Genomic DNA, 276,261 nt, shown 5'->3' with positions numbered 1-276,261 from the left:
TTTTCCACTCGTGGCTGTTTCTTTCCCCCTTCTGGTACCCCTATAATTCGGATGTTGGAACGTTTAAAGATGTCCTGGAGGTTCCTAAGCCTCTCCTCATTTTTTTGAATTCTCATTTCTTCATTCCTTTCTGGTGGGATGTTTTGTTCTTCCTTCTGGTCCATTCCATTGATTTGAGTCCCCGTTTCCTTTCCATCACTATTGGTTTCCTGTGCATCTCCCTTCATTTCAATCAGTCCAGCCCTCACACGTTCCTCTAATTTGTAACTTTGTTCCTCTAATTTGTGACTATAATCAACCAGTTCTGTGAGCATCCTGAGAAATAGTGTCCTGAATTGTGCTCTGAGAGGCTGGCAATTTCTTGGTCGCTTAGAGTTATTGGCTCTGGGACTTTGAGTTCTTCTTGTGCCATCTTTCGGGTTGTTTGTGCCTGTTCCATAGCAGGATGAGAGCCCTAAAGTTTTCACTAGAACAGGGCAACTCAGTCGCTGGGTTGTGACGTTTAGGTGGGGGCGGGGTCAAAGAGGGACAATGGCTCTCACCGGTGCTGAAGGGCAACTAAGTCGCTGGGTTGTGACGCTGTATGTGGGTGCGGGGTCAAAGAGGGACTCTGGCGTCCCATCTGCCGCCTGCCGCCCTGGCCCTCACCGGTGCCGAAGGGCAACTAAGTCGCTGGGTTGTGACGCTGTATGTGGGGGCGGGGTCAAAGAGGGACTGTGGCGTCCTGTCCGCCGCCTGCCGCCACGGCCCTCACCGGTGCAGCAGTTGCTGCCGTCACCGGGCCCACGCGTTTCGTCCCACTGCACGCGAGTGTGCCACCGCCGTCAGCCCTCGCCCCCTGGGGCCTGCGCGGTCTGTCTCACTGTGCGCGAATATGCGCCCGCGGTCTGCCCCGCACCCCAACTGGTGCCCGTCTGCCTGCGTGCCTGGGTCAGGGGCCCTGTCCTGCCCGACCCTGCTTGCTGCTGGCTCCGCCCCTCTTACCGTCCCGTTGAACGGTTAGATGTAGTCGGACTTCCGTATAATTCAATTTTCTGTCTTTTGGTTGTGTCTTTGTTTCTCCAAACCTTTGTTGTATTAAAACTTGGTTGTGGGAGAAGGCACAGTGTTTCCACCTATGCCTCCATCTTGGCGGAAGTCTCTCTCCTTCATTTTAATCTTGGGTAATGTAATTATGATGTGCCTTGGTGTGTTCCTCCTTGGGTCCAATTTCTTTGGGACTGTGAGCTTCCTGGACTTCCTCAAAGTTTATTTCCTTTGCCAGATTAGGGAAGTTCTCCTGCATTGTTTTTCGTTTTTTTAAAGATTTTATTTATTTATCTTTAGAGGGGGAGGGAGGAGAGAGGGAGAGAAATATCAGTGTATGGTTGCCTCTCGTGTGTCCCCTGCTGGGAACTGGCCTGCAACCCAGGCATGTGCCCTGACTGGGAATCGAACCATGATCGTGTGGTTTGCAGGCCCGCCTTCAATCCACTGAGCTACACCAGCCAGGGCTTCTGTATTGTTTTTCAAATAAGTTTTCAGTTTCTAGCTCTTCCTTTTCTCCTCCTGGCACCCTTATGATTCAGATGTTTGAATATTTAAGGTTGTCCCAGAAGTTCCTAAACCTTTCCTCATTTTTTCCCAATTATTGTTTCTTCATTCTGTTCTGGTTAAATGTTTATTTCTTCCTTATGCTTCAAACTGTTGATTTGAGTTCCAGTTTTCTTCCTGTCACTTTTGGTTCTATGCACATTTTCCTCTATTTCACTTTTCATAGCCTTCACTTTTTTCTCAATTTTGCAACCATACTCAACCAATTCTGTGAGCATACTGATTACCAGTGTTTTGAACTGTGCATCTGATAGGTTAGCTATCTCATTGTAGCTTAGTTGTATTTTTTCTGGAGCTTTGATTTGTTATTTCATTTGAGTCCTTTTTTTTGTCTTGGCTCACCTGTTATGTAGAAAGGGGCAGAGTCTTAGGTATTTATCAGGGTGGGGCAACCCACATTGCTGTATTTGGCACTGTAAGTGGGACTGCCCCTCCTCCAGCTGCCCCCTTGCTGTGAGTCCTTTCCACTCTGGTTGCCTGTCTCTGCCCCTCCTACAGGCCTGGATGAGAGTTTGTTCTTTAGCTCCTTCATTGCTGGATTTCCATACAGTTCAATTTTTTGGCAGTTCTTGTTAATTTTTGTTTTTAAATTTGTTGTTGTCTTTCTTTTGCTTATGTGAGGAGGCACAGTGCATATCTTCCTATGCCTCCATCTTGGCTGGAACAAGGATGACTATTTCCTTCTGAGATGTTGATTTTACTGTTTCCAAATGTTGTAGCTTAAGTTATATAAATTTAAACTCTCTGAAAGAGGCATATTCTTTTCTTCTATTCCCTTTCAATCAGAAACAGTTAATTTTATTTACCATAGGTGAGACAATGGTCAAAAATTCCTTTTAGTTATGTGCAGGTATACTGTAGCAATAGATTTTTTAATATAAGAGAGTGTTTAAAGTATTTTTAGTGCAGATTCTGTGAATTCAAATTACTCTGTGGAATCTTCCTGAATCCTAATATCCTTCTTCAACTCCTGTCCAATGGAAAAATTTCTGATTATGTCTTCAATATGTGACCTATCTTTCTCTTGGACATAGAGAAGAGTTTACATTAAATAGTACTTAGGACTTAGCATTCATGCCAAAGGAATTTTCTTTTTCCTTCTGAACCACAATAAAACCACATGGAAATCATTCAAACGGTTGTGGGAGATGCAAGTGCATGGTGTTAAGTGGAGACATTGAGAGCTAATTCTGAGTAAAGGAAGAGGTCCCATTTCTTAAGGAGAGTCCATTCTGGCTGTGATTTGACCCCTCCTGTGAATGAACACAGAGACCCTGCAGTTGGGTCAGGGAGAATAACACAGTGGGGTTGCCATCATCTCTGTCTCTCCACTTCCTCTTGGCCACCAGATCCCTATACAATGTTATACTGAATATTTACTTACAATTTCTGCAACATTGATCATCTCCACTCCTGTGACCCAGTCTGGAACTTCATCATCTTGTGCCTAATTTATTCCAAAAGAAGTGGGAGCTCCTGGAGTAATGGAATAAAGACCTTCCCCAATTTTTCCCTTCATAAAAACACTCACAAAAAATAGTCAAAATCAACTTTTTCATACTCTAGAAATTAACCAAAGGTTTGCAATAACATGAGAAATATTTATTATAGAAAAACTACTGAGTCTCAAGTGGGGGGCTTTGGAGCATTTTAACCTGTCCTGCCCCTATTACCCTTTCCCCAGGAGCCTTGCAGCTACTAGAAAGGGCAGACTGTATGAAAGTCCCCAGAAAGTCCTGTCTCCGGAATGTTGATACGACTTGGCATGTCTTACAGCTTTCTGGAAAACTCAGTGAGGGGAGCTGTTAATTTTTTCCTGCCTTTGAGTTTAATCTGTGGAAAAGCTTCCTTCTCTGGGCATTTGTTGAAAACAACCAGTGGCAGTTGTTTAACTTCACAGCTGTGAGACCAGTTGAGAGAAACAGGATGGGGTGTCTATGGGGGGAGTTGAAAAACACTAATATACTCCTGGGGATCTAAAAGTCTCTACAAATGTGCAAGGCTGTGGGCATTCCTGGGAAAACTTGAGACAGAGTCAGTCCCTCTCTTCAGGCCGACTAGAGGCCCCGCACAAGCAGGAAGTGACAGCCAAGGCAGAGCTGCAAACTGCCTGAGTGTCAAGGTCATGCCCTAGCATACCCACACACAGAGCTTCTCAGCAAAGAATGGAATACTTATTAGTTCAAGGCATTTCAGGAAATCTCTGATCCAAGAATTTAGTAGCTGCGCACTACAGAGAATAAAGAATGTATAAAATTAGTTCAGAAAGGTCACTGACAAAGAGCATCAGCAACAATAACCCAGCAATAATAACAGACACTGAGGGTGGGGGAAATCTGACTCGCAGAGTTGTCACATTGTATTATCTATAACATCCAGTTTCCTTTTTTAAAGTATATTTATTGATTATGCTATTACAGTTGTCCCATTTTTTCTCCCCTTTATGCCCCTCCACACTGTACCTCCTCTCCCTCCAGCATTTCCCCCACCTTAGTTCACGTCCATGGGTTGTACATATAAGTTCTTTGGCTTCTCTGTTTCCCATACCATTCTTAATATCCTCCTGTCTATTTTGTGCCTACCACTTATGCTTCTTATTCCCTTTCCTTTTCCCCCTTCTCCCCTTTTCCCCTGCCTGATGATATCCCTCCATGTGGTTTCTGTTTCTGTGATTCTGTTTCTGTTCTAGTTGTTTGCTTAGTTTATTTTTTTAAGTTCAGTTTTTGATAGTTGTGAGTTTGTTGTAATTTTACTGTTCATAGTTTTGATCTTCATTTTCTTACCTAAGTCCTTTTAACTTTCATATAATAAGGGCTAGGTGGTGATGATCTCCTTTAATTTGACCTTTTCTGGGAAGCACTTTATCTGCTCTCCCATTTGAAATGATAGCTTTGCTGGATAGAGCAATCTTGGATGTAGGTCCTTGCCTATTGTGACTTTGAATACTTCTTGCCAGCCCCTTCTTGCCTATAAGGTCTCTTTTGAGAAATCAGCTGACAGTCTTATGGGCACTCCTTTGTAGGCAACTGTCTCCTTTTCTCTTGCTGCTTTTAAGAGTCTCCTTATCTGTGCTCGCTTCAGCAGAACATATACTCACATTGGAAGGATACAGAGAAGATTAGCATGGCCCCTGAACAAGGATGACACACAAATTTGTGAAGCATTCCATATTTTAAAAAAAGATTCTCTTCTTATCTTTTAATCATGGGTAATATAACATAACTCTCCTGTGAGGCTGGGAGTTTCTCCCACCACTGCACCCCCCACAGGTTTTTACAGCCAGAAATGTCTTGGTGTGTGCTTCGTTGGGTCCAACCTCTCTGGGACTCCCTGAGCTTCCTGGACTTCCTCAAAGTCTATTTCCTTTTCCAGACTGGGGAAGTTTTCCAGCATTATCTTTTTAAAAATAAGTTTTCAATTTCTTTCTCTTCCTTTTCTCCTTGTAGCACCCCTATGATTCAGATGTTAGAATGTTTAAAGTTGTCCTGGAGGTTCCTAAGCCTCTCCCCATTTTTTATGAATTCTTATTTCTTCATTCTGTTCTGGCTGAGTGCTTATTTCTTCCTCTTGCTTCAAATCATTGATTTGAATCCCAGTTTCCTTCCGTTTACTGTTGGTTCCCTCTATATGTTTTTTATTTAACTTTTCATAGTCTTTACTTTTTTCTCTATTTTGCAACCATACTCAACCATTTCTCAATCATCCTGATTACCAGCATTTTGAACTCCCATAGGTTGGCCATCACTTCATCGCTTAGTTCTATTTTTGGAACTTCGATTTGTTCTCTCATTTGGGCCTTATTTTTTTGTTTCAGCATGCCTGGTATGTTGTAAGGGGTGAAGCCTTAGGTATTCACCAGGGCGGGGCAATCCATATTGCTACATTGTGGCACTGTATGTGGAAGAAGGGTCAGAGAGTGAACAATGCCACTTGCTGGGCTCTCACCCTGCTTTCAGTCACTTCCCCAATACCTACAAGGAAATTGGGCCTTTCTGGTGCTGATTCCGGGGTGGGTGGGTGGGTTTGTGTACATTCTAGGACTCTGTGGATCTCTCCAATGAAGGCTGTGAGGCTGAGAGTTTTTCCCACCACTGCAACCCCTACAGATTTTCACAGCCAGAGGTTTTGATGTTTTCTCTATTCCCCCACTGGAACCCTGGGTTGTGTGATCTATCTTGCTCCCCAGTTGTTCCTCCCAGTTTATCTACATGCAGAGTGGGACCACCAGCTGTGGCCTCACCCACCTGGTCCTCTAGCTGCTGCCTTGCCATGTGTCCTCTTCACCTAGGCTGCCTGTCTCTGCCCCTCCTACTGGTCTGGATGAATATTTCTTCTTTAATTCCTTGGTTTTGAGACTTCCGTATAGTTTGATTTTCTGGCAGATCTGGTTGTTTTTTTGTTTTTAAATTTGTTGTTGTCCTTTTTTTGGTTGTGTGAGGAGAGAAAATGCACCTATATATGCCTCCATCTTTATAATGTCCAGTTTTCAATGAAAATTTTTACAATATTTTCAGAGAAACAGAAAAGTATGGTTGATACACAGGAAAGAAAACAGCCTATAGAAACTACCCCTGAGGGGTCCAAATGCTACACTTTATAGACAAAGACTTTAAATAGGTCTTAAGTATTATATATACATATAATCTATTACTTAAATATAGAAATAAACATTTATAAATATTAATTTTAGAAATATAAAAATATAAAGAACTAGAGGAAACTAAAGAATTAAAGCATAAGAACAATGTTTTACCAGCTAGAAAATACCAATAAAGAGAAATTGGGGAAAAAAAGTAGAAATTCTGAAGTTGAAATGTTTTCATATATTTTCCTCTAAAAGCTTTACAGAATTCTGGTCAAGGTGGGGGTGTAGGTAGACATGCTTCTCCTCCTCGTGCAACCACAAAAGGAAATACAACTAAGTCTCAAAACAACATCCAGAACTGTCAGAGAATTGCACTGTCTGGAAGTTGGACAACCAGGGATTTAGAGAAGCCACATTCATTCAGATGGGTTCAAGGGGTTGAGATGGGTGAAGCGGTAAGGAGATGTAGTGTGGTGTGAAGAGGTGGTGGTGGCAGCGGAATAAGCATGTGTGCTCCCACGTTCATGAGTGGTGGGTAAAAATTGGGAGGGATACCTTGGGAGAGAGCATTCCCAGCCCCAAGACAGACTGCATAGCCAAGGGTCTCAGCACCAGGAAGATAAATCCCCAAAAATTATGGCTGTAAAATCCAGTGAGAGTTAGGGTTGTGGGAAAAAATGCCAGATTTCCAGGAAACTCTGCTTAAAGGGCCTGCATGGTCTAAGAACATAAACAAACCCACCCACTCTGGGATTCAACACCAGGGCAACAGCTGGAAGGGTGCCAGTCACATATGGGGAGTGGGCGAAGTGACCAGGAATGGAGTGAGTGCTGGGAAAACCTCCAGAAGCCAGGCAGCAGCACAGTCTCTTTTCCAAGCCTTCCCCCCACACAGAGCCACAAAGCAGTGAAGCAGGTTGCCCCACACTGGTGATTACGTAAGGTTACCTAGTACACAGAAACAATCACAGGGAGGCTGCCAAATTGAAGAGACAAAGAAATATGGCCCAAATGAAATAACAGAACAAATGCCTGAAAAGGAAGTAAATGAAACCTGATAGCCAACCCATCAGAGGCAGAGTTCAGAACACTGGTGATCAGGATACTGAAAGAATACATTGAGAACAGAAACAACATAAATGAAGAAAAGAAGTTTACACTAAATGAAGTAAAGAAAAATCTACAGGGAACCAACAGTGAAGGGAAGGAAGCTGGGATTCTAATCAATGATCTGGAACATAAGGAATAAGCATTCAGGCAGAACAGAAATAAGAAACAAGGATTCAAAAAGAATGAGGATAATATAAGAGGACTCTGGGACTTCTCCAAATGTGGCAACATCTGAATGATGGGGATGCCAGAAGGAGAAGAGGAAGAATAGGAAATTGAAAACTTATTTGAAAAAATAAAGAAAACTCCACTAATTTGGCAAAGGAAATAGAGATACAAGTCCAAGAAGCACAGAGAGTCCCAAACAAGATGGACCCAAAGAGGACCACACAAGGACACATCATAATTAAAATGCCAAAAGTTAAACATAAAGAGAATCTTAAATCAGCAAGAGTAAAAGAAAGAGTTCCTTACAGAGGAGTTGCCATAAAGTTATCAGCTGATTTCTCAAAAGAAACTGCAGGCAAGAAGGGACTGGCAAGAAGTATTCAAAGTGATGAAAAGCAAGAATGTACAACCAAGATTACTCCATCTAGCAGAACTATCATTTAGAATGGAAGGACAGATAAAATGCTCCTCATACAAGGTAAAGCTAAAGGAGTTCATCATGACCAAGCCATTATTACATGAAATGTTAGAGGGACTTATTTAAGAAAAAGATAAAAACTATGAACATTTAAATGGCAACAAATTCACAACTATCAACAACTGGATCTAAAAAAAAAACTCCAAAAAAACCAAACTAAGCAAACAAGCAGAACAGGACCAGAATGATCGATATGGAGAGCATTTGGAGGGTTATCAGCTGGGAATGGGAAGGGGGAGAATGAGGGGATAGGGTTCAGGGATTAAGAAGCATAATTGGTAGGTACAAAGTAGAGAATCTTAAGAATAGTATAGAAAATGTGGGAGGGAGGTGGGGAGCATGGGAGAGGTGGGCTGGGATGGGAGTGGGGGACGGAAAACTGCACTTGAACAATAATTAAATTAAAAAAATTTTAAAAAGGAATAGTATAAGAAATGTAGAAGCCAAAGAACTTATGTGCACGACCCATAACTTATGTGAACATATGGACAAGACTTAAGGGGAAGGATTGCTGGAGGGAAGGGTATACCGGGTGGAGAGGGGCAAAGGAGAATAAGTGGGACAACTGTAATAGCATAACCAATAAAATATACTTAAAAGCAACAAAAAAGTTTATACATCTTGTCTTCTGTACTAGGTTATGTAGATTCCTCTAAGATGTAGTAGTTATTGCTTGCATTATATTTTTTCTCTCAATATGTCCAGTGTAATATATGTTCTTTCTGCTTAGCACTTAACATACATAATTTGTGAATATATATTTATTGTGTGCCTGTAGTACCTTTTTATAAAGTACGTGTTGAGTAAATAAATTACAAACAAATCAATGAATGAAAGGAACTATCATTTGATGAGCATCTGCTACATATTACATGCTGTGCATGATTTATTTATATTACCTAAATTAGTCTTCACAACCACTGTAGGATGGGTATTATTATCCCTATAATTCAGTCATTAAATGTCTTACTTTGGAGGTGGGAGAGAACATTAGTAAAATTGATTTAGTTAGCATACTATAAACATTCAAATGACCTCTAGGCCAGGAAATTCTGGACCTCCTTGGTTACTCCTACTGAACATGACTGGCTGAGTGATTTTCTTCTGTTTCTAAATGAGCATTCACATAACTCCAAAAGTTTGAGTCTTGACATAAGATTCACAGTAATAGACTCCACATGGGGCCTATGGGGGAACAACTCCACTTGGCACCCTGGTAACCTTACACACACCACCTAAGTCATTCAGGCAAAGGCCCGAAACACAGTTAATGTGAGTCTTGGCAGAATGACTTGTTATTCTCCCAGAACTCTGGGAACAGAGGCCTTTGATGAGCTAGTTCAAGGCCGTCACCCTTGAGTTTCTCCTTGCCTTGGGGTACTCCTGAGGTGTGAAGCTTTTTGCCTTCGCCCTTTGGAATATAGCTGCAGAGCACAAAACCACCTAGCTGCAGTCTAGAATTAGCTCTGCAGCAATGGGATGTCCCACAGCTTGTGTTGCAGTATTCTGATCCTTATTGTTTGGAGGTCATCTTTTTTGTTATGTGGGACAAACATAACAGGGAGCTGGAATTTTGGCTACTCTTTTGCTGTCGACGTAAATAATAAACTGTCTAAATCCAAAAGGCCTGGTGTCTCTCTATTAGTTTAATCTGTCAGCCAGCCTTGGCCTTAGTCTTCCTTGCTGCTGTGTGCTTTCTTTCTTTTCTTTTTTATTGTTTATGCTGTTACAGTTGTCCAAACTTTCCCCCCTCTCCCTGCTATGGGCTTCACAGAACCCCGATTCCAGGGTGGGAATCCTCCTGTCCCAAACCTGTGGGGTGCATCTCCTTCGCCTGGCTCTGCCTCCCCTCATCCAGATCTTGATTATTTTTCCTAGATACCTTTTAATTTTCAAGATTTTGTTGTCGGGTGCGAGTCACTTTTTTAAAAGATATTGGAAAAGTCAAATAGAAAAAAAAATGTACTGTCCTGGCTGGTGGGGCTCAGTGGATTGAGTGCAGGCATTTGAACCAAAGGGTCACTGGTTCAATTCCCAGTCAGGGCACATGCCTGGGTTGTGGGCCAAACTCCCAGTAGGAGGCATGTGAGAGGCAACCACACATTGATGTTTCTCTCCCTCTCTTTCTCCCTCCCTTCTCCTCTCTAAAGATGAATAAAATTTTACAAAAAATATCCTGATGATGGAGAGGGGAAAATCCATTGAAAAGTATATACTTGGAGTGGCAGGTTGCTTTTTTCCTTCATGATTGGCCTTGAAAAAAATTCTACATACTGGGTCCAGCACAAATAATGCACCTTAAAAAATTTTTTTTAACTGTTCAAGTACAGTTTTCTGTCTTTACTCCCATCCCAACCCACCCCCTCATTCCTCCCCATCTCCCTCCCATTTCCACACATCCCTAGTTTTTGTCCATGTGTCCTTTATAGTTGTTCCTGTAAACCCTTCCCCTCTTCCCCGGAAATTCCCTCACCTCTCCCCTCTGGTCACTGTCTGCCTGTTCTCTAATAATGCACCTTTTTAATTACAAAATCTGTGTTTACAAAATCATAATCATGTAATTCTGAAACATAACAATATCATACTCAAGCAAACCATATGATATTTTAGGTGAAATGGGGGGAAATGGAGATAATTGTATTGTACCACAATAAAAAATAAATAAAATTTAGAGAATCAAAACAAAAAAGAACTATAAATTATTACGCCCATATTATTACCCTACGAACTACACTCAAGCAGGCCTTACTTCTGTCAGACCCTGTACATAAAAATTATATATAATAATATATGTAATAAATTATGTATAAACTCTAATTATATATTATAAAGTGATAATTTATTATATACTAATATAATTTAGTATACATAATAAATATTATCTATTTATAAAATAGATACTAAAATTCAAACTCTAGCATTGGGATTCTGGAAGAGCTCATTCCTGTCAACTCCCACACAACTTTTGGCTTCTTATTATGCAGAAAATTTCCTTTTTCTTTTCTTCTTTAAATTTCATTAAAAAACCCACTCTAATAAATTGCCATTGCAGGATCCTTTGAGAGCGAGTGGAAGGGTGCATATGTGTTCACATATATGTCTTTTCTTATCTAGCAGAGGTAGGGGAGGGGGCAAGTCCTACTGCATGGGAGAAAATTGTGACATAGAGGTGTTAGATCCATTGTAATGACTCATAATCAGTTAGTGTTGCAGGAACAGCAGCATTTCTGATGTGCTATTCTGCACCTGTGTATCCTAATCAGAGGCTTCTGAGGACACTGTGTGGGGACTAGTTTTCCTTTGGGTTAGTTACTAGGGAGCTCTGGACATTTTTATTTTGAAGACATCTCAACTACCTGAAAGTCACTTGAAAAGTTTACTAATTGATATTCAAGTCAGAGGTGTTGAGTGACTTTTAAAAACCAAAAATAAAAATGAAAACACACCTTTAAGAAATATAAGGTAGCAGATAAACTGAATTTACCTGTTTATTGTAGAAGATTTTGAAGCTTCAAACAGACTGAGAAAATTAAAATTATCCAGAATTATCTAGAGTCCCATCACCCAGAAATAGCACAGTTGGTATTTTTGTGTATGTCTTCCAGATACACGTTTTGATGGAATGACCCTGTAATGGTGTATGGAGTATTGTTTTGGAACCAGCTCGTCCTCCCACTAAATACCCATGAACACCTTTCCTTACACATTCTCTACACTTTCTCAATGGCTATGCAGTATTCCATTGCGTGGATGACAAAATGTTTGTTTAAATGGCTCTAGATTGTTGTTATCAGTTTATTTTTTAAGTATGGAACCCCTGCCACCAATATTCCTATGGATAAAGCTTTTTGAACATTCATGATTATTTTCTTGGGATAAATTTCTAGAAATAAAATTTTTAGAACAAACCTTATATGCATTTCTAATAAGGATTTTTCTAACATAGACTAAATTGGTTTTTATAATTAGTTGTTCTACCAAAAAAATACAGCAGTGAGTTCACATGTGGCTCTTTCTTATATTCATCCATAGTAAAAAGCTGAGGCTCATTTCCATATTGTCATGCTGCAAGAGGTGATTCCATTGAGGAAAGAAAGCAATATAGTACATCTATGCATTTTTCTGGTTGCCCATCTTTTGAAAAGTTCTGTCTGCCCCATTGGACTGTAAGTTCCATAAAAAGAAGGATTTCTTAAAGTGATTTGTTTATTGCTGTGTTTCCAGTGTCTGGATCTAGCACAGAGTAGGTCCTCAATAAATAAATGTTGCATGGATAAATTAATGACTCTGGGATTTTTTTAGGTGCTGTAGCTAATGCAATATACATTGAGGTCATTAATGAGTGCTTGACTTTCATGGTGTTAAGTAGTGGTCCATTGGTGAGGTATTGGTAAGGGAGGAAATGGGAGTTAATTTTATTGTATTGGTTGGTAAGGAAAACTTTAATTATTTCATATGTCAGTTTAGGTCCTCCAGGATGGAACGCTGGGATAGAGTTAGAAATGCAAAAGGCTTATTGTGAAACAAACCTATTCCATAAAATGACTGTCAAATGCAAAGAGAAAAGGGAGTAAGAGTAGGTAGTGAGTCTTCAGAAGCAGTGTATGTGTGAAACCCATGAAAGGAGAGGGAGAAAGAAAAAGGGTTGGTTGAGAAGAACCACAGAATATGGTGCAGTGTGATAAAGTACTAGGCAGCCCCAAAGGGAGCTTCAGTACAAAGATGACTCATAGAAGAGTTCCACATGAGCCAAAAATGAGTCAGTCATTGGCTGGAGGCTGCCCAGAAGGCTCATGGGCTCAGCTCCAACAATCAGTGGGTCCTGAAGGTATTTCAGCTAGAGGCTGTCAGCTAACTGTACACATAACTTCTGACCAGCAGGTTCTTCTTGAAGGGAGAGCCAAGAGGCGCACTTCTGTGGTTAAGGTTACCGTTGTCCTCTCCTTGAGCCATGCAGATCCACTTCTCCATACACTTTTGAAGAGCAGCTTCACCAGGGTTTGTTACAGGGTAGTACCTCTAAGCTTGCTCCTTAGTAGGCAATTTCACTGCTAAGTATTGCATATGGATAGTACTGTATATGATGTGACCAATGGGTCCCGTGGTCATAGGCCCACTACTCTACTTCCTTTACTGTGAAGTAGTTTGGATGCTATATTGTGTGTGATTTCATAGCTTCAAATTAGTCACTCTAAGTCCCCAGGTCATGATGCTGGAGGAAAGGTGGAGGCAGGAAAGATAACCACTTACTTAAAATAAGTGTTTCTAAGAGAATGAATCACTCACTGGTCCTTCCAGGACATGAAGGGTCCAAAGAAGTCAACTTGCCATCAAGTGACCAGTTGGGACCCTTGCCAAATAGTGCCATGTCATGGTTCAAAATTGGTCTCTATTATTGGCAGGTTAGACCTTTAAAAGTGACAGTACCAAGACTGACCTTGGTAAGAACATCCATGCTGAAGGGCCCTGGTGCAGCCTCTACCTCTGACAGGGTGACTACTCAAATGTTCATGTCTCAGTCCTCAGATGATTGGTGGCGAAGGCGGGCTAGTGTCAGCTGGCTGAGTCACTGTATTCTTTGAATATTTATTGCCTCTTCTGTGGTGGATGCTTTCTGTTGGGTGTTAATACATCATACAAACATCTTTACACTGGTGCTGATTCCCACATATCTGTCCGCTTGCCTCAACTTCAGAACTCTTTGCTCCAAACTTCCAGAATTTTCCGTCTAGTCCCTTGACCAGCTTATCAGGCTATTCATTACTACCCGTGATTCTATATATTTTCTCACCATGGACCATTTCTCCTTCCACACAAAGTGAATGATCTGGTGAGCAAGTTGAAAGCTCTAGACATTGTAAAGATTTTCCCTGTCTTTCGAGGTCAACTCTGAATGGGAATGTAATATAGCCTCCTGATTTCAGCGTTCTTCCACATTCAGAGATAACACATTTGTACACTAAACTCAGGTTTTCTCCTCTGGCTCCAGCTGGTCATGTGGGGCCATCGATATGCACATGAGGTAGAAGCTAAAGAAGGAGCATTTGTACCACCATGGAAGATAAACGGGAGTGTAGACGACTTTGTCATGCAGTTTGCACATGTTCTCCGGTCCTGCTTGATCTTGATCCTAGGTGTACCTTTTCTGTCTTATGAGGAGCTTCTGCTGGGCAGCTATGTACCACTGCCTGGTGTCTACTATTTCAGGGACCCCTTATCACCATTGCTATTAATGAGCCATTCTCTGTGACTGCCTTTTCTACAGTTAGCCCTTACCTACAGAAGAGGACAACCACTGAATTTCTCAGTGATGTTGGGGCCCTTCTCACTACTACATTTCTGATAGCTTTTGTGGATGGTGTGTCCTCCAGGTTCTCCTGTAGAACTGAATCCTCTGGTTGGTCTTCTGGACCCCCGTGATACATGCATCCCAGCCTGTCTGATTCCCTGAGCCTTTTAATTACTTTGTCTTCCTGCCATAGCAAGTCATGCATTTCAAATTCACATAGCATGGGCTATTGCTTTCTCCGGATTTTCAGAGTCACCCTACCATTGAGTTTGCCCCATTATTTTGGGTCCTTCTTTGCAAAGTGTAAAATCTTGTGCTCTGAGTGAGTGACCCTAAGTCAGTAAGCTCTTGCTTGTACAGGAGTTGATCAGGCACACTCAAAATGCAATCCCATGGCTTCTGCTAGTACATCCTGGTGAATCCTTGCAGCTCCTTTAGGGTCTACTCTCCCCTTTCCTGATCATTTCCAGCACACGCCCAGTTGTGTTATTCTGGGATTTCATCCTAGTGATTGATCTGGAGCTCAGTGAGAAGAGGAAGTCAGCTTCTGAGGGGTGGCTGGTTGTCTTGCAAGGGGAGAGGTTTCTGCAGTATTTTTCTGCACAGGTCAAGTCCCAACTTACTATAGCGCCTCATGAAGGAAATGCTAACTCTTTTTTAAAAGACTTTATTTATTTTTAGAGAGATGGGAAGGGAGGGAGAAAGAGAGAGAGAAACATCAATGTGTGGTTGCCTCTCACATGGCCCCTACTGCTGACCTGGACTGTAACCCAGGTATGTGCCCTGATTGGGAATCAAACCAGAGACCCTTTGGTTCACAGCCTGCTCTAAGTCCACTGAGCCACACCAGCCAGGGCTATTTTTTTTAAAAAAGATTTTATTTGATTATTTTTAGAGAGAGGGAGAGAAAAAATAACATCAGATCAGTTTCCTCTCATGCACTCCCAACTGGGAACCTGGCCTGCAACACAGGCATGAGCCCTGCCCTGGAATTGAACTGGTGAACCTTTGGTTTATAGGATGATGCCCAACCCACTGAGCTACCAGGCAGGGTGAAATACTTACCTCTTAACGGAGAGGCATAGGTAGTTTCTGAAGTCTCTGAGGGTTCAGGGTAATCTATAGAGCCGAAGTCTCTTAGGAATCCATCTCTATCCCAGGTTTCAGAGCCTGCATTTTCTAGTCAAGCATAACAAACTGGCCTTGGCCGAGTATTCAATCATCTTTGAAGTTTGGCTGCGCTGAATTTGTTCCACAGCTGTGTCTGTTCTCACTGCAGGAGATAAGTCTCTTTGTAAGTTGTCAGAGAGGTCCTTTGATTCTCATGCTTAGTTTTTAAGTGTTAACTGCCTTCAGTTTCTTATCATTCCTTCATGTCCCTTAGTAATAACCAGCCAACTCCATTGTCCTGAATGCATTGTTCACTCTCAAACGCCTGAATTAGTGCACTGGCCAGAGAAGTCTCCTCCACCAGAATCATCTCCAGAGTCACCACTGGTAAAAGTTTAATGAGTAGGCTCCTACCTTTCACCAGCGACCATCAATGCACCTGGGCAAAGGGTCATCACTTGCAGCTGGGCAGTGAGTAACATAGTCCTGAAAGTCCACTCTGCTATTTGTATCAACCTCACTCAGCAACAACGGACTGAGCTTGGATCCTCTGAGAAGAATATGTCAAGCCCAAATTGGCAACACAGATTTATGGGAGTGACCCTGTGAAATAAGAAAGGGAGAGGGGTAGGAATGGGTAGGTAAGGAGTGGGAAAAGGATGATGAATTAAGCAGGAAGAGTCAAAGCTCATTCAGCCCAGTGGAGCGCTCTGGCGTAAAGGATGCTGGTAGAGCAGTCCCATGTTGTGCAGGTGACCAGCACCTTGCACACCTGCCGTGCTCAGTTGTTGGCTTGGGCTACCTAAAGGAGTGTGGCACATCCTCAGATTGGTGCAGCTGGAGGATGTCAGCTAACTGTATGCCTTATGCTGATTGGCAAGCTCTTTCTCAAAGAGCTTTCTCGAAGGCAGATTCAGCTGGCACGCATCAATGGCTGCCATACCACGTCAGTTTTTTGTGTATACACCCAGATATGGTAGGTTGATAATGGCTCTCTCAAAGATACATTAACCTCCTAAGCCCTGGAATGTATGCGATACTTGTTTTGTAAAAAGAGTCTCTGTAGATATGATTAGGTTAAGGATCTTGAGGTAATATTATTTGGGAGGGCCCTACATATACCATCACAACTGTCCCTATCAGAAACAGGCAGAGAGAGCACACACACACACACACACACACACACGCCACTGTGAAGACAGAAGCAGAGATCAGAATAATGTGTCAAAAAAATGCCAGCAACTACCAAAGCTGGAAGAGATGAGGAACGGATTCTCCCCAGAATCACCAGAGGGAGTCCAGCCCTACTGACACCTTGGCTTCAGACTTTTGCTCTCCAGAATGGTGAAAGAATGTACTTCTGTTGTTTTAAGCCACAAATTTGTGGTTGTTTCTTATAGCAGCTGTGTGATGATACTATTATACCAGGTTTATATCTTATTTTATACAACTTTGATTGAGATGTAATTCATATACCATAAAATTCACCCTGTAAATGTATAATTAAGTGGAGTCACAAAGATCTACAAACTTTACCACTACCTACTTCCAGAACATTTTCATAGCCCCCACAGCCATTATCAGCAACCCCCCATTTCTCCTTACCCCAGTCCCCATCAACCATGAATCTACTTTATGTCACTATAGATTAACCTGTTCTGAATCTTTCATGCAAAAGGAATCACACAAATGTGGCCTTTTGACATTCTTCTTTCACTCAACACAATGTTTTCAAGGTTCATTCATGTTTTAGCATCAATCAGCACTTTGTTCTTTAAAAAAATATATATTTTTACTTATTTTTGGAGAGAAGGGAAGAGAGGGAAAAGAGATGAAAAGAAACACCAAGGACTTCCGGCCAAGATGGAGGCATAGGTGGAAATACTGTGCCTCCTCGCACAACCAAATTTAAGGGCAACAAAGATTTAGTAACAAAAACACAACCAGAACAGACAGAAAATTGAACTGTATGGAAGTCCGACAATGAACCATTTATCCAGACTGGTAAGAGGGGCAGAGTAGGCGGCCAGGGGAGAGGGGTTGGGTCAGGAAAAAGTGGCAGCTGGTAGACCCAGGTGTGGGGAGGAAATGAGCAGACCCAGTGAGGCATGGTGCCTGGCTGACCACGGACCCACATTCGTGTACAGATAAACCAGGTGAAAACGGGCAGTGAGACAAACAGCACAACCCAGGGCCCCAGCTATGGGAAATAAAGCCTAAAAGTATCGGTTGAAAACACTTGTGGGGGTTGAGGTGCTGGGAGAGACTCCCAGCCTCACAGGAGAGTTTGTTGGAGAGACCCACAGGGTCCTAGAACATGCACAAGCCCACCCACCTGGGAACCAGCACCAGAAGGGCCCAATTTGCTTGTGGGAAGCGGCAGAGGGACCTAAATCCGAGGGAGAGTGGAGCAAGCGCCATTGTTCTCTCTCTGACCCCGCCTCCACAAACAGGGTTACAACCCAGCCACTAGGTTGCCCCGCCCTGATGAACACCTAAGGCCCTGCCCCTCATACAGGCACAAGCAGATCAACAAATTATGGCTCAGACAAAAGAACAAATCAAAGCCCCAGGGCCAATACTTTTAAGCGACCAAGAGATAGCTAACCTAGCAGATGCACAGTTCAAAATACTGGTGATCAGGATGCTCACTGAGCTGGTTGATTTTGGTTGCAAATTAGATGAAAAAATGAAGGCTATACTAAGTGAAATGAAGGCAAGTGCACTGGGAACCAATAGTGATGGGAGGGAAACTGGGACTCAAATCAGTGGAGTGAACCAGAAGGAAGAAAGAAACAACCAAACAGAAAAGAATGAAGAAACAAGAATTCAAAAAATGAGGAGAGGCTTAGGAACCTCCAGGATATCTTGAAATGTTCCAACATCCAAATTATAGGGGTACTAGAAGGGGAAGAGGAAGAGCAACAAGTGGAAAAGTTATTTGAACAAATAATAAAGAACTTCCCCAATCTGGGAAAGGAAATAGACTTCCAGCAAGTCCAGGAAGCTCAGAGAGTCCCAAAGAAGGTGGACCCAAGAAGGAACACACCAAGGCACATTATAATTACATTAGCCAAGATTAAAATGAAGGAGAGAATTCTAGAAGAAGCAAGAGATAAGGGGACAGTCACCTGCAAAGGAGTTCCCATCAGACTGTCAGCTGATTTCTCAAAAGAAACCTTGCAGGCAAGAAGGGGATGGAAAGAAGTATTCCAAGTCATGAAAGGCAAGGACTTACATCCAAGATTGCTCTATTCTGCAAAACTTTAATTCAGAATGGAAGGACAGATAAAGTGCTTCTCAGATAAGGTCAAGTTCAAGGAGTTCATCATAAGCCTTTATTATATGAAAAGATAAAGAAACTTATCTAAGAAAAAGAAGATAAAAAGTATGAACAGTGAAAGAACAGCCAACTCACAGTTATTAATAACCACATCTAAAACAAAAGCAAATTAAGCGAACAGCTAGATCAGGAGCGGAGCCACAGAAATGGAGATCACATGGAGGGTTAGCAACAGGGGAGTGGGAGGAGGAGGGAGGGAGAGAATGTACAGAGAATAAGTAGCATAGGCATTGGGGAGAAAATAGATAGGGGAGGGCAAGAGTAGTGTGGGAAATGTAGAAGCTAAAGAATTTACGACACATGGACATGAACTAAAGCGGGGGGATGTGGGTGGGAGGGGGTGTGCAAGGTGGAAGGGAATGAAGGGGGGAATGGGACAACTGCAATGGTATAATCAATAAAATATATTTAAAAAATTGATGTGGCAGAAAAATAGGGATTGGTTGCCCCTGGAGCAGGCCACAAATGGGGACCAACTGCCACCCATATGTACCCCAACCAGGAATCGAACTGGCAACCTTTTTCTGAACAGGATGATGTGCAACCAACTGAGCCACACCATCAGGGCAGCACTTCAGTCCTTTTTATGGCCAAATAACATTCATTGTTTGGATATTCTACTTTTTGTTCATTCATTCATCAGTGGTGGACATTTCAGTATAATTTCTTGAAATCAAATGTCTATAGGTGGAATTTTTCTATTAGAACCTTAGGTTACCCAGATGTCAGTTTGAATCACTCTTCCTCTTAATATTTTGAATAAATTCCAAATCCAAGTATTCTCAATATTTCTGCAGATCCTTAAGTACGGGGAATAAGGAAGGCTTAAATTTTCAGTTACCTCTGCCTCCTATGCCTTGCATTGGCTGAATTCTTGTTCTTTGTTCTGAATATTAGGGCTGATTCTTTATCTCTGTATTGATATGACACCAAACTTGGAACTCAACTCCTTTCTTTTTCCTCCATTTCATTTCCAACTTTTCTTGCAAGTGAAAATAAAAGAACTCAAGTCAGCAAAGATTTTTGCATTTTGAGCAGTGGTTTTCAAACTTTTTGGACCCAGAACCTCTTTATATTCTTAAAATTATGAAGGATCTCAAAGGGATTTTGTTTATATAGGTTATATCTATTGAGATTAATTGCATTAGAAAGTAAAAACAAGAAATGTATAAAGACTTATTAACTTAATTAAAAATAACAATAATAATCCTACTAGATGCTAATAAATAATGTATCTTTAATAAAACACAACTATATTTTACAGAACAAAAACAGTGAGAAGAGTGGCATTGTTGTACAATTTTTCAAATCTTTTTAGTGTTTAATAGAAGACAGTTGGATTTTTGTATCTCCTCCTGCATTCAATCTGTTGCTTGTCATTGAATTATGAAGAAAATTTGGCCTCACAGAGATGTAAGTTGGAGCAAAAGAGGAGTATTTTAAAAGCCTTGGCAGGTCGTTGTGGATATTTGTCTTTGAAATAACCTCAGAAACTTGACAAGTGGTGGTTTCTTAAAGGATAGTTGCAATGTGGGCTCTAAAACCACGCCAGTGTCCTTTTCATACTTTGTTACATTAAAACCCATTGGTCTGTTTTGCCCATTGAATGGATCTTTTACCCATGCATGATCTTGTTACATTGTGCGTTGGTCATTTGGGAAATAGCATGTCACTGAGTTATGTAGATCTTCCAAATGTTTCATTATACATTATCAAAAAATCACATTTGTTTTTATTGCTACCAATTTCATCAGAAAAATCTTTAAGTATTGGTAACCTGTTAGATTCACAGTATTGAATACAGATTTTTAAATCCCAATTTTCACTTGAAAGCTTGCATTTTATCCTTGGCAAAAATATTGTCCGTTGTTTTCCTTGAAGCTAAAGGCTCACTTTATTTTCAATAAAATGTCTGCCAAAGATCCCAATCTGAATAAGCATGCTTTGCCTGCCAGCTGTTCTTTCAAATAAAATGGTATTACACGGAAAAGCAGCTAGTCCAGTTTGTAAATCAATGCACAATCGTTCTGCCTGGAGACAACCATTTCACATTAGTATACAATAGTTCTTTATGTGTGCTTCCTGTTTCATCTCACAGAATACTCAACAGACATGTGCTCAACTATCCATTTTTAATAAAATTAATAATTTTTACTGATTCTTAAGTGAAAGAGCATTCTTAAGTGAAACCTATTTTTTTTAGTTAGTTATTTTGGTAAAGAATATACTGAGCCCTAGCATAGTTTGGGGCCACTGTCTCGATATGAATCTAGGTGCCAGCTGTTCCATTCACCACTGTTTTGTGTTATCAATAAAAATGTTAACACAGTGGGCAAAAAGCTCAGTGTCATAGTAATATTATGAAATTGATTTTTTATCTCATAGATCCCATGAAAGGGTCCTCAAGGTCCCCAGAGGCCCATGGGTCAAGGTCTGAGAACTACTGCCTTAGAGTATTTTCTTTTCCCCCAGTGCAACACTCCTCGGAGCTTTAAGCCCTCACCTCACCAGCCAGGGAGCCCGGGTAGAGCAGGCAGGGGCTGCAGACTTCAGCATTTCCTTTCGCCCTTGGGCCTGACACAAAGAAGCTTTGATGTGCTTAATCTACCAACTATCTATTTATCATCTGCCTTGTTTGCTATTTATATCATTTAGTTCCCATGATTTCTATTATAAAGTATAGCAGTAAATATTTTATAGTTGGTATGAAATAAATTGATGAGATAAAGATAATCTTTCAGCTTGACAAATGAAACTCTTCACCCTTGGGCCTACATGATCCAAGGATAAAAGTCACTTATAAAAGCAAAACAAAGGCAGAAATCAATTCTGGTAGCTCATACTGGCAAAATCTATATTTGTATACCCAAAATAATTATCATCATACCAGAATCTAATAAGATGGCATTCTCCACATGAATTCTGTGTCTGTGAATTGCTGTTCAAAATGGGTAACATTTAGTATTGATGAGTAACTTCACAGGACTCAGAAGTTCCTTTTTTTAAAGCATATGTTTCAAGTTAGGCCAGTTTCAGCTTTAAGCATCGAGATCAAAAAGCTGTTATGTGGGTGGGGAGTTATACTATAACAATTCTTATTATGGTTCTGAGGATTTAAAAAAAGGGAAATTTCAGTGTTTTCAAGTGACATAAAAGGACTTGCTTTATTCCGGTAGTAACCAGTGAGACAAAAACAGAGACCCACAGAAAATACTACTTTAAGGGAACAAAGATGTGATATACAGATGTCTTGAGAGAAATTGGGAGGTTTGATCAAATGCCAGAGAGGGTTTCTTCTAGAGAAAGTGCTCTGATCCTAGGAGTTAAAAATCTTGCCGCGGACTGATCTGAAACAGAGAACCCCAAAATGGCAGTGCAGTTCATTCATTCACACGGTAATTTTTTTAAAAAAATTGAGGGTCTGCTGTATTCCAGGCACAGTATACTTGATCTGAAGGGTTTAAAGGAACCTGTATAAAGAACACATGGACAAAGCCAAAGGAGGTAAGATCGAGGGTGGGAGGCGAGATAGGTGGGGTGAGGGAAGGGGGGAAATGAAGACAACTGTATTTGAAAACCAATAAAAAATAAATTAAAAAATTATGAATATCTGTCAAATCGGTGTGTTGGCACTTGCCAAATACTTAACAACTGTTCAGCGATATAATGATACCACCCAGGGGCATGGGCACAGGGTCCAAGGTTGGAGGCGTGTGTACAGTTCTCCACTCCTCACATTTACCTTCACTCGGACTCACCTGCAATTGCTCTTCTTCTTAGTCTTTCCCCCTCTCTTGCCCATCTCCTACCTTCCCACTTCTCTCCTTTATTCCGCAAATACTGACTGGTCGTTGCCTGTGTGCCAGACTGTCTGCTAGGCACTAAGAATGCAGGCATGAACTAGGCAAACAGGTCCATTTGGCTCTTGCAGTCTAGCTGAGGAGACAAATAATTGCCTAACTAATCACAACTCTGGTGAGTCTTACAAAAGGAAAGTAAAAAGGCCACGAAGGTGGGGACTTAGATTCTGCCTTGTGTACAAGTCCAGAGTCACCAGAGGGGTGACTAATTGTGCAAGCCCAAAAACAAGGGGCCAGAGGAAACCACATTAGGGTGAACAACTATTGAGGTTTGCCTGGGATGGAGGGGCTTCCTGGGACATGGGACTCTGCCCTAAAGCCGGGGAAGTCCTCAGTGAATGTGGATGAGCTGATCATGCTAAGCAACACCCATTCCAGGACATTTTTTCCTCTAGGAAAAGGCCATCGGCTCCTTTGGAATTGGTGAGCCTCAAACAGACACCTGGTAGTGATACAGAATTTCTCTTCCTTGCCACCTAAACGGGGAGGAATCCAAAGGGATGGGTTGTAAAATGAATGAACTTTGTCACAGCAGACCTGAGAGCAGGTCTCTGCCACCGTGAAACATTGTTCTGTGAGACACTGGGGGTTTTCAGTGGCCTCAAGCTCAGTAAGACTTCTTCAATTACAGGCAGTGGTATGATTAAGTGACTTTGCTATGGTTACAGAGCTAGTTGAGAGAATAGCTGATGCAGGTCTGGTTTCCATGGAAACAGACTCTGCAATGAAGATCCTGTTGCCGAGGATTTATTAGAGCTAGCTCTTTGGATCGAGGGATGCAGGGCTGGGCGAAGGGCTGGAACCGTGATACAGCCGTATCACTGGCAGGACTTCGCCAGGAAACTAAAGAGGGGGTGAACCCGCAGAGATGTGTGGACCGAGGAGAGAGGTCTGGGTCCACCGGCCATTCTGTCTAGCCCGACTCTGGGAGGACGCATAACGTTTTGGCTGAGGGCCCTTCCTTTCACTCAGCTGAGGCGATGAGAGTTCTGAAGGGGGATGGGGGGGCACACAGTCTAGAATATCAGGTCCTTGGGTGTCAGTTCAATGTTTCCATGACACCATGTGTCACCACTTATCAAGCACTGCCTGTAGACCTCTTTAGGCTTTTGATTTAGCATGTAATTAGATAAATTTTCTGCCTCCAGCAAGATGCTGATCAGTGATGTAAAATCATAAAGTTGTTAATAATGAATGAATCTGTAGGCGCAAATGGGGCGTAATTACTGTGTAGTGCTTTCGCTGAAAAATCCCCTGATTATTTCAGGTGGAAGCTGACATTTTAAATATAAACTGTGATGTGCCTATGAGCAAAGAATCAGACATTTTATAATGCCAGCATTTGCCAAGACACAGTATGAGATGACATTTCCCTGCTGCTTGGGAAGTGTTCTGGGGTCTTTTAAGAAATTTCCACACAAAGTTAATAGGGAGTTGAGAAAATGTGTCTAAAAACTTGATTTTAAAAGATTAACATCAGTCAATCCTTTTTTGAGTAATAAATGTCTGTGAAGTCAAGGTTTCAGACTTCGATTTATTCAGCTTGGGTTTTTCTTGAATAGCAATATAACATCATGTAACAAAACAAACAAAAATCTATCTTGTTGTATAGAAGTAGTATAGAGTTGAGATTTTTATACACAAAAGAACCACATTTTTTGCCTCTACCTACGCTAGGGTGAAATGGCAGGAATAGCTTCCTTCACACAAGGCTGCACCTTAGCATCGCTTGGGGACATAAAAATGTTCAGGCCCCACCCTGTGCATTAGAAATTAGGGTCTGAGTGTGGCTCCTATAGTTGGTACTTTATCCAAACTATCCCAGTAATGGTTCCTCGGCAGCTAGCCAGGCACTAGTCTAGAGTCCTGACCGACCAACTTTTGGGAACTGCTGGCAGAGACAGCTTCAGCAGCAGGCCCTGTTTTGTTGTGGGTGACCTTTTTTCACTAGGGTAAAGTATGTAACGTATAATGTAGCATTTGAACCAATGCTAGACGTGCGGCTTAGAAACCTTAACTACATTTGCACTGTCGAAGAGCCATCAGCACCATTCATCTCCAGAACGTGTTCATCCTCCCCCAGGGAAAACCGCCCTCGTTAACCGGGACCTCCCCCTTCTCTCCTACCCCCAGCCCCTGGCAACTGCAGTTCTGCCTTTTGTCTCTGTGAGTGTGACTGGTCTAGGTACTTCATGTAATTGGAAGCATACAGTGTTTGTCCTTTCATGGCTGGCTCATTTCACGTTGCATGATGCCTTCAGGGTTCACCCATGTTGTAGCACAGAGCCAGAGTTTCCTTCCCTTTTTTTTAATTTAAATTTTTTATTTAATTCTTGTTCAAATATCTTTTTAAGCCTAAATAATACTCCATTGTATGTATGTACCACCTTGTAGCTGGGCACTTGGGGTTGCTTCCACCCTTTGGGTTTGTAAAGAATGCTGCTGGGGAACGAGTGTGTGCATATCTGTTTGGAGTCTCTGCCTTTCATTCTTTTGGTTATAGACCCAGAAGTGGAATTGCTTGATCATTCAGTGATTCCATTTTTAATATTTTGAGGAGTGACCATAGCAATTTCCACAGCAGTTGCATTATTTTACATTCACATCATCACTGGGCAAAGTTTCAAGCTTTTCCACATTCTCACGAACACTTGTTATTTTCTAGGCTTTACGAAAAAAGAATAGCCATATAAATGATGTGAGGTGGTATCTCATTGTGGCTTTGATTTGCATTTCCTTGATGATTCGTGATGGAGAGGATCTTTTCATGTGCTTATTAGCCATTTGTACTGTCTCCTTTGGAGGAATGTCTATTTAAGCCCTTTGTCTATTTTCATCAGCTTTATTGAAGTATGATGTTTTGACTTATGTATACATTATGAAATCAATCAATCTAATTAACATACCCGTCACTTCAGGAAGCGTTAGCTATTTTTTCTGTGTAGTGAGAACACTTGAGAGTAATCTCTTCACAAATTTTAATTCTATAACACATTATTGTTAACTGCTGTCGTGAGGCTGTACATTAGACTCCCAGAACCCATTCATCTTCTGACTAAAACTTTGTGCCCTCTGACCAACTTCTCTCCATCGTTCTCGCCCCACAGCCCCTGGCGACCACCATTCTACTTTCTGTCACTTTGAGTTTGATTTTTCTAGGTTTCACATGTAAGCAAGATCCTGCAGTATTTGTCTCCCTGTCTGGCTTGTCTGACTTAGCACCATGTCCTTTGGGTTCATTCCTGTGTAGCAAACATCAGAGCTCTTCCTTCTGTTTGGTCGAGTCGCTGCTGCAGAGGTTCACTAAATTTCTTTAAGAGAGGATAATCCGAATTCTTTGTTCATTAGTTTCCTTTGGTGGTGTCATGTTTACCTGATTTTTTAATGATCCTTGGTTCCTACCTATGCATTGAGTAAGCAGCCCCATCTTTGAGACCTTATAGGTTTGCTTTGGCAGAAACATCCCTCACTGTTCATTCTGAGGTTCTGGGCTGTTAAGCTGGTATCATTCATGGCCAAATGGGACTTTGCCATGGGCTCTATTTTGGGGCAAGGCCACTGCCCATGTTCTGAGGTATCGCTGGCTGGGAACAGTTGGATGGGGCTGCTGGCTTGGTTCCCTGTCCAAGCACAGCTATAGGCTCTGCAGTGGCCTGGATTCCCAGGTCATATTTACCGATTAGTTGGAGGAGGGGTGTTGGACCTTCAGCAGTAGGCAGGGTTATGAATTAGCTTCCCTCTCCTGGATGGTGCAGAAGAACACGCTTCAAGGCCGTGTTTCTTGTTAGGGGTCTTGAATAAGGTAGAAATGTTCACCAAGTTCCCTAGCCAGATAGGGCCATTGTCTTGTCTTTGCCTCCAGTAGGGATTTCCACGTGGATGCAGCTGCAAGTAGAAACTCAATCTTCAAAGGCCCGCCCCATGCTCTTTGCTTTAAGCCCTGCTCCCTTCTCTGTCACAGCCTCATTCCGGGACTCAAGCTCCACAAATTCCCCTTGATATTCCTGTGAAACCAAACCCAAATGGGCCTTCCAGGAAGTGACCCACCATGCAGAGGGAGCTAGGTGACCACTTGGGGGTCTCTTTTTTCCCACTGGGGAAACGATAGGCCTGGGAGGCCCTCTTGGTGTGGTGCTGTGCCAGCTCAGTTGAGGGGCAATGTGGTCAGAGTGGAGCCCCCCATCTTACGTTTCTTTTTTTTCTGTCCAGAATCAATTGTTTTATTTTTTTCTCATCAACATAATGAAATAATGTTGAATGAAATGAAAATATTCGAAGAACTGCTACAAATACAAAATCTGAAGTAAACTCAACTCCAGAGCAGCTATTCAAAAACAAATGTTGACAACCATATCACTATTACCCATTTAAATTAAGTTTCTGTAGTATTTGACATTATTTGAAACAATATATTCTTTACACATTGCAAAAAAAAATGACACATCTTCACAAATGTCTAGGAAACTAGGAAATTAGGAAGGAAAAGAGTTACCCAGTGCAGTCTTTTCACTTTTAAATGCTGGAGAGTTTTTCTAGGAATGTTTTGTTCCTTTCTTTCCTTGAAGCTTAGTTTTATCTTTTCTTCTCATTATTAATAAGGCCTGGCCCCTCGTTAACATGCAGCCAGAGCCTAATGAGCCTTGCAGACTCCTGCCATCTTACGTTTCTTATATGGCCCTTCTCAGTCTGTGGTCCAGCGGGTACTTAATCCTCACCCCTGGGATTTTCACAGTGGTGTCTTGTCTGCAGATAGTTGTTAGTTGGTTTTCTTGTAAAGAAGACCGAAGTCATGAATGACCTATGTCACCGTCTTTATGACTGCCTTTTTTGTTTAATTTATTGCATTCTTTAGCTCCAGAATTTCTATTTGGTACTTTTAAAACTGATTTCTGTCTCTGTTGAACTTCTTTTTTTGTTCAAGTGTAGTTTCCTGATTCCATTGCATTGTCTATCTGTGTTTTCTTGTAGCTCACTGAGCTTCCTTAAAAGAATTATTTGGAATTACTTGACAGGCAATTTGTAGATCTCCATTTTTTTGAAACTGGTTCCTGGAAAATTATTGTATTCCTTTGGTGGTGTCATGCATCCTTGACATTTCATGTTCTCTGAGGCTGTGCATTGCTGTCTTCATGTTTGAAGAAGCAATCAGCTCCTCCAGTGTTACTCACTGGTGTTGGGAGAGAAATTCCTTCATTAGTCAGCCCTGTTAGGGATTCTGAGGCTCTTTCAGTCCTTTTCTATGAATGTGTCCACTCCACACCTCTTGTTCCTTCTGAGGAGAGGGGGTGATGGGGTATTCTTAAGATCATATGCTTTTTCTTGACCCCACAAAGCCAGGCTGGATGCTGAGAGCCTTTCATTTGTTTTTCCTAGAATAGCGCATTCAGTTGCTCAAGTTTGTGTGCTTCCTAAACCCACAGATTCAGGCTGGCTCTCTGCACAGGCTCGCATGCCATCTGTAAAGGCTCACTCTTGCCATCCCCAGGGTGCACATGGGGAGCTGACCATGGCAGGGTGTTTGGGTGGGACACTGGGGATACCCATGGGCCATTTGAGGGTGTCTACAGGCAAAGTGTCCCAAGTGGCTTATGGGCAGGCTTCTTGATGGAATCTATGAAGCAGTTAGTAAAACCATAAATTACAGGTTCCTGTGATGAATTATGAGCCTTGCTTGCTGTGCTCCTAGCTTCTTCCAACTTCTCAGTTGTGCCAGTCATCTCAGTATTCTGGGTGATGCAAAAAAATAAGTGGGCATCTTGGGCAGTGTCCTGAACAGCTAGGGAACCTGGGTGATCATACAGTACCCTCTCATTTTCTCCCCTTGGAAGAAATTGCAGCCTGAGGGGATCTCTCTTGACACTGAGTTGAGCTGCCTTGGGGGAGAGGGGACAGGGGTAAAGTGGAACTATTCCTCTTACCTAACTCTTTGATGCCCTTATTTTTTGATTTTTCACTTCAGTGGTGTGCTGGAACTTCTTCTCTGGACTCCTAAATTCTTACAAAAATACTTCTATGGGTGGTTATCAAAGCCAGCATTCTGTGAGGGATCCCAAACTTTTATTCTATCATCTTGATATCACTTGATCCTTTGCCCATTTGAAAAATGAAGTTGTTTGGGTTTTTGTTGTTGAGCTGTAGGAGTTCCATATACATTCTGGATATCAATTCCTTATCAGATACATGATTTCCAAATATAGTCTCATTCTGTGAGTTACCTTTTCACGTTTTTATAAGAGATTTTTTTAATCAGCTAAATTGGACATTTACATAATACTAGTGGTTTCTGTATAACAGATAAAGGAGATAATACATAATTGACGCTGGGAAACACTTCTCTTTCTTTATATGGCCAGGCATGTATCTCCCACTTAATTATTTTATTTTATTTTATTTTTTTAAATGTTTTTTTTTAATTTTTTAAAAGATTTTATTTATTTATCTTAGAGGGGAAGGGAAGGAGAGAGAGAGAGAGAGAGAGAAATATCAATGTATGGTTGCCTCTCATGCGTCCCCTGCTGGGAACCAGGAACTGGCCTGCAACCCAGGCATGTGCCCTGACTGGGAATCGAACCGCGATCATGTGGTTCACAGGCCCGCGCTCAATCCACTGAGCTACACCAGCCAGGGCTATTTTATTTTTTAATAGAGATTAATTTATTAATTTATTAAGCACCTCTTGTCCTGTATGCCCTTTGTTGTTGTTCTTCTCTGGGCTTTTTACTCTTTTGATAATGCCCCTTGATGAACAAAATTTTTAAATTTCAATCAAGTCCAACTTGTCTAGTTTTCTTTTGTTGCCTGTGCGTTTAGTGTCATAACCAAGAAATCATTTCCAAGTCCAACATCATGACGCTTTTTCTGTTTTATTAATGGAATTGTACAGTATATACTCTCTTTATGTTCGACTTCTTTTGCTCAACCTTTGTCTGTGGGAGCTATCCATATTTTTACATGTAGCTGTAGTTTCTTTATTTTCATCGTTGCAAGACTTAATTACTCACAAGTGGTATTTCCTCTAATTTTAAAAACAGTTGAGAATGTGTTTTACTTATATCTCTTAAAGAGCCTCGTGTTTGTCAATATGTGTGCTCTCTTGGCTTAGTCACTTGTACATCAGCTAGAATCTGTGGGCCTGATATATTCACAGAATTATCCCAGACAACTGGGGAAGCCTCAGCCATGCTCAACAAAAGAATATCTAGGCACAAGTGTAACAGGGTGGGCTGGCAGTAGGTACCAAGCATAAAGACTAATATTAGCATTTTCCTGGAGACCTTCCACAGAAGGATGTAATTTGATGGAAGGGGTATAATAGCGAGGGTTTGGGGTCCTATGTCAAGCTGGAAGTGCAAAGACTTAGGGGCAAACAGGGATCTCTGCATCTCCCAATATAGATAGGTGACTGCTAGTTTTGAATTTATAAGTAACTGGTTTTGAATCTCAAACAGTAGCATGTTACTGGGAGTTAGACTACTTCTAACTTGATGAGGAGCATTGAATCGAGCCTGTCCATGCTGAAGAGTTCATTGTGCTGAAGTAAAGAGAGTGAATTGGCATGAAAACAGAGTGCTGCTTCACATTCAGGACCCACCTTGTCCTCGACTAATCTCCCCTCCCCTCCTCTCTCTCTTACCTGCCTTCCCACTTGCTTTCACAGCTGCTGGAACTATTTTCAGAACTCATTGTTCAGGCCAACTCATTTTGACACAACTGGCAGGTTGATGATTCATGTGACTAGTTAAGTTAATCACTGGTTAGAAGTCTGTCATTAGAGTACCACATTAAAACTATCATAACTCAAATGTCTTTTGAACAAATTTTCTTCCCCTTGTCTTCAGCTTAACATCTCATTTCCATTTTAATGAGAGGTTCCTGAAACTGTCTTTTCTGTCTTGCTCACTATTCTGGCTTAATTCAGTGTCTTCATTGCTGAGCTAATTGGAGTTGGAATGTTATTTCCTCTATTTTGGAAGAGATAGAAAATGGTTGGAACAGGATTTAAAATGAAATAATATAGTTTCTGCAGATGTACCTATTTTACCGTAAACACAATTATCATAATTATCTTTTGAGCATGTAAACTGTTCACATCACGGCTAGGTCATAGGTCTTTGGAGCTCAAAGGAGCTCAACTATAATTTACTTGAGACCAGCCTGTTCTAGAGCATAGTAATTTGGTCACATTAGAGAGCTTTTTAATAGCTATTTAGCAGCTATACTCAGCCATGGAAATAAAACAAAATGAAAATATGATGGATATATAATTGGACAGTCTTTTTATTAGTAATATTTTCATTGTATTTTATGGATTATGTTATTACAGTTGTCCCACTCCATCCCCCTTCCCTCTAGAAATCTCCCCAGTTAGTTCATGTCCATGGGTAGTGCAAGCAAGTTCTTCGGCTTCTCCATTTCCTGTATTATTTTTAACTTCTGCCTGTCTATTTTGTTCACCAATTATGTTTCTTTTTTAAAGTATATTTTATTGATTATGCAGGTGTACCAATTTTTTTCTCCCCTTTATCCCTCCTGCCCTGCACCCTCACTCTCCAGCATTTGCCCCACCCCTTAGTTCATGTCCATGGGTTGTACATATAAGTTCTTTGGCTTCTCTGTTTCCTATACTCTTCTTACCCTCTCCCCATTTATTTTTTGCCTATCACTTATGCTTCTTATTCTCTGTACCTTCTCTCCCTGATTCTCCCCTTTTCCCTCCCCTCTGATAACCCTCCATGTAATCTCCATGTCTCTGATTCTATTGCTGTTCTAGCTGTTTGCTTAGTTTTTCTTTGTTAGGTTCAGTTGTTGATAGTTATGAGTTTGTTGTCATTTTATTGTTCATATTTTTTGTCTTTTTTTCTTAGATAAGTCCCTTTAACATTTCATATAATAAGGGCTGGGTGATGATGAACTCCTTTAAGTTCACCTTATCTGGGAAGCACTTTATCTGCCCTTCCATTCTAAATGATAGCTTTTTGGGATAGAATAATCTTAGATGTATGTCCTTGTCTTTCATGACTTGAAATACTTCTCTCCAGCCCCTTCTTGCCTGAAAGGTTTCTTTTGAGAAATCAGCTGATGGTCCTGTGGGAACTCCTTTGTAGGTAACTGTCTCCTTTTCTCTTGCTGCTTTTAATATTCCCTCCTTATCTTTAACCTTGGGTAATTTAATTGTAATGTGTCTTGGTGTGTTCCTCCTTGGGTCCAATTTCTTTGGGACTCTCTGAGCTTCCTGGACTTCCTGGAAGTATATTTCCTTCACCAGGCTGGGGAAGTTTTCCTTCATTATCTATTCAGATAAGTTTTCAGTTTCTTGCTTTTCCTCTTCTCCTTCTGGCACCCCTATGATTTGGATGTTGGAATGTTTAAAGTTGTGCTATAGGTTCCTAAACCTTTTCTCATTTTTTTGAATTCTTGTTTCTTCATTCTGTTTATATTGGATGTTTATTTCTTCCTTTTGTTCCAGATTGTTGATTTGAGTCCTAGTTTCCTTCCCTTTAGTGTTGGTTCCCTGTGGATTTTGCTTTATTTCATTTTGTATAGACTTCATTTCTTCCTTCATTTTGTGACTGAGCTCAATCAGTTCTGTGAGCACCCTGATTACCAGTGTTTTGAATTCTGCATTAGACAGGTTGTCTATCTCCTTGTTATTTAGCTCTTTTTCTGGAGTTTTGATCTGTTATTTTCATTTGGACCATATTTCTTCGTCTCAGCACACCTGTTATATGGTAAGGGGGCAGAGATTTAAGTATTTGGCAGGGCAGGGCAACCCTCTGCTAAGTTGTGGCGCTGCCTGTGGAGAGGGGTCAGAAAGGGAACAATGCTGCTTGCTCTGCTCTAGCCCCACTGTCTAAGGAACTCTCCTGTGAGACTGAGATTTTTCTCCAGCCATCGCAAACCACAGTATTTTATAGCTAGAGGTTTTGATTCTTCATTTCCTGGTCAGCCAGCCCTGCCTCACCTGTGTGGTCCACCGCCTTGCTGAGCATCCTCTCCACATGGCTGCCAGTCTCCACCCCACCTACCAGTCTGGATGAATGTTTCTTTAACTCCTTGGTTGTTGTAGTTCCACGCAGTTTGCTTTTCTGGGACTTCTGGTTGTTTATTCTTTTTACATTGGTTGTTATCCTTCTTTTGGTTGTATGAGAAAATGAACTGTTTCTACCTATGCCTCCATCTGGGCTGAAACTCTTTTTATTCCAATTATACTTCTTTTTTTAGAAAGTAAACTTGTTCTATGTTTTTTAAATATTTTATTTATTTATTTTTAGAGAGAGGGGAAGGGAAGGAAAGGAGAAAGAGAGGGAAAGAAACATCAGTGTGTGGTTGCCTCTCACATGCCCCCAGTGGGGACCTGGCCTGCAACCCAGGCATGTGCCCTGACTGGGAATCAAACCTGCAACCTTTTGGTTCGTGGCTTGTGTTCAATCCACTGAGCTATACCAGCCAGGTCTCCAATTGTACTTCTTAATCCCTGCACTATTCCCCCATTTTTCCCCTCCCCTTCCCAGCTGATGACCCTGCAAATGATCTCCATATCTATGATTCTGTTCCTGTTCTGCTTGCTTGCTTAGTTTGTTTTTTAGATTCAGCTGTTGATAGTTGTGAATTTGTTACCTTTTTAATGTTCATGGTTTTGATCTTTTTTTTTCTTAAGTGAGTCCCTTTAACATTTCTTGTAATAATGGGTAGGTGGTCATGAACTCCTTTAGCTTTACCTTGCCTGGGAAGCTATTTATCTGTCCTTCCATTCCAAATGATAGCTTTGCTGGATAGAGTAATCTTGGTTGTAAGTCCTTGCTTTTAATCACTTTGAATACTTCTTGCCAGTCTCTTCCAGCCTGCAAATTTCTTTTGAGAAATTAGCTAACAGTCTTATGGGAACTCTTTTGTAAGGAACTCTCTGATTTTCTCTTGTTATTTTAAGATCCTCTCCTTACCTGTAACCTTTGGCATTTTACTTATGATGTGTCCTTGTGTGGTCCTCTCTGGGTCTAACTTGTTTGGGACTCTCTGTGTTCCCTGGACTTATATGTCTATTTTCTTCACAAAATTATTGAAGTTTTCTTTCATTATTTTTTCAAATAAGTTTTTAATTTCTTGCTGTTTCTCTTATCCTTCTGGCATCCTTATGATTCAGATGCTGGCATATTTGGGGATATCCCAGAGGTTCCTAAGTCTATCCTTGTTTTTTTTAATTCTTGTTTCTTTTTTCTTCTGTTCTGGTTAAATGTTTATCTCTTCCTTATGTTCCAAATCATTGGTATGAATCCCAGCTTTCTTCCTTTGTCTGTTGGTTTCCCATGCATTTTTTTAAATTTCACTAAGTGTGATCTTCATTTCTTCCTTTATTTTTTTGCTGTACTGAGCTGTTCTCTGAGCATCATGATAACCAAGGTTTTGAACTTTGCATCTAATAGGTTGGCTATCTCCATTTTGCTTAGATATTTTTCTGGGGTTTTGTTCTATTCTTTCACTTGGGCCATATTTCTTTGTCTCCTCAATCTAGCAGCCTCCCTGTGTTTATTTCTGTGTATGAGGGAGCTGCTTTTACTCCCTTAGTAGCATGGCCTATGTTGAAAAGGCACCTATAAATTGTGTGGGGTGGAGCCTTAATTAATCTCCAGGCTGGGATACCCACTTCACGATTTTGTGACTGTGTGGGGAGGGCTTGGAGAGGGGACCAGGACACTACCTGGCTTCTGGCAGTTCACCCAGTGCTCACACTATTTCCAGTGACTTTACCCGCTTCGCATGAGCAACTGGTGCCCTTCCAGTTGTCCTGGTGGTGAATCCTGGAGTAGATAGGTTTGCATAGGTTCTAAGACTATGTTGCCCCTTTAAGAAGTGAAAATTCAACAGTTTCTTCTGCTACCTCCCCACCTCCAGGTTTTTACAGCCAGAGGTATTGGGAATCTGTCTTCTTGGTGCTGGAACCCTGGGCTATGTAGTTGGCCTGGGGCTGGGATCACTCACTCAGAAGGTACCCCTCCCATCCTTTCTGTAGCACGCCACCTCTCTGCCTGTCTCCATGACTCTGCCCCTCCTACCCATCTGGACGAATGTGTCTTCTTTAAGTCCTTGGTTGTCAGACTTCCATACAGCTCGATTTTCTGACAGTTCAGGGTGTTATTAGTTTTGAGATCTGGTTGTAACTCTTTCAATGATTGCACACGGAGGGAAAGTTTGTGTACCTATGCCTCTATCTTGACCAGAAATCTAATATGACATTCTTGAAACTGGAATCTATGTTTGTTCATTTTTAAAAAATATTTTATTTATTTATTTTTTGAGAGAGTGGAAGAAAAGAAGAAAGTGGGAGAGAATCATCAGTGTGGGCTTGCCTCTTGTATGCCCCCAACGAGAGACCAGGCCCGCAACTCAGGCGTGTGCCATGACTGGGAATTCAACTGGTGATCCCCAGGTTCACAGGCTGGCATTCAATCCACTGAGCCACACTGGCCAGGGCTGTTTATTCATTTCTGAGGTAAGTATTTGCTAAATATGGTTGATCCAAAGAAGTTTCCCTTATTTATCTCCCTTCACTTATCAGTCATCTATGTACATTGTGTGATTTAAGAAATACTGAAAAGTTGTCCTGGCTTGTGTGGCTCAGTGGATTGAGCACCTGTCTGTGAACCAAAGGGTCACCAATTTGATTCCCAGTCGGGGCAAATGCCTGGGTTGTGGGCCAATTCTCCAGTGGGGGCCACCTGAGAGGCAACCCACACATTGATGTGTCTCTCCATCTCTTTCTCCATCTCTTTCCCTCTCTAAAAATAAATAAACAAAATCTTAAAAAAAGAGAAATATGGAAACGTTCATTTGCCCCCCAATTTTTGACATTTCAGTTTGACATGGCACCTGATGTGACTCTCACTTTACCCATTCAAACCTTTCATATCTCCTTCCTCAAAACCTCCATAGCATATTGCACATTTAACCAGATGGTGGTTGTCTCTGCCTTTAGTATGACCTCCATCAACCTTGAAGTACAAATTAGTTATTCTTCATATTTCCCCAAGAAATATCTACTCCATATAGATAAGGGATTTTATTTAAGATTTCATAAGGTGGATTGAGGAATCAAAAAAGGGAGATTCACAGGCTTTGAGAGGAAGCCTCCCACTAGCTTCTGATATCTGATCAGAGAGGTAAAAACTGTGAGGCATACTTTCTCATAAAACATCCAATATATCAGACCATGATTTTCTTGAGATAATTTAAATGGGTTTTCTGGATGGATTTTATTTTTATTGGATAAGTCAGTCATTGGATCTTAATCTTTTTTTTTTCAATTATAGTTTACACTCAATATTATTTTATATTAGTTTAAGGTGCACATCATAGTGGTTAGACAATCGTATACTTTACAAAGTCTTCCCTGCCGATATTTCTAAATGGGTTTTAAGATATACAACTATGAAATCTTAAATGAAAATATTGTTTCACCCCCCAAAACCTCACATGCTTGTCAGGGTCACCTCTCTCATGTTTCTGAATACTCCAGAATTCCCATTGTTTGGAAATAAAAAGCCAGTCCAAGAGTCTCACTTTCTCATCACCGAATGCTTATAGAGAGTTCAAAATGTTTCAGTGGGAGTGGAAGAATGAGGAATTTCCTAGTAGAGAGCCATAATCAAAGAAGTTGGATCACAATTACAAGACTTTTATCGACTCCCTCTCCATTCCAAGGATCTCTGTATATTATTGACTTCTCAGAATGTTCCTGGATTCTTGAAAACTTATGTATCATTTCTGGTTGTTTTACATTTCTTTCACATTTGTCTCCACAAGGTTGTTATTTTTAAAATGTCAACATAGGCCTCAGCTGCCTATCTCTTTCATTTGTCACCCCACGTCACATTTTCCCTGCTCACAATTTAGGACAGCCATTGGACATTCTTCTTGGTCATTTTTGACACTTTGACTATAAGCAGGTTGTGAATACAGTGAAGATAATCCTGAGGGTAAAGGCAAGAAATACAATTTGCATAACAATGGAAGAAATGCCGTTACTTCATAAGCCCCCAGCATTTCCTTCTATTCTCAGGAAGACTCATTAGAGGTTTTGAGATTAAGATTTGATGTCCTATAAAAACCTTCTGATCCAACATTAAGGACATGTGTCTCTCTATAGCTTTGAGAAAATAACCTGTAAAAGAAGAGACTACTGTAAGCCAGTAGAAGGTTGTAATCTTGGCAGTGAGATCACCTTTGGCCATCTCGATAGAAACGGCAAAGGCAATATTGGCAGCAGTGGAGGAGAGTGGCACCTGCTAGTCGTGACTGGGCTGTGGCACAGCAGAGAGCTGGTGGTGCTGGTGCCACAGGAGCAGGAAGACAGTGGTAATGACCTGTCATGAGAAAACCACCAGAGACTCTGCCTCATCTATGGAGAAGATGAAGGGTGCCTACGAACTCTGTCCATCTATTTGAGCTGAGACACTCTGGGGTCTCCTCCACTGGCCCAGGATATCCAGAAAATCTCAGGGTATTGAGAAGGAATAAAATTTTTGAATAAGAAGAAAGCCAGCAATACTAATCATGATGGTGAGAGTAGCTAACACACTCTGCTTCCTGGGTGCAGTCACTGTTCTAAGGGCTTCACGCATATATTAACTGATCCCCACTACCACCCTCTCTTCCTCTCACCCCACTAAGGGCACCTATTGGCCAATTTCTGCCTCTCCAGACTAGAAGGGCAGTGAGGATTATTGGGGAGTGGAGCTCCATCTTGGGGAGCAATCCTCTGAATCTACTCTTTTCTCTCAATGTTGAAAATTGCCAAGAAAAATATATTTTTTGCTCAATTAATCTCTTTTTGTTCTAAATTAGGAAGCGATTTTCATGTGGAAATGGCACTTCTGGGTCCCAGTGGGAAGCCACTAGGATGATGGAAAAGTGCTGGGCAGTTACAGCTCGTTCGACAGGTGGTTTATACATCAGTGGTTTTCCCTACGAACTGCAGGGTTAGACGAAGTTCATAAGAAAGGAAGCAGACTAATTATGCTTTTAGAACTGTATAGACTTTTCAATAGTAGTTGACCATTTCTGCTTCTATTCCTATCGTGGGAAAAACTTTTTTTTTAAGTAAAATTTCCCCACAAGCTGCTGGGCAATTATTCACCGTTATCTGATAAAGTGTAACCCTTAGTATATTGGGCAAGAAAAGCAATTTTTGCATTTCACAATTCTGATACTAATTTGGTCATTACCTCCTTGTTACATGATTGTCAGAAGAATGGTTTTTAAAAACTGTGATTTTCCAATGTAATAAATACTAGAGTTGGTTTCAGAGGAAAGCCAGTTAAGTCTGCGGAAAATTAGCTGAGGAAGTCGTTTGTGTTCTTGAAAGTGCCCAGCACTCCAGAGCTTCTGGTGTATCCTGAAATGAGACCGAGCATTTCAAGGGTGTGGAGTAGATTTTGTAGCAGTGGGAGCAAAGGAAACATGAGGGAGACTGTTGAAAAAATATTTCCAGTTTTAACAAAAGCATCACATATGTTTGCATATGCGAGCATCACTAGAGACAGCCCTGGCCACCTGACTCAGCTAATTGGAGTATTGTTCCAATATACTAAGCTTGTGGGTTTGATCTCTGGTCAGGACACACAGGAGAACTGACCAAAGAATACCTGTAATAAGTGGAGCAACAACCCAATGTTTCTCTCTTCTTTCCTCTCTCTCTAAAAACCTATAAATAAAAATTAAGAAACGGAATCAGTATAGATACATAAGAGACTGATAGATATAGTAATATCTAAGGTTTATACCAAAGAAATGTTGTTGCATGCTTCCCCCATAGACATCTTTGATTTGTACAAAAATCGTTAAGCCAATTTTCATAGATGTGAATGATAAACCAAATTAGGAAAAACTACATAAAATAAGCATTCTTCTTTTTTGGAGGATTATTATCATTAAAAATACTTATTTCTCTTTAGAGAGGGGAGAGGGAGGGAGGAAGAGATGGAGAGAAGCATCCAGGTGAGAGAGACATTGACTGGTTGCCTCTCTCCCACTGGGGCCTGAACCCACAACCCAGTCATGTGCCCTGACCAGGAATAGGACCTGTGACGTTTTGCTGTGAGGGACAACACTCAACCAATTGAGCCACCCCAGGCAAGGCGGATTATTGTAATTTTGATGATTTTTTGGATGATGTTTACTATCCTTTTTGGTTGAAATTATTGCTGTAGAGGTAATATATCTAAGATTCAGGGTTTGGATCAGTATACTTTGTGTATTTGAATTTAAAAAGCAAGTTTTAATCATTTTAAATAGAGAAATAAGTTCCAGTTAGTTGTAAATGAACAATTTAAAGTCATTGATACAAATTACATTTCTTACTCAAGTGAAAGGGAACTCTAGTGCTTTTACTACTATTTTTAGCCTCTAAAATCGTCTTGAGGGAAATTTATCCTGAGGTTGTACAGACTATCAAAAAGACATTAAAGCTCTTTAAAATGTGGGACAATCAGCATGCCAGTTAGAAACAGGAGAGTGAGCATGGCTTATTTGCACAATCAAAACAAAGTAAATTGTTTTGTTTTTTAAAACAAACAAAAGCTTGGCTATAAAATACAGCTGAGCATGTGTACGCTTCTTGCTATTCTAGCATCCGTCTCCAGCACACTTCCGCATAACGTTACTTCACGTGGACAGAAAACATCCTGGGGTTGCCGGGTGCTTTGGTCGCCTCCACCCAGTTATAGCAGACACTACGTGATGTCTCGCTCCGCACAGCAGGTTCCCTTCTGCCTTGTCATTTATGCATGGCGAGTTTCAGACCAGTAGGGGCCTTGCTTCTTTCCTGGTTTTCTGGTGGCCAGGTCAATTAATGAAGCTTTCTCTCTAGTTCACGCCAGGCCCCTTCCAGCTTCACCTGCACTGCCATGGTCCCACTTAACCAGGCCTAGTTATGAAGCCTGACTTATCTTTCTAAACTGCAGGCTTGGTTGCGTCGCTTCCTCATTTAAAAGCCACTCACATCCAGTCTCCTGCTGAAGGTGCCAGTTTGCACGTGTCCTTTGAAAAGTGTTTGCCAATATTTATTGAGAATTGCAAAACCATATCTGTCTTGTGGCTCAGCACTTCCATTGCTCAGCACCCATCCTTAGCAAATAGTCCCAAGCAAGGTGCTTTACATACATAGTTGTTTAACGCAGCGCTGGTTAGCACAATTAAGTTCACTGGAAGCAAACCTAATGTACACACTCGTAAGGGAGTAGTTAAGTAGCCCCTGGTACACCTAGTGAAATATTTTTTAGCAACTGAAATAGCTAATTACACTATTTTATAGTATGAAAAGTATTGATACAATAATGTTCAGTAAGCACATTAAAATACAGAACTGTATTAAATATCCAAAAGCATAAAATACACAAATTTCCTTTTCTCCTCCCATCTCCATCACTGCACCCCGAGGGTGAGTTAGGGAAGTGGTCTCCAGGGAGGATAATAAACCTCTTCTTGCCTTCCACCACAGATAAAAGTTAGTTTTGAAAATGCCCTGCCTGAGAAAATGATTTAATATAATAGAAAAGCAAGAGGGATTTCCAAGCTGTGCTAATTCTTTGTGGAACCAGGATGTGGCTGCCAGAGACCGGTGGCTCTGATGCTGGACAAATGCCCAGAGATGGTCCAGGTAGCACCAACAGGCCTCTGAGCAGGGTTTGCAAGCAGGTGTACAAGAAATAGTTGTTAGGTGTTGAGGTTGGCATTGCTTTGCCTAATAAGGATAAAGTGTTACCTTCAATTTATGTGGGGACCATGTTAATTCATGTTTAGGAAAATGTTTCTCTGAACGCTTGGTATGAACTGAGACTGTTCACTATTGAGGAATTTTCTCTCAGTGTGTGTGTGTGTGTGTGTGTGTGTGCATTGGATTCAGTGGTTACCTTCTGAATCTATGAGGAAGAAAGAAGAGGCATAGTTTTACCTTGCAAGGGTAGATAGACCCCTCTCCATCTTTCATGGAACATTATTCTAGACTGGGGAACAGCCTTGGGGAAATGCCCCATGGGGCTGTGTCCTAGGAGCTGCCTGAGGGAGGGAGGAAGTAGACGGCAGGGTTCAGGGCCTACAATCAGAATTAATTCTATGGTGGTCATGGCTCTTTTTATGGATGCTAGAGCAGTCACATCCAGTGCATGGTTTACATTTGTTTCTTTTGCTCTGCAATTCTCTTCCATCACCTCCAGTCTTCCAGAAAGCCCATTTTCCCCTTCTAGCCTGTGTGGTACTGTTGAGGGGAGACTAAGGGGCTGGTCAGTAAGGGCACTATGGGGTCCTTAGTGCGTCACCCCTCCCCTGAAGTCAGCGACATGAAGAGCAGCATTGGGAAGGACACAAGGCCTGAGTTCCAGGCACTGGTGGGCAGAGGAATGAGCCATGGCCAGCGCAGAGCTGGGAATGAATGGGGAGTAATCCTCCACAGCAAGAGGGGCCGCCAAATGGGTGGCTCCAAGGGGCTCTGAGACCATTAGCCTCTCCTCCAAAGAGATTAAACAGAGGTTCCACCCCCGGTTGCTCACAGGAACCACCTGGAAGCTCTTTAAAGCTACGGATATCTGGGTCCCACTGCATAACAATTGAATCAGGATCCCTGGGGGTGGGGTCTGGCATCAGTTTTATAAGAGTCTCCCAGATAATTCTGATGTGCAGCCAGCGTGAAACCATGGCCTTAGGGAAGGTTATGAGGAGTGGGAGAAGTTGGCCTTGGGCAGTAAATATAGCCTATAAACCTCAACAGAAGCGCTACAAAAATTTCTCCATAGTAAAAAATCTGGAAGGAAACACAGTCAGTTCTCATAATGGTAGTCATGTTCCATAAAGTCTGGGAACCACTGAATTTGCTAATATTGATGCATTGCTCCCAGGGGAAAGATATATTATATATACATATCTCACATAGATTATAGTCTTTAATCCTAAAAATCTGCCATCCTGGTAGATTCTACCTTTTCTTTATTTCACAAATGAGATGAAATGAGGGTCAATGGCATTAAGTGATTTGCCTGAGACTATCCCAAGAACAGGTGTCAGGGTGGAGTTTGAAATCCCACCCAGCTGACCCCCCAGCTGGTACTTCTTGCACTACACCACACTGCCCCCTACTGACTCCATCCCCTGGCCACCTGTGGTGAGGGCTGAAACAGGAGAGCCGGACACAAGCACAGATCTGACGGGCCACTCAGTTACTCACCGCCATGTGCATGTCTTCAAATATTCATTTTGGAGTTACTCCTCAAGAAACTTTAGGGAGTAGGTGAATTTGTAAATATGGGATCCACTAATAATGATCAACTGTATATTTGACAGTAGTTATATTTGGATAGAATTGAATGACCTATTCTTCCCTATTTCTCTATTCTTCTAAAATTCCTTTAATAAGTATATGTTACTTTTATACGGAAAAAAATGTGAAAAACAAATGAAAAGTCTTTTCCATAGCATCCCTCAATAGCCCTGTTTCTTCTCAAAGTGTGGCCTTGACATAGTTATATCAGTATCAGTTTAAGTGATAATAAAAAAGATATGTTCCTGTTTTGCCCCTTCCAAAACTATTAAAAAAGGGTCTCTAAAGAACCCCAAAATGTGCAATTGACAAATCCCCCTGGATTGTTCTTATGCGCACTGGGAGCACAAAAAATTTTGAAAAAACATTTGCTCTTGCAGTCTCCAAAGAGTTAAGATGAAATAAAGGTATTTGAGGTAAAGTGGCGGAAAGAATTTACCACTCATAAACCATTGCTGAAAAAATTACCAAAGGATATACTTTACTGTAAGAAAGGAATTAAATGGAGACGAAACCACTGGGATACAGGGTGCAATGGTGAGCAAAACAATTAGTATGCAGATGGTAAATCTGCTTACTAATTGCCTATAGTAAACAAAACAAAGGGAAAGGAAGTTAAAATAAAGTGGAATTAAATTAACATATAGGACAACCATAGCGTGGAGAAAGAAGATGCGTGATTAGTGTTGAAGCATGCTGAAATCTTTGTAGAGTCTGGGAGAAGAAAGGAGATTGTGGTTAAACTTTCAGGGGCAGGTCGTAAGCATGACTTAAGGATAACTACTAAGTGAGTGAAAATATAAAGTATAATTTTGAAATCAGTGAGAGAAAAGGAATTAAAAATGAGATAACCATAAAAGAAAGGATAAAAGAAGAAACGAGCAAAAATAGGAGAAAACAATAGATCAAGCAAAGTGAAAATGGGAGCAACAGGACAGAAGTGGAAAAGAGGCTCCATTGTCAGCTCTGAGAATTGAATTTACTCTACTCACATGCTAATATCTGAGCCTGTTATGGTTTCATAGCTGTTGGCAGGAGACACAAGATTCCTATGTGAGAGACAAAGGACTGTAGTACTCACAGCCTGGTAAGTAGCATAAGTATCAATGAGCCTATTTGTATCAGTTTCCTTGATTTCTAAAACCCATGACAGTGACACAAAGAGCTGAGATGGATGTTAGAAACCGCACTGAGTTGTGTTACAGGAAAGGAACACTAGCTTGGGAACCTGTTGTTTTATAGCAAGCACTAAGCAAGTCTGCTGTTTGTCCCAGTGCGAGAGAAATTGCCTTTTTCCCTAAAAGTTGCTTGTTGAAGACATAACTCTAAGAAATAGTCTTGGTAAACATCAGTCAGGGCCTTGCATTCTTGGCACACCCAGCACTATATGTAGGAGCACAGGAGACGCGCAGAGGAGTATCTCTCAAAACCCGTAAGTGAGAGTCTGTGAGTACATTGGTTTAGGGAGGAGGAGAGGGAGTAAGGAAGGAGCAGGGAGAAGTAATTTAAAGCCCCATTGCTAAGGATCTTGTATGGCCTTTAGGGATGTTATAACAAAATTACCATAGATTGAGTGGCTGAAACATTCATTTCTCACAGTTCTGAAGGTTGGGAAGTCCAAGATAAAGATGCCAGCAGGGTTTATATTGCATCTTAATAAAGAAAATACAGTTTTAGAGAGGGGCAAGACAAAGGAAAGGGACTTTGAGCTTCTAGGGGGTGGCAAATGTGAAAATGTAAATATACAGGGGAAACTAATGGGACATAAATGCGATTTCAGCAAAGTTTGTCATGTAGGGTTCTCTGGTGACATCTCTGGGCTGAGAAGAATCTAGAGTTGTCCCCAGTGATTAAGAATCATCCTCCCTTTCTTGGTAGAGAGATGGAGGGTAGAGAGTCTTTTTTGTGTCTGTTTCTTCTCAATTGTTTTCAGTTCCAATAATCCTTATGCTGGAATGGAGCATTTTGGGGTGCCATACTCTGAACCCCTTCAACCACTACATCCATTTATTAGGTTCATTTTAAAATATACATGAGAGTGACTTTAAAAGAATGAGATAAACTGTATAAATATATATTCAATATTAATTCTGTGTTTTCTTATTTTTTTCTATATTGCACCAAATTTTTTAATGGACCCCTGGTGCATAGAACTCAATTGGGAGACCATTGGGGTGTAGCATTGATATCTATGGAAGTGTATTCATGACATCATAATTTATTTTCTCTGATCTACTTACCAATCAGAAATGTTCCAGTGAACATCCTTGGGCAGATATCCTTGCTGAATTGTTTGACTATGTTTGTAGTAGTGATGTTGAATCAAACTGTACGTGCATTTCACATTTTGGTGAATATTTTCAAACTGCCCTACAAAAAGGACTGTGCCAATTCCCATTTCAAATGATAGTCTATAAAAGTCTCTTTTTCCAAACTTCCTGTGAAACTAGGTATCAATCTTTAAAATCCTGTCCAAGCTCATAGGTGAGAAATAATATATTGTGGTATCAGAGAGCATTTCTTTTTTTTTTTAATATATTTTATTGATTATACCATTACAGTTGTTCTATTCCCCCCCTTCAATCCCCTCCACCCACACCCTCCCTCCCCCACCATTCTCCCCCCCCCCCTTAGTTTATAACCACGTGTCTCAAGTTCTTTGGATTCTATATTTCTCCCACTATTCTCGCCCTCCCCCCATCTATTTTCTGCCTACCATCTATGCTATTTTCTGTGCCTTCTCCCATCTTCTCCCCCTCCCACCCCCCTGTTTCTAACCCTCCATGTGTTCTTCATTTCTGTGGTTCCACTCCTGATCTAGCTGTCTTCTTGGTTTGCTTTTGTTTTAGGTGTGGTTGTTAATAACTGTGTGTTTGCTGTCCTTTCACTGTTAATATTTTTCATCTTCTTTTTCTTATATAAGTCCCTTTAGCATTTCATATAATAAGGGCTTGGTGATGATGAACTCCTTGAACTTGACCTTATCTGAGAAGCACTTTATCTGTCCTTCCATTCTAAATGAAAGTTTTGCTGGATAAAGCAATCTTGGCTGTAGGTCTTTGGATTTCATGACTTGGAATACTTCTTTCCAGCCCCTTCTTGCCTGTAAGGTCTCTTTTGAGAAATCCGCTGACAGTCTGATGGGTACTCCTTTGTAGGTGACTGTCCCCTTATCCCTTGCTGCTTCTAGGATTCTCTCCTTCATTTTGGTCTTGGCTAATGTAATTATGATGTGCCTTGGTGTGTTCCTTCTTGGGTCCAACTTCTTTGGCACTCTCTGAGCTTCCTGGATTTCCTGGAAGTCTATTTCCTTTGCCAGACTGGGGAAGTTCTCCTTTATTATTTGTTCAAATACATTTTCCACTCGTGGCTGTTTCTTTCCCCCTTCTGGTACCCCTATAATTCGGATGTTGGAACGTTTCAAGATGTCCTGGAGGTTCCTAAGCCTCTCCTCATTTTTTTGAATTCTCATTTCTTCATTCCTTTCTGGTGGAATGTTTTGTTCTTCCTTCTGGTCCATTCCATTTATTTGAGTCCCAGTTTCCTTTCCATAGCTATTGGTTTCCTGGACATCTCCCTTCGTTTCAATTAGTTTAGCCTTCATATGTTCCTCTAATCTGTGACTATAATCTACCAGTTCTGTGAGCATCCTGAGAAATAGTGTCCTGAATTGTGCTTCTGAGAGGCTGGCAATTTCTCAGTTGCTTAGAGTTATTGGCTCTGGGACTTTGAGTTCTTCTTGTGCCATCTTTCGGGTTGTTTGTGCCTGTTCCATAGCAGGATCAGAGCCCTAAAGTGTTCACTAGAACAGGGCAACTCAGTCGCTGGGTTGTGACGCTGTATGTGGGGGCGGGGTCAAAGAGGGACTATGGCGTCCTGTCCGCCGCCTGCCGCCACGGCCCTCACCAGTGCCTCAGTTGCTGCCGTCACCGGGCCCACGCGTTTCGTCCCACTGCACGCGAGTGTGCCACCGCCGTCAGCCCTCGCCCCCTGGGGCCTGCGTGGTCTGTCTCACTGTGCGTGAATATGCGCCCGCGGTCTGCCCCGCACTGCAACTGGTTCCCGTCTGCCTGCGCGCCTGGGTCGGGGGCCGTGTCCTGCCCGACCCTGCTTGCTGCTGGCTCCGCCCCTCTTACTGTCCCTGTTGAACGGTTAGATGTAGTCGGACTTCCGTATAATTCAATTTTCTGTCCTTTGATTGTGTCTTTGTTTCTCCAAACCTTTGTTTTATTCAAACTTGGTTGTGGGAGAAGGCACAGTGTTTCCACCTATGCCTCCATCTTGGCGGAAGTCTCGCATTTCTTAAATTATAATTGAGTTCAAACATTTTATTTTTTTCCCAAATTTTTTATTTAATTATTTTTCAAGTACAGTTTTCTGTCTATTACTCCCATCCCATCCCACCCCCCATCCTCCCCGCTCCCTTCCATTTCCACCCTTCTCCGTTCAAACATTTTAAATTAGATTTAAATCTCTGAATTACTTAAATCCAATTTATATACCATGCCGGTTTTTCCTGCTTTTGGGGGACATACATCTAAAAGCTCTGTGTCAATTAAGAAAATTAACCCTTTATCGTATACTCTTGGGTTGCCCTTTGTTTGTTGAATTGTCTGTGGCCATTCAGAAGTGTTTAACTTAAAGAAAAAAGTAAAGTTGAATCATGTGGAGTGGAGAAAGCTAGGATGGTAGCCTATGCAAACATAGCTTGCCTCCTCCCACAACCACATCAAAATTACATCTAAACTATAGAACAACCGTTATTCAGAACTGCCAGAAATCGAGCTGAATAGAAGGGTTACAACTACGGAATTAAAGAAGAAACCACATCAAGGCTGGTAGGAGAGGCAGGAGGTAGAACAGGCTTGTCCCTCACCCATGTGTGGGGGGTCACAGCTGCACAACACATTCCCCAGCCCAGGGATCCAGTGACAGGAAGATTAAGTCTCCATAATTTTTGGCTGTAAAAACCAGCAGGGATTGAGGCCGTGGAAGACAGAAACTGCTAGATTCCCAGGCAGTTCCTTTTAAAGGGCCCACAGACTTACTCAGACTCACTTTCAGCTACAGCACTGGGGACTGGGACAGCAATTTGAAAGGCACCAGATGCATACGAGGAGAAACTGAAATGTCTGGCATCAGGGAGAGAGCAAGGAGACAGCTTTTTTTCCAGACAGAAGTCCTGGCAGAGGCCATTGTTCCTTTTCTGAGCCCACTCCAAAAGAACTGGCAGGCAGGTGCAATAACTGAGACTCCATTAACCTGGCTCACACTGTTTGCCCCACCCTGGTGATTCTCTGGGGCCATGTCCCACCCAACTTTCAGGCCCACCCAAGCTGTTTCCAGTCACTTTTCCAAACAAATGGCTTATCTTGGCTCATACTTCAGATTTTCCATCTCAAAAAAAGCAGCATCTAGCCTCAGCAAGCCTCCTACCTCTTGCTAAGTGGCCCCAGGTCTGCAAGTAGCAGCAGCTAGTCTTGGTTCACAGCTTGAACTCACTTGGGCACCTACAAGCCCAGCCCAAGTAGCAGCCATCCGCAGATAGCTTATGCCAGGTGGCCTCAGACAGAACACAGGCAGTGGCTGACCTGGTCCTGTACCTTCTGGGAAGCTCCAGAGCCTGCACCCCAAGTGGACAGCTACAGACCATGTCAGAGCACCACTACCCAACCACCTCCACAGGAGACACACCCAAAGGGTGAACTCAGCAGGCATCAGAGTCCTGCTGAAGTAAGTTCTGCTCTGTGGAGTGGGCTCCTGCACAGCCAATTCTTCACAGAGATTGGAGGTTGGTAGTCTGTGGCCACGGCCAGTCCTTGAAGCTGATCAGCCTGAGAAAATCCTTCCCTTTGACCTGCTAAGAGCAATCACGTTTCAACTATAAGAGGAAGGTGTATATAGCCCATACCATGGGCACATCTCGAGTACCCAGCTTAGGTGACAGGGGATGCTATGCCACAAGGCCCCACAGAACACCTACTGTGTTAGGACACGTTACCCAGTACATAGTAGCTATACCTAATACATAGAAACAAACACAGGGAGGCTGCAAAAAATGGAGACAAACAAAAGTGGCCCAAATGAAAAAACAGAAAAAAACTCCAGAAAAAGAACTAAACAAAGTGGAGACAAGCCATCTACTAGATTCAGAGATCAAAGCACTGGTTATAAGAATGTTTAATGAACTTATGGGAAGAGCAGATGAACTCAGAGAGAACTTCCACATCATAAAAAAGGACATGGAAATCATAAAAAAGAACTAGTCAGAAATGAAGGATACACTAAAATGAAGAACATTTTATAGGGAATCAATGGCAGAGTGGATGAAGCTGAGAATCAAATCAGCAGTTTGGAATATAAGGAAGCAAAGGACACCCAATGAGAACTGCAAAAAGAAAAAGAGAATCGAAAAAATAAGGATAGTGTAACGAGCCTCTGGGACTCATTATACCAACAAGTATAACGAGTATAACGTTATACCTCAAGTATACCAACATTCTCATCATGGGGGTGCTAGAAAAGAGAAGAGAGAGAGAGTGAGCAAGAAGCTGGAAACAAATTTAAAAAAAATGACAGAAAACTTTTCTACCTTGGTGAAGGAAATAGACATACAAATCCAGGAAGCACAGGAAGTCCTAAACAAGATGAACCCAAAGAGGTCCCTACCAAGGCACATCATACTTAAAATGACAAAGGCTAAAGACAAAGCGAAAATCTTAAAAGCATCAAGAGAAAAGCAGTTAGGTACCTACAAAGGAGCTCTCATAAGACTGTTAGCTGAATTCTCAAAAGAAACTTTGCAGGCTAGAAGAAATTGGAAAGAAATATTCACAGTGATAAAAAGCAAGGAACTATAGCCAAGACTACTCTACCCAGCAAAGCTGTCATTCAGAATCTAAGGGCAGATAAAGAGCTTCCCAAGTAAGAAAGAACTAAAGGAGGTCATTATCATCAAATCATTATTATATAAAATGTTAATGGGACTTATTTAAGAAAAAGAAGATAAAAATATGAACAATAAGATGGCAATAAATACATATATATTAACCATTGAATCTAAAAAACAAAATAAGCAAACAAGCAGAACAGAGACAGACTCATAGATACAGAGGGCATTCTGATGGTTGCCAGTATGGAGAGGGGTGAGTGGGATGGGTGAAAAAGTTGAAGGGATAAGGAAGTACCAATTGATGGTTACAGAATAGTCATGGGGATGTAAAGTACAGCATAGGAAATAGAGTAGCCGGAGAACATATATACATTGTCCACGGACATGGACAACAGTGTGGGGATTGCCTGAGGAATTAGGGGACTGGGTAAAGGGGGGCAAAAGGGGAAAATTGGGACAACTGTAACAGCATAATCAGTAAGATATAATTTCATAAAAATAGAAAGTACAGTCAAATCCATTTTTTTCTGTAGGTATTTATACCTGGGGCAGCAAGAGGAAGGTGGTAGTCCCAGCACCCACTTCCTTGAATGACAGATGAGAAGCTAGGGTGCAGAGAAGAGATTTTAAGGTTTATGATGCAAAAGACTGGGATATGGAAAGGACTAGCAAAGGGAGGCAAGTTAGAAACTCTTAGAATAGCCAGGTGGTTAAGTCATGCAGGAAATATGAATAAGGGCTCTGGAACCAGGCTTTTGTTTTAAAGATTTTATTTGTTTATTTATCTTTAGAGGGGAAGGAGAGAGGGAGAGAAACATCAATGTATGGTTGCCTTTTGTGCATCCCCTGCTGGTAGTTAGCCTGCAAGGCACCAGCCTGCAACCCAGGCATGTGCCCTGACTGGGAATCGAACCGCGATTGTCTGGTTCACAGGCCCACGCTCAATCCACTGAGCTACGCCAGCCAGGGCCTGGAACCAGGCTTTGAGGGTTCAAGTCTCAGGACTAATATTGGGGGGCCGACAACAGAACATTCTGTGCCTCAGTTTCTTCATGTAGAAATTATCAGTATTTTATCTGAGGTTTAAATGAGATAAGGTACTGGCCCGGTGCCTGGCATAGAGTCAGTGCTTCCTAGAAAAGAAATGAAAAGAACTTGTTTCAAGTTGTAGGAAAGAAGGAAAGGAATCAAGAGACTGTAAGTATCAAGAAACTTGTAAAATGAAGGCAAACAAGATTGAAAGGAATGAATGGCTCCTTTCTGTAGATTTAAATCATGAGCATGTTAATGAAAACAACAATCAAACACTGATGTGGCATAGATGGTCAACAAAGAGACTCTAGAACTACACTTGCTCCAAATTCCAGCTCTACCCCCTAGCTAATCACTTAACGCCTCTCTGCTTTGGTTTCTTCAGCTGAAAATGTGCAATAGTAATTCTGCCTATTTTATAGACGAGGAAAAGAAAAGTGAGCTAATACATGCAAAGCACTTGGGACATTACCTGGCACAGAATATGTACCTAAAATATTAGCTATTATTATTAATTTTTTTGCACTGTACCAGGTGGTTTTATTTCCCCTTTCTATCATCTCATCTCCATTTTCTGAGATCCTTTTCCTTTCAGTATACATCCACCAATTGCCGAGAAACCTTTCCTGGTTTCACCAGGTTCTGAAATTCGGGGCTGATTTAAGTCTGTCCTTCTACATTCTGGATCTTTCTTATTCCCTGCTAAACCAATCATATCATATGTTATTAATAGGCATTGATAACTTCGTGTCATCCTTCTCAGATGACATTTGCATTTTAACAAGAATTTTCAAGGCCTTGACTCAAAGGAGTGAGTAATGTGGTTATTTTAAGTATCCTGGCAGAGAAACGGTCCTTGAGCTGGGAGAGCTCTCCTAAACTCTAAATTTATATCAGGCCAGCAGCTGCCTACACTGCTCACTCAGAATGTGGTGTGGGGGTTGTATTGGTGATCAGGGAGTGATTTAAATCAATTAACCAATATTCTTGTCACTTGTTATATGCCAGGAACCATATTAGGTAATGTGGGCAAGAATAGAAAGGTGAAATTTATAATCTAGTTGAAGAGATCAAGATGTAGAAAAATGAAAAAGAGTTATTCTCATTGCTAAGGTCAAACCAGACTTGAGAATGTGGCCTATTGGTCAACATATGAGGTCTTCAGGGTTAGGTCCTAGGTAAACCAGGAGGAAGATTACCTAGAAAGTTGCTCTTAGGATCATTTTACCATAGAGTCAAAGCATGAGCTACTGCTTGGCAATGAAGCTGGCTCTGCAGTGAGAACCACCGAAGGGGAGAATACTGCATTGAGTTATTCATCAACTGGAGAGTCTGGATGAAGCATTAACAGAGACAGAGAGCCTGGGGCAAGGACTGCAGCACAGGGCAAGTAAAGGTGTGGGAATCACATACCCTAGTGGAGGACTTCTCTCACATGAATTCTGGCATGCCTTGCTGAGGCAGACTTAGTACAGCAAACTGATAACGAAGTACTACCAAACTGATAATGAAGAACTCATAATGTTTCCTTGTTTGTAAAATGAGTAATGTTGAAACACAGGCACTGAAGCCTTTCTCAGCTCTGGTGGTGTATGAGTCCATCATTCAAAAGGCAGACAAAAGGCAGTAATAGGTAGTATTCAACTATGCCATACAGACTGTGTTTCCACTCAGAGTTCTATCATTCGCCTGCAGTGAAACCATCCAATTCGCTCACCCTATCACTTGAATGTGTTAAGACAATGTAGATTCCTTGGTTCTTCAAAACAGAAGTGGTCTCCTTTACAAATTCCTGCGAGGTAGGAGAAAGAAGAAAAAACAAATTTAGCCCAATTTTATGATTTAAATAGTCCTTTTTATCATTAACTTTTTAGCTTTTATCCCTGTTCAATCAGTTATCAGAGCACAGATCTCCAATATTTGATGTAGGGGATCCTTTTTATCCATCCTGGCTCTCAAGTCTTGGACGCAAGTACAGCTTCCTACCACGGGGGATGGGTAGCTGCTACTGCACCAAGAGATGAAATTGACTGAAACTGGCCACAGTTTACTGTCCAAGTTTCCCCCTGAAAGTTGTAAACCTTTAGTAGACTCCAGAGTTCCAAAAATATTATATCAGACAGGTCTTGCCAGTGGGATTGTTGTCTAGGTGAGGAAACTGATTCCTGATGCTTCTTGCTCTGTTATCTTCCCAGAATCCTCTGCCCTCTTAAGAATTACTCAAATTTGGGACTCACACAAGGAGATGATTGAAATGCCATAACACGTGGAAGGGCTGATTCTTAAGAGTGCATCATCAATGTTTACTTCAGTTGGCAATGGCTTTCTGTTGCTATGTTCATTCATTTAATAAGTATTTATTAAGATATACGAAACATTATCATTAGGGTTTTCTTTTGTTACATTTTTTTCTTGTATCATCATATTGATTAGTCTTCTCAAATTCTTTTTCCACTGGAAATTAAAAATAAATGGAGTCAATGGGCTGCCATAAAAGATGTTTGGGATGTACCAATACAGCCTATGAATCAATGGTTGAATTGTTTTGGAAAATATTTATGGTAATTTAGGGTAGAAAATAATATAGAGATTTAAGCTGCTATTTGATTCATTCACCACTTGGGAGAACTGGCCAGGGCTCTGGCCCACAAGGCTAAGAGAGAGTGGAGACTCCCAACTTAAATCTGTGATGAATTTTCTTTTTCTTCACACATCCTTTTATTTATTTTTTTTAGGTTTTAAAAAAATATATTTTGTTGATTATGGCATTACAGTTGTCCCATTTTTTTGTGATGAATTTATAGTCAGAGATGGAAGTAAAGCTGAGAACAGTAGTGCCAGTCTGAGATTCGAGGGGTCGCAAGGCAGGCTCTTGGGGACCGCCACGGCTGAAAAGAGCTGGAGGCATGACTTCTGTGATCTCACTTCTTCTAGGAAGCAGTCAGAATCTTTGACTAAGTTGGGTGTTGTGAGTGTATTAAGAGTAGAGTTAGACAGTATCACCCAGTTAATCTCCTTCAAAACCATTTGAGCTATCACCTTCTTTTGCTCTGTCTTCATGCCCTTGCTCAATTGTCCTTAGAAGGCCAAGTTGTTGCAATCAGGCTAGCTGTACAAAGGGCAGGCAGAGCACCTGGTGTGTCCTTTACCAACTTCACTACCTGACAGTTTGGTGGCTGACTCTACATTTTCTGAACTGCTGAACTATCTGCACTGTGTAATCAGAAATCCTGAAGTGTTCCTATAGAGAAAGACCTTGGATAACAGTTGGTCAACTTCCAGGAAAAGCAAGACTCGAGAAATACCACTCCTTGACCCCATGTATCCATAGGTAATGATAGTTAACTGAGCAAACCTAGGAGTTTGCTAGTGTTCTCCTGGAAACACAGCTGCAGTCCCTGAACCCTTGATTCTTAATATTGTGCCGAGAGTGAGGCCACCTGTCCCTATATTTGATTTTTTTTTTCTCAAAGAGCTGAGTGATTGCCTGGAACAGCTGTGGGTATTTGTGTTTTATTTTTATAAGCCCTGAGCAACTGAGTGAAAAGCAAAGCCAATTATGTCATTGAGTTCTTCAATATGTATGAACAAAACAGCAGAAAACTAAGTTAGCCATGGCAAATACAAGGTTTACATAGAAGAAGAAACACTGAATTTTACTGGGGAATCAGTGAACAAAAGAGGCAAAACGTTTGGTATTTGGGGCAAAAGACTGTTTTTATTTTGTTTATGTTCATTTAGATAAATTATCTTTAGACAACATTTTTTAAAAATCTTACAAATGCTGACCTTATCAATAGAAGATGGCGGAGGAAGCGTAGCGGAGGACATGCCACATACAAGTCCAGCAAAGAGAGTTAGCTTCTTATGTGCAGCAATCCTTGCAGCTTTGTTTGCTCTTTGGGCTGTTTAAAATAACTTTACCTTTTCTTTTTTAATTTTATGGAGTTTAAATATTACCATGAAGTTCAGCATGCACTCTGAAAAGTTAGTCGCAGCATCATAGCATTAAGTCAAAAATTTGGATAGCCATTGCCAGAGAGAGAATCTTCAGGTCAGTGTAAATGAGAAAGCAGTTTTATTTAGTACACGTAGTATCTTATTTGGAGCTACAAGTCTCTTGCATCCACCACTACATTTTTAGTGGTGGTGGTGATGGTGATTGGTTACATTTTGGGATGTTAGGTGAGATTTCTAATCTTAATATGAAAACTCATAGAATTCTTCTACCTAAAAAAATTGTTGCACATTTGGGTAATTTTTGTGTGCTTGCTCTCTTTTTGAAAATATTTCATTTATTTATTTTTAGAGAGAGGGGAAGGGAGGCAGAAACAGAGGGAGAGAAATAGCAATGTGCAGTTGCCTCTTAGATGGCCCCCCCGGAGACCTGGCCCGCAACACAAGCGTATGCCCTGACTGGGACTCAAACCTGTGACCCTCTCTCTGCTTTGCAGACTGCGCTCAATCCACTGAGCCACATCAGCCAGGGCTCATCTCTGCTCTCTTTTTGCTTCTTGTTTTTCTTCTTATTTTAAGGTGAATCAAGTTGGTCTCACTTGTGAGTTTTCTTTATTATGAAAACACTACTTAATTATTGTTTTTAAAACTTTGGGAAAATGCAGAAAAACTGAAAATAAGAAAAATCCTATTTTGAAGGGCAAGCATTGCTAGTATCTCTGTGAGTTCCGGCTCAGGTCAGTGTGTGTGTGTGTGTGGTTTCATAAATGAGACTGTATTGTATGTATAGTTTTGTACTCTTAAAAAATTACTTCACAAGCTTTCTCCAATGTTGTTAAAAATTCTGTGAGCAATTGTATCTCTCTCTTTTTTACTTCTCCTCTTTCTCTCCATTCTCTTCTTTAAAAAGTATTTGATGTTACTTTTTTCTTCTTTCTTTCTTTATTTTCAAAAGGCCATTAAGGAGAAGTTTGCTTTTGGACAAGACAGAACAGGGACTGGATTTTTCCTATAGCCTATGAAGGGATGACATCCAAGGAGGCATAGCAGTTAGAGTTCATGGGGAAATGGAGAGATGTTGGTTAAAGGGTATAAACGTCCAGTGACCAGATAAAAAAGATTTGAGAATACAATATTCAGCATGGTGGCTACTGTTAATACTGTATTATATACCTGAAATTTGCTAAGAGATTAGATCTTAAGTGTTCTTTCCACCCACATACGTAACATTGTAATTATGTGAGGTGATGAAGGTGTTAACTAATCTTTTTAAAAAATATTTTATTTATTTATCTTTAGAGGGGAAGGGAAGGAGAGAGGGAGAGAAACTTCAATGTATGGTTGCCTCTCGTGCATCCCCTGCTGGGAACTAGCCTGAAACCCAGGCATGTGCCCTGACTGGGAATCGAACCGCAATTGTCTGGTTTGCAGGCCCGCGCTCAATCCACTGAGCTACATCAGCCAGGGCGGTGTTAACTAATCTTATTGTGGTAATCATTTCATAATATGTATGTGTATCAAATCATCACTTTGTATATTCTGAATTTGTATATGTTATATGTCAATTATATCCCAATAAAGTTGAAAAATATGTAAACAAATAAATAAATAAATGACAAAACTAGAGAAGTGTTCCTTAGAGTAGAAAGTCAGTTATTAAATGTAGAACTGGTGATGTGAGAAAAATCTCCATTTGGCAAAAATCAGAGTAATAATTAACATTAATGGATGTCACAACTAGCGGGTAAAAGTGAGGTGAAGAATGAGAGTTTACATAGTGAAATGATCTTTCCACAAAATGTTTATTGATTACAGAAGGGGAAAAACTTACTTTACACTTTTAGTGACCTGGCAAACACGGTCCTAACCATGTAAAGTTAATACCACTGATAACAGGACTTTTTTAGAGGTGAGATGGATCATCTACCAAAGTTGATTCTGGTGCTGAGACTGACAGGAAAAGGTTTATTCCTCACATTTGGGGGTCGAGTGGGCAGGCTCATGAACATGGCTTGAGAGAACAGGAAGCATGACTGGTTTGGGTTTCTATTTTGTTCAGGGGCTGGGGCCTCTGGTGACGGTTTGCAGGCAAGGCCAGGGCTTGTGTTGTTTGAACTTCTCACCTGCACCAAAGGAGTGACCATCTGGGCTTTCTTGTTAGCTTGCCCAGATGTGGGGCGGGAGAAGAGAGAGAAATGACTCGAAAGTTGTCAGCAGTCAAATGTCAAAATGGAATCTCGTTCTTTATTCCATGGCCAATTGATGTCGTGTTCTAGCCAGTAAGTGCAAAGAGAAGTACATGTCTGTGATATTCAAGCCCAAAATACATTGCCTGGGCCTAATCATTAGAAACATCACTTAAACCTACTGCATAGAAAAGCATTAGCATAGCAGGCCTCAGGAAAAAAAAAGACCTGTCCTCAGAAAGCCCTGTTTGCAAGACTGGCCCTGGTCGGCATTTGGAAACTCAGATTTCGTTGGGTTTTGGAGTGTTCCCACTACTCAGACTGATAAGAGAGGTTCACTGTGCCTAAACTTTCTGTACCGGGATGTGGTTCACACTGAATACCTGCTTTTCTTCTTGGAGTCCAGAATTTTGATCCCTGCTAGGAAAGGTTGCTCTCTGTGACCAACCTCCAATAAAAGTTTTGAGACTGTGATAAGCTTCCCTGGTAGACGCAATTTCACATGTGTTATGGACTCATATATACATAGTTGTACAAACAAGGTTGGGGTTTCTGAGTGATGGGTCTTAAAGGAGTTCTTTGTGCCAACCTTATCACTTTTTGTTAAGTTTAGAACTGTTTCAAAATAAAATATTTTTTAAAAAATTCTGAAAACATATTTGTATTGGCTGCATGATATTCAAATTAATGAATCTTCCATAGTTTCCTTAGCTAGTGGTTCTCAATCAGTAATATGAGAATCACTTGGAGTTTAAAAAATATATGCATGCCCAGATCCTACTCCCAGAGGTTTAGTCTCAGCCATTCTAAATGAGGCCAAGACATCATTATTAGAAAAATAAAATTCCCAAGTGATTCTAATATAGAATCAGGAATGAGAAACAGTTGGCTAAGAAATCTATGGCAGTAAACAATTCTTTAATATTGACTATTTAGGTTGTTTCTACCCATAATATTTTAATAAGAATTTTGTACATAAAACGTTCTACTTATTTTGTAGCATGCTTTTAGCATCAATCCCAGAAGTCAAAGGATATGAGTATTTTTAAGTTCCTACTGATATTTTTTTCAAGTTGTTTTCAAAAGGAAATTGTCCAGTGTCCCTTTGACTGTATGCAAATACACCCTTTTAACATTTTACACATCTTTGTTAACATGATATATAAAAGATGCGACCTTGTTTTAATGTTTATTTCTTTGATTTTTAGAGGCTGAACTATTGCCAATTTTTGTTACCCATTAGTGTTTCCTCTTTTGAAAATAGTCTTTATACCCTTAGCTACCGGAGTGACAGTCTTTCTGGTAGTTTTGTGTAAGTGCTTTATCATTTTAGTTGCAGTATTTCCCCAGCTTGTGGTTTGCCTTTCGATTTCGGCCATTTTACTCTTTTAAGAGAAAGAACATTTTCTTAGGAGAATGTGCAACAGAAAATATGCTGTTGCAGCAAGAATAATTGCCAAATTCAAGGCTTGCTCTATATCTGGGAGGAGTCCCTGAGATAGAAGAGGAAGAAAATACTCCAAGCTTGAACTAAGGGGCCCTGAGTTTTGGGTTCTCAACGTTATTTGGGGGTTGAGGAACATGCATCAAACCCCATTGTAGTTTATTTTATTCTTAATCACGGGACTAGATTAGCCCTGTTTTGAGGACTATAGCAGAGTAAATGACACAGGCAGGCTAGAGATATTTTTCTCCTTGGTCATAGAATAGTTGAGAAACAAGATACTAAATTTTAACATGGTCCTGAAAATAAAAAACTTGCTCAAAAAGTGAATTCACATAAAAAGTGCTGTCTGGGTTGGCAAAAACACAGGAATAAGCAGATTGTACTGTCTGTTATTGAGAAAGATATGCTGGGCTAGCTCCAGTCGTAATCACCGCAGTATTTGGTGTCTCGGGACAAGAACCTATCAAATAATAATGTTACTTCAGAAAATGCTATGGACACACATCAGAAGAGAATCAGGATTGCTCACAGACCTGGAAAATCTGGGAGAGCCTGCAGAAACCTATTCACCCCATCCAGGTCAGTAGAAGGCTTCAGCCACGTGGGGGAGCTCAAATCTCACTTCCCTTGGCTGTTACTACACCCCCAAGGGGGTTAGCCACAGACCTTGGGATTGGTCAAGTCCAAGAACACAGTTTAGGGCACAGTGCTAGGGCCTGGAACTTTCTCTGTGTTGAAGGAAAAGTTAAACCTGGAGGCAAAATTTATTTTTGGCTCACCATTTTGTAGGGCTTTCCCTTTAGGAAAACTGGTTTCCCACATAGTTGGCCGGATGAAAGGGGCTTCTACTCAGATGGAGGTGCCTGCCCCCGCCGAAGGTCTCGACCCCCAGAAAAGAGGCGATGGATGGTTTCTAGAAACTGAGAAAAGCTTCTTTTTCCTTCCTTGCTTTAACTGCAATTTGATTGGAAGTGTCTCCTCTCTCCATCAGAGCCAAACAACAAGCATAACTGCAGGCCAGGCAACATCCTTTGGGTAATGAGACAGAACTGATTGTAATGGGTTAGGAATTAGTTCCAAGGGCAAAGAAAGTCTCATCTGGAAACAGAGCATCTCCACAGAGAATTCTGGACTGTTGTTGCGGCATTGGTGGACTGGAGAGTATATTCACAATCCAAGGGATTTGTTTTTCTTTTTTGCTCCTGTTTCTCCTCCTGGCAGAGATCAATTCTGATAATGGTATGGATTTTGGAGCTGAAGTGCCCGGTAAACCAGAGCTATCAAAGCTATCACTATATAGATGGAGAAGGGTGGAAGTCATCTCTCCTTGTTACCTCCCTCTCTCTCTTCCTTCCTTCAAGCTAGAAAATGCATGGGAGAAGACTTCCTTCCTTTCTCCCTCCTTCCCTCTGTTCCTTTTTTCCTTCCATTGTTCTGTCCTTCCTTCCCTCCTTCTTTCATTCATTCATTCTTCTTTTTCTTTTGGAGGTGGTTCCATGTAGGCTATACCAGTAACTGCTTTTCCTATTTTAAATTAATTTTTAACTATGTAAGTGATTCCTGAATACATTCTCCTGCCAGAACACCAGACACTTATAGCTAAAGCTGCCATCAAGCCCTCTTGGGGCATTGTCCCACTACCTGCTACCCCAGTGCCATATTCCAGGCATTGTCACAGAGTAATTAAGGGAGGAGCTGTAGCCAGATTACCTAGGCTCCAATTTAAGTCCAATTTAAGTTGCCTGTGCAACTTTAGGTAAGCTACTTAACCTGTCTGTACCTAAATGTCCTTATCTGGAAAATGAAAATGTTATTAATACCTACTTCAAAGGGCAGCTTTAAGGATTAAGTGTAATAATATATGTAAAACACTTAAAATTATATCACACTTAGTGAGTATCGGATGAATGTTAGCTATTGGGTTGGCCAAAAAGTCCATTTAGTTTTTTCCATAAAATAAAAGACATTTTTCATTTTCACTAATAATTTTATTGATTCGGATATTCTGAGTATGTCAGCTATCTCCTGCTATTGGCTTCTAGTGGGTAGAGGTGAAGGGTGCTGCTAAACATCTTCCAACGCATAAGACAGCCCCACAGCAAAGAATTATTTGGCCAAAATGTCAATAGGACCAAGAAACTTTGCAAGTACCTTCTGACACATTCGAGCAATCACAGAACCTTCGTTCTACACTGCAAAATCTTCTTTTTTTTTAACATTTCAGTTGCGTTTTTACCTTTCTTGACATAATAAAGCATACCATGCCAAAAATATTGCATGTTTTCTTCCATCTTCAATATGCAAATGGATACACAAAAATTCACCAATTTTGATAAGGTTTTTTTAAAAAAAATGAATGCTCAGATGACAGCTGTCACAATACAGTCTGACAAAATCGTTGTGAATGAAGTTAAAGACAACTAAGCACTACCATAGCCACCTTATGGAAAAAAATAAATGGACTTTTTGGCAAACACAATCCTATTATCCCACTTCTCGCTTGTTGTGTGTACTTCTCCCCAGTTCCCAGAGCTAACAACCACTATTATGAATTTTCAGAATGTCATTCTAGTATTGTTTGTGTGTAAGTTTGGGCATGTGTTTGACAAGATGCTGTAATGTTATGCATACTATTCTTCAACTTGCCTACTTCAGTTAGTGATGATGTTTAGAGATTTACCCGTATGGACACAAATGGATCTAACATATACTCCTTTTAACTGCTATACCATACATAACGGGGATCTGAATTTCTTTAGCTACTTCCTCACCGACAGACAGATAAAATGTTACTAATTTGTGTCTGTTGTGAACGGTGCAGTATGGAACCTCCCTATGTGCGTCTGTGCCACAGTGTGCACACGGACCAGAGTTTCACATAAATCTGTCCATGCAGCTGCTGGGTGGCTGGGGACATGCACATTGTGGGAGCCAGCTCACACTTCCACCCGCAATGTCTGAGAGGACTCAAAACCTTGCAAAAGCTCATTAATAAAATTAAACAGTTTTTTCAGTTTAATGGAGAGAAATATTATGTCATGATTGTTTAATTTGGATTGCCGTGGTTTCTAGTGAGACTGAGCATCTTTTCATATGTTTATTAGCTATTTGCATTTTCTCTTCTGGAAATCATCTGTTCACAGCCTCTGTTCTCATTTTGATTATGCTGTTAGTCTTTTTTCTTATAACTCTGTAAAATAATCTTTTGTCAAATATGTGGCAAATATTTTCTCTTAATCAGTTTTGCTTCTCTTTTAGCTTTGTCCCTGGAGTCTTGGATAACACGGGCCTAAGTCTGGATGTAGCCAAACTCATTTGACCAACCTTTTTTCATGCTTTTTGTTTGTTCGCCATTTTGCTTTTAACATCTTATTTAAGAAAGCCTCCTCCCCACAAGCTGTTAACAAATCCATATATGTAAGGATACACATGTACATACATCTATACCTATAAGTATTTTTTTCTAGTGGACCCTTTCTACACAGGGGTGTGTGGGGGCCCGCCAGGTCACAAGGGGACCAAGGACAGAGTTCTCCACTGTGAGAATGGTGGATGAACTTGGTTTCTGGTCCCTGGAGCCGGCGGGTACCTTGACACTTTCCTAACCTTCTAGTTCCCAGCCTTGAAGGACACAACAAGACCCTGGCACAGGTGTCATGTTCCCAGATGGTTATGAGAACTTCTTGCCCTTTTGATAGCTTAAGGGAGTGCACGAACTTTGAAAAACAACATTGTTTCTAGTTCCCTGCAGTCTTGCTTTAGGCATTAACAGTTTGTATATAAGACAGCTGTTCCTTGAATAAAGTTGCCATTTGCCAGCAGAGCTTATGGTCCTCTCCATTCTTTTAATTAAGTCCCTCGCCTCACATCATGACCACCCTTGCTGCAGCGGGCGGCGGCAGGGGTGTGTCATTTTCTTGGGAAATATAAAAGCTTATGGTGCCAGGACACTCAGATTCTAGATACCATGTTGTGTTGAGACGCTGGAGCTGGTGTGTTGAATTAAGAATATGCAGATTGTGAACTGCGGAGTGAGGGGGCACAAGGCACCTACCTACACAAGGCTGGCAGGTAGCTCCTTCAGCTCCTTGGAGCTCCTGCTGTGGGGAACTGAAACCATAGGTCCTTTTGATTGCATGTGCAGTTTCAATATACCCCACAAACGAGATAGTCACAAGATTTGTCACAGACAGACTTTTAGAAACAGGGCGCCCCACCCCTGTGCAGTGAGCTGGAAAGGGTGATCCTCTGTCCTAGACGAGAGAGAGTATGGGCCAGAAGCTCCTACCTACACGGTGGTCAGGGTAGTGGTCACTAAGTTTTCAGGGCCTTCCTTCACTCTAAGTTGTTGTTTCAAAAAGTGCCCAGGGAGAAACAAAGCAGCAACTTACAGTGGGAATCCTAAACTCAAGTCCTTACCTAAATGCCCGGTCTCTGGATGTGAGCAGGGCTATCATATTGTAAAATGCCTAGCAGCAACTCAGAAAACCAAAGTTGTTTTTCTCATCACACATGTTTGCTCAAGGGCAGAGGAAAACTGTAAGAAGAAGGAGGATTCCAAATCCTTTATAGGATCAGAAAAGTATTGCTTGGGCTTTGAAAGTGGCAAGTCTGGAACGTGGAGAGGAACAGTGCTCGCTTTCAAAATACTTTTTGCCTGGAGATCAGTTGGACAGCAAGCATACTGGGAAGGATGGCACCAGTCCGACAACCAGTGCAAGCCTCCGTATTGTAGAGGAGGAACGGAACTAGCTTAGGAGCAGGTGGAAGTTTGGAAAGAAACATCTGGCTCTACCTGCAAGAATTGAGAATGCTTCAGGGGGACATGGAAATCGTACACAGCAGTGAGGCGTTAGGTTGTGCTGCTGCAGAAAAAGAGGTAGAGAGAGAGCAGTATTTCTTCTGTTGGCCTAAAGAAGGCTAAAAAACACGTGGGGGAAGACATATTGATTTCGTTCTTCCGAATTTGAAGTCATGGGGGTTGAAGGGATGGATGGGCTCTGTAAAACCATATGGATCATTCTGGCAATGTTTTCCTCTTTTCTTCCTCTTTAGAACATGTCTGTGTTTCATATAGTAAATATGCACGTGAGCATTATTCATTCCTCAGCTGATACTCCTGCTGCCTTTGGTTGGATGATTTCTGTGTCTGGAAGCAGGGCCATGCTTCAGCCAAACTCCGATGTTCTTCAACTTCTGACTCCTGATCTATAGACTTATCTGTAGTCACACTCTATTTTCTTTCCAGACTTCTCCATCCAATAGTACTGTGAGTGTATCCTTTAAAATTTTCCCTCTGCTCCAAACTTAAAAGACAGTTCTAGAAAAAAAAACTCAAACAAACAATAGCTAAACATTTTTATGGGCCAGAAATGGAAACATTTCAGCAGTATGCTGGAATTGCAGCATAGGCCTGCTGGGCTAAAGGTACAGAAATAGGCAGAGTTAAGAGTGCGACTTCTTCAAGGGAATGGCACCCACATGTGGTAGGGCAGCAGGGCCAGCCTCACACTGGAAGACCAAAGGCTAGGTGGGCCTGCCCTGACCATGAAACGAGTTGAAACAGCTCTGATCTTTGCTTGAAGCCATGACTTTATAAAGCAGAGTCCCTGCAAGGATGGGAGGAAGTAGAACAAGCCCAGCAACAGGGCCTGTTAGGCTCAGTAACTACATCTAAAATAGGCCTGTCACTCTGTGCTTGGAGCTCTCCCTCCACGGTAGGATCAGGCTATGGTCTTCGGTGGTGGGTCTTCCTGGAGGCTCAATGGAGACAAGTGCAAAACTTAAACATAGAAAGGAGTGATCACAGGGAAAGAAAACAAGCTAAGACAAAACAACAAAGACTAATGCTACCCAAGATGAGTCTGTCAACCCAAATATAGATTCACCATTAAGAAAACTACCTATAGCCCTGGCTGGTGTAGCTCAGTGGATTGAGTGCAGGCCCGTGAACTGAAGGGTCATTGGTTTGATTCCCAGTCAGGGCACATGGCTGGGTTGCAGGCCAGGCCCCTGATGGGGGTGTGTGCGAGAGTCAACCACACATTGATGTTTCTCCCCCTCTCTTTCTCCCTCCCTTCCCCTCTTTCTAAAAATAAATAAAATAAAAAAACTATGCTAAAAAATAAAACTACCCCTAAAAATTTATCAATCAGATGGATTCATGCATAATGAAATGCAAAAAAATAGAAACATGTCAAGTGATTTTAAAATGTTATGTTCCAGATCTTCAAGGAGATAGAGAACCAGAAATTACAAAATAGAAATAGGCAGAAATGATAGACTACCAAAAAAGACATTATGGGAATTAAAATAACGTAAATGAAATAAAAACTTAATAGCATAAATACTATATTGAATCCAATAAAAAACACTAGTGAACTGCAACTAAATAATATTACATTTTTCCTCTTCTTCTGATGGTGTTGAACATGAAGATGCTCTTTAGATCAATGCTCTGTTTCTAACCTCTTTCCCTTTGTTACTCTGTGTTCTTCCCATACAACTTGCTTTTTATGCTTCAATTTCTTCCCATAGACTAAGATATGAAAATATTAGTAACAAGAATAATGGTGCAATTATATATAACTGCACCATGGTAGATGATGACCATAATAGCTTTTATTATTGGACAGTTTGCTAGAATAGTAAAGCTGTTTTCAGCCAATACAATGCATTACTCTTGGTACAAATTGGCTTCCAAAGTCTCTTCTTTTTTTAAAATTTTTTTATTTAATTCTTGTTCAAGTACAGTTTTCTGTCTTATGTTCTCAGCCCTGCCTGTCCCCCGCCCAGTGTAAAGTCTCTTCTGATTTTCTGCAACAACCACTGAATAAACTGAAGAGGCTCCAGGTATTCATATGACATAAATCATACTTATAGAATTATCTGACAAGCTTGCTTCTTTTTACCAATGTATTTGCTTCATAAAATTGATTGTGAATTTTGAAAATTGCTCACCAAACTCTGACTTTAGCTCACACACACCTACTTTGAGGACACTTCATCCTTGGAGTTCAGTTAAGATAGACCCAACTTCAGAGAGTTAAGTTGTTGAATGACTCAGAAAAAAACACCAGGTGCCAGTAGAACAGGCCATAACAATTCATTGGACCACGTACTCACTTGGAGCTGATTAATAAGGAGAAATTTGGTTAGCAGGTAGAGTTTTATATCGAATGAATAGCTGTTTCCTGGACTGTAACTAGTAGTCTGATGACTAGAACTGGGAATCTGTGGAAGATGCTCCTGGCATCTTCCCAATATCCCTACTCCCTCCCCCTTTCCAACAGAACTCCGATTTTGTTCAGGGTGGCAATGTGCTCTTAAGCAAGAAGTCTTAAGCAAGAAGGATTCCCAAGTAAAACCCATGATCTAAGGAGCCAATTGTGACAATCCCATTCTCGGCTTTCCCAGCCTCCCCTGCTCTTCCTTAGGGGTGACTATGTGACACAGTTGTAGTGAATATCGTGTAAACAGAAGTCTGCTAAGAAGAGGACGGATGTGATTAGTGCTGATTCTAACTATTTCCTCCTGCCTTGAATTCGACATTTAAAAATGTGGCAGCCATCTTATGACCGTGTGGCAAGACCAAGAGAATCACAGAAATACCAGCCCTGACATCATTGAGCTGGGCAAATACCGGCAGGAGCGTACCACTTGATATCTTGCTAAGTGAGAAAAACAAGCTTTTATCAACATACTGTTAACTGTACACAGTTCTAACTGATACAATATGGAAATAAAATAGGTGGCTTTTTAATCTGTGTTTTGAAAGACTAAAATGACCAGATCGGTTCGAGGCTGGAATAAAAGAAGTCCGTGTTAACTGACCCGAGCTAGAGAACGGCGTATGCTCACAGGACAGAGAGCAGGAGACGTGTCCCTTGGGACCGTTGCTGGGAGAGTTGGCAGCCTCGGTCCTCAGCAACCAATTGAGGTTTCGCTCGCACATCAGAATTTCTCTCCCTCTTTCTCCCTCCCTTTCCCTCTCTCTAAAAATAAACAAATATTTTGAAAAAGAATGACACATTTAAGAATTAGTGGAGTTTATCCAATACATTTCAGCAGAAGTAGCTAGAAAACATTTTTACTAGGCCAAATGAAGTATATTTCATTTATTAATACAGAACCACAAGGCATAGTTACACATCTGAGGCTCAATTATCTAAGAAGAGTTCCTAGGGAAACAAAAAAATTTTCCATTTCTTTCCGTAACTGCTCCTTAACGACAGTGTTCTTTCTCTCTTGGCATTCTCTCTCTTCTCTCTACCTCAGGACATATGTACAGATGCATTGGCCGCTTTACAGACATGCTACAATTTCTTGCTGTGGTCGATCAAAGTTGGAACGCCTGAGGAAATTACTCAACTTAGACAGCCTGGAATTATAGCTAGCCAAATAGTTACAGTGCTCTACTTTTCACATGTGTTAAAGTAATATTTTAGCTATCCTGGATGTAAGTTGAGAGAACATTTGTCTGCATCACATTGCGTGAACCCTTGAGTCAAATATAGTATGTTGAATGCCCAGCTTTAGTCCCTGTGACAGTTCATTTTTTAACGGTTCTATCACACAGAAGACAACATATTTTATGTTTATAAAAAAACCCTCACACACAACAGCATATGTATTAGGAACTAAGACTTTTATGATGTTCTCGAATCATCCAAGCTGTTCTGGAAATGTCAGAACAAATGCCGCAAATGTTGATATTTGTTCATGAGAGCATTTGTTGATCTGGTGTTCAGTAGTCTGTCAACAAATGCAACCATATTTTTTCTAATTTATTATTAAAATTTTTTGATAAAAAACCACCGCACATCTGTCCTTTCCTTTTTTCTATTAATCTTCTTAATTTGCAAATAAACACATAAAGAGTTAAGCAGAAAAATAATGTCATAGTAGTTTATTTTCATGTTTTTTAAATTAGAAAGCACAGAGTCGTAGTACAAAGACCTACATAAATCTCTCAAATAAAATATTGGCTTCAGTAGACTTGCACATATGAAATAGTTTAAAACTTTGTTTTAGTTGGATTCTTTATAATGTCCAGGAGGAGGTCAGCACACACAGCACCTGAAACTGTCCTTTCCACACCAACTGCAGGAGAAAAGACAAACGCAGCTGTTTCTCCAGTAAAGCCCAGTTTAGTATCCATTTACACTTCCCTTCCACCTAAGTAATTACACCTTCCAACCACGTCAACAACGATATAGAAATATCACTCAAAAAGCTCCACCCCTAACAGGCCATGCACTTACAGTAACTTAAACCATCCGTTTATCAAACATGTGGTGATGACATGATCATAAATGGGGGGGAGAGGGGAGTAATACTAACTCCTAAGTAGTAACTTATAACTATGATTCTCTTAAGCCAGAAGGGGATAGGATTGAGGGTGGGAGGTGGAAATGGCCAGGGTGAGGGAAAATGGAGACAACTATACTTGAACAACAATAAAAAATAAAACAAATAAATAAAACGACAGGATTTAACAATGAAAAAAACGAGTTCCAACTCAGTTTATCTGTTTCTACTTTATTTTTTGTTGTTTATTCTATTAAAATTTGGTTGTCCCAAATTTTTTCTCTTTTGACCCCCTCCACCCAGCCCACCTCCCACTCCCACAGTCAATCCCCTCTCCATTGTCCGTGTCCCTGGGTCATGCATTCATGTTCTTTGACAAATCCCTTCCCCTTCCTTCCACCATTCCCTCCACCCCTCGTCCTTCTACAACTATCAGTCTGTTCCATGTTTCCATATCTCTGTTTCTATTTTTCTTGTTAGTTTATTTTGTTTATTAGATTTCAGTTAGAAGTGAGGTCATACAGTATTTGTCTTTTGCCAACTGGCTTATTTTACTTAGAATAATAGTCTCCAGTTCCATCCATGCTTTTGCAAAAGGTAAGAGTTCTTTCTTTCTGCTGTGTAGTATTCCAACATGTAAGTGTGTCACAATTTTTTAATCCACTCATTGATTGATGTGAACTTGGGCTCCTTCTAAAACTTGGCTGTTATTAATTGTGCTGCTATGAACATAGAGGTGCAATTTAATCTTTTAAATTGGTGTTTCAGGATTCTTAGGCTATATTCCCAGAAGTGACATCACTGGGTCATAAGGTGGTTCCATTTTTAATTTTTTTAGAAAATTCCATCCTGTTTCTCATAGTAGCTGCACCAGTCTGCATTCCCACCAAGAGTGTACTAAGGTTCCTTTTCCTTTATTTACTTGGTAGCACTTGTTGCTTGATTTGGTTATGATGGCCATTCTGATAGGTGTAAGGTGGTATCTCATTGGGGTTTTAATTTGCATCTCTCTGATGGCTAGTGATCTTGAACATTTTTTCATATGTCTATGGGCAATCTATATGTCTATTAAGGTCCTTTGCCCATTTTTTGCTGTTGAGTTTTTAAAAACATTTTTTATTGATTATGCTGTTATCCCATTCCCCCCTTCATTCCCTCTCTACCCTGAACACCCCATCCCACCCACATTCTCCCCCTTTAGTTCATGTTCATGTGTCATACGTTCTTTAGCTTCTACATTTCCCATACTGTTCTTGCCCTCCCCCTGTCTATTTTCTACCTGTCACCTATGCTACTTATTCTCTGTACCTTCTCTTCTCTTCTCCTCCTCCCACTCCCCTGTTGCTAACCCTCCATGTGATCTCCATTTGTATGGTTCTGCTCCTGATCTAGCTGTCATCTTAATTTGCTTTTGTTTTAGGTGTGGTTGTTAGTAATTGTGAGTTTGCTACTTTTTTACTGTTCATATTTTTTACTTCTTTTTCTTGATAAGTCCCTTTAACATTTCATATAAAGAGGGCTTGGTGATGATGAACTCCTTGAACTTGACCTTATTTGAGAAGCACTTCACCTGCCCTTCCATTCTAAATGAAAGTTTTGCCGAATAGAACAGTCTTGGATGTAGGTCCTTGCCCTTCATGAGTTGAAATACTTCTTTCCAGCCCCTTCTTGCCTGTAAGGTCTCTTTTGAGAAATCAGCTGACAGTCTGATGGGAACTCCTTTGTAGGTGACTGTCTCCTTATCTCTTGCTGCTTCTAGGATTCTCTCCTTCATTTTAATCTTGGGTAATGTAATGATGATGTGCCTTGGTGCATTCCTTCTTGGGTCCAACTTCTTTGGGACCCTCTGAGCTTCTTGGACTTCCTGGAAGTCTATTTCCAGATTGGGGAAGTTCTCCTTTATTATTTGTACAAATAAGTTTTTCACTTGTTGTTCTTCCTCTTCTCCTTCTGGTACCCCTATAATTTGGATGCTGGCACATTTAACGATGTCCTGGAGGTTCCTAAGCCTCTCCTCATTTTTTGAATTCTTGTTTCTTTCTTCTTTTCTGGTTGGTTGTTTCTTTCTTCCTTCTGGTCCACTCCATTGATCTGAGTCCCAGTTTCCTTCCCATCACTATTGGTTCCCTGTGCATTTCCCTTGGTTTCACTTAGCGTAGTCTTCATTTTTCATCTAATTTGTGACCAAATTCAACCAATTCTGTGAGCATCCTGCTCACCAGTGTTTTGAACTATGCATCTGATATGTTAGCTATCTCTTTCTCGCTTAGTTGTATTTGCTGTGGAGCTTTGATCTGTTCTTCCATTTAAGCCATTTTTTGTCTTGTTGTGCCTGTTGTGTATGAGGGACAGAGCCTTAGGTGTTCACCTGGGTGGTTTAACCCAGTGGCTGGGTTGTGATGCTATATGTTGGGGTGGGGGTGCTGAGAGGGAACAATGGTGCTTGCTCTGCTCTCTGTTGGATCTCAGTCCCCTCCACCACTCCCCCCAAGCAAACTGGGCCCTTCTGGTGCTCATTCCCAGGTGAGTGGGCTTGTGTGTATTCTAGGACTCTGTGGGTCTCTCCAGCAAATTCTCCTGTGAGACTGGGAGTCTCTCCCTGTGCATCAAGACCCACAGGTGTTTTCAATCAGTGTTTTGAGGCTTTATTTCCCACTACTGGGGCTCTGGGTTGAACAGTCTGTCTCACTCCCCAAATTCACCTGGTTTATCTGTGTGCAAATGGGGGACCACCAGGTCAGCCACCTTACATGCAGTGCCTCACTTCACAATTGCCACCTCGCTGCATCTGCTCATTGCCACCCCAAGCCCAGGTCTGCCAGCTGCTGCCAGTGCACCCTGGGTCCACCCGCTGCTGTCTTGCATGCCCAGTGCCAACGCTTCTTGTGCCTCGACCTCTCTCCATCTGGCTGCCCGACTCCTCCCTGCTTACTGGTCTGGATAAATGTGTCTATTTTATCTCCTTGGTTGTCCGACTTCCATACAGTTCAATATTCTGTCAGTTCTGGTTGTTATTTTGTTTCTAAATTGTTATCCTTATTTTGGTTTTGTGAGGAGGCCCAGTATGTCTACCTACGCCTCCTTCTTGGCTAGAAGTCCCTCCTTTGCCCATTTTTAATTGGGTTGTTTGTCTTCCTGGAGTGGAGTCATGTGAGTTCTTTATATATTTTGGAGATTAAACCCTTGTCTGATGTATCATTGGCAAATATGCTGTCCCATAAAGTCAGTTCCCTCTTCATTTTAATGATGGTTTTTTTTAGCCATGCAGAGCTCCTTAATTTGATATAGTCCCATTTGTTTATTTTTTTATTTCCCTTGCCCTGGAGATGTATCAGCAAAAATATTGCTACATGGGATGTCTGAAATTTTATTGCCTATGTTTTCTGCTAAGACTTTTATGGTATCACAACTTATATTTAACTCCTCCATCCATTTTGAATTTATTCTGGTGTAAGTTGGCGGTCTAGTTTTATTTTTTTGCATGTACCAGTCCGGTTCTCCCAACACCACTTATTGAAGTGACTGTTTTCACTCCAGTGTATGCTCGTGCCCGCTTTGTTGAATATTAACTGACCACAGAGGCATGGGTTTAGTTCTGGGCTCTGCAGTCTGTTCCATTGATCTATGTGTCTGTTCTTATGACAGTAATAGGCTGTCTTCATTACAGCAGCCTGTAGTATAGTTTGATATCAGGTATTGTGATCCCTCCAACTTTCTTCTTTTTTCTCAGGATTGCTGAGGCTATCTGGGGTCTTTTTTTGTTCCGTATATATTTTTGGAATATTTGTTCTAGATCTGTGAAACCAGTCCATTTTAAAATGTTCACATCTGCATGTACTCCGAAAAAGGAAAATATGAATGAGTTCCTCACTCTGAGCTTTCCGAGAAACCTAGTAAGTGTTCAAGCACCAATACCCCATGTCACAGACATGCATGTCAGGCACAGTCAGGAAATGTGTACACCATGCAGGAGGCTGGACCAGCAAGAAGGACTGCCAGCAAAAACTCCCTGGCACTGGGAATGGCCAAAGAACTCTTGTCACATGGGATGACTAAGACTCAATTTGAAGCTGTTTGCTCTGTTGTAGTGACATGCAATCCTTCATTATTCTAACACTTAGCAGGTAAAGCAGGATACCCACATAAAATGAGGTGGTAGAGAGAATGGATGAGAAACATGAAGTCACATTTTGTTCTGTTTTGAAGTGGGGCTTAGGGTATGATCTTGACGGGATTCCTAAAAATTATGTGATTTAATTTTCTTTCTCACTTCTTTCCAGATTCTGAATGAAGGCTTGGGTATGAGAGATGGACCAAAACTCAAAATCAAAGGCAGTCTTTTAGACTGACCTTGAAAATATCAGCCTATCATTTTCCTGACCACAGGAAAATCTTAACTTAGCTCCTCTGTTACCAAAAACAAACAAACAAAACCCAGGAGATGTTAGATTGTAAAATTGATGCCCCAAATGATATAGATACACAGATACACTCACACACACACACTCACTCAGTGGTCACAACACTATAAATCCAAGGGCTAATAAATCTAATATCTCTATTAATATAGGAAAAGAAGACATTTTACATTCAATCCAAAAGCCTAGATTTGTTCCACATAGCCAAAATACAGAATTACCATCAAATCCACCCAGTGACCAGATATAACTTTAAGTAGCTCAAAACTGGAGTCCAAAATGTAATACATTCTTGTACAGTAACAGCTTCTAGAGCTAAACACAGGCTTGTATGCAAAACTACATGCTCCTCAGGAACTGTTAAATCTGGGCTTGGACCCATCAACCAGATTCAGGCAAGGCGAGTACACCATCTGTGCTCAGGTCCACACAGGTCACTGAAGGAGGGCTCAAGAAGGATGAAAAGTTTTTACTGTTGCCATCAGTACAAAGTAAAATGGAACATGCACCATATTTAGGTGTTTCGCCTTGGTCAAAAACTAATACAGAGTAGTTTTAATGCAGTGTAAAATTAATCTAGAATGCAGTCATCGATTCAGTTCTCTCATCATTGTAAAAACATTAAAAGGAAAAAAATCACTGCTTTTCCATTCAGCAGGTACTTTGTGCTAGAGAGTGAGTTTAATTTATAGGGTCTTAGACAAAGAACAGATGTACCTTTAGTACTAAAGGCAAGAAGCAGTATCAGTATTCCAAAAAGTATTTTAGAAGAGAGTGTGACTTTTCCTGTCCCAAGCTAACTGGGTTCTGCCTGGTGTTTCTTTGTTTGCACAGGACTGCCCACAGCCTGTCTTCTAATTAAATTAATTTTCTAACAGCAAAACAGGCAAACAAGTTGCCTCCAATCTGCATACAGCTCTTCAAGACACATTTCCCTTGGTCAGAGGTAGAAATTCTAGGGAGAGGTGATTTTCCCTGCATCCTCACCAGAACATAGTTAGTTGGCCGGATGCAACTCCATGAAATGTAACTATGTGTGTATGCCTCAAAAAACCAAAACAAACAAACAAAAACAACAAAAAAGAAATGCAGAGAAACATATAGACTCCATAAACAGTTGGAATATACAGAAATCCTACTAGGATCTTTGACTAAAATAATCAATCATAACAGTTTGAAAAAAAGTAAAAATAAAATCTAAAGTCAAAACTCTAATTTCATGCAGTGAAAACATTTTAAGTACTACTAAGGAAAAAAGATAAAACTCCTTGCTTCACACACAAAAAATGGACCTCTCCCTATTCCAGGGTATAAAAGGTATTATCAATGAAAGAGACAATGAGCTTTTCAAAGGTAGTAGGTCTAAATTTAGACTCATTAGCCACACGTGGTTAATGGTACTTCTGTGAGGCTAAATGCATCAAACTGTCTTTCAAATGCGTTCAGTCTCCTGGGGAAGGGGAGGGGAGGAGGAAGCAAGGAACCACTGAAATACTCAGCTACCCTCTGCTTATGAAAAGATGGTTTCTGCAAAACAAAAACCGTACAGAAGAATGAAATGCTCATTTATTTAAATAACTTTTCAATCTTCCAAATAAACAGAAATTACTGTAGAGCAGATGTTCCTACTTTTTTTGCAGTAAAAAGCAAACACTGAAGTGGAGTAGGGAGCAGGGGGTAATTAAGCATCTACTTACAAAGAGAGCCCCTAAGGGACCTTGTTACAGGTTTGTTGAGAAAAGAGGGGTTAGTTATATCAGCCTTTCCTAGTGTGTCTTTCCATCTTAGATGTGCTCATATCCCAGCAGTAAGCCTCGCCACTTCTGTGACCACTATTAGCTCTTTTTTTGGTACTTACCTTCATATACCTGAATAACATGCCTATATTACTACTTCTTTTTAGTGGGTGTTACACATAGCCTATTGATTCCCTGCTGTGGAATTTTCTATGGCAGATGAGAACACACCCAGGTATACATCCAACCTCCCAATATAGTCATATCATAATTTTGATTAGATTAATATTTGTGGTTTTTTTAATCATTATAAAATGCTATTGGTAGCTGATATTATATGATAACTTTTCTTGCCTGTTGCTTTTCTAGGACTTAATAATCTTGTTCTTCATATTTGCTAATTCAAGGCTAAATTCCTCCAGCTAAGTCTCTTTTTAGTATATTCAGATATATTAGGTCTTTTTATCAATTCATCTTCTGGACAAAAATCTGAGCCTACACCTCCCACCAGCCCTCTGGCCTTCTGCGATCTGGGTCCATTACCTCCCTCTATCTGGGGACCATGGTCACTCAGGCATCTCTGAATCTTAATAAAACATGATGGAGATAAAAAACACAACAAAGAGACATTGTGTCTTTATTGTCCTTATGTCTGTTCAACAGTATCTTGTTTCTAGAAATGTTTTAAACAAAAACGTGGCTTGAGCTGGAGTTGTTTGGGAACGAGAGAGAAGTCACTATCTGTGACAGAAAATGTCAGAGTTGAACTGCTGTTCTCAAGTCTCGCAGTGACCACAGACTCAATTATGAAAATGAGGTTGGACGAAGTCTTTTCATGCTTACAATGAGTCTGTTTTAGTCTCACTGATGTTTTTGCAAAAGATTTTGTCCCTTGCATGCCTGTTAGATCCTCCTCCAACTTAGCCTGACTTAGTCTTCTACTTTGAAAAATTTCTAGCAAGTATTGCTTAATGTTTGAATTTACAATAAAAAGTCAAGAATTTTTTGCTGGTATCAATATAAAATTAATGTATTTTTATTGTATGAAACTGAAAAATGCAGAAAAATAGAAAGGAGAATGATGATTTGCCCAATCTAATTACCTAGAAACAACCACATTTACCATTTCAAAGTTTTCTCTTCTAAAATATACCTTTTACAATAATATACATTTTACAAAAGTTAAATAGTTGTAATTATACTATGCGTCTTGATTTTTTTACTTACTACTATAAACAATTTACATCTCACTATAGATTCTAAAAACATAATTTTACTAAAATAGCTTATCAAATACATTAGTATTACTGTAAAAAATTTACAAAATATGGCATGACAAAGAGAAGAAAACAAAAATTCCCCCAAATCTCATCCTTAGTGGTCACTTGGTCATTTCCTGAATATTGGTAGTTGTGTATGTACATAACATATACATTTTAAATTATTGAAATTGTAATCCATATATCATTTTGTATTTTGTTTCTATTGCCTAGTACTGTGATATAAGCATTTAATCGTGTCAACAAAACTCTTTGTAAATAAAATTTAAAAAGTTTTATAATATTCTATCATAGGGGCTTCCAGTCAAGATGGAAGCATAGGTAGACACACTGCCTCCTTGCACAACCAAAATTAAGGCCGACAAAAAATTTATAAACAAAAAAACAACTAGAACCGACAGAGAATTGAACTGTATGGAAGTCCGACAACCATTCAGCCAGATGGGTAAGAGGGGCAGGAGTCAGCGGCCAGCAGAGAGGGATCACTGCAGGAAAAAGCAGTGGCTGGCAACCAGGGCTCGGGGTGGCAACGAGCAGACCCAGTGAGGTGCACAAGGCAACTGGCTGATCTTGGTCACACATTCAAGCACAGATAAACCAGGCAAAATGGGGGAGTGAGACAGACCCCGAAACCCAGGGCCCCAGTGATGGGAAATAAAGCCTAAAAGCACCAATTGAAAACACTTGTGGGCATTGAGGTGTTGTGAGAGACTGCCAGCCTCACAGAAGAGTTCATTGGAGAGACCCACAGGGTCCTAGAACATGCACAAGCCCACCCACCTGGGAACCAGCACCAGAAGGCCCCACTTTAAGTGGCAGAGGGGACTGAACTCCGAGAGAGAGTGGAACAAGCCCCATTGATCCCTCTCTGACTCCACCCCCACACACAGCATCATAACCCAGCCACTGGGTTGCTCTGCCCCAGTGGACACCTAAGGCTCCACCCCTCACTAACAGGCATGACCAGACAGGCATGACCAGACCAAAAAATTATGGCTCAAGTGGAAAAACAAATCAAAGCTCCAGAGCCAATACTTTTAAGTGACCAAGAGATAGCCAGCCTTTCAGGTGCACAGTTCAAAACACTGGTGATCAGGATGCCCACAGAATTGGTTGATTTTAGTCACAAATTAGACGAACATATGAAGGCTAAACTGATTGAAATGAAGGGAAATGCACAGGAAACTAATAGCGATGGAAAGGAAACTGGGACTCAAGTCAAGGGAGTGGACCAGAAGGAAGAAAGAAACAACCAACCAGAAAAGAAGGAAGAAACAAGAATTCAAAAAAACGAGGAGAGGCTAGGAACCTCCAGGACATCTTTAAATGTTCCAGCATCTGAATTATAGGAGTGCCAGAAGGGGAAAAGAAACAGACACGAGTGGAAAAGTTATTTGAACAAATAATAAATGAGAACTTCCCCAATCTGGCAAAGGAAATAGACTTCCAGGAAGTCCAGGAAGCTCAGAGAGTCCCAAAGAAGTTGGACCCAAGAAGGAACACACCAAAGCATGTCATAATTACATTAGCCAAGATTAAAATGAAGGAGAGAATTCTAGAAGCAGCAAGAGATAAGGGGACAGTCACCTACAAAGGAGTTCCCATCAGACTGTCAGCTGATTTCTCAAAAGAGACCTTACAGGCAAGAAGGGGCTGGAAAGAAGTATTCCAGCTCATGAAGAGCAAGGACCTACATCCAAGACTGTTCTATTCAGCAAAGCTTTCATTTAGAATGGAAGGGCAGATGAAGTGCTTCTCAGATAAGGTCAAGTTCAAGGAGTTCATCATCACCAAGCCCTCTTTATATGAAATGTTAAAGGGACTTATCAAGAAAAAGAAGTAAAAAATATGAACAGTAAAAAAGTAGCAAACTCACAATTACTAACAACCACACCTAAAACAAAAGCAAACTAAGCAAACAACTAGAACAGGAAGAGAACCACAGAAATGGAGATCACATGGAGGGTTAGCAACAGGGGAGGGGAAGAGGAGAGAGGGGGAAAAGGTACAGAGAATAATTGGCAAAGGTGGTAGGTAGAAAATAGACAAGGGGGAGGGCAAGAACAGTATGGGAAATGTAGAAGCTAAAGAACTTATGACACATGGACATAAACTAAAGGGGGGATGGGGGAGGGGGTATGCAGGGTGGAGGGAAATGAAGGGGGGAAATGGGACAACCGTAATAGCATAATCAATAAAATATATTTTAAAAATTCTATCATACGGTAATATACTTAACGAAGGTTCTGTGTTGTGCAAAACAATACTATGCAAATATCTTTGTATATAAATGTTGTTTGCATTTTTGAAATTTTAATTAGGACGGATTTCTAAAGGTCCAAGGGTATGAAAATGTTAAGGCGTGTTGTTTGCATTTCCAGAACAGTGGCACCTGCTGGCATTTCTACCAGCAATGAAGCTGTGTTTGCCTCACACTGCTGGTTACATTTTTATAGTACATATATTTAAAACCCGTGTGACTGATAGATGAGGACAACTCTCAGGGCCCTCTGATAACACTGATTCCAAATGTTTGGTCCAGTATCTGGGACTTCAGCGCTTTGAATCCTTCACTCTCCATTCCCTGGGGTCAGAAGGAAACTGCACATTCATGTCTATCATTCAGTAACATTTCTGAGGGCTGCAGCCCTCTGCTAGATTCTCTGAATGTAGAGATAAATAATCCATATTTCCGAATCCGTATTTTCTGAACCGAAGACGGGATTTTCCAACTGATATCCCTAGGCATATCGTGTACTAAGATATTGAGCCTCTTGGTCTTTGGGGCACCCAGACGGCATCTGAGGTGACCAAAACCATGGGGAGTGTCCCCTCTGGCAGACCCAAAGCCTCTCTGTTTGCCCCAGTGTGTCATACAGATACTACTTAACACTGTCCTTTTTGTTTTAGGCCCCGGTATGACTAAGGATGGGGAATGCTGCCTTCAGGTCGTCTTGGTGTTCCTCTAGATCTCTGTCTTCCTCAGAAGGAGAGGTGTGGGCAAGAACAGATATTTTGTGGGTCAAACAGTCTCCCTGCATTGCTCCCATCATACCCACACCAAGTGCCCCAGCTGCTGGGGGCACTGGCACACTCACATTCTCTGTGATCTAGCACACAACTGGGCAAAACATTTCCTATTGCAGGCTGAAACAAGCTCTTTGCAAGGCTGCAGGACAAACAAAATCTCTTTCCTCAAAGGTTAAGAAGTGTTTAAGCAAGATACTGCATTACAGTGGGGAAAAAAATCACCTTTTCTGAGATCTGTAAAAACTCTTTTTTAGTTACACATTGTTTTGACAAAGGAGTGCAGTAGCACTAAATAATACATCCTAATAAATCACTACAACTTGTAGATAAAGCATATGGGCAGAAGCAGCTTCACAGTCCTCAGGTGCTCCCGGGTTTAACAGGCACAAAACAAACACAAGGAAACAAACAGTTGTCCTCAAGGTATGTGTAGTTTAGGGGCGACTGGAAGGGGGAGGTGGCACTGGGGGCCTCCTGCTGCAGCTCCCTGCGCTTGGGCATGGCACCAGCTGAACAGGAGGGTCCCAGTCTCTGCCCCCGGCCCAGGGCCTCCAGCTGCTAAGGGAAGCAGCAGCAGGGGCAGCCCCTGGCCTGCAGCAGGGTTGAAGCTCTGAGCCTGTGGGATACTGCACTTTGTTTAGCCTGAGTGGGTGCATTTCCAAACGGAGAGGGCCTGCTCTTGGCCAAATGTGCCAAGTTGTGGGCTCAAGAGCATCTCAAGACAGAGCTGGTGCAGTGGATCAAGATGTTAGAATATGTGCCACGGCAGGAGAGGGCCAAATATCATATATCAAATTTTGGGACAGACTCGAACCAGAGGGAGAAGAGACCAGAACTGTCAGAACAAGTCTCCAGCAGCCCTGTGGAGTTGGTCACCTTGGAGAAGAGGCCACTGGTGTGGCAGGAGGGGCAGTAGCTCCTCTGACAGCACCTAGAAGAGGTGGGCTACGCTGACACCACCCTGGACGTTCGGTCCAAGGGCATGTGGTCCCTACTGGGATGCTCATTGGAGTTCAGTGGGGTCACTGTGAACTGGAGCCTAGCAAAGTGGCCCCAGAGTCCCAGCAGGCCCCAGGGGTGGGAAAGTAGGTGGGGCTCAGCGGTGGGGAGTTGGTATTGGTGAAATAGATGGCTGAACGAATCAAGAGGAATGCAGGCGGCAGAGACGGCAGAGATGGCAGAGACGGCAGAGATGGCAGAGAGTGCTGCAGCAGATCTCCCTCCTGCAGAACTGAGGACAGAGGCAACGACGAGGGCAGCCATGAGGAGGACCAGCTGGACAGGACAGCGTGCAGCACAAGAAGCAGTATGTGAAGTTGCCAGCCAAGGCTTGGTGACCAAAATGGACCATGAGTACAAGGAGGGTGACTTAGAGGATGCCATCTGTGAGTTTGACTTCCTGGGCTCAGGAGAGGACAGGGGGTGCTCTCCAGACACTTGGGTCCTGGGTGATGCTCTGGAGAAGGGACTCACCATAAACTGAAAAGCTGGGGAGTCGGGTGCGGGGCATCAAACAACAGGGAATTTTAGCTGACCTATGGGATGTGGATGGGCCGATCCCCAAAGGCTGTCACGCCTCTTGGCACATCCCAGCCTTTGCCCCATAAAGGTCCCTCTGGCTTCTCTTCCTATGTTTTCATCATGGACACTACTGGGGGCAGGGTGGTGAGCCTGGGGGACTTAACAGGTCTGACCATCACCAATGACAATGAGCTCAGCTGTGACCTGTCTGATGGCCAAGATGCCTTTAGGAAGATGTGGAACCCCACATTCATCTTCTACTCATGCTAGGATGGCTTCTGCTCCCTGGCTTTCCACCACAGCCATTAGGTTTTGCCCGCTGCTCCTGGTGGCCCGTGCATGCTCTGGAACCCCAGAAGGCTGTCACAGACAAGAATGCTGTGCCACACATGGAACCTACCCATGCCTTCCAGGCACAGGGATCCGTGTTGGCAGCAGCCGTGGGCATGAACGGTGAATGCTGTTACAGTGGAAGAGGCAGATGCCTGCATCCACAGCTGGAAGATTTCACACTTCAACATGGGCCCCCAACATGGTTATGACTGAGCAGGCTGAGCTACTTCCTGGAGAGCCATGTGGCCTGGCCTTCAGTGCCATCTCCCAGCTCCTGGCCTCTTTTGAAATCTGGGACTCCAGTAGGAGCAGCCGGACCTGCCTCTGTACCTTCTCCACAGCCAGCAATCATGATATTGCCACCTTAACGGCCTTCACCAGCATCAAGCCTACCCACATTGTGGTCTCCTTCCACTCTGGGGACACTTTCTGTATGACCCGGAGGTTGGCAGTGCCCTCGTTGCTCTGGAGTCCCAGGGGAGCAGCAGCCCAACCCAGATCTACCAGGTGGTGAGTCATCCAAACCAGCCCCTCATCATCACCACCCATGACAGCAGAGGCATTCGCTTCCTGGGCAACCAGATAGGGAAATGTATTGCTCACCTGGACACGGCCACCTGCCTGGCCATGAACCCCTATGGTGTATTCCTGATGTTGGAGAACCACCACTGCTCCTTGCATCTGTGGAGCCTGGACAATGAAACGTGAGTGCAGGAGATCACAGCCCACTGTGAGAAGCAGCAGGAGGCCATCCATGCTGTTGCCTGCCACCCTAGTAAGGCCCTCATTGCTAGTGCCAGTGCCAAAGCCCTGGCCAAGGTCTTCGTGTGATGTCCATTTGGCCCGGCTCTGATGGGGGAGCGGAGCTGGGCAGCTGGGACAGAGATGAATCAGCCTCAGTCTGCAGGCCCAGAGGCCCTGCTTCTTCCCACTGGCCTCAGCCTGGTAGTGCTAAAGGCCCTCATTCCAGGAGACTTTCACCCATGGCCTGCCTTTCCTCCAGCATCCAGCCAGGGGCGTTGTCTCCTTCAGTTATCACCCTCAGATCCCTCTGGTAGCTTCATCTCTTCCCTGGCACCCGTCTGCGTCTTCTAGCTGTCTTCTGGGGGCAGCACAACCAGGTCTGGGTGCTCTTGGGGATCAGGTTTTCCAAGACACCAGAAGGTGCCAGGTTTGAATCCTTATCTCTCCTCTCCATCCTTCCAGATGGGGGTGGGAGCTGTGCTGGGAGGACTCCCAGATGCCCCTTCTCTGGGTACCCCTGGAGCCATGGAGCCAGCCAGAGCCAGGCAGTCCTCAATGGGAATGCTGGACCTGGAGCACCCCAGAAGCACCCCCAGTCCACCACCTTCCCCTCTAGTGCCCTCGACACAGCTTTCCAGGCACTACCCAGCGCCTCCAGGGCTGGTGACTGTCTGGGAAACACGTGACGCCCTCTGGGGTTGTACCCACCCCTACCTCCCCCAACCCTCCGCCAAGGGCAGCCCCTTCCCCCTGACAGCATCAACCATGGGGAAAGAGACCTTCTCTTGCCCCTCCCTGGGGCATGGAAGGTGGTGTGGGGTCCCCAGGGTCCCCCATAACTCCCTGTATATCTTTATAAGTAAATGGGATTTTAATGGAGCCCCCCCATGTCGTTATCCCTGTGTGATAGTCTTTTAGTCTCTTCTCCTGGCCTTCCGCTCCTTCCCTCTATTTGTTTCACTCTCTTGTTTGGGTTCCACCCCGAGTCCTTGTACTTCCTTTCAGAGCCTTGTTTATACGCCCTCGCCTCTCTGTCCTTGTATGTATAACTTGTCTCAATAACTCCTTCAGAGAAAAAAAAAAGATATGTATGGTTTAGTTTTGAGGCCTCCACATTGCTAAAGTCAATGGGAAATTCTCATTTCTCATTTCCCTTTTCCTTCTGTGCTCTGGCTCAGTTGATCACTCCTTTTTTTAAACCTCTCTTTTTTTAAAATTGTGGTTCAATTATAGTCGTCCCCATTCCCTGCTCCCACTACTCTCCCCACTAATTTACTGATGGGCACTTAGGCTGTTTCCAGCACTTGGCTATTGTAAATGGTGCTGCTGTGAACATTGGGGTGCATAGGTTCTTTTGGATTGGTGTTTCAGGATTCTTAGGGTATGATCCCAGCAGTGGAATTGCTGGGTCAAAAGGCAGTTCTATTTTTAATTTTTCAAGGAAATTCCATACTGTTTTCCACAGTGGATGCACCAGTCTGCATACCCACCATCAGTGCACTGGGGTTCCCTTTTTTCCACAATCTCACCAGCACTTGTTGTTTATTGATTTGTTAATGATGGCCATTCTGATTGGTGTGAGGTGGTATGTCTCTGTGGTTTTAATTTGCATCTCTCTGATAGCATCCTTTTGTATGTCTCTGGGCCCTCTGTATATCCTCCTTGGAGAAGTGTCTGTTCAGGTCCTTTGCCCATTTTTTAATTGTATTGTTTTTCTTCCTGGTGTGGAGCCATTCTTCCTTCTTAAAATACATCCTTTTCTTTGCTTCTAGGCATCACACTGCTCTGGTTTCTCTTGTATCTCACAAGTTGATCCTTTTCTGTGCTTTTGCCCATCTCCCTCCTATTCAGTGAGGTATCAATGAATGGACAAATAGATCAATAGAACAAGATAGAAAGCCCAGAAATAGACCCACATAAATATAATCAGCTGATTTTTGGAAAAGGAGAAAAGGCAACAGTCTTTTCAACAAATGTGGTAGAAAAACTGGAGAGTGACATTCAAAAAAGTGAATCTAGATGCAGGTCTAATACTCTTCACAGAAATGAACTCAAAATAAATCACAGACCTAAATGTAAAGTGCAAAATCACAAAACTCCTAGAAGATAACATGGGAGAAAACCAGGGTGACCTTGTGTATGGCCATGACTTTTTAGATACAACAACAAATGTATAGTCCATGAGAGAAAAAATCGATAAGCCAGACTGTATTATGATAAAATTAAAAACTTATTCTCTGCAAAAGACAATGTCAAGAGAATAAAAGACAAGTACAGACTTGAAGAAAATGTATGTAAAAGGCACATCTGAGAAGGACTGTTGCTCAAGATACACAAAGAACCTCAAAACTCAACAATAAGAAAACAAAAAGTGATATTTAAAGATGGGCCAAAAACCTAACTGAACACCTCACCAAGGAAGATATATAGCTGAAAAAATAAGTATGTGAAAAGACGCTCCACGTCGTATGTCATCAGGAAAGTGCAAGTTAAAACAACAAAGAGACACCACCGCACGCCTGTTGGAATGGCCAGACCTGCAACACAGATGCTGGCGAGGGTGGGGAGCGGCAGGAGCTCTGACACGCTGCTCGTGGGAAGGCAAAGTGGAACGGCCGCTGCGGAAGACAGTTTGATGGTGTCTCGCAAAACGAAACATCCAGTAGTCACGCTCCTTGGTATTTACCCAACTGTGTGAAAAACTCATGTTCACACAAAAACTGCACACAGATGTTTGTGGCAGCTTCCTTCATAACTGCCACAACTTGGAGACAACCAAAATGTCTTTTTGTAGGTGAATGAGCACACGGGCTGTGGCCCTCCCAGACAGCGGCCAGTATACAACACCCAAAGGAAATGAGCTATCGAGCCGTGAGAAAACGTGAAGGAACCATGAAATGCTTATCACTAAGTGAGAGAAGCCCATCCCATAAGGATACCTAGTAGACGACTCCAACTATTCGACATTCTGGAAAAGGCAGAACCATGAAGACTGTAAGAAGTTCAGCAGCTGCCAAAGGTGGGAAACGCGGCGCGCAGGTGGCGCACGGATTTTTAGGACGAACGCTCTGTAAAATACAATAATGCTGGATATCTGTCATCATCCGTTTGTACAAACCCCTAGAATGTATAACACCAAGAGTGATTGTTATGGAAACGGTACACTTTGGCTGGTTCTGTGTCGGTATGGGTTCATCGGTTGTGACCCATGCGCCCCTCCAGTGGGGGATATTGATAATGGGGGAGGCCGTGCATGTGTGGGAGTGGGGTGTAGGGGAAAGCTCTGCATCTTCTTTTCAATTTTGATGCGAACCTTCAACTTCTCTAAAAATTGTCTTCAAAAACCGACTCAAGCAGAGACTTGATTGACCACACTGAGCCTCCAGGGGAGCGAGACCGTGAGGTACAGACATGGTCGCGAGGACCCACTGCTCAGAGTGTTTTCAAAAGTTGAGAAATCTCTGAGCAGGGGTGTTTCCCCAAGAAGGGTCTACTACAAAGGGATGTAACATGATATGTGGATGACTTGTTATCTGTCCAAAATACACCTGTCAAATTTCAGATGCTACTACTTCATTAAAATATTTTAGGATTTGGATGATTATGTTCATCTTCTCTACACTGTTCATGATTTTAAAGTCTTTGAAAATACCCATCTTTCATTCTTTATATTACCAGCTGGCATCATTATTTATTTTTTTAGGCTGTTCTCACTGGGCAGCAGCTTGGTCATTTAAAACGCATTTTTCCTGGACTACTTCCAATTCCTTTCTAGGGCCTGTAGGTCTTAGTTTGGCTATAATTTTGGTCATATTTTCTATTTGGTCATCCATGTTGTTTTTTTGGCATTTTTAGATGAGGTTGTTTTATTCAAGGAACAGTTCCACTCCATAGTCTGTTCCCCATATTGGTGTTGAAGGACTCTGTGTGTGTGTGAGTGTGATTGCCAGCTGTAATTTGGATGATAATCTATGTATACAGTGATGTTTGAAGGTGGCAGGATGTATAGCTATTTCTGTATATAAACAGTTTAGATTGCTTTTGCCAAAACTTACTTTCGATATTGAAATTCTTTTATTAGTTTTCAGGCCATGTCAGACGGTCCCCCAAAATTTGTTTATAGTTTATCTCGGTTGACCCAAACATTTCATTGCACGAAGAACTTAATGTGTTCTGCAAGACAGTGCATTTCAGCATGCAATTTACCCCTCAGATAATTTATCAGAATAGCAAATAAAACTTCTTAGAACCGGACTCCGTAGAATCCTAGAGTTTATCTTTTCCTTCTGGAGAAGTGATTGTCTGTCTCTATTATTTGTTTTTTATCTCTGAGCCATGTCTATGTCCATGACATGAAGACTCTGGTACCTTTACACCCTAACAGAAATCATACAGCTAGTTCAGCTCTAACTTACTTGTTTCGATATGTACAGGGAATGATGAAAGGTGTGCAAAAGCATGTCGTACCATCCAAGGAATGATATAAATGTCAACTCTTCTTTTTGCCGTAGGACAGCAGAATAAAAATAATTCATGACAGCTGATCAAGGTTTAAGCTCTCATGGTGATGTCTTTAGAAATCTGAATGTGTCAAAACATGGCAAAAGCTAATACTACAGTATTTGATGGGGTAGATTAATAAATGCTATTAATCACAATCACAATGAAATGAAATTTAATGGACAGCTATCTTGGTTAATTTAGCACTTAGGAAAAATTCAATTATCTGGTAAGTAAGGATCCTGGCCCCTTCTGTGGCGTGGACTTCGATGAAAGGAACGAATGTCTGGATGGTAATTAGGTTTCATTCTGGAAATTATAACATAATTGTATGAAATCTCTACTGTGAAGTTGGAAGCATAATTCAGAACAGTCCTGTGTGTGGATCGATGTGTCAGTGGTCATAAACAGACCACAGTGAAATGTAAAATTGTATTTAGAGCTGAGTGCCAGGGTACCAGAGGATTATCGGTCCTCCTAAGAGACTGTGTCAGGTGAGTTGCTTTGGGACAGTGGTCAAATAGATGATCTGGCATCAGGGATTTTCCTCTCTGGTTATAAACAAAATCAATTGCTATTTAAATGTGGAATGGGAAGAGGATTGAATTTCAGAAATTTTTTGGTGAGTTTTATTATTACACTTGCTGGGTTGATGGTGTTTGTGAGTCATCACGGTGCGGTTGGGAGTTTATACTCTGGAGTCAGGCGGACACGGTTCCTGGTCCAACCCTGCTTCCAGACCTTACACAAGCCATTTAACTTCTCCAAGTCTCTGGTCCCTCAAAATGGGGGTAATGACAGAGTTATTACTTCGACAGAGTTGTATGAGGATTAAATGAGATCATGCCAATAATGTGCTGAACACAGTATCTGGTACATAGTAGGTGCTGCATAAATAATTTCTCTTCCTCCTCCTTATCATTATTGCTATTACTATTTCTTAAAAGCTTTTAAAAAGATTTCATTTAATTTTAGACAGAAGGAAAGGGAGAGAGAAAGAGAGGGAGAGAAACATTAGTGTGTGGTTGCCTCTTGCGTGCCTCCCACTGGGGGCCTGGCCCACAACCCAGACGTGTACCCTGACTGGGAATTGAACCAGAGACCATGGGGTGCATATGCTGGCACTCAATTCATTGAGCCACACCACCCTTCTTTATCTTTACGTGTCAGTGTCATATGTGAGATCAGAAATGGAATTGTAGACTGACCAGAATTTTTGCAAATCAATTAAAAAAAAAACCCAAGCCATATGCAAAGAACAATGGAAAGTACTGGAAAGCTGGAAAGGAGAAACCTGAATCCAGTCCAAGTTCTGTCACAGTTTACTGTGACCTTGGGCAACAAGCTTAAGTGCTGCATCTTTGTTTCTACAAGTGTACAGCAATGGGCTTGCACTCAGATGATCTTAAAGGTACGTAACTTCTGGCTCAAATGTTGTCTGATTCTATATTTTCTTAGATTCCAAAACAATTATACTAAGCTAATTTTTAATTCTTTCCTAGTTCAAGGTTGACTTGTTATAAGAACAGAAATAAAGAAGAAAACCTTGGGGATAGCATTGGACTTGAATTTAGGATTCCAATTCCAGTTCTGATATTGAGCAGCTGTGTGATCTTGGAAACTCCCTTTACTCGATGTATCTTAACCCTGGCCACACGTGTCAATTAATCTGGAGGATTTTTAAAACACTGGTGTTGGATCCCATTCTCAAAGATTCTAAATACATCAGTGGGTTGCTAATGTTCTCCAGGTGACTTGAATGTACAGCCAGGAATGTACAAACACCAGTGAGGCCCAGGCCAGACCATTCAGTTGCTTAGTGCATTGTCCCAATAGACCAGGGTTATAGGTTTGATACTGGATCAGGGCACATATAAGGATCAACCAATGAATGTGTGAGTCATTCCATACAGCAATGTTGTGGGTTCAGGCCTGGTCAGGGCACATGCCTACGTTGTGGGTTCAATCCCCAGTCCAGGTGCATATGAGAGGCAACTGATAAGTGTTTCTCTCTCACATCAGTGGTGGTTTTTCTCTCTCTTCCCTTCATCAATGAACATATCCTTGGGTCAAGGTTAAAAAAATATCAATAAATAAAACAAAAATCAAAACCAGTGAACTTTACTGTCCTCGCATCCAAGATGGAGCTCCCAAAAGAAGAGTAGTAACTGCCCTCTCTGCGTCACTGAAGTGAGAATTAGACAAAAGAAAATAGATAAAATGACTCTACAATCTGTAAACCGCACAGTAATTTTTAAAGTAAACATTCCTGAAGGGCTTAGCTATTGTTACCCTAAAAATGGTGGGGATTAACATTAGCATATTAATTCTGTTGCTGGAGTCCTAACCTTTTAAGATGAAATTCACTTCCGGTCTTGAAAAGCAGTTGAGGCACTGAGGTAACCCCCCCCCNCCCCCCCCCCCCCCCCCCCCCAGTTAGTACGTGGCAATTTGCTTCTGCAGAAAGTCCTGGTGCTGCTCCGTGACCCAGTGAGGGCTTAATCCTTGCATGTTGACTCAGTGATTCTTCTTAATAAACACAATTCTTTCAAGTGTTTCGTAGCACATATCATCACCACAAATCATCGTGACATACCTGTTTATCCCTTTGTGCCACAGCTTGTAAACGCATCAAACTGTGGGATAAACTACCCTAAAGTTTACTTAGTGGGGAAAAAAATCATCTGCTTCTCAAATTTATCCTATTCCACCAGGAATTTCTAGTTAACCTTCATCTAATGTAGTATCTCTTAAGAACTTAATTTATCTTTCGCTGTCTGACTTATTTCACTTAGCATAATACCCTCTAGGTCCATCCATACTGTCACAAATGGTAAGATTTCATTCTTTCTTTTGGCTGGGTAATATTCCATTGTATATATGTAGCTCGTATTCTTTATCCAATCTTCTACCAATGGACACTTAGGTTGTTTCCACATCTTAGTTATTGTAAATAATGATGCAATGGACATGAGGTTGCATCTATCTTTTTGAAGTAGTGTTTTGGATTTCTTTGGATAAATACCCAGAAGTGAGATTCGTGGGTCATATGGTTTTACTTATATGTAGAATCTAAAAAATAAATAAGTGAACAAACAAAACAGAAACAGACTTGTAGATACAGAGAAAAATCTGATGGTTGCCAGATGGGAGGCGGGTTGGGGGCTGGGTGAAAAAGGTGGAAGGATTAAGAAAAACAAATTGCGGTTACAAAATAGTCATGGGTTGTGAAGTACAGTACAGAGAGTACAGCCAATACTATTGTAATAACTGCTTGGTTTCAGGTGGGTACTAGACTTACACGGAAGATGACTTTGTAAGTCGTATAAATGCCTAACCACTACGCTGCACAAGTGAAACTAATATAATATTGAATATTAACTGCAACTTAAAAATAAAAAAAATTTAAGAAAGAACTTAAGTTTAGTTCCTCCAGTGGTTATCGTTCTTCAGATGTTTTCACAATTTGACACTTTGATACATTTTTATCTGTTCAACAATTCCACTGGAAATGTCTGTGACCATTGCCACTTGGGTAATAAATACTTATTTGCTTTCTTAGTAGGGTTGGAATCAGTCACATCTTGACTGCTGGAACTGACTCGCTGCGGTCTGTCCTTCAGAATGAGCAGGTGCATTTAACATGGACTTGCAGACTTATTTTTCGTGAGCTGGAATCGGGTCACCTGAGATATCTCTGTGCCCGGAGAGGGGGCTTGCTGCCTCGAAGCTGCTCTTCCGTGTTGAGTTAGAGGACCGCGGACAGGTCACTGGTGCTGCCAGCTCCAGAAAGCGCTGTCACTGTGAGTGCTGCTCCATCCTCTGAGCTCTCATGCCTGTAGCGTCCACTCAGCATCTCCAAACTCACCAGAAACCACATCTGAGCAAAAGAAGACTCCGGAATCTTTTCAGTATCTGTATTTTTTTACAAATGATTTCTGATATTTCTCTCCATTGCCAAAGTCTGGGAATGATCTCTAAATGAAAAACTGCTTCTTTCCCTGCTAATACCCTTCAAGTGATGAACATCTACCAAGAATTAAGCAACTACTTATTCACTATACAAATCGTTAAATGTCGATGGAGAGCCGGCTGTTTTGGGACTAGAGCCACGTAGGCTGTTGCACATGCTCTCTGCCCCCAAGCATAAGGAGATAGTGCAGCTGATGAAAGATTTTATACACATAGCACATACATAGTCACATGTGCATGCATAAATGCAGTTAGGATGCTAAGTTCACAAATGAGGGTCTGATTTTAACATTTTTTAAAAAGTTGAAAAAAAACACCAAAGAATATGTGTGAGACCATAGGGCACACAAGGCCGAAAATATTTACCATCTGGCCCTTTGCAGATAATGTCTGCTGACCCCTGAACAATGTGGAAAATCCCACTAATAAATCTCAGTTTTTGCTTTCACCAAGAATAGTACATTGTCTTCTTTCTTTGGAGGTATTCATTTCTACTTGTAAGATACATCTTTCCAGTCATTCTAAAAAGAAACAAAAGAACAAAACAAACAAAGAAACAAGTGCCCCCCCCCCCNAAAAATGCCCCCCCCCCCCCCCCCCCCCCCAGCAGAAGCTGCAAAGGGCTGAATCTGCAACAGCATCCTCTGCTCTCAGCCAGGTCTGTTGTAGCTGCTCTGGAATCCTGGGCCCCTGATGGTGCTGTGGCTCTCCCTCTCCCAGACCACTCCCCAGCATCATGGCCAGCCACCAATTTGCTGCACCCCTTCTTTGACCTTGGCTTTTGGGCCAAATGATGATTTCATTCGAGTTGCCCTTGTGAACCTGCTTTGCTACATTGCCCTAATTTTCACTTGCATTCTCCCTTTAGGGCCTCTTCTGTGTTCCCTCCTCTGCCTCCTCTCCCAGAATCTCAGCTCTGTTGAGGCAGATCCTTCTAAATCTAATATTCCCACCTTTATCCTTTGCTCGCTCCTATCCAGGCCCAGTTTTCTTGTTGGTTTCAAGTGGGTCCACTTCTGTCCCCTGCAACAGATTGCAGTAAAGAAGGATTTCCAGTGGCTTCCCTCGCCAGGCCAATTGAAGTGTTTTCATAAGCAGTATTGTCACTTGGGTCACTGCTTGCATATACCCTTTATTATATTTAGTTTTACTTTAAAATTTTCAAATTATAGTTTGCATTCAGTATTATTTTGTATCAGTTTCAGGTGTACAACATGGTGGTTAGACAATCACACACTTTACAAAGTGCTTCCCCGATACTCCCAGTTCCCGTCTGACACCATACATGATTATTATATTATTGAATGTATTTCCTACATTGTACTTTACATCCCCACGACTATTTTGTGACTGTCAATCTGCATTTCTCAATCTCTTCACCTTTTTCACCCAGTCCCGAACCCTCCTCCCCACTGGCAACCATTGGTCTGTTCTCTGTGTCTATGAGGCTGGTTCAGTTATGTTTGTTCATCTATACTGTTCTTTAGATTCCACATACAAGTGAAATTATATGGTATTTGTCTTTCTATCTGACTTACTTCACTTAGCATAATACCCTCTAGGTACATCCATGCTGTTGCTATTAGTAAGACTTCATTTTTTTTTATGACCCAGTCATTTCAGTCGTATATGTGAACCACAGGTTTTTTACCCACTATTGATGGACACTTGGGTTGCTTACACTCACTTGGCTATTGTAAACAACGCTGCAATAAACACAGGGGTACATACATTCTTTCAAACTAGTGTTTTGGGTCTCTTCCGATATATATCCAGAAGTGGAATTGCTGGGCCATAAAACACACTTCCTTTATTGTGTTTACTTAGTGTCCATGTTCTTGGTGCGGTGTCCTTTCCATGAACCTCTGGCCTCTGCCTTCCTCTGCGGCTGCAGCAGTTTTCCACGTCCACCACTCTGACCAGGCCACGCCGGAGGTCCTTGATGCCCTTCGGGTCCAGCACACATATTTAACCAGAGCTAGAGAGCACTCCGACTTCCGGGACCTTCCCTTTTTTCATTCCGTTCCAGCTTGCTGAGTCCCTCCTCTTACCTGTGAGCATCCCCCCACTCACCACACTCAACCCAATGGCAAATCCATTCCAAAGGACTTAAATGAGAATATTCCTAAATCTAACAAACCACTTAACGAATATTTAATTCTGCTTTTAACCTTCCAGTAAATATATGGTTGGAGGAACAGACTTCCAGTAAATTTTTCTGAGTGATTACTCCTTTTCTGACTAATATCTCACTTACTGACACATTATCTTGCTTTCAGCCATTAAACTCCTGTAAACGCAGAAGACAACATCCTTCTTTGTAAATGCTCCTGCATGGAACTGTAACTTATAACTAACTGGGCGGGGGGGGGCAGTCAGCTGGTCCAGGCTGACCCATAGCTTTAATTTTTGGAACTGGCTTTGAGAGGTTGTCTCTCAATCGCAGCAGATGCCCTTCAAACAACTTTGGATCTGGGCATCTTTTGCCTTTCATTTCCCTCTCCCTTCTCATCCCCCGAACACCTTTTCCCCAAGCCTGTTTTCAAAATGATATCACTGTGTCATGCATCAGTTAGGAAAACCCATCTAGGACACGCTTGCTCCGAGGGAGGCACCCCCGGAAGCACTGACCTACTGGAAGGAACAGCAGGGAGGCGGAGGCTTCGCAGGCCTGGCCCACCGCGACTGCTGCGCGCACCGCTTGTTTACTCCTCAGGACGTTCTGCGTGACACCCTTCTCTGTGTCGCAAACACCGTGCTTGGTTTTAGGGAAAGAATACTGAGCCCAAAGAAAATCGTGGCTGCCTTCACTAGGGGGAGGTAGCATCAAATACAAGTTTACATTAATAAGTGTGTAATAAATTAACATCCTAGCTTTGGCATAGAAAAGAAGAGCTAGTATTGGTTGCTAACTCCCCGACAGCTCTGTGATCCCGATGCCTGTCTGACCCTATTTCTCTCCCCCTCTCCTCCCTCCGGCTCCCCTTCTTTGGCTCCTCTTTGTGAAGCGGGGGTGGAGAACGTGGCTAACAGCACCGGGAGCCCTGTCACTGCTGTAGTGTTCCGTACCCACGTTCTTTAAGTGTGGAATTCGTATCCTGCAAAGTAGATGTCATTATCTCCATTTTGACTGCCAATGATGGAATAAGACAACAGTAGTATTACTCACGTAGCCATCGGAAGGGTGAGTAAACGAATGCTTGCACTGTGGGAGTTTGGGGTCAGAAGTATGTCCCAGTCCCTAATCTGAAACCATCAGATTTAGTGGCTGCTAACCTACCTAAATCAGAGACTCGGGATTTACTTTTTCTAAAAAAAAAAAAAAAAAGCATTGAGAAAAAAATCTCTTTTCAAAAGTCAAGACTGGATCTCAAAATTGGAAATGTCTCCTCCCCCAAGTGGTTAAAAAGCGATGCATTTCCTAAGAGAGGTACTGATACAGGGTGCAGCCAAGGGGGGGGCCCCAGAAAAGATTTGGAATGGTGTCCAGAACTCAAAGTGTACAGGAATATTGGAGGAAATATTAAGATGTCCTCATCCCCCCCCACAACCAGGTGTCAGTTGGGGGAAGGGAAGAATGGAGCAGGGCCATTGAGAGCTGTTTTGCATAGCAACAGCTTTGCAGCTAACCTCTGGAATGGTCATTTAACATCTATAACCTTTAACTGGTTTCATAGATATGTTAAAGAGCTGTGGCCAAGTTTTGGGCGAGGGGGAAGTGAGTGGCGGTTACCCAGGATGGAATTGGGGTCTGCTTCTCTGAGATAGTGCCTGCGGGAGAGCCATGTGGCTTTAGCAGAGTGAGGACCCCCCTCTTGGCCAGGTGAGGGGGGAGAGCCATGCTGTTTTGGAAAGATGTAGACCCCTGTAGCCATTAGGAGGGAGAGCCAAGCGGTTTCAGCAGAATGCAGACCCCCTCTTGGCCAGGTGAAAGGGAAGGCCATGCAGCTTTGCCAGAATGGAGATCCCTGCAGCCAGGTGAAGAAGAAGGACGCGCTTTTGGTGGAGTGCGGCTTTGTTAGAAGAGGCCCACGCGGCTTTGGGGTGCTCCCTTTGGCCGAGTGGCCTGGAAAGCAGGAGAGACTTTGACTGGAACTTGGTACAAAGAACTCTTGCCAGTGGAAGGTGCCGCATGACTTTGGATTAGTTGGAGCTCCTGCCTGGACAGGCAGGCGACACAGCTCACGTGCCAGCGACCTGAAAAACGGACGTGTGCTCTTTTCCTGATTTATGGTACCCGGAGTTGGGACAGTGGGAGAAGGGAGCGCTCTGTGTGTGTGTGTGTGTGTGTGTGTGTGTGTGTAGGTATATACCCTTAAAGACTTTAATATTTTAAGGAAGGCATTAGGCCTGAATAGCATTAAATAAACATTTTGTTTCCTTTTCACAAATCTCTGGCATTGAGAGATGTCTTTCCAATTGGCGGCGGACCGAAGAGCCCAATAGATATTAGTATACCATCCTTGGGAGGGGCCTCTGTTTTCTGAAGTAGCTTTTGGCATCCCTTGGTGGGCCAAGTATTGCACCCCACCTCAGATCCTTGTTCTGTAACAGTACTACACATTTGGTGTCTAATCTCCATATTTCTTCCCCGCCAGAATTTCTAAATCCTTCCCGAGTATGCCCAGCCACACTTTTTGAACTTTTGAGTAAACGTCTTCGGCTTGTTTTCCGTAAAGCCCCCAGTCACAGGCCCAGGAACAGAGGCCCGCGCGGAGCGCCCCCCACCCCTGCCCCCCGCCGCCGGGAATCCCTACGAGGGGGCCTGGTCGGCTGCGACGCGGCTCAAAGTCTTTGCCCGCCAGCCTGCGATGTGAGAACGTGCCTCCCAGCCCTGGTTTTCCACGCGCTGCCCGCGAGCTAAATGAGGAGCCGCGCTATTTTTACCTCCCCCGCAGCAATACTTTATATATTTATCTGCAGGAAGGAAATAAAGTACTAAGAAGAAAACGCCTGGCCTCAATTTTTTTTCCCCCGGAGGAAAGGGTTGGAATAGAAAAGGCTATGCGAGGTGTGGGGTAGTGGAGAGAGCAGGTCGATTTCTCTGTGTGCACATCATCCTTGGCCTGGAAGCTCCAGCACGCCTTCTCTCCAGGCTAATCCCCCTGACACCTTCCCCTCCCCCCAACTCTGGAGGTGCCACCATCACCTCTGAAGCTGCCTGGGTTGCTGCATCACTCTGAGGCTTTTTTCCCCTCTCCCCGCCCCGCCCCCAACCCCAATAAAGCATGCGCAGTGCGTCCCATGCCAGGGAACAGCAACATCAGCATCAGCTTCAGGACCCGAAGACGTGCTGGGGCGCGCTCTCGAGGGCAGGGAGCACACCCGCGCCGCGCGCCCCCGCGCCGCTCGCTCCCAGCGCCGGCTCAGCATCCTCAGTCCCGGCAGCAGCCCCCGCAGTCGCTGAAGCGGCCGCGCCCGCTGCAGGGAGGGAGGAGCATCTGGGGAGGTTCCAAGTTGGCGGAGCGACTGGGACCCCCGGACTCTCAGCATCCGCCCCCGGAGGGCCTGAGACGCAAGCAGGGGAGGGGGCACCGCCCAGTCCTTAGTTTCGAGTCCTGACCCCCTGCCCGCGGCAGCACCATGCGCGCCGAGCCGGCGTGACCGGCTCCGCCCGCAGCCTTCCCGCAGCGTAGTCCGGTGCTCTCCCCGGTCACACCGAGCGGCGCTCGGGAGCAATGAGCCATGAAGCCGCCCGGCAGCAGCTCCCGGCGGCCGCCCGTGGCGGGTTGCAGCCATCTGCGAGCCTCCAGCGACCCCCGCGGCGGCCCCGCCGGCCCGGCGCCTACCCGCGCCCTGGCCCGCGCGCCTCCCAGCCGCCTGCTCCTCGTCCTTCTCCTGCTGCCTCCTCTCTCCGCCTCGTCCTGGCCCCGCGCCTGGGGGGCTGCTGCACGCAGCGGTGGGTATGGCCCCGGTGCCCTTTGCATTGCCTTGCCTGCTGGGCCCTGCAAAGGAAAACGAAGGGCATGCGGGTCCGTGCGCTCCTGACACGTCCCGGGCTCGGCCTTTCCGCGCCTCCCTGCCTGTCTCTCCACCTTTATCATTCCCAAACCCCCATTTATTCCAGTTCACTTTTTTTGAAGTCCATTTCTGTTGCATTCACTAAAAAAACCATTCTAATTACTGTGGGTTCCACTGGAAGGTATTTAGTGGATGCGGGGTCCCTCTGTGCAACTTGGCTGAGGGGAACCCAGCGGAAGGGAAATGCAGCGAGGGAGCAAGTTGCTTCTTGGGTGGTGGAGCCTGAATGTGAATGCGGAAGGATGTAATGATAATAGTAGTAATGTGTTGTTTCCTCAAATTACCTTCTGTGTTTATTCCCTGCTGTTGGAATTAAAGCGGGGAAGAGAAACTTCCGGGATATAAACCTTTGGTTTGTAATTTCTCAAAATGCCTGTCATTATAATGAACAATTCAGATAATACACTGTTCAATACCATTGGAAATCAATGAACACAGAAAGCTGGCCTGGGCAGGAACGTAGAGGGGAATTGGAAAGCGGCCAGCATCTGCATGCCTCTATGGCAAAGGAGTTTTGCTCACCTCAAAGTTAGACGAAAAGGGAATTGTCCATTTTGTTAAAAGAATCAGTTAATCCGAACTCAGCACTGAAGTTGTCTTAGGAGCGTTCTGAGCTCTCCCGCGGGGACTCCTAGTCAATGCCTTCGAGCCTCTGGACTCCGATGAGGGTCACAACCCTTGAGTATGTTCATTTAATGACTCTTCCCTCAAGTCCATTCTGCCCCAACCCATACTTAGAAGTATAGATTTGAGACTGGTTAGAAATGTACATACAAAACATAAGTCAAAATTCACAGTACATTATTGTATAAGCCTTATTGGGTGTTAACTTATCCAGGCCATTTCATTGTTGCAGTAACTTGCTTTCCTGTGTGTGCACTTCTCACGTGCTTACAAATAAGAAACTTGTTTTTGCCATTCATGGAACAGATGCATTTTGGTACATACCTGTTTATAGGGTATATACGTGTGCGCTTGTGTATGTTTCTGCCCCCTGCCCCTTTCTCCCCAACCAGCTCCGCGTTGGAATGAAACTGCAGGAAAAAAATTGGGAGTCCTGGCAGAAGAAGACAACACATTGCGACAGAATAGCAGCAGTAATACCAGTTACAGCAATTCGATGCAGAAAGAAATCACACTGCCTTCAAGACTCGTGTATTACATCAACCAAGACTCGGAAAGCTCTTACCATATTCTTGACACAAAGGCAAGGCACCAGCAAAAACATAACAAGGTAGGCAGGGAGCAGGGTGTACAAAAGTAGGTGTCACACAGAGGTACTTTTGATTTGATTTTCTGCCAGAATCTGATTTCACAAATTTCACTGCAACGTTTTATTAGGAAATCAATATCATGATACGGAAGAAACTGGAGGGAGTCAACTTGGGGATAGGATTGCTCTTCTCTTCTCTAACTTTAAACTGGAGTTGGAATTTTTTTTACTGGCCTTATGAGTTTGACAGCTCAAATCTGGTCCCTGTATCTTCCAGGTCATTGGACACCGAAGAGTAGTTAAGGGACTATGTCTACGGTCCTGACTGATACCTGTGAGGCTTTATGTAAGGGTGCAGTGTCCCCCCTCAATGATGAAAACTGCTTTCAGTCTGGACACAGAAGATTGTTAGACGAGGCCGTTTGGCTGCAGATTCCCCCATCAGTCTTTCACTTAGAAATGGCATGTTTAAATTTAAACAACTTCTTTCTTTGTTATATTTTCAGTAGGTAAACAGTTTGACATTTTGAAAGAGGATGGTGACTATTCGCAAACCATTTATATACTAGAGAGACCAGTTTGGGTCAGCATAAGACTTCAGACTGTCCGCATTCATTGGAAGTGGCCGCTTTACTTTCAGGCTGGTTTCAGGAAGTGGCGCTGGTTTTAAAAAGGCCTTCAGCTGCGGGTGAAGGTGCTGAATATACAAAAAGTTTAGGGGCTCTTTTTGTCTTGCTTACTGTTCTTTATTTGAGTTAATAATGCTTTTGACCCAAGCATATTAACACAGGAGCAGAAAAATGGAGTCTGTATGTCAAATATTTTACTTGGGACTATCCTCGTTTAATTGAGAAGAACAGTAACTGTCTAAACATGTAGAACTTTAAAAAGTACCTGTGGTTTATGTTACTGTTTTCTTAGTTTTTCTAAAATAAAGGGAAGTGGTAGCTATATATTTCCCTTTTACAAATGGGGAGTTAGAAACTGAAGGCTTTTAGGGAACTTTAAAACAGCTAATTGTGAAACATCTATTATAAAATTCAGAAGACCTGAATATTTTTACTATTTTTCGTACCAGGCAGGTTTCTGAGAAAATGCTTCCTTTGTTCTGATTATTGTTTTGGGGGAAGTTGATTTGGTTTCATGGTGTTATGAGGTGCCGGCTGCCTACGTCATCTGAGGTGCCTGGGTCTCTGTCTCGAAGCCCTTTTCCCATCTGCCTGCATGTGACTTCCCGGGGTTGACGCCTGGATCCCGTCTACTCATTTGTCTTGTTGATAGGAGTTGGTGGTGTTTTCAAGGAAGAAGAGTCTAAGGTCCTCTTCATGAAGGCTTTGAGGCCCATTTTATGACTTTCTCAATCAGTGAGGCTGTCTGTGGTTAATAGGAGCAGGAGGTTAAATGGCAAGTTCTCAAACTCCAGTGCCTTTGCATGAGGTACTGGAGGAAGAAATAAAAACTGCCTCCAAGTCTGTGTTAAAGAATGTTCAGGCCCTCCTGAGCTGAGAGGTGAAAGACATGTCAGTGGAACTTCTTTGTAACTTGGGTCTTGGAGGCTATGACTGACTCCTGTTGTACGGTTTGACCACGTATGGCTGCTTTGTTGGTGGGACATGGTTTGACTACAATATCGCTGAGTTTCTATGATGATAGTTTTGTTAGCACTTCATTCCCCCACTTGTGTAGAGGAATGGAGTGCTCTCTATGGAACTCATACCTGCTGTTGGAATGATTCTGCTTCTCCACTTCCCACTCCCCAAGTGGTGGGGCTTCTTTCATCTTCAAAAAATATTTACAAAGTAATTGTATTTGAAAGCACTTTTCTTGTTAAATTCAACAAGCATTTGTTGTCCATTTCTATGTGCAAAGTAGTATGCTCCAGATTCAGATAAGAGATAAAGGGTACCAGGAGGAACAAGAAGTGTCTGTTTTCCAGGAGACACAAACGTGAGATAAGCAAGATTCTAAAAAGTGCTATCGTGCAGGTGTAAACAGTGTTCTTTGTAAATGGTGTGTCCCCTGAAATTTCCCTTTGTGTCCTGGGATTTCACTTTTACTTCTGTTTTTAAGTACCTCTTGAACTAGTTGACAAAAAGAGTTCCTTCCCAGTGCTTTCTGCTTGCGTCTTCGATGACTTGTCTAATAGTGATGAGAGATACTTGTGAGTTTACCTGCTTTATAAATACTTCAGTAAGAGAGGCAGTGTAGAATGTCATGATTTTTGCTATAACTTTTGATTCTAATATTTGTAGTATGTACCTTTTTTCCTCTCTGATTTCATTGCACTCAAGCACATTTTCAGGAATGCTTGAGAAATGCTGAATCACTGTGCTATTCTCCTGGATTCTCCAAGTTGGGGGGTAGATGTGGAGAGGGAAAGTTCCAGGTATGGATTGCAAGGCAGATTTTTGTATTTATTTTATAAAGTATTCAGTGTTAATCAGGACTTACTACTTTACAGATATGAAAGTTAAACTGTTTAACTCTTTCAAATTGCTTAACTCATTCAAGAGCAGGTGGTACAAAGCACCTCTGTAATACCAGTGCTTTTTGAAAACCTTAAAGTTTTTCTTGCGGAATTGTTAACTGTGAATATTAGAGGTAGACCTTGGTTCTTGAGTTGGCTAAGAAAGAATTCAGTATCAAGAAGTCAAATACAAGAGAGTTTATTTAGGCAGTCACAGAGGTTGAAGCAGTGAGCCAGCTGGGCTGTGTGGACTCAGGGAACAAGTTATAGAGGCAAAAGAAGGGCCTTTGGAGCTTAGGAGAAAGAAAGCAAAGGTATGTGCCTGAGAAAGAAGGCATGGGTGTGCTTCAGAGAGACGGTGGGGGGAGAGAAAGAGAGAGAGCCATCACACATGATCTAGGCCCTTTGTCTTAAGGTTTTTTGTCTGTTTTCCAAAGGTGGGGATTTTAGGGGAGGATTCATTAGAATATTCATCAGCTTCCCAGGTTTGTTTTTTCAGGGTTGTAGTCTCTACTGATTGGTCAGCGGTGTCATTAGTTAGCATAGCTGGTCGTGGTGTCAGCCTTGCTGTCCATCCATCTGGTTTTGCTGCTCTTCTGGGCCTGGAGCTGAAACTCAGAGATGAAGCCTAGATGTTATTTCTCTTTTGACCAAAAACCTGTCTCTGTGGTCTATAGGCCTGAGGTTTTGTTCTTAAGATTATTCGATGCCGATTAGTATCTCAGTGTCCTGAGGGTTTAGGCTTAAGGGAGTGGTCATGCAAGGGCTTGCAAAGTAATTGTATGAGGTTATTCCCTGGTCCCTTAGTCACTTGTTCCTCCCCTGAGGGGGTCTAAACTGCACGACTGTTGACATGCTAGGGGAGGAGTGGTCACCTGCGGGGGGCCAAGGTTCTAGCCTATAATAGTTGTTTTCTCTAGTTTTCCCCATTGCTAGGCACCTAGGACTTCCTGACCCGGTGACAGTCTGTAACTGGCCTATTGTTCCTACTGTGCTCACACCTGTCAGAATCTTTTTATCTCCATATAGAGTGATGGACAACGTATTGTCCAAACTCTGCCATTGTTTAAGAGAGAGAGAGGGCATACTTAATAATTTTGTGCTGAGACAATACTCATAAACCAAGATGGTTCAGAGCAGATGAGGAATATAGTCTCCTCAGTCTGAACAGTTATTAGCTTATTCAAATTCAAGTTTCTTCAGTTTCTTTTCTTTTTTTAAAAAATTACTCTTTTGTTGTTCAATTATTGTTGTCTGCATTTTCTCCCCACCACTGCCTCGCACCCCAGCCAAACTCACCTTCATTCCTTGCTTCCACCCTACCCCTTGGTTTTGTCCATGTGTCCTTTATAGTAGTTCCTGAAAACGCTTCTCCCCACTGTCCTGTCCCCCCTCCCCACTGTCCTGTCCCCCCTCCCCTCTGGCTATTGTTAGATTGTCCTTAATTTCATTGTCTCTGGTTATATTTTGTGTGCTTTTTTCTTTGGTTGATTATGTTCCAGTTAAAGATGAGATCATATGGTATTTGTCCCTCACTGCCTGGCTTATTTCACTTAGCATAATGCTCTCCAGTTCCATTCATGCTGTCACAAAGGCCAGGATCTCCTTTCTCTCTGCTGCGTAGAATTCCATTGTATAAATGTACCATAGTTTTTTGATCCACTCATTTGCTGGGCACTTAGGTTGCTTTTAGCACTTGGCTATTGTAAATTGTGCTGCTATGAACATTGGGGTGCATAGGTTCTTTTGGATTGGTGTTTCAGGTTACTTTATCTTCTGATGATTTATTATAAATTTTTTCTTACTAGCTAGAATGTCAGTTTACCATCATGTAGAAATATTAGGGCCTGAAGTGGAAAAATTTAGTTTTGCTTTGATACCAAGACATATTTTATTCATTTGTAGATACTTTTACAAGCATAAATAGAATTTTATGACCACTAAACATAAGCATTTTATAAACCACTAATGCAATATATGAATAACATGGACCATACATTTAAAAAAAGGGAGAAACTATTTAGATTCACTCATTCTTTCAATCAATCTGAGATAATTCTTTGAGGTCTGTTCCTAAGAAAGTTAATGAATCTGTGGGTGAGAAAAAAAACTTTTTCTCTCTCCTAAGGTTCTTGGCTGAGATGCACCCTGAGTTAAAAAACAGGCAAATAGGGGCAACACAAACAAATTTAATAACATGTAGACCTTCTGTGTACATACGAGAGGCCCAAGAAAATGGAGTAACTCTTCAAAATGGTTTATGCCGTTACCTTCGATAACATCTTCAGCTAAAGACCTGAGATGCTGGCGGTCAGACACCAGTTCTGGGAGGGTGTGGGAAAGCATGGTAAACAAGACTGAGGCTGTTAGGCAGATTTACGTCTCTGCCTTCTCCTTTAATAAAAGTTTCTAGAAATTTTAGTCATTTTCCCTTTTTGAGATACCCTTACCAATGGAGATTTCTTATAAATGTAAATGCCTCTTACAAAAGGGTAACTTCTACTTGGTTTTTCAGAGCATCTCTTGTGTTTGCTGATTCTTAACAATAATTGGTCAAAAATAATCATCATGCCATAGAGGCAAGATTTGGGGTGGTATAGTCTGTTTCCATTCCAACCTTTTCCTGAAACTTCCCTTTAGTCAAAAATTACTTCCTCTGTGCCCTACTGCCTAGGGTTCTTTGCTTTTCCAAGAGACAGACGAGGTGCGCTGTGCGTAGCACAGCATCTGGGGAAGGTGGAAATCATCTCCTTGACTTTAGTCGCCTGCTTACGCTCAGCCCTGTGTTACCTGTCGCAGGGGAAGCAGGCGTTTTGAGTTAAGAATATGCGGACTGTGCCCAACTGAATGAGGGGACACAAACCCTCCACCCTTGGTAAGGCAGGTAGTTCCCTCAGCATCTGCAACTCCCACTTTGGGGAAGAGACTTTTTGGTGTTAAAGCTTCTGTTTTAGTGTGCTCACATGAGGTAGTTGAAGATGTATTACAGATCCCCAAAGTGGGGCTCGGGGCAGGACAGTCCTCCATTCCGGTCCCCAGCCATCAGAAGGCAGAGGGCAGGGGAGGAAGCACCTGTTTGTTACTCATAAGGTGGGAGGGCCAAGGTCACTAACTGTTCTCGGGCTCAAGTCTATGTGACTCTTTTAAAAGATGTGAAAGCAAAATGGGAATTTGTGGCAGGAATCCTAAACCCAAGTCTTTATCTAAATGTTCAGACCATGGGTGTGAGCAGGGTTATCACACTGTAGAATGTCTGTGCAACAACTCTGGACAACAAAGTTGTTTATCTCATCACCCCAACCCGCACCCCCCACAGTGCCCCAGGTTGGAGAGAGAGGAGAAAGATGTGTGAGTGAATTTAGATCATGACAATTATTGTTACTTCCTGCTCCACCTCAGGTCAAGGCCGGTTCCACATTTCCTGAGTACCCTGAAGCCAGCTGCTCTGTTGTTGTTTTCGGTGTGGAACAGCAGAGAAAGATGCAGCGTCCTTTCTGAGGAGTGGCAGGGTGACAGCTATTAGGTTATGTGACAGGACAGGTGTTTGTATTGGATTCAGCCACCTTACCAAATTTTTTAGTTCTCCTAAGCATTCACTTTAAAATTTCAGTGTATAGAATTCAAGCTTGTAATGGTTTTACTGGTAATGTCTGGCATATATAGGCTATCAGTAAGTAGCTGTTGAACAAATCAATGACTAAACACTCATGTTAGAGTGTATCGCTTTGAGTGAAATTTTATGTTATAATCAAATGGCATCCGAAAGAGCTTCAAGTTACTCTTAAACACTTTTTGGCGCTGTGATCAGTAGGAGAGATAATTTTGGTTGAGTTTTTGCACTACATGTATCACACCTAGTGAAAATACCTTTACTAACAATTTCCTATCACTGGCACTCACGATAAATACGGCTAATGAGAGCCAATCAGGTCATAGTTTTTGTCATTGCTGTGGATTAATTCTCAATGTTAGAACAAGAGGTGCCCACTTGCATGTATCTGGTAAATCAGATTTATGTGTTAGTTGTTAAGTTCTGTTTGGCTCAGCAGATGTTTATGGATACCTGTTTTGAATCAGATACCATGCTGGACTCTGGTAAAAGTGATGAAAAGTAACACTCAGCCCCTTGTTTTGCTCATAACCTGAAGGGCTTTAGAAACCAGACAGCTGGCTGTAGGCACTTCATGGTGGTGCTCTCGCTAGTTGGAAGAGTAAAGGCCTGTGGGCACCCAGGGGAGGGGAGGAAAACCTCTCAGAGGAGGAAACCGTTGAGCTGGCTCTAACGAGCAATTGGGAGGGAAGTTTTGGGGAGAGGGACCCACGGGTTCAGAGGCAAAGGCTCTGGCCTGCAGGGTGGCGGCAGGTAGTTTGGTATGGCGAGGGTGAAAATGAGAAACTTAAGTATGGGAAATTGAAAAGAATCGGGCATTTGTAGTCAATTAAAAAACTCAATTTTTCTGGAAACCCAATAATGTACCTGTTTATAGATGTAGCACTTGAGATTCATAGTTAGTGTCTTCTAAAGGGACATAAGCTGGTAAGTGGTGGACAGAGTCAGGACTTGAACCCAGGCCTTATCTTGGGAAAAGTTCATGCTGCAGAAAACGGGGTGTGTTGAGAGGGGCATCATGAATGTGAAGGGCTGTGAAGGCTGTGAAGAGATAAGGGGCTGGGGTTGGTCCCCCATCCATTGTCCTGGTCCTGTGATGCCGGGAGGTGAGCGCGCTGTTCACTGAGCATTGAAGGATTGCCAGTCCTGTGGCTCCTCGGGGAATTTATCTTCTAGTGTGAGGAGACAGACCATGAACAGAACGAGAACAACACCCCAAAGATTTGAGGTTTTGACAAGTGCTGAAAGAAGATAAAAGAGCATACATGGTTGAAGAATGGTGGGCGAGATGGTTTCTCTGGAAGGTGATCTTGGGTGGAAGTGACCCGTCTGTTGTCCCTCCTCTTTAGGTGGGGTGGGCACGAGCAGTTTACTTCAGTCCCCTCCACTCCTTTTAGCCTAACACTCACCCTTCTTCATTTTTGTTCCTTGCCTGGTCCCTCCAGGCATTTGAGTGTGGGCCCTAGTCTTTGATCCTTCTCTCCCTAGAGTCTGGGCCATTTTAGGCCATCTCACCCTGGACTGATTTGACTGCCGTTGCGCAGTTCCCAAGCAGAGCTGTGCTATTCAAAGTCTCCCTTCAGCCCCGGCCGGGTGGCTCAGTTGGTTGGAGTGCTGGCCTGTACCCCCAAAAGCTGTGGGTTCAATCCCTGGTCAGGGCACACTCCGAGGTTTAGGGTTCAATTGGAAGGGAACTGGTTGATGTTTCTCTCTTCCTCTCTCTCCCTCTCTCTTTCTCTCTCTAATATCAATAAAGCATATCCTCAGGTGAGGATTAGAGAAAATGCCTTCAGTGTATATTCGACTCCTTCCTGCCAACTCTATGACTGGTGTTGTTGGGTCTTTACTTATTCTCAGGTTTTGTTAACAGGTTAGGCCACTGTCCTTCTCTCAGCTTCCAGTCAAAAAAAAAAAAAAATAACCCAAGAGCATTTACTTGCCTGATGGCGCTGCCCAGGGTGTGTGGTCGCAGTCCTTGGAGGGCAGTCAGGCAGGGAGAGAGCTGTCCCTTCTGCCCTGCCCCCTGTAATTAGGATGCCGCTGTTTTCCTGGCCATTGAAGAGTGAACCTTCAGAGTCATCTCTGACTCTCTTCTCTCCTTCATCTTCTGTCTATAAATAGTCACTTATGAAGTCTTGACGTTGTTCCCTCGAATCCATCTCTCCTTCTCTCTGTATTGTGTTCTTGTCATCGCCTCTCGCCTGTCTCTGTCAGTCCCTCAGCCCCGCTGCTGACAAATTCATCTTCACGGAACACTTACTTGTCACGTGACCGCCGTTATCCTTGTGCAACAAGCCTAATTTCAGCTGGATGAGTTTTACTCGTGGGGCGAAGGAGAGACCGGGAAACATTCCGGAGAAGCTGCGACTCCCCTTGGTGTAACACACATTTGCTGTTTTGTTCTCCTTTCAGCATTTTTCCAGGCCTCTTTACCCAAAGGTCAGTCCATGGCAGGAGGTAATTTTGTCTGGGTGATTCCATTCCTTTCTGTCCAGACTCTGGGACTAGTTGTGAAATCCCTTGTGATCATTGGTAACAACCTAATCAGTCAGTGATAATGTGTTTAGGCTTTTGTTTTAGGTTCGAATACTGGTAAATCCCCGCTTCAGAAGATGCTGTCATCTCCATCTTTAAGACCTGAGTAATTAGTTACTCCTAATATGTGTTTGCTGAATGAAAAGGTTTTATTCCTCTCAAAACTGTACATAATCATAAGGCTTTATTCACAGAAAGTATTCAGTTCACAAGTGACGTGGGTACCCTTTAACCGTATGAAAGACTCATTCATTCATATAATTCACTCATTCAGAATCCACCAAGCATGTGATTTTTGCAGTTTTTCAAAGGAGTCTTTGTGTTTAGAATTTATATAAATTCAGAATAATTTTAATCAAATCAAATGCTAGGACTTCTAGCAGAAAAGAATAGATCCAGTTATCATATTTTACTCAGAATAATGAGATATTAAAGCAATCACGTTCATTCTTAGCAAATTAGGGTAAAGTGTTTGCTTTTTATAGAAGCGTGTGGGAGGTGCCTTCTCCATCCCTGGGCACCCGTCTGGGCTGGAGCAAAACCTGCAAACTGGCTTGATGCTCCAAATGAGAGTTTGTGATATAGGCGTCTTCTCTGGCTGAAGAGCAGACAGAGGCTACTTTCCTCGCCTGGACAATTACATACTAATGAATTAGCTACTTCCAGTGATATTAGGAGATATACTGATTTATTAACAAAGTTTATCTTAATGTAAAATGCTCTCTAAGCTTTCTATTTAGAAAAGGAAATGAAAATAATCTCCTTTACTGATAGACATCAATTACAGAGAGTTAAGTTCGAAAGAACCAGTGAACAGAATTGTAAATAGGGCCCCATAATCAGTGACTGTATTGATCTTTAGCTTTGATCTATCACCATGTAGATGGGGACACTCACCTTTTTTTTTTTTTTACCTGCATGGCACTGTCCAATTGTGGGAGTCATCCTAGCACATCAAAAATATTTTATTTATTTATTTTTAGAGAGTTGGGAAGGGAGGGAGAAAAAGAGGGATAGCAACATCAATATGAGAGAGAAACATTGATTGGTTGCCTCTTTTACACACATCCCCATGACCGGGGACCTGGTCTGCAACCAGGCATGAGCCCCGACTGGGAATTGAACCTGTGACTTTTATGCCCAGCACACTGAACTAACTACATTGGTCAGGACCACAGCAGCACATTTTTAATTTTAGGAGGGGAGTGGGAACAAAATGATCATTATTCTGCCCTCAGGGGGGCTGAACATTAATTTTAGTAGACAAACCTAAGCATGCCTAGAGACATGTTGGAGAAAACATTCCAGAGCCACGAAGAAACTGATTTTTGATCCCAGTAACTGTTCCAGTGCTTCCTTTTCCTTAGTGTTGACATTCAAGGATTTTCTCTGTCTGATTGTACTCTGGAACACTTAACCGGGCAGTACAGATGCTTTGTGCTGTCTTTTAATTGTAAACGGGCCTGCTAACACCATATACTCTCAAAGTTGATTGTATTGCAGATGGACTCCGTTAATGATGTAAATGAATCAACACTTAGGAGTGTGCCCACCCTCCTCCTGTCTCCTTGTTCTTGACTTTCAGCGAAGCTGAGTGTATTACATCCACTTGCAACTCACTCCGCAATATGCTGGTAATCCCCAATATAATATATTGCTTTTGCAGTGGCCCTAATCTGTTTTATTAAGGCATTTTCCTATCTATAATCATACTGCATCCTCACAGCAATAAAACAAATTTAATTATTAGATGATTATTTATGTTTTCTAGATGAGAAAACGGAGTCCAAATCAGTCAGGTCCATTGGTCTGGGCACTGGGAGTTATTGGCATGACCAGAATGACCACAGCCTTGGTCTGTAGACTTCCAGTTCCTTGTTTTTTTAACACGCCACATCTAGGGAAAGTTTCTGTCCCTTGTGGACACCTTTTCTCTGGACAGTAAGGGCCGGTGAACTAATTATACCAAATGCACCCACTGTCCCTCGCCTTCCTCTGTGCTTTGGTTTTGTCTTCCCCCCCCCCCCCACCCTAAGGGAGCACTCCAGATACATAATCGTGTTTAAAATGCTGACCTTTTTACAATACTTTGCTTACCTGCTTACCTTATCTTATTAATCTTCGTTAACTTTCTATTTCCTGTATCAGATTCCCCATTGTCCTTGTTTACTGAAGAAAGGAGTTCACACTTCGTGTTTCCAAGTTCTCAGTCAGACGTTTCACTAGTCTAGAAAAGCTTTTTCCTTTCTCCCTCCCTCCCTCCCTTCTTTCCTTTTTTTTTTTTTTTTGGAAAAATATTTTCTAATATAGGCTTCTGCAGCCTGAAGAAATAGGTCTTCAAAACAAGCTGAATTTAATAAGAAGGAGCTGGTTAATTTACCCTCTGTTTTTTACTAACACCCAATTTAAACTTTTTGTCAGCGTGCGATAACCAGTGCTCCTGTACAGACACGCTATTATTTCAGTGCAAAGGAGGGAAGTTGGCACTTTAATGATGCTGTATAAGCATTCACTTGTGGGATAAATATGATTTATACTACGCTCTTTTGAATGTCAGGCATTCTTTGACTTCTTTTACTAACTCCTTAGCTACACGGTGGGGAAGAGTGGGGCGGAGGTTGGGTCGGGGGAGGGACAATCTAACACCAGCTATTTAGACGTGGGTGAGCTACCGAGCCTTTCTAAGCTCCAGCTTTCGCATTGGTAGTGTGGACGTAATAATAGTGCCCACCCCAGCGGCGGGGACTGACTGACACGGCTTCTCTCTTGTAAAGTGGTTTGCATGGTACTTGGCATATAGGAAGCACTCAGGGGATATTACCTACTTGTTACTGACTCAAAGCCTAGGGAATCCAAGTTGTGGACTGCTCTTTTATGGATAAAAGATCGTTTTATTAAAAAGGGAGGTGGGGGAGAAGAATAAAAGGGAAACTTCTATATAAAGAAGGTGGGTGTAGAAGGAATTGCGAGGATGTTTGTGGGGAGGGGGGCCTCTCTGGGGTCTTCCTGGTTTTATGGCTGCAGATGAATTGATCGCTTCACCTCAGATGAGAGTGGAGTAAATGCTTGAGGATGTGGTGAGACGTGTTAGAGGCGGCAGCCCTCCAGGCAGAGTGGAGGCCATCATCTGTAACCTGCTGTTTGTACTCCAGGGGTGTACTGGAGTCCTCCCTAAACCTCCGCTCATACCCGGGTCTCTCCAGGGCAGACTTGGACCTGGGCATTTGGGGGAGTTGTAAGGTGAACTGGTTTCTTTGTGGAGCTGATCGCTAAGGTCGTCACAGTGTGTCACCGAATACTACAAATAGCACATATTCGTATGATAATTTCCCTAAGAAATGTCCCACTACTCTTCCTTTTCCAGGACAATTCCTTGCCAAAAAACAAAACCCAAGACACACTTCCGTCTGCAGTTGATAGTTTTCTGGCTTTAGAATATAATGTAACAGTTATGAAACCATGACAATTAGAATAGCATGTAGAACTTCTGATCTGGGAGGTAAAAATACCAGAAACAAAACTCCGTTTTTTTTTACACACTGGGACATTATTGAACATGCCATGACCGGAAAGGAAAATTTGGAGCATCGCATCTTAAGTGCCCTGACCAAGAAGAGTTTATATGTACACTGATTCCCTTCCTCTTGTAAATTATGGCTGAAAACAGTTAGTGAACTCTATTAGTCAACACAGTTCATTATCTTGTTAATTACTATGGTCTGCCCTGCAAGATGCAGTGAACTTCCATCTCTGTAGAGTGTTGAGACTGTAGTTAGAGGCATTTATCACTGTTGGGCAGCGTGAACTCGATCGCTTGTTCCCTTCAGAACCAGTGGGACATTGGGATGATGCTGTCCTGTTACTTTTGGCTTTGCAGTGGTGAGTAAAACATTTTCTTGAAAATAACAATTACTTTCTTCTAATGAACTATACCCATATTTTTCTTTTATTCTTTTAAAAAATATTTTATTTACTTATCTTTAGAGGGGAAGGGAAGGAGAGAGGGAGAGAAGTATCAATGTATGGTTGCCTCTTGTGCATCCCATGCTGGGAACTGGCCTGCAACCCAGGCAAGTGCCCTGACTGGGAATCGAACTGTGATCCTCTGGTTCGCAGGCCTGCGCTCAATCCACTGAATTACACCAGCCAGGGCCTTATTCTTTTATTTGGGATATTAATCCTTTTAAGACCTACTGATTTGTTTTAGGATTATTACCCAAATAGTAAATTTATAAAGTGTCCTGGTAACCTGTCAGATCTTAAATTGCTTTTCTACTTCAGTTTTCTAGAGTTCTCGACTGTGCCTGATATGTTTTAACACCCTAAAGTGTGTTAAAGTTTATGAACTTATTATTTTTAAGGACACTTGTTTGTGATGTAACATTTGAGGATCTCGGTTTCTCCACAGAGCGCATAATCTCTTCCCTGGTACCCAGACTTTATATCCAACTATTTCCCTTGTATCTCCTCTTGGATATGTAACGGGCAACCCAAACCCATTATGTCCAAAACAGAGCTCTTTTCTCTAACGGCTCTTATCCCAACCTGCCCCTTCCACATTCTCCCCCGTCTGCGTAAATAGATCTTCCCGTCACTCTGGCCGAGAACCTTTACCCTTTGTCTTTTAAGCACTACTTCAGATCTTGGTGGTTTTTGCTTCAGTGCTGTCTGGAATCTATTTCTCACTGTTTCCATTGGTGCCAGCCTGGTGTAACCCACCATCACTTCTCCCTGGTATTATTTAAATATTTTCCTAACTCTTGTCCCTGCTTTTGTCCTGCCCCCGTCACTCTGGCTCCAGTCCTTTCTACACACACCAGGCAGACTGATGTACTTATGTACTAATTTGGATCATGTCACCCCTCAGCTCAACAACCCGCACCACGCTCAGTGACTTTTTCCCCTCTCAATCACCACATGGTCACTGATGACAATGAAACTGTGAGTATCACAGTTTTTATTTCCATGAAGAGCAGTGCTTTTTTACTCCTTGGAAGCTGGGGATGTTGTGTGAGACTAAAGAAGAGAAGCTTCCTAATGGTGACAGGTGTCTTCACAGAATTTTTAAAGGGGGGCTCTTATGTCAGAGCTGGAGGAAGCAGATCGTGCTGCAACCATTGGGCCTCATGGGGAGAGGGTGGTCACAGAAAGGTGAGGGTAAGCTGAGGTTCAGAAATGAAAGTTGCTCAAAAGGAGTATTTGGGGTATTTTTTGGAAGCTGAAATTCACTAATGTCTTGTTAGTACTAATCACTTGTTAGATGAACAAGACAAACAGAATGATGTTAAAGAGAAAAGAGGATGAATAGTTCAGTTTTTGCATGTTTAAATTTTTCTGTGTTTACATATATACATATCATAAAATTTACTGTTTTAGCCATTTCATTGTACATATCCATGGCATTAAGTACATTCACATTATTGTGTAACCATCACCACCATCTATCTCTAGGATGTTTTCATCTTCTCCTACTGAAACTATTCTCATTAAATGCTAATTCCCCTTCCCCCTTCTCTGCAGCCCCTGGCAGCTACCATTCGACTTTTTGTCTCTGTGAATTTGACTCTCTAGGTACCTCATATCAGTAGACTTCCATACTATTGGCCTTTTGTGACTGACTTATTTTACTGTCTTCATAGGCATTATGTCTTCAAGGTTAATCTGTGTTGTAGGTTGTGTCAAAGTTTCTTTCCTTTTGGAGGCTGAGTAATATTCCACTTACGTGTGCACCGCATTGCTTACCCGGGCGTCCACTGGTGGACACCTGCGCTGACCCACCTTTTGGCTGTTGTCAGTAACACTGCTCTGAACACAAATGTACAAATGTATCTGTTTGAGGCCCTACTTACAGTTCTTTTCGGTATATACCCAGAAGTGGACTTGCTGGATCATGTGGTAGTTCTATTTTTAATTTTTTGAGGAATCACCAAAACATTTTCTATGGCAGTTGCATTATTTTTACCTTCCCACCAGCAGTCAGTACACAAATTTTCCCATTCCTCAATGTTCATGTCAACACTGTTTTCTGTTTTTCTTCCTTTCTTCCTCCCTTCCTCCCTTTCTCTCTTTCTGCCTTTCTTTTGTTTTGATGCACTTCACTTCGTTTTCTTTTCCTTTTCTTGAATAACAGCCATCCTAATGGATGTGAAGTGGTATCTCATTGTGGTTTTGATTTGCATTTTTCTGATGATTAGTCATATTGAACTTTTTTTTTCATTTACTTATCGGCCAATTATATATCTTCTTTGGAGAAATGTCAGTTCAGTCCTTTGATAATTTTTAATTGAGTTGATTGATTGTTTTTACTGTGCTGAGAGTGCACTTTGCAGAAAAGTTTTTAATTTTGACGAAGCTCAACTTACCTATTTTTCTTTTGTTCCTGTGTTTTTGGTGTTATATCCAAGAAGCCATTGAAAAGTCTAATGTCATTAAGCTTTTCCCCATATTTTCCCTGAGAGTTTTAGTGTTAGACCTTATGCTTAGGCCCTGGATTAATTTCAGTTAACTTTTATATACAGGCTGAGCTAAAGCCTCAGCTTCATTTTTTGCTTGTAGATTTCCAGTTTTCCTGTCACCATTTGTTGAGAAGATGGTCCTTTCTCTGCTGAATGGTCTTGGCACTCTCCTCAAAATTCATTGACTCTATATGTGAAGGTTTATTTCTGGGCTCTTTAGTCCATTGATCTGTATGTCTATTTTTGCGTCTGTTTTGATTATAGTAACTTGGTAGTAAGTTTTGAAATCAGGAAGTGTGAGACCTTCAGCTTTGTCTTTTTAAAGATTGTTCTGGCTATTCAGGGTCCTTTGAGGTGGATTTCTTAAAGTTCTGAAAAATTAAAATTAAAAAATTTAGCATAGACAAATTTCTACAAAACTGTTATTTGGATTTTGATGGGATTACACTGAACCTATAGATTGCTTCTGGCAGTATTGATGTCTTAACAATACTAAGTTTTCCAGTCCATGAGCAAAGGATGTCTTTCCTGTTATTTGTGTTTGATTTAATTTCTTTCATCTGTGTTTTATAGTTTTCAGTGTTTAAGTATTTCACCTCCTTGGCTAAGTTTATCCCTAAGTATATTCCATTTTGATGCTTTTGTAAATGGAATTGTTTTCTTTATTTCTTTTTAGGATTTTTCATTGTTAGTGTATAAAAATGCAACCGAGTTTTGCGTGTTGATTTTGTATCCTGCAACTTTGGTGACTTCATTTAGTAGTTCTATCTAATAGGTTTTTCCTTTTAGTGGAATCCTTTGGGTTTCTTCATGTATGACTATGTCATCTGTAAACAGTAATAATTTATGTCTTTCTTTCCTGTTTGCTTGCCTTTTCTTGTCTTGTCTTGTCTTGTCTAATTGCTCTGTCTAGGACTCCCAGTATTGTGTCAACTTGAAGTAGCAAAAGTGGGGATATTTGTCTTGTTTCTGATCTTAGAGAAAAAGCTTTCTGTTTTTCTTCATTGAGTTTGTTAGATGTGGGTTTTTATATATGGCCTTTATTATGTCGACACAGTTTCTCTCTAGTATTTTTTGCATGTTTTATCACACAAGTTTCTTTAAAAGGGATACTGGAAATATACAAGCAGGAGAATCAGTTGGCTGTATATTAGGTGGGCAACTTTGGGTAAATCACTCACCGCTCTAGATTTGACTTTCCTCATTTTTAAAGTAGAGACGTTGGGTTTGCTTTGGGTAATCTCACATTTTTGTGTGCCCTGCAACCGCCCTGGGAGGCTGTTGACACCTGCACAGTCTGAGTGCGTAGAGCTGTGTGAGGTCTGGTGGTTTGCATCTTTATCTCGGACAACTCTGATGTGGGTGAGTTTGTCCTCTAGAATTCCTTTATGGCCTTACAATTCCGTGAAATGTCCCCCAAGAAGAGTTGAATGGGTGTTCCTCAGAGGCGAAGAAAGGCAGATATAAGTGGTTGGATTAGGCATTGTTCGTCATTCCATGTGATGGCTGTATCTGCGGAGGAGCTGCTTTCCTGAGGTTGTCATGGTGGAAGAAGAGGAATTATAAATGTAGACCTTGTCATTTACAAGTGAGAAGAGTAGCTGGTTCCAGAAGGGGCTAGTGCGAGGTGATTTGGGGAAAAAGAGGTTTGAAAACTAGACGCAGAGGGGCCTGAGGAACACTCTTCCACAGAGAGGCTGCTGGTGGGATTAGAGTACCCTCTCATTTACTCCCCAAAATTCTTGGCCGGACAGTTTCTGGAGGGGGAATTCTAAAGAGCAGTGCTGAGAATCAGAGGAAAGCAGTGTTACAATAGGTGAAAAAGGATGAGTAATTTGTTTTATACTACTAATTGTATACAATTAGTAGTTACTTTACTGTATTCACATGGTCTAAGCATTCAGAGTTCATAAAGGAATAAAGTGAAAAGTTGAAGGCTCTTTCTCATCCATCCCCAAACGCTGTTAAATTTTTATTTTTAGTTCTTTTAACATTAAATATTTCATCTCTGCCTCATTTTTAGATCCATCAACCTAAGGTATTATCTTGTCTGCCTGCAAAGAATTACGAAGTAATTCTCACACTATGTGGTGCTCTTTCCTTTCTTCCCCCACCTCCTGATTTTTTTCTTGAACATTTAAACTTTTCTGGTAGTGTCGGTAAGACTTTTGCACTCCAAATGGACTTGGAGAGGGAGGGCTGAGGATTAAAATTATGTGGTAAGTTGCTGTCTTCTGCCTTGGGAGAGAGAAAGAAAACTGGAGACTCAAGAAGGGCAGCTGAAACATAAGAACCTCCCTTTGATAAGGAGCTAAGAGCTCCTGCTCAGTGTGCAAGGCCTTGGAAGGTTGGTGGTGAGGGATGGAGAGACATTTTGTGGAGGAAAGCATTGCAGATGTCCTTCTCCATTATTTTTTAAAGGTAAGAAGGGACTAGAGGATGAAGGGCCTGTTAGGATTTTGTTCATCTAGTGGGAAGTCACTCGTGGGTTCTACAAGAGGAAATAGCCTGACTTGATTTATATTTTGCAAAGATCAGAGTTCTGGCAGCTGCGTAGACCACGAGCTGCAGAGGGGCAAGACTGGCAGCAAGGAGACTGGCTAGGAGGCACTCCCAGGTGTCCAGCGGAGACTGCATGGCCTTAGCGGGGTGGTGGCAGAGAAAGTACAGGGGAGTTGTTAATTTGGGATATGTTCCAGAGGTAGAGCCTCCAAACTGGATGAATTGGGGGGGGGGGTGGGCTAGCAAAGGTTAGGAGATGTGGTAGACAGAATAATGCCCTCCCAAAGGTCTTCACATCCTAATACTCAAATCCTAGGAATAATGTTACCTTATGTGGTAAAAGGTGGTTCTGATGACCAAATTTATTGTGTTGAGGGGGTTCCCCTCACCAACAAGCAATTCTTGGGACGCTAGCAGGGTGTCCAAAAGTTAGCTCAATTCTGACACTATTTACCTAGAGGTAGCGTCAGATCCCACAGATGAAGGGGTCAGTCCTACGAGACTGCCCACCCCATCCCTCAGATGCTGGTTGCAGGTCCAGGTTTTTACCTGTACTTTCAACTGACCGACTGTAAATAAGAGGTTCCCTGGAGTCACTCCTCATGTTAGATTAGTCTGCCAGAATGGCTCGTGGAACTTAGAGAAACATTTACATACTAGTTTATTGGTTTATTGTATAAGGATATATAATGCATCAAGAACCAGATAGAAAAGATGCATGGGGAAAGGATGTGGAACTTCAATGCCCCACCCAGATGCAGCTCTCTACACACCCCTGGTGTGTTCGCCAACCTCGAAGCTCTCTGCGCCTCCTCCTTTTGTGTTTTTGTGGAGACTCATTACGTCGGCATGATTGGTAAAATCATTGGCCATTGGCAGTTGATTGAACCTTGCATCTCTCTCCTCTCCAGAGAGGCCAGGGGGTGGGACTGAACACTCCAACCTCTTATTTATTCTTGGTTCTCCTGGCAACCAGCTTCCATCCTTAAGTGCTTTCCAAAATTCATCTTGTTAGCACAGATCCAGTTGTGGTGGAAAGGGGCTTCTCGTGAATAATAAGATACCCAAGGAACCAAATATGACAAAAGATGCTCTTAGTTGCTCAGAACCTTCCAAGGGTTTCGGTTGCTGTAAGCCAGGAATCTTGGATGAAGACCAAATCTATATGAGACATATACACTTTGGTCATCTGAATGGCTGAATAGACATATTTCTTATAAATCACAATATTACACGTGGCAGAAGAGACTTTGTAGATGTGATTAAGTTAAGTATCTTGAGATGGGGAGGCTATGCTGGAATATCTGGGTGGGCCCAACGTAATCACAAGAATCCATGGAAGACGTAGGGTCAGAGAAGGGAGTATGATGGAAGCAGAGGTCGCAGTCATTCGGGGAGGGACCCACAGGGCACGAAATGCAGGCAGCCTCTAGGAGCTGGAAGAGATAAGACGACTTATTTGCCCTGGAGCATCTAGAAGAAATGGCCCTCCTGACACCTTAATATTAGACGTTACATTTTAATTTTGGACTTTTGAACTCCAGACGTGTCAGATAACTATTTGTGTTGTTTTAAGTCAGAAAATTATTGAAATTTGTGAATAGTAGTAATTGGAAGTCAATACAGAAGTCAGGAATGACTATAAGGCTTTTTCCTGGGCAGTGGTGCTGCTGTTTCCCAGCGTGAGAAGGGCTGGGAGGGAGGTTCGGAAGAAGACTGGGAGAAGGCGGAGCCCGTGCTCCTCAGGCAGACAGTTGCTCCTCTGTGTGGTTACGGTGACAAACGACTTGGAGGTGGTCTCAGGGGCAGGTTGGATGGAGTGACGTGGAAATAGGGGAGCCACCTGCATGTAAACTGTATTTGGAGGCCTGGCGTTTAGACCCACAGAAAAAGCGTATTTATTCGTCATGGAAAGACAGCTTATTAACTTCTAAACCGAGGTTACGTACAGTTACTCACCCTCATTTCTTGCTGTTTAAATTACGGTTATTCTCTTTTGAGTCACCAAATGACATTTCAAAAGGTAATAAGCTGCCACTATGGGGAGTGAAAAAAAAAGCAACATTAAGCACTCTTAAAAAAAACAGATTTCTGGACTGAGTAGATAGTTGCAACATTTCTTTATTAGTTTTTGAAGAATACATGTGAGTCATTTGATGGATTTAACCCAATAGTTTAAATTGGGGAGATTTCTATGGGTATACATTTTTAAGAATTTGCTTTTAAAACAGTGAAAAACATTTCACGTTTGAAAGAACCAAACTCCCCTTTTCTGTGAGTGTCAGGGACTTCCTGCTGTTTTGTTTCAAGGGCTCTGGCAACCCCTGAAATTGAGCTGTGAAATGAAGGTTAAATTTTTTGTAAAGGCAACACATCTAGAGGAATCTGTGTGACTTTATGTATCTCCTGAACATATAGGTCAAGGGTTCTCAACCAGGGGTGGTTTTGCCCTCCCCAGGGGACATTTGGCAATGTCTGGAGATATTTTTGGTTGTCACGCTACGCTGGAGACTGGATGCTACTGGCATCTAGTGGGTAGAGGCCAGGGATGCTGCCAGCAGGCCCCAGTGCACATGACTGCCTCTCCTAGCCGGGGCGAATGCAGCCTAAGATGTTAGTGGTGCTGAGGTTGAGGAAGCCTGTTAATAAAGCTTATAAACCTAGAGGTTAGGAAAATGGGAACTATTATCTTTCTGTCCTGCAACATATACGCTGTTTCTCACATAAACCTGATTGAGCACGGAGCCAGCGGACTTCGTCTTTTGCTGTCCTGCCTTAAATACTACAGTTTTCTGGCAGATTCCGTACTTTTTATTTTGCGATACACTGGCTAATTTACTGTGAACTGGAATGGAGGGCGGAAAGAATTTGCTGAGCTCTTAATTTAAATGGCTTTTTCTTTATGGGGGCTGAGATAAAACAATGTTAAATTTATCATAGTTGTATATTTTTGGAGCTAATTTTATATTCTATAAGCAGTTTTTATTTTGGATTATTTTTCAAGAATTACTAACATCATGCCCTCTCTAGTTATGACTAAAATTTTTACTTTTCGGCACTGTTACAATAGCATTGTGATTTTTAACAAAATACTGAAGTCTCCTTTTTTGTCATTTGCTAATTGAAGTAGGAGCCCAAGAAACAGCTGTAGGAATGGATTTGTATAATTCTCTTGAATATTTTCATTCATAGCTTTTTGTATTATAAACTTTAATTGCTATATTGGTTAGAGATTTTGAGAAATCTACACTATTTAATTGGATGTGGGATATACCTTAGTTTCTGTGTCTTGAGATCAGGCCTCTAAGATGATAGATAATTAGTAAATTAAAATCAGTAAGTGTATACGTTTTAAAATTCCTAAAATTAGGTATATGACAATGTATGCCTAAAAGCAGTGACAAGTTTGAAATATTAAAAGCAGTTAAGATGGTATGACTTCCGGAATATGGAAATAGACTTTAGGGAAATCAAAGATAACACTGCATTGTGTTAGGGGTGTGTGTGTGTGTGTGTGTGTGTGTGTGTGTGTGTGTATCTCCATGCATATATCCTACGTGGTTTGTTGGAGAACTGACATCTTCATTTACTGTGCATTCCTTTGTAATTTTAACACATATACGAGACATGTGAAAATGATGCTTTTGGATTTGAATTGTTTTGGGGGAGTTTGTAGTGCATAATATACCTCTTTGGTTCCAAAGTGACACTGTTTTAATTGAAAATGTTATTTTAGAACCCAGTGAGTGGGTTATTTTATACTTTACAGTTTTGCCTCCCCAGTTATCTTCGTTTTCCCTTTTAAGCTATAGCTATTTCAGACAGTACGTTGTCTGCTGAATTTGAATTACATTCTCCTCTCCTTTTACTAGAAGTTTTTTGTATCTTCAATAGTCATTCATTTATTCCCTCATTCATTCATACACTTAATCATTCACTTACTTGTTCGTTGTTTCTTAATCCAGTTACTCAGTGAATGTTACCTAAAAGATACATCTATATATGCCTTATGTCTAACTGCCTATTCCACATCTCCACTTGGATATGTAATGTGCATGTCAAACTTCATAGATCCCGAATAGAAATCTTACGTTCCTACCACCGCCTCCTCGACCTTCAGTGTTCCTCATCCCATTGCTTGTATCTTCTGGTTAATTCAGGCCCCACATTCGGGGCTTTTCCTTGTCTCCTCTGTTTTATTCATAATCCATATCTGATCTGCGAGCAACTTCTGTTGACTCGGTTGTTATTATCTGCCCAGAATCTGACCACTTCTTGTCAGCTCCACTGTTGTTACCAAAGTCCAACCCACCATTAACTCCTACCTAGATTACGGCAACGGTATCTTAACTGGACGCTCTGCTTTTTCTCTTGGCCACCCCGACCTTTACTCTGTTTCAACACAATAGCCTGAGTGCACTCTGATAAGTGGAAGGCAGATCACATCACTTCTCAGCTCAAAGTCCTCAGCAACTTTTTGTTTCATTAAGGGTAAAAAGGATTAACATCTCTTTACAGTGGCCTACAAGGTCCTACACAATTGACCCCTCATTGCTTCTCTAACTACATTGTCTAGGACACTCTCTTGGACTCACTCCACTTCATCCAAACCCGCCTTAACTGCTATGCCTTAACATACAAGTATGCTCCCACTTCACGGTTTTTGCAGCTACCTGTTCCTTTTGCCTGGAGTTCTCTTTCTCTGGATATCCATGTGGCTTATTCCTTATCCTCCTGATCTTTGCTCAAATGCCACCTTTTCAGAGTTTTTCTCTCTACTTTATTTGATATTGTCATTCCTCTATACGATACACTCCCTAACTACCGTTGCCTCTTCCCTACTTTATTCTTTTCCACCTATAGCATTTATCAACATCTAACTGGCTTTACATTTACTTGTTGATTGTATTACTCCCCTCTGCTGCTTGAAACATGGTAGAGAAAATAATAATTTGTTGATTGAATAAGTGATTTCATATCCAATGTAGTAAACAATGAGTTAGCGTATAAAATAGATATATTCCAAAGTACTGTATTTATTTATATGCCTTTAATGTCCCATGCAATTTTGGGTTCTCATTTGGAAATAAAAATGGAGTTTTAATGAACCCTAAACATTCTGTGGACATGGTGAGTCCATCATTTGCTTACCAAAATAGGCAGGATATTCTCTGTAAGAGTCAGTATTCTAAATGTTAGTTTTAAAATTGGTGACTATAGGCTGAATGGTTGGTATTTTGCAGAATTCCGTGGAAGCTAAATGTTGGAGAAAATGAGGTCACAGCAGTATTATCTTGTCCACATCTAGCTTTGAGTACAGCAGGTACAGCACATGTGATACTTGTTTTGAGTGAAATTATGATACAGGACAACTGTGAACCTCTATGTCCAGGGACTGGCTTAACAACATACCTTAGGAAGTCTGTCAGCCACTGCATGTGTGTACAGTGGGGAAATCCATTTTTGTCTTGGCCCCCAATTTGAAAGTTACTTTTTCCATCCAAAAAGGCAGAATGCAACTCACCCATGGTCATAGGTAAGGTCTGAATTCAGAGCAAAGGATGGATCCAGACACAGCTGGGAACCAGAATCCCCAGAAGTCTCTACCCTGTAGCTGCAGACAGAGCAAGGTCCCTGTGGACAGAAGGACGCTCCACCCCAGTAACCCTCACCTTGTGGCACACATCTTGCGATGGGTAATTAAGGGAAGCGAAGACTTCTTAGGAATACCATTGTCAAATAGCTGTGTTTTTGCTATGGACAGATAAGCAGAGCCTGAAAAGTTTCTTCGAATGGAAATAACAGCACTGGTATAGAGATCCTAACACAAACCAGTTCTGGACAAGAGCAGTGTAAGATCTGCCCTCAGGATGAGTAGTATCAAGGTGTCTCAAGAATACTGGGGTGCATAGGATCTTTTGGATTGGTGTTTCAGGGTTCTTAGGACATAATCCTAGCAGTGGAATTGCTGGGTCAAAAGGCAGATCCATTTTTAGTTTCCTGAGAAAATTCCATACTGTTTCCCAACAAGTAAAATATAACCAGACATTGAAATTGAGAGCAGGCTGACAGTGACCAGAGGGGAGAGGGGAGGGAATTTCAGGGGAAAAGGGGAAGGGTTTGTAAGTATAAAGGACGCATGGACAATAACAAGAGGGAGTGGAAATGGGAAGGAGGTGGGGATGGATGGGGGAGTGGGCTGGGATAGGGGTAAAAGGCAGAAAACTGTACTTGAACAATTAAAATAAAAAATAAATAAAATTAAAACAAAAAAGATATCTCAAGAGAAGAGCGATCTGGCATAAACAGGTCTGCTTAGCCTCCCTTGGTTGTTCATTTTAAATAGTTTCTCAGCGAGGGAGAACTGAACATTAATATTAGGATGGACTTGTTCACCTGTATGGTTTGCTGGATTAACGAGGCTCAACCGACTTGTGTCATTTCTGCATCCTAAATCTTGTTGCGTATTTCAGACTCGTTCCTTCTCGACTACTCCTTATGTGGTCATCATAAAGATGCAAGGGAAAGGCCCTTCTTTTGCCCTCAATAGATAAATATTTGAGTTATATCCACTGGGCTGTGGTGGCTGGCATTCCAGAGACTGGAGAGAGCAGACCAGGAAAGCCCCTGGGAGCGCTGCCTTATGGACGCTTTCTTCTTTCAAGCTAGTACTACCATTATATAAGCACATTTGAAAAAACTGTCTTGTAATGAGTCACAGACATTATGCATGGAACTGGGTGTCTTGTGCGTTCTAAAACGTGTATACCCTATTTCTCTGACTTAAATTATTTAGTGGACCTTGAGTAATTCTGGCTAGAAAGAAAAAATAGGTTCTCGCTTTATGACACCCGTGTCAGTGGAGAGAGAGGCACTCCTTGCAGTTATGCAGTTTGGCGATGTGGGAATTGATGAGGAAAAGGAACAAAGTGAATCACACCTCAGCCACTAGATTAATGCATCAAATTAAATGTTACTATTCAGAAAGGCAGTAGAAAGGAACCGCTTCCATGGTAACTGTTGTCATAGTTGTACTTTTATCCGTCCTTCGGAAAATATAGGAAAGCGAAATAATAGAGTGCAGTGATACTTGTAGTACTTTGCACGTTTCCAAATGGCAGGAGCTCTGGAGGCTTCTGATTTCAGCTCTCTTTGGAGGCGGCACGGTCAGTTTAATATCCAGCAAGCATTAATCACCAGGGGTAAATTTGTAAAAGATGGCTCATGCCAGTGTCCAAAGGTGCTTTGTCAGTGGAAGCGTATTGTTACAGAGTTCTCCTGGGTTGCAGTGATCACCCCGGAAGAGATTAATGTGACCCTCTAGGGCTAAAAAGACCTCCCCCTATAATATTAGATACAACTTCTCTTCTTTGGCTGACTATGAGGAATTTAAAAGATGAATTTTTAGTATAGCTAACTTATGATTTATTCATTGGAATATCTGCTTGGATGATCAATGCCACTATTTTTTCCCTGCACAGTCCAGCTTTTGTCTGTATCAAACTTTGAGAGCACCTCAAACTGAGGGTAATTAAGAAAAAAGAGGAAGATGAAACTGGTTTCTCTTTTAAACTTTTAATTTTTTTACTTTTATTTTTTGGAAAGAGCTCCTGTAAAAGATTTGGTCAGAAGCTAAAATATAACATGCTATCCTTTCTTTCTGTGTCATCAGATTAGATATTTGAATGTTGGCCAGATGTCGTTCAGAGTAGACGTCCTATCTTCTAGGGCTAGGTCGGCTCAGACAACAAGGTCAAATGGAGACCTGCTTCGCCCACGGAGATGCCGAGCCGTCTCTAGGTTGGGAGAAGAGCGTGTGCTGCCGATGTTTGGTGTTGTGTCTGTAATAACCGTCAAAGCGGCGATTTCAGCTTCCTGGTTTAAGGCTAGAAAATAGATTGATTAACAAAATACATGAGTATTTTGTTCACATGACTCCTTGATCTCGTGAAATGCTTCACTTTATAATCGAAACTGCCATGTGTTAATTCTCACCACAATCCAGAACGTAGTTAATGGTCCAGAATTGAAGGCATCTGGTGTTTTACTTCAAAAGCAAGTTTCTTAAGTCTCTATTTTATTAGCTAACACTTAGAGACATTTTGAAATTCCATCCTGTTCGGTCCCAGAGCTATCTGAATTCTCTCTTTAAATGCGAAGACTTCTCCAGCAAGCTTTCCCTGGCTCTTTCCCAGCCCTCCGCATTCTCGCTCCTCTCATTTAAATGCACTTGTTACCTAGCCCATGCACTTGTTAACACTAAATTGAATAATTAATTGTGTTTAAATTGTATGTGGCATCTTTACAAATAATGTTTATTATTTTACTTTCTTAATCTTCACTAGAAGACTCGTTCATTGATTTTAGAGAAAGGGGAAAGGAGGGGAGAGAGGAAGAAAAACTGATGTGAGAGAAACGTTGGTCAGTTGCCTCTGGCATGTGCCGCGACTGGGGACCGAACATGCAACCTAGGCATGTGCCCAGACCAGGAATCGAACCCATGACCTTTTGGGTTACAGGATGATGCTCAACCCACTGAGTGACATTGACCAGGGCACAAATAATATTTGTTATTATTATTAAATTGAGGTGTTGTATTTCCTACTCTTTGTCGATTCTCATCTCCTTTCCCTAACCAGATTATACACTTTTTGATATCAATACCGATTCTTCTGTATCTTCACATTTGCCACCAAATTTCACGCAGGTTAGGGATTCAGTGCCAGTTTGTTACTGGGTTAACCAATAATCCTGTCATGCTAGAAGGAAATGGTGATGATGGCATTGTCTCCCACAAACTACCTATTTAAATACATCTTGGGAAGAATATTCAGCAAATTACCTTAATTTGCAAAATCGCCTTCATCTAACGCGTTCAGCAAATTACCTTAATTTGCAAAATCGCCTTCATCTAACATTTGCAGCTGTTCCACTTCTCAGGAAAATGATTCATATTATTTTAAAGACATGACGACTTGAACAAGGTCAAAGCATAATACCTGATGGTAATTAGCAATAAAAATATAAAATTTGAAAATTTTACAGCGGATAAATGCACATTGGATTTTCTAGAAGGTGATCAGCTATATTGGAAAAGAACTCTTAAGGCTGAGCTGGCCGATAAGCTTTCCAAATGTTAATAGAGTTATTTTCTTTTTTCCCTTTCCTCCTTTTTTCCTTTTACTTTACCCCCCAATCCCGTTTCTAAATTATTGAGCTCTTTCTATGTGGCCAACATTTTCCAGAACTTTCTGTTTCATTATTATATAATTTAATCCCCACACCCATCCTGTTGGTAAGCTGCTGTTATATATATTCAATGACCAGGAAACATTGAGGTTTTAGGATTTCTGGCATGAACTTGACATTTTTTTCTCACTGAACTGAAGCAAACACCTCATCTTTCTTCCTTTGATGTGTGACCTTGGACAAAAACATCATTTAACCTCTCTGAGCCCTGGAAAGATTCTTTTAAAAATAAAAGAGTAATAACCATATTTATCCAACTTACCTTCATGGGCTGATATATTATTCTGCATAACTGAGATAGTTAAAACACAAGAAATATAGCGCATTATTATTTTTATCATGTGTCAGTCTTGATCACATTGGTGATTACCAATGTGCAAATTTAGAATAAGAGATTAGAATCAGATTGTAATGAAAAATAGTATACTGATGTTTTCTTTTGGACTTTAAAACTCCTAAGATATATTTATGCACATGAGTTTTTGCATTATACACAAAAAAGACCCTTGATGTTTTTCCAGATCTTTGGCATAGACCCAAATTCGTCATTTACAGAAAGGTCTATGTGAGCTAGAGAAAGTGAGCTAGAGCTAGAGCTATTTTCCTCAAACTTACTCCGGTTTAAACTCGACAGTGTGTTTGCTGTTGGAATGGAACTATTTGGGTCACCGGGTTCTATGCCCCCTGTTTTCGTATGAAGAAGAAAACGTACTGTGCGACCAAGTGGGTGTGGGGCTCTCTGATCCAGCTTCTTGCTTCAGCAGCTCCACCCTTTGAAACCAGGCAGGCTCCTCCTGGGTCTGATTAGCTGGTTCTCTTCCCTCCTGGTTGGTTAATTTCCAAACCTGTCTTCTCTGAAATACCACAAAATGTCCCGAATCTCAAAAGAAGGTGGTGTTTGAGATTCTAGAAACTTCCCCCACTGTGTTTGAAGAAAAAGGAGTAGAAACTCCTGAAGCATCTACTGAAAAATCATGAAGAATTGGGAAAAAACGTAAACAAACAGGTAAAGGGAGGGAGAAATACTTCCTGAGAAGGTTATGGTATATATACACATATACTGGGGCACACGCAATCACAACATATATATTCAATATATTTTAAGTTATACTTTATTGTTTATGCTATTATAGTCATCCTGATTTTTCCCCCTTTCCCCCCTTCTACGCACCCTCCCCACTCCCTCAGGCCATCCCCACACTGTTGCCCATGTCCAGGGGTCATGCATATGTGTTCTTTGGCTAATCCCTTTACCTTTTTTCATCCCTCCTCCCCAGTCCTCCTCCCCTCTGACAGCCATCAGTCTGTTCCATGTTTCTATGCCTCTGATTCTGCTTTTCTCACTAGCTTATTTTGTTCATTAGATTCCATATATAAGTCAGATTATGTGGTATCTGTCTTTTCTGACTGGCTTCTTTCATTTAGCACAATAGTCTTCAGGTCCATCCATGCTGTTGCAAAATGTAAGAGTTCCTTCCTTTTTTACTACTGCATAGTATTCCATTGTATAAACATACCACAGGTTTTTTATCCATTCATCTACTGATGAGCACTTATGCCATTTACAATAGCCAAGATCTATATGTTTGGTATTTTCCTGAACACAGAATAAGCAATATTATTAAAGCAATAAGGGAATTAAAAACAGAAAAAATCACCTATAGTCTCACTAGTAATCAGCTATTTAGTATTTACTTTTTCCACATTTCCTTTCAGTGGGGGAGACAGTTTTATTAATCCTGGCTTCTAACCTTTCAGCATGTTTGCTCTCTCTAGTGCCTCCCTTCCTAGAAGTCCACAGGCCTCTTCTTAGGAGGCGGAGCTTGAAGCATCCCACCGGTGTCTGCGCAGGCCTGCTTGGTAGTCTTCTGGCAGGGCTTCTTGGAGGGCTTCTGCCTGCATTTGAAAGCATTTTCTCTTCTTACCGATATGTCACTCTGGATACATTTCCTCTGTTACTTCATGAGTGTCTCCTCAAGAGCAGGGAACTCCTCCCACATTTTCCTCTGGTTCCCACACCATGTACACTACAGAGCTTACTGAACTAAAATACGTGCTCAGGGGATGTTGTGGTTGAGAATATACCTCAAGTCCGGTTGCTCACTTTCTACTGAATGATGAAATTCAGTCTCATAACATTTTCTGAAATCTGAGAAAGTAAACTTTTCATCCCCCGTGTCCCTGTGTTTAGTTCCAGTCGTATGCCTGCTTCACAGAACTCACAAATCCTTGCCAAGTAGTAAAGAAGACTGATTGGGAACTTGTTACGTGTGAAACATTTTTGCATAAAAATGTATATATCCTGGGAGTGCCTGCTTTTTATTTTTATATGTAGTCATGTTTTTCTCTTGTTTTTATCACCATGTTAATTTAACTATTCTAGAATATAAGTCTCAAGAAAACATAACTGTGTCTGTTCAGCTTATATAATGTACCTTACGCAAAGCTGAACACAATGATTGCTTCATATTGTAGCACTGATTCATAAAATGCAAAACCAGTCTTAGCTGAGGACCCTAACCGTCTCCTAAACTTGTTTAATAAGATACCATTAGGTGCCATCTATTCGAAGGAAAATACAGTAACAAAAGCACGTTGTTAAGATGTGTACATTGTTCTTTCAGTGAAGGAGGTTTGTGTATATAATTGAGTTTAGTTGCTTTTGTTTATAGAGCCCCTGTAATTTCCCTGTGCCAGATTCCGAGTCAAAGGAAAATATCAGAGTGCTTAGGCAACAGCTGTTCTCAGTCCTTCAGGGTGGTAATTCTGAGCCCAGGGCTGTGCTTATTCTTACCGTGAAATGACTCCTTGACAATAAAACTCTGCATTCTTCCCAGTTCTGTTTCAGTGACTGTCCTTGTAAAAACAAGTGTTAATCATCAAGTGTGTCTAACAGGTATCTGGAAAGAGAAAATGACTCATTGTGACCTTATGTGTGTTCATGAACTCATCTCTCAAGTATTCCTGTGGTCTGACTTTGTATTACTGAACACACTTCCAAACCTTGTTGCAGAGTTCCTTCTTTGTAAACGAAAAGCAAGACTCAGGGGAGGCTTTGTATTTCATTGAGTGTCAGTGATGCTGGTCAGTGAGTCAACTCTGCAATGTTTAACGAACCATGTGTTGTGGCCGTATATTATACAATTTTCTGCTCATCTTGGCCATCCTAATTTTTCCATCATTTAGAAGAAGTGGGTTAATAAGAAGTAAAAGCAAATAATATCCAAAAATGTCATTTGTAAAACAACAATGATGAGGACTCATTTTACCTGATTTAAAAACATATTTAAAAGTGACAGTTATCAAAACTGTATAGTATTTTGTTAAAGAAAAAGTGATCAATTGATGTGGAATAACCGAGATTTGAGAAGTTAAAAGCCATTTCAGGATGTGACAGAGTCAACAGCACAGAATAACAAGGAAGAGTAACATTTGTTAGATCTTTATTTTGGTGGAGAGAGGAATCTGGACTCTGCGTACAAATGCAGAACACACAACGATGGAAAGGGGAACAGAATCTAGGGGAAATAACCTATACCACCGAAATGAAATGACTTAAAATGGATACAGGTATATTAGATGAATATACTAATTCCGTTTGATGTTCTTGCAAGGAAAATGAATGCTTGAGGAAATATGAAATCACTTTATAGGGAAATGTGCTGCCTCTTAGCATTAAATTAAAAAATTACAATAGTCGTACTGATAAATGTGATAAAACCAGATTTTTCCCCTTGTGGAGAAATGGGAAGGTCGTCGATAACATTGTTGTTGTTTCCTGTGGGGAGTGATCTGTCAGTAGGTCTGAGTCACAGTGTTGTCATGGATGGTGATGATGGCAGTGATGATAATGGCATGTGCCCGGCACCGTGCTGAGGATATGGGGGGACGTGTGGAGGAAAGCGTGCCACCTTGGCCACAGGCATGTAGATGTACGTGAGCAGCCCTGTCACTGAGTACGTCACACAAAGCCCCGCAGTCTCCCGCCCACTTCTTAGATTGCCTGAGGTTACCTTCAAAAGCCATTTCCCTGCAGGCTACATTCTATTTTTAAACATTAAAAGTTTTCTTCTACATTTATTTTTTACTCAGTTTTTATGAATGTTCCCTGCCCCCTCCTCCATGCCCTGAATGTCTTTTCTTCTCCTGGCAGGTGGATTCTTAAGCGTCTGTTGGAATTTTGTTCAAATCGCATCTTTCAGTGACCCTTAGTCCCTGTGAGCCCTTAGACACAACTCTGAGGCTGGCAGCGTCCCCAGCCTCCCTGGAGCCTGACGCTTCCTTGAGCAAGAGGCCACATCCTAATCATCTGTACATGCAGAGTGGGACTTAATGTGTGTGTGCATGAGTGACTAACAAACACAGTAGAAAATCCCAGTATTCATATTATGTTCTCGCTGCTCCATAAATTCTGTCAAACTGAACCTTGTCACATTGGGACACCGGCTCCCTATAAACTTCCTCAACAACAATCAAACTGTCCAACTCCCAGCAACCCTATGAAGTGGGATAAGCCATCGGTACTAGGCCGTTTGCAGTGGGGTTTTGTTGGCGTGTGCCCTTGTCTCATTGCGTATTTGCTGTAAAATGCGACTCTTGCTGGGTCACTGTCTGACTTTTCTTAGTATTTGTAAAGATGCTCAAGGAGGTACATTTATCAGCACTTTTAGGCTGGGCTCATTAATAAACTCTTCTCTATCATTTAATATTTCTAAGGGAAAATATGTCTATGGGCCTATTTTATTCTCAGGAAGTGAGGTTTTTGGGTTTTTTTTAAAGCTTTGGGGACCCAGAGCTGAAAAATTTCCCCTTGTCGAAACAATTCATCAATATAAAAATACTCATGCACAAATTAATGTTTCAAGACACAGGATCAGTTCAGATTAAAGACGGTGTGTGACCATGTATTAGAGGGAGGGAGGGAGGTTCTTCTGTGGATGATGGAGACCGCACTCCACAAGACAGAAGTGTCTTCCCCATGCAGCTTTCTGGGTGTGGGACACCCAGATGGAGTACGATGGCCCTGTTCTGTGTGGCTGTTGGGGATTTGGCATTGTGTCACCTGGTGTCAGGTGCCTTGTCATTGCTTTGTGTTTAGAATTTAGAATTTGTTCCAAAGTGATACAGATGAACTTGATTTATTGACAATTATGGAGCAACTCTCTTGCCAGCACTTGTGCTTGACAAGAAGTCATGGTTTATAGTATGTTATAGGCTTGGCACCACAGAAGTCTTGACAATAAGCATTTGCTAATTGGAAGTTCATATGTTTGGGGAAGGGCCTTTAGTCCACAACTACTTGCCAGATGCTTGTGATGTGAGCTGTGGAGGCCACACCCAAATGGGAAGCATTCCTGTGGGTGGAGGGAGGGGCAAATAAAGTTTTCCCTGAAGTCCTGAGGATGAAGAGTTTACTTTCATTTAAGCTTTTGAAGAAGAGTTTCCTTGAAGTAATGCCGTGGGCTTGCCCTTGAAGGATGAGTAGGGTTTCAGTTGGGGAGAAGGTGGGAGTGGAAAGAGCCTGCTTGCTGTGCGCATGTGTGGCTTCCCCAATGGTTGTGACACCTCTAGCGTTTTAAGGAAAAAAGCCTGGAGGAAGGATGTTTGTGAGCAAGGGAGGGGGAGAAGGGTGTGAATGTTGCGTCTATCCTTGTCCCTCCCCCCCCCCCGCGCCCCCCCTCCCGCCCCATAGGAGAGCAAAGGAGAGATTCGTATTGGATAATATTTGGACAAAACTTCATTGATTTGTCCTGGGTGGTTGCCCGTTGGCTGGAGTGTTGCCCATGAACCTAGAGGTCATGGAGATAATTCCCAGTCTGGGCACAATGGTGCTGCTCTCTCACATTAATACTTCTCTCTCTCTCTACCTCCCTTCCCCTCCCTCTAAAATCAATAAACGTGTACTTGGGCGATGATAAAAAATCCATTGGTGTGTTAATTTACATTATTCAGAATGATTCTGCAAACTATACAAATCTTTAATGTGTATACATAATACTAATATGTAACATCTAGTACACATTGTTTGTGTGTAGATGAGATATCTTTGTATTTTGAATGAAGGCACAATAGTGATAATGTTTGTAAATGTGTGACTTTCACACACATTTTACCTGATCTTAGCCAGAAGGCTGAGAAGCGGTGGGGTGTACGTGGGTGCCTTTTAAAGGGGGACATAAACTCTCAGTCGCCACAGAGGGCCTGGTTCTAAGTGCTCCTGAAGTTAAAAGGTTGTACTATCCCATTTTACTGTAACATTCTGCTGATACATCATTTAGGGAAAGTTCCAATTCCTGATGAAGAGCAGAGAGCTGACATGATTTTTCACTTAGGTGTGCAGAAAGAATTGGTTAGCTTTGTGCACAAAATAAGCTGAAGCCAAGCTTTAATTAGTCAGACTTTTGCAGAATTCATCATGGTCACTTTGTAAGTCCAGCTGAAGATACTCTTGATTTCCATCATGATGTGTTCATTTTAAAGGACTCTCTGAGTTTCTTGCTGCACAAGTACTCAGGGCTTCCAAGTACAACTGTGACAATGCACCAGACTCCTTTTTAAGAAGAATGAGCCCTGCCTGGTGTGGCTCAGTGGATTGAGCGCTGGCCTGGGAACCAAAAGATGGCGGTTCGATTCCCAGTCAGGACACATGCCTAGGTTGCGGGCCAGGTCCACAGCAGGGTTTGCGTGAGAGACAATCACACATTGCTATTGGTCTCCCTCTCTTTCTTCCTCCTTTCCCTTCTCTCTACAATAAGTGTATAAAATCTTTAATAAAAACAAACAGAAGATTGAATTGTTACATAAGGGTTTGTAAAGAAGTGAGTCAATCCATAAAAAAGTTCTTACTAAATATTCTTGATATTGATATATCAACTTTGAAGGCAGGAAAGTAAGCTAAGGACTTTTTCTGTCTTTTTGGATCCCTAGGCTGTCCATCTGGCCCAGGCAAGCTTCCAGATTGAAGCTTTTGGCTCCAGATTTATTCTTGACCTCACACTGAACAAGTGAGTATTTCATCATAATCCTGTTAAGCAAGTGTAATAAAACTTCACTTCATGAGAAGGATTTAGTCAAAATAATGTCTGTTGTTGAAGTTGATTTTGTGCTATATAGCACCTAAAGAAAAGCATTCAAGTCTGAAGTTCATGGTTTTTTCGAAAAAACAAACAAACATTTGACTTGTGAAATATCTCAAATATAGTACTTGGATATTATGATTTCAGTGAAATAAATATTTGAAGTAATATTTATAGTTAATTAAATGTTAACTGAAAAATCATTACTATCTTGTATGTAGGAGGCAGGATAAATGACCAACTCCAATATGATTTGACTTCAGTCTCGAAATGTCTCCCCTTTCCCTTGCTTTAGGCAGTTCTCATACTGTATCGCAATTCTAAATGAAGAAAGAAAATGATGGCCTGTAAATATTTTGAGAAGGTTCTTTGCTGTGCTGTCATGTAGGTCTCTTAGAAACTTCGGCCCTGATACAAATCTGCCTGACTTTTCTCGGAACATGTGTTTATGCTGATATTCAAATGCAGTTTTAGTCTATTGTGCAGTTTTAGTCTATTTAGCCTTTTAGCTTGCATTTACCCATTGTACAGATGGGTACCCATCTATTTACCCGTCTGTACCCATTGTACAGATGCCTTTGTATAAAGCATGGGCAAGAGCTGATGGTAAAAGCCGGGCTCGTCAACCTCTCATGGAGTTAGCAGTGAGCTTTATTTGGTGAAAGGGATTTCCTGTGTGGTTTTCTTTAGTTCAAGAGGCTTTCATCAGTGTTTTAAACTCTCATCAGCATTTTGACCAGGACTTCATCTTTGCCAGAAAAATACCAGGTAGTGCCATCAGACACTATAATGTAGATGACCGCAATCAATAATCTGAGAAATCGTGAAGGGTTCTAAAGAAGAACTATTAAATTTCTCATGTGCCAAATTCTGTGAACTCTGCAGGAAAAAAATGCAGAGTCAGCTTGGGTGCTCCTTGCTCAAGTGTTATTGCAGCTTTAAGTCGGAATGAATCAGCAGAACTCAGAACTCCCTTTGTGAGAGGTACTGCAGGTTTTTCTTTCTGAGTCTGCTGAATGTTGGTTGAGTTCCTTTTCACCAGGCTGTGTCAGCACTGTGCCCGTCTATGAGATTTGTCTTGCCAAATCTTAGACTGTGTTCAGAAGTTAGATATGGCTAAATTTAGTGTTTAGGTCCTCTATCCCTTTCACTCTTACTGCAGTGGAGACTGTCATTCCAGACTGCAGTGTCCAACATTGCTATGTGTTGGTTGAGGCTGATGGCCACAGCAGAGCCTCCCAAACAAATGACTGAGAAAGGGTGATGTGGGATGTCCAGGGTAGTTAGAAGTCTGGAAACACATCAGAAAGTTATTTACTACTAATACTTAATGTGCAAAGGAATCACCTTAAGCACCTGCTGTGAGCAGTCCTTGCCTTTAGGAGCTTATAGTTTAGTCAGGGGAGGCCATCAGATTAATATGTAATTTTTAATGAGTGAAATTTGTTGTGTTAGAGATAAACATGCACCGAATAGAGGCAGCTCTCCAGGCTGGGGGAGTATGAAAAGGCATCTTGGAAAGATGGTGCTTGAGATAAATCTTACAGGACAAGTGTCTGTGAGGAAGGGAAGTCTTGGGGATGGGTGAGGGGGGAGCAGAGAAAGAGAGGGAGTGAGGATGAATGAATATAGAGAATTATGTTCTTGAGGAGACAGTGCGTGCCAAGAAGGCAGGGCCATGTGGCTTTTGCTGAACTTCATGGTAAATTATAAGGTTGAGACAGACGGAGATGAGTCAGCAGAGGTAGGCCCAGAGACAGCTCAGGTTCTGGAAGATCTTGTGTATCATGCTCAAGTGCTTGCCCATTATTTCCTAGACTATGAAAAATGGAGTAAGGGGAATAAACAGAAGTTCAATTCTCAGGAAGTGTAGAGAGGCACAGAGAGGAAATGCTTTCAAGAAATCTTCAGGTGATAAAAACCGTTAAGTTTACTTGGATGTGGATGGCAAGGCAGAAGGGAGAGTTAAAGTTAATAAAAGATGCCTTGGTTGGATAGCTGGTTGGGAGGTGGGATCCAGCTCACATGGGTAGCACAGGGAACAAAGAGGTTAAATGGTGAAAATAAAAGGATGTGAAATCAGGACATAATTGATTTGTGGGGTTTGGGGACACCCGTGTCTGGGAGTTGGGTGTCTCTAACAGTCTGGAGCTCAAGAAGACCTGGGGGCTGGAGAGAACAGAGTTGAGAGTCATTTCCATGTAAGTGTTAATGGCAAACATGGATGTGAGAGATTGTCCAGGGAGGGTGGATAGAATAAGGAGAACGTAAGCTGGGAAGATAGCTATGTGTTGAGGAGAGGAAGAGGAGCCCACGAAGCGACAGAGGATGAGCGGGATCTACAGCATCACCCGCAGTAGAATGATCTAGGGAGATAAGGAGTGAAGACTTCCCTTTGGTTTTGCCAATGAAGACCAGACCAGTCACCGCTGGTCTGAAGGCAGCAGTTTCAGTGGAGCTGTGGGGGCAGAAGCCAGGTGACAGTGGGCTGGGAGTCAGCGAGAGGAGGTGATGTGCAGACAGCGGGTGCTGATCGGGGAGGTTTGAGAAGGAGAGGGAACCAGAGTAGTGGCTAGAGGAGGGCCCCGGGGTCGAGGGAGGGGCCTTGTAGGGATAACAGCGCAAGATGATAGGCTGAGAGATGGAGCTGAGAAGAGTGAGAGGTAAAGATACAGAAGAGAGAGGAGATAATTTATGGGGCAAGATCCGGGTGAAGACAGAAGGGAGTGAGATCAGGCAGAATTTATTGGTAGTTCTGAACCAGAAGAGACAAGTTGTGTGAAGATATTATTGCGTGTGCAGGTAAAGATTACTTTGCAGGTGAAAGGGTGCATTTCAGGAAATGCATCTCAGAGGATTTTCTTCTGCTTGGAAATGGCATTATCTGCCAAAGGGATTGGGATGGAGAGGGAAGGTGTGTTCGGGCTTGAGGAAAGTCACGAAAGTTTAGGTTAATTGCTGAGAGGAATGGGTGGGGAAGCTCACCAAGGTCATGCTAAATTTATGAGCAGCCTTCATTAGGAATCACATGTTATGCATTAGTCTGGCATCATTATTCCCAATGGTAGACTTTTAAAATGTATTTATTATTATTTATTCCTGCAGTGTATGAGGGAAGGCGGGGAAATTGTAGCATGGATCAGAGTTCAGTGGAAAACAGTGGAGGCGGACCTCTCTGAATGCTGGTGAATAAGTTGGGTAGATAAATATCAGGATGCAGTCTGGGTAAGAGAGGAGATGAGGTCAGGAGGAGGCTGATAGACTGGGAGAAAGTGGAGGCCTTGCAGGGAAAAGTGCGTGTAGTGGGAGGGAGGCCGTGGGCGCTCTCATCACGCAACATTCCGAGCCATCTGCAGACAACGGGAGTGTGTGATGATGGCCTGGAGCCAGGGGAACTGTACTTTGTAAGCATACATGACACGAGTTGGCCAGCATGGGTCTCTACTTTAAATAACTTTCAATGGCTGGGATTAACTGAAAGGTCTGATCCACGTTAGAATAATCTTAATGAGTCAAGAGAATTTTAAATCAGTCACAGAGGAACCAAAAGAGCTTCTGAGGAAAGAGAAACCTCATTCCCATTATAGGGTGGCCATTGCCACACTATTTATAACAATTTAAAATTGTTAGAGAAGGGAAAAGGCAAAATGTATATATATAATAAGTATATGGGCTCAGTGGAGGAGTGAAAGCAGAAAGACGTTAACACCAACTAATCGAAGGGGTGGCCATAGAGTCTAGATGGTTAATGACCCGACCAGGCCTGGATCGCCAGCTTGTGAAGATTACTCTGACGTGGATTCCCCGGAGAGGAGCCTTTTTGAGTCTGTGCCGTCCTGGATTGAACGGGTGAGCCCTTGGCTCGCTGAGGCATCTCCTGGCGGAGGTGTGTCTTTTATGTATTTGTTCAGCAAGTGTCGAGTGAACATCTGCTGTATGCCAATGATCGCTGATGCTGCTGGGAATAAAACCGACAGGTCCCTGCCTCCCGGATGGAGCTTCATTCCAGGGGAGAAGGCAGACGGGGAGCCACTAAATAAAGACGAGTGCGTTGAAGGACACAGAACTCGGCTGTGTGATGGAGAGGGACTGTAGGTGGGAGTGGCCAGGGTTGTTGAGGTGTCACAGAAGCCAGAAGGTGTGCCTGCAGAGGGACATTGAGCTGAAACCTGATTTTCGAAGATGAGCCACCCCAGGAGGGTGGGAGGCTGAGGATCCCTCACAGCTAGGGCAGCAAGACAGCTGGTGTTGAGGAGAGCGTGGAATGTTCAAGAAGGACAGAGGCAGGTGTGACTGCAGTGCAGTGGGGGGGGGGGGAGCGGGGGGGAGACTGAGGAGGCGAGATCAGAGAGGAACAGTATAGCCAGAGCCTTGCCCACAGTGGGGCGTTTGGGTGGGAAGACACGGGAGGGTGGGGAGCACAGACGCTCACCGCAGATTTACATTTTATTTGGCTCCAAACATCCTAATTATGGCCTCAGAGGATTTTTGCTCGTATTCCTTTCAGGATGCCCTCCTTTTACATTTTGTTTTGTTTTTCCTCTAGAATAACTCTTGTTCCCAGTTACAGAAGGTTGAAAAGGATTAGTAGGTGAATAATTCTTGATGTGTATCGATCCTTTGAAGTGCCTGGCGGGCGGGGGTGGGGCTCTGAGGATTTTCTTCCCCACATGTGTCATTGGAATTATGCCAAAGCCTGTAATTAAGTTTGCTTGTGTCTCTCAGCATGTGTTCATTGGGAATAACCGTGATCAGAGCTATGTAATAGTTGAAAGCTCAGGTTCTAGTGTCAGACCTAAGTTTGAACCTGGGGCTGCCATTTACTAATTGTGTGAACTTGGGCGGTTTCTCAACTTCTTTCTTAATAACAGCATGAGATATAATTCACATACCCTAAAATTCCTATCGTCTATGCATTATGTGTGGGTATAATGATTACATACCATGGGGTATAATAATCCTGTGTAATGTGCACGTGGCAAAAGACAGTAATTCCAGAACATTTATGTCGCCCCGGAAAGAAAACTTGAACCTCCCTGTAGCTGTCACTGCCCACTCCCCTCTGCCCCACGCCTCTGGTAACTGCTCATCTGCTTTTTTGTCTTTAAGAATTTGCCTATTCCAGACATTTTATCTAAATGGGTTTATACAACTTGTGTTCTTTTATGACTGATTTCTTTTACTAGCGTAAGGTTTTCGAGGTTCACCTGTGTTGTAGTTGAGTAGTATGCCATCGTATGGATATACAGGGTGGAACAAAAGTAGATTTACCGTTGTTCATATGGAAAATAATACAATCATTAATAAATAATAATATAAGAATAAACTCTGTATTTCATGTGCTCACAGCTGTAAACCTACTTTTGCCCCACCCTGCATTCTTCTTAAACTTTAGTTTTCTTCCTAGCTGTAGGTTGTTGTAAGGATTAAATGAGATAATATGTGGTGTTTATGCATCTTCTAATTGGAAGGACATGTTTAATGCTGTGGACTGAATGTGTCCTAAAATTCCTGTGTTGAAACTTTAACCCCCAACATAACTGTATTTGGAGATAAAGCCAACAAGGAGGTAATGAAGGTTCAGCGAGGTCATGGGGCAGAGCCATAATCTGCTAGGATTAGTGTTGTTAGAAGAGGCACCAGGGAGCTTGGTGCCCCCTGGTGCCCCCTGGCTCTGCCATGTGAGAACACAGCAAGAAGGCAGGTGTCTGCAAGCCAGGAAGAGGGTCCTCACCAGGGATTGAATCAGCCAGCATCTTGTTCTCCGATCCAGCCTCCAGCAGTATGAAAAGTACATTTCTCTTGTTGAAGCCACACAGCCTATGATATTTTTTTAGGGCAGCAGGAGCTGATGAATACATTCAACAAATATTGGTATTTATGATTCATTATTGTTACCATAGCAAGGCCGCCCGCCACTGGGCTGGGTGTTGGGGGATTCGGCATTGGGAAGTCTCACCTCATGGAGCTCATGATCTAAGAAAAGCCACATAGTGAGTTTGCTTTGGTTTTAGTCAGTGTTTTTCTGGTTTTTTTTCTTTTTGTAAATGAGAAGAACGTAGTGTACTATGTGATCTTTCCCCTACTGAAAGTGGACTGAAGAAAAAATTAGAGACACTTTGACAGGCCTGCGGCAGAGGTGCATGAGCACTGAGAGTTTAGTGAAAGACACAGAACACATTTGTAACACTTCTGGTGCTCCTCCACTTGTCCTACAAGCTCTGTACTAGACGTCCGTTAAAGAACTCACTGAATATTTGGCTCTTTAACTCTGCAGGCCGTCTGGCTGTATCTGACATGATTGCTCAGGCCTTCAGCGTGCTCTCCTGTTTGCTGTGAAATGAATCCTTGTAATTCGTCTGGCTTCTGCCTGGTGCGGAGGGGAGGCGGACTAGGGATGCATCAGATGTGAAGCCTCCGGTGGTAAAGCATCAGCGTGCTCCTAGGAGAGCAGCACTCCAGTGAGAGAATGCAGGGGTCTTACAAGCCTCTCCTGGGCGTTTGTCTTGAACAGTGTACGGGAGAGCACTGTACAGTGTTGGGTGAAATCAAGGCAAGGCATTGGTAGTGGATGGCGATAGCCTAAAACTGAAGCGTGGACGAGAAACCCAGAGAGGAGGGGCTTTGCTTCGTCGGGGACCGAGTGGAGAGAAGCAATTCTGACGTTGGATGAGGAACTTATCTGAAATGCTTAAAGTTGTATCATTATTATTGTGGAGCCTGTGCCAAGCTGAAATAATCGAGCATGTGTAGTTATCAGGTGTACATGGTCTGCATTCCACAGTGTGAGCAGCGGTTCTGTCATGAGTGGGCTGCTCTGGGAGAAATGCAGAGAAGGTTTTGGGTGAACAAGTGTGTCTTTGGAGGGTGCTCTTCTCTATCTGTCCTTTTCCCTGAGATGAGAGGGTAATGGCTGAGGAATAATGCCCAAGCAGCCCCTTGGAGAAGGGAGGCACCCCTGGTGATGCGTGACCATATCACGAGATACTCTCTCCCCCTCTCCTTGCATTCTCATCTCACCACCCCGGAGAAGAGGACTCCTGGGAACCTTTCTGCTTTCTTAGGGAAATTCTAGTGAATGACTCCCACCCTTTTCCATACCATTGCTTGTTCCTCTGAAGGGAGAGGAATCAGAATGCTCACTTGTATCTAAAATGATAGAATTAGGCCTTGGTGGCTTCTCACATTATATATCTGCTCCTGGGTGAGGTGGGAATCCCTTGGTGCCCCTAGAGTCTCCTCAGCAATCTGAACAAATCAGGTACGCGCTGCTGTCATTCTAGCCCTTCTGCTTGCTGCCGGGCAGTGCGGCTGAATGAGTCCACCTTCGCGGGCTCCCCGGAAGGCCTCTTTAGTCCAAGGTGCCAGCCTCCTTCTCCAGCCTTACTTGCTGGGAAAGTTGTACTGGGTGGCTAACCCTTATCCTACTCAGCTCCATCATTTTGTGTCCACACTGTTTTGTCTAGAACAGAGAGGGACGACTGGCATCTTGACAAATATTACACCTTCTGTGGCCTCGGACAGACCCGTGGGGAGACACTGCTCACCCTGGGTCATACCTAGATTTGGCTTTGGTGCACGTATGTGGCTGGTGGAGCCTGACGGTGGGCTGCCAGGAATCTCAGAAAAGGAAAATTGGTGGAGCATCCCCAGTTCAGGGAAGCACACAGACCTCAAATACAAAGCTCTTCTATGCAGAGATGTGTGTACTGACCTGCAGTGATGTTTCCTTTCCCCCAGGGATGGTGTTCAAGGTGTGTACTGTGGCATGTGTGCAGGAAAAGGTAGGGTAGTGCAGAGTGCAGGTGATTGGAGCCGTCCGACGGCTTCACCTGGAAAGGACGACCTTAAAGAAGTGTTAAGTAAGGAGAGAGGCGGGATAAAAGAGCTTGTAGTAATGCATCCAGTAAGGTAGTTCTGGATTTCGAAAGGGATCTTTGTCCTGATTTTTTGGGGATCAGGGTGTTTGATTTAAGATGAATACTAATTAAGAAAACGCTGATTTAAAGAAATACACTTACAGTAATTTGCTCATTAAATGCAGTTCACGCAGTGCTTTGGAAAGAAGAAAAGAGCCACATTGCTGTAGTTTTGGTTAGGATAAATAAAGAAGCTGATTTTCCATGCTGATTAGCATGATTAATTCAGTCTTGACTCAGTCAACAAGCGTGTACTGAGTGTCCAGTGAACGTCAGATATTGTGCTGAGCAACCCAGGGAATTTGGAGCTGCGTAAAAGGGTCCCTCCCCTCCAGGAGCCCTCAGTAGAGTGATGGGATGAAAACATATGCAAACAGAAATAAAACGTGATAGGAAGTGACTTTGGAGGCCTTGGTGCTGAGGGAAGCTTTCATGGGTAAGGTGGGATTTGAAGTTCCTTTTTGAGGATGCTGTCGTGGTTCTGATACCCCTGGTAGCAGATCCTGTGGCAAGGAGTCTAGGAAACACCTGTAGGGAGTGGGGAAGTGGGATGTGGAAGAGGAGGGAACTGAAAAGGCGAGTGTTCCCATGTGCCCAGCTGGGGCTCAGCCCACTGAGAGCCTCTGGGAGTCTGTGGGTTCCTTCTGTGGAACATGCCAGAATGTTTTTCAAATGAGGGGCCAAAAAGATGGAAATTTGTCCACCAACTGCCAGTCTGTTGCTGGTAGAGGGCTGCTTCTCAGAGAAGTAATTCTTCCATACCTCCCCTGTGCTGCCCCCTGGGTAGAACAGAGGCCCTGAGGCCAGCAGCCTGGGGATCATTGCAGTGTGCTGCCTTGGGTGTACGGAGGTGAGTGCCCAGGGCATGTGGGCAGGGCATGCCAGAGTTTGCCTCCGATGCTGTCTGTTTGGGAAGATGTGGCAGGGAGAGAGGAAATGGCAAAGCAGAGAAGAGGGGGCAGGAGGTGACCGCTTCACTGAAATCAGCCTGAACATTCAAGCAGCAACTAGAAGGCAAAACTGCCCGTTGCGTGTTTCGCCAGATTCGAAGAGGGAATTTCAGTCTCACTCCGCTGAATGTTATTTCAGCTCTGCAAATTTGGAGATTGAAACTTAAATTTGGTCTGGAGGAAGGAACATGTGGAGAAGAAACAGCCCTGCTGCCTTTTGTGAGTGACTAGGGCCAGCAGTTGGGGTCTGTGGCTGGAGATGAGTGGGAAGTGCCCCCAGCCCGGCACTGCGCATCGCTGTCCACTGTCTTGGCTCCTGAGTTTGTGTGACTCCTGAACTGAGACTGGCTGGCTGTGCGTGTCACTACTGCCCCCGCGCTTCTCCCTCACTGTCTGCCTCCTATCAGTTCTGCCGCAGAAATTCCTGTTACACACCCAGCCAGAGAAGCAGGGAAAGTGCTGTCCTTTCTGAGCCCAGGCTTCACTCTCCGTCTGGCTGCTGCGGCTGCCAGCTAGGGCAGGCTCTCTGGGTTTCAGTCCAGAGGAGTTAGGGATGATGTGTGACGTTGCTCTCCATGGCAAGATCCTGTGTCTTTAAGACGCTGCTAACTCACAGCCTCAATGCTTTATTTCCTAATTTCAGGGATCTGTGTAAGGAAAGCTGTCTAGTACAATAATAGTGAGGGTGATAGGCCATGTGCTAAGTAAGCCCTTTACCCACGTTCTTCGATTTGAGTTCCTTAAATAACCTCTGAGGAGGATGGGGTAATCTCTGTTTACAGCTGAGTAACCTAAGGCCTGGGGAGAGTCAATCACGTGCGGGGCTTCAGCGTGGGCTGTCCATCTGGAGTCTTCTTATGTGGCTGCTTTGATCACAGCTTTGGGTAGCAACTTACAAGTGAGCCGGGAATAATTCTAATGATTGCTTATCTGCTCAGATTAAGGGAGAAAAGGAGAATCGAACAATTTTATTCCATTTTTAATAGTATAAAGAAAATAAGGCCCCAACAGGATTTTGAAAAATACTGTTTTTTTGAGCAGACCATCTGTTATGTGTTGTGCCCCCCCACCCACTCCCCCCCCCTCCGCCACCGAATTCCTGTGTCAAGGTCCTAACACCCGGTACCTCAGAGAGTAGCTATATTCGGAAATAAGGATTTTAAGGAGGCGATTCAGTTAAAATGAAGTCTTTGGGGTGTGTCCTAATCCAATATGACTGGTGTCCTTACAAGAGTAGAAAATTTGGACACAGACGTGTGTGCACAGAGGAAATGCCACGTGAGAACACAGAGACGTGGCCAACTGCAGGCCAAAGAGAGAGGCCTCAGAAAGAAACGAACCCCGCCCACACCTTGATCTGGGATTTCTAGCCTCTGCAACTGGGAGGAAGTGAGTTTCTGTTGTCTAAGCCACCAGTGGTACTTAGTTAAGGCAGCCCTAGCAAATTTATACGCATCCTAATTTTCATTTATTTGCTTCCTTATTGCCATGAGACATTTAGCATTACGCTGCTCTGTGGCAGTGGGTAAATCTGTTTGTCTCCCATAATTAACACTAGTGCATTTTATGGTCTTTTTACCTTCGTGTACTTCAGGAAGAGTGGAACTATTTTCATAGTTTCGGTATTATCTGTGATAACAAGGAATCTTAAGACGCAAAGATCCCCCAAATTGCCATAAATGCTGATTGCCGCTGTGACGTGCAATGTGATGTAGATGAACATTGCTTTTTATTTTTCCTGCAGGTCCAGTAGTTAGTGGTCTATGGTTTCCTGTGCTCTCAGGGATGAGTCACTGTGTGGGGTTTCACCTCGTAAGGCATCCTTTCCTGTCTAATTCTAAACGTTTGGATGCTTTCTCTCTGATCCAGTGTGTACCTATCAGATCCCCCTTGGACATTTCTGGTTAAAGAGTTAACCTTCTATTGACTGCTTTGGGCGTTGTCATTATCATTTGCTTTAGATGATGGCCCATCTTATTCTGGGTAGATCAGGTTGAGAAACTCTTGAAAAAAATTCTAATAAATTAAGGATTTCCTAAGTAGATTCTAGTTCTATTTTTTAAAGCATGGTGTATCTGACCTACTTTCAAAGTGTTTTGCAAGTGACCTTCATAATTCTAAAACAAAAAACAATGATATATAATTATATAATTATAGAACAGTAATAGCAGAAGCAGTAAAAATAAAATCACGTTTAAACCATTGGTATTTATGCATTGAGTCTTGATTCCCATAGGTAGACAGGACCTAATATAACTCTTCGGTAGCCAAGGGCAGTGGGTGTTTGCCTTCCTTACCTCCATGCCCTCTTGCCTGTTTGTTAATAATTGTTATGGATGAATGGGACCCAGAGAGATTAAACACCAGGCCAGGGAAATCAGGAGGGCCCTTAGACCTGGGTTTAGACTCTCTAAGTTTCACGAGATGAGAAGACTGTGGTTGCCCAGAAAGGGGGAATCTGTGGCTATGGACTATAGTACCAGGAAGAAAGAACTACAGCATCTAAGAGTTTCTAGTGAAGTCAAAGCTTTCTAGTTGTCAATGGGATCACAATGCACTGTTTAGTTAATTTAGGATATAAAAAATAGTCTAATTCACATATCTAGTGGATTAAAAGACTATTTCTTGGCCGGTGGGTTAAATAACGACCCTTTTCAGAATGTAGGCAAACAAAACTTGAACTTGATTCATTCTTCAAAACTCTCGGTCTTTTGAAGACAAACGAATGTATAAAAATTGCAGCAGAAATTTACCGTGGTATAGGATTTGGTGTTACTAGGCATCTAGTACTTACTGAATTGATAGCAGTTAATTAAATTTAGATTTTATTTTTCTGATGGTTAAGTGAGAAAGGCAACATACTGTGGTGTATATAATTCCCATTACCTAATAAAAGTTTATCTGTCTGCCTAGAGATGTAAATGTTTTCCTGTCCATGAGAAATTTATCTCTTTAGTTTGATGTAGCAGGGCATTCGGTAGCATGGTTAATGTCTGCAACCATGGTTTTGTGAATGACCCAGAAATGTTACTTAAATGGACTTCTCATATTGACCTTCTGTGAAAGCCAAGTGCATAAAGTTCTTTCTAACCCCAGTGGATTGATCGACAGATTTCCATTGATTGAAGCCTTTAGTGAACCATTCCAGGCACTTTTTTATTTCAGAAACGCTTATTGAGACCTGCTAAGTGCCAGACACTCTTGAAGCTGCCAGAGAGAAATGCTTTCCTCATGAAGCTTGTAGAACAAGGGAGGAGAAAGACAGGCCTGGGGGCATTTAAATCATAGTGTGAGAAGCGTGTGGTGGGCTCTGAACCCTCATGGGAAGGTGGGAGTGGATAGGGAGCTAAATGTTTATGGAGCTCAGTGTCTGAGCTCGGACCTAAAGCTTAAGATTTGGCCAAAGGTTTGAGTGTTACACTGAAGGTAAGCAAGAGATGTGAGGCATGGAGTGATGGAAAATGCAAGCTTGGAGAAATTAATAAAACTGCACAGCTAGTAAGTGACAGAGCTGGATCAGAACTCAGGATTGTTCCCTGTTAATGCCTTTGCGAGTTGAGACACTTTTCAGTGATAAAGTAATTCCACTGAACTTATGTTTGGAAAGCTCTACAAATATGGATCTTAGAGAAATAAGTTTTATATCATTTGCCTTTTTAATATTTTGCTAAACTTTCAGTACTCCTATTCCTTGCATAAATCTAGCCCAAACAATGACGCATTAAATTCTGCTGCTAATAGGAACTGTGCTATTTCTAGAATCATTTTTGATGATTTATAGATAAGACTCATAGAGTCATTTCCCCTAATTAAAAAAATTAATTATAATATTAGAATCTTAACTATTTTTACTGCGATGTATTAATGAAAGTCCTCTCCTTAAGTAATTAGTTCTAATTTATCTTCCGTGATATCCATATCCTTTAGTATTTCACCTGTGTTTAAAAAACAAAACAGTCTACACAGGCTGTTCCAGAAGACCATTTTTACTGAAAGTTTTCGGTTCCTCATTGCAATGAAAATAATTTTAAAATTAAAAATATATTTATCTTACTTACAGGAATATTTTTCAAATAAGAGGCTAAAAGTCTCTAACACAATGTACAATGTACACTTCATTGCTTCTGCTTTTTTTTTTTTTGCCTAAATGTCTTCATGTATGTAATAAATAACAGATTAAACTATGGGACAAGAAGGATCGCACAGCATAAGGACAAGACTATGTCTCTTATAAATCCCTAGAATTTCTTAGACACTTAACTGCATCTGAGGCTCTTGTTACTGTTGGTATTTATTCATTAAGCACTGATGAACTGGTACCCTAAGGAGATGCTTTGCTCTTTAAAGCTATTCAGACAATGGTAAAGGGTTTCTTTATGTGACTAGCGGCCCTTTCCCATCCTTCCTTCCTTCATCCTCCAGACTATGCTAAATTATTGGGAAACAAAGAATGAGATGTGGTCTCCCTCTCTTTTTAAAAAAATATTTATTTTTAGAGAGAGGGAAAGGGAGGGAGAAAGAGAGGGAGGAAGAAACACTCATGTGTGAGAGAAACATGAGTTGGTTACCTCTCACATGTCCCCAGCTGGGGACCTGGCCGGCAACCCAGGCATGTGCATTGACTAAAATCAAACCAGGGTCCTTTTGGATCCAGGCTGGTGCTCAATCCACCAAGTCACTCCAGCCAAGGGGAGGTGTAGTCCTTTTTAAGGAGCCCACAATTTAGTGTGGGATCAGGGAAAGCTACGCAGAGGAGGGGATGGTTGAGCTGTATTTTGAAGGGTTAATAATTTTAGGATGAATTACTTTTAATACTTTTAGATGGGGTTGGGGAAACAATAACTCTTGAGCACTCATTTATTTTTACTGATGAGTCGACGTCTCATACAGAATACTCACTGGCTGTAGATGAGTGATGGTTGTTGATGCAGGGTAGTTATTTTGCATTGATTTTCTCACTGATAACTAATAACTCGGAGTCATTTTATGAGCTGAAAAGTGAAGTGCTGGTTTCTCTGAAGTTAAAAATGAATATGTACCCTTTTTCCTTTGGAAGGTCTAGTTAATTCTCTTTCTACAAAATCATTAGTGTCCTCGCCACTGAATGTGTTAACATAGAGGGACAGCGGTGTGTGCTCTCAGAAGTCAATAATACGTCTACCTTTCCATCCAGCTTTGAATACCTCGGTTCTTTTGTGCTTTTTGATTTGGTGAACTATAGAAAAATGAGCGAACTGAAAGACACTGTTAAGTACCCTTTTTCATAAAAGCAGTTCGAGGCAAGGTTTCCGAGTCTGTAGATTCAGAGAACAGTAAAGCTATTCCTGTTCCCAGTCCCATCAACAAAACATCCATTCCTGCATTTTCTTATTTGGATGTCATAGGGCTCCTCAAGATAGGCTGTTTGGAGGTACTTTCGGTAATTAAAATATTACGTGACTTGTTTGAAAAATTATGTCTTTCTGTTGTGTGTGGAGGGAATTCTTCCTTCTCCCTGTAAGAGCCAGTATGAAAGACTTGCTCGATACCTCGATCGGATTCTAATGTCACTGTCGAGTGGTCTCGTAGCGCCCCCCTCACTGTCCGGTAACAAAGCTGTGTCAGAAGCCAAAAGAAAACCAGTCTTTTTGGCTCTTTCTTTGAAGCCCGCTTCCAGCTAAGTAATAATTAAATTACATGGCTCTCAAAGTATAAAACCCACACATCCTTTGGTGGAACTCAGCGTGTGTGTGGCATAGGTGTGTGGATGGTTATCCGGGACAGTCGATGATATTACCACATTTGTGAAAAATGGTCTTGAAGAAGGAGAGGAAACCTTTAATGTGACTGACTTCTCTCTCCACCCCAGCAGTGGATGATAGACTCTGGAATCAAATCAGAATGTTTCTCTCAGTCTAGTTTGATGAACAAATGGCCCTATAGTAGTGCTTTTGTCGGAGCAGCACTGAGGTCCCTGTCCTGTCCTTTGGGTGAAAGCCAGAGGGTCCATCTTGTTTTTTCTCTACTTTTAGCATCCAGGGAAGTCCGAGAGCCTGAGAGGGTGGGTCTGCGCTAGGTCTCTCGTCTCGGCCTGCGCCCCAACCCGTGCGGGCAGTTCACGATGAGCTGGGGAACACATTCCTGATGCACTTTCCCTTCTGTCACCTTCCACTGTTGATTTAGGTCTTTGAATGTAACAACTTTGCGCATTTTAATTTTTTTTGAATAAAGGGTGTTTTCTTACTATTTGAGGAAAGCATGATCCAGATTGTATTGGAGAGTTGGATCCAATCACAGATTACTCTGGTGTTTTTCTGAGTTACGAGTCAAGGTATCGATTTCTTTCGTAAAACACTTGATTCTTGTGTTTTAAGGAGGCTGTGTTAGGTGAGCTTCCCACCTTCCTTAACTTGGTTAAAGTATGTAACTTTTGAATCTCCACTTTGAATTTGGAAGAGTTTATAAAGGCTTCTGATTTGATTAAGAGAGCTTTATTTTTTTTAAGCTTTTTAAAACTTATTTATCTTTAAAGGGGAAGGGAAAGAGAGAAGGAGAGAAATATCAGTGTATGGTTGTCTCTGGTGTGTCCCCTGCTGGAAACTGGCCTGCAACCCAGGCATGTGCCCTGACTGGGAATTGAACCACGATCGTGTGGTTTGCAGGCCCATGCTCAATCCACTGAGCTACACCAGCCAGGGCTGAGAGCTTTAATTTTTTTAAACAGAGCTTTAATTTTGACACCGGCATGAAAACGATTACGTTTATGTTTGTGTATTCGTTTTCTGTCTCCAAGAACAACATGTGGCTTTCATGAACTTCCTTTGAATCATGAGAGGAGGGGCTAGATAAATTCTTAAACACCTTGCAGTGCAAATTCCTGGCTGGCTCTTAAATTTCTCCTTATCCCCCCTGAGTGGTTTTCTTCTGTATTTCAGAGCACCTTCAGGCCGAGGGGTCTGATTCTTAGACTGAACTGACTTATCACCTCCCTTTTTTCTATCTTTCTGTAGTTTTTTTACCTCCCAGTCTGAGTTTCGTACTTAAAAGTCACTCACTTTTGGAGACTGAATATTAGTCTACTTAATTCAGTCATTAGCACTTCCTATCCTGAGATTGCTGTTGTTCTCCCCTCCCCATGAATAACCAAGGTTCTGTTCATACATGTTCACCAAGAATACAAAATAAGATTATCGATTATTTTCTAAGTAGAAAAGATTGGAAAGTTACAAAAAGGATTTTTCTAGTACTTGAAAAGTGCCATTTTAAGCACACAAGAAGTTATTTATAGTTTTCTGTGCCAGTGTTCAGTAGTATTAACCAGTAGGAGGGTTTTGCAGTCTAAAAATGGTGTTTTGAAGTCTGTAAGAACTGTCTGCGAGGTGAGAGCAATCTCAGGGTGAATTCTGCCCGATTTTTGCGGTCTCATGTTTTATAGATGACTTTATATGGTCTTTTAATATACATCTTTATAGATGAACTGAGTGCAGTCTATTAAGAGAACAGTTCATAACCATTAGGAGATATAAAATCCAACATGTTAAATATAATTTAGCTTTATTTCTAAAATTGCATTGAAATATAAAAAGTGTTTTCACATGCTGGCTTGGTATGCAGTAACTTAAACATGTTTTTATTGTCTTCTTTGGAGAAAATATTAATTAAACTATGTAAAAATGAAAATTGATGTCAAAAATTAATCTCTATCTGAGCTGATGGTTTTGAGAAGAATCACAGAAAAAACACATTAACTTTCTTTAGTTTGGAGAGTGATGGTGGTATGTAGAAAAATAATCTAAAAACCATCAGCATTAAAGACCATGCCTTTTTACTTATTATTTATTATATTTATTATTAACACATCAGCCATTTAAATCTGGTTGAAAATTCTCCTTTTGTGTCCACACAGCAGGCACCTGTGTTTAAGGCTGTGCCCTTTAAGTTGGCTAAGTTATTTGGCCATTGTCTTTGTTCAAAATCAGTCACTGATGAATTTATTTAAAAACATTTCATGAATAGCTGTAGATATTTTCTTCTGTATTACCTATGAGCCAACAAAAATATTTCCTCTGTGTTTTCCGGATTTAAATTTTTTTAAAAAGAAAAGCGTGTATTTTTCTCAATAACATGTTATTTACTGAATCATTACTATGTAAAACAAAGATGGTAAAATCAGTATTTTCCATTGAACTTGAAGAGCAGTAGGAAAGAAGTCAAGCATCTGTAAATATACTGTATTTTGGCGATTATGATGGATATTCCTTTAACTTTTCCATAAACTTCAGGAGGTTGCGGTAACATAAACATTCAGGCCATTAATCATCTTCCTCATTCATGGCACACCATATCACCGGTCTGGACAGAGCCCCAATATTTCGTAATGTTTTCACTCTTGTCATTTCTAGTCCTCTTCTTATTTTCCCCACCCCTGTTCTAATCGAGGCAACAGTCCCCAAGTGTCTTACATGGGACTTTGTCTTAAGACAAAGTCTTTGTCTTTACATGATCTCTTATTTGTATGTGTTCTTATAAATACAGATATGTTATAGTTTGGGGCATATAATTTTGTTTTCGATAATAAGTGTTATGCTACAAATCTCTACTCAACATAACATTTGAAGAGCTTTGCCTTCAACTGTATACATCTAGTCCGTTGTGTCTGACTGTAGAGAGGATCCTGTGGAGTGTATCTAGCCCTCTTCTGTTTCCTCAGGAAGAGAAATCTAGGTTCCTTTCAGCTCTTTGCAACCACAGTCCATACTGTAATGAACCTGTGGACCTGCTGCCCATGAACCTGTGTGAGAATTTTTCTGGTGCACATATTCAGGAGCAGCATTCAGGACACAAGGCAGAAAGGTGCATGAAGTCTGTGAAATCACTATTTTAAAGGCAGGACATCTCTTACGCTTGGCTAGAGAAGACTTCAGGTCTTTTGAATAGATTACTAAATGTTGATTTATATACAATGCTATTAATTTTGGTTATTTCTTTTTTTCTGGCTGTAACACTAAAAAGCAACAGATTAGTAAGAGCTGGCTGTTGGGGCAGATGTGTACTTGATTTAAAGCACTGCAGACTTGCCCCGCGGAAAGGCTGCCTTTTTTCTGCTTTTGAGCAAAGCACGATGCTCAGTAGAGTGTTCAGATCCCGTTCATTTGTGGGATGGACTAAGTGACTATTTTTCCTCCAGGCATACTTATTCTCAGTGTGTTGGGAAGCTAATTGCTTATTTTTATTGGATAATGGCTTCAGAAATATAAGCGTAAACCTTATGAGGTGAAGCAGTATAAATTAGTTCCCTGGAGATTGCATTAATTTGGCCAAGCCACTGTGATCCTTGGGGAAATGGAGTTTGACTTTTCCAGTGCACTGTGTTGTCTGATGTGGTCATGGTGCTAATTTGAACAGTTAACATAATTAAAAAGGAGAAGCATATTCACTTTGCAGAATTGTATTTATATTTATTTTAAGCCGAGGGTCATACCATATGCCAAGAGAGAGACTGTTACCTGTGGGGCAAGAAGAAAAGTTTCCATGGACGCAATAGTAGAAGAGGTAAAAAGGCATTGTCTGAAGGTTGGTTGAGAGGAGACACGGGCGAGAAAAAGACGAGAGATGAAGGAACACATGCCCCATCAGCACCTAGAACCATGCCTGACACTAGGTAGAGGAGAGTCATTATTTGTGCAGGGAATAAATTACTCGTGGGGTGTGGCGGAAAACGTGATTTAGGTTTGTAGCATTCCCGTTCCACCACCGGGGGAATGCTCAACTACTCTGAGCCTCAGTTTATTAAACTGTGAACTGAGAGGGGTGGGAGGCCTAACCGAGGTGTAGTATGTGAAAGAGACTGGCGTGTGTCAGAGACACTTAACAGGTGTTTAGTTCCTGCAGCAGAGTGCACTTTCCACTTCCTGCCCATCTGGCTGCAGTCTTTCTGATGGCGAGGGTATTGGTCTCTGAGCAGGCTCATTTTCTGTTTTTCTGTTCATGGCAGCACTTGATTGAAACTATAGTAAGGTTTCTATTTAAAAACCACTGGAAATGATCACAGCTCCACTTACACATTTATGCTTGTGGAAACTATGTAAATTTTGGCCTATTTTCTCCCATCACCTAACACCTATAAGGGCTATTTTTGAAGGTTTTACATTGTGAATCTTCATTTATATAAGGTTGCTGGGGAATGGACTGTTTTATGTTGAGTGAGTTTTCCAGATAACTAAAGCTTATTTCTGGATATAGTAAGCTTAAAAGAGTCACTTTTGAAAGAATTTTTCTAAAATGGGTTAAATATTTTCCTGTTTCTTTGATAGACTATATATTAGATATAATTTAACTTTTTAAACACATGCAAGGTTATTGTTTCACCTGGTTGACCAACTGTATAATATATATCACACCTTTTTCTTGCTGTAGGCTATAATTTTACTATCAGTGAACCTGTTCTTTCAGCCCAGCTCTTACTAATTTGTTGCTTTTTAATGTTACAGCCGGAAAAAGAGATAAGCAAAATTATTAGCATTTTATGCAAACCAAGATTTAGCGACCTTGAAATAAAGGTCTTCTCTAGCCAAGTGTAAAAGATGCCCTACCTTTAAAGGATTGATTTGCCTGTGTCCTTGGTGCTGGCCACGACCCAGGTGGTTAAGAGTCTCGGGAATCTGAGGCCTGGGGAAAAAGAGGTATTATTTTACTTTATAACAGAATAACTTCAGAAAGGTAGCTATCAATTGGATACATGCTTTGTAATTTGTAGAGCCTGTTGAATTTTCACCAAATTCCACAGTGACAGGTGAAGGCCCTAAAATTGAATCATAAACTCTTTTGCCCAAGGTGGCCTGGTTTATATTGAGTCCTGGGTCCTAGGACTTCAAAATTCCAGGCCACTGCCATTGTCATTCTCTTTTCCAGTCTGGGGCATATTGCCTATTGGGCTTTTATGTATATGACTCTAGATAATGTACATGGGATTATTTAACTGTGCATTTTGTATCTAAATATTTCAGATTATTTAGATAGTAAAGAGTAAGTAGGAAGAAGAATGAGTATATCAAAAATTTGATGAGTATTCTGAGACTGAGAATGTAGGTTCTGAGAAATTAAATACCAAATGTCATTTCCTTAAGGCTTTCTCTCCAGGCAGGCATTGGTAGAGCCTAGTGGCTTACAGAGCGAGAAGGGACTATCAAACCTTCCAGTTACCTAATTTGCAAGTGGTGTATATTTGCAAACCAAGGCTCTTGACAGTGATGGTTTAGGTCTGATTTTCACTTTCAGAATTATCGGCAAAAGGATACAAATGTTGACTCAAAGTTTGCAGGACTTGGAATCCAGGCAAAAAAAAAAATGACAGTAATAAGCAACTTATCCATCACTTCCGGTGTGTCCTGCAGTGCACAGTGCCTTTTGTGAACTGACTCACTGAATCCTCACAGCAACGCATGCCCATTGTACCCACTCTTTAGAGAGGATGCAACTGAGGCACAGGGAGGTCAGGTCTTGCACATGAAGATTGCACTTCTCGTTAGCAGTAGTTCTGGGATTCAAATCAGCATTCTGGCCCTAGAGTTCCATTGCTTCTCTAAAGAGGAAGCCTCGTGCAGTGCTGAGTGTACAGAGAATCCAGGTTTGAGAAAGTTGGGTGGTCTTGTGGGACCACTCTGATTCACGTGCATTCATGGGAATGCCTGGCCTCAGTAGAGTTGTATTTTGACATTTTATAAAATGGATCATCCTGTGAAGAAGGGTTAGATTTAAAACTCAGAGTTCTCCTACAACCCAGCATCATTTCTTTCCCATCAATTAATATAAGCCTCACAGGCCACCAAGAAGTTCCTTGGAATTTCTTACCAAGACTCTGGACAAGCCAGTCGTTACATTTCACCATCCCACCATCCCAGTCTCTCCAGACCAAAGGCAGTCTTTATCTGGATGGTCGTTCTTTGTTGAGCAAGTGCTGTCGAAGAGGGGGCTTATGGGAGGGGTCAGTTACCATAAGCTGACCCTGGAGAAGGAATAAACAGGGAGCAGGGTGGGGACACAAACAGTAGTGACTTCAGCTGAAAAGTGAAATGGGATGGCCTTTAAGCCTCTGTTCCCAGGTTCACCGCCTGGTTGGTGTGTTCGCTAGGCAGAGGAGAACCTCAGTTTGAGTCTTTCCCCAGGGCCACTGTACCTCCTAACAATGTAAGCTATTAAGCACTTTCCTACTCCTGTGTTCCCACTCTCCAGCCTTTACTCGTTCAATTTTTTTCTCAGTTACAGCTTGAACTCATGTTGAGGTAAACAGGCTACCTTCATTGAATTTTACCTTCTGCTATTGCAGATCTAGTCTTTTTGTTTTCATGGCTGTTTGCTCCCTAAAGGATAAGGGCTCCCATGCTTTATCTCAATTAGAAAAATTGTTTTTCACTTCTCTGTTGCTGACAAAACAGTTGAACTCATTAACAGGTATGTAGTTATGCCCCTTAGCATTGTCTGAGCGGAATGAAAAAAATTGTTTTCTACTTAATTGTACTTGTATTTTCACACTGAACAGTAGGTATTTGTTAAAATTAATGATGGTAAAACCTAGAAGTATACGTGAAAGAGGATGGGATGGCTAAATTTTTTTTAAATGTAAGAAGGTATTCACAGGCCCTGAAAGACATTATGGGATGGTACACTACCTTGCAGTAAGAGGAGGTTCTTTTCAATGTTGACATAGTTAGAAATAAAGACAGGCCTTTTGTTTTTTTTTCCAAGGAGAAAGTAGAGTTCAGGTTTTGGCAGTCGACAAAGCCATGGCATTCTAGATGACAAGTTGCAATCAGAGCCTTGCCAACAGCATTTACTGAATAGAGTTTTCCCAGGTGGTTCATTGGAAAGTTTACTGTTCCTTTTTCCCCTTTTTTATTGAGTTTATTGGGGTGACATTAGTTAATAAAATTAACAGGTTTCAGGTTTACAGTTCTATAATACATCATCTGTATATTGTATTGTGTGTTCGCCACCCCAAATCAAGTCCCTTTTCATTACCATTTATTACCCCTGTACCCTCTCCTACCTCCCCCCACCTTTTTTTTGGCTTACTGTTGTTAATGAGATTTTGCCTGAATGTTCAGTGTCACGTATTTTCAAGTCATAGTTTTATGCTTGTGTTTAGTATTACTGGAATAAAAAAACGAAAACGTGCTTTTTAGTGTGTAAGTGTCTTTCAGCTTTGCAGGAGTGTCCTTTCTTCCTGGTAGACTTTATGCCAGTCCATATATTTATAACCTAGGAACCGACAGGTCTATAGGGCAGTGACCACCGTGCAGCCTGCTTGAATTTCCTTTACTTCTAGGCCTGGTTTCCAGGGGAGATAAGGGTATGAAGGGGACGGGGAAGAGGAGACATGAAGGGAGCTTTCTCCTTTTTTTGGAATTGCCTAGTTCACTTTAAATTTCTTTCCCAACAGTACTTAGGAAAGTTAAGGACTTAGTAAAATAAAGCCCTCTGCTTCTCAGATCTCACCTCATTAAAGCAGATGTTAGCATGCACTTACCTAGCACTTACCTAGGTCTTCGTGCTGAAATGGGCATTTTGTGTTTGAGTGGTAAAGACCTGGTCTTGTTTTTGAGAAGTCAGCAGCAACCTAAGACTTGTAACAAGAGCACCTCGGGAGCTATGGATTATTCTCTCACCTTTTCTCTCTGAGATCACTGGTAAATATCAGTCTTATTGATTTCTATCCTGAAGCAGGATTTCATTACAATGGCAGCTTGCCAGGACAAAGTAAAGGGGTTCCCGAGCTACGTCATCCTCAGTACCAGTGCCACAGAGCTGTTGGTACTGGGTTGTCTTGTAAAACTCAGCAAATGGCAGCTGTTTTGATGAGTCCTTTTTGTTGTCAGAACTCTTTGAACTCCTGACACAGAAGAGATAAATCAAAAACAGTTTTCCTAAAGAAATATTTGTTTTTATAAAAATGGTAGTGCTCATTATGAAATTCAAAGTCAATACCAACAAAAGTGGAAAGAAAAAGTTAAAAATTACACTTCAGAAGTAGCCATTACTATTATTTAGAAAAATTAATAATTAACATTTATAAATAATAATGAATTAATGAGAACTGTGCATAAAGATGAAAGGTATGATAGATGGTTTACAAAAGTAGGAGTAATTTGTAATCGTATTTTAAATATAAATAATTAAATTTAATATTAAATTTAACAAAAGAAAGAAACAAGGGAAATTAAAGGAATTGATGAAGGTCAGATAAATATTTCTTCATAACAAGAGATATTACTTGCTTAAAAAGTCCCAATAAAGTAGAGAGCACTGCTTGGAATAATTAACTAAGGTTGTGTATTGGAGCGAAGAAAAATGAACACACTTATACTTCTTCCACCTTCTTCCTCACCTATGTTACAATACTCTTTTTACTTTGTCAGGGTTTACAACGTCTGCATTTTTTGTTCCGTAACCACAAATCTCACAGTGAATATTAGTTCTTTACTTAAGGGATTTAGCACCCGCCCTTAGTCCTTTTACCACAGTCTCTTCATTCTTCCTGGATTATTTGTATTTTGCTTGACTGGAACTAACTGGAAAGTATATTGTTCAAGATAGATTTTAGGGTATTGTATTTCATTAATTCTTGAATGCTTGAAAAGGTGTGTTTATTACTCATACTTGGAGAGTATGTAGTTGGCTGGATATGAAATTTTTGAGTCCTACTTTGCCCAGGACTTTATGGCTATGGCTCCCCGTCTCAGGGCTCGGGCAACTGCTGTGAATGAGTCTGAGGCAACCTACTTTTCCCTCTTTAGAGAGCTTTCTTTTTTCCTCTTTGCACGATTATCTGATTTTTCCTTATCAGTAACTTCCCCAGGATTAATAACACTATTTCATGCTAATGGTCTTTATAAAGGTTTCCAGGAACATGGTTTGTCTTTTTGAGCTGCAAATCCAGGCTTTTTAAATTTTATTTTAGAAAATTTATGTTCTCTTTGTGCCTGTTCCCTTCCGTGTGTTTCATCCTGTTCGTCGGGAATGTCAACATTGTGTGTGTGCTGTCCTCTGTTGCCTGTCATCTCTGTCACTTTATCATTGCTTCCTGCTTTCCATTTCATGTTTCCAACTGCATTTGGATCCTTGTAATGTTTATTTTTTTTTCATTTTCCTCTGGAGCTTTGCCAGCTTGCTTTTCATCTTATTCTGTTCTATTTTGATATTTCTTTGAGCTCCTTTTTAAAAAGAGGTCATTCTATAAATTTTTTAAGGCCACCGAGAAGTATTTATTCGAACATTTCCTCTGTTCCTTGTGATGTGATATATATATATCCTCCATCTCCCTGGCTTTGGTGCTTCCTTCTTTCCTTCCTCAGTATCTACGATCAAGTCCCTGTCCGTTTCTTTTTCGTTATGATGGCTCCATGCCTGGGGGTAGCTGTTTGCCGAAGCACAGTGTGGGAGAAGAGGGCGTGGCGACTGGGCTAGAGGGGTAAGCCAGGGTCCCACGGCTTGTTTGGGTTTGTTGCTTTCATTATTCCTCGCTGGTCTGTAACTCTCCTTTGGAGAGGCACATCTCTCAACAGGGTCCTGCAGGGGCGTCTGGAAGAAATTGCAGAGCCTCCTTTGGCCTCTGTGCGGTGGGCAGGTGTTGGCCCTTTGACCCTCCTCCTTCCTGTCCTTCAGATCACCTCCAGGAAAGGTCCTCTGACCTGGTCAGATTCTGGGGAGATCGGCGTTGGCTCAGATTTCCCAGTCTTCAGCTTCGTAGTTTTTAGTAGCTTGAACTCGGGACCATTTCTTTTCATAGGGAATGTGTAGTAGTTTTGTTTATTAATCAGCTTTTTGTCCTCTTGTTGTTATTTATAAGGAGCTTATAATCTGAACATGAGAAAACACAGTGATAGTCAAAGATGGAAAGTGAGAGGGAGGGAGACATTTCCAGTCTTTGGAAGTATTTTGCCCGTTATGCGTGATTTCTCTTAGGGGTGCTGTAGTGGCAGTCACCTTGAACTTATAAAAGGGATGGCTTGGTGATAATGAGGGTCCAGTAAGTTAGAACTTTCACTGGGCTATGCAGTATGAGGGAGAGGGGGCAGGGATTTGGGGTATTTAGAGTGTTCTTTCAGTGACATCTGTGGTGAAATTTAGGTAACTCTAGAGAATGACACAGTACCTAGAATCCAGATGAAAGAGCTAGAGAGAACTACTGTCCACAGGCTTATTTTCTGAGGTTATGGGATAAAAAATTAGAATTACCTTTTATTTTTTGAAAAAACAGCCTGATCAGTATTCTTTAAAAGAATAAACTAACTAAAATTTATTTATACTTAAGAAATGTAAGAATGATTGGGCATGAGGCAACAGAAAAAAAAGTCTCATTGTACCATTACTTTACTCAGTCCTTTCTGACTTCAGATTGCAGTTTAGTGTGGATATTTAAATTATTAGTCATCTCAAAATTACCCTCCGGTTTTAGATGTTATTAGTCATCCAAATAGGCCATTAAGTACCATTCCATAGCCCCAGCATTTCAAAAATTGTGTATAAAGATAGAGCAATTTACAATACAGATCTGACGCATTGAGCATGCATGTGAAAGAACTCCTAGGACAATTTCTTTTCAGAATTATTGGATGTTCTAAATATCTAACAATGTAATACATTGTCTTTGATGAAAAATAGGAACTCTGAAAAGGTTTTATCTGGTTGAGCATCAAACGTCTAGAAGTGGCTTGTATTGTCTGCCATGACACAGTATATTTATGACACAGTCTTACTTGTCTTTGAACCCACTGGTAGTGGTGTCATCCATGACTTCCACCTTCCCCTGTGCAAATACATCTTTTAAACAATGGGAGCATGTGGGAGTGAGACAGGGAAGGCATTCGTGTGCACCACAATTTCATAAATGTTTGTAAGTGACGATCAAAACGACTGAGACGGATATTTTCCAGTCGTGGCAGTTTTGGTTGTTGAAAACCAGGATTTCTTTATAATAATTAAGTTGAAGTTTGTAGACTGTTCCATTGAAGGGTGTGGGATGTATCACCTGCTGCAGCTGTGCTCTCTGTGCGGGTTAGGTTACCTTGCACCACCCACGTTCTTCCCTGTTTTAACAGAATTCCTTGGAAAACCTGTGTGGAAGGGTTTTGTCTCACCCCTTTAATCTTTTGACCGTTAGCTCTCTGGTTTGAAAGTTAAATATTTTGATAATAAAATCACATATAGTTCAACTCCTGTCAGTCCTATTACATTTTGTTGCATTTCTGTACTTTCTTTTTTATACTTTGGTATCTTCCAAGAACTTTTCCCTTTCTAAGTTTTATTCTTTTAATAGAATGGACTCCTGCATGAACACTGTAGTCTAAAAATGGCCTAATAAGCCTGCTATTTTTAGAGGAGGAGAAAGTTCTTTGCTTTTTGTTCTCTCCGTGCCTTTCACCTCCCACGGATCCTTCAGAGACTTCCCCCCTCTGGTTAGTAGTGCTAGTTTTTGCATTTTAGATGCCTTTTCCTCTGTCCATTTCTGGCTCAGTTTGACTCAGAATTTTTAATGTCAGAATTGTACTGGGTCCTTCTGTTTCTATTACTTACAGATATTTTGGATTCCTTTTCCTCTATTAAAATGATGAAATATACACATAAAGCAGTGGAAAGATATCTTTGCAGTTTAAAGACTGATAAATGGGCATTCACACATACCCTCCATGCAGTTTGAGAACTAGAACATCACCGTTGTCTTGGGTGCTCTCCATGTGTCCTCCGCAGACGTATTTCCTTCACCCCCCCACCCCCCAGGTAACAACTCATCCTAAACCTTCTGTAGGAAGGAGATTGAGGATTTTTCTCAAAAAGAAAAATTAAAGTGGAAAGAAAAATAGTAATACCAAATAATAAAAGAATTATCCAGAGAAAATAAAGATATGGAAGCATGTTTATTTCCTGCATTCTATAGAGGAAGAGTTTGTTTAGGGTTGTAAGAGGAATCAACCGACTGTGAAAGGGTTCTGCTGTTCATGCTGTCTTACTGAAGTCAGAATTAGGGTGAGACAAAAGGTTCGAACATATATAATGAAAGCATGCAGTACACTGTCACCCAGTCTACCCCTGTCCGTGTTATAAGGAACCATTAGATATGTCCTGTTTTGGTCTGCCCCTTTGAGAGCACACCGTTTCCCTTTGCCTCATTGACCCCTGGTCCTTGAGGATATATACCAGCAGCATTTCCATGTCTTACTGTTTGTTGTAGGTAGTATAAGGCGGTACACACACACACACTCCTTTCATAAAGTTCTAAGTAGGTGTTGAAACTATATCGAGGCCTGCCCTTAGCGTGGTCTCCATCCTTCATCCATCATTCATTCTTCTTTCAGCCCTACATTCCCACTGTTCACAGGCTGACTTTTGGGATTGGCTTTTGCCTTCATGAATACTTATCTGTAAGACAGAGACAGAAAGGGGTCTGAGTCTCAAAGATTTTTCCCACCTGTGCCCTGTCCTGTCTCAGGCCCTGCCTTACTCATCTAGGGGCTAAGCTTTGCTTGTAGGGCATTCAGCTTCTTGTGGATCCCCCAGACTGAAGTGTGGTGTGCCATTGTGCCTTATCTTTTGTTTCCTCTGATTCTCCTGGATTGTTGAGGCATCATCAACAAAACTTTATTAGAATGCTCCTTCTGTGTAGGCAACAATATCGAGAACTGTGGATATAACAGTACCTACCCTTTCTATCTGATGTCAGTTCTGGCTCATTTGCGTATCAGATGTTCACATGCTGGTGTGATCTCTATCCTCCTTATGTATTCCAACTCCTGATAATTCTCTTGATCTAGAGTTTTGACTCTACCAGACTACTAGGGTCTGGCTTCTTCTCTGAAAATAGTCCACTCCATTTTCTACCCTTGTTGCAAGTTACCAACCTTGGTATGTATGACTTTCTTGGATATGAATGAATTCACATATGAAGGGTCATTCTCCTTCCCCATCATCTCCAATCCTACCCACTTTACTATCAATACTCAGTGAATTTGCCAGAATGGATCACATATAGTTGTTAAGACTTTTCACCAGGGTTCCAAAAATGTCTGGTTTAAAGATTAAACTAAAAATAGTTTGTCTGAAAGGACCTAAATAGAGTAATTTCTCCTTTTTTCTGTGTCAGTCTCCCTGGGATTTGGCTGCTTCTAGAATCTTAGAAAAGTTTTGCTTTTGGTTCAAACATTGAGAGGCATTTTAGTGGTAAATGGGTAAGATTGTTTATATGGACTTAAAATTTTAAGACAATTAAATGAAAGTGGTGTGGCTGGAGGAGAAACCCATTATAGAAATTGTCTTAAAACTTGGATTTATAGATCTGTTTTTCTTCTCTTTTTTGGCTGCCACTGATTTGATTTTATTACTGACACATTATATATGTTAAAAAAAGAAGGAAGGTAGCTGCCTATAAATTACTTTAACTGACTTTTGAGATATATTTAGAAATCAAGAAAAAAAAGAAATCAAGTGCAAAAACTTAATGATCTGATCAGCTTTTGAAAGATGAAAATTCAGTTGTTGTATTAACAGAAAATGTACAGATTGTATCCTTAGACTAGAATAGATTAAATTGACCACCTATAATTAGTACTTTATACGTTTTTCAAAGTGACATCAAATTTCATGAAATTTGCTTATCATACATTACTTATCATAAGTACTTAGTTTTGTCTGTTAACCTTGGTTTCCAGTATCTATGAAAAAGCATGTTACTGTGACTTTAAGTTCTGTATATATTTTTAGTTACAATCTAGCAGTTTTGTACTTGTGTTGTCTGATTTTCAATACACCACTTAAATGGGTTAGTGTTGGCACAAAGGTGGCTTTAGCAGACCTGGATCATTAGCGCTCAGATTAGTTTCTTTCTTTTTTAAAAAATATATTTTATCGATTATACCATTACAGTTGTTCTATTCCCCCCTTCATTCCCCTCTACCCTGCACACCCCCTCCCCCACCCTTCCCTCCCTTTAGTTTATGACTACGAGTCACAAGTTCTTTAGATTCTATATTTCCCCTACTATTCTTGCCCTCCCTCCTATTTTTTACCTACTGTCTATGCTATTTATTTTCTGTACCTTCTCCCCTCTCTCCTCCCCCCACTCCCCTGTTGCTAACCCTCCATGTGATCTTCATTTCTATGGTTCCACTCCTGATCTAGCTGTCCTCTTGGTTTGCTTTTGTTTTAGGTGTGGTTGTTAATAACTGTGAGTTTGCTGTCCTTTCACTGTTCATATTTTTTAATCTTCTTTTTCTTAGATAAGTCCCTTTAACATTTCATATAATAAGGGCCTGGTGATGATGAACTCCTTGTATTTGATCTTATCTGAGAAACACTTTATCTGTCCTTCCATTCTAAATGAAAGCTTTGCTGGATAGAGCAGTCTTGGCTGTAGGTCTTTGGATTTCATGACTTGGAATACTTATGACAAAGATTTTTATTCATTTTTAATCTCATGTGTAGAAAGAGTTTACACCTTACTTTACTTAACACCTTAGAAACTTGAGGTGTTAGCTTTTGAGGTTGAGGTACAGAGAAACGTGTAGAATTAGAAAAAAAATGATAAATAGCTCTTTACAGTATCCAAGGAGTGCAGATGGAACTGTTCTTTCAGCACCATTCTGGAAAGCCCAGGGCCCTGGCCTGGTGTAGGGACAGTTAATTCTTTGACAAAGCACGCACCAAAGGATAAGGTGTGTGCAGTAACAGACCCCAAGTTCCACCTTACCACAGATGTGTTTTTAGGGTAGGAGACGAGGGCAGTCATATGCACATTCACTATTTTAGAGTTGGAAGTTTCTTCAGAGATCCTATAATTCAACATTCTTATTTCTGTAAGGAAGAAATCTTGCTCCACAGTACTGAGGACTTCTCCAAGATCTCAGAGATGATGTGTCAGAGTCAGGCTAGGAAATGAATCTCTTGATTCCCGTTTGCCTATTTATTTATTAATTTATGTTAATTTATTGAACAAACAGATAGCTCTGGGTGCCTGTTTAGTCCAGGTATTCTTCCATGACTGAGGCTGTAACAGTGAGCAAAACAAAAAGTTTATCAGTTAGCACTCTGATAAATTACATTGAGTCTGAAAAGGGCACATGAGTTGGAAGAAATTCCCCTTTGAGAGAAGCTACAAGTGAATGGTAGTTTTTCCAATAAATTCTATAATATTCAGAAGTCTATTATCTTGTTATTATTTTGAACTAGTACGTAATTTGGAAAAATGAAAGTTTCTCTTCAGTTGAGAAGTTAGTTGGCCATTAGGCAAATTTTTACTTTTGATCAGAAAATCAAAGGCTCAGTGAATAACTTTCTGATGCTCTGAAATGTGCTCAGAACTTGAGAAAAATTTGAAGGTCATTTTTCTAAAAGGTAATTAAAAATAGGTGCCATTTTTGTATTATAATCATTTCGTTCTTGCTTGAAGAATTCATTTAAAAATTCTTCTTTTTCTTCCTCCTTCCCTTCTATTTTTTGGTATGTTGTGCTCTTAGCTGCCATATTGGTTTGATATTACCACAGTACCATGTTTCCAATTGCTACATTGGGGTAATTTCTTAAACATCTAACATTGAGGAAGGACTATAGTTATCATCTCTAAAAGTCCCTCTGTTATATGAATGAAGGATACCATAAATGCAGAATGTTGTTTTGCTTAGTACAGAGAACTCTGGGGTGACAACTTCAATGCTTCTTCTTTTATGGGGCTGTGCAGGCTTGTCTGTTGTCTTTCTCGTAGGACTTGCTCTGCAGAAGATTCGACTCTCAGGTCAGCCAGCAGATGTCACGCACGCTCAGACTGTAGCAGCACAGGAGAAAGAAGGGGTTAGATACTTCAGCACAGCCAAAAGGAGGGAAAGAGCACACACACACAGTTGTGGTTGCTTTATAAAGGTCTTGCTCTTTATTAAAACACCATACAGTTGCAAAGTGCATACTAACATTTGCATAACAAATTTTAGGACAAATATCTCTACAACAAACACATTTAAAGAAATGGAAGTATTGAAGTCAAAACTAAGCAATCTCTAATCTTTTCTTTGACTTTCATCGGCTTCATTTTTTTCTCTCATTCAGTCTTTGGCCATTAATAGAATGAGTGAAGGAAGGTTAAAGCTACAGGTTTTTACATGTGCAGAGGCCTTTTCTTAGTGCCTTTGGTCTTTTGCCATTCTCTCCTGCTGCTAGCATTAATTATTTTGCAGATGGCTCTAATAGCCCCACTAAAGGAACCTTGTCTGTGTTCAGCCGTTCCCAGGCCCTAAAGTCTCTGTGGTTTCTGAGGACAGAAATGCAGTATATGCTCTCAGCCCTTATAAAGAGGAGAGCTGTGTTTGGCCTTCCACGTTCTGAGCCCTGGTCCTAGAGGGCACTTTACTTTCAAAGTTCCCACTCCTTGCTTAAACTTGTGTATGGACTGGTCCAAAATGTGCCTCTTTAACACCATCACCCCTGCGACTCATGCTCTGGTCTAACTGGACGGTAGTTGTGCCTTGAATATGGCTCCATCTTTTCCTGTCTTGTGTGTTTGCACACCCAGGTCCCTGTCTGTGTGGCCTGCTCTTTCCTGTCTGTGTTTTCTGGTCCATATTTTGTCATGAATTTGCCCTGGTCCTACTTTTCTTTTTGAAAAGTTCCTAATCACCTTAGTGGAAATCAACTTCTCCTTTGGAACAGCTTGATGCTTTGTTATGATAGTAGGGTATATGCTGCCTTGTCTTTTTTTTCCTACATTTTTAATATTGTTGTTCAAGTACAGTTGTCTCCATTTTCCTTCCAGAGTGCTTCTACCCTCCCCCTTGGCTTTGTCCATGTGTCCTTTGGTTTTGTCCATGTGTCCTTTATAGTTGTTCCTGAAAACTGTTCCCCCTTTTCCCTCCATCATCCCATCCCACCTCCCCTCTGTTTACTGTCAGTTCGTTCATTATTTCAGTGTTGCTCGTTGTATTTTGCTTGCTTGTTTGTTCTGTTGATTAGGTTCCACTTATGGGTGAGATCATATGGTATTTGTCTTTCACCACCTGGCTTACTTCACTTAGCAAAATGCTCTCCAGATCTACCCATGCTGTCATGAATGGTAGGAGCTCCTTTCTCTCTGCTGCATAGTATTCCATTGTGTAAATGTACCATAGTTCTTTGATGCATTCATTTACTGATGGGCAGTTGGGTTGCTTCCAGCACTTGGCCTTGTTTTATTTTAATTGTGAGATTATAATCACCTTGGGGCTAAGGACTCTTTTTCTATTTCCCTTTCTGTCCTCACCCCAACCTTTTTGGGGGGTATTCAGGGAACGTCGGTCACATTGAGTTGCAGGGAGAGGCAGCTGGGCGGCCACTACTCCCTGTGTGGTTGGTGGTGGGGTTGTCAATATCTGTGGCTCCTTTTCTTTCCTGGGCCCGAAATTAATCATGAATCCATTCCCTTCCTAAAGGAGCTATGTTTCTCTTCCTTTAAAAAACATACCTTGTATTATACAATAAGGTGCTATATGTTCATTGTAAACATTTTAGTAATTACGGACAAACAAAAAAGTAAAAACCATTGGAAGTTTTACAGGAAGCAATAGCCCACTATTATATAGGGTGTATATCTCTACAGATGTTTTTCCATGTGTGAATATAAACATATAAGCATATTTTTAAAAAGTTAATATTATCATAACATTTTCTTAATTTTCTCATTGAATGATGTTGTGAACTTCTTTCCCATCTTTCTAAGTGTCTGTAAAAATAGATAAACCTACTCACGAAACCTACTGTATCATTTATAGAGAATAGCCATATATGTGCATGTATTTACTCTTGTCTAATTATTTCCTCAGGAAACCTTTATAAGTAGTACTTATAAGATTATAAAAACTTACATATTTAATGGGTGAACATGCTTTCAGGGTTTTTGATGGCTATTGCTAAATTGCCCTCTACAAAGACATATTAACTCATGTTCCCAATAGTAATGTGCACAGTGCCAGTTTTCCTCCATTCTTGCCAGCTCAGGCTACTATCATTCATTTTTATTCTTTGAAGTGATGGGGGAAAGTGGTCCCTCGTGGCTATTTGAATGTGCAGGTCTTTTACTGCTAATACAACTGTAGATTTGTATATGATTGATTACTTTTAGTATTTCTTTTTTTGGTGAATAGCATTTTGCACATTATATTTTGTGAATTGCCTGCCCATGTCTTTTGCCCGCTTTCTGTTGGCTATTTGTTTTTGTGTGTTTTTGGCTCCTTATGTGAAAGATACCAACCCTTTGTTCATATATTTTGGAAATGTTCTGTCTCAGTTTGCCTTGAAATTTTGTGGTATCTTTATAACTTATGAAAATTAAAAAAAATTTTAAAGTCATCTTTTAAAAAATGATTTCTGGATTTAATGTAATGCTTAAAACAGTGTCTCCTTAACAGTCAGCTATATTTTTATAGTAAATTTATAGCTTTATTTTTTAAACCTACCTATCTTTAATGAGTATATTATTACTTTGGTATAAGATTTGATGTAGGGACCTAATTTTCCCAAAATGTTAATCACTTGTTCCAAACATATTTATTATTTATTTACCTCATTTTTCAGACTATAAGATGCCCCCTCCACAATTTGGGAGGAATAGTGGCTGTTGAGTTCTGTTTACATTTACATTGGTGAACTATTATGTTATTTATGTTACTAAATATTTTACCACATTTTTTGCTTCAAAAATTTTCCCCTATTTTTCTTCTTTAAAACCTAGGTGTGTCTTATGGTCCAAAAATTGTGGTATTTTCTTCTCTACCAATTTAAAGCGCCATTATTTTCACATTTTACATTTCGATGTGAACTTGAATCTCTTCTCAACTTTCTCTTTTGCCCTTTGGGGTGTCTGTCTCACAGGTCAGGGCTCTCTGTAGTGTCGTTACTATAGTAACATATAGGGTCCTATTATTATTTATCTTTTTAAAGAAATGTTTGGGTAGTGATAAACATTTACTGTTTAACATGAAATTTAGAATAATTTTGTCCAGTTAAAAACTTTCTGAGATTTTGTTTGGGATTACATTAAAATTATAGAATATATGCATATCTATACATACGTATGTGCATGTATAAGTATTCACATACATAATAAATATATAAAATTTGTTGCCATTGTTGTCGTTGTTAGCAGAGACTTTCTTCCAGCGAACTGCAAGGCTGTTTCGCTAATGCATGTAGAAATGTATTTTATTTTTGCCTATTTATCTTATAACGGGCCACCTTCCTTAACTCTATTGTTTTTGAGAATTTCCCCATTGATTTCTTTTGTGTTCTTTTCACCATTTCATGCATACCTTGGAAGAACAGATACTGTACAAAAATGTGCAGTTTTTCTATACATGCTAAAAATGAAAGAGGTTGGGAGTTCTTGTTCTGGGATGTAGCAAGAATTGGATTTGGAGGAGAGTCGTTGCTTTCGTACACAGTTACCAGGGGGCAAGGTTGTGTACAAAAGCAGACGTGTCCATTCCCTACAGTTTTAGTATGTGTTGTGCCTGGTTTAATAATTGTATAAATAAATGTTGCGCAGATCAGAAAATAACCTGGATTAGCAGTATTTGACAAACTATGATATTCATTATTTGAAAATTATGCATCAGAGCATTTTATTGTGACTGCATTGAAAAGATGTACCATCTTTATTTGGACGCCAGTTTTCTTTGTGTCCAAATTTTTTTTCTTTTGTTTCATGACATACGGAGGTAAAACCACAAATGTGAGAGTAACTACAATTCTGTCACAGGAGTTTCAGAATGACTGGTGTGCTTGTAGAGGTACTGGCAGCCACTCTCGGATTGTTTTTAGTCACTGCATATGGTCAGGTTTAAAAGTTGGAGAGGAGAGCCCTGGCTGGTGTACCTCAGTGGATTGAGCGCGGGCCTGCAAACCACATGATCGCGGATCGATTCCCAGTCAGGGCACATGCCTGGGTTGCAGGCCAGTTCCCAGCAGCGGACTCATGAGAGGCAACCATACATTGATATTTCTCTCCTTCTCTCCTTCCCTTCCTCTCTAAAGATAAATAAATAAAATCTTTAAAAAAAGTTGGAGAGGAGAAATTAGACATCTTTCAGTTTTATTTAATTAAAGATGTTTCTATTGATGCCATTTTCTCTGGAAGGAGTTCACATTTATTTGTGTTTGTTTATTTATTAATAAATTCATATAGGTTTCAGGTATGCAACTGTATAACACATCATCTGTATATTGTATTGTGGGTTCATCACCCCAAGTCAAGTTTCTCTCTCTCATCACATATCCCCCTTTACCATCTCCTACCTCTCCCAACCTTCTTTCCCTCTGGTAATCACCATACTGTTGTTTGTCTAAGTATTTTTTTTCTTAATCTCTTCACTCTTTTCACCCAGCCCCCCAGCCCATTCCCTCTGACAGCTGTCAGTCTGTTCTCTGTATCAGAAAGGAACTCCTAACCAGCTCTTCTTATTGGCTAATGAAGCTTGCTCATGTGTGGACACTCAGCTTTTATATCACCTTAAGTTTATCTCTTATTTCTCTCCTAACTTTGCCTTTCTCTACTTCCCTATCTGTTCATTTGCAGCCTGCCTATCTTTCCTGTTCTGACTATACTGCAGCGTTCTTAACTGTATTATGGGGCATGGGGCCACCACCTATGAGATGCAGGAGTGTCTACACATTGAAATTTCTGCTGCAACTTCTTAGGTGGTTTAGGAACTCATGAAATGCCCATTGTGACCCTTAAAGAAGCTTCCACCCCACATCCTGCTCATGCTAGGAGTGTTCCCCACCTTCTGGGACATTCGCCCACACTCCCCAGCCCTTGCCTAGCACGCCACGTTTGCTTGATCTAAGACAAAGCCTCAGTTCAACCTATAATCGCTTGTACCCACTGAACATACTGTTTCTATACTCTTAAATCTCAGCCTCTCCATGTCTACAGGATTTTAACACAGCTTAAATTCTCACTGAAGTGTTGACATCCAAAGGAGTATATATTTTTGAGTCAAAACAGTGTTTCGTATAAAAATGTTTTTAGGTGGGATGAGTCTAACTTTTTCTTAAAACTTGAGACAAGTGGTGATTGAATGTCATTTTCCTTTTTAGGTCTATCATTTTCAAAAGGAAAGCAATGTAAGGGCAGAAGGACTATTGTAAGGTTACAGGCTTCTTCTGCGTGTGCGAATGTACTGAGTTTAAATTCTGTGTCTCTCTTTATTACAACTTGCAGCATTTAATAAAGTAAAATATGTGTGTTAATAAAAGGAAAAAAAGAGGAGCTTAGAGTGTAAAGAGAGAGTGGGTACGTGCTGCGATGTACAACGCTGTTACTCTGGGTGCTCCACGAAGTGGAGCGTTTCCACAGTGGCCGGCCTTGTTGTTATTACATGGATGAATGTGAGACCTGGTGGGGAGGGAGGCGGGGGACTTCCTGGGTGAATCTGTTCAGGACCATTCGAAACAGTCAGGGTTCCCAATATTGAGAAGTTAAACACTGTCAAAGGATAATCACATGTGTGAATTATGAAAATGGATACTAGTCGCCCTCCTTTCTCTCTACACATAATTTTCACTCTTTGTTCACATAGATATTGACTTCTGTTCCAGTTCCAGTTTGAATACCTATGAAAACTGATTTCTATGTTTAACCACTGAGAATTGAATTAGGATATTTGTGGCACTGTTTACTTAAGAACAAAGGCATTGTGTGGCAAGGAGAATGGCTGGTCTAGACCTGAGAAGACCAGGGTATTAGAGTGATCATGAACTCACAGCTTCCTAGCTTTCAGTCTTGGGCTGTTGACTCCTCTCCCAGTGTCTACGTCTTGATATTATACACTGAGAGAGGGAACTTAAGGTGCCCGGTCACGGTTGTCTTAAAACAGAGGCCATTTAAGCAACCACAGAACCCAAAAACAGCTGGTAAAGGAGACATACTCACAAACTACTTATTTAGTGGCATCTCAGCTCTGGGGTCTTCTTTACCCATGGACTAGCCTGATCTTCCCTGTAGAACTTGATGTGGTGAGTACCTTAAATTTGAGCTTTATAGTAGGGTGAACACGTGTCCTACTTTCCCCAGGACAGTCCTTCCTAATTGATGTCTATTATTCTGGCATAATCATTAATGGGTCTCTTTTGTCTCCCATAAATGGCCTGATTTGGATGATAAATTATATGGTCACCCAGTTGTTAAGCCTTGGTGCTTGCTACCATTCTAGATTTTTCCCTAGCTCTGCTGGTGAAGGAATGCACTGTTGGCCTCTAGGTCCCTTCAGAACGACATGTGCTGCTTCCAGCAATCCGCTGAGTCCAAATCACAGATACAGCCTGAGGGCTCAACAGTTCATTTCAGAACTGGAAGTTCTGGGGACTGGTAGTTGGACTATCTTTTATAGGGAAGTAAATGATCTCTCATTTATGTAGAACAGATGATTCCTTGTGGTCCAGGGTATGGCTTTCCTAGCAGTCTTCTTTGTAACCCCAGGCCCTGTTACTTATGCTGTCTCATTCTGAACATCATGTTTGGTTATGCCACTTACAGCCTTTCACAACGAGGTTCCGTAGAAGGAGCCTATGATTCTTTCTTTAAAGTAAGGGATTCGAGTTATTTTCCAAAACACTAGAAGCCATTCACCCTTCATGGTGGGGGCCTGGCATCTCGTAGATGCTGCTGGATGTTTGCTCACACAGCACACGTTGGCTGGGCTTACTGTGCACTGGGCATCGTGTGAGTGCTTGATACGAGTGACAGAAGCAATTTTAAAGGAGGGGTTGCCGTGGTCAGCCAGGAGGAAAGGATGGCACCGGTGGGGATGTGTGCTCTTTACAGGCGGTCGGGGGATGTGATGATGCAGAGAATATGGTGTGATTTTACGTTGCTCCGTGTCTGTCACAGGCTCCTAGGGAAGGAACTGTTTTTCTTCCTCAGTATTCCCAAATGCCGTGGGTTTTAGAAACAGCTATGTAAATTGGGGGTGTGGGGAGAGGCTCTTCAGAAAGGAGAAGTAGGATAATTAAAGTGACCTTTATCAGATCTGGCAATTAATGGTTAGAAAACTATCTGCCTTTGTAATTACAAGCAAAAGTAGTAGACTAAAATAACTTTATATTTGCAACTCTTAGACATGCTCCAGTGATTGTGTGGTGGAGAATTTTGAAAGTAATGAATTACCTGTAGAGAGAGGTAATTAGCATGCAGTTAGTGAAGACTCTCTGTCTCTTGGTGTCACAGAAGTGTTCCTCGGAGAAATGGTACTGTCAGTGGCCCCGTTTGTGTGTATTCACAGTGCCGGTCGCTGACTTCATTAACTAGGTATGAAGGAAGTTTCTGCACCTTGTCAGATAGTCCCAAGGATATAGAGTTAAGAATTGTTGTTATTTTTTGCTCTTATTCACATTCTTCAACAGGGAATGAGTATGTACCATAATTTAGTTTTGAATATAGAATCATCGGTAGATGCACATTTGGTGATTAACGTCATTACAAACACCTGTCCAAGGCACAGGCATGTGCTTTGTTTCTCTGGTGCAAATGTTGGCCTTCAGCTCACCCAGGGAATCAGGCCCTTGCAGGTGCCACTCCCAGGTTCTCTGCTGCCTGGCTCTGGGCCTCCTCCTGCCCTCCTCATCGGCTCATTTTAGAACTATATCGAGTGCAGCTCTCAAAATGATGCAGAATCGTTGAGTCCTCTGAGATGTTGGTTAAAGAAGTAGTGTCAAGAGTTCCTAATAAGAAAACCTACAGTTAGGTAGAATTATAGAAAACAGACGGTCAGAGCAAGAAGGGATCGTCTGCTCCAGCCCTTCCTCTTGCAGAAGAGGAAATAGAGCCTACAATTAGGGTGCACATCTGGCTTGTACTAGAACCTTCTGTTGTCCTTCAGTTACCCTCCTGATTACATGAGTTAATACCCTTACAGTCCTTAGAACAGTGCCTAGGACATAGTAAATGTGAGTTACCACTTGTTATTTTTAGGAGCAGAGTTTAAATAAGGATCCAAGTACCCTAAAACAGCCCTGTGTTCTTTTAGATGCCCATATTTTGTGTGCCCCACGTTCTACAGGGGGGAATGTATGTGAAGAAGTTGGGTTAAAATCGAGAGTGACAGCTTCCACACCATCACTGTGCATGTGCTCTGTGCTGAGTTCTGGGCTAAGCACTGTGCATGTGTTTTCATTTAATCTTCACACTCTTTCTTGTTTCCATTTGACTCACATAAAGGCCGAGTCAAGTAACCTATCCATGGTCACACTGCTGTTAAGGGGCTGGCTAGGCTCTGAATCCCACTTTGTCTGACACCAAAATCTACACACTTAACTTTTATTAAAAAAATTTTTATTTTTTATTAAAATTTTTATTTTTTATTAAAATTTTATTTTTTATTAAAATTTTATTTATTCTAAAATTTTATTTTAGTAGTTGGCAAATTGGCCCAACTACTTGTCCTTGGGCCAAGTCCAGCCATACCTGTTTTTGTATAGTCCTTGAGCTAAGAATGCTGTTTTTTACATTTTTAACTAGCTGAACAAAAACAAAGAATACCCTTTCATGATGTGTGAAATTATGTGAAGTTCAAATTTCAGTGGCCATAAATGAAATCTTATTGGAACATAGCTTGTGTTTCTATGTTGCCTGTGGCTGGTTTGTGCTACAACAGTGGAGATGAATAGTTGTGTTAGGGAGTTGGCCTTTATTCTGTACTCTTTCTTGGTGATTGTGTCTTATGAGATTCTAATTATTTAGATTATTGTAGTGGGATTTTATAGGGCCTATCTCCTCCTGCTAACCTGCCTTTTTTGTTTGTTCTATGTTAATCAACATGTCCATTAAGTGGTGAATAGTGGGCATAAAAGATGTTCACCCTTCAATTGTCTATGTCTTGTGTTTTTGAACAGACTGAGGAATGAGTTCCTGCTGGATAACATCTGAAACTTGATGAAACTGCTTTTCACTTTGGACTGTAGCTATTTGTGGTGCATATGCCTCTCACATTCATCTACTGAGCTGATTATTGTTAAACCTCCAACTATCTTAGATGCAGAAATCACTCCATTTTCTTTCCTTTGTAGTGATTTGCTGTCTTCTGATTATGTGGAGATTCACTATGAAAATGGGAAACCACAATACTCTAAGGTATGGTTGACAGTGTATGGAAATCCTGTAGTATAAATAGATATACTTAATCATAAACTGTTTAGTGCATGCTACATTGTTTTGATGTCTATCTTAATAAAATCATCTATCCTCTTACACAATGGTGCAAAACTTCTATATTTTTAATTTTAAAATCTATTTAGAACAAGTTTATGAAAATTTACAAATGTTTAAGATTCTGTGTATTTAGGCCAATAAAGAAATGTTTATTGTTTTGTTTTATATACAATATCTTATGTAAGTGAATGGGAGAAAGAGCTATATACAGTTTTATATCAGCATCTTAAATTAGTAGATTACCAGGCTGTGGTCACAGAAAGTGAATGATAAGAGTGGATGGGTTATTGGGATGAGTATTTGATCCGAGTGACTTCAGTGCCCAAGAAGGTGGGGGAGGGAAAATTTAGGGAGTGCCTTCCCTTTTAACCTACACAACAGTTCTATCAGGTGGATGTTGTTACTCCTGTCATGCAAAGGAGGAAATGAAGGCAGAGAGAGGGAACATAAACCTGCCAGTGAGCATTGGAACATAAAGGTGATTGGGTACTTGATTTCCTTCAGTTGGAGATTCACTTTTGTCCCCTTCAGGGAGGATCAATAAGGGGCAAGTGGATTTAGGTAGAAGCGAGCAGATTATTTGTATGTGAGGAGATTATTTGTATGTGAGGAACAGTGATCTCTACCCATCCAGGTAAAAATCCTTGGAATAGCAGCATGCAGACTCGGATCTATAGGAGAAATCTACCGAGTGTCATGGAGCCGAAGCGGTGTCCATGGCTATCCCAGGCATGGGAGAGTAGACGACAGTGGGGAATAATCCGACAGCCTCGAGGCAAATCGTTAATTGGAAATACTGCCTGGGGGACATGGCATCACTCAGGATTTGTAACTGTCCAATTAACAGTGGTCAAAACTGTGATTTGATGTGTTCCAAACCTTTGAATTTTCTGCCCCAGAGTAAGAACTTCCACATATTACTGTCACTGGTCTGTCTGTTCTTGCCTTAGGCTGCATCTGGGGGTGGGGGGTTTGAATCTCCCTAGAACTGAATGCCGTGGAAAGTGAGCAGAAATGCTAAATCGAGCAAGGGAATGGCGCTTCCTGGCATTTGTACAGAAGCCCCAGCTTCTGTCCCCGTGCCAGTGCAGGGGGCACTGCAGATGCCGAGTCATGAGTCTGGAACAGAGGAGACTGTGCGAGAACTTTATAGACTCAGCAAACGAGCCACCTTTGCAGGCTGCAGTAACTGGATCCAAACTTCTCACTAAGAAGTGTGTGTGTGTGTGTGTGCGTGCGCGCGTGCGTGTGTATAATTTTAGAACAGAATAGCTAATTGGCTCCCGAGGTTATTTGAGGTGCCCAAAGGAGGCCTTATCATTAATAACAAGACACATCAAATCTTGTGTTGGTTGAAACTAAAATTTAAAACAAAAGGTGGCTCAACTCTGGCAAAAGAAATGTCCCTTGCAGTTCGTTTTCGTGTTCATTGCACTTCTCCTGTTTATGACCCATTTTCTCTAAACAGGTCATGAGCCCAAACTTGCTTCATGTATAATGAATTAATGGGAACAGTCTGTTTTTTGTGTGTTTGTGTCTGTATATAATACCCACCAAAGCCGAGATGTTATTGTGGACACTGTCGTGCAGCGGGATGTGGTAACCTGACAATATCACAAACATTTTAGCATTTATTAAATAATCCTCTAAACTTTTATTTTTAAAAATACATAATATTTTTCCAGTTTATTTGCTATAATTTGTTTAAAGTTCACATAGCAATAGACAGTTAGACTGTTTCCAGTCTTTCACTGGATGGAGAACTCTAGAGAAAGGCTTTCCATGTACATTTGAACACATCTTCGATAATTGCTTAAGGATGAACTCCAGTCATGGGATTTTTGTGGGTTGAGAGTGGCATATTGTTTTAAGGTTTTTGTTAGACACTGAGTTTTTCCTTCTGAGGGTTTGCGTAAATTCATATTTCCACTCCTGTTACATACACATTTTTAAAAACTATACATTGCCTTCCATGTTGCTTGAGAAAAATCTTTGTACCAGAAATTAATGTCTAAAAATGGCTAGGTTAAAAAAGCCTGCTCTGTGCACACTTTCTTCCAAATAATTCGCACACACACACACACACACACACACACATGTATGCACTAGTATTCACATGGTGAGAGAGAAACAGATTCACTAATAGCCTGTTCAGCGTTGAAGTTAAATATAAGTGTGAACATTTAAAATATTCTGGGAATAATTTTCAAACAAAATGTTGAATCCACACTTTGAAGAATCTTGTCTAGGTTTTCCTACTTCATCGCCACCCTGCTCCTACCTAGTTCCCACCTCTAGCTAAGAAGAGGCTCTTGCCTTAGCCTTTACTTTTATTGGAAGAAAGTGGGTTACAAGGGCGTCTTTCCTTGTGAAATAAATAAAGGAGCTGGAGAGGGCATCCACTTCAGTAGGTAGGTAACCTAGCCTGGCTGCTAGGTAACCAGTAAGCACATAGGGAAGACTTTTGTTCTGCAACCGACTGAGGAATTGCTTTTGTTAGAGTTTCTAGCACAATGCTTTGCATGTGATGTGCAGCAACCCCTTTCTTGATTTGTTGATTAACTTTGCTGATGAACCTGTTAAAAATAAGTTAATTTTTAATACTTTGTATCTTATAAAAGAATTAGGCACCTATATGACAGTTTAAAAGTACTTTCAAATGTAATGTATTTCTATTAAATCCCTTTTAGGTGAACCATTAACTTTAAGTGCTTGCTAATTCTTTGGTTTCTCTTCTGCTTATAAAAAGAACTACCACCCACACAGCAGGGGAAGGGTGAATAGATGGATGCAAGGCTCCCAGCCCTACTTCCCTCTACCTTATTCCTCCTGTACTTTGGGGAGACTGTCCTTTCCTAGCTCTGTTTTCTCACCCGGGCTTCTTCCTGTTGCCTCACTCCTTACCCAGGACAGAAGAGCACCTTAATTGGTGGGAGAAGAGTTGGGCATGTCCGTGTAGTCCTTTCCTCTCTGTATTTTGTGAGATCCACCTCTCTACAGGAAGAGCACCTTCTCTCTACTTTCCCACGGTCTCAGTTGTAAATGGTAGCCTGTGTGTGCATGGGGTGGTGGGTGAGGGGTGGTCGTCCCATGACGCCTGGGGTTGGCGAGTCTGGCCAACTTGGGGGTGCAGCCCTAGTAGGCTTGTTGGATCCCCAGCTAATCCTCTCTAGTATAGTGCTATCAGAAATGAAGGTGCTATTTTTTGATCACTCCCTCATTTGGTTTTAAATTTAAATGTGTACTGCTTCACACCCTCTAGGATGGCTATAATAAAAAAGATGGATAATAACACATATTGGCAAGAATATGGAGAACTGGAATCTTTATAAACTGCTGGTAGAATGTAAAACAGTGGAGCTGCTTTGGAAAATAGTTTGGCAGTTCCTGAAAATGTTAAGCATATGACTCAGCAATTCTAAAATTATATATATATATATATATCCAGGTGAATTGAAAATATATGCCCAAGCAAAAACTTGTACATGGCTGTATATAACAGCATTATTTATAATGGAACATCGGAAACAGCCCAAGTGTTCATCCATTGACAGATAAATAAACTACATGTGGTATATTCACACAAAGAAATATTATTCAGCCATAGAAAAGGATGAAGTCATGATACATACTACACCTTGGATCAATCTTGTAGACATGCTAAGTAGAAGGAGCCATTCTGCAATGTTACAGAACAGGGCCAAGGAGGGTGTATAATATACTGTTACCTAAAGGACCCCTGAGTAGGTTTGCTATGCTCGCCACCAGAGGAAAGATGTCTCTCCATGCCAGAGATTTGTGAAAAGAAAAGGAAATGTTTATTTAAAGCTATACAGACTTAAAGTAGTGACCCAATGTCCCCATTAATATATTAAAGTCCTTTAGAATACCCACAGATGCACACAGTCCTTTCTTCTCCCTCTGTCCTTATCTGGGGTACTGTGTCTCAGGAAAAGAAGTAGAAGTCCGTGATTCAGGCTCCCAGCACCATCTGCTGTGTCGCCACCAGGATCTCCAGCTAATCCAAAGCCATGTGGCACTTCCTCATGGCCCACCAGCAGGAGTCCTTTCACCCCTTTTCTTCCAGGCAAAGTCTCTCCTGCTTCCTAGGCCACATGGCAAAAGGGAGCACCCCAAAGCCGTGTGGTTCTCTCTTCCCAAAGCTGCGGGGGTTCCTACCCTGGCCAAAGCCGCATGGTTCTCCCTCAATGGCTGCTGCATCCTGGTTTAAATCCCAGTGCCAGTCTTCCTCTGCAGCCCCATTTCCGACTCCTCCTACAATCGGTTACACCTGCCAGCATTCCCGTATCCTTCCTTTACTGGGCTGCCATATTGGGTCTGAGCAGGTATGACCCCACGGCATGGAGCCAATCATCTCTAAGCTCTCACACAGGTGCTGTAACCAGGGGGAGTTGCCTCCCAGTTACATCTTGGGTGGAAGTCACTTCCATCCCCCTGGCTCAAAGCATGGCCACAGCCATTTAACATATCCATGAAACCAATGAAAGGTTATAGAGATGTTAAATGACCATGCCAGAGGTTGTCATTGGCTAGTGGAGCTATTGCTGTTGCTGTACAAAATAGCTCTGTGTGTTCCTGTACAGTTGTTGCTGTACAAAATAGCTCTTTGTGTTCCTGTTCCATGTGTTCCTTCCCCCAACTCACACCTGTGGCGGGGAGAGGAGAGGACATCCTATATATCTTTCTGATATTTCCTGGACAGCTTGAGTTCTGGACCCCATTCCAAATCCTTATTTGCCCCCCCCCCGGCTGTACCCTGTTACAGTAAGGGAGCACATATTATATCATTGCGTTTATTTGGAATGTCCAAAATAGGCAAATAGAGGCAAGTCCACAGGGACCAAAAGCAGATAAGTGGGTGCCAGGAGCTTGGGGGAGGTGGTAGAAAGGAGGAATGAGGAGTGACTACTGGTACAGGATTTCCATGTGCAGTAATGAAAATATTCTGGAATTAGTGGCGATGGCGTCACACCTCTCTGAATATACTGAAAACCAGTAAATTGTACTCTTTAAAAGAGTGAATTTTATGGTTTGTCAGTTATATTCGAAAGGCAAAAAACCCTCAGGTGGGGAATGAAGTTTATTTACCTGCTTTCTCAACAAACAAGAATCCTCTGTTCAAGGCAGGTCTTGCCCCTTAGGCTCATGACTAAGCCATTCTTGCTTTTATTAAGCAGTATTGATTCTGCTTCCTGTGTTGTAGTCACTGTTCTAAGTGTTGGATACGTATCAGTGAACCAGATAGATAAAAATCCCCGCCTTTGTTCTTTTCTTTATCACTGCAGTCACGTCACCCTCCGCAGTGCCCCCACTGCAGCGTTCGTGTGTGTGTACTTTCCTTATTGAGTTGTCTCTGTGGCTCAACTTAAGCTCCCTTCTTCTGTGAAGACTTTTTTTAAAGTATATTTTATTGATTATACCATTACAGTTGTTCTATTCCCCCCTTCATTCCCCTCCACCCGCACACTCCCTCCCCCACCATTCTCCCCCCCTTAGTTTATAACCACGTGTCTCAAGTTCTTTGGATTCTATATTTCCCCTACTATTCTTGCCCTCCCCCCTATCTATTTTCTACCTACTGTCTATGCTATTTTCTGTACCTTCTCCCCCCTTCTCCTCCTCCCACTCCCCTGTTGCTAACCCTCCATGTGTTCTTCATTTCTATGGTTCCACTCCTGATCTAGCTGTCCTCTTGGTTTGCTTTTGTTTTAGGTGTGGTTGTTAATAACTGTGAGTTTGCTGTCCTTTCACTGTTCATATTTTTCATCTTCTTTTTCTTATATAAGTCCCTTTAGCATTTCATATAATAAGGGCTTGGTGATGATGAACTCCTTGAACTTGACCTTATCTGAGAAGCACTTTATCTGTCCTTCCATTCTAAATGAAAGCTTTGCTGGATAAAGCAATCTTGGCTGTAGGTCTTTGGATTTCATGACTTAGAATACTTCTTTCCAGCCCCTTCTTGCCTGTAATGTCTCTTTTGAGAAATCCGCTGACAGTCTGATGGGTACTCCTTTGTAGGTGACTGTCCCCTTATCTCTTGCTGCTTCCAGGATTCTCTCCTTCATTTTAATCTTGGGTAATGTAATTATGATGTGCCTTGGTGCATTCCTTCTTGGGTCCAACTTCTTTGGGACCCTCTGAGCTTCCTGGACTTCCTGGAAGTCTATTTCCTTTGCCAGACTGGGGAAGTTCTCCTTTATTATTTGTTCAAATACATTTTCCACTCGTGGCTGTTTCCTTCCCCCTTCTGGTACCCCTATAATCCGGATGTTGGAACATTTAAAGATGTCCTGGAGGTTCCTAAGCCTCTCCTCATTTTTTAAATTCTCATTTCTTCATTCCTTTCTGGTTGGATGTTTCATTCTTCCTTCTGGTCCACTCCCTTGATTTGAGTCCCAGTTTCCTTTCCATCACTATTGGTTTCCTGTTCATCTCCCTTCATTTCAATTAGTTTAGCCTTCATATGTTCCTCTAATTTGTGACTATAATCAACCAGTTCTGTGGGCATCCTGATAAACAGTGTCTTGAACTGTGCGTCTGAGAGGCTGGCAATCTCCTGGTCGCTTAGAGTTATTGGCTCTGGGACTTTGAGTTCTTCTTGCACCATATTTTGGGCCGTGGGTTTCCACAGCCCAAATATTTCCAGTGGGTTCTGTTTTCCATTGGGTTGTATTTAAAGTAAGTCAAACAAAACCACTGCTGTCGTTTGATCAGTAACCCCCGGGAACCTGCTCTTTCCCCGCTGTGCATTGTGGCCACTAGGCCCATGCCGTTGCTTTCCCCAGCCACTTCTGATTGGAAAGTGCATTAACGGATCCGTTTGGCTTCAGCGTGTCATTATTTGCAGGAGTGGCCTGGTGGGCTTCCTAGCCTGTCAGCCGCATCCAACCAGGTCGCAGTTACCTGAGCATCACCTGGCAGTGGGGTGTTCAGCTCCGTGAAAGTGGTAGGCTGAGAGAGTTGGGGAGCATACTGACTAGGATTTACAAGTTCCTTTGTCTACTCAATAACTCTCACTTATCAGATGCTCCACTGTGTTCAGTTTAATTAACCGACTGACAGCTCTGAGTCCCAAAATGCCCCTGGACGCTCACGCAGACTTGTGCCATGCACCAACCAGATGAATCCCCGATGGCCCCCTAGCCTGCTGTTTGCTCAGTCACAGATCTGTGGCCCAGGCATAGCTGGCGATCTCAAATTCACTGGCCAGCACTCCTGAACTCTCTGAGGCCCTTCGGACTGGGGAAACACCAGTTTGAGAGTCTGAAGATGTGAGATTCCATTTCGGCTTTTGCGGTCGTCGGCAGAGCCTTTTAACACCTTGTGACTGTCTCCCCATCGGTAGGTGGAGAGAGTAGTTACTGGGAGACTGAGTGTTCACGAATGGCTAGTCTTGTGTGGACGGCACCCCTGGGGCTGGCCGCGCAGTGTCACTGTTAACGAAGTGGCCTCTTTGCTCTGGTCCACTACTGTTATCCCTTCTACCCAAGAGGAAGTGCCTCTTTTCAGTTGGGATTTATTTAATGTGAAATACCTCAATATGTTACTTTGCAGCGGTGTTTACAGAATGCCACATCGATCCGGAGAGTTGCTAAATAGTATTTTTCTGATAATGCTTTCTTAAAAACTTGATATAAATTTAGTAATTAGTAGTTCAGAAAATTCTCTACTACTACTAATATTAATGCTGAATTAGAACCCACCAAATTACTTACAGCACTTAATATAACTACACAATTAGAGATGAACACTTTTTAATGATGTTGATAAACATCAGGGATTGGATGCTACCTCAAGTCTCACCTGAGGTCCAGAAAATACGGGGCTCTACGTTCCAATAGAGAGGGAGCTGAAACAGTTCCCCTCAGGTAAGATTCTGCCTTAATTAACACGGATAACAATGACCTTTATACTAAGAGAGAGCGCGTCAGCCTGCGCTTTCCAGTGCCGGTGAATGAAACTAAATCTAAGAAAGGACTTGGAAATATTTTCTGGGGAAAGATGAGTATTTTTAGCAGTACCTGAAAAAATACAGTTTTTCTTAGGAAGGTCAAGTAAATATGGCAGTGTTTGCTGTGCACGTCTAATAATCGCCTGATTTGAGATAGCCTTTTGGTGTGATGCCACGTCCTAAATAACCAGTTTGATGGAATTTACAGTTACCTATGACTGCTTTTAGAATCACGTGGAGAGTCCGAAGTCTCATTGCGTGGTATTGAGCTGGATTCTCAAATTACTGAGATGTGTGATATCATTTGTCCTTATAAGTTCCAGAGCTGATTGTGCAAACAGAACTTGACGTGTTACATACAAGTTGATATTTATACATAAGGTTGTTTTACAAAACCCTAAAAGCAACCCTTTATAAAATGTTAACAAGGTTATAATACCGAATTTAGACAACCGACATTGAAAATTTGTATTACACTTACTAAGAGGAAACAAATTGAGTTGGTTGGGAAGTGGACATTTGGCTTGTGGCTGGACATCATTGGTCACTTTAAATGGCCTCAGAGGCTATTGTGATGCAGTATAATAATCAGTGATCAGAATGACTGTAAATTATCAATAAGAAGGCAAAGTACGTCCAATACGCTCCATTTAAGAAAATAAATAGGAAACTTCTGGTTAAACATTGTGGATTCAGTGCTTATATTTATCTATTCCCTTCCATAACCCACTCAAACAGTGGTTAAGAAGCTTAAAAAAGGGCAAAACAAGAGAAGAAAAGACAGCAGAAGAGAGGTGTCCACAAAGTTGTGGGAGAGAGAAAGCAGATGGATGAGGAGTAGCTGAGGTGCGAGCTTTTCCTGCTCTGTGTGGGTCTTCTGGGCAAACCCAGAGGAAGGCAGCTGGCTCACGTCACTGCACCCAGAAAGGCCCAGGAATCGAAGGCACATGAAAATAGAAAAGTCAATTGGAAGTTTACCTGGAGCCCATTTAAATCCCTGATCAATTCCAGACCTTATATATAGTCAGGCAGCCATATCTTCTGTACTCTGGTGAAAAAGCTCCGTTTTTAGAGAAAAATGGAAAGGAGGGAATAATCAGAGAAATAATAAAAGTTTCCTAGAGCTAGAGTGTACGCATTTTCTTGATTAAAAGGTGTAATAGAGTGCCCAGCGCAATGGATAAACAAAGACCCACCCACACCAACACATGTCATGAGATTTTTATAAAAATGGGGATAAATAAAACTTCCTAAAGTCTTCATGAAAGGGAAAATATGTTTGATAGGGAATATCTAACATTCAAATTACATCCGATTCACGACATCAACATTCGAAGCTGTAGCACTATGCAAAATGCTATCAGGATGCCAAGAGAAGATACTTCCCATTCCAGGATTCTCTCCCCACCCAATGGTCACACAGGTGGAAAGACAGAAAAAGTAATGTTCATTTGTGCATGTTCTCACCGGATTTATCTCCCAGGGACACTTTTTCAAGAAAGTATCAGAGGATGTGTGCCTCCAGAAAAGAGGAGGGTGAGGCTGAATGGAGAAGATGTGGATGGGATCTGGGAATCAAAGTAGGAGGTGGGCGGAGGGAGTCCCCAGGGCAAAACTGCAGAGCAGTTTTGGTTGGCGGGTGTGCCTCAGGCCTGGCAGGAGGCCAAAGGGAAACCGTAGGGCGTCTCCGGGAAAAAATGGATACGATAAGTTAGTTACCTGATGGGTTAGACCGTAGGAGAAGAGTTGTCGATAGCATTTTAGATAATGGGGCGATTAAATAAATACATGGGAAAATCAGCCAACAAAAAAATGAAGCCAAACTTCTCAAAACATTCAAATGGAGCAAGGAAGGAAATGCAGTGGCACAGCTATGCACAGTCTTTGCATAGTTGTGATGTAAACATTAAATATTAAGTCAAAATTGATGCTGTGTATTGGAGTGTATTGGGGCAAGAGGGGGTGTTAAGGTTCATTATTAGGAAGATAATTTCTAAAGTGCAAGGAATCAGGAGGGAGGAGTATGAATATTCCATTCAGAAGTACACAGGTAAACAACGGAAGAAGCCGTTAGGAGTGGAACGTGATTGCTGTGGCGGTGGGGAGAGGGAGAAAGGATTTGCGGTATTGAAAACAGGCTTTGTAGTTACCATTTGACTTTGAAAACTAGGTCGTGTGTTACTAACAAATTACTTTTAAAAACTAATTTTAAATAATAGGAAGGGAAACAATAAGGTTTTATGTAATTTTCTGTAACAAATGATTATATACAGCAACATTGTGGTTTCTCCTCATTTAGGCAGAAGACTATTCCAGAACAATACCTATTAAGTATCTACTCCCTTAGATGCTTAAGAAAGGTGTATAAGTTGTACCAGTTGCCTTGGTGTCTTAGTTCCATAAAGCCTCTCGTCCTTCATTAAATTTTATATACACATGCTTGTTACAGGGAAGTTGAAAAGTTGCCTGGTGCTCTCTGGAATTTCATATTAACCAGGAGGATTTTCTGGGACCACCCTCTCAGTTCTTTCTGCTGCACAGCAGTGTCCTAATGGTGAATCACGGGGCATGATTTCTCAAGTCGGCCTTCTTCTGCGTTGTAGGGTGGAGAGCACTGCTACTACCACGGAAGCATCCGGGGTGTCAAGGACTCCAGGGTGGCTCTGTCGACCTGCAACGGACTTCAGTACGTGGGCCTCTCATTGGGAGAATGAACTTGCTTCCCTCCACTCATTCTTTCCGTCTCGTCTGTCACAGATCTGTATTGCAGTGACTCTTTTGTGCCATTCCCATGATAGGGGCTGGATCTGGGGTGATGAACAGGGAGGGCACAGTCTCTGCTCGCTGACGAACACCTAGAGTTTGTAGGGGATTCTAAGATTAATCAAATGATTACACAGATTGATACTGAATTTGCCTCTTTGGTACGGACTGTGGAGGGAAAGGACATAGGGTAACCTGACTTAGATCCGGCAAGGTTTCCCGGAGGTGGATACCGGAGCACATATCAGTTGGTTTAGACCTTAGGATAACTAGGAGTTAGCCAGGTGAGAGTAGGCATGAAAGCGAGGAGCTCATGCATCGGCTTTGAGGCAGGCTTTAAAAACCATCTGTGAGCACCTTTAGAGCCAGACACAGAGCACATCATGTAAAGATGTGGGGAAAGATGTACATGAGTACATCATGTACTCATGCGGGGAAAAAGGGTCCTGAAAATCTTATCTTTACATGTAATAAAATATCCTGTATCTCTGTAAATTAAATGTGATTTCAGCACAGTTATTACTGCTTAATGGAAATTCACAATTTGCAAGCATAAAGATGCTTCTGTTTGCCTCTTCAGAGTCAGATAATTTTAGATTATTGTTATGTGTGAAGAACCCAATTTTCTAACAGATGATATTGAATTTGCATAACAAGAAATTGGGGCCAGTTGTGCATTATTCTGGAATAATAACTCACAATACTGGAACTGCACAAACAGTCCAATCCCAGATTAATCTTCTAATATGTCTATTTAATTTCAAAAATTAATTATATCAGGCATAATTTGTTTGCTCTTAGTGTACACTTTTTTAAAAGATTTTATTTATCTATTTTTAGAGAGAGGGGAAGGGAGGGAGAAAGAAAGGGAGAGGAACAATGTGTGGTTGCCTCTGCACACCCCTTACTGGGGACCTGGCCCGTAATCCAGGCATGTGCCCTGACTGGGAATCAAACCAGTGACCCTTTGGTTTGCAGGCCCACACTCAATCCACTGAGCCACACCAACTGGGGCAGTGTACACTTTTTACACCCTGTGCAGCCTATACGCTGTCTGACTAGAGTGTGGGGACCACAGCAGGATTCCATACAGATATGTGAATTAGATTTGGGGCAATACAAAGGTATTTATTTAGCTATACTCTTTATATTTAAAGATGCAATATGAAGCTCACCTGCTATTCCTTTCTGTTTGCTCTAAGTGTTCATTCTCTCCTTGCATGGTTTCTTATGTTGCAGTGGAATGTTTGAAGATAATACCTTCATGTACATGATCGAACCACTGGAGCTGGTTCATGATGAGGTAAGTCTGGCTGTAACATCAGTTCCCTTATGGTGTTGTATTCTTTCAGCATCTTTGCCTTTGAGCAAAGAAGAGAATATAACTTGGATTTCAATGAACCTTTATGTATTGTACCTATTTCAGACTTAGAATGACACCATGAATTTTGACGCTTACATTAAACATCCCAGGCTACTGGTGAAGGATGATAAGACGCAGCAGAGTGAGGTTTCTGAAGTGAAAGCTCTTTCCGGTCTGTAGGAAGAGCAGAGAGGACATTGTGATTTGTACAGACTAACTTCTTTTTCTTTCAACCAGCTTTTATTGTCACCACTTCTTTACCATTGTACAGCTGTAAGCATGTATTAACCTTTATGAGTCTAAGAACCCTCAGTGGGGAAATTTGTGGCTGCACTATGGTTATATTATGTAATATTTCAGTGTCTTGAGAGGTAGGGATGGAAATAATGTTTGGAGCCATGTACAGGCCAGCAACCTAGACAGAAAATGATGAGGGCGTTATGCTAAGTGAAGTAAGTCAGGCAGACAAAGAAATACTTTATGATCTCACTTATTTGTAGGATCTGAAACAATGCTCAATACATAGAAATGGAAAACAGATTGGCAGTTAGCAGAGGCCAGTAGGGGGGACTGAAATGGGTGAAATTAATCAAAAGGTACATTCTTCCAGTTATAAGGTAATTAAATTCTGGGACTGTAATATTGTACTGTCTATTTGAAAGTTGGTGAGAAAGTAGATCTTAAAGGTTCTCAGCACAAGAAAAAAAATTGTATTATGCGAGGTGATAGGTGTTTGCTGAACTCAATGTCGAGATCATTTTGTAATATATACATATATCAAATCTTGTTGCACACAAACTTATAGCATGCTGTACATCAGTTATATCTCAGTACACTCTGATGGTGTTGCTCACTAATAGAATGTAACCAAATTTGAAATTTGAAACGTGTTCATCAGATAGTGACATGAGAGTTCAGTACATGCTGGGTGCCATTCTAGGTGATGGGGATAAAAGGGTGAACAAAACAGACATAGACCCCAAGCCCCATGGATCTTACCGTCTGCAGGGGCCGACAGGAATGCACAGGCTGAATGAGTAATTACATATAGCCAGGTGGAGTTCAGCCTTCATATTAACTCTCCAGGGAAGGGGCACAATGAGATACTAGTTTTGAACAAAGGCCTTCAAGAAATTAGGCAGCTGGAAGAACATTACAGGAGAAGAGCAAATGCAAAGGCCCTGAGGCAGAACCATTCCCAGAGCCTTGTAGGAACTTCGAGGAAGGCTGGTTGGAGAAGAGTGGGAAGGGGGGATGGTAGGAGGTGAAGGCACTGGGAGGTAATGTAGGGAAGTCATGTCAGTGAAGAGAGCGGCTACTGGGAAAATAGTTTGAAAGTGACAGAGTCAGAATATTGCAGTCATTTGATAGGGAGCAAAAAAAAGGTTTTTATCGTTAGAGATTTTAAATGTAGATATAAAATAAATTTTGAAACAGGTTATGGTCATGTAGGTAATGGTAATGGTCATAATAACAGTTGAGCAAACATTTATTTTTTTTTGTCGTGGCAATTTATACCTGAATATGGGGTCAATTTCAAAGTTGAGACAGAAAAATCATTAAATATTACATGGTGAATGTTTGAATAATCCTGTATTGTTTTCAGCTAGTAACTATAAAAATTAACAGATAATGAGACAACCCCACCTAGATAAAGACATTTTGATTAAGCAAAGTGTTTTTCCTGTACTCCAGTAGTAGGTATAGAGCAAAAGTATTTGACTCATTCAGCTAAAAATTTAAATCCTGCTATTAATTAATAGCCCCGTTACCCTAAAGAACAAAATAATGTAAAATTTAAAGAACTAAACAAAACGAAACTAACAGCTCCTTAAGCTTTAGAGTATTTAAACATGTAAAATGAGGTAATTTTTCATTACATCCCTAACAGGGCAATTTTCTAGCTTTAATGAATTAATAAATGTATATGACTGGGTCTAATAAACTGTCGAAGAGATTGATGAATACAGGCTACTATTACCCTAATGTTTAAAGCAGCGTTTTGCATTCATATACCCACGATCGTATTCTTCCAGAGTGGATTGCTACATGCTTCATGCCTTTTCTTCTTTACCGTCTTTCTCGCTGCCTTCCTTTTATTTTTCAGCTTGTATTATTTTTTTCAGTTATGGTCGGCACTCAACCTTATCTTGCTTTCAGGTGCATGGACACTTCTGTAATGTACAATTGATGCCCATGATAAGTTTAGTGCCTGCCTGGCCCCATATACATAGTTACTATGTTATTGGCTCTATTTCCTATGCTGCACTTCCCATGACTATTTTGTAACCACCAATTTGTGCTCCTTAATCCCTTTACCCTTTTCCCCCATCTTCCCAGACCCTCTCCAGTCTGGCACTGATCAGTCTGTTCTCTGAATCTTTGAGTCTATTTCTGTTTGTCCATTTATTTCGTTTTCTTTAACTTTCCACATCTAAGTGAAATCATGTGGTATTTGTCTTTTTCTGTCTGGTTTATTTCACTTCATTGAACAGTTTGTCCTCATCTTTCCCACCAGTAGAGGGAAAGGAACAGCACTTGAAACTTTTAATTAGTCCGTGTTTAAAATTGTGAGGCTCATTACTCTGGATACGTTTTCACCTGTTACCAGAATTGAGTTTAATGTGCTTGAATTTAGATGTGTTTTGATATTTTGTTTATTATTATTATTATTTTTAGTATGCTTTACACTAAGTCAGGTAATAGGGATGGGATGTTTCTAATGAGAATTCATTACTCTTAGGTAGTACATGAATAGTGAAATTCTTAATTATTGTAAGTCTTTTATGTAACCTATTTTTAAAATTTTTTATTTATTGATTTTTAGAAAGAGGAAAGGAAAAAGAAAGAGAGGGAGAGAAATATTGATTTGTTGTTCCACTTATTTATGCATTCATTGGCTGATTCTTATATATGCTCTGACCAGGGATCAAATCCTCACCTTGGCATTTCCAGATGTTGCTCTGACCAATGAGCTAGGGGGCCAGGGCTATGTGAGCTATTAAGAACACTCCTTCTTAAAACTATTTTTCTGATTATAAAACTGATACAGGAAATTTGGAAAAGTAAAATAAGAACTTAACTAAATAGTAGTTACACATCATCCCTTCACCCAGAAATAACGTCTCTTCACTTTTCAGTGTGCGTTCGTCCAGTTTTCCGATGATATATTCATATATATTTAAAAATAAATTGGATCATTAGTTTGTAATGTAAGTTCAGTAATGTATCTCTCTGAGCTCCTATATTTTTATTTGTAAAATGGGGATAAAATATGCACTGTATGGAGTTCTTGTGAGGATTAAATTGCGTAGTGTGTTCATTAAGAGTGCCTGGCACATGTGATGCATTCAGTAATGGGAGCTAATAGTAATAATAGTAATGGAAATAAGACATTTCTAGAAGTGTAATTTCTAGGGCAAAGGGTATTGATGTTTTCAGGGCTGTTAATAGAACTGCTAAATTTCTCTTTGAACTATGCTACCAATTTTCTCCTGCCGGCAGTGTATAAGAGTACTTTTCACCTCTTTTTAATTAACTTTGGTTATCAATTTTTAAACCTTTGCCAACTTGAAGGCACCAATTCATATATTTCCATTTTTACTTTGAAAGATTATTAAAGTATTCATCATTTTTTCATATATGCATCGACCATTTGTGTTTTTTTCTTGTGAATTTCCTATTTGTGACTTTGGAGAAAGCTAAGACTTAAGAGTAGCTAATAAGACTATCGCTTTTATCTAAATTGAAACAATTGGATGATGCTCTATTTATTTAAAATTGAAATTTGAATGCGACATGCACTTTTCGTTTTTGATAGTTAAAACATTAGCATATAAATGCCCCCGTTTTAGGAAATATATTACAGAAAGTTCTAATACTGTTCCATAGAGGCATAATTACATCTTCTTTTTTGATTGTCTGTAATTGTTTTTTGTTTCAGAAAAGCACAGGTCGACCACATATAATCCAGAAAACCTTGGCAGGACAATATTCTAAGCAAATGAAGAATCTCAGTAAGTTTTAATTCAAACAGCCATTCTGATTTGGTGGAACTTGGTAGACATTCAGGCTCGTGGGAAGCAGAATTGACTTGAGATCTGCAGTGACTTGAGATCGGTGTGGGTGGGTGGTGGAGTGAACGGTGGCGTTCATGTAGTGAGGGATGGATAGTTGTTTCAGGTGGAGAGACTGAGTTACGAAGCCAGGACTAAAGGTGCACGAGGAACCAGGTGTGGCCAAATTTACTGCTCTGTAGCCAACTTGAATACTCTCTCTCGTAGGCTCTGGCCCTGAGACATCTTAAGCATGCTGATTTGCAGAAGCCTTCTTTTGGATATTGCTATATGTGATGTTACTGCTTTTTGCTTATTGATGCAAAAAGTATTTGGTAATCTATGTGGAAGCTTATGGCGTACATTATTTTTAGTTCTAAAACGAATTAAGCATAGTAGAACTCTCTTAAATTTTTAGATATTGAAGGTCAGATGATTGTAGATGAATATACACATTCTAATGAGTCTTGAGTAACTCAGTATGTTTTTGATGATGTTTAGAAGAAAATTATGTTTGGATTATAATTTATTAATTACAAATTGGATTATATGTGTGATTGTGAGAATGTGAAATGTTTAATGATCAGTGTACATTTTTCACCTTAATTTTGATTTGAGATGAAATCTCTTATCCGGAAGATTTCGTTCATGTAATATTCCTTCATGTGATATTTGAAAAACACACTCCCATTGAAATGCAGTTGAACATAAATTTTGGTATTCCTTTTTCTTTTACTCAGGTATGGAAAGCAGTCACGAGTGGCCCTTTCTATCTGAATTACAGTGGTTGAAAAGGAGAAGGAAGAGAGCAGTGAATGTGAGTGTGACCTTGAGCCACAGGTGGGGCCATTTCACTCCGTTAAGTTGTTGCCCATCATCACACAGTACCTAAGCGTACCTAGAACAGTTAAGATGTGGGCAGCTTCCTCTTACACAAAGAACAACAAACCAAAAAACCCTAAAATTTGAGTCTTGTAGGCATATTAGTTTTTAATCAACTTTCCCTATAGTCTGATTACAGTGTTCTATGAACCCTGATGTCGTAGAAGGAATATATTGTTTTAGCTCTATTTTCAAAGTATTTTCTTATGAAAATTGCAGTACATTTTTTATTGAAAATATAGCAGATTTTTAAAAAATATGGCTTTCCCTGGCTGGTGTGGCTCAGTTGGCTGGCCATTATCCCACCACCTGAAAGGATGGCATTTCTATTACCAGTCAGGATACACCCCTGGGTTGTGGGTTTGGTCTGCTGTTCTTAATGAATGCATGGGGTAACTGATGGATGTTTCTTTCTCACATAGATGTTTCTCTCTCTCCCTTTCTCCCTTCCTTCCTCTCTATCTAGAATCTATAAAATAAAAAAATTATAAATATAACAATATGTCTCATATAATAACATCATATAAAACCTTTCTGTTAACAAGAGAAACAGGAGAGAGTTAGGTTTTTAGATATTGGCTAATCACACTTATTTTTTATTTCTTCCTAATGAGAACCTCTGTTATACCAAACTTTGAAGCCGCATGTGTTTTTCTGAACAGAATGAATCTATTTGACCATTAGTATCATAATAGTTACTAAATAAGAATCATATAATTATGTAATCAGCAATTGTCTTTTGGCTCCCATGCATTGATAAAAGTATAGAGGCTCTGTAACTGAAATTATGTTGCTAGTCTTTTTCATAGTAGATTAGAAAGCGTGGTGATGGGGACTGTCTAGTAATTACATGGTGAATAGTATGTAACTGAGAATTAATTCCATAGCATATAGATTACATGGTAATTTACTAGATAACTTAATGAGTAATTATACTGGAAACTGCATATTTTAGGTAATGTTTTGGTGAATGTAATTTTTCTGAAAAAATTAGGCCTCTAGTCATCAAAAACTTAGCTGCAGGTCAGATCTTCCTGCTTTTATGGTCCTGTCCTTGTATGACGGTGGCAATTGATCCGTGTTTCTTTTTCTTATTCTTTTTTTAAATTAGAGATATCTTTTTAGTTCCTCTTGGAAGAGATACCTTAGTTACTCTTTAGTTCTGTGGTTGGTAATAAGTTTTATACAGGCTAATGACATTTCACTAAAGCTCACCCCTATGAAATATAAACTGATCAATGACCTTGTAGTCTTCTAGTTGTAAAAAAGAAATAGAAGTCCGAGTAAAGGCTAAGATACTTAGCCCTTGCTCTTACAGATTATCTAGTAATAATAAAAATTTAGAAGAATTTAGAATATTGCCATTGTTAATGTTTATTCCTGGGAGAAGTCGTATGTTGAATAATTAGTATACTATTATTAAGATTTCACTCCATCGAGTCTCTGTTTTACTAGAGTTGGTGACTTTTCTAGATGTACTTTGCTATTCTTGTTAAATGTGTTTTATATAGGTTTTCCTTGAAGTTTTAAATAGAGATGAATATTTTATCACATCTCAGAGCCAAAGAAATTGAGATTATTTGTTTTAACAGAATTATACTGTACATTTTTCACTGGAATATTTCTATATATAAAAATCATATAAAAACAACATAGGTGGTTCTCTATCTTGATGAGTACTTTAATAACACTTAAATATAGTTCTTTTCTGAATACTTGAATGTTTGTTCACATGTTATGGTCCCTTTTTTCTGTTTCTCTGAGCAGGTTTCTTCAAGGGTGTTTATTAAACAGGCAGCAAAGGGTTCTTCTGAAATTCAAAGTCAGTCTATAATTGACCAGTCCTCATCCGAGATGGTGCCATTCTCTCTGACCATATGCTTTTATTTTCTACAGCCGTCTCGTGGTGTGTTTGAAGAAATGAAATATTTGGAACTTATGATTGTTAATGATCACAAAATGGTAAGAGTATAGAATCAATGTGTTGTGGACCCAACAACTTACTTGAAAAAGAATACACTTCACTTTTTATTCAATGATCATTCATTACTCATTAAAGCCAAGATACTTAGATACTTTATTTTTTGGTAATATTAAATGACTTCATTTATTTTATGGTGTCTTGGAACACTGGGTTTTATAGAAATTTCAGGACTCTAAACTTTCCCCCTAGTTAGTAATGATTGTAACTTGGATGGATTTAACTTTGGTTTTTAATGAAATTATTATTTATTTTTTAAAAATACTTTTATTGTTATTCAATTACAGTTGTCCCCCATTTCCCCCACTTACTCTCCCCTGCCCTGCCCACCCCCTCTCACGTCATCAACATTGTGGGGCAACTTTCACTTGTCTTCATGTAAAATTCTTACTCTCTGCTTTTCTTTTCTTTTCTTTTTTTCTAGAGAGAGGGGAAGGGAAGGAGAAAGAGAGGGAGAGAAACATCAATGTGTGGTTGCTTCTCACATGGCCCCCATTGGGGACCTGGCCCACAACCCAGGCATGTGCCCTGGCTGGGAATCGAACTGAGACCCTTTGGTTCACAGCCCGTGCTTAATCCACTGAGCTACACCAGCCAGGGCTGCTTTTCTCCATTTATGTATTTGGTCACTGCTTTCTAATTTCATTTCATGTCTTTCCTCTGCTAGCATGTTATTTTCCTCGCCAATTATTATGATTTGTGGCAGATATAATTATAGGAAATAAGCACCTGTATTATAATAAAGGTATGCCCAAAGGGACCATCCTTAACTGACGATTAAAACACTGGAAAGATGAAGCCCTAGCTGGTGTAGCTCAGTGGACTGAGTGCGGGCCTGCGAACCATGATTGCAGTTCAATTCCCAGTTAGGGCACATGCCTGGGTTGCAGGCCAGTTCCCAGCAGGGGACTCATGAGAGGCAACCATACATTGATATTTCTCTCCTTCTCTCCTTCCCTTCCCCTCTAAAGATAAATAAATAAAATTTAAAAAATTAATAAAAAAAACATTGGAAAGATGAATAATCTTTTGTTACTTCTGTCAAAGTAAAATGTGATTCAATGTGTCATTTTACTAACACTTAAACCATGTATGAGAAATAAATTATTGCCCCCTCCATTGGCCTCTCCTTGAGATAAAGTAAGAAACTTTCTTAACCATATTCCACTTAACCATTTCTCTTATAAAATATCTTGGCTGAAGCCTAGAGCATTCTAAAGAGTTTGGTCCGTAGGTTATTTGCTAGTATAGTCAAGACTTTTGGCATGCTGGGAAATGTTTAACTCCTGGCGCTTTGAAAAAAAAGTCTTGATTTAAAAAAACTAAACTAGAATAATTTACATCTGTTTTTTCCATATCAGGAGATTTGGTGTAGGGTTTTAGAGTAATCATCCTACTGAGAGTATTCATCTTATAATCTTTGTGCTAGATGAGGCAGCATAGTTATTTTGATAACTGTAATCCTTGGATTGAAAATCAAGCTCTAATTTTATCTTATTTTTTCCAGAAAACAAATTTCTTAAAGATTGTATTTGTTTAGGAAGAAAAGGCAGATTTGGCACTTTACATGTAAATTATTTTCAGTATTCAGATCATGTGAAAGTAAGTTTTCTCATAAATGGAGATTGGACATTTTCCTTTGTATACACAATTAGTTCTCATTCAGGCAGGAAATAGAAATGTTCCCTGCATTTACATTCCAGCTTACCTCTTTAATTCAGAGTAACCTCATATTGGCCTCCTGAAGAAAATGCAGATATCTTGTTTTGAACAAGCATCACATCATCAGTGGATTTCATTAGGTGCACACACACACACAGTCTCTCAATTTTGTAGAAAGCATTTTGGTGGCTGGCTGGTGGAGCCTAATTTGTGAGCCAATTAGAGCCTTGAAAAGGGTCTGCAAATATTTCTTTGAGCCATTAATCTAAATATAAATATTAAAAACCTTTTTCTAATAGAAAAATGATTGAAATGTTTTAAAGTACATGCAATACAAATGTTCTGCTTACATTTTTGCTGTGTTATTATGCATAAGTCAGCAAGGAAAATGTAAGTAGCTAAAATATTTTTCAATTTAAACTTCACTTGATTTTTCTTATTTTAAAACCACTGTTATTTATTTTTAGTTTTCAGTTATAGTTTACATTCAATATTATTCTCTTAGTTTCACAGCATACTGAAAAACTCTACTTTATAGGTACCTACCAAATTGAGTTCTCTCTCATTAATAATCATGATTAGGAATACGCATAAACTCTTTTCTAAGAATTGTTAACTGAATGAATTTACCTCCTATCTCAACTCAGAGCAGACATTGAACTCCAGCTATTTTTATTTGTCTTCTCTGAGTCTCACTTTCCACATTTATAAAATGGGGATGATAAAACCTATCTCAGAGAGTTGTATGGAACAAGTATTTCTTGTAGGGTACTTATTGCAGATCCTAGTGAATCCTAGCTGCTCAATTAAATGGAAGTTCAAGTGAACAAATCTGGCAGTCACTGTTCGTCCCTCTCTTACTCTCCTACTCATTCAGCTGCATTGGACACAGTTGACTATTCTCTCCTGTTTGAAACATTTTCTTCATCTCTTAGCTTCTGTGACACAACAGCCCTCCCACTTCACTGGCCATTTCTTAGTCTTTTACATCTGAACTCCTGAGTTATAGGAGTGCTCTGAAGCTTGGTTTGGGGCTTTCTTTTCTTATTATCACTCACCTCCCGAGTGATCCCTTCCAGTCTCAAGTCTTCAAGTAATAGCATGGCTTCAAATTTATCACTCTGTGCGCTTCTAGCCTCTGAGTTCCATAGATACATATTCAACAGCTTATTGGACATCCGTACTTGCGTATTAAATAGGCATCTCACATTGGACATTTCCAAATCAGAACTCTTGGTTCCTGGATCCTAAACTTCTTTTTCCCTAGTCATTCTCATGATTTTATTTTAGATGGCACCACCACTCCTCTGGCTATTCAAGTTCAAAACGTAGGAGACTTCTTTCATTCTTTTCTTTTCTCACCATCCACAGCCAATACAGATGTCCAGCCTTTGTTATCTTTTACCTGGACTGTTGTAATAATTCCCCAACAACTCTCTCTTTCCATTTCTGAACCTCTCTAATTCACTCACCTCACAATAGGCAGGGGGAACTTTCTAAAAGAAAATCGGAGACTGGGAAATTACAAACACGAAATAAGTGAAAATCTTATCCCATTTTGATAGGCTTTCAAAAGACCTCAGTTTTCGAAACTTGCATGTCACATTTCCCCGCCCATTATACTATAGAAAGAGGTTGCCAAAAAAGACCAATTAGTATTCAGAAGGCAAGTCAATTTGTCCTCATAGTTGTATAACACCACTGCATAAAGGAAGTTTCAACGAGTATTTTTGCTTTCTTTTTGTGACATGTGCTTCTTAATGGCAAGACTTTTTTTAAGCGTACAAGTCAGTGGTATTTTGTGCCTTTACTATGTGGTGAACCATTATCTCTCCTTAGTTCCAAAACATTTTCATCACCCCAGAGAGACTTTTGCATTTGCTTTTAAAGATAGGCAACTTAAAATGCCGTACTATTTATAGCAGCTTCTTTATTCTCAGTTTAAAAAAGCAGTTAAAATGTCCTTCTGGGTCCTCTCATGGTACAAGAGGCTAGGGGTCTCTCTGCAGCCTCTTTATATAAACAGTAATTCACAAGGGTCCCACCCTCCTCACCTGAGCACCCCCAAAGGTCTCACCTCCTAGTACCAACATTTTGAGGGTTAGGATTTCAACACACGAATTTGGGGGCAGATACAAACATTCATTCCATAGCAAATGCTATAAATATAACTGGTTCTCAATTAATGAATGCTTCTAATAACAAACTGCTCATTTATTGAACATTTATCATGGGCTGAGAAAGTATGCTCAGTATTATCAAAAATAAATATCAGATATGTAAGCATTAAGATATATTCTTTGTTTAAGGAACATAGTCACAGGGTTAGAGAGAGAATGAAATGGGGAGAGTCTGATGAATTTACAGTGTGAAAGTGGGCAAGGCGGAACACAGAGCATCATGGTTTTTAATGTAGAAATATTTTGAGTCTTTGTGAGGATGCATTGTTTTAATAGTTGTAATTGAAGACACATTGTAAAAACTTAAGGTGCGAGTTTGGGAATGTTTTTCTTTTTTTCTCAGTAGAGGGCAGGAGCCCCTGTGGTAGACTTGTTTTCAAGTGTTCTCTCAAAGACAGCGTAAGCAAAGTACACCTTGCTAAAACCACGTCTGCTGTTGCTTTGTAACTATTCCATTGATTTATTTTTCCTTATTTTCTTGAATAATCATAAGCTATTGGTACACTTCACTTCTACTTTATGTCTTTTCTTTCTTCTAACTTCGCGCAGTCAAAAACCAAAGTCTTCCTTCGGAGGAGGCATTCTGAAAGAATGTACTGGAATGTATGGCAGATACATTCCATGTCATCAACAGTATTTAAAGTGCTGCCTAAGCAATTTTCTTGATGTGTGCGTGGCCTTGAGTTTAAAGTGAGGAAGGTGTCCAGTTGGAACTGAACATCCTGGTGTCGGGCCTTTATAAGCTGGGAAATTTGTTTCATTGGTGATGAAAGGATTGTGTTTATAGTTGTGGAAACAGAAATAAACTTACTTCTCTGGATCCAGGCTCCTCACACGTATTTCTGGAGGCCCTCTCTGTTACCCAGAATATTGTGAGTGTTTTAGGTTGTCAGAGTTTTACTGCCTCACATAGAAATAATATGAGAACGCCATCATATCCAACATGGCGCACACTAAGTTCTGTATATGTAATCTCCAATTTCTACTGTTGCTGTGGGCTTTCTGCTTTTGCCGAATTTTGAGATTTGCCATTATGATTTCGCAGTGACTGATACCTCTTTTTGCCTCCCCAGTACAAGAAGTATCGCTCTTCTCACGCACATACCAACAACTTCGCAAAATCTGTGGTCAACCTCGTGGACTCTGTAAGTATCCAGTTTTCTCAAATCTATTTTCCCAAGGCAGAATGATTGATATTGCTATGTGCTCACTTTAGCTCTCTCCTGGGAAAAAGTAAAAACGCCACCTTTAAGGCTCATCTGGCTAAGGGAATATGCAGTGGCCTGCTTCACAAAGAGGGGTGTTACCAGACTCTCTGGGGACTGCCCAGTTATTCGCGGAACTCCGAAAACACATTCGAGTTGCTTCTGAGGACATCTGGTTCTCACTGTCACCAGCGCCAAGGAGGACAAAAATGCTGGAGAAAATTAGCTGCCAAGTAGAGTGTAAATTAAATGCAACAGAGGAAATTTTGTTAATAATAATCAGTTGAATTTACTGACTTAAATGTATGGCAGAAAAACTAATACACTGAGGTGGATTATGTTTGAAGGGTATAGGAAATACAAAAAAATTTGAACCCAAAATTTATCTTCTTACTGTTTCTCTTGGATGAATGCTTCGGACTTCATTTCTAGGTGATAGAATTAAGTGCGTCTCCCAATAAAACCGATTTGAAACAGTAAAATGCTTATCTCCTTACGAAGACCTCTAACTCTAAAAATCTTTTCTATTGATAATTTTTTTGTAATTTACAGGGAATGATCATTAAGATTTTCTCGCCTTTTCCTGTTTTAGGTAGGAAATCCATAGATGTGAATATTATTCATTATATTCCAATAACTCGTTCATTAGACTAGTCATAAATTAAATATAGCATTCTACTTTGTCTATTCTAACGTAAAGTGCTATTTTTTCAGCTAAATATATTTTTATCTGATATTTATTGTACGTTTCTTCTTAACTGGTGAATAAAAACCTTTTTATAAATTGCTAAATACTTAAATGACACTTATTTTCTCCAAAGAACTGCCTTCTTTTCTGCCTTTTTCGTGGTTCAAAACCTCCAATCATATGCAGACTCATACAATGCTTGGTAGGCACAGCTGGATGGGCATAGAGTGTCGTATGGAGTTAGGATTGAAATTCTGAAAGCCAATTTATACCTGGTTTTCTTTAATTTTAGCTCCTGTCAGTCTTCTGAGAGGAAAATTATAAGTGAATATGGAAATGAGAATATTAAACACACCTTTCCCCCGCCAGAGCTGTTTACTTGGCAGCATCCCTGTTAGTCGTTTCAGCATGATTGAACAGAATTACATCTTGAAAAGTGTAATTTTTATTTTGTGTTACCATACAAGGTTCTGAGGCTGAACAATTGATTTTTAAAAGACATTACATTTAACTTGCTTCTTGTAAAAATCATTTTCGCTTCATTGATTTAGGCATGCTGATATTCCCTTTCTTCGGTGTGTTCAGAGGTCATCCATTATTTTCTTAATTAGCTTGAAAAGAGGACAAAATGACAACATTCATTGAAATTGCTTAATTATGTGAATTATTTAGCTACCGGGCCAAAAGTAGAGGAAGAGAGCAGAGAGACACAATTGAAACGCTGTGAGGGACGCCACCCTGTGGTGAAGGTGAACTGGTGATACAAATCTGTTCTTTTCTCCTTTGGCTTCAGACCTGTGGTTCTCTCCCAGTGTTATTTCACTTAACAAAGCTTCCGAGGGCAAGCCAGCCGTGGTGTTGGTGTTGGTCCAAGGACTTGGTGATCCGTTCCAGTCCTGCAGGAGTTACTGGCCATAATGCACCACCCAGAGCTGCTATATTGGCTCCAACTTGCTACCTCCTCTGAGGTTGGAGAGGGTGTCTTTTCTAAACCCTGTTTTGAATTGATGTCCAGACTTTAGAACCTTGACGTCCCTACTCTCTCTCCTGAAGTGAGATGCCTGGCCAGCACATGTGCTGATTTGAGATTGACATAACCTTGTAGGAGAGACCGACTGCGGGATTGTTCATTCTCTCTTTGTTTTTGTTCTTGGAAGTGAGAAAGAAAAAGAAACTTCTCTCTGATGAGCTAATGATGACTTCGTGTTCCCCTCTCCCCTCCCCTCCTGTCTCTCCGCTGACTCCGAATCACTGACTGTGCATGTCTGACCCAGCATTTTCCTCCTGCACCTGTCCTGTTTTACACCCCCAGATTTACAAGGAACAGCTCAATACCAGGGTTGTCCTGGTGGCTGTAGAGACCTGGACGGAGAAGGATCACATTGACATCACCACCGACCCCGTACAGATGCTGCATGAATTCTCCAAATACCGGCAGCGCATCCAGCAACATGCTGATGCTGTGCATCTCATCTCGTGTGTACCTACAGTCTTTGGCTTCACGTTTATCTTTATCCCTTTACTTTATCAGATAAGTTCTCTGTCAACATACTGATTTCGAACAAGGGCGATGTTGATTTCTCTCTGTGATGTAAGAAGCATGGAGGTGGGCTGTCTGGTGCCGGGAGGGGGGTTCTGCAGTCATTAGACCTACCTTCCGAAAACCTCCTACTGTCAGACCTTCCAACTGCAAGGTCAACTCAGGATTCAGGGTGGCTGCTGGTGCTCCAGCCTTCAGCACAGGAAGCAGGAACGACAGTCCTGGAGGACGGCAAGAGGGCATTCCTTCCCGCCCAGTTAGCACCTGAAAGCTTGCACCCATCAGTTTCACGGAGAAAACTGAAATCATTTGCTAAATCTTACTCATTTGGCCACATTGAGCTGCGAGAGGGGCTAGGATATATAGACCTTTGAGGTGAACTACTGACTAAAATTGAACCTCTATCCCTAAGGAAAAGAGGTACCATATTTTCTTGTATGTAATACATGTTCCCTTCCCCCACTAACGGTGAAGCTGTTCTCAGACAGTTCTCTGAGGTTCTGTCCTGGAATCAAACCAGTTAGAGGTTCCTCCCTTTCCTCTCACCTGCACTGTATACTTTCTTTTCTTTCAGTCTTCAATCAACATTTTATAATAATCAGCCGTATTTTGTATCACTACCAGACCTTCTCTAGTAGAAAAAAGTCATGAGTTGTGTCCTCAGTTCCTGAGCCAATACATGATGTTTTGCAGGGGCTCCATTACTATTCGCTCAGCTGAGATTATTGACGTAATAGAAATGGAAAGGTTTTTAGGACAATGTAAATTTAAATGTACTTGAAATGCAGTTTTTGATTTTTTTGAAGGGGGATGGTTTTGGGTATTCAGTGTAAGGGATCGGATGTGCTTTAGGAGACCGTGTGTGATGGTCGCTACGTTGGTGTCCTAATACTGATTTTTTCCTTAAGGCGCGTGACATTCCACTATAAGAGAAGCAGTCTGAGTTACTTCGGAGGTGTCTGCTCTCGCACAAGGGGAGTCGGTGTGAATGAGGTAAATTTTGTCGATTTTCTTAAAGTAGAGCTTCATCTTTGCACCTGATCGGATCTCTTTTTTTTCTCCCTGTGGTCCAGGTCACATCCTTTCTCAGACTTGTTTAGAGTGATAATGACATCAAGAATATAATATGAGTGCTTTATAATAGTAAATAGAACCCAAACTGGTCTTTGTTGTTAGAAAAGAGGTATTGTTTCATTTCATAAGAATAGTTTTTATAATTATCGGGCAAATGCAAGCCAAAGAGAATTTTTTGGCATCTGTGGATAAATTTCCACAAGCTTATTAATCTTTCCCTTATCACATTTTTGAAAATTATAATGCTCCTTTGCCCACATTAGGTTTAACTCATTTCTGTCAGAGAGTTTGTGATAGTATCTAATTAGTATCTTTCTTTTCTCCCTATGTAAAGTTTTTAACTTTATGCCTTCTACTTACCTAACTGTAGAATAAATTGAAACAATTATTTCCTTAATCTCATCATTTAGATTTCAATATCTTTGTTTATATAAATAATTTTTTTTATAACAGTTGGCAACAGCACTCAGAAAGCCAGACCCAACTATTTGGAAACCCTGATCACTAGCAGAATGCACCAGGTTGTCCCCATAGCCAGCCTTCAGTGGACACCTACCTTGACATACGCATAGTTAGTTGAGTGTGTTCCTGGTTTGCTGTGAGTCATGTTGGGGCACAGCCTTGGAGGACTTGTATGTTATGATTCCATGGAAGAGCATCAATGCTGAGAGACGCCGTGTGCTAACAGAGGCTTTCTGCTTCTTGGGCCCTGTTGTAAGGAAGAAATGAGGAAGGAGCGTGTACTGCGTTTGGATGCTGTGAGGCTTTACTTAGGGAACTGAGATGTGAGGAGGTAATGATTAAGAAATAATAACTAGCTTTGTGCACTCTCTCAAATGTTTCCCACACACTTTCAACTCTGAAAAACAGTATGGTCTTCCAATGGCAGTGGCACAAGTATTATCGCAGAGCCTGGCTCAAAACCTTGGAATCCAATGGGAACCTTCTAGCAGAAAGCCAAGTATGTACACCGACCTTCTTACTCACTTTCACATGCCATTCTGTCTGTGCGATGCATGTCCAGTCAGTTAACACATAGGAGGGGTGGGGAAAAGCGGTAGTGGGAAAATGGAGATGACTGTACTTGAACAATAATAAAAAGTAAAAATAAATACTTAAACATAGTGTTTCAGTTCTAAGTCATTGTAGTTTAATTGCAGTATATCTCTTTCCTCTAAAAATTTTTAAGATGAGCAACTTAAAGTAATTCTTGGTATGTTTGGATTGTAGAAATGTCCTTTTTTCAAAGTCCCTAACATCCTACTTTCTCAGAGTGTGACCAGCCTTCTCATACTGCACAGTGGTGGGGTGGCAGGACTCACACTCTGGATCCTAACCACCCGAATGTGGACACACGATGCGGGCGAGGCTGTTTTGCAAATTTAATAAGAATGCAACTGTATCAGGAGGGAGCTTAGACCTGGAGTCAAAAAGGAGCTCAAGTGTAACTTACCCACCTACCTACCTCCAGTTAAACTCACCCACTAGTCCTACTAGAAGCACAGAGAAGAAGCCTCCTGGACAGGCAGGTTCTGACCCAGGGACTTAATTGAGTCCCCTTCACTTACAAAAATGAGGAGAGGCATGACTGTGTTTCTTGCCAGCTGTTGTCTAAGGAAGCAACCTATACTTCTGCAAAGAATAAAGAAATATTGATTTAAAGGAAGTCGACTTTGTCCAGTGAGGCATCACCCTCTGTAGCTATGACATGGAATTAGTAACAAGAGATTATTTAAAAGCTGTAATGAAAATTAAAGACGTGACTTCTGTTGTTTCTGTTTTCTTCCGTTGCTTTAATGGTGTCCTTGGACTAGAATGTGACTGCACAGAGTCCTGGGGTGGCTGCATAATGGAAGAAACAGGGTGAGTTTTCATCATACACGCATTTGATAAATGTGTTCCACTGAGAGCGCTGCAAATAATTAGATACACCGTCTCTCAGGTACTGTGTTTTCAGTCTAAGCACTTAGGATAAATTCAATAATTAATTATCTGATATTTTAAAAACGAAAGGACTAATTTACTTTATATTTTAATTTTTTATTTAAAGTCGATGGTACGTGTAAGATATAGTAACTACTTCTGTTTCTATGAACCGTTAAAGCTAGCACAGTATTAAATGCTTCTAAGTTTAATAGAGGCATTAATTTTTTAGTACACTTAGAATGAAAGCTGGTTGTCTACCTAAAGCAGTCAGTGAAAATCAATTTCATTGTCAATTTATTGTTTAAGGAACTCATAAATAGACATGTTGCTGCAATGAAAATTGTACTAGACTGCTTATATAATCAATAATTTTTTTTAAAGACAGATTTATTGTGTCTAAATTAGGTAGTCTTCTACTGATAGATATTTGAACATTTCCTCTCCTCTCTCCTCTGTCCTCTCGTGGATACTTTGGGCACTAGGGCAGCTGCCCTGGAACTGCCGTTGCTTCTGTGAACCACATCCTGGAAACACTGCCCTCTTTTTCAGGGAGCCCTGCCCTAGGGAGCCACTGCCCCAAGGCTGCCTAAGCTAGAGCCCTCTCCTCGTGGGTGGAGGAGGTTCCTTACCCTTGTGCCTCTCTTACTTCCTTTGTCAATGCTTGACATCTGCTCGACCTGTCAACCTTTGCTAGTGCCACAGCCCTGCTGGCCAGAAGCCCTAACCTGCTGTGCAGAGTCCCTCCCTTATTCTTCCACCAGCTCTCAGGACGTCAGGAGTGTGAGCATGAGGGTTTGCAGAGAGAGTCGACCATGCCCACTACTTGAGAACACGTGGTTTTAGAAATGTGGTTTAAACTTGAAACTTAGATTCTGTGGCCCCTTGCTTTTGCTCTGTAGTTCAGTAGCACTATGGCCTTACTCGGGCTTTTTTGAGAACTGCTGTAAGGAGGTAATGCCATTTTCAACGTTTGTTCCACAGAGGGATGTCTTCTAAATTCCTAATTTCTAAATGAAATTTTTATTAAATGTATTGGGGTGACATTGGTTGATAAGATTATATAGGGTTCAAGTATAAATTTGTATAATACATGACCTTCACATTGCATTGTGCACCCGCCATCTACAGTCAAAACATTTTCCCTCACCGTATATTTGATCCCCTTTCAATGAATTTTTGGGCTGACTAAAATTAGGGTATGATAAAACGATTTGAAGTTAATATATATTTTCTCAAGTATATGTTTCCGTGTAGTTCTCCCAAGAGCTCACGGTCAACAGTGGCTGATTTTGCCTCCTTCCGTACACCACCCTCACATGTCAGGATATGTAAATATTAGCCCATCTCCTAGCATAAATGACCTTGCAAATCTCAGATTAGTACAGTTGCAAATATGCTCAAGGTATCAAGTTCTGTGATTTCATTTAACCTTGACTGTGTATAGCATTCCCGCAGGTACTGACTGACATGGAGATGGTACTTTGATTACTTAAATCATAGAGAGGCTCATGTTGCAGTCCTATTAAATCATGGATGTCACCCAATAGTAGAATTTGTGGTTGAGAATAAGAAGCTGTTATTCATAGGTGCTTGCCCTAATTCTGTTGCGTATGCACACACTAAAAACATATGTGTGTGTGTGTTCTAACATCTTTTTAGGGTTCCTTTGTTTACCCAAATTGTTATGCTGAAGCTTGTATTATATAATCTTTAATAAATTGACCATTTCCACTCCCTCCTCAAAATAAAATCTGGTGGGTTCCTGAACTCTTTTTACTCAGGACAGAGACGAAAAAAACTACTTGCCTTTACTGAGAAATAAATAAAAATGGCCCCATTTCAAAATATTGCCTAGCTGAGCAAGTTATGTGATGAGCTTTTCAAAAACTCTTTCAAGCCCAGGCAACAAAGGGCTTGAATGCTGAGCAGGTTGTAACCTTGCCCCCAAATCTGTGATTTTCTTTGAATTTCTTTTTATAAATTCTTATTACACACACATACTATTTGGCTATTTGAACATAAAGTGCCTTGTCAAAAATTGTGTAAAATCATCTGGCTCCAGAGTGAATATTTTATTCTAATTCCAGGGTTTTAGTTTTCCTCTCTAGTGAGTGTTTTGGGGAAGTTTTTTACATAATTGATTCTTTATTTCCTCAGGGTTTCCCATTCCCGGAAGTTCTCCAAGTGCAGCATTTTGGAGTATAGAGACTTCTTACAGAGAGGGGGTGGAGCCTGTCTCTTCAATAGGCCAACAAAGGTTAGTAACTTAGAATGTGTAGTTATTTCTGTATTTTTTTAACAACAGAAGAATGCCAAATATCAGATACCTCTCTTGGAAAGCAGGTTTTTTTGTCAAGCAGATTAATATTTAGTTAATATTAAATTAAATTCAAGCCCTGCCTGGTGTAGCTCAGTAGATTGAGCACGGGCCTGTGAACCAGACAATCGTGGTTCAATTCCTAGTCAGGGCACATGCCTGGGTTGCGGGCCAGTTCCCAGCAGGGGATGCACGAGAGGCAACCATACATTGATATTTCTCTTCCTCTTCTTCCCTTCCCCTCTAAAGATAAATAAATAAAGTCTTTAAAAAATTTAAATTCAAAGGCTTTATCCTGTTGAAGACTGAGACCTGTTTAAATAAATGACCAAATTGCAGTTTCACTGCTCTGAATCTCTGTTTTTTTCAGTGCCAGCTACTCTTCTTCCGAACCCTCCCCCCACCCAAATAAATAATCTTTTAAAATATCTTTGAAATTTTCATGTTAGGGTTTTCATGCTGCTGCTAAGAAATAGTGGGTTGGATTAAGATAGATTACTTCAACTTATTTCTCTGACGGCAATTCCATTTGCCTACCATTCTCTCTAGGGGCATAACTAAAGTCTTAGCCTGCATCCATCTATCTATCTACCTTCCTTCCTCCCTGCCCCTCCCCTCCCCTCCTCTCCCTTCCCTTCTTCCCTTCCTCTCTTCCTTCCTTCTTCCTTTTTCAGTGGCCTATTCTCCCAGAAAAAAGGTATTTCTAGTATCAGGTAGCCAGAAAATGGCCCAAAGTGTTTTCGGATTCCATAAGTACACATATGTATTTATACTACACATTTTCTATTTGGGAAAGTCCATATTGTCAATTGACCTATCATCAGAGTTCACATGCACAGTGTCACAATCCCTTATCTAAGAATCCCTTCATTCAGAAAGCTCTGGAAGTTAGAAGAGTTTTTTATGAGTTTGTAGAAGACCCATTGGAAATGTTAACATGTTTGATTATAGGGCATGTGCCAGTCCACTCGGGGCTATTACATGGAACGTGGTAAATTCATCATACTTTTCTAAAAACCAGAAAAGCCAGAATTCTGAAATTCCCCAGCTATACAGCTTTTGGAGAAGGGCCTGTAAGCCTGTAGTGAGCTGTTTGGAGGACGTTGCCCGACAAGCAAAAAGGCAGGGTCGATGGTAGTTAGCAGATGGTATTGAGATTCTAACCTCACACAGTTCGTATTTCCTTTCAAAATACTACCTCATGAGTCAAAAATACTTTGTCGCCATACAAAATGTTTCAATACTCTGCAACTTGAGAGAGCAGTGCAATCATTGTCAGCCTTTTTAAAAAATCGGTGACTACTGTGGATGACTGACGGAATAATTTGTTCCCCGCCCATAACCGAGAGATCCTGCTGTAGTCGGGGAATGGTGGTATGATGCCTGACATACGTATAAATTCTCAGTGGGGCTGCATAAAAACAAACAGGAGTTTTAAAGTGAACTCGCATCATTAAACTTGGCTGCCTGCCTTCTATGGCATTCATCTCAATACGGCAGAACCCTGAAAACTTTGGAGTATTCAAAGTGAACGAAATGCGTAATGATGAATTAATGTCAGTGACTGGTATTTTTGAGTTGCAATGTATATGGCTAATTGTATCCGCCTTGCAGCTTACCAACTAATTATAAGCACCACACGTAAGGAAACGGCACCGAGTTGTTTGCAAAGGTTAAGATTTTGAGTGTGCGTATAGGGATCCATTGTTAGATTTCTAACATTGCCTGTGTATGGAAAGAAAATGATTTTAATAACTTGGGGACTAATGAAAATAACTATATCCCTTCAATTTTAAAAGTCAGTAAATATAAAACTGCATAGTAGACTTTTTTAAAAGCCCCTTTGTATTCCAGTGAAAGAATTGATATGTATGTAATGAAGGACAGATTTTTTCCAAGTATTGTTACTTAGGTTGCATGTATCTGTGTTTTATGTGTTTTTACATTACTGAAGTCCATCTTTTCTGTGCTGCGGGAACCTTCCCAACGACCATGTTTTCCATGTGGGTTGCCTGATGTGAAGCACCAGTCATGTTCCAGGCCGCCCTTCCCTTTTCCATTTTCTCTTGCCTGCTGATCAAAATACGGCAGATACAGGACTGTTGGACTTTCTCACAGGGGAGTCCCACCCAACTTTTCTGGAGACCTTCTTTGTTTCTTTTTTTAAATATATTTTATTGATTATGCTATTCCAGTTGTTCCAATTTTTCTTTTTGCCCCCCTCCACCCAGTGCCCTCCATTCTCTCTGGCAATCCTTTCCACCCTTAGTTTATGTCCATGGGTGGTGTAAAGAACCATGGGTGGTTCTTTAGCTACTCCATTTCCTGCACTGTTCTTAGCCTCCCCCTGTCTATTCTGTCCCTACCAATTTGTACTTCTTAATCCTTGCACCTTTCCCCATTCTTCCTCTTCCCCCTCCCAGTTGATAACCCTCCAAATGATCTCCATATCTATGATTCTGTTTCTGTTCTGCTTCAATTTCACTTAGTGTAACCTTCATTTCTACCTTGTTGTGTGTTTTTTTTATGCTGGTGAAGTACCTAATGTGTTCCTTGAGCATCCTGATGACCAGTGTTTTGAACTTTGCATCTGATAGATTGCTTATCTCTATTTCATTTAGCTCCTTTTCTGGAGTTTTGTTCGGTTCTTTTCACTTGGATCCTATTTCTTTGTCACTTCATTTTGGGAGCTTCCCTGTTTTCGTTTCTATGTATAAGGTAGAGCTGCTTTGACTCCCTGTCTGAGTAGTGTGGCCTATTGTAGAAAAGCACATAAGTACTGTGGATGGGGTAGACCCTTGGGTAATTGCCAGGGTGGGGCAACCCTGAACCAGGCTGATGGAATCTCCGATATGGTGTTTCCCATAAACAATCAACTGCCTCCGCAATTGGTTGAAATAAAGTTTTTCTGGCAAGCAAATTCATAGCGCCCGAGGGTGGATTATTCTAGACATTTGACTCTTCCATTGTTCCAGGAATGACTGAGAGATTTCTATACATTCATGCAGCACGTGTGTTTAATATGCTTCAGGTACTGTGGATTTATTTTCAGTGAGAATGATGGATGTGGATTTCCAGCCACACCTTTTCTAAGCTTATTTGCATTTACTTGATAGTATATATTACATTTGGCTGTACCTGAAGCATTTTTATCTTTTTGACAATTTTGATGTCTTCTCAGCTGCCTTGAGATAAGTCAGCAAATTAGATATGTGAGTCTTATTAGCAATGCATCTTAGGTCCATTAGCAAATATGAGAAGTGATCTATTCTTCTTGACAGCTTATCTCCATAAAAAGTAGCAGTAATGGTGGAGGTCATCTCAGGAGCCCACCACCAGAGAGTCGCCAAGAGATATTGCCCCATTTAAAACGTGGTTTTTAGAACGTTATTAATAAGTGAACAGCACTTCCCACACAGACACATTTATAAGATGCCGGTACAAGAGATCACAGAATATCATGTGACAGCTGATTGAAGGGCCCTATTGGTGTGCTGATTTTCTGTGATAAATTAAAGCATTTTCCCTTTCTCTCCCGAATCTCTTTCAGCTATTTGAGCCCACAGAGTGTGGCAATGGATACGTAGAAGCTGGGGAGGAGTGTGACTGTGGTTTCCATGTGGTAGGTATCAGGGTTCGTTTTCTCCTGCAGCACAGCTCCCACCCAGAGCAACGATGGGTAACATTAGTGAGAAGCCTGCACTGTCGTTCACTGCGGTCTCCCTGCCTTTCTTTCTGATCTTGCCTCTCAGTTGCTTCATCCCAGTTCAGGGACTTTAGAGTTAATCATGTCCTTTTGGCCCTATTGAAAAAACCCAATAGGGCCTTCTAATCAAATTCCCTACCCCTTAAAAATTCATAGCTCACATTTCTATTTCTGTGTTGTGTATTTTTTTTGTCTTTATAAAACTACATTGAGTATGAAGAATGTAATAGAGCTATGAAAGGGTAGGGTACCTGCTATGAAATAAGCTGCCTTTTTGGTAGAGAAGCCCTTTCATAGATCATGCTTTGTTGAGAAATATGGCAGGAAGGAAATCTATCATTGTTTAAGTGATTGTTTCTTTCCCAAAGTACTTTTTTACTGTAGTATAATCTCCTTGTCTGGATTATGCATGAGTCAAATGTGGAGAGAGTGCCGAGTGACAGCGGGGAAGCTCCCTCACTTACTTATGTGAAGTGTTTTTTCTAGGAATGCTATGGATTGTGCTGTAAGAAATGCTCTCTCTCCAATGGAGCCCACTGCAGCGACGGGCCCTGCTGCAACAACACCTCGTGTCTGGTGAGTTTCCTGACAGTGTCGTCTTTCTCTTCATCGACATCTTAGCTGAGTATCCCAGTGTACACATTGATTGTGTGTATAGTTTGCCGCAAATTGGTTGGTCGACAGGGGGCATGGCAATTTTCTAAAGTCAATAAATCTACCCAAATTATGTGGGCAACAACATTTACCTTTATTGTGATTCACTGTCAACCGTCCTACCCTCCAATGTCTCCTTCAAAATATATTCATACTTCTTCCAAAATAGACATTGAGAGTTGCCCTATTAAGGCAGGTGAAAAGCAGGTTAAGTGGTTGAATAGAAGAGGGATGGTTCCTGTGGTCATTTCATTTTAGACCCTGAGCATAAAAGCTAGTGCTCACACTTCATACATTTAACTCTTTAAATCCCCTATAAAGGCAAAAAGCTGCATAAGGAAGTACTGTATGAATGTATGTTTGTATGTGTACGGGCGCATAGTTCCTTCCATCCTTAGCGGCCAGTTAATTTTGAAAAGTCATTTTTTAAAATCTTCCCATTCCTCATCTATAAAAACATCTAATATTACTTTTACACATAAAATTACACAGTTTTGATTATTTTATTCAGTATTAATGGGTATTAAACATTATGGTATCTTAAAAGATTCCAGCTTCATTTATACTCACCTTATATCCAGATTATAAATTGCTTGAAGGTCATGGGCTTTTTCCTGCATCTTTTACTTATCCCTTCTCAGACAAACAAAATGCCTTGTATACAGAAGGCATTCACTGGTGTTACCAAAGGGAACCCCTGAAATTTGTGTATATTTAGCTAAAGCAAGATTAATGTCCAAGATCATCATTAATTAGTGGACATTGGGCATGTACAGAGATCTTCAGAGAAATCCTGAATGTTTATATTTTAGTGTTGTTCTGTCTTAAGGCACACCAGTGTTTCACCTTCACGTAATTACTGTCACATCGTGTTTTACAACTGGTACTTGGAGACAGTGAGTTGTGAAATTCAAACATTCACTGCCTTGGCTAATGATTCATATTTATTACAGAAAGTGGTAACCGGGCCTTGCCTCTATTCTGCAACCACCTTGCTAATTCATACAAAGAGTGGTGATAGTTATGGGAGAATATAAAAATTATAGGTGAACATCAGAATGCTAACTCTTCGAAATATTAATTGGTACTAGTTCCTAACGCTGAATTTTGATTTGCAGTTTCAGCCAAGAGGATATGAGTGTCGGGACGCTGTGAATGGGTGTGACATCACCGAGTACTGTACTGGGGACTCTGGCCAGGTACGGACGGCATTCTGAGTCCTCGGTACTGCATTGTGCGTGCAAATGCGCATCTTAGAGCTTTGCATTTGGATCCCATGTGCGAATGTGCTTTGGCTCCTCTGCTTTGTTTTGCTTTGTTTTCTAGTAATTTCCAGTTCTCCACCCTGCCTTTATTTTAAGAACATTTGTTGTGATTTTTGGATCTAAATACCTTTTTCTTCCAAGTTTCCTTTTCATAGTTAGTTCCCTTTATATGGTTTATACCTAACTAATTGGTTTTTCTTTCCTGGTCCCCACATCTAAAACACTAATGAAGCACTAATGTACTGTTTCCAAACATTCTTAAGCCACAAAACCCTTTTTAAAAACAAGATTTTGGATGGAGGCCCAGTAGGGAAAGCAGAAAACAGGCAGCACTGCTCTGGGCGGAGCAGGGCTGGGAGCAGAGCCTCCTTTCGCAGCCCCTGCTTACCAAGCCCAGCTTCGTAGTTCACAGGCTGGCGCATGACCTTCCTCACATCAAAATTACTATAACGTTATAATTAATATTGACTTCTAACCTCCCTTATTTATGTACTTTTTATGGCTTTAAAAATTAATGTCATGTTATTTAAAGCCTTAATCTGTCACCCAGTTGAACATTTCTTGAGCATCTACTGTATGTCATGCAGTAAACATTGGGATGTGGCAGGGATCGAGATGGACAAACCCTTGCTCTTCTGGTGCTTCTGTTCTGCTGGGTGGAGAAAAAACAAACAAAATATCAGACGGGGGTAAAAGCTAAGCATAAAACGAGGTGATGTGAAAACGGTGGTGGAGTGGGAGCTTTTGGTGGGGTGGTCAGGTGTGGTGTTTGGGCGGAGCTGGCATTTACGGAGAGGTGCAGGTCAGAAGGAGCTGGGCAGAAAAGAGCAGGTACGGAAGCTTGACTTCTTCAAGAAATGCAATGAAAGCAGAGCTTTCAATGAAAGAATAGCAAGAACAACTCAGAGGGAAAGTCAGGAATCAGGACAGGTAGGAACTTGGCCAGAATTCTGGATTTTATTTTACCTTCCTGTTCATTCTGACGTTACTTAAAAAGTATTTCCTATATCATTACCCATTTATTACATAAATATCATTTTTATGATTGCATGAATCTGTCATGTGTATTAGTTGACTTCTGTATCTAGCAATGGATATTTAGATTGTTGGCAACTTTTTATTATTATAATTAATATGGCAGAGACACCTTTATGCATTTTTAAGAGTGTTTCTTGTTCAAGGTTAGCTAATTAGGATAGGTTCCTACGAGTGGAGTTACCCATGGCCAGATTGTGTTGTTTCTAAGGGGCTACCAATAAGTAGAGATAGAGGCCAGTATATCATTTTTATTATTGAAAATGTCCAAGTTAAAGCCATGGCTTAGTGTGAGGGCTAAATGGCCCTCTTTATAGATCCCAGATTCAGGCTATAGCAACAGGTTACTGACAGAATTGGTCTGGGCTGACTTCTTTCTGCAATGCCTGGCCCTTGGCTTATATGTCATGGAGGAGCTGGAGAGTATGACTTAAGGGAGTAGGCAAGAGAGGAGTAGCAGACCAGAGCTGGAATGCCATTGTTCTTCCCAAGGTTATCAACTAGTCAACTGCTCTACCTGCCTGGGGAAGACGTGAGTGAGGGACCTGAGAGGAGCTGGAGTTACACTGAGTTTCCTTCCCTGGAAGAACAAGAGCAGAGGGAAAGAAAGGTTCCAAGTGACCTCTTTGAAAGTTCTTGATATACATACTCTGGGACTCAGTCCTCATGGGCCCTTGTGGGCCCTGAACACATTTCAACTGTACCCTCACTGGTACAGTTGAAATGTGTTCAGGCTCTTCGTTTGTGATTTTTCTATGTGTATCTGTATGTAAATAGGTTTCTTTGTAAATGTGTTACAATGTAGTGGCAAAGTATAAGAATTATGTGGATTCTTTGTTTTATGTCGAGTTTTCTGGCATTCCTGATACACATTTCCCTGAGTTATATTTTTAGTTTTACAGAATAATACTATCTTTATACCCATCATACTAGTTTGGGTCCTGTCTATTCAGCTCTTTTAGAAGTATAGTATTTCCATTTCAACCTTGAACTCCTGAATTGTTGTAGCAGTTCTTGGAAACAGGGCTTTTATAATGAGAGCTCGGTGTTCAACCAAATATTCTATTGTCTAAGTTTTTAAAAATGTTCTTTTTTATTTCATATGTCTAAAGTAAAAACTGCATTATTAATTTCTCAGTGGCCTATTAGAATAGCATGTTTTCTTAGTAATGATTTTCTTAAATGACAAGATGGAGCCTGAAATAGGTAATTGGCAGAGAGGGACTGAGGCATCTTCCAGGTCTTTGGCTTTGTGAGGTGCAGTGAACTTTGAATTGAACCTATACTAATACTGATTAACAAAATGTGATCTCTGAGAATTTCTGCATCTCTGAGAATCAGTATGATTGGCGACATCACGACTTTATCTCTTTTATCTCAGAGTATGTTTTTGCTTAATTTTGCTATTAGCATCAACTACTGGCTTTGAGGTTCTTTTAAACTTCGCAGTTTATAATGGAATAAGCTATACTCGTCCAACTGAAAGAACTCCTTGTCACACAACACTGGATGACATGGTAAAGATATTTTAGAAAGATGTGGGAAATGTTTTCTTGTTAGTGCTGTGAGATATGTCATCTCAATGGGTAGTAGAACACAATTTAAAATAAGCCCATTAACTGCTATTTCACTGAAGTTTCCCTCGTGGGAACCGTCTTGTACAGCACGGAAGTGGGGCTGGGGTGGCCTTTGGAGACGGCATCCTGAGCTGTGCTCACAGGCCTGGTACTGTGCAGGCAGAATAGAGTGCACAGATTTATGGTTCTGTTTTAAATGTCTCCCGAGACCATAAAACATCCCATAATTTCCCTTGTTAAACGTTCCAACAATAAGTCACTGGCTTTTATTAGCCTAAACTAAAACTAAATTGATTAGAAATCTTGCATGTAGCTGTGACAGCTTGTGATAAGGTACAGAATTTTTTCATTGGTAAGGAATTCTATGAGTTCTTTCTTATTGAACCATCACAAAAGACCAAATACGATAAATTAATTTTAGACCCTGATGTGCCTATTATGGTAGCAGCATTTCTTGTTCGTTTTTGTCCCATGCGGTTGTATTTGTCTTGGAGTCGGTGAATAATTAATGTTAGTGATTAATAAGATAATGACTGTGTTTTGAGTGGATTTGGATGGATGAAAGAGACCACAGGGATCTCTGTTTTTGTATAGTTGGCTCAGTATGCCAGGGTTTAGTGCCGATAATTATATCCTTTGAATAGTCACCATCCAGTTGAATGAAAAGCTGTAGTGAATGACTGCTTATAATAGAGTCAGATACTCTGTAGAAAAAGGTAGAGCTCAAGCAGTTTATCTCAAAGTGTTCCTTAGGAAAGTGTTAGCTATCTGTGATGATGGGAAAGGGAGAAATAAAGGATGGTGCCAATTACTCGGGGCCCGAATAATTGAAAAAGTGCAACTGTCCTTTCCTGAGTAGGTGACAGAAAACTGAGGGAAAACCTCAGGGTGTATTGCTGTGTTGCTTACTTGCCACGTCTGTGTGTGGAATTTTTTCCCTTTTCATATTTGCTTTGAACAGTGTAGCAGAGACTTTGGGTTGAACTTTTTTTTTTAGCTGACTTCAATGTGGTAAATGAAATGCACAGAGAATAAACACTTTAACTTAATGTGTTCAGGATCATTTGGGATGAAAATGAAGTGTACCTTTAAATTATTATTTGATAAATAGACCTGGCAAAAGAAATACCCATCACATCAGGATTGTTCTAGTAACAGGTCTGTGGTTTGAGAGGTCAGAAACGTGATGGAGAAACGTCAGTCACACTGACTTGAAGGGAGGGTCTTCCTTCCTTCTTTTCTTTTCTTTTCTTTTCCTTTTCTTTTCTTTTCTTTTCTTTTCTTTNTGAACTTTTTTTTTTAGCTGACTTCAATGTGGTAAATGAAATGCACAGAGAATAAACACTTTAACTTAATGTGTTCAGGATCATTTGGGATGAAAATGAAGTGTACCTTTAAATTATTATTTGATAAATAGACCTGGCAAAAGAAATACCCATCACATCAGGATTGTTCTAGTAACAGGTCTGTGGTTTGAGAGGTCAGAAACGTGATGGAGAAACGTCAGTCACACTGACTTGAAGGGAGGGTCTTCCTTCCTTCTTTTCTTTCTTTCTTTCTCTTTCTTTCTTTCTTTCTTTCTTTCTTTCTTTCTTTCTTTCTTTCTTTCTTTCTTTCTTTCTTCTTTCTTTCTTTCTTTCTTTTTTTCTCTCTTTTTCTCTTTCTCTTTCTCTCTTTCTCTCTTTCTTTCTCTCCCTCTCTCTCTTTCTTTCTTCAATAATGTTGCCTATAGGTGAGCGTTGTGGGTATCAAATGTAGATTTGACATCTTTCACAGAGCTGAGCCAGTCTATAAATTAGTCCCTGAATGTGTCTGCTCCTGCATAACAAGCTGATTCATATCCCTTCATTGTCCATTTTAGTGCCTCTACCTTTATCTCTGTAGGCAAGTGAACATAAGGTATCATTCCAGTCTGCGTCATGGAAAACAGAGAAACATAAAAAAGCACAGACTGTGGACCTAATTTATTAGTTTTTACCTATAATGGGAGAATTAATTTGGATAATCTACTTAAGGAGTTACTCATATTTTTCCCAAACACTTCTAATTATATATTCACCATGCTTGAACTTTTTTGCTTTTCTTATATATTGTGTATATAACCTGAAGGTATTTAACATAATGAATATGAACTAAAAAGATTGTATTTTTCAGTGCCCACCAAACCTTCATAAGCAAGATGGATATGCATGCAATCAAAATCAGGTATGCTGGCATATTCATTTTAAATGTAATTTTAACAGGATTTGTTTACAGGGTTTTTAAAAAATAAATGTAATTTTTGAAGGGAAATTACAACTCAAACAATAGTAAATTATTAGAGTGGTCTAACACAGAGTTGCTTTGTATCATACCAAATGCTACTGTATTATATTTAACTCTGATGATAAATTGTCCATATTTAAGGGCAAGAGTTAGGAATCTAATTTAGTTGTGACTATCTTTCAAGAACTCCAGTGTGTTTATTATGAAAAAATATGACAATCTGTTGTAATGTATTTTTCCTCTTTAAAGCCATGTGATAACCTAGCTATTCACAAACAAAAGAAGCTGAGCGTCATTTTGGTATCATCCAAAGAAGTATAACAGCTTTTGTTTACCATAACATTTAAAATTTTGGATGATCAAGTTAGAGTTAAAGAGCTGCACTATGAGGTCCATTCTGAGTTTTAGGTTTTAACTGCCTGTTAGGCTTGCGCTCATCCTGAGATGTTTGTGATTCTCATTTTCACTGTGAAACTTGTGGGCGGAGGAAACAAGTTTCCTGCTAACTTGTGTGTCCCTGTCCCCAGGGCCGCTGCTACAGTGGGGAGTGCAAGACCCGGGATAACCAGTGTCAGTACATCTGGGGAACAAGTAGGTTGCGTTTTCCTGTTGACGGTCACCCAGTCTTCTCTTCATATTGTTCTTCTCTGCCAGTCTTGCTGAGCGAGATGTATGGTTTGGAGTGATGTTTCCTTTTTAAAAATCTGCAAAAGGATGAAATAAAGAGAATTGTGAATCTTAGTCCCAGAACCACCAGTAACAACTGCTGAAGTTGGCAACTGGTCATCAGAACGGAACAGTGTCATTCAGTGCTTGTGTCTGTCAGAGAAGGGATAGTGCAACCACTTGGAAAGACTGGGTTGAGTGCCATGGTTACGTTCATTACCCGGCCCTTTGCATAGTTTATTTTGTATCCTGGATTTAACAGTTACCCCCCAAAGGTAGCTTTCTGTTCTTTCACCCAGGAAAGTTCTAGCCCTTACTTTTTAAAATTCTGCAATCTGTTAGCCTCAGTGTGAAGTGAAGAAAGGCAGGTGCTCCCCGAAGTGCAGGCAAATAGAGATTTGGGTGTGTGGCCGTGATTCTCAGGATGTTCCCAGAATGTTAATACGCATCATCTTCCTGACATTGGCAGTGCCTCTCCAGTGAACTCCAGTTCATGAGGGCCAGACCAGAAGAGAGAGAAATGGGTCTGCTATGTGGTTGAGGCTGGGCCACCTCCAAAGAAACAAAAAGTACACAAAAGGAAAATAGATCCCATGCATAAGTGCTTGGCCAATATCACTTAAGTAAGAGATTTACTTTTGGTGCTTCACTTTTGACAGAGGAGAGAGAGTAGAGACATATTTCTTTTGAAAGGTTTAAATATAGACACCCAGGTGCCAGTGTAAAATGTCAGTTGGCTAAGACTTTATGGTATCTCCTAATATTAATATAAAACAACACTATGAATGTTTATTAGGTTTCTATGTGTCACTTTACTAATTTCTGCTGGTGATCATTGCTACTTCCTACCCTCAAACTCACCAGCAAGAGTTGGGAATGCATTTGTCTCTCAAGTTAAAAGTAGTGGTGTGTTAGAGCAACCTTGTATTAGCTTGGAAGAGTCATCTGTTAAAATTTCAGGAATTTTAGAAGCCAGTCAACATCAAACTGATACCTTGAAATTCGCCATGTATTGCATCATGGAACGTTACATAATGATATCTATACCATGGAAAAATGGGTCAGTGCTGCAAATTAGATTTTTTTCTAGAGAATCAGTTGTCAGACATTTACTGGCGTGCCACTGGTATAATAAAGAGAACTATTTTATTTAGAGGACTACAATATGGTTCTCTTTATTTATTTGTTTATTTATCAGTAATAAAGATATTTAAAATAAATTCCTTCTCTCGCTCATCTCCAAAAGAGGCTTCAGGGTCTGACAAGTTCTGTTACGAGAAGCTGAACACAGAAGGGACAGAGAAGGGGAACTGTGGGAAGGACGGAGACCGATGGATCCAGTGCAGCAAACAGTGAGTGGCCGGCCTTGGGGCCCGACGAGTGGGCGGGAAGCCCTACTTCCAGTGTGAACTGGGCCCAAAGTAAATGGGACGGATTCGTAAGTCAGTGTTCAAGTATTTTAAGTGTTAAAGTGTACATTTAAAGCATATGTGGGTATATGGCCACAGACTGAACTCTTTCTATGGCATGGACTCGCCATTTCTGTAAAACTCAGGAAATTTCTCACATGCTGTATTTTACTTGATGCTTGTTTGCAAGAGATGCTTTGCTGCGGTGTTACAAATTAATACTAGGTTTTAATTGGGTGCTGTTGCTACAAGATAGGCCCTATGCATGGCCTAGTAGTATGTACAGAGTTCTATAAGCAACACATGTAGATTGTGTATGTTTGGGGGGACCATTCAAAGTCAAATACCATTTTTGTTCATTTCATGAACATTTGGCAAAGTGTTTTGCTAAAAGTTTTGGTACTTTCTGTATTATTTTGTATTTTGCTTCTCAAGTTCAGTGTTTTAAATGTTCCCTTTTTGTTCACTCCTTTCACTTTCATTCCCATTCATAGCCATACACCACAATTTATTTCTCCATCCTGCCTGTGTTGGTGGACGTTTTGATTGTTTCTGTGTTTGGGTATTGGGAACCACGCTGCCGTGAGCATCCTTTACACGCAGCTTAGTACACATTTGGACACGTTTGTCTAAGGCCTGTGCCTACAAGAAAAATGACTGTCATTAGACGTAAAATAGGGATGTGTGTTTTCAGTGCCACCAAAGTGATGTCATACTGTTTTCTCTTTTAAGTGGTTGTCCTGTAGTAAACCCTCCCAGCAGTGATATGTAAATGAGATTTTGGGCTGCATTCTCTCCAGTGCATGGCATCACCCGACTTTTTACTTTGGTCTATTCTGGTGGGTGTGAACTGCTATGTTATTGTGGTTTTAATTTGCATTTCCCTGACTACAGTTGGAATTTAGTACATTTTCATGCACTTTTTGGACAGTGGATTTCCTTTTGTGTGTGTGATGTACCACTTTAATTCTTTGCCCATTTTTAAAAAGAAATTTATTGTTTACTTAAATGGGCTGGAGGTAAGAGCCCTCGTGGTAGGTGAGTCATTGAATAATGTCACTAAGCACCCAGGTGATTTCTTCTACTTTTCCTTTTTGTCTTTTTGTGGAAATTTTAGTACATTAAAATTTTTTAAGGACATCTTATTTTTAACCATGTTTTTTGTTGTTGTTCTATTACAGTTGTCCCATTTTTTCCCTCTTGCTCCCCCCCCCCCATCCCCTGCCCTGGCTCCCACAGTCAACCCCCACTCTATTGTTCATATTCACGGGTCATTCATGCTTGTTCTTTAACTAGGCCCTTCCCCTTCTTTCCTTTCTCAGCACCCAGATAATTTCTGGCCTTCACTCTGTAATTCGTTGTATATTAAGTCTGTACTTTATGCCCGTGAACTTAACGATTACAAGTTAGATGTAAAGAATTCACATTCAAAGGCAGGAAGCCAAGGTAGGAACCGAAGATCTTCCTGTCAGGCTCTGACCTTCTGTCTGGAAAGCAAAATTCTCCCACATAACTTCTTAGCCAGCTTCTTCTCGCTTCTCAACACCCACAAGCCACTTTTAGCTCTAGATGGATAAGAAGGAAGGACAGCTAAGAGAGAGGATGCAGGGAATGGAAGTGCGTGACTAGCTTAGGCACCAGTCACAGCCATCTTTCAGGGCTGACCACTTGGATACCTCCAAACAAAAGTGTGATCCCGTCAGCCAGGGAGCAGGGGAATCGTAGCCAACCAGCAGCAGCAGAACCAGTGTTTCTGTTCAGAAGGAAAGTACATGTTTTCATATTTTGAATGTATATGGACTGAATAGTTTTGATGTTTTGAGCATAATTCCTCCCATCTTATTTTTTTTAAAACATGTTTAGTGATGTGTTCTGTGGATTTTTACTCTGCACCAATCTTACGCGAGCTCCACGTATTGGCCAACTTCAGGGAGAGATCATCCCAACTTCCTTCTATCATCAAGGCCGGGTGATTGACTGCAGGTAACATTGCATATTGGAAAACCTAGTGAACATGAGAATTACAAAGGTAGAAAAACCAAGGGAAGTTCCCTACTTCTCAGGAGAGGAGTGTTGACTGGGGTTTTATCATCGCCATTCGTGCTAAGAGTCATCTGTGAGACAGTTGTGTCTGGATTTGCAAAGTACATTTGTTAAAGAATTGTGCCCATTGTTAGCAGTGAGGCATTCTTTATAATTATAATCTTAAGAGTACAATTATGGAATTTCTTTAGATCCACAATTAAAGCTTTAAGCATTAGAATATGTCATTGTTTGAACACTGTGTTTTATTATTTATTACAAAAAAGAGTTTAAGATTTACTTCATGTAGATGTGTCTGGTTTAAAAGGTGGTTTAATAAATACTTCATCACATACAGAAAATATTTATTAAAATATTATTTATAGCTGTAGGCAAACATTTGATATCCAAACACATATGACTATAAGACACAGAAAATATGAGGCTTATTTTTTAAGCCAGTGACTCATATTATATTCCAAGTAGTCACAATTCTAAGACGCTGTGCTTTCAATCAAACACTACTGCCATTCAAAACACTTTTGGGATTTCCCCTACAGAATTGCCTTCAGCATCTGCAAACTTTCATCCCTGGTATCTGCAGAGTAGCAAGCCTTCATCTTATGGGAGGGAATGTAAGATCTGGACCCATCCAAATATAATTTTGACCTAAATTAGTGAGTTGACTGGCCAACCAGACTGGATAATGCTGTCTCGGTCAAATGACTGCTGTTTTCACATGGCCCTGAAGGCAGTTCTCCCAGGGTCTTCAGCAGGGAGACCCTCCCTGGAAAGGTCTGTTGTCTTCAAGTGTAGTTGGAAGCACGTAAGCTTCCTGTGGATATGCAGGATTTCACATGTCTCTAGATGCACTGGCCTCATTAATCGTGTTGTACTGGTATATTTGTAAACTAGTCAGCAGGGTACTCTGTCGGTAACTGTAGTATATGGACGATGATCCAAATTTAAGTTGTTTCGCACTTTGACATTCTAGGAGTAAATATGAGTAGAGAGGAAACACTTTATTTTTTCATTCACGAGTAATCCAATCATCTAATGATAATTTTCAAAATATTTTTATTTGCTAATTTTGCTCAACATCTGCCTTTTTTGTACCATGACACATCGGAAAGCCTTGGAGAGCGAATGATAAGATGAGTTCTTTCATTGTCTGAATGTTGGTCTTGCAAGTGAGGATTTAGAATGCACTTGGTATAAGTGACATTTTTTCCTGAAGACAGGTAGTATAATAAAGGAAAAGATAGGTAGTTTCTTTTATCATGCCCTTTTATTAAGAGGCAGTGGGGAAAAGGGAAAGGAAGAGTAGAAAAATGCTAGGAGAAATCCATATCCAATGGCGGCCTCTTCAGTGTCCTAACAGCAACGCTCATTCATGGTGACATTGTATTTGTAAGTATAGTGCTAATGACCGTGTGCATATCTTTCTCCTTTTAGTGGTGCTCACGTGGTTTTAGATGATGATACAGATGTGGGCTATGTGGAAGATGGAACGCCGTGTGGCCCATCTATGATGTGTTTAGATCGGAAGTGCCTACAGATTCAGGCCCTAAATATGAGTAGCTGCCCACTCGATTCCAAGGGTAAAGTCTGCTCAGGCCACGGGGTAAGTAGGCATCAGCGTTCCAGTTCAGACCTTTATTCCCTGGCATCCTCAGAGTTCACGGCACCTGGACTTCCAGTTCGGCAACTCTCCTTCTGTGGCCGTTGCCAGCGTCTGTGCATTGAGTGTGATTTTCTTTCCCTAGTCCCCTTATCTGCTAACAATAACACACATGTATTGATATGCTGTATTTTTATGCTGTCCTTTGTCACTGGCTATTTGTGTTCACCACATCCTCTAGATACAGCTTGACATCTAAGGAGTTGGAAGAAAATTGATATAATTTTTAAAGAACCTGTGAAAACCCAATGTGACTACTTATACCATTGGAAATAAGTTGAACCCTCTCGGTGATTCCCTTTTAGCTCCTCAGCACGCGTGCTGGGTGTCTGTGTGTGCGAGGTCACACCATGCTGAAGGTTGGCTCGCTGATATAATTCACATGTTTAAAGTCTGTGGTTACATTTGTATTGTTGTGGGTCAAAGAGATGCTCCCTCTACTGGTGCACATCCTTAATTCTATGAACAAACTGTTTGGGCAGACACACCTGGCAAACCCAGGCTTGATATCTAAAAACAAATCTTAATAATTAATGTGGCTTAGTGAAAGAAAGATACTTCAAAATTTATACAAACCTCAGAAATGGGTAAAAGAAACATGAAGAAACTGAGAGCTTTAACAGGAAAGGAAGATGCTGGGATGAAGGTAAAAAGGACCGAAAATATAGAGAGCTAAGCAGGTGCTGTAGGATAAACAAGGTGGAAAGACCTCAAAAGCATATACCCAGCAACTACAGTTTCAGGTTTGGTTGGATCATAGGCTCACAAGGGAAGCTGTGCGGCCTAGTGATCAAGAGCATGGATCGAGGGCTAGAAAGAATCCTGAGTTTGAATCCTGGCTCTGCTTCTTGCTGTCCCCATGACCTTGGGCGAGTCATTCAAGCTCTCTCATCCCTCAGGGTGCTAGTGTGAGGATAAATGAGCTGCTGTGCATACATCATTTAGCACAGGTACCTGGCACATCGTGAATTCTCAGTACTTGCTGCATTAAAATCGAAGCAGTGGCCAGAACCTTTCCTTACTCAGTCATTGCTTTGTAAGCATTATAAAACTTCATACACTAAAAGGGCCCTTGACTCTCAACTAGACTTCCCACTTTTTCATCTTGTTTAAAAAGGGGTCCAATGTCATCTTGTTCATCATAATTACAGTATTATAACATTTCAGATGAAAACACTTCTTATACCTATAGGCTTAAGGTTGATTTTATCAGCTCTGATGTCTGTTTCTGAATGTTTTTCCCAGGCAGATGAGGGTTTAACCTCCTCTGTCTGTAGTTTGCAGACGGTTGTGTGTTTTATCTAAATTTCAAGACCCTTCCAGCTACTGCTTGGTCCCCAGAGGACGAGAGAGGAGACAAAGACCACTTTAGCCCCTTAGCCCGGCCGACTGAGAGAAGAGCTGCTCTGGGCAGGCAGGGAAGGTGGGAGGGGTGCTCGTTTAGCTGGACAAGGCCACCAAATGAAATTTGGTGTCGAACGTGGTGAGGTAATTCAGTGCATTGGTGATTTATTTCTCCTGGTCTTTATCTCTGGCAGTGCCTCTTGGGACTAGTCTGTATTAATTCCTTGAATTGAGCATATATATTTCTAAAATATAGTTTCTAAAATATGTTTCTAACAACTACTTAGGAAAAAAACTATCAACATGTTGTCAGACATATGTGTACTTAGATAACATCAACGTGAACAATTAACATTTAATATAAAGTGTCTTCCTTTTCATCTTTTTTGTTGTTAATTAACTGGAAAACCACCATTCACCTACTTCACCTAGACATGGATTCCCCTTGTCTGATATCTAACACTGTGGGGGACTTTAAAAAATTCCGAATGGTTTCTAATGTGTCTGCCTGGCCCCACGTCTCTTTCATGTTTATCATCAGTACTCTGTCAAGGACAGGAAAATGTTGCATCTCTGTTCTTTCCTCTTTACAGGTGTGTAGTAACGAAGCCACTTGCATCTGTGATTTTACCTGGGCAGGGACAGACTGCAGTATCCGGGATCCAGTCAGGAACCTTCATCCCTCCAAGGATGAAGGACCCAAGGGTTTGTGTGATTTCGGTTTCACTTCCCAGCATGCTAAATTCATTGGTACTCTTCCGAGGGTGCCAATAGAACAACTTAATAGGTTTGAAAGGAGGCACATAGGAATATCTCTTTAGCCATTAAAATGTATAGTTCATGTTACTGCAGAATTAAGGATTCTAGTATTGAAAAACTATTTGAATTATCCCTTATTCTAGAACTGAGATTAGGAAGAAGTAAATATACAATTTCCTTTCTTCCACTATTTCTTTCTTTCCTTTAAACTTCATTCTTTTTTCATCACTGCAGATGTTAGTCATTTCGTAGTTTGTCTGAGCTATGTCAGTTTTCTCATAGCTGAATCTTTGTGGATGACATTCCTCAGTACTTCAAAAGTGACCATGGAGCTCGTTGTCCTTCACGCTCTGTGTTAAAGACACTTTTGATTTAAGAAGCAGTTGGAATTTTTCATGGGACTTGACCTCTTCAAAGAAAACATGAAAGATCTGGAACTTGTTTTAGTCAACCATTAAAAGGAGAGAAATTAGAATTTTAAAATTCAAAGGAGTCTCAGTGACCTACTAACTACACCGCCCTCATTCTGCGGCCCCCACGCCCTGAGGTCAGGCGGCACGCTGTGCTCGCCCAGGTAGCCCGAGGCAGGCCTGGGACCAGGCCCCAGGCGCCCAGTATCAGGCCCCTTCTCTTCTGTTAACATAATGCTATATTGTAGTCGGTGTCATCCAGAATAGGGTAATCACTTTGTCACTATTCTCCCTCATGACAACCCATCCCGTGGTTTTCAAAGATCAAGAAAAAAGCGGTCGGTTGCACCGCACAGACCTGAAAAACCAAGGAGTTACTGGAATGAGTGGTGTGTCCCAGTGACATTGTCCATCAGGTTCTCTCGCTCAGTACTGCTGACAGTGTCTTATAAATAATTGCCATGCTTTTCTCCTGCAGTTAGGAAAAACACGTGTAGAAATAGTGTCATTTTGATCTGCCTAGTTTTGGATAAAAGCTTATTTAAACTCTGAAGTTCAGTGTTATTCATATGGGAAAATACGATTTCAAAAGTATATGAAAGTCTAAAGCCCTCAATTCCTGAAGAGATTTTGGCTATTCAGGTACGTGCATAATGTTCAGTAATAGTGGATGTGTTGAAACACTTCATACATTTGCTTAACATGCCTGTGATATTAAAATTCTATAGGAATCACAATCACACACCTTCCTGGTCTGTTTCTGTTCTTCTACTACTAAAAGGGAACCAATTCCACTTGTACATGTAGTCCTTTGTCACTTTAAAACTAGAACAAAAAGTTGTGGATTTCACCATCCGAAGTAGTATTAGAGAGGATTTAGACCCTAACAGGAGATACAGAGGTTCATTGTTTCCAAATTTTCTTTGCATCACATGTCTGTGATTCTCTTAAAGACCTAAAAGCTGTTTCCTCCAGGAATGCATACAGATACCTGGACAAATGAGCAGAGGTCAGTTGGCTTAGACTCTGCCTTTTTTCATTAGGGTAGGGGCTTATTAATTGCCTGGCTCTATCTGTTCCTTATTCCTGCACCCACCCAGGCCTAGGAAACTTAATTGGGGGCATCATGTGAACAGCTACATTCTAGAGAAGAATATATTCACAGCAGTCTTCTTGTGGTTTGTTTTGTTTTCTTCCTATTTAATATGGTGCAATTCTACATTATCTTTAAAGATAACTGGTTTGATCATTCTAATAACACATGTTTATTAGAGGAAATTTTGAAAATGCAGGAAAGATTAAAAAGAAAATCACATTCAAATCTAAATTTTGTCTCTTTGGTATGGAAATTCATTTAGATAACATTCATGTTGTTTCCTGTTGAATTAATAATATATGCCCCATGTTGGATATTCAAGTAAAATGTGAAAAAAATAAAATAGAAAGAAAAAACCCCCATCCTTTTATTCCACAACTCAGAAGTGGTCCATGTAAGTATTCAGTGTATTTTGTTCCTGTTGTACTTTTTCCATTCTTAATGAGACAGTGGAGCCATCAGAGTGAGAGTAACGTAGCCATTGGTTTTCAAATCGTTAAAGTCCTCTTGATCTCTAATAGTCTTGGTTAAACTGAAAAAAAGGCATTAGTTAATATACATGAAGAATAGTTATTACTATAAATTATTAGATTTCCAGAAAATTTAAGCAGTTATAGTTTAATAATAACTTTTCCTTTATTTATATTATTTAAATAGTAGCTTTACCTTTATTTATATCTTTTTAGCTCCCATAGAAAAAATCTGTTAATATGTTAGTAAAACTGGGAATAACAGAAATCAAAACTACAACCCTTTGTTGTAGGTTTTATGATTTTATTTTTGATACACTGGTTAAGAGAAGATGAGAAAGAAACTATGTATTTCTATTTTTATCCAGATAGTAAATATGTATTGGCTGTCTGTTATTTAAAAGACAGTACATCCTTAGCACATAGTAGGCACTCAATAAATGTGATATCCCTTCCCTTTGGGATACGTAAAGGAAAGGAAATGCTGCCTATCAGTGTGCTGATTTTCTGTTTGGCACTATCCATCTTTGGTATTGCCTTGAGGAAGCATAATAGGTAATAAACTCAAGATATTTCAACAATCGGTACTTTCTTTTTAAAAATTTTTTATGAGAGTTTATTTTAGCCAAACTGACAACATATGCCAGGGAACAAGTTCTCTAATAATCCCTTCAATCAGTGGGTTCAGCTGTGTGAGGAGCGAAGGTTTTCTCCGTAGCTGAATGTTGTGTATTCTTTCTCATGGTGGAACCAGTTTGACTGGCACTGGCCGTTCTGAACCCGGTGTCCGGGCCCCCTCCAGGTGCTTGCCTTACGTAGTGAGCAGTACCCACAGTAATTGGGCCTGTCATGTCCATTCGATGCAGGTTGTTCTGTATACATGCAATGAGAAGGTGTTAAAAGTACTTAGTTTTACTTAATTTTATTATACTTCCTTGTCATGGAGGAAAAATTCAAGAAGCAAAATGAAACTATTGCTTTTTCTGTTTTTTTATCATGAACAGCATGGCATACAAGATAGAGCATACTCCACTACAGCCCTTTGGGTTGAGACCAAGTTAGTAAAAGTAAAGGTGGATCCTGTGACTCTGTTCCCATTGAGTCAAGGATGTCAGAAATGAACCAATGTATTTTGGGTATTTCCTTCATTTTAATTATAAGTTTCTGGAAGAAATAACAGTCTCACCTACTCATCTGGGTGGGGACTGAAACTACACATGGAAGTACTGCTGTTGTGGCCACTGCGCTAGCCGAAGTTGTCCACTTTTGTCCACTGCTTACGCCGCACTAGATTATTTGTTCTAATTTCTCAAATCAAAAATATTAGAAAGCAAGAAATAGGATCTTACAGCAAAAACAATGTAAGGATTAAAAAAACCATTTTCCATTACATATGCTTTATTTTTTTCTCATTGTCATTTATCTTACCTACAAAGACTCTTCTGGTCTCTCTTCTCCCAACTTGTTTTCACTTAACTTACTGGAAGAAATTATTTTAGTTTGTTTTGTAATAGTAGAGTACATTGAACTTTGTTTAAAGGACCTAGGATCCACCCCCACCTGCTGTGAGGAGAGTCACGTTACGTACCCATAATCTTTGTCAACTTGTAGGCACCTTTGCATTGTGGTGCGTATTATGGAGTACGAAAGTGGAACTTTTCTCACTGGGTGGTTTACATCACCACTGTAGGAGGGAAGAGAGGAGACTGGACCCTATCAAATGTTTTCATTGGCATGAAGGACATAGAACATCTCTGCTCAGACGGTGTCATCCTGATCCTGGTCATCAAACCAGACAGAGAGGCCCAAGTGGCAATTTAGTGCAGACCCATCGTTTTACAAATGCAGAACCTAATCAACAGGGGTAACAGATAGTTAGGGACAGAGCCAGGAATAAAACGCAGGTTACCTGATCTTGAGCCCAGGGCTTTTTCTGATATTGCACACTACCTCATTTAAAGCTGAGAAAAGCTGAAACAATAACCAAGTAATGATTAAGCTTAGCCAATCCATTGCTTATCGAAGGGAGTATTCTATTTTTAGCATTTAGTATTTTGAAAGCAATACTTTCTAAGTCTCAACACCTTGAGGAGTGTTAGTGTTTACCTTTGCATGTATCTTTTTCAAAGGTGGCCCCCTTTATGAGAGCACAAACCTGCGGTGGGTAGTTCAGATGATTAGATACGAGACCTTATGGTTGTCAGATACGATCATGCTCCTGTATACTTATATCTCCATTACCTTTCTCACTGATAATAGCCTCATCAGTAATGTAAGGACCTACCAAATTTTCAACAACTGTGTGTTTCTTTTGTTTGGGTTCAGAAAAATGCCATGACATTTTTATTGGCTGCTAAACTGACTGAATTAATATTCTCATATAAAATAATGTATTTTTCATTTCTTTAGATATTTGGCCTTATGCATCCCTAAGTGAACTTTTTAAAAATTATTATTTCATGGAAAAGAAGGAGGAGGTCTGAGTGTGTGTCTGACGTGTTGAAATACGGAGCTACATAAAACATCTGTCATGCCGATAGGATCCTCTAAAGCATAAAGAGGGTTTCTAGTATTTATCCTAATCTTAAATTTTAGCAAAAATAATAAATCCCCACAGAAGGAACTTTGGCTCATAGAGTACAAGCGATGGCTTTGGGGCCTTCTGTCTTTGAAGTGTGGACACTGAGGGACATGGCCCCACAGCCAGTTTGGTTCGGTGTAATTACATGGGCTAAATAGTGTGCCTTTCTGTTTCAGAGACTCTCTGAGAGTAAGAAAGAAAAGAAAGGGAAAAAAAAACAACTGCCCAGTTTCTGAAACACAATTTCAAAATGTCTGAAGTATGATGTCTATGGAAGAATTCTACATACCAAATAGAAATTCTTTTTTCCCCCCCTTTTTTATACTGCAACTTTATTCAAAACAGAATATATAAAGATGATATACAAGGGACAACTAAGAATAACTCAAATTTTCCGTTTAGTAATTAAATAGTAAAAATGTGTGTGTGTGTGTGTACATACCACATATATTAACACAATTTAAGGCAAATACACAAAATAGAAATTCTTAAGAAAAGGAGAAAAGTCATAGTTTTACTCTTGATATTATATACTTTTTAAAAATTCCACCTTTTAGCACATATGAACTGGTTAGCAAAGGCTAAGACTAAGAGTAATAACTAATATACCAACAAATGACAAAAATAAATAAGGAAACAAAAATCAAAACATGCTGCCAGGTAATAAACAATTTCCACAATTAAATTAAATCAAGTTACAATGAAAGATAAGCATGCCAAAGAGTTAGGGAGCAAAGTTAAGTTCAAGATATGATGATTGTGTTATTAGCTAGAATCTTCAAGAATTTCATCGTCAGGTTTGGTGGGATGAAAAGAGAAAAAAGATACCCCATTACGCGCCCAGCATAGTTCCTGGAAGAAAAAGGCAATTAGTAGATAATGAATGAGTGAGTAAGTGAACAAATACAGTTATATAATAAATAAATTAGCACAGAAGTAAAACCAGAGCATAGGCCCCCAAAGGTCCAAGGAATTTCTTTTTACTGAGATGATAAATTCTTTGTAGCCATGAAGAACAGCTGAGACCTCCGTTTCCAAGTATGGCCCCTGTCCAAATCTGCCCACCCGTGAGGCACTCTGCTAATTCATGGCCATCTGAAAACAGATTGAGAAACTATGCACTGAAAGAGATAAGCCTGCTAACTATCTTGATAAAGAATCCAATGGACTTTACACATATTTTCAGTATGCCAGAATTTAAAGTCACAGGAGGGAAGAAGGACAAGGACGGGAGAGGATACTTCCGTAAAAGCTATCTTCCCACTTTTATCTTGTTTTGCTGTGAAGATTACCTACTTTATCAGTTAAGAAGTTGGAGATAATTCTTTTCGCCAGCAGAGATTACAGACTATATCTGTTTTTCTTTAATACATATTTGAAGCATCTGTAGGAATATCTTGTTCTCTCTGTTTGTGTTTCTAACATCTACATTGCAGATGGCCTAATCCTCTGGATTCTGCAGTAATAAACTACATCCTCAGCAAATACAAAAGCCTTGTTAAATAGTTATTTTTATTCATCATTCATACAGTCACTATAATTTTTAACATATTAGTACATGTTCATTGAGCATCACATCTTACAGGAGAGTGTGTATTTCCTATAATTTAGTATACGTGGCTTATATAAAAATTGAAGGGGTACCATGACTCTTGTGTATGTACTTTGGCTCCGAGAGCCAATGCCTAGAACTTAGGCCTCTCTCCAAGAAAAAAAAAATATATGTATATATATTTAACATGATGTATCCCAGTTGCTTTAGTATTCTGAAAGCAAGGATTTTCTAAGGTCTTAAAAACATGAGGCATTATATCTAGCATAGCTTTCATCCCAGTATTTGCCTGTACAGTTCGGAAATCTAAGCTGTCGTCTAGGTTTAGTATTATCATGTCTTGTCATGTTTGGAAAACATTACCACCACCTTCTATGTTATTCTTTATTCCTTCCCCTTTAGCATTCCCAGGAACCTTTCTCTGTTTTCTGTCGTGTGCCCATCTTTTTTTGTTTTTAGGAACGACTCAGGCTGTGCTTAGTTAATCATGAAACTAGAATCTCACTCCTATGATTTGCCCTGCGGTGAAATAAAGTAATTGTAGAGGTGCTCGCCTGGGTCAGAGACCTAAGGTTCACTCTCCTTTGGCAGAATATTTAGCTAAAAAGGTTAGTGATCCCCATATTAGGCCTTAAGAAATTGCAGCTTCCAGTTGTGGCTCTGTGTTTTGTTTCTCTGTGTCTCACAGCGCAGTCTGTGGCACTGCAGCCTTGTGACAGCTAATTTCCACGTTCGTTTGGAAAGGGACAGGAAGCCAGTACTTTCGATTCACTTGGGATGTGGGACAGAGTGCTTATATGTCCACACATTTGCACGCACGCATACAGATAGACAGACACACTCAACCACAAATATTCTGCCTTCCTACTTCAACCCTAAACTTCATCTTGTCTGTGCATCTTGCGTTGGAGACCCGGGCTCATTCCAGTCCCATTTTGCACTGAAAGCGGTGTGCAAAAGCCGTGGTGCACAGGTATTGTTTCCTCGGTAACCTACCACTCAATGGTCCGAAGCAGTTAATACGGCTTCCCAGAGACCCTTACTTTTCTCAGGGCAAAGTCTACACACTGAAGACTGTAAACAAAAAGCGAAATGTCACATGCTGTGGCAGAAACACAAACTTTGCAGGGTTATTTGAAATATCCTTTTCCAGGTAAAATAATTTCCCAGTTAACAATTCATTTAATTTTAAAGACACTTTTTAAATTTGTAAGGATTTTAAAGAATTGAGTAAGTTCTAGATTTTCAAAAGATGTAGCTTCTTAGACATAATTTATAATTCAGGAACTTCTTTAAAAATGTACTAACGGCTTATAACTTTTGTAACTAAAATACAGATTTGCTGTTATACAGTTTAAATTACATCTTAATTTCACCTCACTCCTTATAGGAACTATAACTCCAGTTGGATTATTTATGTGTCCAAAAGTATAAGAGATTATGTTTTAAATTAGGGTTTTTGGTGTGTGAAGGTGAATTCAAAATTATCCTTGAATATTTTCAGTGTGTATGCAGTGTAAAGTCAAGTCATCGAGCAAAGATTTTAATATATAACTGACCTTCCAGGCATTTCCTGAAGAAGTTATTTGGCATGTGAGTGAAATCAGTGTGTAATTAATTTCCTTTGTTAAAAAAACAATCTCCGTTTTTCCCTCCACACAGTGAACATGGCCACAAGCAGGCTAATAGGTGCTGTGGCCGGCACCATTCTGGCCCTGGGGGTGATTTTTGGAGGCACAGGGTGGGGAATAGAGTAAGCATCTTTCTGAGTTTCCGAGTGTTTCTGTTTGGTCCCTGGTGTGTGAGCTGCCCCCTGTGTTGTCTTGTTGATGTGTGTCCTGTGGTCGTGCCACTTGTGGTGTGACTTGGATGTGTTTGTGTCGTGCTGTTTCCTTGTGCAGGGAGAACCTTCTCCTGTCTGGAACAATGTGGGGCATAAAATAATATTGGGGTGCTAAGGATGTCTTTCCAATCGAGGCAATGGTCCAAAAGCTTCCATTGCTCCTCCGCTTGTCAAAGTCATTTTAAAAGACAGACTTTTTTTCACTGTTTATTGGCAAAAATGCTTTTGTATGAGTGATTTATTAGGATTCTTATAACAAATTTAATTATCACCAGTCAAATAGGTTCACATATACAATGAGGAATTATCAACAATTGTAGCTCTTTTTAAAGATGATCTGAATGATAGCCTCTAATATTTTCTCCATTGATTGAGAGTGATATAGGAGTCTTCATCTTAATTTGTTTTTGGAAAGAAGACTTTTCAGGTATTGCCTGTTTTTATTATTAAAAAGGTTAATAATTCAAATTTGAAGTTTACATATATATTTGGGAGCAGGCAGCATTGGGAATGAAAAGTTACTTAATTCAGACCAGCAAAACCTAAAGTTGCTATAACTACCTGGTGGGTTTGCCTTGCAAGTAGCCAGTGTCTAACTAAGTGGCCTGCGTGCCACGCGCCCGTCCAGCCGTCAGGGAAGTACTGCTGTCCCGGTGCCTTTCTGCGGTCGCTCTGCCCTTGACCTGTGTCCTCAGAAGAGTTGTCAGTTCCCCGCGGGATAGCGCTTTGGGGAGATTGCTGCTCTGTAGACTAACAGATGATCGCAATTATTTCTAATTTCAGGGAGAACGTTTACAAGAAAGAAAAATAGTCCATCCCATGCCATCTTTTCTACTCCCTGTGGTGGTGATAACACTTCACAGCGGCCCAGGGACAAAATTACTAGTCTCTCAAGGAATCACCAGATATCCTCCCATCAGCCAGCCCAGACCTTGGGCCGGTTGAGAGCATCACACATGGTCCTCCTTAGTGCCACTGACTGCGGCAGACAGATGTTCTCCTGTCGTACTGGGTCTAGGAGACTCAGGGACCGAAATAGCATTACGAGGGAGCAGGCCCATGGGCTCCACGTGCGGTGTCCACCCACGCCTTCTCTCCTGGATCGAGAAAGGGCTTCTAAGGCACATCCCATCAGTGTGGACTGTGAAGCTAGTTAACCCCAGAGAAGCTAGAAATACTGGAAAAGAGATTTTGTGTCTCCGTACCTGTTAAAAAATACAGTATATATGAAGTAAAATATGTAGAGAAAACAAACTTAGTCCTCTAAAATTTCACCTTGGGTCTGTTGACTGGATTATACACGGAAGTAACATTCCTCTTCCAGGGAAAATTTTCCACATACATTTATGTGAGATTCCTCCTTGAAAGAAACATAGTTTTTTAAAAACTCATTCCCAGTTCCATTTTTATGTAATTTGTTGACTTTACTAATGGAAGGGATGAATTTACTAATTCTCCCGTTGAGTCTTAGAGGTGGACTTTTGTTGGGAAGCGTAGTCCTTGTCACCCACCCCTTCCGTGTTGTTGGTTTGGGACTGTTCCTGGTTGTGACAGGTAAGTCTGTGTAAGTGTATATATTTTTTTCTAAAAATAGATATTATTCTTGGGTTATACACTGTTTTAGGTATTAGTTTACCGATTTTTTTTCCTTCAAATTCTAAATTTTGCCATAATCGCTAAAAAAGTAAATACAGTGTAAAAAAATAAAATCCACATAGTGCAGTATAGTTTTAACACTTACTAATTTAACTGGTAGTGTGATGCTCATTTAGTCACTAAGGATTCCATGGACAGGGGTTTTGTTTTGTTTTACTTTATTTCTACTCCTGAGTTTATAATTGTGAATCAGGAATTGTTTCTCACGGGTTATGTACTGATTCTAATTCCAGCCTGTTTTCTGAGCTAGTAATGTGCAAATCATGTCTAAAACATGATAATATAAATAGTTTTGAATGTTTGTTTTAAAATGTAATTCCCTATTAAACTTTGCAGAGGGAAATGGAATGTTGTTTTATTAGCACAGGGGTTAGCAAGTTTTTGTGAAAGGCCTGATGGTAAATAGTATCGGCTTTGTGGGTGACAGGATGTCTCTCACAAGAGACAGCTCTGCTGTCTTAGCATAAATGCAGTTGGAAGCCATGTGAGCGAGCCTGGCTGTGCTCCAGTAAGGTCTCTTTGAAAGAACAGCAGGGCCACAGCTGGCCTGTGGGATGTAATTTGCTGACCTTTGAGATATACTGAAAACTTAAGAGTCATACAAATCTGGGTTCAGATCTTCCCTCCATCATGCATTGACTTCTAGAAGCCTCTATTTTTCCTTCTATCAAACAGGGAGAGGCATAGTCCCTATCTCTTCTGGTATTGTGAGATCAAATGAGATAATGCCAAGTCCTTAGAAGTGCACCACTTAGTAAGGATATAGTGTATAGTAGTTAACCTGCCTTTACTGCCCTCATTATTGTTTATTATCACTAGTATCTCAAGGCCACTGAGACTTGTGCTCCGTAGGACCTCAGTGGTTAGTCTTACAAGTGTGTCCAAACTCAGGAGCCCAAAGGGACCGCACCCCCGAGACTCCCCCTGTAACCATCCCCCACCTTCCCATCATGCCCACAAGCACTGGGTGGTCTCTCAGTGAAAGCGTGGTGCTGCACACAATTGTGGTGCTGCTGAGATTGGCATCCATTTATGTACACGGTTGATGGCACTGATGTGAGCAGAAAAGAGAATTTTTTACACAGCAACAGAAGTATACACAAACCCGAGGATTTTAGGGGAACAACAAATTTGGCCATGTGACTTTGGGAATGGGAACATAACGCAAGGAAAGAAAGTATTTTGCTGTTAAGGGGCGCTGTGCCTGCGTGTTAGCATCCTGTAACACGGGCTGTTTAAAATAATTCTTTGACTAAAAAGTTAATGTTGCTTACATTTTAAAAAAGTGAGTCAGGGTGTTTTCCATGTGAGTGGAGAGGGTGGAATTAACTGAAATATATATATCATCTTTTCCTCAAACAGTTGATAGAAACTTCACTTTCTTATTTTTATTTCATTCAAATTACCTGAGTTTTATGCTGCCTTCCTCTTGCCTTTGGGACCCCACGTTACTATTTTGCACAAACACTGCCCCGAGTCTGTGCGGTGAAGAAGTGTGTCTTTGAGAACAAAGCTTCCAAGTCAGACTTTTATTGGTAACCTCCTTCTGACTTCTGAATTTTAACTGTCTCCCAGTGGGGGATATGAAATTTAGCATTCAGACGACTCCGTGTGCTGTTTGAAAGAACATTTCAGTAGAATATTTTTCCTTCTTTTCATGCCCTCGTTTGCCAGCAGGTTGAGCTTATTCTAACACAGTCGGGTTCTTGATGTGCTCTTTTACGTGTTCGATTCATGACATTGGGAAAGGGGAGGAGGAGAAAGACGTGCAATGACAGCGACTGGGGCATATTTGCTTCAAATTCTGTGAAAAGTGACTTTAATGGAATTTAATCGTTTATGGTACAGAAGCTTTAGACAACAGGCATTCACATCCAAGCGGTAGCTCTCCGTAGCCTCGAAAGTGAAACGAAGCTGAGTAAATAAAGGTGATTTGTGTGTTCAGCAATCTTTTATGCAGGGTGTTCACTTCCTGAAAACGCTCAACTGCCTTTCCCCTGTGGTCATGAAAGTGGTTGGCTCATGTGACTTTCTTCCCATGATCCTTTGTCACAGGTCCTAGTGCCACCAATCTCATAATAGGCTCCATCGCTGGGGCCATCCTGGTAGCGGCTATTGTCCTTGGGGGCACAGGATGGGGATTTAAGTAAGCAACGCCGCATGCCTTCTTCTCAGTGGCTCTGGCACTTCTCTCTTCTGCTTACACAACCACGTTTTGAGTTCCTGCTACAAGTTTTAACGGTAAAACTAGTTAAAATAAATATTTTCTTTATGGGCAAATGAGTCAGAAAAGAAGAAACTTGAAAACTCAAATGTCGCCTTCTGGCAAGTGGGAAAACATAAGATGCAGAAGGAATTCCCATGCACAGGTTTGAGGAGAACGAAGTGGAAGTTCATTAATGGAAGACATCCCGGCCTTGGGAGCAGGGTTCTGAGATACATTTACTTACACACAGATGACCGGGGAAACTGTGTAGTTGGACATGGTGGGTAGAAACCTCTTGTGTCTGTTTAAAACTGGTTTATAGTCCATTGACATTTTGAAATTTGCACAACCTGAGTAACCATTTGTTCATTATTTTGACGTGTAACATATGTACCTTTATGATTTGAAAAGCTTCAGTATTTTATAAACAGATTTTCAAACATTTTTATTAATTCCCTAACCACTGAATTAGCTTCACAGTGGAATTTAAAATCTGTGGGTTTGTCATACTTAATAGTTTCTAATTGACTGCTAATATCGACATGACTGGTGAGCCTGGGCTGTTTTCATAGTTTGGGTTGTACATTGATCCCTGAACTGAGTTCATTTCAACATACATGCCAGATAATCATAAATAACCCTCAAGTATGATTGAAATTTTCAAACCTAATTTATTCAGCTTGGATATTTCCATACTGCAGATTCATTGGGTAATTGCTTTTTCTCTCTCTTTTTTTTTTAGCTTTTCATGCTGCAGTGACTTATAATTTGTACCTAAGACCTTCTGTGCCAAATATTCCTTGTGGTAAATTACATGTCAATCAGATCTGTAGAAACAAATTTAAGTGGGAAGTAAGACCATTACCCAAATTCAAAACTCACTTTGCCATCATCTGGTTACTCAACAGAGGAAGTTTCTGACTTGAATTGTCTGAACAATTGCCTTAATTAGGAAGTTTAGTTCATTTCGTATTTGGAATTCTGAATTCAGTATATTTAAAGCACCTAAAATGTTATTATTAGAAAATGATTATGGGGGAAAAAAACAACCAAGAGGTGATTTAAATAAATTCAAGCCTACAAGTCTTTGAGTGATTTCACCTTGGAGAGCTATTATCAAATAGTACCTCTAACTAAAGAGATATTTATGAACTTAAACTTGTTTGATGGAGCAGTAGTTTGGGCATCTGCCTTTTTTGAAGGCACACTCGAAGTGGGCAACTCATATCTGAATTTCTCATCATTATATTAACAAGACACTGCCCAGATACTGACTTACTTCGTGTGGCACATAATAAAATAACATGTTTTTATTTGGACTTGCCTAATTCAAGCAGAAATGTTCTTGATGTCTTTCTACTGTAAGCAGGTCACTGTACATTCCAGTTTTTCCATGATCTGTTATTTGATAATGCCCCCTTGAGCTTCTTCATAAATATGCTCCAAGAAAGATAAATTTGGCTTATGCTCAGGCACTGGGAAACCTCAGTTTCGAAGGCCTGGAAAACGCGCCGCTGTGCATCTTTGTGTATCTCTGTCATCCAGCCACAGGCAACACCAAATTTCCCACTTCAGCATTTGGAGATAAGACCACTCTGATGTAGCAGGACCTCAAAACAGCGGCCTCGCCTAGCTCACAGCTTGAATTGCATGTTTCTTCGGGGAAAACTGGAAAAGCCTTTTATCGCTGTGTATATATGTGGATTAGGCCCTGTCCAGATTGTTTATATCAGAAAGAGACGTCTCAGTCATCAGAGGAACAGAAAAAGGGTGGGTGGGGAGAGGGACCCTCGTGGAGGCGTGGGAATGCTGTGCAGGCACATACTGGCCGGCTGGGTCAGTGCCCCTTCCCACACCCTGTGACCCTGATAAAAACATTGCAGAAAGGGCCAGCATGGTGTGAAGTCAAAATTTTTATGCTCTGAAAGAAAATGAAGAAGTGAAACAACTTTAGGACTTTAAATGTGGAGACACTGCTGCTCTTTATGCTATTGGTTGCTACAACGAAGCCCTGAATTTGCTTTCAACTTCAGTAGTAGCTACGTGGTTTATGTTCAGCATTAAAGAACTGCTTCAACTTAGCAGTAAGGGACTTTGGGTGACGAATGGTAAAGTTTAGGTTTTCTCACCACTTGGGCAGTTGGGGAGATGACTAGTCCAGATCTGCTTTGGAAATGTATTTGCTAGTGGGATGGAACGCCTTTGCGTTTTTCATTGAGCTCAATGTGAATACAGAAAAGTTCCCTTCAGAAACAAAAGTTCAAAAATAGTTTTGAAGATTGCTCTAAATACCTTTGTTGGAAATCCCTCTTGCCATCAGGTTTTTATGACTAGGAGAGACGTTAACAAAGAACCCTGAAGGGTGGGGGGCGCATACACCTTCAGGTTAAAGGATGATGCAGAACCACTCGGGGGTGGGGGTCGCTTTCTCCTCAGGTGTGTTTCCTCAGGTGCGACACTGAGCAGGACAGATGTGGGAGTGGTGTCATACCGTACCCGACCTGTCCGAGTATAAATGACAAGTACAGCTATGCTGCTACCCTGACACTGTCCACCATTCTTTAGATATTGTTTTTCCTCTTAAACCATATTCCCTGTGAAATACGTGGTAAAAAGCAAGAGTGTATGTGAGTGTGCAAGCATGTGTGAATGAATGTACCTTGGGTGTATAAGGTGATGATGATGGTTTGTCCAGGTTATTGTGATCAAAAATAAAATAAATTTAAGTTACTTCTTAGCAGAATAGTAGAGTCTTTGCTTAATGCAAACAAGATTCCCGCAATCAAGGGTGTAGAATTCCTGAGGAAGTACTACAGGAGAGAAATGCTTTATTTGGTAGGTTATTCTATTCAACATATTCTGATGTGTGGGGTAATGTGGTAGATATACCTTAGTAACTTGAGTAGTTAATGTCATACTCCAAAAGTATCACATTTCTAAGGGATGGTTTAGCCTATGGATTCCCAGCCTTTAGGGTCTCAGAATTCTTCTCCGAGAAATCCTGTTAAAGACAAACACAGGCTTTTGGTGCCACATTGTCCAACACGCCCCACCCCCCATCTGCATGTATCACCCTCACCTCATGCTCTTTTCCTGTCTATCACTGACACCCCCAGGCCAAAGCTGTGGCACAGAGGGTCACAGCTCTCTGTCCTGGGGGACTCGTGGGGACGCGCAGCCTCTATCTAATATTGAATAATAACCTACAAGATTAGATCATTAGAGATGTTGCTTGTACTAGACTTTGGAGAAAATCACGCGGATGAAGGGCCGGTTTAGTAGCATCTTCTCTAAAGCTGAGCAAAGGGGACCAAAAAAGGAAACAAGAATTTCATACCTCGGGTTAAAGTGAACAGAATGTCATGACCTTGGACATGGCTTTTTATCGGACATTCTCTAAATTTGAATACCAGAAAGTTGACGTGAGTGGTCTGGTCTTTCACATGCACATAAAGTCTATGAACATCGTCCTAGTTCATGGTAATGGGAAAGGGAAACTCTAAGTGGTGGTAGGAAAATTACTTGAAGTCAGCAGTGACCTAGGTTGTGGGCAATTCAAACCACAAGATTTTAGGATGAGTATTAACGCTCTCCCGACTATATTGTGGCATCTTGGTGCTGGGGACCCCAGCACCCTGTCCCCTCTCCCACTGCCTGCTCTCCCCATGGGGTTCATGGCAGTGGTGGCCATACTGGCTTGGGAGAGCTGTCCTTGACATTAATAGAGTTAACGTAGGAAGAGTGGCATTACCATATGTGGTTTCTCCTCTGGGAGAAGTTTCTTGGGTGACAGATTCTTACTGAGCCTGATGTTTCGAGCAGTTCTGTTTAGCCCGTGTTCTGTTCGCTGGCCGCGCTATGGAAAAGACTGGTTAGGCTCTCACACTGTGAAGATGTAAAGGACCCTATCTGGGTCCTCGAAAGGAAAGATAACTGGATTGTTGGGGTGTCAAGATGAAACTTCAAAGGAACTTAATCTGGGTGAGAATATTTTCTGGAAAGAATCAATATCTTTTTTTTTCTTTTGGATTTTACAGAGTTAGGAAATTGGATCAGTGTTACTTAGTCTTCCCACGAGGAGGATAAGCAGGCTGCTGCTTACTGGAACTCCATGACCAAACCCCAGTGCAGGACTCCCCTAGTGCCTGCCACTGCTGAGTCAGGCATTTTCTCACTCGGATCTAGCAGGTAGTGGTGTGGCCAGGTGGGCCAGAAAGACCCAGTTCAGCCCCCTGACTCAACTTTCCGGGGAGGGAACCCAGTCTAAGGTGCCCTAGAAAGGGTTGGGTGAGGCATTACTGGTGGCAGGCAGGGACTCACTGGGGAGAGATAAGACTCACTGTGGTAGTGGTGGGTAAATGTATCTTGGAAAGATCTAAAGGCTTTACAATCTGAGCTGGTTATCATTACTTGAAAAGATTTGTTTTAATTCTGTGTGGATGTATGTGTGTATAATATATAGTGTAGAAAGAAGTTCAGGCTTTTCAGAAGTAGTAAAATTTCATGGAAACTGAGTCAATGCAAGGTTTATTGGTTATGATACTATTTTATAATGACGCAGAACTACCGCACAGGTTATGATGAGGAAGTGAATTGCCGTCACTACCCTAGCGAGCAGAGAGTATTCAGATGAAACAGTGTGGAAGGCAGACAGTAAGCACGTACCCATAGTAGTTGCGCTTTCACATTACAATTGAACAAAAAGGTTTTGTTCACATAGACAGTTCAGGGCAGGCGGCTGTCAACATACAGTGTGCCACAGTGGTCACAGTTTGTATGTGAGGGACCCTCACAGTGAGTCTGCCTTACCAGTGTGTCCCTTGTCCTCATGCAGGAAGGAAATATGGTCCTGGAATCCCGTTGGTATTTAGATTCCATTATCTCAGAAATACATGGTTCTAAAGCATGGTTTGGCCTCTTGGTTAAGCCTTGGAACCCAGTCATCCTGTCGAACATTGTTTCTATTTATTTTTTTTAATGCAATCTAAGCTTCCAAAACTGACTATCAGAGGGAGCACAAAGTCGTGGACACTGGAGTTGCCTATATGCCAGGCCGAAATGAGATTTCATATCTCCATTTAAAAATGAACTGGATTGCAGTTATGACCTTGGATATGGCTATTTACCTGGCATTCCCTGCATTTGAATAAAGGAATTTAGATGTGGGCAACACAGTCATTTACATGCATAGCACCAGCTGGCTTCGTGTCTCCTCTACATTCATTTGAATTGAAACATTAGTTTAACATTTCTCTTTAGTTCCGGTAATGCATAGCTAACTAGTAGTAGTACAGAGTTATTTTACAAGGTCAAGCAGTCCCTGTTTTTCCCCACCTGACTCTCTGGAAGTGTAGTTCATTATATATCAACCTTCACGGGCTGTGAGCGTGGGTAGAAGACACACACCCTGTGTTCTGAAGCACATAGTGACAGGTGCATTATGGGAGACATCCCTTTGGTTTCAGCTCTATTCCTGAGGCAGCATCAGCATTGCCTCCATTCAAGAATATTGACTCAAAAGAGGGTTGGGGGTGGTGGGGGATAAGAAAGAAAAGGAAGTAGCACTGTTTTAATAGTGTTTGTGACAGTGGTTACCTGCCAGATCAATGAACCATATGCTAGGGCCACTAAAGAAGATGTTCTAATAAAAACTTTCAAAAAGAAAAAGGAGATTTTCTTTAAAGACTTTCACATTTGATATCTCAAAAGAGAAGCATCAAAGTGGTCATTTTGGGGAAAATCTAAGAACTTTACAGGACGCCTTTAAACCCATTTTGAGCTTTGCTATTGTTTTTAGTTTGAATTACCTAGTGGGGAGGAGGAATGTACTGTAATCCTTTCGGTACGCAGGGCTGGAAGGGCATCCAGCTGGCCACGAGAGTGGGCAGGGGAGTGAGGGCTCCTGGGGACCCCTAGGTCTCCAGTCTTGCATGAGGCCTCTGTGGCAGCAGTGTTGCACCCACCCAGTGCGCAGGTTAAATGCATGAGCCCCCTTGCTTGATGCCCCACATGAAACCAGACCAAGGGGAGGTTGCAGCCAACCTTTGTTGTTGCCTTGTACAAGTGTCTTGCTGGTTCTCTTCTCTTTTTAAACCTAGGAACCACTTTTCAGGAGACTGGACACTGTGAGCAAGGCTTTGCCTTGCTTCCTTCAACTAAGCTAATTTTTAACTTGCTTCCTTCAACTAAACTAATCTGCTGCATTTGCTTAACTAACCTGAGCCTGTGTCCATTCTCCTCTGAGTGTACTGTCTTCCTGTGCACTCTGGTTTTCAACTTTCTAGACATGAAAAATGCTTGTTCCATGGCATGGTAATTGCTCACTCAGCCAAGGCAGCAAGAGTGAAATGAGGCTTTTTACCCTCTTGGCAAAGGCTGATGCACTGATCCTGAACTCTCAGGTCCTGGAGGGAATCAGCTGCAAGACCTTCAGTTTATCTTAGTTCTCAAGCCTCCTAAATGAAAGAGTTCTCCATATCATAATTTTTATCTAGTCACAATTAACCATGCCAATAACCTCTGAAATAAGAGACCAATTGGGCTGCTGAGATTTCCAATGATTTAAAATGAACAACTTGAAGCTTCTTTTGGTCTTCACTAATGGGTATATTCTAGTGGAGATGTCAAGACATTCAAAAGTAGGAGGCGTTCTGTGTTTCAGTTGCAAGCTAGTTTCAGAAAATCTGCCTTGGTGTGGGTTGATGACTTTGCTCTGGAACTAGCATTGTCATTATCGTCACCCTTCTCTCATCATGATCTGATTAATATTGTGGATTTTTCTCCTCTCTGCTTGCATCGTTGACGCACTCGGGAAGAAATGTCAAGAAGAGGAGGTTTGATCCTTCTCAGCAAGGCCCCATCTGAATCAGCTGCGCTGGGTGAACGGTGCCTCGCACTGTTGGATTCTGGGTATGACATACTTTCAGTGACATTGCCAGAACTCTTAAGCCTGGAAACGAGAACATCGGGTGGTCAATGACTACAGAACTGAAGTTGGGGTGACAAGGATGAGGTAAAAGAAAACTGTCCTTTTTTGGAAATCATTTCAAAGAACTCCTCCCACCGCCTGTCAATAAAAGGGGGACAAAAGACCATGTTATAAAAAGAACTATTTGAGGATTTCTTTTCCTAACTAAAGGTCTCAAGAAGGAACGACAACAAAAATTAAGTGCAATAAAAGAACCATGAAAAATAACAATTGATTTGTTTTTCCTTCCTCAGCCTGCCGGCACTTAGTATCTTATAAATGATCTGGCATGATTTTTTTTCCTCTCCTACCAATGGCACACTCCGGTGGCATGAAGATCCAGCTCTGGGAAGGGGAAAATCTGCATGGCACATCTACAACAAGCAGCTAGCAAGCCAATCCGCAGCAAAACCTGCAACTGAATTCCTAAGGTGGAGATGACAGATGGACATGAGGAAGTGGCCTGGCTCCCACCCCCCAGTTTAAACCAGACCATGAACTCCAGAGACCCCTGCTCTTGTCATTCACTTTCCCGTTGTCTTTGCTCCTGGGCTGAGCAGCCTTTGGAAGTGGGGGCCGGAATTTGAGTGTTGATGCTGTTGTATAGTTCTTTTATAAATGTAAATATGGAAAAAGATTTTGACACATCAACATTCATTTGTCTGTATTGAACTATTTTCCTTGTAAAGGTTCTCTGTAAATTTGAGTCTATTGTTTGCACCCCATCTTTTTGGTTCCTCTTCTCGGTATAGATGTCTCTGTCCTTCTCTCTTATAACATGTACAGTGATTGTTGGGCTTAGAAAAGACAGATGTAGTCACCAATGCAGGGAGGTTGGGCACAAAACAGGTGCGATTTAGGAATGAAATGCTTGAATGACATGAAATGCTTTGAAACCAAAAATAAACAAAAGGTGGGGGGACACAAAACAAAATAACCCATGTTAAAAACACAAAAATCGTGTAAATGGAAGTATATGTACTGATAAGTCTCTAAAAGTTTTTGATGTCATTATAAACGTATGTATATAATGTAAGAAAGTAGACACCCTCTCAAATTAATCACAAAAGTGCCAAGCTCATGATTTTAGTTTTTGGTTTTGACAATTTTTCCCCCTGTCTTTAATGTGAAAGGAGGATAAACTTAAAGCCTTAAATTAAAAAAAAATTCAGTGTTGAAAGCTTGGGAAAAAGTTAAGCTTTCTATTGTATTCATATCTATTACTGTTAATATTTCTTTCGTGCTCATCATACGGCTTTGAAATATGTATGGTAGAAGCCCACTGTCAAACTGGACGTAGAGGCAAAGAGCCACTTATCTTCTGGTGAGCTTGTTGGATGCCCACAGGGCGCTGCTGCTCTGTGATCGCTGCGCCAGTGGCGGCAGGGTTCTGCCATACGCACCTGCACCTTCTCTTCCCTCCAGGCAGACTTGCAGATCTAATCTGGGTTCCCAGGTCTCGCTGAGTTTAGGTCACTTTCACTGAGGTTTCTTCTTCTATAAACATGGTCTTCTATAAATGATGGAAACATCGTTTCCAATCAGCCTACTAAAGAAATTTGGCCCCAGCTTGGTTTTGGCTGTAAAACTTGTCCATGATCCTTCAGTGAGTGTCCTAGAGATGAGCTCTCCTGAAAGACCCCCAAATACCCATAGTTCTCTAATGTCCTCTTTTTAAGAACAGGACATCAATTATACTGTTCACTTCACAACAACCAAGTTGATAGCTTTCAATTCCCTTTCAGCACGATTCATGACACTAGTCTCACAACTTTGGCTCTGACTTTGGGGAGGATCATGGCCTAAAAATTCACTGCGTGAAACAGTGCATTTTTCCCATGTATTTTTAATTGTGGAAGTATCACAGTCAGAGCAAGAAGCCTTGATTTCTATATGCTACAATAGGCCATAACCTAACATCTTAATCCTGTTATTGCTTTCTGAGTACTAGGTGCTACACCAGTATGCAGCCTTTCTCTAGAAATAGCCACATGTTTATATTGCCATAACAGGGTTCTCTGCAAGGTGTGCCAGCCTTATTCTTGGCTTTCCCAGACACAGGTTGTATGTCCCCCATCCCTAGTGGCATTGACTCTTTCGCCTCCGAGGAAACTCAGATAACTCGACATCTCTTCCCATCACCACATCATGTATGTCTGTTGCTGGATCCTGCTCACTGGTGATGTGAAACCTGTGCTGAGCGCACCATGTACATTTCACTGCTCTTCCAGATGCACCAGGTGACTTCATAGAAACAAAATCATGGTGGTTACAAAACAAGTTCAATCTTTATTATCAATTTTTGAGCATTTCACAAACAACATTGTAAATGTGCGATGTTATGTTTTAAATCAGACCACAGTGGTCCCCAAATATTATGTACATATGGCAAATGTCAGTGTAACTTTTTGTTACACCGGCAGTTTCATAGGTAACCAAACCTATGTTCCAATGTTCAATTGTTTGTGTGTATAGGTAAAATGCACAAGCTTTAAGCTGTGTGTGTGTGAATATGAAAGATTATGCAACCATACCAATCGTAAACAATGGATTATAATTATTTTTGGTGGTATTAGGTGATGTAGTTTCAAACTCTGCTGTATTCTCTCTTGCCCACGCCATTCATTTGCTGATTTTTGTGGTGTGAATAATCTTCACTATTACTTTGAGCTCAAAGCACAAGCGTATCATGGTTTAATGTTACCCGACAAGAGTTAGTGTTCAGTAATGACGAGTTCCCATTTCACCTGCTACACTCCTGCTGCATTAACCAGCGACACATGGACAAGGAGATGCACGCTGACTTCATTGCTCACCTGGGACACTGCATGAGCCCCCCGAATTAGAGCTACTCCTATTAGATAAGTGAGCAGTACACATAGGTGCATGTTCTGAAACACGAATCACATAGAGCTGTGGAGTTCTACCAAATGGTATGTGTGGTTTTGGTTTTTGTTTTACTATGCAAAGATGGGAAATGCACAATTTTTCAAAGACTGGTGTCTGAAGAACTTTACAAACAATACTTGAACCCTTTCTTTCAAGTCATCCCATTCTATATGATAGCTGTTGCTTCCATGGTTGATTTTCATTTTTACACAGTTTGTAATTTTTTGAGTGCACAACCTGAAGTTTTGTTTGAATAAGTTCATTCATAATCTCATTGGCTGCCTATGAATGGAGATTTAGTACTCACTGTATGCATCTTTCAGTCAAGTCTGTATTAAAACCTTTGTTAATGTAAATGTTGTACCTTTATACTTTGGTCATTTTTCATATCCCCTTTTCTGTGTTCTCTTGTATTGTTGAATAAACGGCCATGTGCCTAATACCATCAAGAGTTTTAGCACAGGTCTCTTAATCGAAGATTCCCTGAAGGTTTAAGCAGTTAATAGAGCAAAATAAAATCTCTGATTAATGATAAATATATTCCTGTTTAGGACTCAGTTTCATTGGGTTTAATGGAAATGCTTTGCTTCTCATCAATCAAAAAAAATGCACTATAAAATCATAATGATCAAATTTTTTTTTTTTTTGGTTAGTGCCTCTCTTCTGAGTTTAAAGATGGTGGCTGTTAATGACATCCACACTTTTGACCTGGTACCAAATTGACGGTCAAGCTGTAAAGAAAATAGAAGTGTTGGTTATACAAACTGTGTTACCAAACACGTTGGAAGGAGGGTATTTCCTCTCATGCAGTTCATCAAACGGTATTCATGAGTGTCTGTCAGCCTGTCTCCGCGCCATCCCCACCGCCGTGCCTGGGTTTGGCGGCAGGAGCCCCTGATGCCTCCTGGGTCTCCTGGCGCAGAGAGAGGCTAATCCGACCACACTGCTCTGGTGAAAGCTTGCGGGGCCTTCCCGTTCCCTGTAGGACCAAGTCCAAACCGAACTGACAGACTTCTGCCTGCCTTTTGTGACCTCAGCTTTCTTTATTTAGCCTTCATTGGCTCTTAGTCTCCAGTGGGCACCGTACTTAAAGATCCCCTCCAAGAGCCTCTTCTGCCCAGGGCTGAGTAATCGTATGTGAATTTTATGTCCACTCACTACAGTCCCTTTGTCAGTTCATGTAATAAAAATGTAGAAATACTTAAAAGACATGAATATTATACATTAAATAAGAAAGCGTATTGGAGTGTCATGTATGTTTGATTTAAAAAAAAGAATTACCTGGTTTTGATAGGTTATCCTTTCAGTCATTCTGTTTTTGAGGTTGCCATTGAAATGAGTTCTACTCCATGACTGTTCAGTGACTGACTGAGTAAAGTGACCCAGTAGCCAGAACTCCCCGGAGAATAGAACTAGAGCCCTAGAGTTAAATCTTTGATGCTAATAATAAAGTAGATAATCCATATGCTCACCATAGAATTTCTAGGTAACTTGAAATTTAAGCTAGGCATCCATTAGGTTACTGTTCGAGGGTTAGGGATGGCCACTCAATGATTTATTAATTCAACCAATATTTATTAAACCTGTATGCCAGGAACACCTCCTAGGAATTAAAGGAACAAAAACCAGTTCTTGGCCTAAAGTGCTCACAGTTTAGCTGGGAGATACACATGCCAAATGAAATTGTGAATGAGAGTAAAAACTTACGAGGGGCAAGTGGGAGAGGGATGCAGAAAGGTTTCTTGAAAGGAGTTTTGAAGGATGACCGGAGATCACCAATCAATCTAACAGCAGGAAACACACCCAAGGCCCAGAAAGCAACATGTGCCAACAGCCGGGAAGAGGAGCTCAGACCCTTGGGGCGAGTAGTGCTGTATGGTTCCTCCATCTGGCCTGTGTTTCCTTCCACTCTCCTTCCTGCACTCCCTCCTCTCTTTCCTTCCCGCCTTTCACAAACACTTGGTCTCTAAAAATCCTGCACTGCCTTTCGAGGCCTCAAGGACACAGTGATGAGCTCTCAAATCTTGTGAGCAGTACGCAACATGTAAATACAATGTGATAAGTGACCTAATAGACATAAGCATTAAGTGCTTCCGGAGGACAGAGGAGGAAGACTGTATCCCTGCCCTGAAGCTCAAGGAGGGATTCACAGAGGAGGGGGAATTGGAGGGGAAAGCGGTGCAATTGGACCCAATATCATGATCACTCCTTGTTATGTATGTGCAACCTGGGCTGGAAGGTCGATGGAAGTCCATAGGTGCCTTGGAGGAAGAACAACTTGTGACGTTCGGTCTAACTTTCTCCTTCCGATATCTGGGTTCTTTCGCTTGTGTGAAGGTGATTACCAGGTTCTCCATCAGAAGTTTGTATTTCTAGATACTGTGCACTCATCATGGGTCAGTCTTCAATGTCTGGTGCTGTCGGCAACAAAGAGGGCTTTTTGACCTGACCTGTGAACTGTGATATTTTCTTAATATAAAAACCCCTGGCTAATTTCAGTCTGGATGAGGGGCATGGAGAAGAACCATAAATGCTTTTAAAGCATTGTTTAGTAAGTCCTTCAATTAATGAAGGGTCCAAATCATTTTTCCAAGTGCAGCTTCACTTCTAGTCCACTGAAGTTAGTGTTTCTCTGTCTAAGGCCTTGGATAGAAGCTACCTACCTTTCCTCCGTCTTTTCAGAAACCTATCAGCAGGTCCGGCCCTTTGACTACGAGTTCTAGGCTGTGCGTATAACTTCCGGAGAGAAAGGAAATGCCATGATTCCTCATTACCTGAAAATAGTTGTCCTGCTGGGAACTGGTGATGTTCCTTTGCCAGCTGATTGCCTGTGTGCGCTGCACTTGCCCTGACGTGGCTGCAAAGGCTGCATTTGGGACCCCACAGGGTTCACCCTGTGAGAACATTGATTTGATTTGATGATCAGAAAGCCAAATAAGCTGAGCGAATGGATTGGGCCTACAAAAACAAGGCAAAACAAAGCACAACAAGAAAGTCTTCATCCTGAATGATCAGGAGTCTTATCAAGGGTTCTTCAGATCTCTTTGGGGCTCTAAATAGCTGCCAGCCTCAGAGGGTAAATGAGCTTGCGGCAATGCTCCTGGCTGTGCCAGGCCTCAGGGTGAAGACAGAAAAAGGTAACTTGGATGGTAAGTGACATCAGGGGTCCTCTGTCCTGCAGCAACAGACACCGCTTTGCAGAGTCATCGTAATGCCTGTAGAATTAGTGAATGGATTGTAGGCAGTAGGTTTAAACTGCTTTTTATGTGTAGGAAAAATAGCTATAAAGCATAATGAAAAACCATGACAGACCTTGTCCGGCAAGGTCTGCAGAAACCAATTACCAAAATGAGCAGAACAACCCAGTATAGGAGACAAGACAGGTAAGGGAGATGGAGCTGAGCTGGAGAGCACGTGCCCTGTCTCTGCTCATCTCTGGCCAACCGTCACCATGTGGAAAATTGGGTCCTTCATTGCCCCTTCCCTTCATTTTTCAAGAGAAGCCAGAAATCCATATTTGTATATAAGTTTTCTATTTTTTTAGTTATGCAGCCAATTCATATTCTAAGGACACCATGTGGATCAAGGAGGTGCAGACAGAACCTGTCTTTGCGTAGGATTAAGCCTGTTGGCCCCTAATATGTAACTTCTGCATAAATTACTGAGGCACTTCCATGTGTGGCCCCTGGAATTGTCCGACAGCTCCAGTGAGTGCAGAGACATGGCCTTGCTCCAGTCTCGCTGCCATGGAAAAAGGCCTTCTTGTGAGTTGTCACTTACGGTGCTGACTTCCTGTAATTTTGTGCGGATGTGGAGCAGGTACTGAAGACCACAGCACTGAAGGCAGCCTGCATGAAGGTTTTTCCTTTCAGTGGTGTTTTGTGTGCTAAGCTTATTCAGATGTGCTCAATTGTGGGAAAACAAAGCCTGTATTGGCAAGTAGGTTTTGTCTCCTCGCTCATTCCTCCATGCTCACTGAGGCTTTGTTTCAGTGCTCACGAAGGCAGTTTAGTGGCAGCCTGGACCCTAAGCCATGCCTGCCTCTGGTTAGAAAGGATGCTAAGATTGATTACGGATGTCTGCTACGCGGCAACCAGAGGTATCTGACTAGATCCACACAAGTCTTAACGTGGTCTTTTCTTTTAGCCGTTGACTCTCGCCAGCTGGGGATAGGGATGAACCAGCCAATCTGGCGAATCCAGAGGTCCCTGTGTAATTCTGGATCCAGGGAAGTATGGAAAAGATTCTTGAGCAAAGCAATGAAGAAGCTGAAAAATCCGGCAAGAAGAAACAAGTTAAATTTTAATTTTTTGTTTTTTTCTGGTTAATCATGAAAATCTACATGTTTATTGCAGAAAATTTGGAAAAGAAACAAAAACTAAAAAATAAATCAAAACCAACAGATATAATCTGATCATCAAGATAGAGCTTCCCTTAATACGTTGTTAATTTCCTGAACCTTTATCTTGTTTTTTTCCTGCCACCATTGAATCAGCCCACAAAGGTAGGCAGCAGGTGAGTTTCCTGGGGATCTGTGTTTTCATTTCCCTGCTTATCTATGTGTGTGTGTCTCCTGTGTACCAGGTTCTGTGTTCTCTTGGCTCCAAGAATGCAGAATTGGAGGGGACAGTCAAATCATTAAGGCAAACAAATACTTTCTAGCCTCTCGATCTCGGCTCAGCCTATTCCCTCTGCTGAGAAGACGTCTGCTCTCTCCCAGGGCCCCAAATTCCTATGCATCCCTAAATGTCACCTCAGATATTCCCTCCTTCACAGAGTCTTTCCTGATCCTTCCACAGCTTTCTAGGTGTGTACAAGGAGTGTGGGGGCCCCGTCAGTGGTGGCGTTGGGGTGAAATGCCAGGTATATGGGGCTCCAGAGTCCATGCTGTAACCACACCACTTGATCGCCCCTCTTCTGGTCCCACTTTACAGTTGAAAATCAAATTGGAAGAGGTTTAACACCTTCCTTGAGATCACCTTTCTGGTAAGTGCCAGGGCCAGATTCAGGATCCAGATAGGACAATTCAGGATCCTTTTCTGAAGCTAGAAGAACACGAAACCGGAGCTCTGACACGCAAAGACAAGCAGGAGGGTGGAGGTTGTAGTTCCTCGTGGAGAACCACTTGCTTTTCTTTGTGAGCTGTTCCTGCCAGAAGCACGGCTGAGGCCCCTGGCCTTGGCCAGCAGCACGAGCCAACTGGGGTTGCGGGGGCGGGGGAGAGGGGGGTGTTCAGGTTTAGAGGGTCTGTATTATGAAAACTTTACTCCCTGAGTGTAATTCCTAAGCTTTCGTTAGAACTAGTGAGAGAGAGAGGACAGCAAAACTGAAGGAAAGGGCTATAAATTTATTTCTACGGCACCCCTCCTGTGAGAAAGTATAAGAGTATGTTAACGGATTTGAAATATTGGCAGAATGTTAAGTGAGAGATAAAAATGGGATTTTTCTGGTACCTTTGATGAGTGGAACAGTTTTCTGTTACAAAACTGATGAGCAAAAAATACAGAAATGCCATCTTCAATCCCACATTCCAAAGAACTTCATTGAGTCAGCGAGTAATACAAACATCTACTAAATAAAAGGTCTTTTTATTTAGATATGGTGGGTCACAAGTGCCTGGAATCTGTTCTGCAGGATATTTAGAGGTCAGTTAAGACACTGAGAAATAGAGAAAGCAAGACCATTTAAGATGAAAGCATCATATTAGATAAAAAACACGGATAAACTACTGAGGAAGAGCAACAGAGGAGACACTACCCCCTGCTTTAGGGGTATGGGAAGGAGACCAACAAAATTCTCTGCATGAGGGAGCATTTGAACTGGTGAACTATGGACATATGGAAACGGGAACAGAAGTATTGCGCTAGAACTGGGTAGGATGTACAAGTTCAGTTGAAATAACAAAGACCGAAATTCCAGGGGCTTCAACAAAGTCAAGTTTTTCCTCTCTTGCATGAGCCATCCAGATCTGGAATGGTGGCTCCTCATAGTATCATTTTGATATGTCGGCTTCAGCACACAGCTTCTGTCTCATGGGACTGTTACCGAACAAAGGGTCCGGGGGGGGCACTACTTGGCCCACCGAGGGATGCCAAAAACTGCTACAGAAAACAGGGGCCCCTCCCAAGGACGATACACTAATATCTATAGGGCTCTTCTGTCCGCCGCCAATTGGAAACACATCTCTCAATGCCAGAGATTTGTGAAAAGGAAACAAAATGTTTATTTAATGCTATTCAGGCCTAATGCCTTCCTTAAAATATTAAAGTCTTTAAGGGTATACACCTACACACACACACACACAGCGCTCCCTTCTCCCACTGTCCCAACTCCGGGTACCGTAAATCAGGAAAAGAGCACACGTCCGTTTTTCTGGTCGCTGGCACGTGAGCTGTGTCGCCTGCCTGTCCAGGCAGGATCTCCAATTAATCCAAAGTCATGCGGCACCTTTCACTGGCAAGAGTTCTTTGTACCAAGTTCCAGTCAAAGTCTCTCCTGGTTTCCAGGCCACTCAGCCAAAGGGAGCACGCCAAAGCTGTGTGGGCCTCTTCCACCAAAGCCGCACTCCACCAAAAGCTCGCCTTTCTTCTTCACCTAGCCGCAGGGATCTCCATTCTGGCAAAGCTGCGTGGTTTTCCCTTTCACCTGGCCAAGAGGGGGTCTGCATTCTGCTGAAACCGCGTGGCTCTCCCTCCTAATCGCTACAGGGGTCTACATCTTTCCAAAACAGCGTGGCTCTCCCTCTCACCTGGCCAAGAGGGGGTCCTCACTCTGCTAAAGCCACATGGCCCTCTTGCAGGCACTCTCTCCGAGAAGCAGCCCCAGATTCCCACCTGGTTAGCTGCCACTCACTTCTCCCTGGCCCAAAACTTGGCCACAGCTATTTAACATATCTATGAAACCAGTTAAAGGTTATAGATACGTTAAATGACCATTCCAGAGGTTAGCTGCAAAACTGTTGCTATGCAAAACAGCTCTCAATAGCCCTGCTCCATTCTTCCCTTCCCCCAACTGACACGGGGGGGAGGGGGGGTGTTGAGGATATTAATATTAACATTTAATATTAATATTAAATATTTAATATTATATTAAATATTTCCTCTTAATATTTCCTCCAATATTCCTGTACACTTTGAGTTCTGGACACCATTCCAAATCTTTTCTGGGCCCCCCCTTGGCTGCACCCTATATCAGGACCAAGTCTGTATCTGCCCCAGCTCTTAGGAAGCAGGGGGAAAGGAGGAGACATGGAGGGTCTACCAGGTCCTTTGGACACCAGTCTAGAAATCGCATATATCACTTGCCACAGGTATTCACTTAGGCATAGCCACACCTGTTTGCAAAGGAGACCAAAGGGGCATGTAATTACTGAAGAGAAAGGTTAGATGGGGGCGTTTAGAGACAGCGACCTGCCACGGAACTTGTATAAAGTGCCCATAGGGACTTAGGAGGGTGGGAGGGTGCATGGCGTACTGCTCAGAGACACTTTGCGGAACAGAGGAAATATAAAGGGTTTATTTCTCTCTGTGTGAGGAGTCCGGTCAGAAGGTGAGTGTCAGCTGGGCCCTGTCGGGGAATGCCTCTAGGGAACAAAACTGCCCTCCTCAGAGTAGCCTACGTCCTGTGATGGATCAATGCGGGTTAGCAAGGCCCAGCCCTCTTCCCTGCCCCACCCCGACTCATTACAACTCTCAAGACCCGACTCGCTCCAAGCTGCATCTTTGCTGTGCAGGCATGGAAGCTCATCTCCCTCCTCCCAGTCCTGCCTCCGTCCCTCCCGTTCCACAGCTGTAGGAAAGCGCTCCCTAATACACATCCTGCCCACTCAACTCTGCTTCCCAGTTTGCTTCCCTGAAAACGCCTTCTGTGGGAGCGACTTCTCTCGCAAGTCCCCCCGAGTGCCATGGACGAAAGTGAATAATGACCGAGACATGATAGATCTGCTTAGGCAGGAGAAGTGAGCTGTGGCCAGTTTCTCAGGGGAGACAAAGGCCAGCAGTGGCCAGTTTCTCCGAGGAGAAAAAAGCCCCGAGCGCCTTCCTCCATAGCCTTTTATTGGGTTGTAACACACAGGAACACAGGGCGGCAAGGATCGAACAGCAGATAATATTTCAAAGGTATCTGAGGGCTTCAGAGTCTGAGTCAGTGTCTGTCAGGAAGAGAATTGCAGAAACTTTGGGAAACATACTCATTTCCTCTCGGACCCTTATCATATGAATGAAAACACTCTTAGCAGAGCAGATTTCACAGGTTTATCAGGAAGTCTTTGTGATGCCAGATTTTTCCCCAGGACACGCTCTACAAAGGCAAGGAGCTGCACCCCTCCCCAACAGGTATTCAGGCTTAAGGGGATTAGAGCCAGGAAGCGCTTCTCCCAGAGAACATGAGGACTCCGGGTATGTCAAAGCAGGGGGTGGGGGAGTGAGAGTCCATTGTTCCCTCTTTGTTTGCAGTCCCCCTCCCCAGTCCTGAGTCCTTCCATGAAGGCCTCCCAAGTGATCGAGTCTGGTTTAGGTTGCCCCCCGCTGTGAGGGGTCTTACCCCTCATTGACTTCCGACCAAGCTTTGGGGGCAGGGAGAGGAACTGAGGCAGTGTTTGCTACCAAAGACAAGCTTTGTCCCCTGTGGCTTGCATTCCAAAGGTCGTCCCTCGCCCTTAGCCACAAGGGATACAGATACAATTCCTAAAACCAGGCAGAGCGGTCTACAACACCCTTCTGGAACCGTTGTTAAGCAGCTTGGTTTTGTCAGAGCTTAGGGTGTATACTGGGAAGAGGAGGGAAGTGAGGAATGACCTGTAAAGCACGGGGTACAATAGTAGGGACCCTGAACTCTCATGGGCGGTCTTGATTATGCAGGCGGTTGGGAGCTGGTTCCTGAGGATCAGAGTAGTGATCCTCAGAAGCTGTCTGGCAGTAGTGTATATGATGGTTTGTGGGTAAAGGAGGCAGGAGGTGGGCAAACCACTTAGGATACAGTGCCATAACACGAATCTGGGAAAATGAAGAACTTAAACAGGCCCTGGCAATAAATGAGGGAGTGGAAGGGACAGATCACACAGGCAGAATCAACAGAACTGGGCAGCTGGTTGAGGAAATCCAGAAAGAGAGGAGTGTAAAAGATAAAGGCCAGCTTTGATACATATCGACTGGGACAACGGGAACAGTCTGGAAGAGATCCTGGAAGAGGGCACAGATGTGTTGCATTTTGGATCTTTTGGATTTGAGGGGCTTGGAAAAAATCTAGCTAATAACATCCAGCAGGCTATTAAAACGAAGATGGAAAACTCCTTAGTGACAGAAATAGCTACTTGAGAACCATTTATAGATGTAATAATTTAAGACATAAAATTGGAGGCAATTTCTCAAGGAGAAATCAGAAGAAACAAAGGAGGGAGAGAAAAGGCTGGAGGTATTGAGAGAAACTGTGGAATGAATGCAATGGATACATATTATTTCCATGAAACTGGGACTGTGTTCTGAAAGATTACCAACAGCAAGAATGAATTCTATTGGTCCCAAGAGCAGAACTTAGCAAGAAAGGGTGAATCTGATCTTCCTGCTATAGCCAAGAGTCCAACTGATATGGAATTAATAACAGCTTTCCATGAGAGGCAACATACACCTCGATTACCAAAAACCCAGGATCTTCACTAGGAAAGCTGGAGAATTTTTTTTTTAGAGAAATGGGGTTGTCCGCACTTGAAACTCTTCACAATCTTTCTTGTGTAGTAAAACAAGAATTTTTTTTTTTTTACTTTGCACTCCCGTTAGTATAACCATAATGGTACTTTCTTTCATCTGAAACTGAAATTACAAGCATTTGGCATTCCAGAAACAGGAGATGAGGGCGACACTCCCATACTTATTAGAAGCCACATGTTGGTTTATCAGCAGAGTAGCTGTTTATTAATAGCATCATGATAGCTGTCCGTGGAAAAATATTATTCCTGCACCGCTATGCTATTGGTGTAGATGGCTGGCGTAAGGGAGAACACAAGAAAGTGGGTGATGGCTCTTGAGTTTCAAAATTACACTCTCAATGCCACACAAAGAAGGGGTAAGAAATGTACAACATCTTAAGAAATATGAGTTGGACATATTAATAAAAGGAACCAATCTAAGTAGAAAGTCGTGTTTATAGGTGACTCTGTATTTCATACAAGTGACTTTGTGTTTCATTAAGTTCTCAGGAAATGGGTAACCACTCCTTTCTTGGCCCAGAGCCACGTTTCATTAGCTCTTCCTTTCATGGTTCAAAAGGAAGAAATACATTTTTCTTTATTAAAGTTAAAAAACTCTGAAAATGTTGGTACTCAAATACTTATGAGGCCAAACACTCAGTTGAAAGGCAGAAAACGCAGTCAATTCAGTCAATTTTTGCTTTGTTCTTTGGATATACCCCAAGGAAATAGCTGTCCAAGTGAAGTAAAAGGCCTTTGGCTTTTTACAGATGGATGAATTACAGATTAATGTCCCTGGAAAAGGTCCTCTGGCTAAAAAATTCTGTACAAATTCCCAGTTACCCGGAAAAGCGAATAATTCATAAAGCAACAAATCACACATCACTGATATTAGTGGGCTATTCAAAATATTTTAGAGATCACCTCTCTGTTTGGCTGACTTCCTGCAGTATCTTCACAGTTAGCTACATAGATTTGCGATTAGTTTGGTTTGGAAAGCTTTGTATATATTTACTTTTATTATAGTGAAAGGTAAATTTTGAATTCCTCACACAAATAGTGGTCATTATCTAAAATTGAACTCCTTGCACAAGTGACTGACAGCCAAAACTTATGCTGGCGTCTTGATTTGGCTGGGGTGGGAGGGAAATGGAGACAACTGTACTTGAACAACAATAAGAATATTTTTTTTAAAAAGAAAGAAAAAAGAAAAATTAACTCTGGAAGCATCCGTAACAGCATAATTCCAACCCGCCATAGTAGCCCCCTCAACACACACACATTTTTGAGGGCCTGAGAATGCCCCCACCTTCCTGTTCCGTGTGAGAGAAGCTGCTCTGTAGATTGTGTGTGGGAACCACTTTAGAGAAAGGGGGAAGTGTGACGTCAGAGAGCTACCGGGATCATGGTTCCAGGCAGAGTGTGGCAAAACTACAGTGACTTAGAAATGAGGTGTGTCATAATTGTAAATATGGCTTTTTATAAGTGGTGAAAAAGACAGGGCTTGGGTCTATCAGTAAATGAGCGTGGCTCTAACTTTATTGTGTTTGTTGTATTGATTTCTCCCCTATTCTACAGTATTCTCTCTGGAACACTCACAACGGGAGAGGATGAGAAAGGGTTCGACAGTTTCGCAACCAGCAGCTCACCAAAGTGTTTCATAAACTGCCGGGCATGGGATGACAGGTTTAACACAAGTGCTTCTAGTGGGCAGGTTCTTCCCCCGCACCTCTCAGTCTTGAAATAGATCTGTACAATGTTTGTATCTCTTGGATGGTTCTCTCACTTACCTCTGTTGCCTAGCAAGCAAGAGGTGTTGAACTGGAAACTCAAGAAATTTATTCCCAAATGAAATTTCTTTCACTGCTAGGGACAACAAACTGTGTGGGGTATTGGCAGATGTCATGTTGCAGGTTAGAGGTGATCAGCTTTCTGATAGCAACTCTAGATCAAATTTACAAGTTGAAAAAAATCACAAAGTTATATATAGAAATTTGTAAATTTCCCACTAAGATTTAATCAGTGCATTGGCTGATGTCACAACTTTGTCAGAGTTTAGAAATTTTCTGCATGACTATTAATTCAAAGCCATGTATGAGTGGGTGCCCCTAAGAAATATGTTAGGCATGAAATTTTATCTGAATATGGGGTCCCAAGATGGGATGGGGTCCCCATATGTATGTACATATACATATACATACACATACACATACACATATACATACACATATACACACAAACATTTGAATATGTAACACGCTCTTCCAAATACGTCCTTATGTAAATTATATATAGACCTACCAGGTCTTTGCTAGGTGAAATTAAGTCAGAGAAAGACAAATACTGTATGTTTTCACTTAGGCATGGAATCTGAAAAACTAAAAACGAACAAACAAAACAAACTGACCCATGGATGCAGAAAAACTGGCAATTGCCAGAGAGTTGGGTGGTGGGGGTATAGGCAAAAAAGTTAAAGGGATTAAGAGGTCAAACTTATGAATAAGCCCTGGGAATATAAAGTACAGTATAGGAAATAGTACTAATATCCCAATGACTTTGCACAGTCACAGAGGAATCGTGGGTTTTCGTGCTGATCACTTTGTAAGGTATAAAAATGTGAACTTTCCCTGTGTTCTACACTTGAAACTAATATAATATTGTATGTCAACTATACTTTATTTTTTAATTTTTTTAAAGATTTTATTTATTTATTTTTAGAGGGGAAGGGAAGGAGAGAGGGAGAGAAATATCAATGTATGGTTGCCTCTCATGCATCGGCTGCCGGGAACTGGAACCGGGAACTGGCCTGCAACCCAGGCATGTGCCCTGACTGGGAATCGAACCGCGATCGTGTGGTTCGCAGGCCCGCACTCAGTCCACTGAGCTACACCAGCCAGGGCTCAACTGTGCTTTAATTCAGAAGAGCTTTACCTTTCAGAATATAAATTAGATATGAAAAATAAATAAATACATTTCCTTAAGACACAACAACCCTCAGACAGGTCAGAAGCATGGAGCCTGTTAAAGGAAATCTGCTCTTCTTCAGGAGTTGCTGGTCATTATAAGTAGGGGTGGGGGTGACTCCCCTGTCTTTCTGCAGGGTTCCAAGATGTGGGGGAAGGGTTAAAAAGGAGCCTGGTTACGGAGTGGCTGAATGGTGAAGAGGCATGAGTGCTCCACACATCTGGTCAGGTTTCAGTAGTTTCAGATGTGTAAGCCTAATGACACTTGAATCTGGCTGACACAGTCAACCTGGTGAGTTTACGAAGCTGTGAGCTTGTTCTGACGAGCACTGATGCAAACGCAAAGCCTGCCGGGCTTGAAGGTCTTAGAGGGCTGGAGTCATTTGTGCTTTAAAGCAATGTTTCTCTTCGAAATCTCCATTATGATACATGGCACTTATTTTATTTCCCTTTTGCACTTTTAAATTATTTATTTGTTTGTTTACTTAAATATTGCTAGTCTTCTTTAGTTGAATGTAAATTCCGTAAGAGCAAAGATTGCTTATTTTGTTCATTTATATAAAGTGTATATATATATATATATATATATATATTCATCCCCCATGATGGTAACAGTGAGTGTTTGTGTGTATGCATAATAATGAGCAAATAAGTTGCTTTGATTTGGGTATATGTGCCATTGTATTTCAATAACTTATCTTTGCCTGTCTTCATCTGCTGTGTTCCCCGCTAGCTTGTAGAGTCACCTGTGGTTTAAAAGACACCTGCATGATCTCTCACAGGTCCTAGAGGACCTGTTTTGCAAAGCAAGTATTCAGGCATCTCACCAATCTCCTGTCTGCTCAGGGAGATGCTGTGGGTGGACCCCCACGTCTCACTGTCCTGACCCCACTCCATAGAGGGAGCGCAGGGGTGGCCGAGGAGAGTAGACAGTGACTGTCATCCCAGGAGGGACTGAAGTCTGGGGCAGGATGTGTCATATTTCTGGTCTGCCGCCTTGTTTTAGTGTCACTAGTTAAAGACTCGGCACTCTGATAGAGGACATCTCAAATAACCAAGAAATGCTACTATTATTTTAGGTGAGTGAATCTTTGCATTATTTACTTAACATGGGGAATGAAGAACATGAGCGTAAGAGCTTTATTTTTAAAGACCTTCTTCCATGGATCATATATAAACTTTCAACATTTTATTTTTAAGTTTTCAGTTACAGTTTACTTTAAGTATTATTTTGTATGGTCTCAAGTGTGCAGCACTGTGATTAGCCGATCATACAAGCTCCACAAAGTCCTCTCCCCAATGTCTCCAGTACCCACCCGGCACCATACAGAGTTATTGCAATATAACTTTTCACTGTAATTTAAAAGTTATAAATTATAACTTTTAAATGTTATATATTACATTGCAATATAACTTTTAACTATATTTCCTAGGCTGTTGGACTTTTACAGTTTTCACTTAAAGTTTAAGTAAACAGAATGGGATTAATCATAATCCATCATTCTTGATATTCCCATATTATCAGACCATTGGCCTTTTGTATACATGTATGTATTTATTTACTTACCTACTGATTTAAAATCTATAATATGCAAAATTTTGTATCACTGTGATGATTAGAACAGTGACAGCAGCTGACATTGTCTGTGAAACTCCTCCATGTGTTGTCCCCTGGGATCCTCCCTCCTAATGTAATTACTACCTGGATTGTTATAATAATCACTTCACTGCCACTTGGAAACATACATAGTTATTTTTTATATATTCCTAATAAATGCATGATTTAGTTTTAGTTGTTTTAACTTTATAAAAATGGTATATAACTTTTGGGACTCATGTTTTGTTTCTCAATGTTATATTTATAAACCCATCCATGGCATCCCAAAAATTGAACTCCTGTGAAATAGTCTGTGTTGTGTGAACATACCACAGTTTACTTATGTCCTACTCTGTGCATTTGAGTTGTTTCTGGATATTTGTTATATGTACAGTGTCTCTGTAAGCATTCGTTTTCCTTACTGATTAGTGTACAAATGAAAAAATTTCTTGGTGTCTATACAGAGGAATGTAATTGCTTACTCATGGGGCATACCAATGTTTAAGTCTTTTCTACAGTGATTGAACCACTTGTAATTATTTATTTCCATAGTTTGCTTAGCTCCAGGATGTCTAGACACTTATTTAGTTCATGGATTATTGCCACAAATCATAGAATAATAAATTGTAAAGTATAAAAGAATTGTGAGATGATCTAGTTGAATCCATTTAAGTTGCAGAGAACATTGGTGCATAGGAGAAATAAAATGATTTGCTTCAAGTCCTAGAAACAAGGAGTTTTCAGATGCTTCCCAAAGTAATAGCTTCTGTTTCTCAAACATGCAGTGTCCCGTGAATAATAACAAAACTTCCATTGTTAAGATAAAGACATTGACACCTAAGAAAATTAAAAACAAAACAAAACAATGACAAGCAGCAAAGCAGTGATCCCAGTTTAGGGTTACAGTTGAATCTATTCAGTGCATTTTTTTCTGTCACCTCACATTGCCCTGTGGGGGTTGATTTTTTTTATTGTTTCTGTAAAATCATTCCCAACTTCTTGGACAAAGTACTTTACTGCCTCTCACTTAAACTCTTGTTTCCCAGACTTACTTGCATCTATAAATGACCATGTGACCTACTTGTTGACAATGCATTTATGCCTAAATCCACTAATGAGTCTTATAGAAATGCTTTTTCTTTCTTGATTAAAAAGTAACAGATATGTCTGGGCTGGAACAATCCTTCCATCTATTTCCAGCTTTGAATGTAGATGTGATGCTTGGAACTGTGGCAGCTACCCTGTGAGCCCAAGTCAAGGTTAAGGGAATCACAGAAACATAGGGATTGATATCATTGGGCCACTGAACTAACATCAGCAGTCACTTGTCTCCAGACCTCTTAGTAGGTAAAAAAAAGTAAACTCCTTTTTATTTTTAGCAAGTCAGGTTTCCTGTTACTTGCACCTTACTGCATTCCTAGCTAGTATAAGATTTACAAAAATGGCCTCAAAGTAGATTTAGAATGTTTTTTTTTTCAATGACTGAAAATTAGAATTGTGTCATTGAGTGGGAATATTTTTTTCCTCAGGGAAAAATAATTTTATACTTTTATACTTAGCATCTGCTTTTAGATTATAGTCTTTCAACCAAAACTCCATTTCAGATGATGTGCTCATGCCAACATTAAAGTAATATCTCCATTTAGCAAAAGCATTGTAACAGGGTGCAGCCAGGGGGGTCCCCAAAGAATTTATAATGGGGTCCAGAACTCAGGGTGTCCAGGAAATAATAAAAATATAGAATGTCCTCATCCCCACAAGTCTGACTTGGGGGATGAGACACATGGAGCAGGGACATTGAGTTGTTTTGCATGGCAACAGTTTTGCAAATAACCTCAGGAATGGTCATTTAACATATCTAACTTTTTACTGGTTTCATGAATATTTTAGATGGCTGTGCCTATGCTTTGAGCCATGGAAATGGGAGTGACTTCGAACGAGGATGTAAGTGGGATGCAACTCCCCCTGGTTACAGTGCCTGCATGAGAGCTTGGAGATGATTTGCTCCATGCCCCAGGGCTACTGTGTCAGCCCAGAAAAGCTGAAAAAAAATATATGGAAAGGCTGGCAGGTGTAGCCAATTGTTGAAGGAGGTGGAAATGGGGCTGCAAAGGAAGACTGGCAGTGGGATTTAAACCCAGGTGCTACAGCAGCCATGGAAGGGGGGACCCATGGAGTTTTGGTGAGGATACCACACAGCTTTGGGGCTCCCTTTGCCACACAGCTTAGGAAGCCAGAAAGCAAGACGTAGCAGCGACGCGAAGCTCTCTCTCAGCAATTTGGAAGAATGCAGGAGAGATGCTTCAGGAAGAAAAAAGGTGAAAGGACTCCTGCTGGTGGGCCTTGAGAAGATACCACGTGGTTTTGGATTAAGGACTAGAGATCCCAGTGACATAGTTGATGCTGCTGGGAACCGTTGGAGTCCTGCCAGCTGAGTGCGGATTATTGGGAAGAATCAGAGAATCAGGGGCTACCTGAGCCATGGACTTCTATTTCTTTTCCTGAGATGTGGTACTCCAGACTAGGTAAAGGGGAAAAGGAAGGACTGTGCATTTGTGGGTTTTAAAGGACTTTAGAATTTTAATGAAGATATTAAGTCATTACTCTAAGTCTGTATAAGTTTGTGAATAAATAATTTCTTTCATTTTCACCAATCTCTTACATAGAGGGCTATAATTCCCCGCTGGTTGGCAAGGTGAACCTAGTACAGGGGAACCCTGAAGAAAGGGGGTCCATTCAGTAACAGTATAATAAAAAGTTTGGGCACTGCCTAATAAAAAATAAAAACCTAAATTGGCTCACCTACATTTTAATTTTTTTGTCCAGACGTGACAAGAAATTTTATTAATGCAAAGTTGATTAATGCACTCCCTATTCCAAGTCAGGTTCAAAATGAGACTATTCTCATGCATAAATCCAATCAACATTGGTTAAAAGCTCATTACATATGTATTGGGCTTTAAAGCCAATGGTAGTTGGACATGGTACCTACTCTGAAGGAGCTGGGTATGATTAGGGTGGGAGTGGGAAGGTGGAGAGACAGATAAGCACTACAACAATTAGAATAAAGTGAGTTCATAATAAAAGAATGAACAAAATGATGTAGGAATGTTACAGGACAGAGGTCCAAGGGGGGCAATATTTGGCCCACTCAGGGATGCCAAAAACTGTTACAGAACAACAGGGCCCACCCCAAGGATGGTATACTAATACCGTCTGGACCACCTCCTGGGCTCATCTGTCCGCCGCCAGAGGAAAGACATCTCTCCATGCCAGAGATTTGTGAAAAGGAAAGGAAAGGTTTATTTAAAGCTATACAGACTTAAAGTAGTGACCCAATGTCCCCATTAATATATCAAAGTCCTTTAGGATAACCACAGACTCCCACAGCACTTCCTTCCCCCCTGCCCTAATTCGGGGTACCATAACTCAGCAAAAGGAGTGCACATCCATGATTCAGGTTGCTGGCACTGTCAGCTGTGTTGCCGTCCAGGCAGGATCTCTAATTACTCCAAAGCCATGTGGCACCTTCTCATGGCCTACTGGGAAAGAATTCTTTCACCCTTCTTCCAGGCAAAGTCTCTCTTGCTTCCCAGGCCACTCGGCCAAAGGGAGCACCCCAAAGCTGTGTGGTCCTCTCCTACCAAAGCTGCAGGGGTCTGCACTCTGACAAAAGTGCATGGCTCTCTCCTTCACATGGCTGCGGGTGTCCCCCACTCTGCCAGAATTATGTGGTGCTCTTTGCTAAAGCTACATGGTGATTCTTTCTCACATGGCTGTGGGAGTCCCCGTTCTGACCGAAAGTGCATGGTTCTCCCTACCCCCACCTGCGGGGGTCCCCACTCTGCCAGAGCCGAGTGGTACTGTTAACAAACAAGAAGCCGAGGGGGGCAATATTTGGCCCACCAAGGGATGCCAAAAACTGCTACAGAAAACAGGGGCCCCTCCCAAGGACGATACACTAATATCTATTAGGCTCTTCTGTCCACCGCCAATTGGAAAGACATCTCTCAATGCCGGGGATTTGTGAAAAGGAAACAAAATGTTTACTTAATGCTATTCAGGCCTAATGCCTTCCTTAAAACATTAAAGTCTGTAGGGGTATACACCTACACACACACACACACACACACACACACAGACAGACACACACAGCACTCCCTTCTCCCACTGTCCCAACTCCGGGTACCGTAAATCAGGAAAAGAGCACACATCGTTTTTTTCAGGTCGCTGGCACTGTGAGCTGTGTCGCCTGTCCAGGCAGGATCTCCAACTAATCCAAAGTTATGCGGCACCTTCCACAGGCAAGAGTTCTTTGTACCAAGTTCCAGTCAAAGTCTCTCCTGCTTTCCAGGCCACTCGGCCAAAGGGAGTGCCCCAAAGCCGCACTCCACCGAAAGCGCATCTTTCTTCTTCACCTGGCCGCAGGGATCTCCATTCTGGCAAAGCTGCGTGGTCTTCCCTTTCACCTGGCTAAGAGGGGGTCCTCACTCTGCTAAAGCCACATGGCTCTCAAGCAGGCACTCTCTCAGAGAAGCAGCCCCCAATTCCAGCCTGGGTAGCCGCCACTCACTTCTCCCTGGCCCAAAACTTGGCCACAGCTATTTAACATATCTATGAAACCAGTTAAAGGTTATAGATATGTTAAATGACCATTCCAGAGGTTAGCTGCAAAACTGTTGCTATGCAAAACAGCTCTCAATGGCCCTGCTCCATTTATCCCTTCCCCCAACTGACACCTGGATGGGGTGAGGACATCTTAATATTTCCTCCAATATTCCTGTACACCTTGAGTTCCAGACACCATTCCAAATCTTTTCTGGGCACCCCCTTGGCTGCACCCTGTATCAGTACTCCTCCTCTTACATGGCTGAGGAGGTCCCCCCAACTCTGGCAAAGCCAGGTGGCTCTCTCTCATTGGCTGCCAAGTCTGTGTTTAAATCCCGGAGCCAGTCCTTTTTTGCAGCCCCATTTCCAACTCCTCCTACAATTAAGCTACACTTTCCAGGACTCCCGTATCCTCCCAGCTTTACTGGGCTGCCATAGTGAGTCTGGGAAGGTGTGGCCCCATGGCGTGGAGCCAATCATCTCCAAGCTCTCACGCAGGCACTGTAACCAGGGGGTGTTACCTCCCAGTTACGTCCTGGGTGGAAGTCACTCCCTTCTCCCTGGCTCAAAGTAGGCCACAGCTACTTAATGTATCTATGAAACCAGTTAAAGGTTATAGATATGTTAAATGACCATTCTAGAGGTTATCTGCAAAACTGTTATTATGCAAAACAACTCTTAATGGCCCAGCTCCACTTGTCCCTTCCCAAACTCACACTGTGTGGGGGGAGGGGAGGCAGGGGGTGGTGGTAAGGGGTGAGAACATCTTATATGTCTTTCTAATATTTCCTAGACATCTTGAGTTCTGGACCCCATTCCAAATCCCTTTATTTGGGGCCTCCCTCTTGGCTGAGCCCTGTTACAGGAATCCAGAGAAGAGCAGAGCGAAGTCCTTTAGTCATACATAAGTCCAGGAAAACTCTCTTCCCAGGAGCTGTGCTTATACTGTAAGATATTTTGTGCTTTCAACACATAGGCCTATGTCCTTATTTGTTCTTTCACAGGTGTTTTCAGCAAAAGCCCATGGTTGTCACTGGACCTCTGATTTTCTGAGCTGTGACTTCCTCCACTCTTTTTATATGAATTGAAGTAGAGATTTTATGTTGTTTTTTGCTATTCCATCATAATTGAAGCTTAGAAAGAGAAATTTACTGTTGCTAAAACCTTAGACCTTTGTCATTGTTGCCTTGGCCTGTAGACCGAATTGAAAACAAATCACTGCACTGTAGTTTCCTTTGGAAATAAGTAGCCCCCCAAACAGGACAATTCTGAAAGCCAATACTTATCAAGGTCACTCTAGAAATGTTGGGGTTATTGCAAGAGATAAACTCAACTCCTGACAAAACCATAAAAATGTGTAGGAGTTTTGCTACCTGCTGGAAAGAATGGCCAAGGATGGTTGTATCTTGAGAAGTATCCTAGAAAGGAACCACCACTATGCCTATGATCTCAGCTATGGTACCTTCAGTTGTACAAGCAGGAAAAATATGAATGAACTATTCTTGTATCCCTGAGTAGCTTTCCTTTTTTTGAATTTTTAGAGTCAATGCCTAATATCATCTGACTACTTCACTGCAACTTGTCCTTATGAATTTAATCACTCTTAATGACTCATCCACTTACCCCAGTGAGCATTCCAGGAAATTGCCCTTGTTTATTGCCATCTTCAAATGATGGAAAAGCATAATAGAATGAGAGAAAGTAATTATTTTGGATATCTGATCCTAAATGTTAAAGAAGCACCCTATTCTTAAAGACTGTCCCGACCATTTGCAAATTAATGCACTGCTGAAGATGCAAACTATCTATATAACGGCTCTTGAATTTCATTAAAATTAATCGGAAGTCCTTTTTAATGTCTTTGAGAATTGCTTCGAGTGGCAAAAATCAGAAAAGCTATTCATGGGACACATTCAACTAATTGCAATTTACTTCTCAACTAGTCATTCTTTCGCCATAGGCTGCAACTATTTAAAAATGAAACAACTCTTCAAATGACGAATGCCAGTCAAATCAGTTATTTAGTATCATGTAACTTTAAATGACCCATTGGTGTCCTAAATATTTTTTAACAAGTCAGAATAATGTGATAGACTGATTCCAGATGTGATATGGTAAAACTATTCTCTCTGTAAGTTGAACCTGACATAGGCTCTCTCTGGAATGTTGGGAGGAGCAAATTGGGGAAATAAGGATAGACTATATAGTGAAGAGAGTAGTGTGTTTGTGTAAGCACACTGTTTAGAACAGATACATGACATGGAGTGAAAATGAGTTCTGGAAACGAAATCATGTTCTAACTCTTACCAGCTAAGTGAAATTCCTTAAGAGCATAATGGAGGAAAGAGGATGATAAAATGCATTTCCTTAGGATCACATGTATATGAAAATGATGTTTTGTAAAATGTAGGTGCTTGGTCAAATGTGTATCACCATTAGAGAGAGTCTAATGGAAATAAAACCACAGGATAGGCTATCAAACCAAGCATTCTTATATATTCAGCTGTGTGTAAAATATTTCAAAGAATTTGATAGTAGTTTTCTTTTTATCTAAAAGCAAGAATTAGCATGTCACTTTCTCCTTGCCATTACTAAGCTGACAGTAACATTCAGACAAAACACACACAATTCTTCCCAAGATACTCTCAAATTGTCCTAATAACCAAGGAATACTAAGTACCTGTTATAACAGAGTATGCAGTCACTAGAATCTTCCAAATAAAGATCCGCAATAAGACGATTGCTTCATGTTCAAGTGCAAGTTGGTAATTGTACTCACGTGAAATGTCTGCCGAGGGCACTGTTTTCCAGGGTGGCACTACAGAAGTTTTACTGAAGGTCAAAACTTCTAGTCCCAATTAATTACACTGAAAAAAATGTAAAGCCTGTACTCCCATTGGCAAGAACCGTTCTAGGCCATCTGGTTGGGAGAGCAGCAGCATACACCTTCACCTTCTATAAGGGCAAACTCAATTCATCATCTTCAGACACAGGGGAAAGGTAGGGGAAAGGCCTAGTGCCATGGCCTTTACCTACACTCTACATCAGTGGTGCTCAGAATTCAGAGCTTTCCTACCTCTGAAATCTGAAACTTAAATATCCATCTCCCTGACTTGAACCTCTCTGCCTGTTAGCACCTTTTTTCTTTACTCCTTTTATACCTCTCCCCCCTCTTTAAAAGGGTTTTCTTTATTTATCTTTTGGAGAGGGGAAGGGAAGGAGAAAGAGGAGAGAAACATCAATGCATGGTTGCCTCTCCCATGCCCCGCACTGGGGACCTGGCCTGCAACCTAGGCATGTGCCCTAGACTGGGAGTCAAATCAGTGACCCTTTGCTTCACAGGCTGGCACTCAACCACTGAGCCACACCAGGCAGGGAGCTTTTTTTCCCCTTTAAAGAGACCTCCAGTTTCCTCCATTTCCTCCCAGTCTTTCATCTCTCTACTCCCAGTCTTCTCTCTTTCTCTAACGGGCATATACCCTTGATTCCTTTGCATCCTTCTTCATCAACATTCACCCAACAAAGCTGTAGTAATACTGAATCCATGTAATAATGGCCATTCTTTTCTCTTACACTTAGTCAGATGAGCACTGAAGGAGAAAAATAACAGCAAGCATTTATCAAGTGCCTGTGAAATGCAGCACCATTCTAAGTGTTTTCCATGTAGATAACCTCATTTTATCCTCACTAATCCTAAGGAAGGTTTCTGCCCATTTATGTGCAAGAAAACTGTTTTGTGAGGTTGAGTAACCTGCTCAAAGCATTATATTAAATGAAAGACACAGTTGATTGTAGACATCCCATTATTTTATTATTTATTTATTTTAAAATATTTTATTTATTTATCTTTAGAGGGGAAGGGAAGGAGAGAGGAAGAGAAACATCAATGTATGGTCACTTCTCGTGCATCCCCTGCTGGGAACTGGCCCCTGCCGGGAACTGGCCTGCAACCCAGGCATGTGCCCTGACTGGGAATCGAACCGCGATCGTCTTGTTCTCAGGCCCGCGCTCAATCCACTGAGCTACACCAGCCAGGGCGCATTATTTTAACAAAGCAAAAGAAAATGCTGCAATTCTAATTGCAAGGTGCCATCAGTTGATAGATACATCCTGATTTCAGTGATGTTAGATGTGAAAACAAAGTGAAATATGACAAGTGACAGAGAGATGGTATAGACCCAGGCCGTCTTCATTATGTCATTCTGCCTCATAAAAACCACGCAAGCATGCAAATGGTTTGTTACCAAGTTATGGTCTCAAGCTTTGTGTGGGCTTTTAGTACTTTCTTTAGTCTCTCTCTCCTCTCTCCTTTTTTCTTGCTTGTTTTCTTCAATGATTTTTTCAAAATGTTTTCACTATTCTTAAGTTCCTTACTTAACACCTCTGCCTCATTCACTTTTTGTGGATGACTATGCATCTTTGTTCCGTAAGAAAATTGAGACCGTTGGTCACCGTCTCCCTGAATCCCTGTTCCCCAACCCACCATACTGTCTACAGACATATCAATATCCAGTGATGGCCTCCCTTTTTCCTTGTTCAGAGAGAAAGCTAGCCCCCCTTCTGTTAAATGCTGGCCTGTCCTTATTTTCTTATCCTTATTACTTCTGGTTTCATCTGAGATAGTTAGTTGTCCTTCTTTCTGGAATTTCAACTCCTCCCTCTCTAAGGTTTTCTTTCCCTCGGCCTGTAAACGAGACAAAGACCCAACTACGAACCTATTCTAAACTCCATAGAGAGTGCTTTACAGGGGTTGTGGGAATTTTCTCACTTTCCATTTCTGCCTCAGTCCGCCATCTCTCCCCTAACACTCAGAGGAAATTGATCTTAATAAGCAACGTGGCTTACTATTTTTAAGAAACAATAGGAAAATGTTGTTTTCATTTTATTGGCCTTCTTTCCTGAATTTATGTGATATGGTTGATATCTTGCCTCTTTGTGAAACTATCTTATTGGTTTCCAAGGCACCAAGCTCTCCTGATTCCTCTCAACTCTCTGCTTTTTGATTGTGTGAATGTTGTCATTTCTCAGTTTCTACTCTCCAGCTACTGTTGTACCCACTCTTCATCCTTTTCACAAGGGTTTGAACTATTGCCTACAGGGAAATCTAACCCCCAAATTTAGACTTCATTCCTGTGCACTGTATCCCAAGTGTTTATCTCTAGTTCCCACTTTTTCTCTGCCTGTACAATTTCCATGTGGATATCAGTCAGCTCAAACTAAATTACCACCTTGCAAAGAAATTATTGATTTGCCTTTCCCATAATTCTTCCTCAAAACATTTTTTCTTCTCTTAGCTGGTGGTAATTCCAAACTTCCAGTTGCTTAGCCTCCCAAACTTGGAGTCATCTTCAATTTCCCTTTTTCTTGAACCTTATATCCAGTCCATCCATAAATCCTGTCCTTTCTACCATAAAAATATACTCAGAATCTGATCACTTTCCCTGTCTCCATGACTAACACCTTTATCTGATTTACCATCATATCTTGTAGGGGTTGTTGTACCAGCTCCTAACCAGACTCCCTGCCTCTGCCCTTGCTCCCCTCCAGTATGTTCTCTATTGAGCAGCCAGGGTGGATTTTTTTTACCACCTTTCTGACCTCATCTCTTGCCATTATACCCATAAAATACTCTTCTCACAGAGATGCTTGTTGCGTGCTCCCCTCAGCCCTATCTGGAGCATTTTTCACGTGTATATGTATGATTCTGTCACTTTAATAGTCTCTACTCAAATATCTCCTCATCAGGAAAAGCTTCTCATTATTCCATATAAAATAACTCTTCTCCATCATCCTTTTCTAAACCTGCTTTACTTTTTGTTGGTGATCCTTTGCTTTTTCTTATTACACCTGCCACGTTACACATACGTTTTTCTTTGAGTTTCAGAATGACACATATACTTTCATTATTGACTCATGCATGTTGCCATTTACTTATATAATTAGCTAGTTACATGTTCGTTTTTGATGCATAGCTGTAAACTCACTGTTCAACATAGAAACTAGAGACACAAATCATTGTACATATATAATTTTAACATTAAAACATGTATCTTATTTCTCCACCCCCAGTAGGATGTAAGCTCCATGAATACTGTCACTTTGTTTTATTCCTTCTGTTTGCACATCTAGAATAGTGGCTGGCACAGAGGCACTTAAAAATAAAGTAGGCACTGCATATTTGTGTACCCATGTTTTCAAGGGTAATGTTACCATTGACATGCCCCAAACCAGAATTAAATCCCCACATCTTTACCTCCATTCTCCCTTCTCTTTCTACACTCCTTTCTTTTGAGTGCTCCCTCTGTGCCTTTCTTCATAATGAATTCTCTGTCTGGAGGACACCGTCCCCTCCCTTTAGGCCTTGGGACACTTGTGTGACTCCTTCAAAAGGTCTGCTGTGACAGTCACCTTCTCAAAGACAGTTTCATGGTCCTCTCCTTTTCCTCTCTTTCTTGGGGTTCTCCCATGCCAAACTCTGTCCTTGTGCACACGCACTGTGTTTCTCTAATGACCTTGTTGGAGTTCAGGAAGCAAGTCCAAAACCTCACCTATGATCTTTTCCCACCACATCCTTGGTGTGTAATCAAAAGCAGGACTTAGTATGCCCAAATCGCAGATGGAGAAACAGAAGTATACTTCACCCAGTTTTAGTTTCAAGGCAGAAGAATAAACCCAGAATCTTAAGGAATCATCTCCAGAGCTGTCTTTCTATCACTTGAGTAGGGGCGGGGGTCTCCATGTTTTGGTAAACTCTTTTAAAAGTCTGGTTCCTCCCTGTGCCCCCTCTGGAAGGTAACCATGGATACAACAGAGCTGGTATAAAAGCCTCCAGTTAAATAGATACTACAAATGTTTTTCAGGCTGCTTAGAAGGTTTTGAGGCAAGGAGCAAAACCTGGAAATATTTGCAAAGGTACGACTTTTGCCTCAGGTGTCTGGGCTGGGAATATTTCAGGTAGGGTGGACGCTAATGGTCAGCAGAACCTCAAAGGGGTGACAGGACTCTAGCCGGGAGCTAGGGCATTCACTAGCTGTGAGTTCAGAATCAAAGGCAATCCCAACCGGTTCCTCTTCTTGGGAAACAGGGACCCCGCTGTGAATCTGGAGCGGCGGGCTGACTCAAGCGACACCAGCAACAACCCAAGCACCTGAGATTATCCAGGCCACAGGTCCTGGAGGTAAAAGCCTCTCCTGTCCCCATTCATTCAGGGGGAGCTTCCAGCAGCGTCTCGGCCTCTACTCACACGCATCCTTGCCCCAGGGGTGTTTTTTTTCTCCTTCCAGCCCAAGACCGCAGGCAAGCAGGAGGAATTCACACCAAGGGTGAATCCGGGAAGTACCGGGAGCCCACGAGCCTCGCCCGACTTTAACCGCGGGTGTTCTCTGGCATCTCTTTATTCTCAAGCAAGACACGCCTGGAGACTGTGAGTCTGGAGAATCCCCCTCGGCGCGGAGCTGGGTGCCAACTTTCCAGGTCCTGCCCGCAGCGCCACAACTCTCGAGTTTGGACGGAAAAGCCAAACCACACAAAGGCTCAATTCCGCTGAGTTGGGGTGGGGGTGATGCGGGTTACGGTCAATGAGGGTGTGTATGGCTAAGCCTGCTTATTTCCTGAAGTGAGATTTTCAAAGGAGGGAAGAGGGTGTGGGAGATGGACTTGGGGGCGAGAGGTGGCGGCAGTTTCCCGGCGCTTTGACGTAACCTGGAAGAGGCGCGGAGCACTCCCACTGCTTAAGAACGGGCACCTTAGACTTCAGGACGCTGAAGCTGGGGACCTTCGCTCGATCCGGGAGCAGGCTGAGCCTTTTCTCTCCACGCACTTGCGGGGATCCAGGCAGGACTGAGCAGGTAAGCGCGGAGGGCGCCCTTCTGCCACCTGGAAAGGAAGGCGTGGAGTAAGAAGACCAGTGGGGCACAAAGGACACACAGAGGGTCCCTGACAGATTTTCTCTGAGGTGGGTGAGGCCGAGGAACAGGTGCGGGAACGACTCGTCAAACTCAGTGCAGGACTCGTAGAGGGATGCACGGAGGAGCCCAGGGCTGAGGAACTTCCAAGCTCGAGGAGGACCCTCCTCGTGGAACCTGAAGGAGCCCTAGTGCGCACGGGGGCAGGAGCAGGCAGGGAGACCCAGACAGCGCCGACTTCAGCACCCTGGACAGCGTCGTGCTCGCCCTCTTAAACTTAGCACTGTCTTGGGCTTGTCCCTTAAGGAAAAAACAAAACAAAACAACCTTTTGGGCCCCTTGACGCTGATAGTTTAGTTTAGAAGAGGACATATTGAGTATAATTTGTTCAAGTAGAGACTTGTGTAAATAATCTGAAACAGAGTTAACATTTTTTAATGATCTTGTATCTCAACATATATCTTCTGAAGAGGAACAGACATGTTCTAAGTTGGTTTATGAAATATCAATTTCAGGGAGTCTCAGTACGTTCTTGTGCTGTCCAGAAGAAAAAGATTCCACATTATAGTATCATTGTTAAATATTTCAAAGTATATATATTCCCATGAGCTGAGCCCTGCTTGCCTTCAAGATACTAGCATCTAAAACGTTTGGAAATATAAGATAAAGCTGAAAGTGAGCTGTATAAGTCCTCTTGCTTTTTCTTTTACATTAGAGTTGTAGAATGATATAAACTTTATGTAGTCTATAAAGAGTCAGATAACAACTTTTTTTTTCTGGGAGAAATTTAGGTTATTATTATTTTAGGGACGTCATTTCTCATTGCACTTGTCTGAAGTGTAACAATTTCAAAGTGGCATATGGATGCCTTGATATTATTGCAACAGGCTTTGATAGCCAGAAAAGTTAAATGGGAGGCAAATCATTTTCATTGATATTCTTGGCACTTATAACAAGAATATAGAAATAAGAAAATGTCATCTTTATAAAATGTAGAGCAGAATTGGAGAACATTTCTGGTGTTGGTAAAAGGTCTATTGAGTCCACTTTAATGGGGTAAATGTATGTTCCTTGGTCCACATATTTTTAGCATACTATCTTGTGTTTGTTTTTTTATTTACAACAGCATACAATTCTTATACTCTTTTTAAAAAATTAAAATAAAATCATCCTGAATAGGAAAGCATCCAAAGGCAAGATTATATAAAAATTCTTAATTGCATGGAAGTCCTTGATTAAGATAGATAAGCTAAATTACAGTATTATAGAATAATGAAAGCTATGCAACAAGATTTTAAATTTTCACTTAATACTCCTAAACTACATTCTTCTGTGCTAAGGAAAAACACATTCACTCATTCATCTCAGAAGGAATACTTCTTAGGAGTACATATTTCTTAGGCTATATATCTTGGTTTTATACTACGCAACTGGACAATGAATCATTCAAGATAGAATGGGGCTTATAATATGGAAGGAAGGATAAGACTTTTCCTAGAGACAGTGGGGTCACCAAAGTTTTTAAAGGCATAATTATTTTCTTTCCTGAGTGTAGCACCAGCAGGGACTCATATGAGATGTTTCTATCATGTGCATTTTCAGGGTCATGGCTGATCCTGGAAACAGAGGAGGGATCTACCGCCCCTTGAGCCTCGCCTGCTCCCTGCTCATTGTGGGAATGTGCTGTGTGTCTCCTTGCTCTTGCCACAGCCAGACAGACCTGCTGGCTCTTAACCAAGCTGATCCTCAGTGCTGGGAGTCCTCCTCAGTGATCCTCCTGGAAATGCAGAAGCCTCGAATTTCCAACACTGTGTCAGGGTTCTGGGATTTTATGATCTACCTGAAGTCATCTGGGAACTTGAAGCATGGGGCATTGTTTTGGGATCTGGCCCAACTCTTCTGGGACATCTATGTGGACTGTGTTCTCTCCAGGAACCATGGCTTAGGAAGGAGGCAATTGGCTGGAGAAAAAGAGAAGATCTCAGCAGGGCATCCACAGCATATGAGGGGAAAACAAGGTGGTCAAGTTCAGGTCCCAGATCTTGGAAGGGTCAATCAAATATGAATGTGCTGAATTGTGTGGAAGAAGGAAATGGCTTTAGAAAAATCTACTGCCACATATATTCCTTCCAGGGGTGAACCCCCAAAGCACATACATGATAGAAAGATAGATAGTACTTTCTGTTATATTTCATAGTAGCTTTTTATATTAACTTATTTTTCTCATTCTTATAGTTCATGTGAACATCAGCAAGGAAAAGTCAGAAAGACAAGGAAGGGGAAAAGCATGAGTCCCAAAATACAACATGAAGTTATAAAAGGATGCCCCCAAATTAACACTGTTCTTTTACCATTAGCCTGAATATTAGGTCATAATCTGTGTTTACTTCTTCTATGGCATTGAGAAGATTTGAATATAAACCTGGGGAACACTCACAACACAAAAACTCTTGCTCTTTTTAAATAATAGAAGAAAAACAAACCCAAACACATTGCTTTCATGTTAATGGAAGGGCTACTTGAGATGTATTTAATTGATGAATAAGGGATAGAAAAATTGCCTGCAAATTGACTCCTCATTGTTTTTAAACAAATCTTAAGTAATTAACTTCCAGCATGCTGAATAATTAAAATTTAATAATTTGGAATTTCCTACAAATTTAGAGGTTTTTACTTAAGTAAAGATTATAGTAAAATAAAGTCTTCTCTGGGGGCACTAGAAGAAATACCTTTTACAGAATTAGTATGTGGGAGAACTAGCCCATTAGTTGAGAGATCCCTTAGCCCTATACGTATTGCTCTTGTTCTTTTTTGGTGGTGTTTCAACTAATAAGTTTCCAACACTTGCAGCAAGGGCTGTTTCAGTGGTAGTGACTCTTAGAATTATTTATGTAGTTTAGGAATATTTTGTGGAAAACTAAAACATAATCAATTCTTGCACATGTATATTTTATTTTGAGCATTCTTATGTATCTCCATAATCTATTAAAATAGCAATTAACAACAGTAGTTTTAGACCAACCTTTTCCCAAGATATTGTAGAGCTTTTATGTACTTAGTTTGTTTTAACCTTAGTAACTAAAAATCCTCATGGTTTCCTGATCTATAACACCAGATAATCCACTAATATTGTTTATAGATAAATTTATTATTTGAGCAAGTGTTATTGTCACTTAGACCAATTTTCTTTTTTAGAAGAAAAATTCTTTCATCAGCTAAGCTGCTAAAGTAGAAACACAAAATGAGTGTCTTTAAATGTTGGTAACCAAAACGTAAACAGCGTTTTAAGCAGAGGCTGGCAAGACATCAGCATCATTAAGGACTGGATATTTTCTTCCTCTGCACTGTAGAGGCCTTTCTTCCATTCTTACCACGTTTAGCTATTGTACCATTTTTTTTGTATTTTGCACTCACTTTGAATTACTCAAGTTTCTATGGAATAAATGAAAACAATATTTGTGTTCAGCTGAACTATTCTTTCCCTGAAACAGCTTTTGATTTGCTTGCTTGCTTGCAACAGGGAGAATATTTTTTGGAGCATACTTCAACACGGCATTTCTATCTTCATTTAACTTCAGTTGTGGAAGCCACTTCCCTCGCCTTGCTACAGAATTGATATTGACCCAGCTGTTCTGTAAACTTTAGCTATACAAGTGGCAAGAGCAAATATTTCACTTTATTGAAGTTATTTTAACATTTGACATAAACAATCATTTGCAGATCAGGAAACAAGAATTTCCATTTGGTTGGCATAATTACAGTCAAAGAGGGTCTTGGGTCAAGAAGACACTGTGTCTGAAAGTTCAGTCATGGCAGGAACACTGAGATTTCATCTCAAGAGGCTTGATTAAATCTCTAGTGGCTCAACTGGTCCAGGATGTACTTGCACAAATTCTGCACTAATTTTTCTTTTGTCTTTGGAGGATTAACATGCTACCAGGTTGGGATGGGGTAAAGGTGAAGAAGTGTTAGCCTCTATTGTTCTCAGGGAAATCACATAATCAGAATCGAAGGAAAGAACTACCCATTTTTCAGACTATAAGATGCATCCACCCCCCATCCCACCCCAATTTGGGAGCAAGAATGGCTGTTAATGCTGCTGTCAAGTTCTGTTTATATTTACATTGGTGAAATATTATGTTATTTATGTTATTACATATTTTACCACATTTTTTGCTTCAAAATTTTTTTCCTATGTTCCTCTAAAACCTAGGTGCATCTTATGGTCTGAAAACTATGGTAAATTAAGTGCCTGCATAACGTGCAAAAGTTCTTGTTACTGTGATGGCTTTGAATGAATTAGCTCGCATATAGTTGAGAAATGTTGCTATAAATCATGTTTTGTTAAAAACATAAACTCCCATGTAATTTTGTATGTTAATATATCACATTTGTTAACATAGCTAAACAAATATAAAAACAGTAACTGTCAAATAGCTATGTACCTGGGCAAGTTAATTAACTTATTTATCTCTCAGTTTCTTCATCTGAAAAAGAGGGGTATGGAGAGAATTAGATGACCCATGAAGTCTCTGAACGTTCTCTGTTCTAATGGTCTGAGTCTATAAAGAGAAATGTACAAAAGCCATGTATTTCACTCTGGAGAGAATCTTGGCAGCTTACCGACCTGGGGGATGGATGACCTGGGTGCCATGGTTGTTTACGGCAGTGATAAGCAGGAACAGAGGAGGCTCAGAAATGAAGGGAGAATTCTCAAAACTGGAGGCTGAGGATAGCACTTGAGGAAAAAAACACAGACAACTCCAGTGATCATTGTTATTTAGTCTAGAATGATATGAGCTAATAATTGAATGCTGAACTGTCTGGAAGGTGTGAGGACAGTGTACCAAGGCTTAACCACTAAATTATAATGGGTTACATGAAGGCAGAGAAGGAGAGGCAGGTGGGGGCGCTGGAGTGGGGAGAGATCAAAACAGAGGCAGAGACAGGTGCTAGATCAATTGATTTAGGAAAAGAATATCCTGATGATAACTCTCCCATAGAAAATAACAGAGTTGAGGTTAATTTATGAATTAGTAGACACTTCAATGCAACTGAAGGGATTGTTAAAGTATATCCTCATTTGTGTCAAAAATGGCAGCCTTTTCCTTTAAAAAATCTTGCTCTGCCACTGAGAAGAATAGAAAAACCTGCCTGCCTGGGGAGTTTGTATGTTTTTTAAAAATTGTGAGTCTTTGCTTTCCTCCATGACAAAAAAATTAAAATGTAGACTTAGAATTGGACGATATTTACAGTTGGTGTCCAACTAGCTGGCAAAATTTTAAAATACTAAACAGAAGAGAAAACAATGCTTCAGAGATATAAATAATTAAGGTTCACAAATTATTGATTTTCTACTTCAAGAAATTTCCTAAGAAACACATTCAGAAATTACTCATCTAGAAATCTATTCTCAGGAGACATTCAGAGATGTAACCAGTGATGAGGTATGAGGCTATTCACCGCAGTATTATTTATAGTAACGGAAAATTTGAAAATAGTTTAAATGTCCATAATAGGGTAATGGTAAACTACATTATGGTATAAAGTGTGTGTGCATATAACTATGGTTATTTCTGGAAGAATATATTTAGGGTAGTTTCAAGTTTTTTCTTTATACTTTTATATTAAAATTATATAATGACCATTTCTGTTTTTTAACTAGAAAGATATTTTAATATGTGTTAATAAGAAATCTTTTTATTTTAATTTACTTAATTTATATTATATAACTAAACATTATAGGATACAAAACTTTACGTCAACACAAACTTACATACACACCTCTGCAATTAACTTGTACAGAATTTTAATAGTAGAGGGGCAAATATAGCAGATCTTCCTTTTAAAACCAACACATTGATATTTATTAACCTGAAACAATTTCAGTGACTTAATGATTTGTTCCTTTTCTCTACTAGGTGCATATTCTCAGCAACTCAGAATCCCTTCCCTGAAGAAGAAAAAGGTGATGGAAGATTTGCTAAACGCGCACATGCGCAGGAGTGGGGCTAAGCTCGCTGGAGAAGTAAGCAGAGGCCTGGAAATAAAGACAAAATAACCTCAGGGCTAACTCAAATCTTGGAATTTAAAGAGTGTCTATTTTGTCTTGACTATTGATCATTTATTTACTTGGTGGGAATGTCCAGAGATAAATATTAATCCGCCTTCAGAGTGTTTAGGTTCATCCTCCAAGACTGTGAGCGAGCTCCTTCCCATGTGACGTCACCGCCAGATCCTCCGCAGCCTGAAAGAGTTCAAAGAGCTCTCCAAGATGACTGGGGGTTGCGGGATACTCACCTTCCTTGCATTCATTTTGATCACGTGTTCTGAGATGCATGACGTTGTTTCTGAACTAGAGTGTCATACATTCAACGTGAAGACATTGCATGCCTTCCAGGCCACTAACAGCTAGACAGCTTATGCACAGGCATATAAGCAACTATATTAATTACCAGTTACTGATGACCTGTTATACCAGAATCTTGTTTGAAAGAATATTTTTGAATATTTTGAACTGAATATTTTGAACTGAATGAAGCAAAAAACAAAACAAAAATAAAGAGTTCTTCTAATGGAAACAAAATGAATAAAAAGCTCTGAACCCCAGGTAATATTATTAAAGTTTCTTTATTTCAGTGTTTACTGTTACCATTAATGATCATCAAAACTTGAATAAAATAGCATTGGGTGTTCCTTCCAAATTAGCATATTTTCTGTCTGATTAACTATTAAAACTTCGTAATTGGTTACACTTTGCATTGAAAAGCAAGCCAAAAGTCAAATGAACATCTTTGTAAGAAAATTACCCATAGCATTTTTTCCCTTAAAATGACCAGGCCTGAATGAGGTTCATAGCAGAGAAGTCTAATTAGCAAATGTATTTGTGTTCCAAACATATTGCTCTTTTTATCTTATATAGTTGCTCTCATCTCTCTAATCATTCCAATAGAACCAATGATTGACCAGTTTTGAATTTCAGATGTGGTAGAAATTCACTTTCTTTTTCTAGGTCCAAAGGAAGCCTAGGTACATGTTTTCACTGAAGGTTTAGGGCCCTCCATAGACTAAAATTATTATCTAAAAGGTTATTATTAGAAGACTCAACTGCTTCTGGCGATTGGTCAAGCCCTCCAATAAAGGAAGCAAGCCTGGGAAGGGGGCCAGCCTCAGCTTTCCTTGGTCGGGAGATTGAGCACCTTGGAGGCTGCCGCTGTTCAGCTACCATTTCTACGTGGGCTCATGCTTTTGCTTTCAAGCTACTTGCTCTAATGTTTTTTATCATATTCTTTTAAAAGATCACATAAACTCATTACCTCTTATAAATCAATAAAAAAGACACTACTCTTTTCTACAATGCTTGTACAACGCCTGCCCCTTGCTCCTGTCTCACCTTGGTTCACATGACAGAAAGGCTGCCCAACTTTTTCTGCAAAGGGTCAGGTAGTAAATATTCTATGTTTGTGGGCCATCCAGCAATTCTGCCTTTGTAGAATGAAAGATGATGCAGACAACACATAAACATACGAGCGTGACTGTATCCCAACAAAACTTTGCTTACAGACTCTAAAATTTGAATTCATATCGTTGCCGAGGGTCACAAAATAATTATTCTTTGAAAAATGTTTGATTATTAAAAAACACAATAAACACTCTTAGCTCATAGCCTGTCTCTAACCAGCAGTGGGCAGGGTGTGGCTCATGGGTTGCAGCTCGCTGACCAGTGCTCTGGGGCGCGCTTATCAAACTCGTAAGGAACAAGCTGGGATGAAACAAGGAGAGGGAATACACTAAGCAGCAAAACGAAAATAAAAAATTTGTGATAAACTGAAAAGCAAGTTCAAAATTATTAGGATGAAACTGAACAAAGAAAACCTAGTCCTAATCTTACCCTATTGGACGTCATTTCACTTTGGAAATAGTACTAGAAACTGTGTATCATATAAATAAAATCTAATGCCTCTCTTAATATAGCATGGACTGCACATTAAGATAATAGGTAAAACAATGGAATCATAACTATTTATTGAGAGAAAGTGCAGAGCAGTGCTTACAGTACAGGCACAGGAGCTGGGTTTGAATCTCAACTGCTTTAAGTATCAACCAAATAACTTTGGACAGGTTGCTGATCCCCTTTGTGCTTCAGTTTTCTTATAAAACATCTACTTGCTAGATTTGTTGTGAGCATCAAATGAATTACTACTTACAAGGTGCTTAGAAACAAAGTGCTCTAACCATCAAAAATATTAGCTACTACTGTGCCCATTATTAAGTCGAGCATCTAATTACATACATAGAAAGACCCTAATTACATATCATAATTCATAGAGAGAAAGGAAGCACACAGGTTCCTTGGCCGAACTCATTGGATGTGGAGTCTTAATGAGAAACACTCATGTTTTAAAAATAAATTTGAGATAGTTGTGGATTTATAGACACTTGTAAGAAATAATACAGA

General features: G+C 41.2%; 2 protein-coding genes, 1 non-coding gene and 1 pseudogene across 5 annotated transcripts; all 4 read left to right on the top strand.

Moving 5' to 3' along the window:
• The first annotated feature begins 4,661 nt into the window (after positions 1–4,661).
• LOC118986004 (U6 spliceosomal RNA) lies at positions 4,662–4,768 on the top strand. The gene has a single exon (XR_005066247.1). It is a non-coding gene; the product is annotated as a U6 spliceosomal RNA (small nuclear RNA).
• A 36,055-nt stretch (positions 4,769–40,823) lies between these two features.
• LOC118985840 (striatin-4-like) lies at positions 40,824–79,811 on the top strand (annotated as a pseudogene).
• Positions 79,812–93,575: 13,764 nt separating this feature from the next.
• Positions 93,576–241,551, top strand: ADAM23 (ADAM metallopeptidase domain 23). Of its 3 annotated transcripts, XM_037043501.1 has the most exons (26): positions 93,576–94,095; positions 95,234–95,451; positions 129,176–129,252; positions 169,244–169,307; positions 179,964–180,046; positions 181,363–181,426; positions 185,430–185,502; positions 186,282–186,358; positions 188,320–188,385; positions 193,320–193,391; positions 195,452–195,615; positions 196,588–196,672; positions 197,624–197,714; positions 198,568–198,616; positions 200,837–200,936; positions 204,547–204,618; positions 205,189–205,278; positions 206,475–206,555; positions 211,388–211,438; positions 212,026–212,089; positions 213,411–213,516; positions 215,437–215,556; positions 217,051–217,219; positions 219,214–219,325; positions 231,043–231,133; positions 238,009–238,148. In XM_037043501.1, the coding sequence occupies exons 1-26, from the start codon at positions 93,882–93,884 to the stop codon at positions 238,055–238,057; spliced, it is 2,502 nt and encodes an 833-aa protein (XP_036899396.1). In that variant the 5' UTR covers positions 93,576–93,881; the 3' UTR covers positions 238,058–238,148. The 3 variants fall into 3 exon arrangements, with proteins under 3 accessions (XP_036899396.1, XP_036899395.1, XP_036899397.1); XM_037043500.1 differs by lacking the exon at positions 231,043–231,133 and having other exon boundaries at positions 238,009–241,551; XM_037043502.1 differs by lacking the exons at positions 231,043–231,133; positions 238,009–238,148 and adding an exon at positions 227,151–227,468.
• Positions 241,552–269,409: 27,858 nt separating this feature from the next.
• Positions 269,410–273,890, top strand: FAM237A (family with sequence similarity 237 member A). Its single transcript, XM_037044692.1, has 2 exons — positions 269,410–269,821; positions 273,725–273,890. The coding sequence occupies exons 1-2, from the start codon at positions 269,410–269,412 to the stop codon at positions 273,862–273,864; spliced, it is 552 nt and encodes a 183-aa protein (XP_036900587.1). The 3' UTR covers positions 273,865–273,890.
• The last annotated feature ends 2,371 nt before the right edge of the window (positions 273,891–276,261 follow it).

The sequence above is a fragment of the Sturnira hondurensis genome, unplaced genomic scaffold (genome assembly GCF_014824575.4).
Source record: "Sturnira hondurensis isolate 20B ecotype Veracruz unplaced genomic scaffold, ASM1482457v3 Scaffold0004136, whole genome shotgun sequence".
Classification (NCBI taxonomy): Eukaryota; Metazoa; Chordata; class Mammalia; order Chiroptera; family Phyllostomidae; genus Sturnira; species Sturnira hondurensis.
This window is presented reverse-complemented; position numbering and strand designations above follow the sequence as displayed.

Coding starts and splice junctions, on each gene's coding strand:
- ADAM23 (XM_037043500.1), top strand. CDS start 93,882: ATGAAGCCGCCCGGCAGCAGCTCCCGGCGGCCGCCCGTGGCGGGTTGC. Junction 180,047..181,362: donor TCGACCTGCAACGGACTTCA/GTACGTGGGCCT, acceptor CTTATGTTGCAG/TGGAATGTTTGAAGATAATA. Junction 193,392..195,451: donor TGGTCAACCTCGTGGACTCT/GTAAGTATCCAG, acceptor TTACACCCCCAG/ATTTACAAGGAACAGCTCAA.
- FAM237A (XM_037044692.1), top strand. CDS start 269,410: ATGGCTGATCCTGGAAACAGAGGAGGGATCTACCGCCCCTTGAGCCTC. Junction 269,822..273,724: donor GCATATGAGGGGAAAACAAG/GTGGTCAAGTTC, acceptor TTTCTCTACTAG/GTGCATATTCTCAGCAACTC.